The sequence below is a fragment of the Mustela lutreola genome, chromosome X, assembly GCF_030435805.1.
Source record: "Mustela lutreola isolate mMusLut2 chromosome X, mMusLut2.pri, whole genome shotgun sequence".
NCBI lineage: Eukaryota > Metazoa > Chordata > Mammalia > Carnivora > Mustelidae > Mustela > Mustela lutreola.
In genome coordinates, this window is record NC_081308.1 from 112,165,523 (window position 1) to 112,433,041 (window position 267,519).

The 267,519-nt window shown below is 45.7% G+C and overlaps 5 protein-coding genes, 1 long non-coding RNA gene and 2 pseudogenes across 10 annotated transcripts; 7 read left to right on the top strand and 1 right to left on the bottom strand.

The window, feature by feature from the left end:
* Nucleotides 1–18,142: 18,142 nt before the first annotated feature.
* Nucleotides 18,143–35,436, top strand: LOC131821068 (G2/mitotic-specific cyclin-B1-like; annotated as a pseudogene).
* Nucleotides 35,437–72,318: 36,882 nt separating this feature from the next.
* Nucleotides 72,319–99,727, top strand: XPNPEP2 (X-prolyl aminopeptidase 2). The gene is made up of 21 exons (XM_059157958.1): nucleotides 72,319–72,580; nucleotides 74,848–74,924; nucleotides 76,371–76,481; nucleotides 77,583–77,646; nucleotides 78,581–78,685; nucleotides 78,935–79,021; nucleotides 79,941–80,087; nucleotides 83,238–83,339; nucleotides 83,987–84,068; nucleotides 84,361–84,556; nucleotides 85,304–85,393; nucleotides 86,590–86,699; nucleotides 87,457–87,534; nucleotides 88,756–88,827; nucleotides 90,856–90,916; nucleotides 92,278–92,347; nucleotides 92,792–92,896; nucleotides 93,338–93,397; nucleotides 93,872–93,948; nucleotides 97,702–97,791; nucleotides 98,356–99,727. Exons 1-21 carry the CDS (start codon nucleotides 72,532–72,534, stop codon nucleotides 98,548–98,550), a joined length of 2,028 nt encoding a protein of 675 aa, XP_059013941.1. The 5' UTR covers nucleotides 72,319–72,531; the 3' UTR covers nucleotides 98,551–99,727.
* An 8,474-nt stretch (nucleotides 99,728–108,201) lies between these two features.
* Nucleotides 108,202–121,936, top strand: SASH3 (SAM and SH3 domain containing 3). The gene is made up of 8 exons (XM_059156451.1): nucleotides 108,202–108,471; nucleotides 115,304–115,399; nucleotides 116,070–116,216; nucleotides 117,881–118,022; nucleotides 119,026–119,174; nucleotides 119,325–119,534; nucleotides 119,674–119,824; nucleotides 120,384–121,936. The coding sequence occupies exons 1-8, from the start codon at nucleotides 108,415–108,417 to the stop codon at nucleotides 120,572–120,574; spliced, it is 1,143 nt and encodes a 380-aa protein (XP_059012434.1). The 5' UTR covers nucleotides 108,202–108,414; the 3' UTR covers nucleotides 120,575–121,936.
* Nucleotides 111,786–113,804, top strand: LOC131820756 (uncharacterized). Its single transcript, XR_009349768.1, has 3 exons — nucleotides 111,786–112,044; nucleotides 112,373–112,458; nucleotides 112,570–113,804. It is a non-coding gene; the product is annotated as an uncharacterized LOC131820756 (long non-coding RNA).
* A 9,401-nt stretch (nucleotides 121,937–131,337) lies between the features above and the next one.
* Nucleotides 131,338–163,866, bottom strand: ZDHHC9 (zinc finger DHHC-type palmitoyltransferase 9). 2 transcript variants are annotated; one of them, XM_059156452.1, is made up of 11 exons: nucleotides 163,664–163,866; nucleotides 163,247–163,315; nucleotides 161,737–162,038; nucleotides 151,238–151,398; nucleotides 146,834–146,992; nucleotides 140,316–140,453; nucleotides 139,338–139,386; nucleotides 138,477–138,579; nucleotides 137,534–137,637; nucleotides 136,825–136,921; nucleotides 131,338–132,898 (listed from the first exon to the last, which is right to left on the bottom strand). In XM_059156452.1, the coding sequence occupies exons 3-11, from the start codon at nucleotides 161,901–161,903 to the stop codon at nucleotides 132,782–132,784; spliced, it is 1,095 nt and encodes a 364-aa protein (XP_059012435.1). In that variant the 5' UTR covers nucleotides 161,904–162,038; nucleotides 163,247–163,315; nucleotides 163,664–163,866; the 3' UTR covers nucleotides 131,338–132,781. The 2 variants fall into 2 exon arrangements, with proteins under 2 accessions (XP_059012435.1, XP_059012436.1); XM_059156453.1 differs by lacking the exon at nucleotides 163,247–163,315.
* A 20,900-nt stretch (nucleotides 163,867–184,766) lies between these two features.
* On the top strand, nucleotides 184,767–185,569 carry LOC131821663 (large ribosomal subunit protein eL8-like; annotated as a pseudogene).
* An 870-nt stretch (nucleotides 185,570–186,439) lies between these two features.
* On the top strand, nucleotides 186,440–187,324 carry LOC131822009 (coiled-coil domain-containing protein 169-like). Its single transcript, XM_059158389.1, has one exon. The coding sequence runs from the start codon at nucleotides 186,556–186,558 to the stop codon at nucleotides 187,198–187,200; it is 645 nt and encodes a 214-aa protein (XP_059014372.1). The 5' UTR covers nucleotides 186,440–186,555; the 3' UTR covers nucleotides 187,201–187,324.
* A 24,273-nt stretch (nucleotides 187,325–211,597) lies between these two features.
* On the top strand, nucleotides 211,598–230,984 carry UTP14A (UTP14A small subunit processome component). Of its 4 annotated transcripts, none has more exons than XR_009349923.1 (15): nucleotides 211,598–211,706; nucleotides 212,982–213,057; nucleotides 214,485–214,555; nucleotides 215,503–215,567; nucleotides 216,943–217,085; nucleotides 217,387–217,542; nucleotides 222,886–223,005; nucleotides 223,104–223,198; nucleotides 223,798–223,921; nucleotides 224,005–224,082; nucleotides 224,559–224,949; nucleotides 226,611–227,017; nucleotides 227,794–227,895; nucleotides 228,117–228,216; nucleotides 230,547–230,686. XR_009349923.1 is itself a non-coding variant. In XM_059157626.1 (15 exons), exons 1-15 carry the CDS (start codon nucleotides 211,681–211,683, stop codon nucleotides 230,817–230,819), a joined length of 2,319 nt encoding a protein of 772 aa, XP_059013609.1. In that variant the 5' UTR covers nucleotides 211,598–211,680; the 3' UTR covers nucleotides 230,820–230,984. The 4 variants fall into 4 exon arrangements, 3 of the variants coding, with proteins under 3 accessions (XP_059013609.1, XP_059013612.1, XP_059013611.1); XM_059157626.1 differs by having other exon boundaries at nucleotides 227,794–227,987; nucleotides 230,547–230,984; XM_059157629.1 differs by having other exon boundaries at nucleotides 227,794–227,899.
* The last annotated feature ends 36,535 nt before the right edge of the window (nucleotides 230,985–267,519 follow it).

Here is a 267,519-nt window from a genome sequence, read left to right on the forward strand (position 1 = left end):
CCAACCAGGAGGAAAATCACCTGGCCTCTGGTCTCCACTCTTATGAGGTGTAGGACCTTGCCAGTGTCATCTAATAACTGGATTTCATGAGGATGATCATCTCCACCCTCCCCTCTTCAGGGTTTTTAGGGAATTAAATGAGATAGCATACCTGAAGGCACGTGCAAATGGGGAATAAACCCTTGTAGGGTCGTTTTTAGGAACTGTGACCCTCCATCCCCTGATTGATCAAGCCCATGCAACCCCAAACGTGGCTTGCCCCCAACACTAGGTTAATAGAAGTGTTTCTATTTAATCTCACCTTTACTAGGGTGTGTATGGGTTATTTGCCAAGTGGCTAGAGATTCACTTTCCAATATGGTAGATATGAATAACATTTGAAATAAATCGAAAAAGTCATTTCCTCCATGGCACTGGCCTCATTTCAATTCCTTAGTAGCAACGTTTGGCCAGTGGCTACTGAATTGGACAGCACAGAATAGAAGATTCCAATCGTTGCTGAAAGTGTTATCGACAGTGCTGGGTTAAGCACCTTCTTCCTTTTTCTATAATCCTTTTCCCCACTTGACCTAATCTTCAAAATACACAAGGGAAAAAAATAGGAAAACACACCAGTAGTATTTAAGGCAAGTAGCACTCAGTAAATAGAAGGCATGCATTTAAAAGCAAGATTTAAAGAGCTGAACACATGGGAGAATCATGTTTTAATCTAACCCTTCTCTCCATTTAACCAAATTGCATCCATTTTTCCAGTCCTGGATCCAAGATCTCATCTTCCTCCTTTCTTGGGCCACTCTTGCCTGCAAAGGCTTCGCCCTCTTCATAACAGCTATGGTTGTACCTTTCATTGGCAGTCTCTCCTGAGATGAGTTGGGAACACTTTTGTATTTGCATGCCATGCTTTATGGGGCTGTGAAGAAGGTCCACCACCAGCATACCTTCTAGAATTGAGGCACATAAGACAAGGAATGCAACTCTGATTGCTCAGTCTGAACCCCCCATGGGATCCCATGTTTCTTAATGTCATATTCAAGGGACCGGTTTTCATATCTGTCTCCACTCACCAGACTTCAAGGTCACGGGAATGATTGTACCTAAGACAGTGCCTAGCACATACTTGGCATTTGGAAACTTCTTGCTGAAGAAATAACTGTTGACATAACTCTGTGGTGCCTTTGTTCACTTATTCAAGAAAATGAGACTATTGAGTTAATATCAGCAAATAAATGTTTTAAGGTGTTTCTTCAGGGTGAGGAGGAGGTGAAACTACCCTCACTCTCCTGCCCTGAGGCAGCAAGCAGCTGTGAAGTGCACTGTTGCTTATGAGGATTGGGTCAGGGGCAAGACTCAGTTTCCGATCAAAGTCAGGGGCAATCCTGGGGGCAGGGGTAGGACTCAGTAGATTACTGAGATAACCGACCTGCATGAAGCCATTCTGTGACTTGTCACCCTCATCACTGCTGTGTACAAGCTATTCAACATTGCTTAGTGTCCTGTCACCATCACCACCACTGGTTGCTGCTGTTCCGTGGACTCACCCAGCTTTCTGTCCTTTGGGTTTGAGCGAGCACTGTGCTCTCTTAGAAAGAGGTCAGCTTTTGGAATTTCAAATAACCGAATTCAAATTCTACCTCCCCAATCTCATTCATTAACTGTGTAACCTTGGGAATGTTATTTAACCTCTCTAAAACTGTTTCCAGCTGTTAAATGAGGGTAGTGATAGTACCCACCTTATTATGCTTGTGAGATTAAATGAGATAATGCAAAGAAAGAACTTAGCAGCATGGTCCTGGGTAATTGCTCATTCAATGTTAGTTTTTTCTTCTTCCTGACATACCCCTCCTATTTAGGGCTCTGGCCTCTGGCCTCTTGAAACTGATCAAGAAGGAAAGTCTCTGTCTTTGCTTGGCTCCATCCACACCTGTCTTTTTAGTAGCCATCACAGCTGCTCACTGTCTTATTCCCCAAAGGCACCAATCTCTGCCGGTGCTAGTTTGATGAATACCCTTGACTCAGAGAGTTAATGTGTGATAGTGGTTTGAGGTTTTGCCTCCTAGGTATGGTATACATTTTAATGGGGGCCTTTGGGAGATAATGTCCTACCCTAGGGTAATATCAAGTTTCACCCTTTTCTAAAAAAGATTTTATTTATGTATTTGAGAGAGAAAGAAGCACAACTGTGGTGGAGGGTTGCGGAACAGAGGGAGGGGGAGAAGCAGACTCCCTGCTAAGCAGGGATCCCTATGCGATGCGGGGCTTGATGCAGGGCTTGATTCCAGGACCCTGAGATCATGACCTGAGCCAAAGGCAGATGCTTAACTGACTGAGCCACCCAGGCAGCCCAAGTTTCATTCTTTTGAACAAGGGGACACTTTAGTGACTTTCGTTTAGCTGCTCTAAATAGAGCTCATCCTGCTTCAGAGTCAACACAAAAAGGGATTACCTTTGGCAACTTACAACCTTACTTTTAACCTGTATCCAGCCCGTGAAACCAGAGTGCAATGCCATTGCAGCCCATTCCTCTTCGCTGGTCCCCAAAGATGATGATGATAATGCTGATATGGCTAAAATTTATTGACCATGCACCATGTGTCAAGCACTGTTCTGAATGCTTCAAGTGTGCTAATTCATTTAAATGAATGAATCACACCTATGAAGTAGCCCTATTCCTTATCATCCCCATTTTACAGATGAGGTTACTGAGGATTACAGAGGTTAAGCAATTTTCCCAGACCTGTCTAACCTCAAAGCCCTCACTGAAGGCTCTTCCTTCACTGAGATTTAAGAAGCAAATTCTCACATCTCGAGCCCTATATAGCAATTAATTTGTACTTTAAAAAGATATTACAAGTAAAAATGTATTGACCTTGAGAAACAGTGCTGGTATAGTTAACACTGCTTCTAATTTATCATAAGAATTACTTCCGAAAGATGTTAATCACAGCTGGATTGAAAGAGTATTTGGAGATGTGGTACTGGTGTTTACATAAGTACATCACATTATAAATCTACTGGATTTACATTATAAATCTACTGGATCCAAAGGGATTTGCCTTTGTGGAATTTGAAACAAAAGAATAAGCAGCAAAAGCTACTAAGGTAGGTCCAGAATCTTTGAAAAGAAAGTTTTTCTTGACCTTCCTGAATTGTACTCTCCAAGTGTCCTGTTCTCATCTTGGAGGCTCACTTTACTTGCACTTATAACACTGAACTCATACAGTCTTGAATCAAGTAAGCAGTGAAGCATAAGGCTTAAGCATATGGGTTCTGGAATAAGGCAGCTCTGTCACTTATAGACTTGGGCAAATTATTTGCTGTTTCTGAGTCTTAGGGTCCTCATCTGGAAAAAGGGCCATTACCTAGCTCCCTGAGTTACTGGAAGGATTAAATGAATCTATACCTATAAAATACTTGATACAGTGCTTGGGTCTCCTAGTAAGGCAAACAGTATATAAATGTTATATATTCTCATAGGTATTTGTATTTATGTCTTAAAAATACTATGAGATAGTTATACTATGTCTCACCCAAAGCAAATACTCAATAATTGTTCATTGAATGAAGAGACTGTATAATCATATTAATATTCACTCTGGGTTTCTTTTTTTAAAATTGTGTTACGTTAGTCACCATATGGTATATCATTAGTTTTTGATGTAGTGTTCCATGATTCGCTGTTTGCATATATCACCCAGTGCTCCATGCAATACATGCCCTCCTTAATACCCATCACCAAGCTCAACCATCCCATCCCTTCTAAAACTCTCCTTTTGTTTCTCCGGGTCTATATTCTCTCATGGTTTGTCTCCCACTCCAGTTTCTCCCCCTTCATCTTTCCTTTCTCCAAATGTCCTCCATACTATTCCTTATGGTACACAAATAAGTAAAACCATATAGTAACTGACTTTCTCTGACTTATTTCACTCAGCATAATCTCCTCCAGTCCCATCCAAGTTGATGCAAAAGTTGGGTATTCATCCTTTCTGATGGCTGAGTAATATTGTGTTGTGTAGATGGACCACGTCTTCTTTATCCATCCATCTGTTGATATATATAGCATGTCCTGATTTGGATACTTTTATATGGGCAAAATCATCACGACTTGTCCAATGGGTTCTTAGATGGCTCCATACCAACAGTTAGCAGCAATAACAAAAAGATGTGAATGTCCCCCACCCCCAGTTGTGTAGTGGTTGTTAATACTGGAGTACTGTAAAAACTACAGTGGGGGAAAAAAGTACAATGAGAGAGGACATCTGGAGAATGATGAGTCTGGCCAGTAATCAATCAGAGAAATCTCATAACAGAAAAAGCCCCAACCCCCTCATTATGCAGATGGAGAAATTGAGGCCCACAGGGGAGTAGTGACTTGCCCCAGGTTATCAGAAAGCTGATGGCCAAGTCAGGATGAGGATCTAGATCCAAGTAACTCCCATCTCCTGCTTTTCCCTGCATGCCTTCCCAGCAGAGAGCTCCCACTCCCTGGTTAAGCAGAGCCCTGGCTGGATGTGAAGGCACTCGGAATTCTGTGGTTAGGCACACAACCCTCATTCCACAACCCTGCCCTTCTGGAGTACTCATCATGCTGTGTCTTTTCAATATCACTCATCCAGTTTTATGGTCCCTAAGACATAAGCTAAATTAATGAGCAAAGAAATTCAGTAGCAGCAACATTACTTAAGTATTTAAGAAGAGCCTCTAAAGCATCTTAACAGGAACCTGAAAAACAGCAGAAAAGGCTAGCTGCTACTTGATGCCCCACTAACCAGCTCCATGACAATTGATCTTTGCTTGGTTAAGCACCAGCAGAGAACATGAATGCTCACCATCTTGTTATTAAGTATCCGTCTTTGGAATTCTATTGGCCAGAGTTGAGCTTTCTAACTCTTCTCTATCCACTAGAGCCACAAGCACAGTTCTTGCCATAGAGTAGATGCTTAAGACATCTTCAGTGATTAACTTACTTGTTGTGGGGAGTGGGACGGTTTTAATCAGAGAGCATGGTGTTAATTATGCAGAAACTAGCCTGGAACCTAGTCTATGAATCAAAAGACCTTCATGACCATTTGGAGGACAAAACAACAACAACAACAACAACAACAAAAACCTGGTTGTTGGGATTTGTTGGACTTGGCTATGATTTCTTCTGCATCTAGCTGTGTGATTCTCCTCTTACCTTGGTGTCCGAATCCTCCTAATCCTGATCATCACTGGATCCTAACTCTGCCCATAGGCGGAGAGCTTGTCTTTCACACTGGCCCTTTCCCCAAGTGCACAGGGTCAAATGCCAATCATTATAAGTTATCACTTTTGGAAAAATGAGAAAAGTAGCCATGTTGCAACATAACCGCCCAACCCGTGTTTACAGCCCCAGTATTCGTCACTGCACTTGAGCCCTACTGCATGCTAAACCCTTCCACAGGATACCTGGCAGCCACTTCCAGAGGGGCTCCAAATGTCCCAGGGACACTTATTCCACTTACAGGTGTCTTCCAACTTCTTTGCAAACTATATACATTCTCCAGTTCTCTTAAGAAACAACAGAAGGTCCCTCACAGACGTAGCTCATTCGACACAATAATCACTTTCCAGAAAAATATTACAGCCACAGAATTCAGATAAGCAGCCATGTCTTTCAAATGTCTTCAAAAGGATCATTGTTTACTAATGAAATAGGTCCTAATAGAGATCCTCCAAGAAGGTAAAGAGCTATGGCTCTGCTCGGGCTGCCGTTCCAGCCCCATAGAGTTGCCCCATTTTTCTTGCCTCCTGCCCAATTCCCTCTGATCCTTTGGACTGTCTCAGAGCCACTCAGGTCCCTGTTCCTCCTGTTGGTTGTTCAGAGCAATTTCATTTCCTCTGCACATCCTCTATGACGTCTCCCAGGAGCCTCCATCCTGCCTCCCCTCCAGGGTCTATAAATACTCTCGTCTCCCAGGGGAAGCATCCAAATTCCTTCCTCAGGCAGTAAGGCCCTTGTGAGTGGCCCTAGGATAGCCACTCCTGAACGAGCAGGTTTATCTCCAAGGCCCAGTGGGCCATTGAACCCTTCTTCCTCTTACTTTGCCAGCTATCTTATTAAATCTTAAATCTTATCTTAAATCAGCTGGGATGTTATCTGATCTCAAATTTGGTACCTTTGTGTACTGAGCCAGAATAGAGACTGCTAGGGACTAGGTGTTGAGCCTCTACTGGTTTGGTTATGGGTTTAGAGCTCTGAAATAATGAGATTAAAGTCAGAGGGATAATCTGGGTCAGTTTTGCTCCATCCCAAATCCAAGTTTGTACCCCCAAAATGATCAGAGATTGGTACCAAATCTAGTCACAGACTGAGATTTTCTTGGTTTCTCTCTTCTTTGTCTTTCATACATTTCCTGAACACATAAAGAGAAGATACAATAGTGTACCAACCTTTAACACATCAGGAGGGGAAAACGGAAGAGAAAGAAAAGTAGCCATTTTACAGAAAAATCCCATGTATTATTTTCCCAACACGACTGTAACAAATTTCCAAAAATCTGGATGCTCTGAAACAACAGAAATTTACTCTCTCTCAGTCTCGGAGGCCAGTAGTCTGAAATCAAGAAGCCTCTGGGGGAGAATGTTTCCTTGCCTCTTTCAGCTTCCGATGGCTCCAGGCATCCCTTGTTGGGGCTGTACCACCATCCCATAATCTTCTCCTCCTCTGGCTGTATGATCTGCTTCACTCTTATAAGAACACTTACAATTAAATTTAGGGCCCACCTGGATAATTCAGGGTGCTCTCCTTTAGAGATCCTTGACTTAGTTACATCTGCAAAGACCTTTTATCCAAATAAGAGGCCATTCACAGGTTCCAAGGTTTATTATGTGGACCTACTTTTGGGGGGACCACTACTCAACTCATTATGCCCCACTACCTCCATTCACATCCCTGGAGTGTTAGAAATCAAAAGAACATGAATTTTCTGTCAATTTTACCCCTAAATCTCTCTCGAGTCTGTATACTCATGTAGGTTGCTGCTGCTCCATCCTCCTTCAGTCTTCGTCATTTCTCACGTGTCATTGTCCACAGCAACTGGAATGGTCATGCTAGCCTCATGCTTCTTGAAAACCTTCTGTAGACCCCCATGGCTCTGAGGATCAAGGTCCAATTCTCTGCCATGGTCTGCAAGTCCCTGCATAATGTAGCCCCTGCCCACCTTGCCAGACTCCCTTCTTACCTCTCACCCTCTTTCTGTCTGCAATGCCATATCCCTTCCTGTCACAGTGCCTTCCCAGTACTCTCCTCTCCTCTTAGAAAATGCTCTACCCCACCCCATCATCTCCTGGCTAACACCCGTCATCCATCAGCTCAACTCTAAGGTCAAATAACTCTTTCTCAAGAGATGCTTTCTCTGGCCTCCAACGGGTTGAGAATCCCCCATAATAGCATCTCTCATAGTTTGCAATTAGCTTTGTGTTGCATTAATGTCTCTCTACCCTCTCCCAAGCTTAACTAAACTGAGCCCCACAAGGGCAAGGACTGTGGCTATCTGGTCCCATCACTATGTCTTCAGCATGTAATCAGTTGTCTGATGCATGGTAGGTGTTCCGTCATGATTTGAATAAATATATGAATGGGTGAGTGAATGGATTAGTCTGAACATCTGTGTTCTGATCCCTCAAGTTCCTGTCCTAAAAAATGAGAGAAACCATGCCTATGTCATGGGGTTGAATAAGAATCAAAATGAAATAACAGAGAAGGGGCTTTATAAACCTTGAGATGCCTTACTAATTTAAGGAATTGTTATGCTATTGGCTGATATAACCAGTTTTGGCAGGGGGATGGGGAGGTACACTGCACAGGGTGTAGGCACAGTGGGAGAAATGAGAGTGGAGATGAGGTATGATACTTGAAGTCTACATTCCTCCGAATGGGAGGGGTTTCTGTGGCTTTGCTGTATAGGATGAAATTTCAAGAACACTCAATTTCGCTGCTCCAGACTTAAGGCTCATAACATATCACCCTCTGGGATCAAAAGAAAATGCCACCCTCCTTAGGTGTAAATGTTGCCTGGAGTCACCCTGGGTCTTTGGAGTTTTGATTGTCTTCCTTTCCAGCATCTCCTCCAGGTGCAGTCCGAGGATAGGGCAACAGAGCCTCCTGGGCTGAGTCTATCTTCACCGGTGCTTCCCACAAGGTGACCTATCAGCCTTAGCACTGGCTTAGGGAGCTGCCAGCTGACAAATGACTTTGAAGTGTGCCCCTTGGCTTTTCATTCTTTTCCTTCCTTGCCTTCTTGGCTTTCACTGCTAATCAGAAGGAGGAGGGACGGGGGAGAATATCACCCCCTTCCTTCTGTTTCTCTTGCACGTCCATCTAAAAGGCATCTCTGGAGGCTTGACATTCCAGGTCTTTAGTTTCTTACATTTGATTTCCCTAGACCCCATCAAGTCATAATCTCCTTTCCTGCAGGGAAGGGACACTTCCACCTCTTCCTCCATATCCTCTTAGCTCCTTGCATTTGGGTCAAGAGACCTAAAAAGGCCATTTCTCATTTCCATCTTGTCTTCCATTGTTTTCTCCCCTGGGATGTCTACGCATTCAAGGACCTAAGGTACCTCACTGGTCTGGAATGTCCACGGCGAGCCGATCCTCTGAATCATAAACTTAAAGAAATTGGAAAGAGTGGAGCTCATTAGGCTGTCATTTCCCCAGTTTCCTCTTCTGACCTGGATGTCTTCCCACTGGCTTGCTGGTGCGCTTCCCTGCTCTGTTGTCCCACTGGGCTCTAAGGATCTGTCTACAGCATCCCAGAAAGGTGAAAAACAAAGGCATGTCTCTGAATAATGCAAGCAAAATCCCCAGTTTGGTCTCAATGCTTTGGGTATTCTAGTACGAAGCCCTATTTTGATACAGAGCTTCAAGAATATTCCCTCTAATGGGTGCCACAGAACTGGAGCTGGAAAGGATCTTGCAGCTTATCTGTTCAAAGACCTGCTCCTTTTTTGCTTATAGTTTTATTGAGGTATAATTGGCATATAGTAACCTGCAAGCTTTGCATGCCGTGTACAAAGAGTGTATAATTTGCTAAGTTTTGACATATTCATACCTCTGTGAAGCCATCACCACCATCGAGTTTTCATCATTCCCTATAATTTCCTTTTGACTCTTTGTAATCCATCTCTTCATCCGCTCCCGAGTCCCCCATCCCCAGGCAACCACTGATGGGCTTTCTGTTACTATACAACTTGCATTTTCTAGAATTTTATATAAATGGAATAACACAATGGGCTTTTTTCTTCTTTGCTGGCTTCTTTCACTTGGTAAAATTATTTTGAGAATCATTCACATTGTTGTATGCATTAATAGTGTTGTATCCATCAGTAGGATGTTTCTAATTTTTGGCCATTGCAAAATAAAATGCTGCTATGAAGAATCATGTATGAATTTTTGGAGATATATATATATATATAGATCTGTCTTCAGTTTTCTTGGGGATATGCCTACAAGTATTTACCTGAGTCCTATGGTCTTTCTGTTTAACCACCTTGTTAAAAAGATTTATTTATTTATTTGAGAGAGGCGGTGAGGGGGAAGGACAGAGGGAGAGGGAGGAGAGAATCTTAAGCAGATTCTGCATTGACTATGGAGCCCAGTGTGGGGCTCCACACAGGGCTCAAGCTCATGACCATGAGATTACCACCTGAGCAGAAACCAAGAGTCCATTGCTTAAATGACCACACCACCCAGGCACCCCTATGTTTAACCTTTTGAGGAACACCAAACTATTGTCCAAATCAGATGTACCATTTAATAATCCCACCAGCAACATATGAGGTTCCTATTTTTCCACATCTTACCAAAACTTATTGTCTGTCTTTTTAATTTTAGACATCCTAGAGATGTGAAGTGATATTGTGGTTTTGATTTGTATTTTCCTAATGACTTCTGATATCGAGCATCTTTTAATGTATTTATTGGCCTTTTCTACGTCTTCTTTGCAGAAATAACTATTCAAAGCCTTTGCCCATTTTAAAAATTGAGATATAATTCATATAGCATAAAATTCACCATTTTAGAAGTACCTGTCTAGCTCAGTCAGTAGAGCATGGAACCCTTGATCTTGGGGTCATGAGTTCGAGCCCCATATTGGACATAGAGATTATATACTTAAAAATTCACCATTTTAATGTGTACAACTCAGTGGCTATTAGTATATTCACTAAATTGTGCAACCATCACCACTATCTTATTCTTGAACACTTCCATCACTCCCAAAAGAAACTCCATATCTATAAGCAGTCAGTTCCATTTCACCCCTTCTTCCAGCCCCTGGAAACCACTAATCTACTTTATATCTCTATGGATTTGCCATTTCCATGCATTTTATATAAATGGAATCCTATAATATGAATGGTTTCTTTTACTTAGCATAATGTTTCAAAGTTCATCTGTGCAGCGGCATGTTCCAGCATGTTCCAGTATTTTGCTCGTTTTTACAGCTGAATAATATTCCATTGTGTGGATGTACTACATTTGTTTATCCATGCATCTGTTGATGGACATTTGAGTTGCTACCATATTTGGACTGTTACAAATAATGCTATGAGCTTTATGTACAAATTTTTTGTGTGTGTGAAAGTGTTTTCAGTTCTCCTGGGATGTATATCCTGAGGAATGGAACTGTTAGGTCATATGGTAAGTCTATGATTAACCTTGGGAGGAACCACTGGAGTGTTTTTTACAGCAGCTGTACCATTTTACATTCCCACCAGGAATATAAGAGGGTTCTAATCTCTCCACATCCTCCCCCAAAAGCTTCTTTTCCATTTTTTTATTATGCCCCATTGTAATAGGTGTGAAGTGTTATCTCATTGTGGTTTTGATTTGCATTTCCCTAATGACTAGTCATGTTTCATGTACTGTTTGGCCATTTGTATATTTTCTTTGGAGAAATGTCTATTCAAGTCCTTTGCCCATTTTTTACTTGAGGCATTTTTCTTTTTATTGTTAAGTTGTAAAAATTCTTTATATATTGTGGGATAGTAGAATCTTATCAGACAATAGATTTGCAAATATTTTCTTCCATTCTGTGCATTGTCTTTTCACTGTCTTGGTAGCGTCCTTTGACTTACAAAAGTTTTTAATTTTGATGAAGTCCAAATTTGTCTATTTTGGGGGGTTGCTTTTTTTTTTAAAGATTTTATTTATTTATTTGGCAGACAGAGATCACAAGTAGGCAGAGAGGCAGGCAGAGAGAGGAGGAAGCAGGCTCCATACTGAGCAGAGAACCCAACGTGAGGCTCCATCCCAGGAGGCTCGATCCCAGGACCCTGGGATTATGACCTGAGCTGAAGGCAGAGGCTTTAACCCACTGAGCCACCCAGGTGCCCCATGGGTTGCTTTTACTTTTGGTGTCATAGCTAAGAAACAACTGTCTAATCCAAGGGCACACAGATTCACACCTGTTTCTTTCTAAGAATTTTGTAGTATTACTTCTTACATTTAGGTCTATGATCTATTTTGAGTTAATTTTATATATGCCATAAGAAAGAAGACCAACATCATTCTTTTGCATGTGGCTATTCATTTGTCCCAACACCATTTGTTGAAAATACTATTCCCTTTTCCATTGAACTATAAATAGTATTGTTTTAAAAGTTCAGTTTCCAATTGTTTGTTCCTAGTACGTAGAAATAAAATTGATTTGCACATATTGATCGTGTATTCCGAAACCTTCCTAAAGTCACTTATTTGTTCTAGTAGATTTCTCATTAGATTTTCCACATAGATGATCATGTTATCTGCAAATAAAGTTAGTTTCACTTCTTCCTTTCCTATCTAGATGCATTTTGTTTCATTTTCTTGACTTTTTACACTGGTTAGAACTTCTAGTAAAATGTTGAATAAGGGCAGACATCTTTGTCTTACTCCTAATCTTAGGGGTCATAATTGACGGTTAAATGTTATGTTACCTGTAGGCTTCTCATAATACCCTTCATCAAGGTGAGGAAGTTTTCTTCTATTTCTAGCTTGATGAGAGTTTTCCTTAGGAATGGATGCTGGATTTTATCAAATCCTTTTTCTGAATCTATTGAAATAAACATATGGGGTTTTTCTTTTCTAAAAAATTTATTATTATGGTGAATTACTTTGCTTGATTTTCTGATGGTAAATCAACCCTGTCTTCCTGGGATAAACCTCACTTGATCATGGATGTATTCTCCTTTTAATATATTGTTAGATTTTATTTATTAATTTTTTTAATCCATGAGAGACATTAATCTGTAGTTTTCTTGTTATGAGTTTTTCTGGTTTTGTTATCTGGGTAATGATGATAAGAAACATAGAATTAATGGAGAAGTATTCCATCCTTCTCAAGCTTCTGGAAGATTTTGTATAGAATCAGCATTACTTCTTTAAGTGTTTCATAGAATTCACCATTGAAGTCATCCAGCCTTGAAGTTATCTTTGTAGTAAGGTGGTTAACTATAAATCCAATTTCCTTAATGGAGGGCTATTCACAGTACCTATTTCTTCTTGAGTGAGTTTTTGTATTTTATGTCTTTCAAGAAGTCTGTCCATTTCATCTAGGTTGTCAAATTTAGTGTCAGAAAGTTGTTCATAATATTCCCTTAGTATCCTTTTAATATCTGTAAAATCTGTAGTTCTATCACCTCTGTCATTCCTCATATAGTAATTTGTGTCTTCTTTCTTATCCTGATGTTCCCTGGCTAGAAATTTATCAATTTTATTGATCTTCTCCAAGAACCAGCTTTTGGCTTCATTTATTTTCTCTATTTATTTCTTGTCTGGTTCCTTGATTTCTGCTCTGATCTTTATTATTTATTTTCTTCTACTGACTTTGGGCCTAATTTGTTCATCTTTCTCTCTAGCCTCCTATGGTGGAAGCCAAAAATCAATGATTTAAGACCTTTCCTCTTTTCTAATACAGGCATTTAGTGATGTCCCACAAATTCTGTTATATTGTCTTTTAATTTTCATCCATTTCAAAATACTTTCTAAATTTCCTTTTGATTTTTCTTTTCTCCATGGATTTTTTTAGAAGCTTATTATTTAGTTCCCAGATATTTGGGAAATTTCCAGAGATCTTTCCCTTACTGGTTTCCAAATTACATTCATTGTAGTCAGAGAATATACTTTGTGTGACTTGGACTTTTTTAAAATTTTTGAGACTTGTTTTATGTCTCAGAATATAGCCTGTCAGTCTTAGTAAATATGCTTTACACTCTTCAAAAGAATGTATATTCTGCTCTCATTGAGTGGAGTGTCCTATAAATGTCACTTAGGTCAATTTGGTTGATAGTGTTCATATCTTATGTATCCTTGCTGATTTTCTGCCTACTTATTCTATCAGTTTTTGAGTGTTGAAATCGCTAATTACAATTGTTGACGTTTCTCTTTCTGCTTGAGGTTCTGTTAGTTTTTGCTTCATTTATTTTGAAGCTCTGTTATTAGGGGCATACACATTTAGGATTGTTATATCCTCTTGTTGAATTGAACCCCTTTTCCCTATGAAAGAAACTTCTTTATCTCTGGTAATGATTTTGCTTTAAAATATACTTCATCTCATATTAATATAGCTGTTCTATATTTCTTTTGATTAGTGTTAACATGGCATTTTCCCCCATACTTTTACTTTATTAAAGTATTTTAAAAGATTTTATTTATTTATTTGAAAGAAAAGAGAGAGAGAGAGAGAGCATGATGGGGGCAGGCAGAGGGAGGGAGTCCTTTTTTTAAATATTTTATTTATTTATTTGACAGACAGAGATCACAAGAGGCAGAGAGGCAGAGAGAGGAAGGAAGCAGGCTCCCTGCTGAGCAGAGAGCCCGATGTGGAGCTTGATCCCAGAATCCTGGGATCATGACCTGAGCGGAAGGCAGAGGCTTTAACTCACTGAGCCACCCAGGCGCCCCTGAGGGAGAGAGTCTTAAGCAGACTCCCTGATGATCATGGAGCCAGACCCAGGGCTCGATCTCATGACCCTGAGATCATGACTTGAGCTTAAACCGAGAGTCAGACGCTTAACCAACTGTGCCACCCAGGCGCCCCTACTTCTTTTTTAACATATTTTAAATGTTATAGCTAAAATACTTTACTTCTAGGTAGCATATACTTGGTTCTTGCTTTCATATCCAGTCTGACACAGTTAGGTTTAAATCTATCATTTTGTTATTTGTTTCTATTTACCCCATCTGTTCTTTGTTTTCTTTTTTCTTCTTTTCTGTCTTCTTTGTGACTAACTGAAATTTTTTATTCCATTTTGTCCCACTTTTTGGTTTATCACTGTAACTCTTTGTTTTGTTATTCTAGTGGTTACTTACAGGTTTACAATAAACATCTTTAACTTAATCAATCTTCAAGTGATATACCAGATCACATATACTATAAAGACTTCACAATAGTGTATGCCTTTTCCCCTTCCCAACATTTGTGCTATTATCATCATATGTTTTATATTAACATATTTATAGACTGTACACATTTTTTCACTTAAACAACCATTATCAAAGATATTTAAATAATTTTTAAAAAGTCTTATGTATTTACCCATGTAGTCATGATTTTTAGTGTTCTTCCTTCCTTTGTGTAAATCTGTTTTCATCTGTTATTATCTTCCTTCCATTTCTTCTAGTGCAGGTCCGCTTGTGATAAATTCTGTCAGCTTTTGTATGACTATGAAATGTCTTTATTTGGGTTTTTTTTTTTTAAACAGGCTCCATGCCCAGTGCAGAGCCCAGTGTGGGGCCCAGTGTAGGGCTTGAACTCATGATACTGAGATCAAGACCTGAGTTGAGATCAAGAGTCAGATGCTTAACAGACTGAGCCAACCCAGTACCCCTGGCCTTCCTTTTTGAAAGATATATTTGCCTGAGGATAGAATCCCTTGTTGACAGTTCTTTTCTTTCAGTACTTTAAACATTTTGTTCCACAGTCTTCTCACTTGTAGTATTTACAATGAGAAATCTTATCTTTGTTTTTCTGTACCTAACATGTCTTTTTTTTTCTGGCTGCTGTTAAAAATATTCTCCTTAATGCTGGTTTTGAGCAATTTGATTATGATGTGCCTTGATGTAGTTTTCTCCATGTTTCTGGCACTTGGACTTGGCTGAGGTCCTTGGATCTCTGGGTTTCTAATTTGCATCAGATTTGGAAATGTGGGGCGTATCATTTCTTCAAACATTTCCTTCCACTTGTCTCTTTTTCAGGGACTCCAATTATATTTATATTAGGCCACTTGAATTTTTCCTACAGCTCGATGATGCTGTGTTCATTTCTTTTCATTCTCTTTTCTGTGTGTGTTTCATTTTGAATTGTTTCTGTTGCCACATATTCAAGTTCACTAGTGTTTTTTTCTGCATTATCAAATCAGTCATTAATCCCACTGAAGGTAATTTCTACCCCACATGTTGGAGTTTTCACCTTTACTAATTTGATTCAGACATTTCAAAATTATCTTCCATTGTCTCCATTTAATTTTGAACATATGGGATACAGTTCTAATAACTTTCAATATTCTTGTTTACTAATTCTACCATCAGGGCCAGTTCTGGTTTAGACTTCAATTAATTAATTAATTAATCTGCTCCTTATGGGTCATAGTTAACTGCTATGTCCATGCCAAATAATTTTTTTGAATGTCAGATATTATGAATTCTACCTTGTTGGGTTCTTTATATGCTTGTATTGCTTTATCAGTGCAAGTTTGTTTGTCTGGAAACATTCTTGGTTGTTACAACTGGAGGGTGCTATGGGTATTCAATGTGTAGAGGCCAGGCATGATGGCAAACATCATACAGTGTTCAGGACAGCCCCTGCAACAATTATTGTCAGGTTAAAAATGTCAGTTATTCTGAGGTTGAGAAACCTTGCTATAAATATTCTTGAACTTTGTTCTGGGACTCAATTAAGTTTCTTAGAAATTGTTTGATCCCGGGCGCCTGGGTGGCTCAGTGGGTTAAGCTGCTGCCTTCGGCTCAGGTCATGATCTCAGGGTCCTGGGATCAAGTCCCGCATCGGGCTCTCTGCTCAGCAGGGAGCCTGCTTCGCCCTCTCTCTCTCTCTGCCTGCCTCTCCATCTACTTGTGATTTCTCTCTGTCAAATAAATAAATAAAATCTTAAAAAAAAAAAAAAAAGAAAAGAAATTGTTTGATCCCTTTGGGTGTTGCTGTTAAGCTGTGTTAGATGAAACCAGAGTGGTGCTTGGCCTGGAGCTAATTATTCCCCAATACCGAGACAAGACTCTTCTGTGTACTCTACCCAATACCCCAGTTTCAGCTGATTGGGAACTGGCACTATCCTCAGCCCTGTGTGAATTCTGAACACAGTTCACTCTAATAATTTCATATACTTCTCTCCCCAGTATTAGACAGTGTCCTCACACATGCTCCTGAACCTACACAGAGTTTGTCCCATCCCTTTTCCACCCCCAGCGCCCAGCTGATCTCCTCTGGATGTCCTAGAGACACTCACATTCGCTCTTTCTGCTCCTACTCCCACCTCGGATCTATTCGTCCTTTTATAGGTGCCAGTGAGTGGTGCCAGTCCCCTAAGCTTGAAATCCAAGAGTCACCCTCCACTCCTGCCTCGTCATCACCCCACCATGTAATTAATTCGGTTTTGCCAATGTCTCCTGCATTCTCTTCTATCTTTCCACTTCCACCTTCTCTGCCCTAGCTTGGGCCATTATTATCATAGGAAGCAGGCCCTTTCACAGCTCTGTGCTTTTGTACATGCTATTCTGTTTGCCTGAAATATAGTCCCTCTCTTCTTTGGCCAGAAAACTTCTCATTCTTCAAGAGCCAGCTCAAAAGGCACCTATTTCTGTCGAGACCCCCTTGAGTCATTTCTTCACTCCTGCTCCTCTGTTCTGTTTTCCTACTTTGTTCTGTTCACACTTTGGCCACAATGCTGATCGCATCTGTTTACACTGCAGTCTCTCTCTTCCACTGGAGTCCCCCTAGGAATCTAGTAATCCCTGGAGGTGTTTGCAAAGGGTAGAATTTTGTCCCTCCCCCAAATTTGTATGATGAATCTCTAACCCCCAGTGTGACCGTATCTGGAGATAGGGTCTTTGAAAGGTAATTAAGGTTAAAGGATATCATAAGGGTAGGCCCTAAACCTAACCCTAAACCCTTAGGACTCTGCCCTACTAAAAGGAAAAGATATGTGAGGACACAGTGGGAAAGTGGCTGTCTGCAGGCCAGGAGGAGACACTCACCAGAATCTGACCATACTGGCAACCTGATCTTGGACTTGCAGCAATCCAGACTGTGATAAAATACATTGCTGTTGTTTAAGTCACCCAGACCATGGTATTTTGTTGTGGTGGCCACTCGGGCTACTACACTGCTTAATACCTGATCAGTGCATTTTTGAATGAATGAGAAAGAAGGCAACAGAAGAGAGAGGGATAGAATGAATGGGAAGCGAAGATGAAGTAAGAAAGCTAGAGACAACAAAAGAAGAAGAAGAAAAACTTAAGGAAGCAGGAGAAAGAAGGCAGAGAGGATGGACGTGAGCTCATGAGGGATCCAGTTTTTTTCTGTGAAGACCATGCCCATGCCCTGGGAGCCACTGCCAAGATGGAGGTGGATGGTTACGGACCCCAGGGCCAGGGCTGAGCATCCAGGCACAAGGTTTTACACACATGTGTATGTACGTGTATATACACATAACAGTTTCCCCCTGGAAGGGCCAGCTTGTGCTTCACTCAGAAGCTGTGTGTCCTTTAGGAAAGGACCTGGCGCCTGGGGCTTTCGGAGGGCGGCAGTTTGGCTCTTTGGCTGGGCAACAGCTGGGTGCCCTTGCTTCCCCAGTCAAAGGTGGCTGCGGTCCACACCCAGCTGCAGGAGCGAGGACAGTGTTTACCCAATGGCCCCAGTGTCCTCAGAGGACTCGGCTCTCAGTTACACAGCAAACAGCTGGCTCCAGAGGGGCTGTGTCCTGGGCGCTGCTAACTGGCAGCTCCAGGGATGCGTCAGTCTCGCCCACGAAAATGCTTCCTTCAACACCCAGCCCTCCGCCCCTCCGCGGGGTGTGCTCACTCGCGAGCTGGGATCCGACAGGTGGCTTTTTTCAAAACGCTCGTTCAGAGAGAACATCCCCCCAAGATGAACACAAAGTTCTCTGTCGCCCGGGGCTCGTCGAAATGGTTTCAGACTCGGCCACCCGCTGCAGCCGACAGTGGCTGGCTTTCCAGTAAGAAGACATTTCCTGGCGGGGAAGCCGGACAGACAGGCGGCAGCGGTGGCGCAGGGCCGTGCCAGCCGCCCGGGAAGCCACAGCCCCCGTCCGCCCCAGGGGGGCAGTGCAGCGCCCGCACGCGCGCCTGGGCCCGCAGCCGCCCCTCGGTGCCCGCGCCGCGGGATCAGCCCTCCTCGCGGGGCACCCATTCCCACCCCCTGCCCGGCAGGGACCGGGCACCGTGCGTCCAGCCGCGCTCTCCCGCGCTTGGGGTGGAGGGGGTCCCGGCCCAGCCCCAAGTATGAGGGCTCCTGGTCAAAACACGGTCCACCTTTCGAAACCAAAGCAGTAATAGAATTGGAACACATTTGAACGCTCTTTTCTGCCGGGGCGGAGGACCTAGACTGATTTTGTGGTGGGGGCGGGGGAAGGGGGTTGTGCTGGTGCAGAGACTTGCAGGGAGGCACGCATTTGCGAGCGGTTCCTCGGTGCCAGCTCAGTGCTTGCAATGCCAGCGATCATCGCTAGACCCAGCCTTGCCGCTCGTTGGGTGCAGGGACGTGACAGGACCGCGAAGGCTGGTTCTTTATTCTATTGTTCCCACTCGTCAGAAGGGGCTCCCAGCAAACACGTCCTGCTAGTCCCAGCTTTCCCGCCGACATGGAGACCTCTGCTTTGGTGTCGGTCTTCAGGATGGCTTTTTTTTTTTTTTTTTTTTTTTTTTTTTTTTGCCTATGCTAAGACCTTATTTACGGTATCTACCAGACTGGCAAAGCGCTGAGGCAGCCCTTAGGTAGGGACGTGTGGAAGAGAGGAGGGATGGAGATTTGCTCGTCGTACCCAAGCAGCCACACACGTCGCTGGAAGCTGGAAGCACCACCGAAGTCCACACTCTCCTTCCTGACTCCTTGGCAGTGCTTTACAAACACTGTTACTTGGGAAAGTCCCTTGGGGTCCTTGTTCAAATACAGATTCTGATTTAGAAGATTTTGGTAGGGCCTGACATTCTGCATTCTTCAGGAGCTCCCCAGGGGCAGAGCTGTTGCCTGGACCACACTTGGAGGAGCAAGGAGTAGATCATTGCTCTTCACTGCAGCTGCATATTAAAATCACCTGGGGAACTTGAAACACTTGAATTTCACTAAGAGCATAAATCTTACATGTTCCCACTACAAAAAAAAAGCTGCCTGTGTGGGGTGATGGGTATGCTAACTCAATTGTTATCATTTTGCAGCATATACCTATATCAAACCATCACAGTGTATCCCTTTAAAAACACTATGTTGTAAAACGTAAATATATACCATTTTTATTTGCCAATGGTCCTGCAATAAAGATGGGGGAAATTAATTAGGCTGGCTCCCCTACCCCCAGATATTTTTATTTAATTTTTCTGGGGGTAAGCCTGTGCTTTTTTTTTTTTTAATTTTTAAGTAAGCTTTTTCAGGTGATTTTTATGGGCTGCCAGGATTGAGAACCACTCACCCAAGCAGCTGAGAGGAGGGGCATAGGCTGTAGCCAGGGGCATTGATTCAATACTGTAGGGTTATGACCAAGATTGGGAATTCAGTTTGTGATCAGTGAACATATTTGGTCCATATGGTTTCAAATACTTCGTTTTGCCTCACACTCATTCAATCATCAAATATTTATGGAGGCATTATGTTGTACTGGGCACTGTGCTAGCTGGTAAGGATGCAGCAGAGAGTAAGACTGATGTGGCGCTGACAGTCTAGTGGTGTAGGTGACAGTAATCAAATAATGGCCAAGAGAGATGCAGATGCACAACGGAGGGATTTAACGTGCACGTGGGAGAGTAGGACAGTAAAATGGCAATGAATTACCTGCGATCTGAAGGACGAGTCGTCACTAATAGGTGAAAGGGGATGGGTTCTAGGCAGAGAGACTGGCAGTATGCAGCCAGGGTGGTCGCTGGGCAAGATGGAGTTTGAGAAGTAGAGAGGTAGCTATATAGATCACAGGTTTCCAGAAAGTTAAAATTCCCAAGGAACTTTAAAAAACATGCCCGTGCTTGGTTTCCAACCCTGAGGTTCAGTTTTACTGACCTGGATAAGAGTGTGCACCCAACAGATCGTGGGGAGGAGGGGTCAAGGCTGAGCTCTTCTGCGAGTATGCAAAGGGTAGGTTTCTGTGCTGCGGGCTCAAATTCAGATCTGGGTGCTCTGGGTACCAAGACTGGTAACACAGGTAGAGGAGCTGGGATTTTGTTTTCAGGACGGACACGCGTGCCTTTCATAGTGCCTGAACAGAAGGCCACTGCCCGCCTCCAGCCAATTAATTGCTTGGGAGCAGAGCCAATACACTGCTTCAAGAAACAGCTGTGGATCTGCTCAAGTGTTTGAGCAAGTATGCAGATGAACTTCCAGAATAATAGGTCTTGGAGTGTGAAAACATGACATTAGGCTGGACAATTGGAATATCTGATGTTAGAGTAGCTCGACCTTGGGGCTGGGGCTGGAGCTGAACCAGCATTCTAGCCGGAAGGAATGGCAGAGGCGAGGTACTGGCAGGAAGGTGGGATGCGCGTAGCACTCCCAGGGGACCGTGAGCCATCTAGTCTGGCTTATAGGGGCGTTCCAGGAGGAGTTTGAGACCCCACTGCCTGCTCTGGTCCCACTGGTCTTACTGCTCATTTGATAAGCCAATTCATAAACACATCACAGTGTCAGAAGGTGACACTGTTGGGGAGGTGGCGCACCGCCATCCACCAGTGACTAGAAAGAGTCCACTCTGTCAGACTTAGGCTCAAACTTGCAAATGTGTAGGCTCCCCTTGGAAGGGGTCCCCTAGGGGGGCTGGCACCCATTGCAACCAGACTGTGTGTACTGCAACCCCGGGGCTTGTGGCCTCGTTTTGTGGGCCACGGACCCCTTAGCCGTCTGGTGATGCCTACTGGCGCCTTCTCAGAATAATGCTTTTAAATGCATAAAATAAGACATAATCATAATGGAAACCAATTATACTGAAATACAGCTATCAACATATTTTTTAAATGTGTAGTAAAGGTGACTAATTATTAGCACAAGAAATAACAACAACTAGCAATGGGGGGCCTGGCTGGCTCAGTCAGAAGAGCCTATCACTCTGGATCTCAGGGCTGTGAGTCCGAGCCTTATGTTGGGTGTAGAGATTGATTAAATACACACAACTTAAAGAGAGAGAGAGAGAGAGAGATATCTAGGAGTGCCTGGGTGGCTCAGTTGTTAAGCATCTGCCTTTGGCTCAGGTCATGATCCCAGGACCCTGGGATCAAGCAATGCATCAGGCTCCCTGCTTTGCAGGAAACCTACTTCTTCCTCACCCACTCCCCCTGCTTGTGTTCCCTCTTGCTGTGTCTCTCTCTGTCAAATAAATAAATAAAATCTTTAAAAAAGAGAGAGAGAGAGAGATGTAGCAATAAGTTTTAGACCCATTTCAAAATAGTGATGAACATATTGATATTTGAAGAAGAGATCTACTTCCAAATGTGTGTGATTTCTGTTGGGGGCTGAGTTACATACAGGTCCTCAGGTGTTCTGGTGAATTCTTGCCTGCCTTCATGACTGAAGGAAGTGCTAAAATGTAGTCACTACGAGAGCAGATGTAAACAGGCAGTGTTCCCCAGCCAAGTTCATGAACCCTTTGAATTCTAGCCACAGACCCCTTGGAAGACTGGTGACTCGTGTTAAGGACCCACGTAGCCTTCCTGATGTCCGTGTGGGAACTGTCCTTTGCTTCAAATGCCCTCCCTGGAGCTCTCATAGCTGAGGGGCAGGGATGGAACTGCCGTCCTGCCTTCGCTCCCTGACACGCAGAGCCTGTGTCACGTGGTTTTCTCTTGCAGCAGATAGAGGACTTTCCATCTCCAGTAGGGTTCCTCTTTCCACATGCAAGGTTCTGTGCTATACCTCTGCCACTGGAACAGGGGCCAGAGACAGTGTGCGTGTTATTAGTAATAACACCTACCACTCACTAAACCTTTTTATAGGTCAGGTTCTGTGACAGTACCTGATCCAGTAAAGATTTACCAGGTGCCTGCTCTGTGTCAGGCACTGTTCTAGGGGCTCTGGGGCGGCAGTGAATGAGACAGCTGAATCCCAGCTCTCACAAAGCTTACACTCTAGTGGGGAGGACAAATGGCTCTAGAGAGTAACCAGGTAAATGATGCAGCATGCCAGCGTGTGGAAGTGCTTTGGGGAAAAGCAAAGCAGAGAAGGGGAGAGGGAGTACCTCTCGGGAAAGGTGGGTGCCGTGTCAAATGGGGTCACCAGGGAAGGTCTCAGTGAGGAGCTGGGCATTTGAGACCAGACCCAAAGCAAGTGAGGGGTGAGTGAGCCTTTGCAGGCATTTGGAGGAAGAGCATTCTGGACAGAGGGAACAGCTTTGCCTCGATCGGGGGGCCAGAATGCAGAGAAGGCCTGTGGGGCGGAGGAGAGACGTGAGCAAGGGAGTGGTAATTAGCAGATGAGGGCAGGGAAGTGGGAGGATCTGAACGGAGCCCCCGACCCCAGCAACGCAGCTAGGTGATAGTAGCTTTATTTCCATTTTCAAATGGGGCATATGGCTCAGGAAATCTAAGTGCCTTGACTGGTGAGTGACAGTGGAAACTCGGAAGCCTCACACCCTCTCCTCCTCCCGTGGCCTCAGGCTCAGAGAAGGGTCAGCATGTTCTTTACTTCCTTGTGCCGCTTCCAGACTATTGTTCCTTTGTCATTTCCCAAGGACCGTACATCCCTCTGTGTACCCTCCCCCCCTTGCTGCCCACCAACTTTATCCACCAATGCCACTTTGTTGAGCCCCTGCTATGTGCCAGGCACTATATTAGAGGCTGAGAAGAAAATGACGAATAAGAGAAGTCAGCCCCTCCGGCTTGCTGCGGAGGAATGGTTGTTGAGCTGTGCTGGGTTCAGGTCCCCGGCTCGCTGGTGAGTCCTGTGGTCTGCTTCTCCCCACTGAAGTGCTGCCTGGTGGAGAGCAAGCCACGGCACTCCGGGTCACCAGGAACACAGAAGTTAATGCTGGAAATGAGGCGAAGATCAGCATGGGAGGCGCAAAGCACGTGCCTCTGACCACGACTGCAGCCTCCAAGCCTGGGCTGCGGCCGAGAACAGACCTCGGCGACATTGGTAACAAAGTCAGCGAACAACCACAGGCCAAACTGCCTCTGAAAAAAGAAGCAAAAACTTTGGTTCCTGGAAAAGTTATTGCTAAAAAAATACCTAAACCTCTGGAGAAGTCACCCAAGCCTGTGTCAGAACCTGAGCCCATTAAAGAAGAAAAACTTTTGCCTGAGCCTGTTTTGGTTGCTACTCCCTCTCCAAGCCGAATAGAAACATCTGGATGTGCCCCTGAAGAAGAATACCCGTGTCAGGCGTTCTCTGATGTAATTCTTGCAGTGAATGGTGTGGATGCCGAAGATGGAGCTGATCCAAACCTTTGCAGTGAATATGTGAAAGATATTTATGCTTATCTGAGACAACTCGAGGAAGAGCAAGCCATCAGACCAAAATACCTACTGGGTCATGAAGTCACTGGAAACACGAGAGCTAACCTTATTGACTGGGCTAGTACAGGTTCAGATGAAGTTCAGGTTATTTCAGGAGACCATGTACATGACCGTTTTCATTATTGATCAGTTCACGCAGAATAATTGGGTGCCCAAGAAGATGCTGCAGCTGGTTGGTGTCACTGCCATGTTTATTGCAAGCAAATATGAAGAAATGTACCCTCCAGAAACTGGTGACTTTGCCTTTGTGACTGACAACACTTACACCAAGTACCAAATCAGACAGATGGAAATGGAGATTCTAAGATCTTATTTTGGTCTGGGCCACCCTCTACCCCTGCATTTCCTTCGGAGAGCATCTAAGATTGGAGAGGTTGATGTTGAGCAACGTACTTTGGCCAAATACTTGATGGAACTAACTGTGTTGGACTACGATGTGGTGCACTTTTCTCTTTCTTAGATTGCAGCAGGAGATTTTTGCTTAGCACTGAAAATTCTCGATAACAGTGCATGGACACCAACTCTACAGCATTATCTATCATACACTGAAGAATCCCTTCTACGCGTTATGTAACACCTGGCTAAGAATATAGTCATGGCGAATCATGGGCTTACAAAGCACATGACCGTCAACAAGTACACTACATCTAAGCACGCGAAGATCAGCATCATGTGCCATCTGTACATACTATATGTTACCTTTACTGACTTTTAATAAAGTCTGTGGTCCTTTTTACTTAAAAAAAAAAAGAGAGAGAGAGAGAGAGAAGTCAGCTCCTTGCTGTCAGGGAGCTTTTTATTCTGGTGGGTGGGGGAGACGAGTGCATAGGAACTAAAAATGAAAATATTCGTTAGTAATAAGAGCCACGCCGAGAGGAGAGAGTGACTACTTTATAGAAGCTAGGGGAAACAGCCTTTCTAAGGAGGTGACATTTAAATTGAGATCTGGGGGAGAACATTCCAGACAGAGGGAGGTACTGAGCAAAGGCAAAAGAGGGAAGGAGCTTGGCACGGTAGAGGAGCAGAAGGCAGGAGGACAGGGAGGGCTCGAGGCTGGGGCGGCCGCACAGGGGCCAGCCTGGGCAGGGCCTCATGAGTTAGGAGCACCTGGGGGTCCAGCGGAGTGACACAGGATGGTTCATATTTTCAGGTAGTGTTGACTTCTCTATAGGGAACACATAGGTGGGGAAAGTGGGGGATGGAGAGAGTTGTGAAAGATTTAGGATGTGTTTGGAGATAAAGTCAAGCAGACAGGCTGATAGATGGGATGTAGGGCATGGATTCAAAGACGACCTTGAGGTTTCCGAGTCCCGGTTAGAGCAGCTGTGTGAATGGTGATGCCGTTTGCAGAACTGAGGAAGGCTTTGGGGAAGTGACTTTGGGGGAAGTGACTTTGGAGGAAGTATCAAGAGTGCCATTTTGAACTTGTTCGCCTGAGATTGTGGTGTCAAACAGGCAGTGGGATTCAGGAGCTAGTTGCAGTTCTGGAGAGCGGTCTAAGCTAGAGAGAGTCAGAAATGCAGGAACATCGCCGCTGTGCATATCTACCTGTGTAGAGCACAGTGCCTGCCACATCGCGGATGGTCTAGAACCTTGTGGCTGGCTGAGGGAATGAATGGGTAAAATGTGCTCCTAGAGCTCTGGAATCAGACTTCGGTTCAGATTTAGATCCTGCCTCTGCTACTTACTAGCTTGACCTTGAACATGTTATTAACCCTCGGGGAGCCCCAGCTTCCTCAGCTGTAGAATGGAGAAAGCAACGATACCTATTCCCTGTTTAAACGGGCAGTGTTTAGCACAATCCTGGCGCGTGGTGAGCTCTCAGTGAGGTGGTGGCTGTTACCATATTCAGAGCATGACGTAGGCCCCAAGACAGCCAGGCCTGAAGGGGCATTTCAGAAGGCAGTCCCGGAGGCTGGGTCCATGTAGCTGGCTTGTCGTGTGACAGGCAGTAAGCCTCATGGCTAGGTGTTGCCCTCTTGAGCCAAACTGTCCGGGTTCATAATCCTGGTTGAGCCACTTCCTAGCTTACTTAAAACTCTATGTGCCTTGGGGTTTTAAAAAATTATTAATATTTAATCTCTAGAATAGGAATAATAGTAGACCTACCTCACTGAGCTGTTGTGACAGATTAAGTGAGATAATCCATGGAAAATGTGGAGAACAGTGCCTGTTACCAAGGGTTCAATAGGAAGGAGCTATTATCACGCGGACACAGGAGGGAGGGAGCTGTACATAGGCTTCAGCTGTGTCCTTGACCTCCCTCCAGAGAAGCTCAGTATTCACCCCTGGTCCGACAGGAGAGCCCATTTCAAATAGCTCAGCCCTCCCAATGCTGTCTTCCTAGTTCTCCTCGGCTGCAGCCTTCCCATTTCTGTAGCTCTCTGAATAACGTGTGAGCCTTTGCCAGGGTTGGTGTGGAAAAAGTCAACTCCTCCACTCGAGGACTGCAGACCCAAAGCCCCCTTTCACTCAGGGGCGGTGCCGGTCACAGGCTACGGGCAACGGGAGTCCAGGTCCCTGAGCTGCCTGAAGTTGTGTAGGAGCAGAGAGAAATAACCAACTGAGACAGCCCCAGAGGACCCGCAGGCTTCTTTTCTACTCAAATGCTCCCTTTGTTGCTAAGAAGCAAACCTACTCCATCCCCACTGGCACCAGCCTGCCCATTGTTTTCCTGAGAGACCATCCCCAGCCAAGAGCTAGGACTACCTCTGTCTTATAGAAATGGCAGCCTGGAGATTCTGTGGCAGTGGGAGTATCATGTAACCCAAATTCTCCACAGCTAAAGACTCAAACAAAGCCCAAGGTCAGGGGTCCTGGGCAGACCTATAAAGGACCCAAAGGAAGTTACTGAAAGCATTTGGCCTGGCTTTTCTCCCTGGGCGGGGCTACCTGTGGTGATTACTGCTCGAGGCCCTGACATCTGAGAAATGGGCACAAGGCTAGTCTCATCTTAGCTCCATTTGAACAAAGTGGTGAGCCTTGTGGGCTTGTTCCAGAGCGGGGAAAGCATGAAAAATCCCACCAGGAAGATAGAGCAGAGATTTGATAAATAGATGGTCTTTCAGGTAGATGGAGGTGGATGGGTCTGAGGTAGAAAGGGACAGAGAGGACTGTTTGGTACTTTGCAGCTGTGGGCTCTGAACCTGGCCGGTGAACTGCATGTCTCTGACTTGCCCCCCTCCCCCTCCTATCTCCTCCCCTTGTCAGGTACCTCTCTGGGGCTTCTCATCACTTCAGTGCTCACCTCCACCTGTCTGAGAAAGAGGAAGGATTCCCCAGCTCTGTCTTCATTCACACATTTTTTCTCTCTAGAACCTTCTCTCAGCATGTCTTCCGCTCAATCATTCCCCCTTTGCTTAAGGATAAAGTTCTAACTTCTCTGAGGTGTGGCACCACAAAGGAATTTTTAGAACTAGAAAGGTCTCTCTAAATCATTTCACCCTAGTATATTGTCTTTACAAATAATGAAATCAGGGTTCAGAGACAAATTTCCTGCCCAAGGCCCCACAGCAAGTTGTTGGCAGGGCCACACGTAGGAATGCAGCTCTCCTGACTCCCAAGCCAGTGTTCTTTGTACAATGGTATCCTGCTTCCACCAACCTCATTTGCCACAAAGCCAAACCTTAGTGACTTAAGATGTCAGCCCTCTTTTATTAGTCTCCTGGTTTCTGTGGGTCAGAAATGGGAGAAGGGCTCGGCTGGACTGTTCAGGCTCAGGGTCCCTCAGAAGGCTGCGGCAGGAGAGTGACTGGAGCTGGAGGGGTAAGGGACGGGGACGATGGGGCTGGAGCAGCTGGAAACAGCCAGGCTTCTCTCTCTCCACGCAGTCTCAGAGTTGCGTCCTGTGATCTCGCCGCAGGAGTTAGTTTGGGCTTCCTCCCAGCATGGCTGCTGTCCAGTGACTCACAGAGAGGTTGGAGGTATCAGGAGTGAGTGTTGCAGCAAACAAGGTAGAAACTGTAACCCCTTTACAACCTAGCCTCCAAAGTCACTTAACCTCATTTCGGCCATAATCACAAGCCTACCCGGTTGTGAGGGGAAAGACCATAGCCCCTGTATCTCACTGGGGGCGGTGTCAGAGTCACATTGTAAGAAGAGCCTGCGGAATGAGAGATCTTGTTGCAGCCATCTTGGAAAAAAACTACCTGCCTCCCCAATCTTACTTCCCACTCTTCCCTCAGACAAACCTTCTGCTTCAGCCAGCTGGGCTTCTCCAGTCCCTTCAGAGAAGCCTTCTGCTCTCTTATTTTTTTCCCTAAAGACTCCCTTGAGCATCATTTTCACCCATTTAAGGCTACAGACACTTGCGTGTTTAATAGGCTGAAGAGTTGCTCCATACTTGGTCGGGGCCCATCCGAACCGTGGCTGGGCGTTTCCACATCTGGGCCCTAAGCATTTGGATTCTGTTAGCCAGACTGCCCTCCTCATTCTTCAAGGGTCACAGACTGTCAGGTTCACATGGTTTCTGGACATAAAAGGTCAGACACAGTGCAGTGTCTCTTCCAAGGTGGGCACAGGCACGCACCAGATGCTGATCACAGGGCCCTGGCAGTCTGGGGAGCGATTAAACGTGTTGGCAAAAGCCTTTGGCTGGGAATCAGGAAACCAGGGTCCCTCCACCAACATTCTGGCCAGTTTGATGCGTGCATGACCTGAGGCAAACGCCTCAATCTCTCAGTGGGCCTCAGTGTCCTCATTTCTGCAATGTGAAACGTAGAGCTTGCCTTTCCTACTTTGTGATGAGCAGATAAAAGATGGGAAGGCCCTTGAGAGCAGAAAATGCTTTTAAATGGTCATGAGTTTTGTATTTGTTTCTTTTCTCAACTACCACTTCCTTCTACACCAGCATAGAGACTCCAGGAAGTAGGTGAGTTCGTGTGAATGGTTCTGGAACTGGTATTGGTCGACAGCCCTTCCCTAGACACATATGGTAGGATTTAGGAGGGTAGGATTTGCAATATTACCATTTCCCAGTCTCTGATGGGCTCATCCTGGGCAGGAGCAGAGGCTGAGAAAAAGACTCAATTCAGAGCTAACAATTTCACCCTGTCCTGCTCCAAAACCTCCAGCCTATTCACACTCCCAGGGAACATGCTGCGTCTGGAAGAAGGTGCTGCCTCTACCCCCCAGGTAGAAAGTGAGGCTACTAATTAGCTGTGTGGCCTTGGGTGAATTCCTTCCCCTCTCTGAGCCTTCATTTCCTTAGAAAACAATGGTCTCCTCACCACCCCTGCTGCTAGAGAAGAGTTTATTTCTTGGCTTCATCATATCTATTGTGCAGGGGTGGCATGTGGTCTCTCTGGAGCTGGAAAGCATTAAGTCAGAACAGTCTTCATCAAAACAATACACAGTTTCCCCCAAATTAAAGCTCCCCCCTCCCCCCGCTCCAGACTCCTTCACCTCGTGGGACCTAAGAGAGCTGGCCGAAGCAGAGTGTGGGCCCAGGAATTAGCAGACCAGAGAGGCAGCTCTGGTCATGGGATGTGACCTTGGCTCAATCAGACAATCTCAAATCCTTGGAGCTAGAAGGCACCTACCAAAGCCCTCAGACAGCCTCCACAATGAACTTCCCGGATGACAGTCACATGGGGCACCTGCCGCCACTGCAAGATTCGGGGCTATTCTCTGTCCGCTGAAACTTCATCTCTCTTCCTCCCACTCCAGCAAACACACCACTTCTCTCAATTTATGAGACTGGCGCAAGTACACAAAGGCTGGTTGTTGCAGCATCGTCTGTAACAGGGCAAAACTCAAAGCCACCTAAACACCTGCCTGTGGGGGATTGGTTAAAGGAGTTAACAGGACAGCCACAGATACTATGGAATGTTATGCAGAGATTATTTTGAAGTGCAATAGGCATAAATACGTGCATATAGGAAATTACCCATGACATATAGTTAAGTGGGAAAAAAACAAGCTGTGGGACAATGTGTATGACACAATAGAAATGTTACATGCAACTATCTTATTTTTTTAAGATTTTTAAAAATTTATTTAAGGGAGAGAGAAAAAGAAAGAGCACACGCTGTGGGTAGGCAGAAGGAGAGAGAGAAGCAGACTCCAAGGTGAGCAGGGAGCCCAAAGTGGAGCTGATCCCAGGACCCCGAGATCGTGATTCGAGCCGAAATCAGACACGCAACCAACCGCACCACCCAGGGGCCCTACAGCTATCTTTTTTCACAAGTAAGTTCATATACATGTAATGTATGTACTGTGTACATGTCAGAGTTCTCCAGAAAAACAGAACTAATAGAATAGAGAGAGAGACAGAGATTTATTATGAGGAATTGCCTCATGCAATTATGGAGGCTGAGAAGTTCCTCAAACTGATGTCTGCAAGCTGAGACCCAAGATGGCCAGCAGTATCATCCCAGTCTGAGTCTGAAGGCAGGAGAGCCAGGACAGCCCAGGGATGGTCGAAGTTCCAGCCCCAGGGCAGGAGAAAACTGACGTTCCAGCTCAAGCAGGCAGGCAGAAAGGGGACGATTTGGCCCTTTCTCCCCTTTTTGTTTTATTCAGGTTTCTTCAGGATGATACCCACCCACACTGAAGAGGGCGATTTACTTTGCCGAGTCCACCAATTCAAATACCAATCTCGGGGCGCCTGGGTGGCTCATTGGGTTAAAGCCTCTGCCTTCGGCTTGGGTCATGATCCCGGGGTCCTGGGATCGAGCCCCGCATCGAGCTCTCTGCTCAGCAGGGAGCCTGCTTCCTCCTCTCTCTCTCTGCCTGCCTCTCTACCTCTTTGTAATCTCTGTCAAATAAAATAAATTAAAAAAAAATCTTAAAAACAAAACAAAAAACAAAACAAATACCAATCTCATCTGGAAACACCCTCAGAAACACACCCAGAAATGGTGTTTAATCTGGACAGCCCATAGCCCCGTCAAGTTGACATACACAATGAACTATCACAGTAGGCAAGTACATAGATGAAAGCTTAGGTTACCCGAAACCCTTAAGGGTGATTACCTTCAGAAAAGGGACTGGGATGAGATGGGAAGGGATGAGAAAGGGAGCTCAAGGAGTTCTTCCAAAATACCTGAATAGTTTGGACTTTTCCATCGTGAATTTATTCATCAATTTATTCTTTCATTAAAAATGCAATTTCAACAGCATGGAGGTTCCTCAAAATGTTGAAAATAGAGCTACCCTATGACCCAGCAATTGCACTACTGGGTATTTACCCTAAAGATACAAACGTAGTGATCCGAAGGGGCACATGCACCTGAATGTTTATAGCAGCAATGTCCACAATAGCCAAACTATGGAAAGAACCTAGATGTCCATCAACCGATGAATGGATCAAGAAGATGTGGGATATATACACAATGGAATACTATGCAGCCATCAAAAGAAATGAAATCTTGCCATTTGCGACAACATGGACGGAACTAGAGCGTATCATGCTTAGCGAAATAAGTCAAGCGGAGAAAGACAACTATCATATGATCTCCCTGATATGAGGAAGTGGTGATGCAACATGGGGGCTTAAGTGGGTACGAGAAGAATAAATGAAACAAGATGGGACTAGGAGGGAGACAAACCATAAGTGACTCTTAAACTGAGGGTTGCTGGGGGGAGGGGGTTTGGGAGAAGGGGGTGGGATTATGGACATTGGGGAGGGTATGTGCTATGGTGAGTGCTGTGAAGTGCGTAAACCTGGCAATTCACAGACCTGTACCCCTGGGGATAAAAATATATGTTTATTTTATATATATATATATATATATAATATATATAAACATATATAAACATATATATAAAATAAACATATAATAAATAAATAAATAAATAAATAAATAAATATATAGTGCAATTTCAGGGCATCTGGCCTGCTCAGTCAGTATAGCATGCAACTCTTGATCTTGGGGTGGTGAGTTTGAGCCCCATGATGGGTGTGGAGATTACTTAAAATCTTTAGGGCACCTGGGTGGCTCAGTGGGTTAAGCCTCTGCCTTTGGCTCAGGTCGTGATCTCAGGGTGCTGAGATCGAGCCCTGCATCGAGCCCTGCTTTGGTCTCTGTGCTCAGCAGGGAGCCTGCTGCCCCCTCTCTCTACTTGCCTCTCTGCCTACTTGTGACCTGTCTGTCAAATAAAAAAATAAAATCTTTTAAAAAATAAACAAGAAGGAGAGGCACAGAGATCTTTTTGATATTTTTGAGGTGATGGGAACGTTTCTTAAGAATGTGGCGGTGGTGGTCACATGACTACACATTTGTTAAAACTGATTGAACTGTACATGTGAAATGATGAATTTTAATGTATGCAAATTATGCCTAACCCCAATTTTTATAAAAACCTTACAGCAGAGGACAAATGGTTGGGAGTGATATGCACTGTAGGAAGAACTGCTCTAACTTATTAACACAACCAAACCATGCGCAAACTTTTACATTTTGTGGTTAATAAAAACTTACCCTCAACATGCTCCACAATAACCAGCAATGTCCATGCTGGCGCCCCATCAGATGACCAGCTTCCCCCAGTGACAGGGAACCCCTCACTTAATACTGTAGCCCATGCCAACTAGAATAGAGAGTTCTGTGTAGATGAATGATTAACTGTGTGGCCTTGACTGGATTATGTCCCCTCTCTGGGCCTTGGTTTCCTTAGAAGCAAGTGCTAGAAGACTTCTTGGGTCCTCTCTGGCTCTAACATTTGAGTTGTTAGAAATTGAAATTTGCCTTCTTGTGACTATTAACCTGGTCTGCCTTCTGGAGTTACCCAGAGCTTGGCCCCATGGGACAGTAATAACCAGCCCATCACATGCCAGACGTCAGCTCCCCTGCCTTGCATGTTCTCTTCATAGCACATGGAGAGACAGCATGGGGCAAAAACTAAGATCACAGGGTCTGCGGCGGGGCGGCCTGGAGTCTGACTCTGGATGCTGCCACCTCCCAGCAGCCTCTGTGTATAAAGGGATTAATAGCACCAACTTGGAAGGGACGGATAGGGGAGTAAATGAGGTAATGTATGTAAATCAGGAGGTGTGGTTGGCAGAATAATGGCTCCCAAAGATGTCCACATCCTAATCCCCACAACCTGTGAATGTGTTAGGTTACATGGCAAGGGGGTATTAGGGTGGCTCATCAGCTGACTTTCAAAGAGGGAGATTAGGAAATTGGCCCAGTTTGTGCAGACGGCCTCAATATAATCATGCCGGTCCTTGTAAGGGAAAGAGGGAGGTGGGAGACTCAGAGGCAGAGTTGATGAGACATGAGAAAGTTTCAATCAGCCAATGCTGGCTTTGAAGATGGAAAGACATCATGAGCCAAGGAATGTGGGCAGCCTCTAGAAGCCAGAGTAGGCGAGGAAATGGATTCCCCCTTAGAGCCTCCAGAAGGAACACACAGCCCTGCTGACGCCTTGGTTTTAGCTCTGTGAGACCCATTTTGGACTTCTGACCTCCAGAACTGTAACAGGACACATTTATGTTGTTTTAAGCCACAAAGTTTGTGGTATTTTGTTAGAATGGCAGTATGTAACTAGCACGGGATGGCTATGACCCCCTCCTGACTGGTCTGCCTGACTGTACCCACTCTTTCTTCGCTCTAATCCGTTCCTCACCATGCAGCCAAAATGATGTTTCCAAGACTCTTATCTAACCAAACCACATCTTTTAATACGACTCTTCTCCTAGGTCTTCAAATTTGCCCCAGGACCTTTGAACCTGCTGCCCTGTTTGTTTAAAAGGTGCCGTGGTCCCCTGGGTAACATTTAGTTAGCCTTCATTAGCTGGCTCAGAGATGGAAATGCCGTTTCCTCCAGGCAGCCTGCCTTGATCTCTGGTCTCGATCAGGTTCTCTGGGCAACAGACCTCGGAGCACATTGCAAACCTCTGCAGCACTTGTGGGTTTTAAAGCATATTTACTGTGTTTATTTGCCTTGGGATGTATTGCCTGTCTTTGCCCAGTAGGCTATAAGCTTTCCAAGGGCAGGGACACTGCCTATCTTACCTTGCCTCGCCAATGTCTGGCACGTAGGAAGTGCTCGTTAAATGGCAGCATTTATCGCTGTTTTATTTCTGAATCCTTACCGTTCTGGTCACCCGACAAACACTCTCTAGTTTGCAGTCCTCTTTGAAACTTAGTGCCCCTGCTGTGACCTTGTCCTCCAGGTGGCAAGAGCATCACAAAATGGAAGCTGGGTATGCGGTCCCTGCTTACAAGGGGCACCCCATTTCTAGTAATGCAGCTGAAATCTGTGTTCCTTTGTCACCAACCGCAGTACACACTCAGCTTCAGCAGAGCTTGAGGTGACATGGACTGCCCACCCACACGCCCCAATATTTATCTCCATCAGAACATCTGTCAAGCTAGCTTTCCCCGTCCCATTTCTGTCTTGTTGTTCCTTGTCAGCTAAATGGTGAACTTCCCTCTCATCCCTGTGGGTTTCCATCGTCTGGCATTGGGCTCCCTGTTCTAAGCCTCAATCCCCATTCAGCCATCCACCAGCTTAACCAGCCCTCTCAACCCCATGTCAGCTGTGTCCCTGAACAATGCATTCCTGTGCCTGCCTCCAAGTCCTGGGTGACAGCACAGGGCAGGGCAGGCCTAAGCACAGGGCCCTGGAAATGCTGCCAGAGACCCCTGGGGCCTGACACCCACTGCAGGGTATTGAATTAACAACAAAAACTGCCTAGGTCAAGTTCTGGCTTCACCACTTTGGTGGCTGCCAACCTGGGAATAACAGTATATTCGTTTCTCCGGGCCACTATAATGAAATATCACAACCTCGGTGGCTTGAAACAGCAGACATTTGTGCTCCTACAGTTCCGGAGGCTAGAAGTCCAAAACCAAAGTGCCGGCAGGACACACGGCCCCTGAAGGCTCAACTGGAGGATCCTTCCTTGCCTCTGCTAGGTCCCGGTGGCTCCCCGGCTTGTGGTGGTATGACCTCTGCTAGTTGGTCTTCTACTGTATGTGTGTATCCGCGTGTCCTCTCTTTTTACAAGGATATTGGTCACATAGGGCCCACCCTGCTCTAGTAAGACTTCATTTTAACTAATTACATCTGCAAGGACCCCGTGTCCAAATAAGGCCATGTTTTGATGTTCTGGGTGGACAGGAATTTCGAGGGGGGGGTGGGGGGGACACTATTCAACCCACTATAGGAGGCAATACTTTCTTCTAACCCCTTTGGGAGAGCCCAGGAAGATCACGCGGGCAAGGCTTCTCAAACAGGAAAGTGCGCCCAACCACCTAGAGATCTTTGTTAGAGGACAGACCGGGATTCTGCCAGCCTGGGGTGGGTCTGCATTTCTCACAAGCTCCCAGGCAATGCCCTCGCTGCTCCTCCACGCTTTGAATAACAAGGATGTAGGGGAAATAAAGTGTTTTCAAAACAGATGTCTGTAGGCTTATCCCTTTCTTTTGTAATGAGCTTTTCTGAAGCTCCAGTTTCCCCACCTGCCTGGCTGTCCTGGACTGCCCCCGCCCCCGCATCCCAACCGGGCCCAAAACAGGCTCACAGACAAGGACTTGGGTTTAGGTAATTTGGGGGTGCGGGGAGGGAGGTGATCATGTGAAGCAGACATTTGGAAGTAGAGAAAGGGAAAAAAAGAGAAGCCGATGGAGAGCGAGCTAAACAGCACATGGTCCTGAGGGCAACTGGGGCCCCATCCAGGTGGGGACTGGCTGAGAAGCGGTGGAGACACTCTTCCTAATTGGCTGGTGGGATGGCTGGAATGGGGTAGGGGGCAAGGGCCTTTTCCCAGTGATTCCCGTTCTCCCCCTAGGGGTCCCTGAGGGTTGGGTTCCTGCATGGAGCTGGGCAAGCTCCCCGGGCTGCAGGCACGGGAGGTCGGATGCTCAGACACGTTCTCCTGCAGCTGCAGGCGACCTCAGCTAGGCTGTGGGGGAGGGCAGGGTCATCATCGTGAGCTCCAGAAGCCTTCCAGGTTTGCATGTCATTTGTGTCTCTACTGTTCTATTTTGAGTACATGAGCTACCCAAGTGAGCTCTCACTTACAGTAAGATTATGGCTGTCACCCAACCCCAGCAGACGCCTTGACCACAAGGGTGTCATGGAAGAATCTGTCTATGGCCTGCCGAAACCCACATGTGCCTCCCCAGGGGATCCTCAGATCCCAGGCCCTGATCTGCATGGGTACAATCCTTTACCCTTTGAGTACGTGGTGGGCAGAACTCAACCCTGAGGTAGTGAAATTAGGCTTCAGAGTCACCTTAGGAAGGAGCTACTTCCCTTTCTCACAGCCCCTACCTTCACCTAATCCAATCAATCCCTGCCCTTGACATTCAGTGTCATATTTCCCGCACACCACAACCGTACAAGCTAGTTGCTATGATTGTCTTCATCTTATAGCCAAGGAAACCGAAGGCCAGAAAAGCTAAGTCACTTGCTCAAGGTCCCTCAATAAGTGGCAGAAGTGGGATCCAAATACAGTCTCTCTGATTCACTGTTCTCTGTGGAGTCCACAGGTGAAACTAGGTAGTAGGTCCCTATGAGATTTAAATTTAAATGTAAAGTACATTTCTCTAACAGTCTGTTGAATGAGGACCGTGAGAAGATTCCCTTTTATTTGTACACAACTTTTTAAAAAAGATTTTAGTTCTTTATTTTTGTGAAAGCGAAAGAAAGAGAGAACGAGGAGGGAAAGGGGGAGGGGCAGAGGAAGAAGCAGGCTCCATCCTGAGGAAGTGGGGTGGGGGACTTGACCTCAGGCACCCTGTACATGACTTCTACCTCTTAGTATATAATCCCAAGGGTCCATTAGGGTGTGACTCTTCATTTTGAAAAATAAGTTACTGCAAGTACCATACATTTATTCCCTTTTATAAGTCAGTATCGATTTACTTTCTTTTGTGTTGGTATTCACTGAGATAGATGCATTTTTCTTAGGTAATTGGTAAATGAATAGATCCAGGCTCTAATAAGCAAAACATGCCATGAAGAAATGAAATTCATAGTCAATGATTCAACATCATCAGTTTAAAATTTTTCACTGCAGAATTTCCTCAACCAGTGGTTTTTTCCCACAGGGCATCAAATACAGAATTCCACCCCTACACAGATTTCAGGAATACACTTACAAAATAAGAGAGGCCCACCCTCCTGTATGTTTGGGGCCATTTCCCTTCCCTTTCCAGGTAGCGAACTCGCCGAGAAGGGGGACGGTGGAGATTCTTTCCCACACTGATTTCCCTGCACACCACATGGATAGGGCCATAGATATGAATGTGGGGAGGTTTTGAACCTCTGAGTTTGGGTAAGCCAGCCCTTGAAAAATGAGCCCATAAGCTCTTGGAGAAGAAGAAAAGAGAGAATGTGGGGTGGGCAATGTAAGCTTTTCTGCATTTCTTCAGCTCTGGCTTCTTTCTTTCTTGTTTTTGTTTTTTGTTTTTTGGGGTTTTTTTTTTGCACACTCACTGCAGAGAACGCAGAAAAGAAGAGGCCCCACTTTCTGCCTTGAAGGAGTAGACTGTCCCCTTACACTGGACTGAAATGGTCTCTGTGCCTCCCACCTAGCTCTCCAACTCACCTGCAAGCCCCCAAGGATAGGAACCAAGACTTCGCTTTGTACCCCGTAGTTCCACAGGGCTGGACCTAGAGCAATCACTCCTTCAGTAACCGTCAGATCTCACAGAATCAAAATCAAACTGAAAATCGGATCTTCAGCTCCACTGGACAGTCACCCTTAGTAGAGAAGGAGCTGGCAAGCATGACCAGCTGGTGGGTTTTGCTAACCATGAAAGACCAAGAGGTTCTGAGAGACATTTTACCAAATGGCATGTTCGAGAAGAGTCTATAATGGAGACCAGCACTCTGCGGCCATCCTCTTTCTCAAGCTCTGGTTGAAAACCTAAACTCCTGGGGCGCCTGGGTGGCTCAGTGGGTTAAGCCACTGCCTTCGGCTCAGGTCATGGTCTCAGGGTCCTGGGATCGAGCCTCGCATCGGGCTCTCTGCTCAGCAGGGAGCCTGCTTCCTCCTCTCTCTCTGCCTGCCTCTCTGCCTGCTTGTCATCTCTCTCTGTCAAGTAAATAAATAAAATCTTTAAAAAAAAAAGAAAAGAAAAGAAAAGAAAACCTAAACTCCGGAGGGGCCCATTTTCAAAACCAGGACCAGCCATAGTTTGGACACTGCAAAACCCGTTGGGTTGAGGATCTCCATTGTCTTAGTTCAGGCTGCTACAACAAAAAGACTGTAGACTGGATGCATAACAAATGTTTATTTCCCAGAGTTCTGGAGCTGGGAAGTCCAAGATCAAGGTTCTGGCAGTTCAGTCCTTCCCATGGTATCATCACATGGCAAAGAGCGGCAAGGGGGGAGGGCAGGAGGGGGACAGGAGGTGTCTCTTCTTATAAAGGCATTAATCCCATCTGATGGGTCTACCCTCATGACCTAATCACCTCCAAAAGGCCCCATCTCCAAATATCATCACACTGAGAACTAGAGTTTTAACGTATGAATCGCAAGAAAGACACAAACATGCAACCCATAGCACCCATCACGTTGCACACAAGCAAAGCTCCCCCCAGCCCAGAACTGTGCTGTGCAGCAGCCTAACGCCAAAGGTGTGCAGAGGAATGAGGCTGACGGGCCCTTGGTGGCCTTCAGCTTCTGCTGTCTGTTTCCCTTACACTCAACCGCTCCTCTGTGCCAAGGGAGGAGACAGAGGAGAATAATACTACTATGAACAGAATAGAAGGTATAGTCAACATATTTGCAGAGCCAGCAAAATATATAGAACACTCCAGAACACAGGTTCCCTTTGGCTGGCTTGGGGAGAAGTCCAAGCTAACGAGGGCAATTCTGTGGACCCAGCGTGGACCCAGCCAATGTCCTTGCCACTGTTTTCTAGACACAGGCTTTATTCTTCGGGGTCTTGTAAATAAGCATGGGGAACAGCTCAGGGCCAGCCCAGACTTTTTTACAACTAGAGCAGAAATCTGGACATTTGGGGCAACACAGTCACCATGTTTTGGTCCCACCTTTCTGTGCTATCTTGAGAGTGCGGTGAATGTGACCCTTCCCAACCGGAGGTGCCATAAACACCACAGGTCAGCCATGTGGATTCCTCTAGGGGTCAGTTGGGGTCAGTACAGCTGGGATATGGAGGAGGAGCAGAGAAGAGAACCCGGATGGAGGCCTGGCAGGAAAGATACCCCCCACCCCAAGAGAGACACCAAGACACTTTGGCCAGGGCCAGATGATGGCCAGCACAGGGATGGCCAGAGGGGTCAGGTGCAGCACCCTTCTGCACATAATCACAGCCCCGTCTTTACAAATGCCGAAAGGCCCAGGTCAGCGTCAAAGCCTATGATGGGGATAACAAGCTGGTGAGAAAGGAAGCGAACATCTAGGAGAAGCTTCTAAACCAGTGTCTTTGCAAGTGCCATGGCTTGTTATTAGTGTGATTTCCCATTCTCACTGCCACCCTGTAGTTCAGGGCCCTAGAGTTGGCCTGTGGCTAGGATTCAGGCTTAACCTGCAACAGTCCGGGACAGCCTCAGTCTGTGGCCAGCAGCCCAGAGCAGGTCCCATCTCCAAGGCCAGGCTGCCTGGGCCCTCATGCTCAGCTTCATCAGCACCAGGCTCTGACTGAGCAGAGTGACCAATCCCAGGCTCGATCTCCAGGAACAGCTTCATTTAAAACTTTGTAAGATGCCAGTAAACAGCACACTAATGAAATCCACAGATGAGCTAAAACTGGACTGTTCAGAATCAGCCAAGACTGAGACTGAGTCTCCAGAGGGCCCGAGAGGTTAGAAATATAGTGAGGAAATAATCCAGCGAAATTCAGCCTGGACAGGAGCCAGCCAATCTTGTGTGCACGCTGCCAGATTCTCCCACAGCTATCAGGAGGCAGGAGGGTGTGGAAAGCAGCAGGGCTCAGGGACACAGGAGGATGGGGGGTTGCAGGGGTTTGGGGTAGGTGGCCCCATCCCAGTCATTTGGGGCTAACTAAGTCGGTAGAGATAGCATATACGGCAGGGAGAGGCTCCTGCCCACACGGGCCAGCCAGAGGGATTCTGAGGGAGACCAGAGCTTTAGGGACACTGGGCAGGAAGGGTAGTTTGGGTGGCTCATGCTTGGGATAGTTTTGCATCACGAATACCAAGATCTCTGGTGCCTGCCTGTCCCCTGGGGAGCCCCACAGCTAGCCTAGACCCCAGGAAGAACTTAAGTCAGCAGAAGATGGCAGTGATAAAGTCTCTAGAGTTAGACAGAAGTGGGTCCTACTCCTGGCCCTGTTCTGAACTTGGAGACTAGTTATCCAACTTCCTTCAGCTTCAGTTTCATCTGTTAAATGGGATGATATTTGACCTTCCTCATAGAGTGTCCTGAGGTCAAATTAAGATAATGCTTGTGAGGGTGCCTGGGTGGCTCCGTCGGTCAAGCATCTGATTCTTGGTTTTGGCTCAGGTCATGAGATGGAGCCCTGGCAAGAACTCTGCACTGGGCGTCGAGTCTGCTTAAGATTCTCTCTCTCCCTCTGTCCCATCCTCCCACTCTCTCTAATAAAAAGAAAGAAAGATAATGCTTGGGAAGTGATAAGCACAGGTCTCAGAACACAGGGTCAACCAAGACGAGGAGATAGAGGAAACCTAAGACTGTGCTGTGAGAGCCCTCGCCGTGGTGTCCTTCCATATTTCTTCTACCGACAGCCCGTGCCCTCTGGGGCTCCGGACCAACCCATTCTCTCCTCAGCTTGAAGATAACTGCCCCTTCAAACGCTGCTCTCTGCCGAGCCTCAGTTACTGAAAGAATGGACACTGTCTCATTTCTGGCCGATCATAGTTGACTCTTACTTCATTCATAACTCCTGCATTCATGGAGTTCACCAGACCTTTAACTAGAACTCAAATTTTGAACTTGAAGCTTTTACTCAAATATTCATAAAACAAGTCCTAGTGTGTTGCTTGTGAGTAACAGACAATATCTAAATGTCTGGGCTTATTAACTTTGGTTAATGTGGCCCAGTGAGGACCAAGTCTGTGGATTCCATCCCAGCGTGGACCACTTGCTTTCATTCTAGCCCTAGCCATGGACTAAGCCCTAACTGAATCCTAACCCTGGCCTTAACCTGAGCTTCCAACCTTCGTCTACCTGCTTCAGACGGAGTATGAGAAAACCTCAGGCCAAAGCCATCCCCAGAAAAACAACCTAAAGACACCTCATGGGAAAGGTACTGGCTTATTAATTTGGTCTCTCCCATTTACGGGCCCTCACTGAATCTGAAGTTGCACAGAATAATCTTCCCCAAAGAATGATAGAGCCTCAGAACCTTCCTTCTGGGCACTTGTAGTCCCAAGCTGGTCACGACAACAGCTAGGAGTGCAAAGGCAATGAATTAATGGATAAGGTTTTCTCTTGTGTCAGATCAAGGACCTGAAGGGGTGTGAGGCCACAGTGATGAGTGACGACAATCCTATGGGAGGCACCTGGGGCGAGCTGGGGGTAGAAGGTATGCTGCTGTTCTCTTTAGTATTTATTTAAGTGTTTATTTAGAGAACAAGAGGGAGGAGGCACGGAGGGAAAGGAAGAGAGAGAATCCTAGGCAGGCTCCATGCCCAGTGTGAGCCCCACGTGGAGTTCGATCTCATAACCCTGAGACCATAACCTGAGCCAAAATCTAGAGTCAGACACTCAACCATCTGAGCCACTCAAGTGCCCCTGTTGCTGCTCTCCTATAGGCCCACGGAGTCTTTCTTCTTTCTCAGGGCACTTGGGTTAAGCCAGCCTCCAGCAAGACGTCTGGAGGTAGGCCTGCTGGTAAGAACCACTGCCTAGGAACATGGCCCAGCTCCCAGGAGAGAGACTTGGCCTCCATCTGGGCTGTCCCCCACCATAAGCAGTTCCAGCATGAGTCTAGAAAGGGCCGTATTGGCTTTCCCAGGCCAGTCCCACTTTCCAATATGCAGGCCCTTGGTCAGACCATGTGTCTAGAGTTCTGGGTCAAAACATGTGTTCCCCATAAGTAGGAAGCTTAGAAATGAAATGTGGAGAAGCTGGCTCCAGCCAGCTCTTGTCACCTCAGTTATTCCCATGTCCCCCTCAGTGTCAGAGTCTTCTCCAGCCGGCTGCAGCCAGCCACGCTCTTGCTCATAACTTCTTTTAAATGAGTCCATGTGTCTAACTATTTCAGAGTCAATCTTGGCCCCCCATCTGCTGCCTGCGGAGACATGTCGCAGCCTCAGGCTGGCAGCTCTCACAGACAGGGCCTACCCTTTCCTCCTCTTTGTGTACCTACCAGATGCTCTTTGTTGCATGCTTATTGTGTACTAGGCTCTGAGTTAGGATGGTGCAGGAAACCAAACAAATTCCTGCCCTTGTGAACCTGACATTCCAGTGGAGGGCAGAGGGGATCACTGGGAGGGGAAACCAGAAGGCATTTCTTCAACCAACATGGGCTGGGCACCCACTGTGTCCCAGGCTTTAGACTAGGTCCTAGAGGCACAATAGCAAAGCAGACCTGGTAGTTGGCCAGAAGCCAGCAGCCAGGTGAGTATTGTGGCCACCCCTTGGAGGAAATGTTTTCTCCTGGGATCCCGGTTGAAGGTGTCTCCACTGGCCCAGTTTGGTTACCCACTACCCCATTCTTTGTCCCCTTTCCCCACCACCAGCAGCACAGATCAGCTGAGAGCTCACGGGGATCCATTTGCCCATACATCTGCAAGAAACCAGACTTGACATTTCCTTGAAGGCCAGTGCGGAGGAGGAGTTAATTTCCAGGCCTACCTCTGAGCAAAGGAAGCAGGGCAGGGCGAGAAGCAGCCGCAGCCTTCCTTTGGGGGGTATTGTTAACATCTCTACCACCTGCACTGACCACCTGATGGGTGGGTGAATCAAAGCCCACATGCCCTCCCCGGTGCCCCCAACAACCTACCTACCTGCTCCAAGCAGACACGCCATCAACGTGGGGCGCTCAGAATGAGCGCCCTGTTCTGGAGTTTGAGGAGGCCCAGGCAGATTGTCTGGCCTGGAGTTGGGCGGAAAGAGGGGAAACAGCTGCCTTGGGAACAAACCAGTGAGGACTGCTTCCAGGCAAGGGAGCAAGGGGACAAGGTAGAGATCCCAGGAGGCCCCAGGGCTGGTGTAGTGGGCACAAAGACACACTGCTCAAATCGCCCTCTGAGAGTCGGCCGCAGGGAGTTCACTGACAGGCCCAGCTGCTCTGCTCTTGTTCTGTGGTGGCGTTCACACATGTTCCCCGGGGCTGCTCCCAGCCAATGGCTAAGTCTGGCAGGGATGCTGGTCTCAGCCCATTCCTGCGACATGCGACTCCTCCAGCAGGCAAAGCTCGCTCAGGGATTTCCCTACAATCTGGCCAAGATTTTTCTCAGAACTGTGCTGCGGTTCGAGACTCTTCCTCCTCAGGCCTCCTTCCTTGCCCCTCTCTTTTCCCAAGTGTCAAGTCCCACACGGTGATAGCAAGGTTCTCCCTGCCTACCCCTACTTCTGCCCCTGTATCCTCCTTTACAGGATATCGCCCCCTCATAACTAACTTGCACATTTAACCCCATCTTGACATCTGCCTCTCAGAGGACTCATGTTGACAGAAGGCAAAGATCTTGTCGTTGGGGACAAGTAGTCTCATAGATACAGATGCCCATCCCCCCGCCCCGTGGCCCAGAAAGCCCAGTAGCTGCTAGCACTGTTTCCCCAAATCTGGGGAAGGAGGAAGAGCATGGGCTCTTTTCTTTTTTTTTTTTTAAGATTTTATTTATTTATTTGACAGACAGAGATCACAAGTAGACAGAGAGGCAGACAGAGAGAGAGGAGGGGGAAGCAGGCTCCCTGCTGAGCAGAGAGCCCGATGCGGGGCTCGATCCCAGGACCTTGGGATCATCACCCAAACTGAAGGCAGAGGCTTTAACCCACTGAGCCACCCAAGCGCCCCCATGGGCTCTTTTCTGATGGCCTAGAAGTGGTCCTGGCCTCACACAGCTCTGTCCTGCTGAGAAAAACCTGTACCAGCTCTCCCTTTCAGCTGAGAGTTCTCCAATTTCCTCAAGGAAAAGTTTTGGAAAACTCTCCCCCAACATGTTAAAATATTTTTTCATTTGAACTAAAAAAAAGAAAGAAAGAAAGAAAGAAAGAAATCCAGATGTGCCTCGCAACACCCAAGAGCTGTGTCCTTGGGAAATTGAGAGCAAATTACATTTGGGGGAACCAGATCCTATTGTCCATGCCCGAGGAGGCTCACCATTAAAAAGGAACTCTGCAGTCCATCAGTCTATCAGCACACCACATAGCTGAATGGACAGCAAAGCTGAGGAAGAAGTCCCCTTTGACCTGCCCAAGGCATTTTTCCAAAGTGGGTATCCTGTCGAGAAGTCGAGCAAACAGTAACTACAGCAGGTCCCTGGCACTGGGGAGCTCCCAGCCCACTGGGGAGAAAGAGAGAGCATCCAAATGGAGAACAATAGGCCACAAAAGATGAATTTGAGTCATAGCTGCATGGCGGCCCCATCGCTAGTTCACTAGTTCTGAGAAGCAGGAGTGAATTTAGGCAAGAAGAATCCAGGGGGATGCTGAAGATGGGCACCTGGGACAGGGCTCCAGGCCTCCCTACCGCCACTACACAGAGCAGTCCTTTTCCTGCCTTTCTCTGTCTATCCCAGTTGTTCCAGAGTCCTCCCGCTCTGCTCCCTGAGCCTGGCCACATGGTTGGCTGCCTGGGGAGGCCCTGGCAGGGTTCCCAGCGCCAGAGGAGGGGGTGAAGATGTGTGGGCTGGCTGGAGCGTGGCCAGGCCACAGGGCCCAGCTGTAGGGCACGGGGCCAAGTTGACAATGCTGGCCTGGCAGAGACAGACTGGCAACTGCTGCTGTTGCCTCCAAAATACCAGTTGAGGTTTTCTCTTACTTCGGGTTTTCGAAACTATTCCCATTTCTATTATGCCTTTGTTTGTCCTAGTCTTCTTTTTCTTTGTAATAAAGTTAATGGTTGTGCCTGGAGGTGAGGCAGGGAGGGCACACCAGAGCCAAAGAATAGTGAAGGCAGCAGAATGTGCCCTGGGGCCCTGTACCTTCTCTTCCAGAAACTTGTCTTCCTATCCCAGGGTCTGTGCCTCCTCATTAGGCCCTCCCAGGGCTTATTCCCAACGGATGAAGACCCACAAAGCTCTTACTCTATCCTATTTTCTCCCCCATCACAACTGCCCTTGACTGTGGCCCGTTCTCTCAGCATCTAGCTCACTGTGGCCATCAACTCCATCCTGAACCACCTTCTCCTCTCATTAGACAACCTCTCTCTGGACAGTCTCCCCCACTCCCATGGCGCAGTTATCATGTATATGTCATAAACTCCTAATTTAATTCTCCAGTCCGCAGCTCCCCTCCAAATCCCAGATCTACATATTCAATGCCCTCTCCTTTCGGGTGGCTCACAGGCACCTCAAATTCCACAGGTCTGCAACTGAACTCACCATCTCCACTCCACCTATCCGCCAAAGAAACTACACCCCCCTCCAGGAAAGGGAAAAAATCTTTTCCTGCTCCAGTCCCATTGGAGACTAGCATCCTTCTAGTTGTTCAAGCCAGAAAACTGGGGGGGGGGGGTCATCCCGAACTCCGCCCTTTACTTCACCCACTCATCCAGTCTATCGTCAACTCTCATCAATCCTACCCCCAAATAGCCCTCAAAGGTTTTCACATCTCTCCAGTTTCACTGTCTCTCTTTTAGTTATAACCCCTATCAGCTTATTCAGAGACAACGTAAATAACCTTTTAATTTGTTTTTCTGCCTCAGTATTTACCTCTTGTGCATCCAAGGGACCAGCAGGTGGCCACCAGCTTTTTCTTAAAAACAAGTATGATCATGTCTCTCCCCTGCTGGAAAACTCTCTACTGGGACTTCTGCTTCCAATCACGTTGCAGTAACTTGTATCAGACTTTGTCTCCTGCCACTAAAAAACCGGAAAATTGAACAAAAGAAATGAAAGAGCTGTTTTCAGACATTGAACAGCAGTCAGTACAGGACTGGGATCCATGAGAAAAGAGAAACAAATGAAGTGAAGTCTATGATAACCCCTGGATTCTGCCTGAAGGCACTTTCCACACCATGGTATAGTACATGGAAACTCCAGAAAAGCAGAGTGGTCTCCCTGAGTTAAAGAAAAAGACATTGGATTCCAGGGAACTGAGGTCCCTGGAATTTGCAAGGCAGAATTCTGGAAAAGAGGGAGCAACACAGAAAAAGAGTTCTAGAAATCTATATACAGATCCTCTTGATTAGATTGCTGGCTACTAAGCTATGCACACGTAGGGTAAAACTCCACAAAACAGGCAAAAAATACCCCAAAACGGTAAGCTGAATTTCCCAGAGCTCTCACAGGTTTGGTAGACATTCAATTTCCCAAAAGCCAGAGAAATGTTCTAAAAACTCAGGGCAGGGGCACCCAGGTGGCTAAGTCCGTTTAGCATCTGCCTTAGGCTCGGGTCATGATCTTAGTATCCTGGGATCAAGCCCCACATTGGGCTCCCTGCTCAGTGGGGCTTCTCCCTATCCCTCTGCCCCTTACGCCACTTCATGCTCACTCTCTCTCTCTCCCCCCAGATAAATAAATGAAATATTAAAAAAAGAAAAAAGAAAACCCAGGGCATTCAGTAGAAGCCTCAAAAGTCGTATCTTAGCAGTAAAGGTAAACCAGCCCTAGAATAGATGCTACTCTAGACCTGTTCTGATGAACCATAAAAACAAGTCTGGAAAGTCTCCTGGTGAAATACAAGTAACTTAACTGCCTTCCAGAACATAGCTAAGGGAAGGCAGAAAATCTAGACACTTGACAATGAAACATTCACAATATCTAGGATTCAACAAAAAAATTATTAGACATAAAAGGAAGAAAGAAAATGTGCTCTTCCATAACCAGGGAGTGAGGAAAATCAGTCAATAGAAGCAGTCAGAAATGACAGAGATGATAAAATTAGCAAACAAGGATCCTTAAGATAGCTATTATAAATACGCTGAAGGATTTAAAGAAAATGGGAATATAGTAAGGAAAGAAATTAATATATACCTAGGTTTATATACACACCAAATAGAATTTTTAGAGGTGGGAAATATAATATTTGAAATCATCAGTTCATGAGATGGGTGTAACAGTAGATTAGACAATGCAGAAGAAAAGTTCAGTGAGTTAAAAAAATAGTAAAAGAAGCTATATTCAAAATGGCTCACAGAGGAAAAAAGGCTAATAAAAGTTAACAAAATGAATGGGTAAGTGAAGAGTGGTACACCAATACGATGGAATATTAGTTGTTCATAAAAAGGAACAATTGTATTTGAAGGTAGACTGTGATATGTTAAAAAGGCTTTTTAAAACCAGAGAGCAGGTGCAAAAAGAAAAAAAAGCAAACAAAAAAAACAAACAAACCAGAACAAAACAAAAAACTAGCTATAGCTAAACAGCTAATGTTGGAGCTAGACTATGACAAGATTTCAATTATCAAGAGATAATTGAAAGAGAAGTAGTGTGTAATTCCCCTCCCATTGAGTGTGGGCTGAATTTAGTCATATATATATATATATAATTTTGAATGCAATTTGAAAGGGAAAAGCAGGAGTTTACAGTGCAGAAATCTGACAGTCACCACCTTGACCAAGTAATCAAGATTAAAATCACCAGTAAGTCATGTTGATGTCACATACCCCATGTTATAATGGGATGACAAGGGCACATCACCCAGTGGTATCCATCCCTGAAATCCACAACCACAGACCAATCAAGAGAAAATGCCAGACAAACATAAATTGGGACATTCTACAAAATCTTGACTAATATTCCTCAAAACTGTCCAGGTCATCAAAACCCAGAAAAGTCTGAGAAACTGTCATAACTAGGGAGACAGAATGACTAATTGAAACGTAGTATCCTGGATGAGACCCTGGAACAGAAAAAGGCATTAATGGGAAAATCCAAATGAAGTCTCTAGTTAATCATAGTATAACAATGTGAATTTCTTAGTTTTGATAAATATGCCATGTTTACATAAGATGTTAACATTAAAGAAAATTGGGTAAAAGGTGTGCTATCTTTGCAACTCTTCTGTAAATCTAAAATTATTTCAAAATAAAAAGTTTCTAAGGAAATACTCAATATTGGGAAGTGTAGATGGGAATAATAGAAAACACAAAGAGAAATGGATGACATAAACCCAACCACATCAATAACTATGTTAAATGTAAATATACTCTAAGCAGTACAATTAAAAGTCAGAGGTTATCCTAAATGAAAAAAAAATTGGCTTCAAATATTTTTTGCTGTCTATAAGAAACCTCTTTTAAGTGTAAAGACAGATAGTTTAAAACTAAAATGATGGGTAAAGATATTTCAGGGAAAAGGGCCCCCTGGCTGGCTCCGTTGGAATAGCATCTGACTCTTCATATCAGGGTCATGCGATCAAGCCCCATGTTGGCTGCAGAGATTACTATAATGAACACACAAGTTAACTAACTTTAAAAAAAAGGTATACCAGGAATGGTTATATTAATTTCAAAGTAAGCTTCAAGACACTGATTATTACCAAGAGTAAAGGCATTTATAATGATGAAAGTGTCACTTCATCAGAACACTATAACAAATCTTAAATGTGTATGTACCTAAAAATAAGTTCAAAATGCATGAAACCAAACCTGACAGAACTAAAAGAAGAAATAGACAAAGTCACAATTATAGTCAGAGAGTTCAACAGTCCTCTCTCAGTAACTGATAAAACAAGTAAACAGAAAATCAATAAGATATAGGAGACTTGAACAGTACTATCAATCAACTTGACCTAATTGACATGAATAGAACATTACACCTAACATCTGCAGAAAACACATTTTTCTTAAACACACGTGGAATATTCACCAAGAGAGACCATATGCTGGGCCATAAAATGAGGCTCAGTAAATTTTAAAGGACTGAAATAATGGAGAATATGTTCTCTGACCTCAACAGAATTAAATTAGAAATCAATAACAAAAAGATGTTGAAAAACCCTTAAATATTTGGAAATGAAATGTCACACTTCTAAAGAAGCCATGGGTCAAAGAATAAATCGAAAGGGAATTGGAAAGTGTTGCCTGGGTGGTCCAGTTGGTTTAGCATCTGCCTTCAGTTCAGGTCATGATCTTGGGATCTCGGGATCTTGGGATCGAGACCCAAGTCCAGCTCCCTGCTTAGGGGGAAGTCTGCTTCTCCCTCTGACTGTCCCTTCACTCAAGCTCGCTCTCTCTCAAATGAATAAAAAGATTTGGGGGGATAGGTGAGCCTGGTGGTGGATATTAAAGAGGGCACGTATTGCATGGAGCACTGGGTGTGGTATATAAACAATGAATCTTGGAACACTGAAAAAATAAAATTAAATTTAAAAAAAGAATTTGGCAAGTATTTTTAAATGCGACAAAGCAAAAACAACATATCAGCATTTGCGTGATACCTCTAAAGCAGTACTTAGGGGAAAGCTTACAGCACTCAATATCTGTATTAGAAAAGAATGGACTCAGATCAATGACTCAGGTTCAAATTTATGAAGCTAGGGAAAAAAAAGAGCAAATTAAGCCCAAAGTAAGCATAAGGAAGGGAATAATAAATGTAAGAGCAGAAATCAATGAAATAGAAAAGAGAGAGAGAGAGAGAAAGAGAAAATAAGTGAAACCAAAAGCTGGTGCTTTGAAAAGACTGAACTCATTGAATTGCACACTTTTAATGGGTGCATTTTATTATCTGTAAATTATACCCAAAGAATGAACACTTCACAAAGGATGACATAACAAATGGCCACTAAACACATGAAAAGATGCTCAACCTCATTAGTGACATGCAAATTAAAACTATCATGAGATACTAGTACACACCCACAAGAATAGCTGAAATTTTAAAAATAACAATACCAAGTAGATATGAAGCAATAGGAACTCTTTTACATTGTAGATGGAAGTATAAAATGGTACAATCATTGTGGAAATCAAGCCTAGTTTCTCATAAAATTAAATATAAGCCAAAGTTTGGGCCCAGTCATTCCACTCCTAGGTATTTTTACCCAAGAGAAATGAAAACATATGCCCACAAAAACTTTGTGCAAAAATATTCAGAGAAGTTTTATTTATAAAAACCCCAAACTAGAAATAGCCCCGGTGTCCAGAAATGCATGAATAGATAAACAAATTGTGGTATATCCATTTAATGGACCAATGGTATAGTAATACAATTAATACAATGTATATTATACAATGGTATATTAATACAATTAATACAATTGTAATACATAATACATTAATATACAATAATAATATAATTAATATTAATACAATGGTAATTAATACGATATTGTATATCAATACACAATAAAGTTTGTATCAATATGTAACATATACTATGGTATGTTACAATAAAAAGGAATATACTACAAAATGGAGAGCCTCAAAAGCATTATGCTAATTAAGAGAAACTGGACATAGAAGGTGAGATACTATAATATTCTATTTATTTGAAATTCTTGAATAGGTAAAACTGACCTAATAGTAAAAGAAAGCAAGAAGGTAGTAGTCAAGGTTGGGGAGTAGGAGTAAAATTGGCTATCCTTCAAGATCACTTTTTGCCATGATGCACATGGTGTAAATCTTGATTGCACGGGTGGTCTTATATACGCAGCCATTTGTAGGGCTCAGAACCTGAGAAAGTGCATTTTAGGTAGCTCCTGTCTATAGGAACTATTTAAATCATCCAAAATCAGTGTGCCAGTATCATTCTAGTGACCCAATCTCATGCATTTGTGTCAGAGAAATACTGCATTGCCACACTGCCCTCTTGGAACTAAGTACCAATCAGGAGTCCCAAAGGTGAGAGTCCTGGAGTTATTTGGAACACCTGGTGTGCCCCAAGCACAGTGGGGGAGGAGTCTAGAGACTCAAAGAGCGTCTTGAAGAGAAGAAACATGGATTATGTCCCCATGTCAAGCTGGGACCCACCCTGTACAATGGGCAGCCCACTCAGATGATATTGCTGGCCCTGGCTGCTCCCAGGAACTAAAGGGGAACTTCGACAATTTTTTAAAAAGATTTTATTTATTTATTTGACAGAGAGAGAGAGATTACAAGTAGGCAGAGAGGCAGGCAGAGAGAGAGGGAGAAGCAGGCTGCCCGCCAAGCGGAGAACCTGATGTGGGGCTCAATCCCAGGACCTTGAGATCATGACCCAAGCCGAAGGCAGAGGCCCAACCCACCGAGCCACCCAGGCACCCCTAACTTTGACAATTTTAAGGGAGGTGTTACAAAGCACAGGACACCCCACACACACACACACTGAGGTGTAGGCCAGAGGGCAGGAGCTCCATTTGCCCAGTCTGAAGCTGGTACTTATTACCTAAGTATACGTATTTGTCAAAACTCATTGAACTATACAGTTAACAATAGGTCCACTTTATTGTATGTAAATTATACCTCAATAAAGCTGAGAATAATTACTAACAATAAAAAAAATCCTATCTCAGATTCCCAGGACCCACTTCAGATAAAATCAGGTTGTTTTTTGTCTGGATACTCTGGGAAACCCTTATCTGTTGGTTCTCATTTACCTATAGGATCATGTCCAAGCCCCTTAGGTTGGCACACAATGCTTTTCCTAACCCCGTCCTGACCTACCCATCAGCCTCAGCTCCTGATACTCCTTTTCCTGCTCCATACTGCAGACGCACTGCACTTCAGACCAGTCTCTGTCACTGAACTTTGACTGATCCCAATCATTCGGCTTTGCAATTTTGTGTCTCTATATATCAGATTGCCCCTGCTTGAAATGTTCTACTAGAAGCTGCGTTTCCTCCATCCAAAGAATTCTTTCAAGGTCCATCAGGCATGTCACTTTTTTCTGTGGAGACTTCCCTAAACCCAAACAAAGCTAGATGATCCCTCCCCCGTACCCCCACGGGCCTTGGGACACAGTTTTTACAACTGTGACACTTATCAACAATGGGCTTTCAGCACCTGGCTTGGGCTTTTCCCTATACCAAATTGCAAATCCCTCCAGGGCACAGACCATACCTTCTGCAACCCAGCACCTAGCACAGATCCTCTCACACAACAGACTCTCAATGCCAGCTGCTGAATGGTTGAGTGGGTCAATGAGCCAGTGATTGAATCTGTTCCCTTTTGTGACTCTTTAATGGGAGGCTTTTGGGGAGAGTGTCTTCACCGCAAAGAGTGACCTATAAGCAAGACATTTTTTAAAAAGATTTTTATTTATTTATTTGATAGACAGAGATCACAAGTGGGCAGAGAGGCAGGCGGAAGGTGGGGGAAGCAGATTCCCTGCTGAGCAGAGAGCCCAATTTGGGGCTCGATCCCAGGACCCTGGGACCATGACCTGAGCCGAAGGCAGAGGCTTTAGCCCACTGAGCTGCTCAGGTGCCCCTAAGCAAGAAATTTTACAAACTGACCCAGTCCAAAGAGGAGGGATATTTGGCCAAGGGTCCATTTTAACCCCTCAGATGAAGTCAGTGACATTTTTGAGTCCAGGACCTGTATTTAACCCCTCAGATGAAGTCAGTGGCATTTTGGTCCAGGACCTGTATTTATGAGATGACCGGCATTCGTTAGATACCCACTGTCATCACTGTCATCATCATCTATCCTTTAGTGGGTCCTTGTTACATGTCAGGGACTGACGCTTTTTTTATATTACCTTATTTAATCTGCACAAGAGCTCTGGGAGAAAGATGCCATTGGGTTGAGCCAATATCAAATTGGCAATATTCCACCTTATTAACTTACCAAATAGCATTTTCATATGGCTCAACCTGATACTGCCATTCCTCTTTTGGAGCTGAGGGAACCAAATTTCAAGGTGAAGTCCCTCACATACGTTTGACTATCTAGTGAGTGGCAGAGCCCGGAGGTGAATGTCCATCTGACTGTGGAGGCCCAACTACTTCCCTCGCACTGCTAGCTTCCACCAGCCGTGAACTTCCCGCTTTGTCAGTCCACGGAGGCCAAGATGTCAGACAGGGGGGCGCCTGGCTAGGGTTTCACACACTCTTTCGTTCTTTGCGTGACATTCAAGACGAGCTGGCTTGGCCTGCAAATGTTAGCCTTTTAGTGGTCATGTTTTCAATTTCTTTTCCTTCGCTCTGTTCTCCAGAATTTACCTCTTCCCCTGTGTGTGCACGTGCGCGCTCTCTCTCTCTCTCTCTCTTTCTGTCTCTGCCTGTCTCCTCCCCCCCACCCTCAAGTGAAGAGCCAAGCAGCTGACTCACACGCCACACCACAGTCGCTCTGACTTTGCTCACGTAGGCTCAGCCTCTGGAGACCCCCCACTAGCCTCAGCGCTGTCATTTGGCTCCCAGAGAAGCCGCTGCATTTTCCCCACCACGTGGAGATGGCTGGACTGAGTGCTGTTGCCCTGGGGAAAACAACAACAAGAGGTTGGCAGCAGCTCAAGTCTGAGGTCAAAGGTGATACCGGGCATCTGAGACACCATAGGCAGCAGTCAGGGAAGTCGGGCTAGCTGAGACTTTGGGCCTTAGGCAGAATTGGCAGTGGGTGGTACAGACTTTAGTCCCGTGCCTTGTGAGCCGCCTGCTGGAGCCATAGGCGTGGCAGGCATTGGGGGCTGGGAAAGTGTGATACCAATGCAAGAGCAGGGCCTGGGGTGGCGTTGGGTAAAGGATGGAGACCAGGGCGCTGTAGATTTGGGCAGAGCCTCAGACATCAGGCTGGCACGAGCAGCCAGGCTGGGGAATGGAGGCAGAGGCTGGGAGTTCAGGCAGACCCCCATGATGTTCCACCTTGAAATGAATGCTGGTGGTTGGTAGGGGGAGTCAGGCTGGCTAGGAGGTGGTCTGGGGCTACAAGTCCTGGGCCATAGGAGGAGAGAGGAAACCAGAAGGGCTACTTCTAAGGACCTTAAAAGCCTTTCCTGGCATAACTAGAAAGAAAAGCAGACTGCCCCCAGGATCTTCATAAAATATAGCTCAAAGGCTCGTCTTCCTGTTTCTTCTCTCATGTGGGGGCCGGCCGAGATGCCTCAGAGCATCCTGGGCCAAAAGTTCGGAGGCCTGGCTTCTAGTCCATCCTTGCTTCCTGGAGACTTCCCCTTTCTGGGCTTCAGTGTCCCCGTCTGTATTGGTGATGAGGCAGGAGAGGGAGAACGAAGTTATAGTTTCCAAACTTTGTCGGTCTGGAGCACTTTCTTGAAACAAGATCTGAGGTGGCAGCTCAGCATGTGAGGCAGATGAAAACAGAGCTGCTCAAGCCCCTTACTCCCCAGAGGTCTCCCCAGAACCTTCATGGCACCTCAGATCACTATGTTAAGGGTTTTTTTTTTTTTTTAATTAAATTCAATGAATTAACATATAGCATATTATTAGTTTCAGAGGTTAATTTCAGTGATTCCTCAGTTTCATATCACACCCAGGGCTCATCCCGTCACGGGCCCTCCTTCATGACTGTCACCCAGTTCCCCCATTCCCCACCCCCTCTCCTCCAGCCACCCTCAGTTTGTGTCCTAGAGTTCAGGGTTTCTCATGGTTCACCTCCCTCTGATTCCACTTTAAAGGGTTTTAGAGATCACCCAATGAGGACACTGGTCCTGTCTTGAGCCTGCGCCAGCATGCCCTGGAGGGCCACATTGTTGGGCAACCCCCCAACCGGGGTTTCTGATTTTGTGCATGTGGAATGGGGCTGAGAAACTACATTTCTAACAAGTTCACGGGTGATGTTGATGTTACTTGTCCAGAGACCACACCATGAGGACCACTGGGCCATATTACAGCTGTAGGCCTCTCTATGATTCATGCCAAATCATTCAATATTTACGTTGATCTCCCTCAGATATATTTTCTGTGACATTCAAGCATGGGCAAGCACGTGGCATCGAGCCTGGCACCGAGCTCTCAGTCAGAGCTGGTAGGACCGAGTTCTAAATGTCCTGCCTGTAAGTCTCTTTAAGAGTAAAACCATGCTAGTGACTGGTCAAGGGACAGATGGAGGCTGAACCCTTTCCTTTAATGAATTTACAGTCTGTCAGGTCACTCTACCCCCCAGGAAATAACACCCCCGCTAATTCCACCAATAGAGGTTATTTCATGTTAAACATTATCTTTTCCAGACGTTCTCTTTTTTCCATGTAAACTCCTTGGCAAAGGGGTAGCAGTTTGGTCCCTGATCCTTCAGAGTTTCTATCCTCTTGGATTTCTTCCAGGGCAAAGACCTTACCTGCACCACTCTTCCCAGCATCCCCCATGGCTCCTAGCCCACTGCCTGGCAGAGAAGGCAGTTGTTACAAGTTTGCCAAATTGAATAAAGGAAGCACTAGAGCCCCTCCTGGACCCCGCTGCCCCCAAGCAGAGCACCAATCCTCCTATCATGGCGGGCTCAAAGTTCCCAGTCCCGGCCTCTGGTCAAGGCTGCTCGTTTGAGGACATTGGAAAGGACGAAGGGGGGAAGGCAGATGCTTCTCCACCATAATCACCTGGCACTGCCGCCCCGGGGATTTTGTGAACTAGCTCCAGGAATGTATGAGGCCTCCCGTTCCCCACATCCTCTTTTCCAGCCTCGCCACTTTCTTGAATAAATTGGCACTGACCCTGATGACAGACTTGATCATGTCCTTTTGCTTCGTGATTGTGTTAAGTGACTGCCAAAGGCCTGTTCCTGAACAGTCAGCACATTCCTCAGGACAGCGAGTGGGAGCCCATCTGCTTCCTTTCCTTTATTGTGCTATTTTAGCTTCAATTTCCCATTTGGACGGGAGTGTCTTCCAGCCGGTGGGGAAGGGGAGAGGGTGGGGAGGAGTGCCACAGTTTTCCTTCATTTTTTCATTTATCTTCCTGGTTTCTCTGGAAATAAATCAGCAATAATCATCTTACGTGCCAGGCAATATTCTGAGCTCTCCACATGTGTTCACACGCTTAATCCCAATAACATCACTGTGAAGAAGGTACAACTATGATCTTCATTTCCCATGTGGGGAAACTGAGGCATGGAGGGACAAAATGCCTTGCCTGAGGTCTCATAAATATGTACTAGAGTTGGGATTGGACCCAAGCAGGTCTGGCTCTGGACGCTGAGTTCTTCCTCATCAGTGATACCACCTTACAGAGCTTGGATTCTTGAGGTCCTCAACCTGGGCCCAGTGATATCTGAGGTCATGGCCTCTTTCACTCTTAGCTGTCAGCAGGACCTAAGGTCATGTGCATTAAAAATGGAATTCCTTGCACAACACAAGGTGTTCCCCATCCCTTGCCAATTATCCACTCATTTAACGTCTGAACTCCTAAATCCTAGGCCAGCAGGAGAATGTGGACTCTACCCTGGGGCTAGTTGCACGGGGCTGATGTAATAGTGGGAATCGAGTACTCACTGTGTGCTCTTCTCTTTAGGCATCACCTCAACGTCTCACGGGAACCCCCAAGCAGGTTTCAAGGAGGAACTGAGGCTCACAGAGCTCTCAGGTGACCACAGACCTACCACTCGGGCGCTTTGTCGCTACGCTAGACATTAAATAAGTACGTAGCATTCACTGAATGTTGGGTGGTAGCAAACATCCTCTTGCATTGATTTATTCAACCTTCACAGAACCCTACGAAGTAGGTACATGGAAAGGTCAAGTAACTGGCCCAAGGACACACAGTCAAGAAATCGTAGATCTGGGATTTGAACCCAGACTGTTGACTTACACTGTTGAACCTCTGATGTATGGTCTTAACCACTGCACTAAGCTACCCATTGGCACTGAGGCCACCTCAGGACCCTTGAGAAGCCATGTTACCATAACCCTCACCTCTTCTTCGCCATCTCTCCCTGCTACTCCAGGTGTATTTCCAAATAACCATAACGGGAGGCTCCGACGTCAGACAGTCTGGGGTTCAAATTGCAGCTCTGCAATTCACTAGCCATGTGATCTCTCTCTCTCTCTCTCTCTCTCTCTCGGTGTGCCTCAGTTTCCTGACTTGTAACACAGTGATAATAATGATAATGACCTCAGAAGGTGGTTGCAAGCCTTTAGATCAAGTAGGGTAGATTTCCCCAGCCCCACCACCACCTCCTCTCCTCTAGGCCAGCTCCAGCATCCTGCAGGGGGAAGTGGTGCTTCACGCCCTTATACTTATCAGTCTCACCCTCCGTGTCTGTCTCTTCCTGTCCCAAATGAAAGACAGCCTTCAGTTACAGATTCCCTGGGCTTTTCAAATCTTGTGATTACAATTCCTCCCAGGAGATCAGAGAAACCCATTTCCCTAGCATTCTAAGCAGGAATTCTATTGTCATTTGGTAACTCAAACATGGCCAAGGTGGCCCAACCCATCTCCTTTCCTCCCCACCCTTGGTATAGGGAAAGAAGAGACACTTCACGGAAGCATACTCAGCCGTGTGCCATGGCCTGAGTCTCCCAGAGAAAAACTCACAGCAAGGAAAGATACCCCTTCCAAATATCTATTCGGAATCTGAGAATGTCTCGTTACATCAGTGACTGCGGGAGCAAACTTCTCCTTCCTGCCTTCTTTACAGAAAGTGACTAAGTACTGTGCAGGGAATATGAATTATCCGGTATCTTTCCCCCACCTTCCTCAATGTCTTTGTATTATAATTCTAGCCTTCTCTAGTTGTGTAGTGTCTTGTGTCTTTAGCTCAATGGGCAGAACACAGGGCTACCTATAAGCAGGCAAGGCAGTCAGGATTAGAAAGTTCTTCATTCCCAGTCGGAGCCCTGACCCTGGCCTCTGACTGTCCTTATCCTTCTTCGCGGGCTCAGTATGAGATTGTAGGATGAGGCAACTGAAACCTAGAGAGAGAAAGCGACTTGGACTGCATCACACAGAAACAATCCTTCAGTCCAGCCATCTCCTGACCATGAACTTTCAGCCCATGTTTTTTAACCACAGAAGACAGACTGCAAGCATGTGCATATATCAGTGCAAAAGGATCCCTAAGACTAAGGTTCCAACTTAAGGACAGGTGAGGGGCCAGCACATTTTTGTCTCCGAGGGAAAGCCCACTGTTCCAGTCTTCCTAGAGTGCTGGGGCTGTTTAAAAGAATGCTTGCCTAGGGAGAATGATTTGAATGATGACAGAAATCAATAAATTCTTACTGAATATAGTCCAACCTCACTTACTCAAACTAATGGAGGTAGCCCTTCAAATTAGCTAACCATTTGTATTGTAGGTTACTTCTAAAGAAATGAAGCTTTGTTGCTTTGAATAATTCACAGTTGCTCCAAGTAGGCTAACAAATTGTAGCCTAATCAAGATTTGCCTTAATGAAAAAAAAAAAAAGAATTTCCAGCATCAATCAATTTTATGCAAATGGTGCTTCCAAAGGAGTGACAAAATTTGCTGCCTAGAGTATGGAAATTCTGTGAGTGCAAGGAGTCCATTTATTCAGATGGCTTTTTCTGCCGAAAGTGGGCTAAGTAGGGCCAGGTAGGATCCAAGCCTACTTGTGGTACTCATGAGTGTCTTCTGAGTTAGGTTTTACTGAAAAAGGAAACGATCGGAGAGTGACCTTAGATGTAGCAGGTGCAATCTGTCTACTGATGGAATAAAAGATGGTTTTGGAATACTGTCACTTCCTTTCATTTTTTTTTTTCACTAAAAAGACATTAGACCAAAAAAAAAAAAAAAAAAAAAGGTTACCAAGGCAAGTCTAGTACCTCAGTGTTTTGTCAAAACCCGGAACAAACATTACGGGGAAAAAAATCTGAAGGTCGCAGAAGGGAAATAAACAAGAAGAGTAAGTAAAGCATGAATCATCTGTTACCACCTGATGGCTCTTTAAAAATAAAAATAAAACCATGGCAGGAAATAGAGTCCATGCCACAGCTTGGCATTTCGCTAGAGGACCTGGCACAGACTCTGCTCTCTTCTATTTCACAGAAAGAATTGGTTTTTGGCTTCTGACTTGGATTGCCTTTTTCCTCAAGGCCTCACAGAGCTCAGGGTTAGGTGGTGCTTGTCCAGCATTGGTGCCCACTTCTCTCTTGCACACTCGGAGGGAAGGTAGGAGAAGTGCACTTCATCTCATTTCCCAAAAGGTTAGAAGTGGCTTACGACAAGAAGAAATGACAAAATAAAAACAGAGAGTCACGACCAGGAGATACATCAATGGGACTTTTAAAACTCAAGTGTAAAAAAACCCTCAGTGACCATGTAGAGGTGAACTACAGGGAGCTTAAAAAAAAAAAAAAAAAAGCAGAATTGAGATTCAACTAAGCTCAGTCCAACGACCCCATCTCCTGAAAGAGCACATGCTCCCCAGATGGACCTACCTGTAAGTGTGATCTTGAGCCAGATATCTAACTTCTCTGAGCCTCAGTTCTTCATCTGAATGATGGGTCTAATATTAGATACTATTTATACCATAGAGTGTTATGAGGATTCCATGTCTGTAAACCATTGATTCCCACCATCTGGCAGAGATAGTAATGGTAGATATGGTAGTAAATGGTAGATATGAGAAAATATGAAGACAACCTCATTACGAGATACAAAGCATTTGCCCATGATGGCATCTTGTTTGATCCTCACACCAGCCAGGATTTGGGCCCACGATTACAGGGAGGAAGAGCAGAGGAAGGGGGCAGTCTTTACTGGAAAGCTTCCGTCAGGAGGTGGTAATTCTAGTTGGATCTTCTGCAGGACAGGTAGGACATGAGCAGATGGATCTGAAGTACAGATTAGGAATGAGATGGCAGTGTGTGGGAACAGTAGGAAGACCCTCCTTCCTAGAGCAGGGGGACAGGTGAGAGAGAAGTGTGGGGAGGGGAAGACAGCGCAGGATGGGCTCACGGAACTGCTTGGCTCTAGCCAGATGGCAAAGGAATTTGGACCGCATTTGACAGGAAATGGAGAGTCATTGAAGGATTTTGAGCAGGTTGAGCAGGGGAAGGATGTGATATGTTGAAAGGGATGTTTTCAAAGGTGGAGTCTGTCTGCTGCTGCCTGCTCTGTGCAGGCTGTGGTGGGGGGTTGGGAGGAGGCAGAGACTGGCAGATCAGCTGCAGTGACCCAAGGAAGGGACAGATGGTGAGAGCTCAAGCTAAAGTAACAGGGATGGAGAAGACAGGAGAATGCATCAAGGGACAACTGAGAGGCAATGATTTACAATCAATGCAATTTCCTTCTGGACTCAAAATTCCATGAAGACGAGGACTGTGCATACCTTGTTCATCCCTGTGTCTGCCAGGATCGAGCACAGTGTTTGGCACATAGTAGGTGCAAGCACTGAATAAGAGTAAGAATAGTTGTTCGGTCCCCAACAAGCACTAGTGCAAGGAAAACAAAATAGAGAACTACTCTCAAAATCTCATTGCCTTAACTTTCTTTCACTGTCCCTGGACCTACACTGACAGGCTAGTGTCACTGGTGTAGGAAGTGACACTGGGGTAGGAAGACAGCCCAGAAGAGAGCCAGAGCAGGCTGGGAAAGATGACCCCCAAAGCAGAACACAGATAGGCATGAATGTTCTGTGGGAAACTCACCAACCACACATCCCCCACATAGTTCACACAAGACAGGAACACCCCAAATCAGCTCAATTATGAGTAAGAGGACGTCTTTTCTTAATGGGGGTATTTACCTTAAAGAGAATTAACTGAGAATCCATTTGAAGTAGCAAGCTGCCTTGCTCTTATATATAATTTGGGACCAGGATTTGACTTACCGAAACTGTGTTTCCATCCAATACAATGTATGGTAATGATTTTTAAAAAAACAAAACAAAACCTGATTTGGGAGTCTAAAGACCTAATCCTGGCTCTCGTTTAGTAGCAGAGAATACAGCTGTTAATAGCATAGGAGCTGGAGTCAGGCTGGGTTTATACCCTCGTGTACCTTGGACAAGTGGCTTAGCCTTTCTGAACTGCCGTTTCCTCACTGTAAAATGTGATGATACAACATCCAGTTAGGCCTCGTAAGGTTATTGTGAGGACTGAGTGGGGTAATGTATGTAATGTGTTCAGCAGTACCCGTAAGGTTTTGGTAAGTATTGATTTTACTTTGAATACTGCCTATATGACCTTAGACTAGTCATTTCTCCTCTCCTGGGCCTTAGATTCTTCCTGAGCCTGAGGCTTTTCTCATCTGGACCTTAGAGACATGTTCCTCGCCTGTACTACAAATTCATCATCTAACACACCGAACGAAGTGTATACACTCTAGGGTCCCCAGTGGATAATTCTGCCCTTAGAAGGACAGTGGGACTCCAAAAAAGAGAGAAGGCCCAAACACACACAAGACTAGGATAGGTGTGTTTTCTTTAATATACTTTATAAATATCGCAACTCAGTCACCAATCACCCCTAAATTCTAGCCCCTTCTGCCCCTCCCAAGCCACCCTACTTCCATAATCATCTTCATCCCAGACCCCAAGGGAGAGAAAGCCCAAGAGTACTCCTCTACTCTGGACAGCTTCCCTAGCCCAACCTGCATTTGGAATTAGGACCCTAAGTTCTTCCTTTAAGTTTCTCTTCCCCACCTCCCCCACCCCTACACCAACCCAGGGCCCGGCAGTCACATCAAGCTCTGCTGCCCTCTGCTGTCTGGATCCAGATATGCTGGCTCCAGGTAGGGTAAGTCAGCTTCCTTCCGCGCACCTCCCAATTTCTGCAGCCCCATTCTGCCTCCCTGACCTCAGGGAGAAAATGCAGTGTCTTCTCACCACTCACACTCTCCCCTAATCAATACAAACATACACACAGTCGGCCCTATTCGGACCCAACATAACGAAGCCACAACAGATGTGGTCCTCGAGTGTGGAGCTGTCATCTTCAGCAAAGAAGGTGAGTTTCTAGAGCCAGCCAGTCTCAGTTTCCTTCTTCAACAGCCCCCAGTCATTTATGGAGCATCTGCTGTGTGCAGGGCACTATGCAAAGTGTTGCACCTGCATTATCTCACCGAATCCTGGCAATGGCCTTGCAAATTATTCTTATCTTACAGATGAAATGAGACTCAGAGAAGTGAATGTCTTACCTAAGGTCACAGAGCTAGTGAGTGGCAGAGATGTGATAGTTGTCCCCGGCTGGTTTGTCTGCCTCCGTTCTCCTCTTCCAAAACTAGTCCCCTGCACTGTGGCCGGTGGTGAAGACACGGCCTCTGGAGTTAGAGAAATCTGGCTGGCTTGAGCAGCTCATCTTCATCAGCGAAGCCAACAGCTCCAAACTCGTGACCGCACCAGCTGTGGCCTAGGTATGGTGGAACTGAACTGGAAAGACTGTGTGTGCATTTGCGTTGATTAGGGGGGAATGCAGGTGTGGAAGACACCCACAAATGATCTTTAGAGGTAGCTATGAGGTGGGTATGACAAAATACAGCGATCATTGCATGTGAAGGCCGGAGAGTGGGAAGGGTCTGAAATAAGTCTCAGGATTCTGGCCACGGTGAACATGAGATATCCAGGTGGAGGTGGTCAGTGGGCAATTCGTGCTACGACTTGAGGGCTCGGGAAAGAGGTCCAGGCTAGCATCACCTCGTAGATGGGACATCTTCCAGGGAGAGTGAGATGCAAGAGAAAAAAAGAGGACCGAGGCCCGATTATCAATATTTGAGGGGAAGGTAGAAGAAAAGAAGTGTAGGTAGGGGACTAAGAAGCAATAGCCATGGATAGAAGGAAAAAAAAAAAAAAACAAAACAAAAACAGGAAGAACTATCCAGAAAGTCAATGAAAGGGAAAGTTTCAAGGAGGGAACAGTTCTACCAGATCATCTACCACAGAGAGTCTAGTGCTCTCAAAATGGTCCCTTAGATTTGTCATTAGAAGATTGTTCTGTTTATTTACTACTATGTAAAAAAAAAAAAAATCATCACCTTAAAACTTGTTGGCTTCAAACAACAAAAATCAGTGTATTTTCCCTTTATCTCTCATTGTTTCTATGGGTTAGGAATTTGGGGTGCTAAGCAGTCTGGCTCAGGGTGGCCAGAACTGGAACACTATGGGGAGAGAGGTAGCTGGAGCAGCTGGGAGCTGCCTGAGCATCTCTCTCTCTCTTCATATGGTCTCAGGGCCTCTCCAAACTGCCCCTCGAATGGGCTACTTTGAGCCTCCTGGTAGCCTGGAGGTCTCAGGGTACATGCACTGCTTACATGGCAGCTGACGACTTTGAAAATGAGGACCACATGTTTCCATACGACAACAACAAACAAGTCCTAAAGAACTTAACAGAACAATTTCATTTATAATATCATGCAAAAGAAAAGATCTGTATCAATGAATACATAATCAAGGAATTGTATACTGAAAAGTACAAGACATGGCTTACCAAAACAAATGAAGGAAGTCCTTGGAAAGACATCTTTTTCTCATGGACGGGACGATTTAATATTGTGAAGATGACAGTATTGTCCAAAGTGAGTTAAAAATTCAAATGCGGGGGCACCTGGGTGGCTCAGTGGGTTAAAGCCTCTGCCTTTAGCGCACGCAGGTCATGATCCTAGAGTCCTGGGATCGAGCCCCGCATCGGGCTTTCTGCTCTGTGGGGAGCCTGCTTCCCCCTGTCTCTCTGCCTGCCTCTCTGCAAACTTGTGATCTCTGTCTGTCAAACAAATAAATGAAATCTTTCAAAAAAAATTCAAATGCGATTCCTATCAAAATTCCAATAACCTTTCTGTGCAGAAGAGGAAGCTGAGTATCAGATTCATGTGAAATTACAAGGGGGGTTGACAGCCAAAACACTCTTGGAAAAGAATAAAGTTGTAGGACGCACACTTTCTGGTTTCAAAACTTACTACAAAGCTACAGTAACCAAAGCAGTGTGGTACTGGAATAAAGACAGACAGAATAGCCAATGGAATAGAACAGAGAGTCCAGAAATAAACCCTAGCACTTATGGCCAATTGATTTCTTACAAGGGTTCTCAGGTCATTATACAAAAATTAACTCAAAATGAATCAATGTCCTAAATATAAGACAAAAAAAATATAAAACCCTTAGAAGAGAGCATGGAGGTAAATCTTCATGACTTTGGATTTGGCAAAGGAGTCAGATATGACACCAAAAACCGAGCAACAAAAGAACGAAAATATAGATAAATTGGATTTCATCAAAATGATAAACTTTTGTTCATCAAAAGGCATTATCATGAAAGTGAACAGGTAACCTAGGGAGAAGATATTTGCAAACCATGTCTCTGATAAAGGCCTAGTGTCCAGGATATATAAATAACTCTCACAAATCAACAACAATCAACCAATTTTAAAATGGGCAAGGGATTTGAATAAACATTTTTCCAAAGAAGATATACAAATGACCAAAAAGGGCATGAAAATCTTTTGGAAAATGCAAATCATAATCATGAGATACTACTTCATACCTATTAGTGCGGTTATCTTTAAAAAAAAAAAAAAAGGAAAATAACAAGCATTAGCAAGGCTGTAGAGAAACTGAAGCCCTTGTAATATTGCTGCTAGGAATGTAGAATGGTGTGGAAAATGGCTCGGTGATTCTTCAAAAAGTTAAACAGAGAAGTACCCTATGACCCAACAATTCCACTTCTAGGTATATACTCCAAAGAATTGAAAACAGGTGTTAAAACAAAAACTCATACATGAATGTTCATAGCAGCAGTCTTCACAATGGCCAAACGGGGGAAACAGCTCAAATTTCAGTCAGTGGATGAATGGATGAACAAATTGTGATATATCCATACAAAGGCATATGATTGAACCATAAAAAGAATGAAATACTGAAACATGGATGAACCTTGAAGACATTGTGCTGGGTGAAAGAAGCCAGAAATGAAAGGTCACATAGTGGATGATTCCACCTATTCTGAAATGTCTAGAATAGGTAATTCTACAGAGACAGAAGGTAGGTTAGTAGCTGCCAGAGGCAGGGAGAAGGGGGAGGAAACGAATATGGGGTTTCATTGTGGAGTGATGGAAATGTTCTGGAACTACACAGGGGCGGTGGTTGCCGAACACTGTGAATATACTAAATGCCATTGAATTGTTCACTTTAAAATGACTGATTTTATGTTATGTAAGTTTCACCTCATTTTTTTTTTTTTAAGACAAAGGAGTATTTCAGCAAACGAGGCAGGAGCTGTACCAACTTTTCTGATCTAGCCGCAGAAGCCACATGGTGTCACTTTCACCATATGTTATTGGTCAAAACAGCCACAAAAATCCACCCAACTTCAAAGAGAGTAGGCATGGTCCCCCACACCCAAGGGGAGAACACCTCAAAGGTCATTGCTGAGTCTAACAAGAACACCTGTGGTGGAGTCATAGGGGCTGAAATCTGGCCACAGTGGGTGAGGGTGAAGATGGAAAACTTGAGAGAAGGGCATAAAATACCTGAATCAATTAAGAGACATGGTATGTTCCAGAATAAAAAGGCCCAGTCTTATAAAGATAGACATTCTCTCCAGATTAATTCATGCATTAATGCAACCTCAACTTGAATTGATAACAGAATTTTGTCCGACTTGAGGAGCTGATATTGAGATCACCTAAAGAAGAAACTGCAATTATAACAAAGAAATATTTGGGTGTTTGTTTGTTTGGTTTGGGTTTGTTTGTTTGTTTGTTTGTTTTTTACCATTTCTTTATTTCTAGAACATGACTAGAGAACTTTTTTTTTTTTTAAGAGAAAGAGCAGGGAGGGTCAGAGAGAGAGAGAAAGAAAGAGAGAAAATCTTGAAGCAGGCTCAACACGAAGCCTGAGGTGGGGCTCGATCTCATAACCCTGAGACCATGACCTGAGCCAAAACCAAGAGCTGGATGCTCAACCGACTGAGCCACCCAGACACTCTGAAATAGAAGTACTTGTGAAGGGGAAAGAAGACTTGCACTATCAGCTCTCAAAACAAAACACAGACTATAATAATTAAAATAGTGTGATGTTGGCACAAATAAATCTATTGAATAGAGTCTAGTACAGTCCCGTGTAGGCATTATAAATCAGTGAGAAAGCTATATTAGTCAATAGTGATGTTGGGACAATTTGTTGTCCAAATTAGAAAAAGAAACCCAAAATACCTTTGGATCTGTACTTCTTACCAGATCCAAATATAAATTCCAGATGAAATACAGCTAAATATACATGCACTCTTTCTCTCTCTCTCTCTCACTCACTCACACACATACACACAAATCACAAACTCTCTAAAATAAGTCAGATATTTCCTTTTCAAATAGATCACAAATCCTAGAAATCATAAAATAATATCTTGATAGATTTTTTTTTACTACATAAAAAAGTAAGTTTTTAAAAGACAAAGCTAAAAGGGAAAAAATACTTGTAGTATATAAATCGTCGTAATTAGTTAAGCATATAAGAGAGGAATACGTAAAATATATGAACATCTTTTTATATCAATAAGAAAGACAAACAACCCAACAGGAAAATGGACCAAGAAAAGGAACAGGTATTCAGAGATGAAAAAATAAAAGACAAATAAAACATACGGAAACATAGTCATCCTTTAGTAACAATAGGGTAAATACAAATAAAGCAACGAGAAACCAATTTTCACCCATCAAATTTGAAAAAAGTTTTTTAAATTAATGATATCTGTGTTGATTAGGTTGTAGAAACAGTTATTGTCATACCCTGTTAGTATGAGTGTGACCTGGTATAGCTTTTCTTGGATGGCAGTTTGGCAAAATCTACTGACATGAGAAAAGCATACTTTCTACTTCTAGACATAGCTCCTATAGAAATCTTTCTACGTGTGCAATGATTTTTAGTGCACTTGTTTGAAATAATGCAAGTCAGAAACAACCAGAAGGTCCATCCGTCATGGAATGCAGGCAGGTTAGGGGTCTGAGGACCAGGATAAAAGCCTAGAATCACCTACAATAGCAGCAGGAAAGGGAGCTGACCCAGGACAAGTAAAAGGATTGCCAGGTAGCATCATGGGGCACCATGAATCTGGAGTGACTCCACCCCCACAGAGGTGTGATATTTTCTCCTATGAAGAAGACAGATAGTTCAAATGCCCTGGGGTTTATTCATTCATTCAACAAATATTTATAAGTGCCTACTAAGTGCCAAGCCATGTTTCTAGGCTCTGGGATACAGCAGAGAACAAAATAAATAGCCCCAACTTTCATGGAACTTGCTTATTAGTGAGAGAGATGGACAAAAATAGGCAAACAGATAATAATATATTGTCAGGTTAATGGTCGGAAGGTAAATAAAGCAGAGTAAGAGGATAAAGAATGACAGAGGCACTGTTCAAATAAGATCAGGGAAGGTCTTTCTGTAGAGGTAACATTTGAATAGAGGTCTGAGGAAGTAAAGTGAGCCATGTCGATACCTGGAAAAAAAGCATTCCTATTAGTGGGACCAGAGTGTGCAAAGGCCCTGTGCTTTACTTGAAGACGGAGATTGGCAGGATGGATGTAATGGAAGGACAGAGGTATAGAAAAGTTAAATATGCTAATAAAAGGGAAGTTGAGGTGATGGGTTATGTTACCTGGACCAAAAAGGGAGGGAAGTGAGACTGGGAATGCTGATAAATGGATGGAGTAAGGTAAGTGGTAGGTAGGATACAGTAAGTAACAGGAAATTTTGCTGAGGTAAAAAAGCAGGTATAATAAGAGTAAGGGAGAGAGGACTATTGACAGAAGTATAAGAGGATGTGGCCAGAGAATGGGAAGCTGGAGTTCACTAGATCAGTGGACGGCAATCCCAAGCAATGACAAAGCCCAAGGTGCTGCTTCTGGTGTGGGAAGTTGAAGAGAAGTGGAGGAAAAAGACTTTGAGTGGAGGGGCTTGAACTTAAAGAACTAGGACATCAGGTAGTTTGATTTTTTTTTAAATAAGTTAGATTGTTGAAAGGAACCTTGCTGTCACCCAGAGTAACAGCAGATGTGAGGGGGAGAGACAGCCATGAGCCATGATCCTCTCCATGTCTGGGGAAGTGTTGGGAGGCAGATGGTGGGAACTGTAACAAAGGCAGTAAGAGGACTAACAGGGAAATTCGACCTACCAAGGAGGTCAGGGCAAGCTTTCCGGATGAAGTGATACTTGAGGTGAGACTTGAAGGAGACAGAGTTCACAGGGCAAGAGAGGAAGGAAGGGCATTCCAGGTGGTGAAAAAAGAACAAGCAAAGGCCCTGTGGCTAGATGGGGCATGTCAAGTATTCGAGACTGACAGAAGGGCCGTGTGGTTGGCACGGACACAGTGAGGAGAAAGGCATAAGCTGACAGAGAAGTTGAAAGGGATCAGGTTACCAAAGAGAGATAATTGGGACAATGCCCAAGGACCCCAAAGAGAGGCTTACATGGAGTTGACTGGAACCTTGGAGAGCCACACTGGTGCTCTGATCACATGTAGTGCAAGGCCTCTGAGGGGGGCAGCATAGGCTTGTACCATGACTTACTGAGCTTAGCACGCAGCCAGGGCTCAGGATGTGACTCAGTCTGTGCCCACAAAACTGAACCAAGCTAACTGGCTCACAAGGGCTCCAGCCAGGTGTACTGTACCTCGCTAACAAAGTTCTTGGACCATAACCACCAACTTATTTCATGAGGAGAAGGAGCCTCCTGCTGGAAGGGAGCTGCCCGCTGCATCCTCTAATCACAGCAGAGGGAAAGCCCAACCCTTGCTCTGAGGGGATAAACACTTTCCTGCTGATAAACCCCCTTCCTGCTGCCTGGCTGGCTGGGGGGTGAGGTTCTGGGTCTCATCACAGCAAAGACCTGCTTCTATGAAACTGACTCATGCCTCCACCCTCTGGGACAGCCCTCATATTTATACACATGCACGCACACACACACACAACTCAGGCAGTGCTGCCCTTTTGTCAAAACTGGGCATATTTGGGAGCGTCTGGGTGGCTCAGATGGTTATGCATCTGCCTTTGGCTCAGGTCATGATTTCCAGGTCCTGGGATCGAGCTCCACATTGGGGTCTTCCAGCTCAGTGGGGAGTCTGTTTTTCCCTCTGCCTCTCTCTGCTTGTGTTCTCTCTGTCTCTCTGTCTCTCTCTCTCTCTCTTAAATGAATAAATAAAATCTTAAAAAAAAAAACAAACAGGGCATATGTGATAGAAGGGCCACCCACAGCACTGTGGCAGCCTTCTGGGGGTTCAAGGGCATTCCTTTTGGGTTCAGGATGGGAGGCTAGACCACACATTATTGGGGTTGATTGTTTGTCATCAAGTCACCAAACTTTTATTGAGCCCACTCTTCGCCGGACTCTGTCCCGGATGCTTTGGTACATCCAGTAATTTATAAAAGCAGGCTCTTGCCCCTCAGGGACGGGTGACCTAGAAGGGCAGAATCAAGAAAGCAAAGGGCTAACACAAAGCTTTTTTTTTTTTCTTAAGATTTTATTTATTTATTTAAGAGAGAGCTTGCACATGAGTGGGGAGAGGGATAAAGGGGGGAGGGAGAAGCAGACTCCCCCCCCAGAGCAAGGACCCTGATGGGGGGCTCAATGTGGGGCTTAATCTCAGGATCCCAGGATCATGACCTGAGCCAAAGGCAGTGGCTCAGCCAACTGAGCCAACCAGGCAGCCCAACACAAAGCTTTTTAAATAGGGGTTCAAACAAAATGTTATGGGAACCCCCATTATGGAGGGAGGAATTTGAGGTGGAGGTCAGGATATGGTGAATGAGGTGACTTTTGAACTAGACTCTGATGGATGGAGAAAATGTGCCTGAGGAGAGATGGGCGATGGGATGTTTCAGGGAGGAAGGCCATGGCCAACGAACCGGAGAGACTGAATTCTGTCCTGAGGACTGGGAGCCGTGGAGGAACCTCAGACGGGAGCATCGAGGAAGCTCAGTGGAGGGAACAAGGGCTCTAACATGCCCTGCCACCGATCAGCTGGAACCTGGGCTAAGCCACTATTCTTCTCCAGCCGGTCTCCTCTTCTGCAGGTCAGGACACCACTTGTCGCCCAGCATGGCTGACAAGCCTGATGGAAGGCTGGGAAGGGGCTATGTCCACCTGGCCAAGGGCACCCAGTCTCTCAGCCTCCGAGGTCATATCAGCTGTTAGGTTTGAACTCTCCTTCCCACCTTTGTAACCATGGGACTCCCCTTCGAAGGTTTCATCCTCAGTAGTATCTTGAGATATCCCCAGCAGGGTGCTTGGCCATGCTCAGAGCCACTCCCGCACCCCGCCCGTGGGTCTCTGACCTTCCTGCAGCTCTGGGGCTGTTCCAGGCTCTCTCAACCTACTGTTGATGTCATTACCACCAATCTGCTCCCTGCTCACCCAGCCCATGACTGCTGCCTGTGGTGTCACTTCTGTGCCTCTCCTGTCAGTGGTCACCCTACTGCCTCTCCCCAAGACTGCCAGGACGTCCTCTGCTCCTCTGGCCTGCTGGTTCTCACCTCCCTTCCCAGGCCTTCCTCTGGTTCCACTCTTCCAGAGGGAACCACAGCAGACCAAGCCCCGGTGCTAGGGCTCCCCACACACCAGTCGCTTTCCATGGATTTTCTGCCACATGCAGGGAACATGTCATTCCTGTGATCCGCCCTTGACTTGGGACACCTTCTGTCCCTAAGCGGGAAAACATGCAGGTCAGGTAGGTGCATTCTGTTGGAAGTTAGGTAGACACCATTGCCCAGGGAGGGCAGACCCAGGTCAGAAGACAGAGTGACCAGCCTGAGGGGGGCTCAGGGTGCAAAACGAGAGGCATGGACAGGAGGGAGACAAAACAATGTTTCCACCTTCAGAACTTGGGCTTTCAGCTAGGCCTGGGCCTTGGAGTGAGACCAACGGAGGCAGGCTGCCCGTGCGGGCCACACTGAGACTCCAGGGACTTCGCTACGGTGCTTCTAAACCACTTCCATACAAGGATTCTTGGTCATTCACCCTCCCCACTCTCAATCATTTCTTCCCACTCCACGCCTTTTGCAAACTTGGGTTCAAGTTTCCCCAACTGATGAGTAAAGACGTTGCTTTTGAGATGAGATAAGCTGAGCGTGAAAGCAGGTGAGGTCATCACTGCCATCGGAGCCAAGACAGGGAGACTGGGGACAGGACCGCAGGGCTGAGTACTATGTTTGGCCTCGGTAGCCTCCAAGACCATCCCTGGAGCAGAGTCCAGAAGATGGGGGGAGGGGGCCTGCTTGGTTTATTTGCTTCCAGGGTTGACACTTCCGCCCAGCTAATCTCTGCTATAATATTAACTGCCATTTCAGCAGTGCTGGATGCCAGGGGCAGAGAGAACAAGGTACAGACAACACCGGTTTTTGTTGTAGTTACATATTTGACTTCACGAACACTCATATCGCGTTGACCCTTTATGCCAAGCACGTTCTGAGAGCTTCACAAACATGAACTCATTTAGTCCTCATCACCCTGCTAAGAAGTTAGTCCTATTATTATTGTATTTCACAGGTAGGAAACTCAAAGAAGTCTGGCTCCACTGGGAAAGGTGGGGCTGTCTGTCCTAAAAGTCTGTCTTTGGGGTCCCTCCTCTGCATGGCCTGGTCAAGTCTACCTGCTTGCCCTTCAGGATGGCTAGTACAGCGCACAGGGGAGGAAAGGGCCTTTGTGGGGACAAGTCCCCCGTCCTCTGGTCTCTAGGAATCATGTCATTCCCAGTCCTGGAATACGGGGTGGGGGCCAGGGAAAAGACAGAAGGGGGTCAGGGGTCCCAGAGCCACTCAAGGTTCTCACAGTCCGCATCCCTGGCTAATCTATCCTCTGGGGCCATTGGCTCTGCCCTCTGCCTTTACTCCTGGAGGTGGAGTTCACTGAACCTCCTCACTCATTTTAATTCCCCTTCTTCAGGCAGTCCCATGAAGACCCCCTTTTGCTCTCCTCAATGAGTCTATTTTATTGTATTTGAATGGATGATTTGAAAGCCATCTTAAACTTGTGGATGTAAGCAGAGTATAAATACATTAAAAATGAAATCAAAAGTTTACCTCTGGGGCCTTCTAGACGAGGTAAGCACCTGTCCTTTGGGTCTGTCTGTCTCTTGGAAGTATTGCTTTCTGGCCACACATTCTAGAGGGCATTTCCTGGGAGCTTTCTCGGTGCCGGTTGCCCACTGAGGCCACAGGTGTGGAGACGAGGCTGGGCCTGTGTTCCCCACTTCCCCTGTAGGGACTCATGCTGGTTAGGAGCGATCCTTACTTCGGGGGAACCAAAGCCTTGCTCTAGAAGCTATGACAGAAAGGTCATGTCCAGTTCACCAAATGTGTCTTCTGGGAGCCCCCGAACTCCCCTTTTTGAGTCTTTTTCTCTCTTCAGTGACATCCTCTGATCCCTCCAAACAAGGCCTTCACTCCCTCCCACACAGGAATGGTTCCAAGAATGGCTCCAATGGCTGAATAGTGAGTGGGACCCCACTGTCCCCGCCATCCCGGGAGAAGGGCAGTTCTGCCAGTGGCTGGCGGCACATTTTACAGAGTGGGCTCTCCTGAAGGGACAAACCCCAACTGAAGAAAGTAGCTCTCCAGCTGTAACCAACTTCCCCGAGGGGTGCAGTGGGGCTTCCCAAACACTAGGGAGAGAGGACACTGGCTTTGTTTGAGATAGGCCAGCTCAGAGGAGGAGGAAGGATAAACATTCATCTTGGAGCCAGAGCCGGGGGTGGGGGAGCTAATGGGAAACAGCTTGCTGGGGGACAGTAATCAGGAACGACTGAGGCGAGCTGCTAACGGGGCGGCGGGGGCGGGGGGAGCAGGCTGATTGAGACCAGCTGCTGCTCCTCTGCCCAGGAGATCTTTGGACTCTGCACTGGGCGGGCTCAGAGAGCCCAATCTTCCCCACCCACCCGTACTCCCCACTCCTGACTCCCGGAGTCCTCAGATGCAAGAGACCAGAGGGGAACTCTCCATCCACCGGCCGGACGCCTCCTCCCCGTCGCCAGCCCCAATCCCCTGGCTGCTCCTGCCCTGGGAAGGCCTGGAGGAAGAGGCCAGGGAAAGAGCCTGCCCCTTCTCCCCCGTCCCTCCATCCAGCCAGCAACAGCATCTGGAGACCCCATGGCCTGGGCTCGCTGGGGCTGCTGCCCCTGGCTTGTCCTCTTCTGTGGTATGTGCATCCTGGTCCCACCCTCCCACACTGGGAGGGCAGGTCCAGCTGGAGAGCAGCTCTGGCCTCTCCCCTCTGGGCTCAGAAAGGGTTGGAGTAAGGGCGGGGGCCCAGGGTTTTCTCTTTCTCTCCTGGTCCTCCTCTCTGTCTTGCGAAAGAAGAACCCCGGGGTCAGTCCTTGGGGCCTTCCAGACTCACATCAAGTCTGGTTTGGCACCTTTCCATTCCTGCCTGTTAAAGAAAAGATGATTCTGGCACTTGTTAAGAGCAAGGCAGACTTTATTCAAAGCTATTGCAATCAGGGTATTGCAATAGGGGAGAAAGATCGGGCTCAACCCTGAATACAGCCAAGATGGCTGAGGATTTGGAGCCAATGAACAGAGTGAGGGGGACAGTGGATAGAAAATTACTAAGAGGAGACATCAGGGGTGGGGGGTTCTTGCTGAGCCAACTTTATAGGATTCTTGCTGGAGGCAGGGCAGGGTGAAGAGATATGAAGGGTGAAGGATGAGGAATTTGATCAGATAGCAAAGGTGATCAGATATTAAGGGTGGGAGCTCGTCTCTAAACGGGCTTAGCAAGATTCTTATTGAGAACTGGGTGATGCAGACCCAGCAAGGACAGGATGGACATAGACAAAGTCAAATCCAAGTAAAGCGGCTTGAAAGAGCCTAAAGTTCAGTCTTGGTCACTCCTCTGGTGCTCTGTTTTCCTCTTTGGTCACAACTCGATGCCCAGCTCAATGCTCTCCACGTGTACTCCATCCCCAGCCTTAGGGATGCCTCCCTTCCCTCCCCTTTCTGTCCACAAGACCCCGTTCGTTCAGTCAGCACCCAATTCCTGAGCACTGCCCCAAGTTCAGGCCCTGCGTCAGGAAACACAGAGAGACACAGCCGCAGAGCCTGCCCTTGGGAGCCACAGCCCCTGCCTCAGAGAACAACAATCTGGGTGTCCAGAGGGACCCAGGCTGGCTGAGTCTTCCTTCTTATATTGGCATCTCAGCGATACCATTTTGCCAACAATCTATTCCTACAGAAATGGGATCATTTTCTTAGACCAACAGCATGGGTCTCATCCCCCCCTTGAGTTTAGGAGACCAAGACAGCAGGGCAAGCGGTTGATGGAGTTAGATGCCAGCCGCCCTCCTATCTGTAGCTCAATCCACTCAGGAGATAAAAGTATAGGGTCTCCCTCTACCCAGGCCCCCATTACCCTCTGAGGACACCCCCTAAAGTCCAGGGATGGAGGGAAGGGACTATCAGAGACCACTGGATTTTCGGGGCTGGAAAGCCTGAGACGGTAGGACTTAGCCCAGGATCTGGCACACAGTAGGTACTTAGGAAATGTTTGCCCAGTGAATACCGGGTGACTCTCCTTAAGTCACACCAAATTTGGGGCAGAGCCCAAATTGGAAACTAAGACTTCATATACTCTGTCCTTTCTGTGTCCCCACCCTTCTGTGGTTAACTTTTTGTTCTCAGATGGCCCAGGTTCAAATCCCTGCTTACCACTGACTCACTGCGGCAAAATTTGGACGAGTTACCAAACCTACCCGGGCTTCAGCTTCCTCCGCTGTAGAAAATAGACAGTAATACCCAGCTCACAGGCTGGTTGCAAGTATAGAGAAAGATACTACAGATAAATTACTGAGCTCAGCATCTGGCGCATAGTAGAAGATCCTTAAATGCTAACCTACCTTTCTCCACCAGGCGACGATGTCAGACTGGGATTGACTGTTTTATGTATTTAAAATGGGCCTGGAATGAGAGCCAGAGATTTGGACGACAATAAATGGCACAAGCGGGCCTTGAACTTAAGTAAACCCAATATATATAAAATTAGATTTATAGAAGGGTAAAATGAAGGTGGGGTGATTATTTAGCGAGATCCTCTAGAGCATTTCAAAGAAAATTTGATTACAAAAATTTAATTTGCACACAACAGTTCAGTAAACCCTGAAAAGACCCAATTAGATTAGAAGGGAAAAATTGATTTAATGAGCACTAAAACCCCTGCAAAAGTGGCAATCACTTGTCGATGAAACAGGTTTCTTTGATTGTGACCCAGGGTGCCGTCCCATTCCACCCAATTTCCCACGAAATGTGATTATTTTTAGTCCCGAGTTGGACAGCACTGCTTGTTTCAAAGGACCAAGGCCAGGGCGGGATAGGGAGTGCGATTTGGGGGACCAAGTACCTGTGCTCTCTAGAAGCTCACTGGTCTCCAAGTGACCCTAATTCCCCACCTCTCCCCTCCGCCGTTTCTAGCTTTGGGTGCCTGGGGCCGCCCTAAACCAGTGGACCTAAGAGGAGAGGATGTGAGAAACTGTTCCATCAGCCCTCCGGTAAGGCCCTGCCCCGGACTTGCCCCGCCCCGGACCTGCCCCCTAGCTCCCATCTCCTCCCCATCCCCCCACTGGCTCAGTTGCTAGCCTTTCCCACTGCTAGCCTTTCTCCTGACTTCCGGACTCTGGGGCCCCTGTTTCTGATTAACATCTCTCAGGGCGGGCCTCACGTTCTCAGGTGTCTGACACCCCCGCATTGCTCCCTCCTGCCCACCCATCCCACAGCAGGTTATCTACTTCAGTCCCGGCCTGGGCCGCTCCCCTAAATCGGGGAGGGTGGGAAGGAGGGTGGAGGCCCCTAGTCAGCCTTTGGCTGAGGCTAGGCAGAGGCAAGCAGGAGGCTGAGAGGAGAGAAAACAAAAGTTCTAAAGGAACTGCGAGCCGAGCGCAGAGGGAAGCCCAGAAAGAGGAGGGGGGAAGACAGAGAACTAGAAATGCCAACAGAAAGGACAAGAGGGGGGGTCTAGGGTGTGACTGGGGAGAAGGTCTGACATATTGGAGGTGAGAGGTAAGCAGCTTCCTACCTGGAGACCAGAAGATTCTTCCCACAACCAGAGTATGGCGAAGGAGCTTCCTCAGGCAGGGGCAAGACAGAGGTGAAAGCTGGTGGCCTGCTAGCAGTTCCTGAAGCCTCCGGGCCCATGGGGTTTCCAGTCTCAACTATGAGACCACTGGGGCAGGCTGATGGGTAGGCTTCTACAGGAAAACAAACATGGATATGTCATTAAGCAGAAGGTAAAACAAAACAAAAACCCATACTTTTCATTTTAAAGATAAAACAGCCTTTAAAGAAATGTCTGGCTTAGAGGGGATCTTTCTGGATAATGCTTCAAATTGCTGGGGGTACTCATTCACTCTCCTCTGCCATTTGAGTAGAAACTCGAAAAAGTCCCCAAGGTAAGGATTGCCAGATGAAATACAGGGTGCCCAATGACATCTGAATTTCAAATAATAAATATGTGTCTTAGTATAAGTATGCCCCAAATAGTGCATGGGTCATACTTACACTAAAACATTGTATGTGGCTTATCTGAAATTCAAATGTGACTGGATGGATATCCTGTATTTTGATTTGCTAAATTGGCAACTCCGCCTCCAAGGTATCCGGAGAAAGACTGTCCCTCCAGCCTGGCCCAGGGTCAGGGCTCAGTTTCATGCCGTTCTCACTCATGCCCCCATCCCAAACCCAGGTCCCGTTACGGTCACAAGGAGTTCCTCTCCAAGTTCATCAACACCTCCATCTCCGCTTAGCCCAGGCCCCTTAATCAAGACTAACCCATACCATCGGCTGCCACCCCATTCCTCTCCAGGCTGGCCCAGCCTAACCATTCCCAACACCTGCCTAAGGAGAGGGTGGCGGCGCCTCCTGACACTGGGCCCAGGCATCATCCTCTCTTAAGCAGTGTGTCTCTGTGTGTGTCTTGGTGTCTTCCTGTCACCTGTCAGTACCTTCCAGTTACTGCGGTCAATACCACGGCACGGCTCACAGCCCTCCGCCAGCAGATGCGCATCAAGAATCTCTCCGCCTACATCATCCCTGAAACGGATGCCCACATGGTGAGGGACAGCTTCTCCCCCACCCGTGCCCTCCACTATCCTGGGTCGACCGCCAGTGAGAACCAGCCACAAACCAGAGGCCGTTAAGGCTCAGAAGATGAAGGCAGAGAAAGGATTCAAAAGGCAAAGGGAAGGAAGTAGGGGGCTTAGACATGGGAGTTTTAGGGAAGCAGAGAGAATGTATTTCCTTGACTTCAGGCAGTGAAACTATTAATAAGTTCAGAACCTATTTCGGTCATTCTCAGATGGCAGATCCAGAATGAATGTTTAGGGTACTCTGGTCCTAGGAGGTTAGAGTATGGGCTAGGAATTGGACTGGAGGAACTCTAACCTTCCCATAACCTGATGGATGGAGCATTGGAATGATCCAGAGGCCTGGGCTACACAAGTTTGAGGTGTAGGTTGGGGGAGGGGAGCAGACAGGAAACAAGATTGTCTGAGTAAGAACTGCTTTTCCCAAAGCCACAACCCTATGCAGCCAACCCATCTTTTCCCCCACCACTGGTCCCACCTCCATCCCATTCACCTTCCCAGCACTAGCTGTTGGGAAAAGAAGCCACTTTCAGTATCAATGAGATTGCTTGAATTTGTTTTTTTTTTACTTTGGGTAAGTGTCTCAACTTCTCTGAGCCTCAGTCTCCTCTTCTGCAAAATGGAAATATTGAGATCTGTCTTGAAGGATGATGATGATCAAAATACAATAATATGTGAAGCCCTCTGCAGAAGTTCTTGATGATGTAAACTCAGTGTACTGTACTAGACTGGGGAGGGGCAGGACAGCTGGAGGGAAGAACCCAGAAGGACCAAAAGACATGATCCCAGACTGCACAGAATTTGCATTCTGGCCAGGGAGATGAGATTTCTTAGGCTGTTCAGCCCAGTGCTGGACTATGGGATTTAGACTCCGAGAAACACAGCTGTCCGAAGGAAGAGGAGATCCTGAGATCTGGAGGAGTGGCAGAGGACTTCCTGGAAGAGGTGCCCAGTGTGCCTGGGCTTCTGACCAGACAGAAAGAACTGGGAAGCGGTTGGGGGGTCTTCCATGGGGGGTGGGGGCCAACTCCATGAAAAAGGCTAATGATGATGTTATTGATTTCCTAGAGTGAGTACATCGGCAATCGTGATAAGAGGCGTGCATGGATTACAGGCTTTACAGGGTCGGCAGGTGAGAGCCATTCAGCCCTTATTGCTTCTGTTGGTAGACCCACACGTGGTCCCAGAGGCTCTGATGTGGCCAGTTCTCAGAAGCCAGGACCCCAGGACCTAGTGTCAGAGGCTCCGCCTCCCCTCCACCACTCTGAAAAGGGTCGCCAGGGCACACATCATAGCTCACCAGCTACACATCTGCTTGAGGCAGGTGACTGTCCTGGCTTTGCTCCTGTGCTTGCTGCCCTGCTACACCAGGCCGAGCTTAGCACACCCTGGGCTCCCTTTCAAGAACAGCTGCTATGTCCACATCCAGCCACTAGGGGCCCACTGATTCCCTTCACACGTGTCTCACTCGGGGACAGTTTTACCTGGCCGGTTGTTTCTCTGGACAACACCTCCTGTAGCCAAATGAGACGCAAACACAGAGGCCCTTTATGGGGTCCCAGTTTCTGAAGGGACCTCCTACCCTGATCTTGGCCCCTCGAATGACATCCAAGCTTCCCTTGCTGATCCTTAAACATTCTTCCCCTGGGCTTCACACTCCCTTGTCAAGATCTCTGGGTTTGGCTCCTCTGCCTGTCTTCAGCTAAGCCCCTGGCTTAGTGTCCTTATCAGTCACTGGGTCTTGAGACTAGCTACCATAACGTCTTTCCGGAGAGCATCTACATGTAGCATTGAGTCTGTGGGACTGTGAGAAGCAGAACCCACTCATCCCTCCTTAGGCGAGGCCCTCAACACCAAGCAGGTATGCCCAGGCTGGCTTCCCTAATGCTTTCCTCAGTGTCTCCTGCCTCATTTCCTTGCAACGGAGGAGAGAAGTTCTTTCCAGAGGCCCCTGTGACATTCTCAGAGCCAGCACCATCCTGCCCAGCACCATACTGCCCAGGCATTACCCAAGGCCACCGTCCCCACCTTCATCCTCACCTCCAAGGTTCTCTGCTCTGCCCCAGGAACGGCAGTGGTGACCATGGGGAAAGCAGGTCTCTGGACCGACAGTCGCTACTGGACCCAGGCTGAGCGGCAGATGGACTGCAACTGGGAGCTACATAAAGAAGGTAAAAGGGGTCGCATGTCCCCCAAACTCTGAAACCTGGACGAGGTTCAAGAAGGCACAGGTAAGAAAATGCATGCAAAGCCATGATGGGCCTCTATGGGAGACTCTGGAAATCTGAAGTCGTCCCTAAGCTTTGAAGCTAACATCGAGGAGGACAGATATGGCAGGCCGGTCACAGACAGAAGTCTGACAGGAAGGCCTGGGTCCGGCCCTGGAGGTGACACTACATTCTTTCCTGTCTTCCTCTCAGTTGACATAACTTCCATCGCCACCTGGCTCCTCACTGAGGTTCCTGCCGGAGGCAGTGTGGGCTTCGACCCCTTTCTCTTCTCCATCGGTATGTTCGTCCCTCACTCCTGCATTTGTCCCCACCAAAAAGGGTGACTCAGCCGTTCTGGGATGTAAAGAAGCATTCCTTGGTAGAAGGAGGGACAGGATGACTCCAAAGATAGTGTCTGAAGTTGTAGTTGCAGAATATTTTGCAACAAAGATTTATTCATGGATTGCGAAATGAAAGTATATTTAAAAGAATGAATGCAGATTTTTTTTTTTTCAAAGTCACGAGTACAGAGACCCAACCTAGAAGACTTGAGGAGTCATCAAGGTCTAGCAGACAGTAGGCCAGGATGTTCTTGAACCCAGAGCCATCCTCTATGCTCTGGAGCTCTACCAGTTATGGCACTAGAATCATTTGGTAGCCCTCTTCTGGAAGGCAGCTTGGAAGGTCAAAGGAGTTCAGTGGGTTTCTGAGCAAAGGCACATACTCCCCTCCTCCCAGAAATACAGCTCCCTCAGCTCTGGGACCCCAGCCAGCTGGCCAGACTGCCCCCCCCCAAGGGCAAAGTCTTCATGTATGTGTATCTAAAGGCTCCCCCTTCAGAGCTGGCTTCTTTGTCAGCCTTTCCGATGGTGATGGTGTGAACATCACCATTCCTTTGGGCAGGGGCACTGATGTGCTGTTAAAATGGATAGTACTGAGAAGGCCCCACTGCCACTGGCGCTTAGAAAGATAAACCTAGCCAATAGGCTGTGGGCAGCGTTGGAGTGGGCCCCAGGCAATGGGGCTTTGAAAGCAGAAAGAGGGGGCTGGGAGGACATACCCCAGGAGGACCAGACTGATTGGACCTGCTCTGGGCCTCTGAGGCAGCAGGAGTGGAGTGGGAGGCAGAGCAGACAAGGTCTAATTTTGCCTGAGTCACGGTTTTTCCTGAGGTGTAAACAGGCAAGGGACGAGTGATGGATTTCTGTCTCTGCAGGTTCCTGGGAGAGTTACGACCTGGCCCTCAAAAACTCTAACATAAAACTGGCGTCCACCACAGCCAACCTTGTGGACCTGGCATGGGGATCAGAGAAGCCTCTGTTTCCAAGCCAGCCCATTTATGCCCTGCAGGACGCATTCACAGGTGATTCTCTAAGCATGTTCTTCCCAGCTTGAAGCAACACGGTCCCTACTGCTGCTCCTTTGGCCGAAAATGTTGTCCTGGGAATTACCAAAGCAAAGGTTCTCAAACTTTCTTGTGCACCCGAGTTGCCTGGGATGCTTATTGAAAAAGCAGACGTCTGGGCCCTCTCATCTCAAAGATCTCCGTCTGAATCAAAAGGTCCTCACACCATATATAGAAAATGCTGGAATAAATAGTGTTAAGATTTGAAGTAAGAAGGAACAGGAAAGGAGGAAACAAGGGAGTCAGAGCAAGATATATATATATATATATATATATATATATATATATATATATACATATATATGTATATATATATGTATATATATATATATATGTATATATATATATATAAAGAACCCTACCCCTTTGAAGAGAGAAAAAAACATGATATGAGCTGCTTGTCCAGTCGTGGAGATTGGCTTGTATTGATTCATTCAAACCCTGCCTTCCAGCCCTCCTGGAGTAAGATGACTAGGGGTTGGCTGACAAAGGAAGTATATAACTAAGCTCAGGGACAATCCACGGCACAAATTACGGTTCAGGTTTTGGCCAGAGCAAAAGGAAAGTGAAGTGATCCCCCCAAATTCTAACATAGCTAATCTTCACTTTGACCTCATTGATACCATCTAAATATGTCCTAAAAGAACGGCATGCTCGATGATTCTGGTAAGTAGTTAACTAAAATCCTGACCAGGACCAGGCTACAGATGATGAATCACTGTCTTGGCCACCACCACCCCCTACCTCCCCAGGAATTCCAAAAGAGCACATGGATGTGGATTCATAGGAATGTTGGGCAATCCGAGAGGTCCCTATCTTCATGCAGGTCCGTGTACATTCCTTGTTTGAAAAGGAGTCAAGAAAGCAGGAGGGAAGGGGTGCCTGAGTGGCTCAGTGGGTTAAGCCGCTGCCTTCGGCTCAGGTCATGATCTTAGAGTCCTGGGATCGAGTCCCGCATCAGGCTCTCTGCTCAGTGGGGAGCCTGCTTCCTCCTCTCTTTCTCTGCCTCTCTTCCTACTTGTGATCTCTCTCTGTCAAATAAATAATTAAAAAAAAAAGAAAGCAGGAGGGAAATTTCAAAATAGCAAGGATGATGACACAAGCTAAAATGGTGTCCCATTTTCTTTATCTGTTCTGATAGAATTTGCAGAATCATTCTGTATCTCGAAAAAGTTTTTAAAGAAATTTGCTAGCCAAGACTGTGTAATCGTTAAGTAAAACTCATCCCTTTCAGATAAAGAAGGGTGAAGTTATGTCAGGAAAGGGAGGGGATAAAGGGGAAAGCCTTCCAAGGATGGAGGGAGAATTCATACGGGATTTGTCACTGCCCACAAGTGACGGTAATCCTGAGTCTTCACAGACTGCTAGTCTTCAAGGAAAAGCCATCCAGAGCCGGAACTGGGCCCAGAAGGCCAAGCACAGAGTTCTTGCATCTATAAACTTACAGAGGCAAGCGAGACTTTCTCTCTAGCAACTGATAGGCTTTAAAGGGGGCAAAGGGAAAAGAGAAGACTGTGAAAAGTTCATTCTTCAAAGATACCTGTATGCATCAGACAATTTAAATTTGCCTTCATTTGTTGTCACACATTCATGAAACTTGATAACACAATTCTAAACAAAGAAGCCAGAGAAGGCCTCATAGTGTATGATTCCATTTGTATGAAATATCCAGTACAGGTAAATCCATAGACATGGAAGGCTGGTGAATGGTTTCCAGGGGCTGAGTGAGAAGGGGAACGGGGAGTGACTGTTTATGGCTGCAGGGTTTCCTTTTGGGATGATAAAAATGTTCTGGAATTAGATAGGGGTGGTGGTTGCACAATCATGTGAATGTTCTTTTTTTTTAAGATTTTATTTATTTATTTGACAGAGAGGGACACAGGAGAGAGGGAACACAGGGAGAAAGCAGGCTTCTTGCTGAGCAAGGAGCCAGATGTGGCTCCATCCTGGGACCCTGGGATCATGACCTAAGGCAAAGGCAGATACTTAACAATCGAGCCACCCAGGTGCCCCAATTATGTGAATGTTCTTAAAGCCACTGAATTGTGCTCTTTAAAATGGTTAAAATGATAAATTTTACTGTATGTATATTTTACCCAACAAAATAAGATAATCCTTAAAAAGTACCACCCAAAACTCTGGCTTGTGTTGAATAGTTTTTACCCATTTGCATAAAGTTTTTTTTTTTTTTAAATGGCATTAAGTTACTTATGCCTAATCTCTGAGCCCAACTGGGACCTTAATGTTTCCGACCTTCTGCCAGCAAATTATGAGCCCTGCCTAGGGGCAGACTCTTCATCTACATTGCAGAGAGTAGGAATAAAAGATGAGAACTAGAACCAGGGTACAAGCATCCTAGAAAGGACAGCTCTGGGACACAGAGTTTAAGGACAAGTCTGGGGACGGACAATGTTAGCAAGACAGTCCAGTGTCCATATAGAGTAAGAGGGTGGGTCATGTAGTCAAACAGACCTACCTGGAAATCTCAACTCTACCCCCTTGCTAGCTATGAAACCCTAGACAAGTCACTCTTCCTCCTTGAAGTCTCTATAAAATCTGTAAAATGGGTCAAAGAGGGATTAAAACAATTTTCAGGGACTCATGGCTAATTGGGCACCAGGTCATTTCAGAAAAGAGGCTTGAACATGACCTAGTCTGATCCCTTCACCGTTCAACTAAGGCTGCTCTCTTGATCTCTTTCTGCATGCTTATTTATTGATCAGTAAGTTACATCAGGCTTACCATACACCAAGACACCACTCTGTGTGCATTACAAATATTAATTCATCTGAGCCCCATAACCCTATTGACTAGATACTATCATGATAATTCATTCTCATTTTACAGGTATGCAGGATAAGACCCAGAGAGGTTAAGGAATTTGTCCAAGGTCACATGACTAGTAATGGCAGGGCCAGGATTTGAATGCAGACAGTTGGTCCAGGGTCCATGTCCTTAACAACTACACTAGTGAGAGTTTGTTTGGAGAAAGGTTTCTATTGCTTTGAAAGCCGTGGAAAATGATTGCCCTAAGGGAGCCCTCTCAGAAACAGTGTGCCAAAGGGAAAGTATGTTGCTTATGCTTTCTCTGGGCACCCTTGCTTCTAGGGAGCACCTGGCAGGAGAAGGTAGCTGACATCCGCAGCCAGATGCGGAAGCATCGCAAAGGCCCAACTGCAGTCCTTCTGTCGGCACTTGATGAGACGGCTTGTGAGTATGGACTTGTGGACACGGGGCGGGCGCCTGGGCCCCCCCAACCCCCATGCTTCCTGGGTCCTGCAGCACTGGATTCCTCCCCCAATCACCTTATAACCATGGGTTCCCTGAAGTCCATGGCCATGGCCTTTGGGAACTGAGAAAGCTAGGGGGCAGGAGATCATGGAGGCTGAATAAGAAAACCAGGAGGTCCAGAGCAAGCTGGAGCCAGCCTATGGGTCATCAGAGGAATGGGCTGACCACAGCGGCAAAGGCTGTCTCAGGAAGGGAAAGGGCCCAGCTATCACCTGCCATCGGCCGGCTACCAGCCTGGGGCATTCACGCTCCCTGCTTTAGCACCACGTGCTGCCTGATTCTGTCCCAGCACTGGGCTTCAGATTGGCTGGGAACACCCCAAAACTACGCCGACTGCTGGCTGGGCATCTTCGTTTTACTGGGAGGAAGGGGACATAGCTCTCATCAGTGCCTGAAAGACCCGCCCCCCCCGCCAAGAAAACCCCTGAAAAACATTCAGAGGCAGATGTGCAGGCATATGGCTGGGACTCTTTGGTTGGGCAGAGCAAACGGTGGGGCAAAGGTGAGATATGGACTTGCCTCAGGCCGATCAGCATCAAAAAGTCCCCATCAATTCTCTTCCCCAGGGCTCTTCAACCTTCGAGGCAGTGACATCCCTTATAACCCCTTCTTCTACTCCTACACACTGCTCACAGACTCTTGTATCAGGTACGGCTTACTCTCTGGGACTTCCCCCAACTTCTGCGCCGCGCCCACCCCACCACTTACCCTGCCCTAATATGCAGCCTTCCCGGGATCCTGCTGCCTGCTCCCAAGAGGGCCCACTAGGAAGCCTCCAGTCAGCTTTTCCTGACCCTCAACCTCTGTTCCCACCTACTGCAAATCTGGTCTGCTTGGCTCCTTGGTGGGGCTCCTCTGACCTCTAGGAATGAAGAGATCCTTGTCTTTGTGTTGTCCTGAGAGACCCTCAGGACCCTCCTGACCTTCCCTTCTGACCCAGGTTATTTGTAAACAAGGATTGCCTTGACTCTGAGACCCAGAAGTACCTGAACTCCAGCTGCCCGGGCTCCATGTGTGTGCAGCTCGAGGATTACAGCCAGGTCCGTGGCATCGTCCAGACCTATGCCTCCGGAGACGTGAAGATCTGGATCGGAACCAGCTACACGACATACGGGCTCTACGAAGTGATACCTGTGGTAGGTTTGCCAGACCCCCGCCTGGGCCAGGCATCACCCCCAGCTCAGCCCTGATAAGTCTCGACCTAAAGTGGGGCCACAGCCCCTCAGCCCTTCAGACAGTTAGTTGGTCAGTTCCCTTCTAGGCCTCCTTGTGAAGAGATGGAAAAAGAGGAAGCGGGTGTCCATCTGCAGAGAGCCCGGAGGTTGTCAAGCAGACTAGAGGGAGCACAGCCTGGTAGGGCAGAGGCTCTGAGGTAGCCAAACCTGAGTCTGAGTCCTGGTTCTACCTTGAACTGACCGTGTAATGACCTTGGACAAGTGACTTAGCCAGTCTGGACCTCTGTTTCCTCACCTGCAAAATGGCAGTAAGAGTCCGGACCTCAGAGGAGTTGCTCTGAAGAGATTAGAGGCGATAGTACATGTGAGGCCCCGTGCCTGGCACACAGCAAGCACTCCATAAATGCTATCTGTGATGATATGATAGTGCGGGGAAACCCACGTTGTTAGACAGCCCACGGAGCAGCAGGGGCTAAGCTCTGATCCATCCCAGAGAATCCCAGATTCGGGGGCAGGGAGGGAGGTAAGATTCAGCCGGACACGGAAAACAGGGGGAGACCTAGGCAGCCAGAAAACCCTGGACGGAAAGGCCATTGTCACTATAGGGAATGGCAAGTCTCGGTTTAGCTGGGACTTCCTGCCAATCCTTTCCAAATCCCACTTTGCCCTGGAGATGCTCCCTGACCTCTTCCTCTCTGTCCATGACAGGAAAAACTTATAGAAGACACCTACTCCCCAGTGATGGTGACCAAGGCAGTGAAAAACAGCAAGGAGCAGGCCCTCCTCAGGGCCAGCCACGTAAGTCACAAGAAGGCAGCCTAGCCTGTTGGGAACTCCTGGTCTGATGACTTAGAAAGGAGAGCCTGCCAAGGAACCCGAAGAAGTTCAGTGGAAACAGTGAAGTGAACCCCAGACTCCTGGGCACCCACTTGAACTTCGTCCTCTTATCCCCAGCCTGGTACCATGGTCTAGAGCCTGAGCCCCAGAGCTAGAGTGTCCGAATTCAAATCTCAGCTCCTCTACCCGCCTCCAAGCTGGGTGACTTTGGGCAAGTTGCTTCATCTCTCTGGGCCTCCGTTACTTTAGATACGTGAAATGCATATCGTAACAGGAATCTACAGCATAGGGTTGTGGTGAGGATTAAATAGATAAATAAACATGTGTTATATAATATATGATAGCTATAAAATTACAAGTAATATTTAATTAATATTTAATTGTAATATATAATCACATATACACGTGTTTTATACAATTACATAGAAATAGATACATATAAATAGAAATATGCACTTAGATAAATATATGAGTTTATAAATATATAATTACATATATAAACAGAATTACATAATTATATAAATACAATTATATTGAATTTATATATATATATATATATATATATATATATATATATATATATATTGCTTTGATCACTGCCTGGCACATTCCACGTGTTTGCTGTCCTGATTTCCCCACCCTTGCAAGAGGATGGCTTGCTTTTTTGGATATTCCTGTCCAGACGAGAAGAAATCGCCTCATTTTACCAAACTTTTTCTTATAGAAAAGTCTAAACATATACAAAAGTAGAAGAACTAGCCTAACGATTACCCCGCACCCTCCCGCAGCTTCAGCACTAGGCAGCTTGTGGCCCTTTGGTCTGAAAGGCCACGGTCCTTGCCTGCATGCCCATCCTCTCTGCCCAGGGATGGTTTTAAAGCAAATCCCAGCTATCATCCGGTTTCTCCTGTGAAAACTTTAGTATCTCTAAAAGATAGCACTTCAGTCAGTATCTCTGAAAGATAAGAACTCTTTTCAAAACATAATCACACTATGATCATATATAAACTTGGACAAGAATCCCTTAATATCATCAAACAGTCAGGGAAGCCCTCGAGTGTGGGGAGCTCAGCTCCGGGGGCAGCTGTCTGATCTCCCCGGTCCCAGAGTCCGGGCTGCGAGCTCAGCCGGCCCCCTGCTCTGCTCGCCCGCTCCAGGTGCGGGACGCCGTGGCTGTGATCCGCTACTTGGTGTGGCTGGAGAAGAACGTGCCCAAAGGCACGGTGGATGAGTTCTCAGGGGCCCAGTGGCTAGACCAGTTCCGCAGGTGAAGAACCGCCACCCGCCTTTGGAACGGGCTATCTTTAAGTCTGGGGGTGGGGGCAGGGAGGGAGACTTGGCCTCTTTACTTCAGCAGGAAGGAAGGCCCTCCTCCTACTGGGGGTCCTCTGTGGAACAAGGAGTAACAGGTCCGTGAGTAGTAGGAGACTGGGCAGGGCGTCTTCCATGACAGTCCCCGGCCCCCTGCTGAAAGCAGGCCAACTTGAAGGGCCACAACCCATCAGTGCCCCCTAGTGTCTGCTTCAGGCACAGACCCTCTCTCCCCTGCAGGGAGGGCGGTGGGGAGGCTGGGTCAGGCCAGGTGGGGCTCCTGGAACAGCTTGAAAATACCAAGTTGGGAGCGACCTTCCCTGAGAGCTCGTCTGACTCAGGCCGTAAGCAGGCTTGAGGTGCAGGCTGCTGCCCTGGGCCTGGGGAAGCTTTCAGACACAAGGAGCTAGGATTCTTTACTCTTGCTTTACCACAAACTTGCTGTGGGACCATGGGCCTTGGTTTTCCCATCTGTAAAATGGAGGTGGAGGGGAGTAATTAGTGTCTACAGTCCCTCCTTCTCTGACCTGGAAGGCTCTGTAGCTGACAGACTGGAGCCTGGGAAGATGGCGCCCGGAGGTGGGGCTGGGAGGGCCCAATGGAGTCTGGCTGAGGTAGAGGCAGCCGTGACCTTCATTTGCCCTGGTTAGATATCCTGGGCCCTGCCTAGCTTCTGAGTCGTCTGTTGACCATTTCTGCCATGTGATTTCCAGAGAGGAAGCGTTCTCCTCTGGACCCAGTTTCGAAACCATCTCTGCCAGTGGCCTGAATGCTGCCTTAGCCCACTACAGGTACTTCAGGAGAAGAAATTTTCTAGGCCCCCAGGGCGTGGAGACCGTGATGTATGTGGTGGGGGTAGGGAGTAGGGGGTGTTGGTGGTGGCTCTGGGACCCAAGTCCACATTAAGGTTTGAGGACTTTAGTACTGTGGAGGCTACGGGTGGGCAGTGGACCTCAGTCAGGGGTCGGGGGTGGCTCTGGGACCCAAGTCCACATTAAGGTTTGAGGACTTTAGTACTGTGGGGGCTACGGGTGGGCAGTGGACCTCAGTCAGGGGTCGAGAGTCTTCTTGAAATGAAAAGGCCCAAGCAGTTTTCTGCCAGGAAAGGCTGAGACTTTGTGAGCACACAGGGCTGAGGGATCTGGAAGGGAGGGAGGTCTGCTTTTGGATGCTTTTCCTTGGCTTCCTGTGAGTTATTTATATTAGCTAATTCTTGAAGCTCACGATCGAATACACAGGGAGAAAAGCCTATTTACTCAGCCTGGGCCGATGAAGGTGGGCCCAGAGGTGAGCTAACCAGATGTTTGGCTCTGTAGAAAACAAACACCTACAGGCCTGCCTGATGGAATTTGGGGGCCCAAACTGATCAGAAGGCCTCAGCCTGGCGCAGGCTCAGCAAGAGCAGATCAAAGGCCCTCCAAGGGCCAGTCTGTCCTACTCCAGAATTCCCTCCCCTGGAACCTCCCAAGCCTGCAGCTGCCTTGGCCTTCTCCCCACTAGAGAGTAGCAGGAGAGGAGCTCCTTGGCCTTACCGACTCCTGCTTTCCAGCCTCACCCTCAAGGACCTCCCCCCCTTCCCCCCTTCCTGTGTCTTGGCTTCTCGGAGCCCTCTGCTCTCAGAGGTCATAGAAAGTTAGAGGGGGCACGGGACTGAGCGTCTGCATCCAGGCCCAGCTCCTTCCCAGCTTTACCACACAGCTTCCCACAAGCCACCGAGCCTCTGCTGGCCTGCATCTCCCTATGCAGGAGGAGATGGTGGCCCTGGATGCTCTCTGAGGCTCTCCAGGCTCCCGCCTTCCAGGCTCCTATCTCTCTCCCTTCCTGGAAGCCTTGCTCGGTGAGGTACAAGATCAACAGGAGTGCACTGAGGACATTCATGGCATCAACCGACTACTTGCCCAGGGCTCTTGGGGATATAAGGGGTGAGGGGGTCCCCTGCTTCCACTCAGGACCCCCACCCTGCCCAGTGCAGGCTTAGGCCGCGCCCTTCTCAGTGGCTCTCCCCTTCCTAGTCCAACCAAGGAGCAGCACCGGAAGCTGTCTTCAGATGAGATGTACTTGCTGGATTCTGGGGGGCAATACTGGTAAGTATCCCCCACCCTGCCCCGGCTGACTACCTCAGCTCAGACATCCAGGGCTTCCCAAGAGCAGACCACAGCTCTGCCCTTCCTGGGTGTGAATCCTCTGTCTGAGAAAGGAGAGCCCTGGATGGAATGAGCCTGAGCATCCTGCCCATTTGCACACCTGGGGACCCCTGCTCGGTGGAAAACACACAAAAACCTCAAGAGTGGGGCTGCCTGTGCAGCACCTCAGTGAGAATCAGGAATCATCTCTCCTTGCTCAAGTAAAACGTTCCTGAAGCTCACATATCATGACACAGTCTGAGCAGCCCTGCCTGGCCGTACAGACACCGTGCCCATGTTCTCATCCACTTGTGTGTACCCAAGACATGGTCCCCATGCCACCAGCAGCACAAGTTCCCCCCACATTGCAGACGAGGTACCCATGTCAGGTTGGAGTAGGGGGCAAGATCAGGCCTCCGAGAGCAGCAGGCAGGTAAGAAAAGCAGTCTCGGGGGATGCCTGGAGCCCAGTTGGAACTGGGCACACCTGTCAGCACGGGTATGTGTCTGTGAGTAGATATGCGTGACTGTGTGCGTGGCCATGTTGCGTTCTGTAGGAGGGCCCTGTCCCCTGCTCCAAGACTCCACGATCCGTGTATCTGTCTACCTGTGTGCTCTCATTGGCATTCCTATATAACCACGAAGTGCCTGGTACCCCTTTAGCCGTGCTACCCTTGTACAGTGCACAGTCTGAACACCTAGACAGGACAGATGTGCAGAATAGGCTGACCCAATTTTTCCAAATGTGTGACCCATCATTCACACAGAAGTTGAGATGAGCCAGTAGGTTTTTCCTCCCTTCTCATCTAGGAAGCAAGTGGATTGTGGAAAGCGTGGGTGGGGCTGGTTGGGGGGAGCAAGGGGTGTGCTGAACTGATGGAGGAGCAAGGAGTTTCAAACCGTTTCCCATTGTCTGTCCCGTGGAAATGATGAACGTGCTAATGACAATGGCTCTTCGCTTGTTCCAAGCGCAGCTCTGGGAGCTAACACGAGAGCTTAGCCTAGCAGACTTTGCTCATCCCCACTTTGGCGTTGTGTGTACTGTGTACTTGAGACAGCCAGTGTGTAAAGAGGAAGTGGATTTGTAGGGCGTTGCTGGACTGGGGCACTCTCTGAGCAGGGTGAGGCCAGGGAAATGGTCACCTCACTTCCTCTTCTCTCCTTCTTGAAGAAGTCAGCCACGCCCTGTGACCTGCTCCCAGGGAGGAATCCCCAGGGCGCTGGGACCATTTCTCCCCTCCCCCTCCCTGGTGGTGGCCACAGGGGCCATCTGGGGGCACAGCTGCCGCTGGTGGTTGGGAGTCAGACATTTTGGCTCCTGGCTTCAGTTCCCTGGAACTCTGAGCAAGTCCTTGGGTCAGATCCATGTTTACAAGGAGAGGACTGTGCAGAGTCAGCATTTGCTCCAGGCCTGGCTTCACTGAGGCTCAGAAAGGGAGATAGCTCATGGCCTCACTTGGGGAGTGAGGGTAATGGGAAATGAGGATAGCGTGGCCTCTTCTGCTACCTCTCCAAGGGAGCTGCAAAAGTGTTCTAGAAATGGGAAATAGCCATGTGAATGTGTAAGAGTGCGACGATCTCGCTGAACCTCAGTTTCTCCACTGGTAAAAATGGGATATCTCCCTCCCTCCGGCCTCCCTGAGAGCCTGGAAGAAACTCTGCTTTGAAAGCCAAGCTGACCCAAGAAATTCATGTTTATAAAACAGCCAAAATAGGCGATATGGAGGTGAGGGTATGTATGTGGGACATCAGGATTGTGACACAACCTAGCGATTTTGAACTCAACAGCTTGGCAGAATCCCTTTATGCACAGATGCTGAAAATGGGAAAAAATAGCATCTGTGCTCTTCCTTTACCCCTAAGCCACCTCAGCCCCCCCCCCATTCCTGCTGCTCGAACCCGAGTGGAAAGCACACGGGAAGCACACAGCCACGATCCCTACTCCCAGGTACTCAGCAGAACTGTATATGTTGATTTTCCTTGTCCACAGGGATGGAACCACAGACATCACCAGAACAATCCACTGGGGTACCCCCTCTGCTTTCCAAAAGGTAAGCATTGGACCCAGAATTCCCCTACCCACCTTTACCCAAGAGACATCCAAGCAATCACTCCAGCAAGAGCCCTTCATTTTACAGAGGCTAAAACTGAGGCCCAGAGAAGTTAAGCAGTTTGCCCAGGGTCACACAGCAAGGTAGAACTAGAAAACTGAATGCTCCTGGCTATTTCCCCAAAGATATTTCAGCTTCCAACAGGACCTCAGCTGAAGCTCTTCATCATCCCTTTTCAGGAAATCAGTGAACAAATATTTACTTGGTGCTGTCTGTGTGCCTAAACCTGTGTGCAGCAGGAAGGAAGGAAAAAAGCATTCTAGGCAGAGAGAAATAGCACAGGCAGTCTCAGAGGTGAGGTAGAAAGGAGCTGGAGGTTTCCAGAAAGGAGCGAGGGCTGGTCCACCTGGAGCAGAAGCGAGGACTTCCCCTGCATGCACTGAGCGCCTCTGAATGGGTGGGAAGCGGCGGGGTTGGGGGTGGGGGTTGCATTGATGCATTCAGCAAGCAGACCATGACTCAGGCATGGTGCTGGAAAGAGAGAAAAAATCAAAAGCTGGCCAGGTCTCTAGGAGCTCACAGTTTCATGGGTTGAGTCCACAGGCTGTCCTGCACAAGATGACAAGCCTGTGTGTGTGTGTGTGTGTGTGTGTGTGTGTGTGTGTGTGTGTGTATGATGAAAGGAACTTACCACATTGTCACAAGGAATTAAAGAGGTTTCTGTCAGCCTATCTCCCTCCCTTTATCCACAAGGTGACCAGCCCACCCAAACAAAGCTGACCTCCCAGATTATGGGGCCCCAACCCGAACCCAAGGCCTTAAGAAAACTGAAGGATGAGCATAACAGTAATAAGGGCACTGACTTCTATTTGAACATTTACTGTTTGAAGCACCTTATCTGTGGGAGTCTACCTACTCCTCCCAACAGCCTTCTGAGCTAGTGCTCTGATCATTCCAATACAAAGGATGAAACTGAGGCACCGAGTGGCTAAAGTTGCTTGCCCAAGTCTCAGAGTTTGTGAGTGGCCAGCTTGGGATTCTAGCTCAGGGAGCTTGCCTCCCGACTCCCGACTCCCAACTCCCTACTGTCAGGCCTCAGCCCGCCACCATGTATATAAATGTCCTTTGTGGGCCAGCCAAAGAGAACCACATGGACCAAGCTCCAGGTTTCAACAGGTCCCCTCAGCTGCCCCTGACCATTTTCCAGAACCTGAGTGACCACACCTGAGCACACACCTTCCCCCCAACTAAGCCCCCCTGCAGGCCTGGACCCATACACCTGTGTGGGCCCAGGCTGAGCACCTGAAAACTACCAAGACCCTCCTCTTACTCAGCATGTTACCTCTTGCTCTCCCCATCAGGAGGCATATACCCGCGTGTTGATTGGAAATATCGATCTGTCCAGACTCGTCTTTCCTGCTAGTACATCAGGTGGGTTTTGGAAAGCAGGCTGGGCCCAGCGACTCAGGCCCTGATTTCACTGGACCCAGATGGCCACTCTGGGAAGCTATTGGGGCACGGATTATACCCTCACCCCATCCATTGTATAGATTGTATAGATCCCACCCAGAGAGTGAAAGCAACTTGTCCAAGGTCACACAGAAGGTTACTGGGGGAGGAAGCCTTGAACCCAGGCCTCCTGCCTCCTAATTCAATACTATATGTCCATGGGGAGGATGAGGTCTCTGTGGGGTCTCTGCAATCATAGGTACGATGTGAAACGTGCTGGGGAAAGTGCGTGCTAGCTAAGCTTCCTCTCAAGAGCAACTCTCCACAGGTACCATCTTGGGAGTTGGCCCCGGGACAAGAAAGCAGCATGGGGTGAAGCAGAGCGTCTGGGGTCCAGCCGATTGATTGGAGCCATCTCTCTTCCAGGGCGAGTGATGGAGGTCTTTGCCCGAAGAGCCTTGTGGGATGTTGGGCTCAATTATGGTCACGGGACAGGCCATGGCATTGGCAACTTCCTGTGCGTGCACGAGTGTAGGTGTCTCTTTTACACTTCCCTGGGGTCCCCCGTCTTATGAAGGAGGTAGAGCATTTCACAGGTATGGAAACGACTAAGACCCACAGGGATGCAGTGACCCACCCAGGGTTACCCAGCTGGTGGGAGGTGATGCCTCACAAGGTAAGTGAGAAATGGTAGGAACTGGCCCTTCCTGCTGCCTGCTTGGCATTGGGGAAGGGTTCAGAGAGAAGAGTGGCAGGTCAAGGCCTAGCAGCTGGCTGGCATCAATGTCAGAGTAATGAAAAGCAGAGCCCGTCTGGTCTCCATACCAGCCCTAGGAAGACAGTGATGTGGTGGACAAGTGCTGCTAGAGAACCCCCAGCAGTCCCCAGTTATCTGCTCCTCCCTAGAGCCTGCTAGTTTCCAAGCTGGTGAGTATGGGAGAGTTGACATCATGCCTACATCTACTTTTCCAGGGCCAGTGGGATTCCAGTCTGGCAACCTCCCCATGGCCAAGGGCATGTTCACGTCCATCGGTATGGCTCTTGGGCTCTTCCACCCCCCTCCCTACCCTAAGACCAGCGTATGACTGCAGTTGAGGGAGCTCCAGCCTTCAGAGAGCATGCCAGGCACAGGCCCTCTGGGCTCCCGCACTCCCAGCCCCAAGTGCATTGTCCCATCCGAACCCTAAATCCCTTCAGCTCAAACCTTCCTTTTGCGCTTGGGAGTTGGTTCCTGGTTGTACATCCAAACTCTGGAGTCTCCAGTCAAATGCTGGGGTAACAGGACAGTAGCACGCCAGGAAATAGGAGTGCCTCCAGGATCCAAGTGAGCTCTTATGTCTTCCCTGCTGGGCCATAAGGCCTGGCCTCCCCTATGGTCAGCGGTGGGTCTGCCTGAGCCTGGAGCAGCCAGGCAGCTGGGCCTCCAGCCACTCCTCGATTGGTACAGGAAACACGGACTTGGGTCCTTCTCCTGCTTAATACCACCAGCATCTCTGTGTTTCCTAGAGCCTGGTTACTATCAGGATGGAGAATTTGGGATACGTCTTGAAGATGTGGCCCTCGTGGTAGAAGCAAAGACCAAGGTAAAGTGCTGCTGGGACGGGTTAGAGCTGCAGACAGCGTGGCAGGGACTTTGGGCTCCATGGCGTATAAGGAAGGACATTTAATAGGTGGACATGAATTGATTTAGAGTTTTCCTGTCCTCCAGAAACATTCCATAATAGCTCAGAATTTCTCAGGCCTGTTTGCACATTAGAATATCAGCATCATCAGAAGAGCCTTTTGGTTTTAATGCTGATGCCCAGGGGCACCTGGGTGGCTCAGTGGGTTACGCCTCTGCCTTTGGCTCGGGTCATGATCCCAGGGTCCTGGGATCGAGTCCCACATCAGGCTCTCTGCTTGGCGGGGAGCCGGCTTCTCCCTCTCTGCCTGCCTCTCTGCCTACTTGTGATCTCTGTCTGTCAAATAAATAAATAAAATATTTAAAACAAACTAACAAAAAGATCACCTGTAGTTTTAAAAAATGCTGATGCCCAGGTCCCACTCTAGACCAAATGAATCAGTATCCCTGTCCTAAATTATTGGTCTTTGATGCCTATAATAATCACCAGGGGAGCTTGTTAGATACGAAGATTCCCTATAATAGCAACCGACAGGATAAAATACCTACATATAAACATAAAAAGACTTATACAGAGAAAATCTCTACTGAGGGCCATAAAAAAGATTTAAGTAAATGGTGCTCTCTGGAAAGAAGCCTCAATATTATGGAGATGTCATTTTTCCCAAAATCAATTTATAAATTCAAGACCACCTCAATTTCAGTGTTAGCGGGATGCTTTTGTAACTTCACAAAATGATAGTACTGTTTGTTTGTAGAATTAACATGCATGGGGGCACCTGGGTGGCTCAGTGTGTTAAAGCCTCTGCCTTAGGCTCAGGTCATGATCCCAGGGTCTTGGGATCGAGCCCTGCATCGGGCTCTCTGCTCAGTGGGGAGCCTGCTTCCTCCTCTCTCTCTCTCTCTCTCTCTCTCTCTGCCTGCCTCTCTGCCTACTTATGATCTGCCAAGTAAATAAATAAAAATCTTTTAAAAAATAAAAAAATTAACATGCAAAAATAACTAGGTAGCCAGGAAATTTCTGGAAAAGAAGAGCAATAAGGTAAACCGGCCTTTCAGATATTAACACATACAATGAAGCTACTGTAATGAAAACAGTATGGCACCACAGATGGGAGAGACAGATGTCACAGTGGAACAAAACAACTAATCCAGAAATATACCCTCTAATTTCCTTTTTTTCTTGGGGTTTGGGGTGGAACAGAAGGAGAGAGAGAGAATCTTAAGCAGGCACCACACTGGGGGTAGAGCCTGACATGGGGCTCAATCTCACAACCCTGAGATCATGACCTGAGCCCAAATCAAGACTCGGATGCTTTACTAGCTGAGCCACCCAGGTGCCCTTCTAAGTTCTGTAAACAAAATGGGAATTTAATTTATAATAAAACCGGGGTTTCAAAACAGTAAAGACAAGAGAGATTTAATAAATGGGCAGGGGGAAATGGCTAGTCATTTGGGGGGCTACTTAAGTGAAGAACCTTCCTGTTACCCCAAAATAAAATTCTGAATGGATCAAGATTTAAAGGTTAAACCATAAAAGATCTGGAAGAAATCTATATAAATTCATTTATAATCGGAAGGTGGAAATGGGCCTTTCTATGCAAGATATCCAAAAGCCGTGAAGAAAAAGATAGATAAATTAAATGTAAAACTGTCTATATGGAGGGGCGCCTGGGTGGCTCAGTCGGCTGGGTGTCTGCCTTCAGCTCAGGTCATGATCCCGGGGTCCCAGGATTGAGCCCCACAGCAGGCTCCCTGCTCAGTGGGGGGTCTGCCTCTCCCTCTGCCCCTCCCCCCTGCTCATGTTTTCTTTCCCTCTCTCTCTCTCTCTCTCACTCAAATAAGTAAAATCTTTAAAAAGAAAATCCCTGTATATACGGAAACAATATCATAAACAAAGTGAAAATATGTATGACAAATAGAGTAGGTACCACAGGGAAAGCATGCGTTTCCTTCTTTTGCCATGAGCTTTTTACAAATCATTAAGACAAAAATCAGGAAAAGAGGCAAGGGACATGAAGAGGCAACTCTATGATAAACACAAATGATCCATAAGCAAGCAAAGATGCTCGACTTTACTCTTAAAGGAACACAAATCAAAATAACAATAGATTACCATGTTTCACCTATCTGATTGGCAAACAATGAGTGATTTTAATGATATCCAGATTGACTCACAGTGACTCTATGAGGAAATGGGCCCTCTCACACACTGCTGGAGGAAGCACAAATTGATACAATCTTTCTAGAGGACAGTTTGACAATATCAATAAAAATATCTATTTAAAATGCCTTGGGGCGCCTGGGTGGCTCAGTTAGTTAAGCATCTGCCTTCCGATCAGGTCATGATCCCGGCGTCTTGGGGATGAAGCCAAAAGCCCCACATCTGGGTTCCCTGCTCAGTGGGAAGTCTGCTTCTCCTTCTCTCTCTGCCCCTCCCCCTGCTCCTTCTCTCTCTCTCTCTCTCACTCACACACACACACACACACACTCTCTCTCTCTCTCTCAAATAAATAAATAAAAGCTTTTTAAAAATAAAATAAAATAACATAAAATAAAATGCCTATACCTTTTGTCTCGGCAATCCCTCTCCCAGATATGTGTCTTCTGGATCTAGTCCCACAAGGTCAACAAGATGTTTTGTACATTGATGTGGGTTGTAGCATCGATAGTCATAGTAAAAAAAGAAGTGGAAACAGCCTAAGTATCCGCCACTGGTTAAGTATATCGTCATGCATACTGTGGACCCTTACACAGCCCTTAGAAAAGAGGGAGGTAGATATCCTCGTGTTAATATGCAGCGCTTGCATACATTTACCATCAACAGGGTGTTGAGAAGGTGCAGAAAAGCATGTGGTAGGATCCATTTTGTGTGGATTAAAATAATTAATTAATGGATTAATTACTGTATATGTCTTAAATGTTTTCAGGAAGGGAACTGGGCAGGGAGGAGACTTTCCATTTTTATTGTGTATCTTATGGTAGTTTGAATTTTCTAAGCACATCCATGCAAGGGATCTCTGGGAAATGGGAATTATGGACTATTTTGTCTTTTTTATGCCTATTTCTATAGGTAGGTCAATCAAGAGATGCAAAGAGATTTATATAGAGATAGAAATATATAAAGATATATATTAGATAGATAGATATAAAAACCTAATAACTTACCTTAAAATTATTTAAATGTGAGTTCCCAGCCCTGTGCAAGAAGTTCTCACTCCAGTGGTCTGGGGGGTGGACCTGGGAATCTACATATTAAACAAGGCCCCCGCGGTGTCATAGAGCACACACTTTGAGAAATAGAGATCTCAGGCACCTGGGTGGCTCAGTGAGTTAAAACCTCTGTCTTCAGCTCGGGTCATGGTCTCAGGGTCCCGGGATCAGGCCCCACATCAGGCTCTCTGCTCAACAGGGAGCCTGCTTCTCCCTCTCTCTGCATGCCTCTCTGCCTACTTGTGATCTCTGTCAAATAAATAAATAAAATCTTTTTTTAAAAAGAGAGAAATACAGATCTGATAAGCACCAAAGATGAGGTGCTGAGTGCAGACTGGGTGTGGGGGCTGGACATGGGGGCGGTAGGACGTCCAGCCTACCTTGAGTCTCGGGCTTGATGAGGGCCCATTCCCTGCACCCATGGCTTCTGTGTGGGGCCCCTCAGCCAAGTCCCTCCTACTCACTCATTCTCCTGCTTTCCTCCCTTCCTCTGACATTCCAGTACCCAGGGTCCTACCTGACCTTTGAAGTGGTGTCCTTGGTACCCTATGACCGGAACCTCATTGACGTCAGCCTGTTGTCTCCCGAACACGTAAGTGACCCTCAGCACTGTCCATCTTTCAGCGCATGAACCATGACTGCCTTCTTCCTAACCCTGGGCCTCTCTCACCTCTGCTTTCCCTACCCCAAGACCCTCTGCCACTTCCCCTCCCCTGGGACAGTCCACACTGTTGGCTTGGAGGCACACACTGGGGGCTCCCCAGAGAATCCAAAGCTTCTAGAACTCTCTGGTCAGCCCAACCTGCCCAACCCTAGGTAGTGAACTCCTGGGGAGTCTGAGACTGAGTCTCTGGACTCTGCCACCTGAAATCCTAATATAAGCCTCAGTCTCTTCTTCTATAAAATGGGGATAATAATGTTTGCCCAACGTTCATTCCACTCCCATCCCCCACCCTCCCCAAGAAAGTCACCGTGACACTAAATGGTCACTGTAGCAAACTGCCTCTGAAAAGCCCCCAGAGAATGTCTGTGGCCTGATGGTGGCTGGGCGCCAGGGTGGGCAGCCGGAATACTGTCGAGTGGACTGGCTGGCACGAAGACCTCCTCTCGTGGCAGCTTGGCCTGCGGAGGCCCTCAGCCCTCCTTCCCTTTGCAGCTCCAGTACCTGAACCGCTACTACCAGACCATCCGCGAGAAGGTGGGCCCAGTGCTGCAGCAGCGCTTGCTGCTGGAGGAGTTGGAGTGGCTGCAGCGGCACACAGAGCCCCTGTCCGCCAGGGCCCCGTGTACTGCCTCCTTGGCCTCTCTGCTGGCAGTCTCCTCTCTTTCCATCCTCAGCTGGAGCGTCTAAACGCGCAGACTCCCTGGCCAACGCTCTAGCTCATCGCCCCTCACCCTGCACTACCCGCGCTCCCAGAGCCCCCGCCAGCCCATTGCCCGGAAACCACTGCCCTCAGCTTTCTTCTCCAGGACTAAACCCCAGCGACCCAGGGCTTCTTGGCCCTGGCATGTCCCCGGTGGGCCTGTCCACCTCACACTAGGCTCCCAACCCCTAGCCCTGAGATAGGAGAGTCCGTTGGCACCTTTCCTCTTGTGAGCCCAGTAGGCCTAACCTATAACCGCCACCCCCGCAAAGACCAGTGTAAGGCAGTACCCTATCCCCAGGGTCTCCATGCCACCCCCCCCAGAGCCCCACCCTATAGCCCCCTGCTGGATATACTCGGAGCTCTTCCCACCCCCACTGGCTCCTGACTTGGTCTTTCCACACCCTTGAAGCTGCTTCTGACCATCCCCCAACCCGCCCCTGGCCCTACAGCGCCCTTCCGGCCTAGGGTCCCTGCTGAACCTGTGAAGGGAGAGGAAGGGAAGGAGGCTGAGTCTTCTGCAACCAGGGAGGCCAGCCAGAAAGGGGCACGTCCGTACACCAGCCTGCCCCCCACGTGAGATTGTCACTTCTAAACCCTGGGTGGATTCCATGCCAAGGCACAAGACAGGGAGTTCAGCCATAGGAACTGGGCCGTGGGGTAGGAGGGAATGTGGGACGCATTTTGGAGTATGACCCGAGCCAAAGTTGGCAACAGCCTCAGCAGCAGTGCCCAATCAGTCTCCCAGACTCCCCAGCACGTGTGTGGCCATTTTAACCTTCCAAAATGCAGCTACGATGACAATGCCAACAAATCCTCCAGCATCCTCAGATGGTCTTTAACTTGTGTGGGCTGGCTCAACTTGTGGGACTCTGCTTTTCCCATTTTACAGATAGGAAAACTGACTTCCGGACACGGGGGACCTCTCCAAGGATACAGTGTTTGGTTGGGACATGGTGGAGTCAGAATGGGCCCGCAGTCCAGCTATTTTGCCCTTTGGCACCATGTAAAATCCCTTAGCATACCTCCCAGCCCCTTCCAAGTTCACTGAGCCTGCTGCTGGGGGCAGGGCGGAGGGGAGGGAGGGAGTTTTCTTTGGTCAGCCTTGCCGTTAGCCACCTGGGCTCACATCCTGCTCGATACTTAAAACAGCATGGCAACGAAGCCTGCCTCTGGGTTTTACACTGTGTCTTCTGTGTTGCTGGGGACTGCTGTTACCTGTGGCTTTTGTGGTGGGGGAGGAAGGGGAGGGGGAGAGGGGCGGGGAGGGATGTGAGGCTCTCAGAAGCTCCGTTGGGGAGCACACGGGCTTGAGATGGGCATGTGAGCTTGCGTGCACGTACGTGTGTGACCATTCACGTATTCACAGGCATGCCATGCGCAGTCAATCACTGCCTGTGCCAAAGGTCACAGCCTTCTGGAGAGGATGGAAGGGAGCCCCATGCTGCAGGGCTTGGCAAATGCGGTCCAGGAAAGCTGGAAGCAATGCCTGTGCTCTGCTGAGCAGGGTCGGGGTTGCGCGGGGAGAGAACCAGGTCTCCGGGACAGAGTGCTGGGCAAAGGCGCCAGGCAGAGTCATCCCCCCGCCTGGGACCACCAGGCCTATTTTACTGAGTGATGATGACCTGTGACAGTTATCACCACTGAGGCTCGCATCCAGAGGCCGCAGCCGTCCTCACTGCAAGCCTACGGCACCCACTAGCGGGCCTCAACTTGCTGATTCATTTACTCTCTCACCAGGTCACCCCACAAAGACAGCTACTACTAATAAAATTAAAGTTAACACGATCGTCATCAACACTACCATTCACTGAGTGTTTTGTATATTTGAGGCACTGTGCTTTATATGCACTTTAAAAATATTTTTTATTTTACTGTGATAGGAATGGTAAACACGAGATCTACCCTTTCATATATTGTCAAGTGCACCATACATTATCTCATTTTCTCACTTAATGTCCACAACCTCTGAGAAGGTCCTTTTATTGTTCCTGTTTTACAAGAGAAGAAAACGAGTGAGGTTCATAGAGATTAACCGACTTGCTCAAGGTCACTCCTCAAGGACATGATAAAAGCAGGACTCAAACCAGTCAGATGACTCAGCTGCTGTTCTCCACAGCATCCTGCTTCCCCAGATCTTCCCCTTTGATCCCTGACGTTGCTCCTGGGGTTCTGACAGGCAGCAGGCGGGCCTGGGAAACCTGACAGGGACCTGCTCACAGGCCTCTCGGCCCAGGGCAGCTCACGTGCTCCTCCTCGTCCCTTCAGTGCAGGAGCCGGGGCTCTGCCTCACCGCTTCCCTGACCTACCCCTTCCAAGCCACCAGCGTGGGGTGGGGTGGAGTGCATCAGAAGTATGGCTGGGTCGGCGGGGGGTGGGGAGGGCGGCTGCGGCTACCCCAGCTCATCCCTCCTTGGGGCCCGGATTGTCAGCACACTGAGCAGCCTGCTTGAAGGGCTTCATGCTGCACCAGACAGGGCAACGCTCAAGCATACACAGCAAGGCCGACCCACGCAGGAGCAGTTAAGACATCATTAGGAACTGAAGAGAAAGAAATGCCCCCTTGGAAAAGCCCCTTTACTTAGGAGTTCAGATTCTAGGTTTCTAGTTCTAGCTGGGCCTGCTGTGTATCTATAGGCAAGTCACTTCGCCTCTGTGGTCTTCAGTTCTCTCTTCCGTAAACCACTTATACCACCTTCCACATGAGGTTACAGTGAGAGGCTCATAGGACCCGGATGTGACTGCACTCTGTGAGCCAGGAAGCCACACAGACGGGAGATGATAATGCTATTACTCGCTCAGCACAACTTCAACTCTTGCCTCACCTTCGGAGGTAGGTAAGGAAAAAACTGGGGATCCAAATTTTATACCTACATCATCGAAACTACACAGGCTTTCGACCAAGTATCTAATTTGTGTTTTTCCAGCGATGCTTCCTAAGAGCCCGAGGTTCCTTAGAAATGCCACAGGGACTGCCACAAAAAGCAGAGCTCCAGCCAAAAGCAGCCTGCATGGGCTGCCCTTAAAATTGTATTGGAAGTAGTTGCAGGGGTAACTTCTGGGCGATGGACCTGTGCAATCATGTAGGGCCGTGTGCTTAGAAGAGCCCTGTACAGGGGCGCCTGAGTGGCTCAGTTGGCTAAACATCTGCCTTTAGCTCAGGTCGTGATCCCAGGGTCCTGGAATCCAGCCCCATGTTGGGCTCCCTGCTCAGTGGGGCATCTCCTTTTCCCTCTCCGTTTGCCCCTCTCCCACTGCTCGTGCTCTCTCTAATAAATAAATAGATTTTTTTTTTTTTTTAAAGGAGAGCCCTGTGCTCTGCTGTCATCATTTTGAGATTTTTTTTAAATGTCTGAACAGGGCACCTGGGTGGCTCAGTTGGTTAAACAACTGCCTTTGGCTCAGGTCATGATTCTGGAATCCCGGGATCGAGTCCCACAGGCTCCCAGCTCCAAGGGGAGTCTGCTTCACCCTCTGACCTCCCCTCTCTTGCTTTCTCTCACTGTCTCTCTCTCAAATAAATAAGTAAAATCTTTTTTAAAAAATGTCTGAACAAGGGGCCCTCCATTTTCACTTTTACCAGGTCCCACAAATCCCACAGCCAGCCTGGACTGGGAGCTCCATGACCAAAACCAAACCAAACCAAACAAACCAAATAAAACTAAGAAAGAGCGGGTTTCATCCCTTTGATGTAGAGATGGGGAAATGCAACAGCAGCCCAGAAAAAGGAGGGACTTGCCCAAGGTCACACAGCCCACTGGGGCCCAAGCGAGGACTAATCCCCAGCATCCTGACTCAACTGTGCTCACTCCTCTCGGACTTTCAGTGTGTCCTTCTGCCACTCCCTGTTGCCTCTAAGGAGCAAACTGAGGCCAAAGGAGACCAGTTAGTTGCCGGTCACACATGCATGATGATGGGCCTGAGTTACATTTTTTGATGCTTTAAAACTTTTTTGGAATAGGAAAGAACCTGGGTGAGATCATACATACATACTTACTTATGTATATACACAAAGAATCTAAATGGTTCATTTTTAAAATAATAATAAAGCCAATCATCTCTCATTTGCCAGCCAGCTGGCTCCAGTGCTTCGTGAGCTGGGACCACAGAAGGGGTGGAGCTGACTGCCTTCACTCGGCTAAACCACGTCAGCAGCGAATTTTACCAACTCACCCCGCACTTCCTCAAATCAGTGGCTGGGTGCTCTTGGTGCCAAAAAATACGCGGAAATATGAAAGACTCATAGCGACTGTTTCCTCCATGTCCATCCCTGCCCTCCGGGGCTCTCTAAGCTGGAAGTAGGAGGTGCTCCCTGGCCGCGCCCAGCCAGCCCTTGCCCTCAGGCTGGCCCACCTCCGCCCACCTCCGCACTTCCTTGTTTCTTCGTGAAACAGGAACTGAGCTGGCAGCTCAAGCAGGGTAGGATGGGTGGGTGAGAAAACCCCAGGGGTCCATAGCCAAGGCCTTAATTTCCCTCCCAGTGGTCCTGAGTAGTTCTAGATTCTCTTGCTTGTCACACCTTCTGTGTCCTAGACTAACTTGGGCTGAGGGACCCTGCTCTTGGCAAGGTGGAGACACACAGGATATGGGCCAGAGTCATGTAGCAGAGACTCAGATGGGGTCCAGATGAGATGTAGACGCAGGTGCCAAGGCAAGAGGAGACACTGTGGGTGGAGCCTGGAGTGAACTGAGAGAGTCCCCCTGCCAAGTACCAAGCATTTTGCATGAGCTGTGCACTGGACTGACAGCATTCTCTCTAATATGTCATCTGGGTAACTCTGGTTATTTACACACACACACATACACACATACTCCCCAAACAAGGCCCACATTGTCACTGTTGTCACCGCATTGCCCAAGGTCATTTGCCCAAGATCACGCAACCGGTGATATATGGCAATCTGAATCCAGTCCTACCGGACCCCATTTCTGGGAGGTGTCTCCTGCTCTTCCTCTTCCCTAGATAATTGTCCCATAGACGGCTCAGCGACTTTTGTCCTTGTAACCTCAGGACACAGTCCTAGGCAGAGTAGCCTGTTCATCCCAGTCTCCCATAGAAAGGCCCTACAGTGAGTAGTGAGTGTGTTTTTATCAGAGCACCAAAGCCCAGCCTTGGGCACCTGGGTGGCTCAGTTGATTAAGCGACTGCCTTTCTCGGGTCATGATCCTGGAGTCTGGGGATCGAGTCCCACATTGGGCTCCCAGCTCCATGGGGAGTCTGCTTCTCCCTCTGACCTTCTCCGCTCTCATGCTCTCTTTCACTCTCTCTCTCTCTCTCAAATAAATGAAAAAAGAAAAAACAAAAAACCCAGCCTCTTCTTTGCGGTCATAGCCACAGCTGCCTGCAGGTGTTCTTTGTTTTAAACCAAGACTTATCATGGGCTCAGAGATTCAGAGATGACTTTCCCTCCCATCAGCCCCTGCTACCAGGGACTCCCGAACACTCCTAGAGCTGTACACTCTGCATGTACTGTGTATGTGCCCGAGGAATGGATGCTTCCTGTCCAGGCTCTTGCCCTCCTCCTTGCCTAAGATTACCACCATGAAATCTGCTAACGGGCTGGGCTTTCCAAAGTGGACTTCACCTTGGAAATGTCCAAGTATTTCCAAGCAACTATGTAGTCTCTGCTTGAACATTTCCAGAGATGGGAAGCTCTACTACTTAACCAGGGCTGTACTAGTACCATCTAAATATTGAAAATGTCTGGGCGCCTGCCTGGCTCAGTCAGTTAAGCCTCTGACTCTCGCTACGGGCTCAGGTCACGATCTCAGGTTTGTGAGAACAAGCGCCAGGTCGAGCCATGCGTTGAGCCCTGTGTGGGGCTCCACACTGGAGCCTGCTTAAGATTCTCTCTATCTCCCTCTGCCTCTTCCCCTCCCACTCACTGTCTCCCTTTCTAAACACATACACACGCACACACATACACACACACACCCCGAAAACGTCTTCCTGGAAAGAAACCCAAACCTTCCATTTATGTTTCCAACCATTCCTGGCCACCCAGAATAGATCCTTTCCTCTACATGACAGCTGTTCGAAGTCAACTTGCTTCTCCACTCCAAACCTCTAAGCCAAATATTACAGGTGTTGAGTACCCCCCAGGTTGATGGGACTCCCCTATAGATACCCCCCCACACACACACACACATACACGGCCCTAACTATTCAGCTTTTGTGCACAGGATCAGACTTCCAGATGCCCTCCCCTTTCTCTTCACTCCCACCGCCTGCCACAGAGTATTCTTTTCCACCGGATGTGCGTGTGTGGCCGGGAGAGGTGAGAATAAGAATCATTTGGGAGGTTTATCCAAATATAGATATCCTTCCATACCCAAACCCTTACTCTCTCAAACCAGGATTGTACCCGTTAGGAGTGCGAGGGAGGGACGCTTTCACACATACCGGGGTCCCAACTGCCCTCAATATCCCTCCCATGATCTTCTACCAAATTAGAATCTCTTCAGGGGTGTAGGTAGGGGGTGGGCTGCGCTACGTGAACGCAGCTGACCATAACCGTCGTGTCTTCAAAGCCCTATTGTCTACCCTCTGAGGGTTCAGACGCATCTCACTTATCTGTGCCACCGCCTACCCCAAAACACACAATAGCAATATTGCTGCTAAATCAGGGCTTTCCCACCCCACATTTATACTGGGCACATTTTTGCCATAGTAAGCCCAGTTTTTTTTTATTTTTAAATTTTTTTTAGTAATTCCAATTTAAACTGCTTACCTCAGGGGTTGTGTTGGGTTTAACGGAGTGCTTGGCGGAGAGCAAGTGCTGGGCAAATGCGAGCTTGCCTCCCTGCCTAGATGGAAGTTCCCGGGTGCAAGGGACTTTGACAACTATTTATTTTGCATCTCTTCACAGTGCTCAGTACAATTCTCTGCCCAGAACTAGTCCTAGGTCCTGTCTGCCAGCCCATTATCAAGACTGAGGCGGCCTTGTTCACTGCCCTACTGATCTAGACCACCTCTTTAGCTGAGGGATCTGTGTACCTGGCGAAGTGACCTATACAATGGTAATGTGTTGCCCAGAAGGGAAACCTGTTTAAAAGGTGTTTAGGGCCCATTAGCCAGTTGGGGACTGGGCAATGTGTTAGGGCCAGGGCAATGTACTGGGAGGGAAAAGTTGGGGGAAGGCGAGTCCAAATAGGGGAGCCCTGGGTCCCCAGAGAGGGGGTGGGGAGGAGCTGCTGACCAGAGGAGGCACATCTGAAAAGGAGACAGAAGGGCAGCGTAGACAGAACACACTCGCTCCCTTCTGTCCCGGGGTTGGGGGGAGTGGGGGGGGGGGGGGTTGGTGGCCTCTCTGTACTTCACAAGATAGAGGTTCCCCTCCACCACCACCGCCACCACCACCACCCCGCCTTTTCCCAGGCCTAGGCGAGGTGGCCGCCTAGAACCCTGGTTAACTGGCTGTCTTTGAAGGCTCTGCGGTTAGTGTGTGAGCTCGGCTCGAGGCTGGGGCTGAGCAAACAGGAAGCAGGGCACATCCTGCACGCCGGTCCGCGGACGCACGCAGGCCCTGAAGGTTCTGCGGTGGGCTCCGCCTCCGACGGCTCGCGCAGCCAGCTCCAAGCGCCCAGAACCCCTGCAGTCCTGTGTCCGGCCCCCGACTCGCGGGGTCACCCTCCCAACCCCTGCTCCGGCTAGGTCCCCTATGTGGACGCGTTCCTTCCAAGGCCTCTAACCCGGGCGGTGGGAGCGCTAGCACCCTCTGGCTCCCAGCGAGGGGAGCGTGGCCCGTTGGGGAGCAAACTGGGGTGCTGGCCCCCAGACCCGCCAGCTGAGCAGGAAGGAGCCAAAGAAGTATGGTTTCAACTTGGGGGAGAAGGATTGTCTTCACTGAGCTCACCCCGAAGGAACGATGGTCAAAGGGCGTGGGGCAAGCTGGGGGACAGCGGGGAGGAAGTCACAAGAAGATCTTGGGAACCGGGGAGGGGGGGCAGCCCAGGATTTCACAAGTGCCACAGAAAGGAAAGCCTTAAAAAGATGCGCACCTGTTACCCCAGGATTCCCCTTCTGGAAATCTATCCAAAGGAAAAATTGTGGATGTGAATATTTACCTTAAGGATGTACCACGAAGAGTAAGAAAAAAAAAATGAAGCCAACCTAAGTTCATCCGTGGGGTGTTGAAATAATCATGGTACATGCATATGATGCGCTGCTTGGCAGCCATTACGAATGGCAGAGTTGAAGAATATCTCATAGCTTGAGAAAATCTCAGTGATACTGTATTCAGTTGGACAAGCAGATATCAACACCGTTTGTGAAGTGTGACCTCTTTTAATTTTTAAAAATATAAAAATGGTTCTGTTTAGGTATAATTGGCCTGCAAGAATCTGCACGTTTTTAAAATGTATGATTTGTTTTGACATACATATACACCCATGAAACCACCATGGCAACCAAGATAGTGAACATATCTATCACCCCCAAAAGGGTCCTTGTGCTCTCTCTGACCTCTCCCTCCTCTCCATATCCCCTCAAACCACAGATGGGCTTTCTGTGAAGTATCATTTTTGTAAGATGGGGGGGGGGGTAGTTAAATGCTCAAAAAAAGAAAAAGATATTTATCCAAACATTGTAATTATGGAAAATTTTTAAATTTTCTTCTTTTTGTATATTTGTGTTTGCTAAATTATATGTGATGAATATGAATTGCTTCTGTAAGATCATTGAAGTTATTAAAATACCTGCCACAGATAACCCACAAAGTGAACATTCTAAACCCCAAACGCATTTAAGAAATACCTTTCGCCCGGGACATTTGCTGATGGTCTGAAGCTGCTTGCGGAAGCCTGTCTTTTTCATGGTGCTGGCTGTTGTGATGATAGACAGGGTGGGGGCAGGGGAGCCAAGGTGTTTTGACTCCAAGCATGACTGCTCTGGTGAGGATGGCTCTAGCTGTGCTGGTGGCAGCGGGGATGAATGCTATAGGGAGATGGCCGTGACCAGGACAGCAGTGGTGGGGGCAGACAGAGGCAGACAGCTGAGCGGTGTTGATAGGAAGGGTGGCTGCTCTAGCAAGTGGTGGTTGATGGCAGTGGGGATGTCTGCCGCCGTGACCCCAGGGGATGTCTTGACAGCCATAAAGGTGATGGCTATAGGGCTGATGGTTGTAGGGGTCCAATCACTGTCGGTGACTAGCTGGGATGTCCATAAGGGCTACAGCCAGGAGGCTGATGACAGTGAGGGTGCTAGCAGCAGTGATGACTGTGGGGGTGACAGCCGAGGGTGCTGGCTGGAGGGTGCTTGTTAGAGAGGTGATGGCTGTCGGTGTGCTGATGACGGTGGGGATGACTGTAGGGTCATGGTTGTGGGGTCGGTAGTGGTAGTAGTGATGACCTTGGTGATGCAAGGTGACCAGAAACATCGGCCTGACGGGCAGACAGAGATGGCCCCACTCCTGGCTCTGGCTTCTGGTCCGCGGGATCAGCGGCTTGAGGAGGCCATGTCATGTCAAGCTGATCGGTCACCTCCAAGAAGACGGAGCAGGACGGGTGACGACTGATGTGAGATGGCAGGGTAGGGACTTTTCTCTGCTTGTTCAACCTAAGAGCAGTCTGTATCAGAATCTCTGGAGACCGAAGTTGGGACTTCCTTCCTCCCTAGGGGCCGGCAGGGGCCGCGATTGCTGTAAGAGCAGGTCACGTGGCAGAGCTTCCTGTATGCTGCCGCCGGGTGTCCATGGCCCGCACCCCCAAGCTGCCACCACAGCACTCAGAGTGGCGGCCAGAGGCTCGGTCCATGCCGTGCACCCTGAACGGTGCTCGCGAGGCTGAGCAAGAGGCCTCGGCATCTCGACACCTAGGATCGCAGGGACGGAGCGTCACCAAGGTAGAGGACCATGTTGCGCCGCAAACCCTCCAATGCCAGCGATAAGGAGCCCACTCAGAAGAGAAAGGTGAGGAGGCACCTCCGGGAGCTTGCTTCTTCCCTCCCTCTGCTCTCTCAGCCCTCTGGGACTCCTAGAAGTGGGAAGCACCAAAGGCCAGACGTTGTGTCTGTCAGCAAGGGTCATTCTCCCAAGGACAACAGTACAGGGGCCCAAAGGTTACTAGAGTAACACAAGTACAGAAGAGACTTTCAAAATCTAGAGAATCAGGATTACAGACCCTTAGAAGTCTAGAGTTACAGAATTCGACCCTACAATCATGGGATAGAGATCTAAAATAGAGATCTAAAATCAGGGGCCAGAAGTCTAGACTAGATTTCATAAAATTCACTTCTCGAGTTACATCCTTAGACTGTACTCAATTCTCTCTCCCCTACACTAGTCTTGGCACTGCTTCTGCCCAAGCCTGGCCTCTCAGGGGCCACCCCGAGAGGCGCCATGATGCTCCTGGGGCCCCTGCCCTCTGGCCATAGCCAGACTCTGCCCATTTGTTTCAGCTGGGTTGCAGCTCCCCAGGCCCACAGGAGAGGACGCCAACCTGGAGAGGGGGCCCAAGGTGATTTCTAGACTCAGGAAAAGGCTCTCCAAACCTGCAGTGGATACAGGGGTTCGACAGGTTCTTCCTAGGCGGGAAGAAGTTATTGTGAAGAATGAGAAATGTAGCTGGTGAGATAGGAAGTAGGAGCTGAGGAGGAAAAATTCAGTGGCGGGATTCTAAAGGCCAAGAGGAAAAGCAGCTGTTGTGGACAGTTGAAATATTCCTCTTCTTGGAGCAGAGGACAGACCAGAAGTTTCCTTGAAGACTGCCAGATCTAGATTTTTCTTGTTGGATTTGAGGATTGCTAGACTTATTGGTTATAGGACTCTCCCAAGCAACCAGCAGGTACATTCCACACATCCTGTGGGATCCTAGGACCATCCCCAAGCAGGCCTGAACCAGGTCCAAGAGATCTAGGCCTAGCCCCAGAGCCCACTCGGAAGGCCTCCAGGCCCCGATTGTGTCCAGCTGTTTTCCCCAGGAGCTCAGCCCAGGTGCCCAATGGGGGAGCCCCCTTGTCAGTGGAGCATCTCCCAAGTGGAGGCCAAGCCAGCTGAAGGACTGTGCTCCTGGGCACTGGGGTGTATATCCTGCCCCATCTCAGGTCCTGGGGTGGCTGCCACTTCTGGCTGTACTCTCCCCACCCCAGGTGCTTCTCTAAGTTGCAGTGGAGGTAGGCAGAGGGGGTGGTAGAGATTCACAAGTCTTCACACAGGCTCCGTCACCCCCATCCGAGCCCTGCTCGGCGCTAGGCCCAGCAGATTTACCATTGGCTGCCACTCCTGGGTGAGCAGGTCCCACTTCCCCTTGCTCTCTGGCTGACGGGGGTGAGAAGCAGAGACCGCTGTAGACAATGCTGGGCCCCAAACCACAGGGTAGCTGAGCTGGGGGAAACAGCCTGAGAAAGAGCTGACACTTTGACACTGGGACCCTGTGCCATCTCAGACAGAGGTGCCCAGGGACACACAGAAGCCGGAAGTCCCTGTCTTCTTCTCTGGCTTCCATTATCCGGGTTCTGTATTTGGTGGCTAAGCCTCTGGGATTGTTCCCCCAGGCTTCTCCCAGAAGAAGCAAGGCCCATGTGGCACTCTGAGGTATATATATCCCTCTAGGAAAAATCATCAAAGCAAACCCTGCCTCACCCCTGTCTGATACTGGGCCAGCCTCAAGAGCCATTCTCCAAGCCTCAATACCATGGAAATGGCCTTGGAGACGCCAAGTCTCTAGAAGGTAGAGAAAGCATCTTCCCCGTGCTCAGAGACAGCAGCCCAGCTCCAGCACTGGGACCTTGGGCAAGTCCCTTCTTCTCAGTGGCTGAGGTGACACGGTGGAGGGGAAAGCACAAAGGCAAGTGAGGCCTCTCTCTCCTGTCCCTGCTCCTCCTCTCAGGCCTGCCAGAAGGGAATGCGCTAGGCAGGGGGCCAGAAAGTGGAATTGAATTCCATCAGGTCCTAGCTGTAGGACCTTGGACAGTTCATTGACCTTCTTCGGGCCACGGTTCCTTCACCTTGGAAAAGCAGGTGAGCTCTTGATCTGCACATCTCAGGAGGCTGTATAGAGGGCCTGGGACAATAAACGAGAGAGCGCTGTCTCATGGACACGCGTGTGCACACGACAGAGTGCATGCTGCCGGCGTGGCTGGGGCACGGGGAGCGCACTGCAGAGAAGACCAAGCCTCCATCCCTGCCCTGAAGTGGAGGAAACAAGACTTAAAAGCACTCAGAGCCTTCACTGGGGGAGGACTCACCAGGCGCCAGGTGCCATGCACTCTGCCTGTATCTTAGCTCATTGGCTCTTCATGAGAACCTTGTGAAGCAGGGGCAGATGTTACCCCTATCTCGATTTTATGCCCAAGTCTCAGAGAGATAAAGTGACTTACCCAAGTTCACACAGCTCGTAAGCTGCAGAGCAGGGATCTAAGCCAAAATTTGTCAGTCTCCAGAGTCTTAATCCCTTCTCCCTTTACTCTCTTATCCCCCTACTGATCCCAGAAGCACTAGAAGAATCTGAAGAGTGTAAGAGACTCTACCCCTGAGTAGGAAAGCACACCTCTACGTGACACCCCCACCAGCATACATGTTGCATTTCCAGTGATTCCTTGTTGACTTCAAGCTAATGCCCCAGTTCCTGGCACAGCTTGCTGGGGCCTTCCATGGCCTTTGCTGCTCCACCTCCCACTAAGTCAGCTATGCTCAGAATGTTTCTATCATTCTTCTTTAAACCCTTCCCAGTTCCTCCTGGAGAAATCCTGGCTCCCTTGCATGGCCCAGCTTAAATATGCCTCCTCGTCCGTGAAGCCCTCCTGAACCCTTCCCCCTCCATCTGTCCTGGAAGCTCCCTCCAAACACCACCGACAGTTTCCATTACACTCAATGCATTTCTATACCAGGAGGTAACTTACTGAGCTCTGAACACAGCAACACACACAGCTTCCAGAGTCACGGACCAGGGTTCAAACACCTGTTCTTGCTGCTGTCCTCTGTGTAACTCTGCCTTGGACACTTCATTTCTGAGCCTCCATCTCCTTGGCTGGGCAGTAGGGATGTTAAAATGGGGCTGTGGTAAGCCTGGAGTGAGCCGGCACACAGGAAGGGCTGGACAGGGTGCAGGGCACGTGGGAGGTGTTTAGCCGCTTTCTTACAGGATTCCCACACATGCACAGGCCAGAGTCTGGAGCCCAGAGGGTGCTGGGTATGTGACTGGTACGCTGAAGGGCTGACGGGCTAGTTGCTGAGACACCTGGTGAATGCCAAGCTCTCTCAGGAAGCAAGGGTAGATGATGCTGATGGGGAGCAGTGTGAAGTTCTGAAGGGGTGATCAGAGGAGTCTTCCTACAGAGGGCAGCGCCTTTGAAACTGGATTTGGAAAACCTTTGGATGTATAATATCTGTCCAAAGAAGTGTATAAATTACAAGTGTTGGACTCAATGAACTTCCATAAGGTGAACATTCCCTCATAGGTAGCACCCAGATGAAGAAACAAAGAACTTTCAGGGCACCTGGCTGGTTCCATCGGTAGAGAATGCAACTCCTGATCTTGGGGTGGTGAGTGCAAGCCCCACTTGGACATAGAGCTTACTTAAAACAAACAAACAAAAAGCGCTTCCAACACTCCAGAAGCTTCTCTCATGTCCCTGCCAGTCACTACATGCTCCCTTTCCCTAAGGGTAACCACTATCCTGACTTCCAATGACTAGCTTAGTTTTGCCAGGTTTTGAACTTTCTATGGTTTCTAGGAACCATATAAAGTCCTCTGGTGGCTGGCCCCTTCTGCTCTATAGTGTATCCATATTGTTAGGGAGAGCTATCCCTGGCTCATCGCTATGTACCATTCCCTTTGATGACTGCTACAATTCCTGTATCCGTTCTACAGTTGGTGGGCATGTGGGCTGTTTCCAGTCTCACTGGATTTTAAAGGAAGGGAGAAACTGGCTGACGGAGAAGGATGGAAGGTTCCAGGTGGGGCACGCCCTGGGTGAGAGTGTGGAGGGGGTCGGAGGAAAGGCTAAGCACACGTGGACATTTGCTGAGGGCTTGCTGCGTTAGCAGTCACACCTTCTATCCTCACAGCAACCAACCAGGCAGGCGCCCTTGTCTTCATTTTACTCACAAGGACACGGAAGCCCAGAGAAGTGGAAGAATAACCCCTGCTTTACACAGCTGGTCAACGGCAGAACCAAGATGTGACGACCTGCCAGCTCAGAGCCATTGAGGGTCGGAGAGCTTAAATAATTCATTAATAAAATAACATCTCAGAGTTGAACTCACCAACGTCTGATGCCAGAAAAGTAGCTCTTTCCAAGAGGCCCACAATACTCCCCTCCAACGTGGAAAAGGGGCCACCAGTGTAGGGTACTACCTCCTGACTGGCACAGGACCCCCAGGAAGGCCTCGCCCCAAAGGGAAACCAGGTGGAAAAATCCAAGGGCACTCAAGAATTTTACCTCATACTCGGGAAGGGGACCATTTCAGGGTCACCAGAGGCTTCCAGGATATGTGGGGTTGGCCCCAAGGTTGGAGGTAGGCTGAGCAAAAGACCACCCTGGCAGGACCTCATCCTTAGTCACCTGGAGCACCTGGAGGTGCTCACCCATGTCCCTGGGCTGAGAAGTGGCCAGCAGGGCCCAAGTCCCAGCGCCACCCCCATGGCACTTTTGGATTGTTTCCTCCTGCTTTGAGCTAAACCTGGGACAGAGGTGCCCTGACATAAGGTCTCCAGGGGCCACAGGCCCCCCTCCCAGCCCCCAGACTGCAGATTAATGACAGGAAAAGGAAAGAACTGGGGCCCGGTGGTGAGTTTTCTCTCCCCAACAAAGCCCACTTCCGTCGCCGGGCCTGCCCTCTGTCATGCTTTCCAGACTCGCAGTCCCTGGGGCTTCTGGGGCGACTCTCAGCCTCCCGGTCTGCAGACCAAACTGAGGGGCAGTGAAGGGAAGGCCATAACAGGTCCCATCGATCTATAAATAGCAGCCCAGCCTGCCCTGCTTGGACCCAGGCCAGCCTGGTGCCCACCCTCTCTCTCTGTTCCCTCTTTTCCAGGCAATAAGAGGAGGAAGTTATCCAGGCAGCTGCATCCTAGCCATTCAAGAGGAGGAAATAAACAAAAGGTGGAGGACAGAGGGGGAAAGAAAGGGGGAAAAAGAGGAAAGAATAGTGGGTGGGTGAAACCAAGGAAGGAGGAAGGAGGAGATGCCTGGGAACCCGAGTGGTCACCTCATGGTCATGCCGTCCCCTGCCTATGCCCACTTGTGGCCGCCCCTTTCCCAACTCCCCAGTGTAGCACAGAAGAGGCTTTTTTTTTTTTTTAAAGATTTTATTTATTTATTTGACAGAGATCACAAGTAGGCAGAGGGGCAGGCAGAGAGAAAGAGAGGGGGAAACAGGCCCCCCGCCAAGCAGGGAGCCCGTTGCGGGGCTCGATCCCAGGATCCTGGGATCACGACCTGAGCTGAAGGCAGAGGCTTTAACCCACTGAGCCACCCAGGCACCCCCAGAGGAGGCTTTCTGATGGAGGCCGTGGGTGCCGCATCCAGGCAGCCCTCGTGGCGGTAGTGTCTGATGGCCTGGCCGCTGACCTAGTTTCTGGTGCACTAGCTTGCTGCAACCTCTAGGAAGGTGTGACCCCTGGCCCTGATGGCTGACGTGCCTTGGTCAAGAACTACCAGGAGAACCAAACTCCCCAGGAGTCCCCACTGGAGTCCCCAGGAGTCCCCACTGGAGTCCCCAGGAGTTGGGGCCAATTGTGTGTGTGTTGGGGGGCAGGTGCTATTGTCAGTGGACCCCCCCCCCCCTTTCATAGGAAAGAGGATGTGAAACTTTCAGCTTTGTGTGGGTTTGGGGCTTCAGTTCCTCAAGCACTTATCTCTGGTGTCTGCAGTCTATCCCGCTCTATCTTCCTGGCCATCTGTGAACCCTGGTTCCTGTGTATGTCTCTGGTCTTGACTGTTGATCTTGATTCAGGGCTCAGCCTTACTTCTTGTGTGTAAAGCCCGACTCCTTACCTGCCGGGCACTGGCTTCTGGTTGCTATCTTGCCTTCAGCATACATAGATAGTTAAGAAAGCTCGTTTCCTGAAAATAGTCTCATCAGTGCAAACAATCGGCCGGGTTTAAAAGTCCAAACACTGGCACACGTCATCAGCAGTCATCATCACGTTAGTGCCTAAGGTTAAAGGCCGAGATGAAGGAAGAAAAAACAGCAACATTCTTTTCCTAAATGAGCTCCAATCATTCATGTCCGAAATCTGTTGGCCCCTTTCCTTAAGAAGCCTCTACCGAGGGTTTCCAGAAAGCAGAATGCCAGGTCTTACTGATTCTGGGGGGATTGCCTTGCTCTTCTTGCTTCAGCGCCAGAGCAAAGAGGCAGCTGCAGGGTTGGGGAAGGTTTGCTCTGTGATGTAAAGGTGACACTGTCGGTAAAGGTGGCGCTGTCGTCATGCTGAGGTGTGTCTCTAGCAGGAGATACACTTTTGCTCAGACTCATCTGGTGTTTGCCTCCAGAATTCTGGGGACCAAAGTGCAGGTGCTGGTGGACGTGTAGGCTTTGTGTGAGGCCTAGCTGACGTTGGAGGCTCCTGAGGTCCAGAGCTTGCTCTGGGGGCCCACAGTGGGGGCTACTCTCAGATGAAGAAGAGCAGGAAGCCAGGGGGCTCCGAGTACACCTTGACGCTTCAGCTCCTTAGCCCCGGCTCCGCAGGGCACCCGTGGTGCTGCCTAGCCCCGGGGGGCTGCTCAGGAGGGCTCCCGGCTCCAGGCTCCGCCAGCCCTTCTCCAGCCACTGAGGGCCCCACCTCTGCTTTTTCCAGCTCTCCCTCCAGCGCTCCAGCAGCTTCAAGGATTTCGCCAAATCCAAACCTGGCTCCCCCGTGGTGAGCGAGAAGGAATTTAATCTGGATGAGAATGTGAGTTGCAGAGCCTCTCAGGGGGATCTGGCTGCGGCCCTGGGTGGGAGAAGAGGCGATCTGGGCATTGCTGAGGAAAGCCTGCTTACATACAGAAGGCCAGCCCTCTGATCCGCCAAAACTCTGGGCCCCGAGAAATCACCCACATTATTTTCAATTACAAATTACAGTTGACCCTTGAACAACACGGTTTGAACAGCATGGGTCCACTTACACGCAGATTTTTTTTTTCAATAAATACAGTACAGGACTGGAAATGTATTTTCTCCTCCTCATTTTCTTAATAATGTTTTCTTTTCTCTAGCTTACTTTGTAGTAAGAATATAGAATATAATACAAATACATACAAAATATGTATTAATCCACTGTTATCAGTAAGCCTTCTGGTCAACAGTAGGCTATTAATAATCAGGTTTGGGGAGAGTCAAATGTTATACACGGATTTTCGTCTGCACGGGGTGGAGATAGTTGGCACCCCTAACCAGCACATGTTCAAGGGTCAACTCTAATTGTCAAATTAATCACACATTAATAGGGCTGAATACGGGACTGGGGGCTAAGCGGGAAGGAGATGAGGGCCTCTCATTCCCATATCCTCCCCCATCCTCGGCCAGGACCTGAAGGCCTCCTTCTACCCCTAAATCCTGGACCTCCTCCTTTGTTGTCACAGATTCCAGAAGATGAGTCAGGTGTCCCTACCCCAGAAGATGCTGGGAAGAGCGGCAAAAAGCTGGGGAAAAAGTGGAGGGCCGTGATTTCCCGAACCATGAACAGGAAGATGGGCAAGATGATGGTGAAGGCGCTGTCAGAAGAGATGGTGAGGCCTGCGGTCTAGGGGGGCCGGGAGGACACGCAGGGCTCTGGCCCGGTGTGAGCATGGCCTTGACGGCCGCAGCTCGAGTACTGGGCCTGAGGGCCTGGTTCATTATGAGAAGGAAGGTCATATGGGAGGAGAGCTCACTCCACCATGGACCTGGCAGCAAGACATGGTGGTCCTAAGGGAGCAGGAGTGGGGTCTCAGGAGGGATGAAAGTCTGGGTAACAGAAGCCTCTGAGGAAGGCAGGCCTGAGGAGGACCAGTGGCGCTTGAAAGGGAGCTGCAATTGCTGGAAGCAAATTCGTCCACCTCAAAGTTTCACTTGGAACTAGCCTCTGGGATTGGGAAGACTGGATTGGAAGAGGGGCCCCTGCGAGAGAAAATAGAGAAGGCTGGCTTGGGCCCAGGGAGAGAGAGAGCTGTGGGGCAGGCGTGCAAGTAGCTGACGTCACACAGTGAGTCGGCTGTGCTCATGGCTCTTACGGAAGGTTGCCCAGGGGTGGTGTGACTGAGTCAGCTCGTACTGGCTCCTACCTGCTGAGGAGAGTAATTGGTCAAATTTTCAGGAACTTTGTGAGCCAGGTGTGAAACCGAACCATTACTGAAAATTACATTCTATAAATTTAGAATTAAATAAATTCTATTGAAAATAAAGAGACTATGGGCAATCTTCAAAACCCATAATGTCCTGATTCTTTTTTTTTTAAAGATTTTATTTATTTTTTAACAGACAGAGATCACAAGTAGGCAGAGAGGCAGGCAGAGAGTGAGGGGGAAGCAGGCTCCCTGCTGAGCAGAGAGCCCGATGTAGGGCTCAATCCCAGGACCCTGGGATCATGACCTGAGCCGAAGGCAGAGGCTTTAACCCACTGAGCCACCCAGACGCCCCCATAATGTCCTGATTCTTATGGTACCTTTCAGTGTTCTCTGTGCCCTTGAGGTTATTTGCATCTGTAGTCTCTGTGTGGGGCCGTGAGCCCCCGTGGTGCGCTGCTCTGTCAGCGACCCCCTCCATGGTGGCCAGTATTTACAGCACAGGAATTGGCAGCTGCTAGGAATCAGGGCTCGATTCCTAGAGAGCAGGTTGTGAAAGGGTGGCCACCGCCCTGAAGTGCGTGGTGAGGCGGAGGAGCTCTGGAGTCTGGCCAGCTTGGTTTGGGGTTCCTGTGTGGCCTTGGGAACGTTCCTCCATGACTTCTCCTCTATAAACTTGGGATGAGCATAGCGCTTACCTTCAAGTATCGCTGTGAGGGTGCAGTGAACGGACAGGCGTGCCTGGCACGGAGGAGCGCAGCAGAAGGTAGTTTGTCGCCAGCGTCCCTGCGAGATGGACTCTGCACTAGCAGCGGCTCTGAGTACAGGCTCTGGCACGGTAGCCCTTTGTGCGTGGACATCAGTGCTTTACGCTGACAGAGCACATTCAAGCAGCATCCTGTTCGAGCCCCACTGCGTGAGATTGGCGGGCTGAGGACGGTCATTCCCACTTCACAGAAGCAGGGACCTGGGCTCAGAGATTGTGGGGCAGCCTCGGAGCGGCAGAGCGAGGGCTCGAGCCCGGCCCCAGTCCTCCAGAGAGTCCAGGCCCATCTCCTCTGCTTTCGGCGCTGCCCCATGGGCATCCCAGCCAAGGCTGCTCAGGGCTCCCTGCCTCCCACCCCCCGCAGGGAGACACTCTGGAGGAGGGCTCAAACTCCCCGACATCTCCAGACTGCAGCCTGGACAGCCCTAGCCCTGAGAAGATGGCACTGACCTTTTCTGAGCAGGAAGAGCGTGAACTCCCAGCACTTAGCCGCCAGGCATCCACAGGTGAGTAGGGGACAGAAGGGGACATCTGCTGAGTCTGGAGAAAAGGACTGGGTGAAGGCGAGGCAGGGGGCTGTCTGGGAAGGGAGCTAAGAGAAAGGGACCTGCACAGTTTGCCTTCTCGGAACTTTCCAGCCCTCTTCACGTTACATTTTCACAGTAACTTCATGGTGCTGGCACTATTATCCCCACTGTATTGATGTGAAAACTGAGGCTCAGAAAGGTTTTCACTTGCCCAATATGACCCAGACTTGAACTCAGGTCTACCCTGGAGGAGCTGCCACTTGCTGTCACCAGGCCGCGGAGGGGCCCAAGGGAGACAATGAGCCCCACTGTGCTCTCGGACTAGCCTGCCCACCCTTCCAAGGGGAGTTAGAGGCTGCAGCTGCCTGGGCCTCTGACATCCCAGGCTGGGGGTGGGGGACAGAGAGTCTCTAGCTGGGAAGTCTCAGCCTCTTAGACTACAGCCCTTGGTTTGCTGGACTTAGGGGACCTCTTGGCATCTTATAATGTTCTTCATCCTGCCCTTCCCAGAGAGAAAGAGCCCTTCTGAGTTTCCATGTGATGTTGTAACTAGATGCTGAGTCTTATTATGTACAGAAATTAAAATATTAGTTTAGGGTGTGGTTTCCCAGGTGGAAGACATCTTCCAGAAGCACTGGACTGGGAGTCAGGAGACCCAGAGTTGAGTGGACCCAGTGCTACCAATTATAAAGCGAGAGGTCTTCAGCGCTCAGTGGGCCTGTCTGGTTTCAGTGTCCCTTATCTGTGTTCATTGGGCCCAGCTGATCTCTAGAGGCCCTCCCAATTTGCTCATTCTTTAGTCGGTGAGACAGTTTTCCTTCTGTGGTTAACTGCTTTCATATTTAAGGCCCCAAAGTTGAGGTTGTGCTCCTGCAGGGTGGCCTTGGGATTTCTAGCCACAAACCCTGGCAGGAACCTGCTGGGCACTGCCCCGGCTGTCTTGGGACAAAGGTGACCCTCCTCCCTGCCCCGTCTCCTGCAGGCAGTGAGCTCTGCAGCCCCAGCCCAGGCTCTGGCAGCTTCGGAGAGGAAGCACCTGCCCCCCAGTACACAGGGCCCTTCTGTGGCAGGGCACGAGTCCACACTGACTTCACTCCCAGCCCCTACGACCATGACTCGCTGAAACTGCAGGTAAGGCTGGCATCCAGGCCTCTCCTGAGCCTGCCAGGCTGTGCCCATACAGGAGGCTGTATTGAGCCGGGATAGGACGTTGTCCACGGAGCCCAAGGGAATACCCGTCTCCTCACCCCTGCTCCATTCTGCTCTCCTGTCCTCCCACAGAAAGGAGATGTGATCCAGATCATTGAAAAGCCACCTGTGGGCACGTGGCTGGGCCTGCTCAATGGCAGGCTGGGGTCTTTCAAGTTCATCTATGTGGATGTGCTGCCTGAGGAGGCGGTGGGGCCCGCCCGCCCCAGTCGCCGACAAAGCAAGGGCAAGAGGCCCAAGCCCAAGACTCTGCATGAGCTGCTGGAGCGCATAGGCCTGGAGGTTTGAGCTGGGATCTGCGGTGGGGTCTAGGACCCGGAGAGGGTTGGAGGCTAGCACACGGTCAGCTGTGTGGGAGGGGAGGGGTCCCAAGCGAGGTGGCTCCTAAGTGGCCGCACTGGTGGTCCACCTCTGCCTGCAGGAGCACACGTCCACCCTGCTGCTCAATGGCTACCAGACGCTGGAGGACTTCAAAGAGCTGCGGGAAACACACCTCAACGAGCTGAACATCATGGACCCGCAGCACCGGGCCAAGCTGCTCACGGCCGCCGAGCTGCTGCTGGACTATGACAGTGAGCGGGTCTAGGAGCCGGTGGGGGGGGGGGGGTGGTGCCTGTAGGTATTCCGGGGAGGGGAGGCCTGCCTCGGCCTGCCCCCTGACCACACTCAGCCCGGGCACCCCTCTGCGGGGGTCAGGCCCTTTCCACGCTTGAATTCCAGTCTCGGGCAAAGTCTGCCAACAGAGGGGCCTTAGAGATGATCAGGTCCAGGTCCCTTTGGGGTTAAAGGGGAGACTTAAGGCCAGCGAAGGAAAGGCATGTACTCAAGGCCTCCACACTGGGCAAAAGCAGAGCCAGGAAACAAGCGCAGCATTCCACCTCCTAGCTGGGTGCTAAAGTAGTTTGAGCTCCTGGGCAGGGTCACTGTCTTGGAAACCACCCCTACCTGGTTCTAAGCCGGAAAGGGTGAGAGGGGCAGGGTTGGTGGGGGGGGTGCCCAGAGGGAGAGACGGCCTACAGTGGACTTCCCAGAGTCCCTATCCCCCCAAACAGGGGCTTCCTGGGGCTTCTGAACCCCTCCCGGCTAAGGCCCAAGCCCCTCCATATTCCATCTCTTTCTTTGCCCCGGCAGCCGGCAGCGAGGAGGCGGAAGAGGGCGCCGAAAGCAGCCAGGAGCCAGTGGCCAACACAGTGTCTGAACCCAAGGTGGACATTCCTCGAGACTCTGGCTGCTTCGAGGGCTCGGAGAGCGGACGTGATGAGGCGGAGTTGGCAGGCGCTGAGGAGCAGCTGCACGGCCTCTCCCTGGCCGGGGCGCCTTGACGCAGAGGTGGCAGCACAGGCCGAGGCTGGGCCCCAGCAGCAAATATTGCAGGGAGGGACCCGGCCTCCCACGGTGGCCCAGATCCTGAAGGACTGGTGCTGAGCCTGGCCCTGCTCCCCTAGGAGCGCCCAGGGCCGCAGGGGCTAGCCAGAGCCTCCGTAGGCTTGTCTGGAGCGGATGAGGAGGCACCCAAGGGCACATCACACCCGCCCAGCCTGCTCCCTCCAACACCTACTGACAGCACAGAACTTCTGGGCACTGCTTGCTCCCAGCCACAGCAAGTGGGACATGGAGGAGCCGCCCTACCCACAACTCTCACCACCGAGACCCACAACCCTCACCACTGAGGCCCCCAAACCCTCCTCACTCCCACACCACTTTCCCCTCTCACATTGCTCCTGGAAAGGGGGCCAAGTCAGTGTTTCAAGTCAGTTTCAAAACCCTAGGGAAGCTGGCCCTTTAAAAAGACCCGAAGGATCACGGGTGGGTAGATTTCCCCCAAAGGGTGGATAGATTTCCCCAAACAAGGCTTGAAGAAAGCCTAGTGTTCCTTTCCCACATTCCTTCCCCTTAACTTTTTTTTTTTTTTTTTTTTTTTTTTGGAGGTTTGGCCACTAACTGGTGGGGATTAGAATGGATTTTGCTGGGGGCCTTGCCAGCTCTGACATTCTGAGACATTAAATGTCTGTTCTGTTACCTGTGGCCCAGGACACCAGTGGGGTTTACTGAGGGAGCTGAAGGGGCCTTGGGCTTCCAAATGAAATGGCTCCTCCCACTCATTCATTCCATGCCTCCCCACATAACTCAAGACAAGCTGCAGCTTCCCCCAGCTTAAAACAATGCCCAGACCTCGTGCAACATGCTCTCTCCCCTTCCACCCCTGGCCCTGTCCAAGGACACTTCCCCTGAAGCCCGATGGCCGATGGTCAGATCTGGCTTCCAAGGATAGAACTGCCCTTTGGAAGTCACATGCAAGTCTGAACTCAGACTTGGCTGCCTGTGTGGGTTCTTACAAGCAAAGAAAGCACAAAGCTTGACCCTGGGGAGTCTGCTACCCCAGCTTTGTTTTGCAAAAGGTTTTAATATACCCTGAACTCCAGAAGGGGAGGAAGTACATCTGTTGGTGGGGCCTCCCTTGACCTCAGTATCAAGTCTGCCATGAATTCGCAGAGCAACCCTTCCCCCCGGGCCCAGCTGGCCTGGGGAAAGTGCCCACTACATCTAGGACTGCCTGCTTAGTGAACACACTTCTGGACCCACTACGAGGAACTTTGGTAAAAGCTAGCTTGGGGGAAGGGTTTGGGTGTAAATATGAGGGGATGGGGGGATGAGTTGGCAGCAATAAACATAGGTAGAACTAATTACAGTCTCCAGTTATCTTTCCTGTGGGGAGAGGGCTGGGGGAGGGTCAGCCCAGTATCCTTTGGAGCTGTACTTGGCACAATGACCTCCATTGTCCTTTCAGGGCCATCTGTCCCTTTTCTGAAGATGCCCACTGCCATTGATCCCGCTGACTAAAGCCCAGTTTGAAGTGCTAATGGTCTCTGCTCTTCCCACTAACGAGCTGTCCCCTGAGTACAGGCACCCAGGGCCATAGGCCTTGCTGGGATTGGAGAGTGGCCTCTTCCTAGAATGATTAACAGGAGCCTTGAGGGCTTCCCCAGCGAGGAAGGGCCAGCACTAGGGGCTGTCCAGGGTCCAAAAGGGAGAGATTTGGATTCGGCTGGGCCTTCCCTCTGAGGCCACCACCTCTTGGGTCCCACCTTGTGCCCACTGAAGCTACACCAGTTCCCAGGAGGTGGTACAAAGACAGCGACCCCTGGCTTCCTTCGTTTCTGCCGGTGCCAACTGCATCAGGGAGGGCGAACTGGACTGAGAGCTGGCCCCCGAGCCAAGACAAGGCCACTCGGCTTCCAGGCTTTGTTCTCAGCTGCACTCAGCCCACTTCCCTTAGTGGCTGTGGGCAGCAGGAGACGGCAAGCATTACCCTCCCCAAAGAAACAAGGAGAAGCCCAGCCTCAAAGCTCCAACAGTGCTGACTACTGTCACTTAGCGGGCACCCACACTGGTGCCTGAAATCAAGCACTTTGCCTTGATTCCCTCAGATAATCATCACAGTAACCCGCTGAGGTACATACCGTCCTCTTCTCATTTCACAGAGGAGGAAACTGTAGCTCAGACAGGTTGGAGAAGTTGAGTAGGGAGTCCCACGAGCTTTCAGAGGTCCTCGGCCCTCCGGAGGGCAATCTGACCCTCTGCAACGGGGTTACGGACCCAGCCATGCCCCCCCCAAAGGATCTGATCCTCAGAAAGAGCCACACAAGTGCACACAGATGTATGGACAAACGTATAACAGCTTTGTCTGTAAAAGTAAGAAATTGGAACCAACACAAATGGGCAATCAGTTAGATACATTATAGTTCGTTCACACAATACTATGTAGCCATTAATGCAGAAAAATATTTAGTGACACAGGGAACACCTTCATGATTTTTTGTTTAATTAAAAATGTTTAAATTATACAAATAATGTACAACCATTCTTGCTGTAAAAGAAGTCTGTGCTTTATCATGGGGGACAAGGGGAATACTAACACATTATTTTTAGGGTGATTTCATTTTTATTTAAGAAAAGGAAAACATAAAAAGAATAAAAACTGGAAAGATCTGCACCAAATTGGTACCGCTGAGACAAGAGAGATGGAGTAAGGGAGAGAAGTGCTTTCTATACTCTTCTTCTGTTTGAATTTCAAAAGTATCTATTATTCTGTATCTACTTTAAAAGGAACATTTTAACTTTTGAAAAAAATAAAACCAAATAAATAGGCCCAAACCTCTGGCCGCCAATTTGGGGCAGCAGCAAAGCCATTATCCTGCTGTCTTTTGGCCCAGGCTTCTGGGAAGGTGAGGAGTGGGGATTGAATAATGCCGCAAATACTTAAAATTCACACACGAGCAAGGGGACCTTATCAGAGGAGATCCCTAACCCTTTCAAACTCCCTGGGTAATATCTGTCTATTAGGTGTAAGCTGGAAAAAGGAAAATATCAGCAAAATGAGACTGAGAAAATGATGTGAACGCCCCTCCCAGCCTCGGGAGGAAAGTGGGAGCGTCTCAGAACTATCGGGCCCCAGTTGGGTCTACAGGCTGGATATAGGCTAGCAGTAGATAGTCGTGCAAAGACTCCAGTGACCACAGGACTTTGGGAAGGGCAGGTAAGGAGGGGCAACGAGGAAATGTAGTTTACAGGCCAGGGCCTTAGGGAGGAGAAAGGCAGTGCCAGCTGAGGCTACAGCCATGGCCTGAAGCTCCTCCTCCAGGCAGGGCTTCCGGAACCTCTTCTCCAGTGCATGGATATCTAGAAGATGCCAAGAGGTCCCCTAAGTCCAGCAAACCAAGGGCTGCAGTCCAAGAGGCTGAGTCATCCCAGATGCAGACCCTCTACCCCCACCGCCAGCCTAGTATGTCTGACGCCCAGGCAGCTGTAGCCTCTAACTCCCCTTGGAAGGGTGGAAGTGGACTAGTCCAAAAGCACAATGGGGCTCTCCCTCTGACCTTGGGCCCATCCAGGGCCTGGGGACAGCAGGTGGAAAATCCTCTAGGACAGGCAAAGCCTAGCAGTTAAGAGTCAGGGCCCACCTGAGTTCAAGTCTTGCCTTTGTCCCTTAGCTGAGTCATCCTGGACAAGTCACTTAACCTCCTTGGGCCTCACTTTCCAAATCAGTAAGGTGAGGAAAATAGTACTAGCCCGAAAATAGTACTAGCCCCGTGAAGTTGTTACAAAGACTGAATGAACTAGTGTATGTAAAATACTCAGCAGAGTGTCCCGTAAAAAATCAATGCCTAATGAATAACAATGTGTCTGATCCCCTAAATCCACATCACCTTGCTCCCTCTGTTTCACTTCCTTCAAGGCCCATCTCACCTTGAACCCCTAGTTCACGTAGTGACCAAGAGCAAAGGCTTTGGAGTTAAACTAAAGTGTCTTCGAATCCTGGCTCTACCACTTGCTAATTACATGACTTAGGGTAATCATATACATACACATTTCTTTTCTGTAAAATAAGAATAATAATCTATATTGCAGTATATAAATATATAAAGCCAACATACTGCACGCCCTAAATGTATACAATGTTATATGTTAATAATATCTCAATAAGAATTAATTAAAATTAAAATTAAATTTAAAAAATAATGATCTAATAATACCTTCCTTTTTGGGTTGTTAGAGATACAAATGATATCAGCATATAAAGTTCTGGCCCAAGGTAACAATAAATGGTGGCCTTCTGACTTTCTTGTAACCTCTAGGGTACTAAACTCAAGAATGGCCACAAAGGCCATGTCCAAATGCTCTTGTCTGCAGACTGACTGCTACACTCTAGAGGCAAACTGCTATCCAAGCTCCCAGGTGGTGTTGGGATTCAGGATAGAGGGTGTCAGTTCTGGTGCCCGGAGAGGCTGGTGATGGAGAGAAAGCCCACATGAGGAGTGTGGGGGAGCCCTGGATCTGCCCCGTTCACAATAGGATGATCAGCACTAGACTTACTTCAGGCAATTTCCTTGGACATCCATGGGCTACCAGAATGAAGAGGATACAGGCCAGTTTCAAGAAGAAGGAGTCAGAGCCCGGTCCAAGGTTAGGAGCACCTTCCTCCTCCCCGGCCCATCAGGGAAGCAGCTGGGGGGAAAAGCACCTGAATGAACCTGCTCTCCCTGTTTTTCAAAGCTTCCCTTAGACTTCCCCAGATAGGTTCTGATCAGCTCCCCTAAAACCCCACAACGAAGGCTGTCAACTCCACAAATTCTCTCTCCTACTTGCCAAATCCTACAGCAGTGTGGTTCGTCACTGGCCCGGCCCCCTAGCCATGGCTTCCAACCCTCTCACTCATACAGACCCCCATACCCAGATCTTTCGCATGAGTGGAGGCCATGGCAGGACCAGTAGAGACCAAGAGCATGAAAACAAAAGCTAAACAGAGTTTTAAAAGGAAAAAAGGGCACTGATCACCGTAGTCTCAGTGAGGTCCAACACCTTCCCCCCGACCTAAGGCAGGAAATTCAGGATGAGGTATGAGGTTTCCCAGCTGGGGAAAAGAAGTGGCTCTCCCACTTCTTCACAATAGAGGCCACCTTAGCTTCTCACACAACGTCGGCCACATTCTATATTATTCAGCCAACAACACAATCAAGTGGGAAGGAACTGCCTCCCTTCTAGACTCAGCCAAGACTCCTCCTCCAGGAAGGCCCTAAATAAATGGAATTCTATAGCACTTGATATGTAGGCTTCATCTTTTCCTATAACTTCACAGTTACCAATAGAGCATTTGTATACCATTGCCTCTGGGACCTGCCAGGGATAGCGTCAGAAGGAGCCCAGGGCAATGACCCTCACAAAGGACAGCCAACTCGACTGTGGGAACCAGGCAAGGCAACTTCCTGACTTTCTGTGCTAAAGAAACCCTACCATCAGTTCAACCTAAGTGCAGGGATCTGGAGAAATATTTAAGAGATTTAAGTTTAAAACAAAACCCAACAACCACCCCCATATCAGACTGACTATATATAGTCAGCTCTCTCTATGCCTAAAATGGAGAGATCATTGGTAAAGTTAATCCAAAATGGAAAAAAAAAATCATTGTTTGTTCTTAACTCACAAGAGAATGGGGTCAGTAATGCAATTCTCCTAAAGTTAACCTAGCACGCAGTTTTCGACAAGTACTTATTGAATGTCAAATAAATGAACAGGATCTCCAGTAGACACATGGAGTTATTTAGACCTCTCTGTCTGCACCTGTGTTATGCCAGAGAACTCTTTGCACTGGGAGTCCAGACATCTGGGTTCTGGTCTCAGCTCTACCAGTGACTGTCTATGTGATCTCAGGTAAGTCACAGTACTTAATTTGGTGAGAGAGCGAGAGCAAATGAGAACATGTTCCTTTTAGCAACATCATTTAACAGAGCCCTGATTTTATGACAATCACCCTGCCTCTAATTTGGCACGAAGCTACAACCCTTTAGTCACACTGGAACAACCAGATAGCTGAAGACGGGCAGTGGCTGGCAGAAAAGGCAATGAGAAGGGGGCCTGAAGGAAGTGCAGGGGCATGGAATGTCAGGGAGGTAATTCTACACCATGTTTCCAACACTGTAAAACCACTTCTAAATCAAGGCCCCCTCATTTCCTGGCCTGTGGTAGAGTGTGAGCTCCAAGCTCTCATTTACTAATCGAGTAGAAAACCTCCCCAACACCAGAAGAAAAAGAAAGGGTTTGGACAGCCAATTCACAGAATACAAATGGCAAGAAACATAAGGCAGAGAGGAGGTGCAGAGAATGTTTGACTTCATTATTAACAAAAGAAATAGAAATGAAGTGACGCTGAGACACCAGTTTACAACTATCAGATTACCAAATGTTTAAATGAGATGTGTTAAAGCAGGCTCTCCAATACACTGCTGGCAGGATTAACAGAGACAGGCTTTCTGTAAAGTGATTTGGCCATGTTCATCAAGAGGCTTTAAAGAGTACTCCATTGGACTCTAGTGATTCCACTTCTGGGAATCCACCCTAAGGAAATAATCACAGACATCATTCACAACATGATTTATAATAATGAAAAGTGAAACTCCTCATGGCTGACAATAGGGGGATGTGTATATGTTATGGAATCATTTATTTTCAAATGATTTCTAATGATATGGAAAACGTTAACTAAAAAAAAGCAGGGGGCGCCTGGGTGACTCAGTGGGTTAAAGCCTCTGCCTTCGGCTCAGGGTCCTGGGAGCAAGCCCTGCGTCAGGCTCTCTGCTCAGCAGAGAGCCTGTTTCCCTTCCTCTCTCTCTCTGCCTGCCTCTCTGCTTACTTGTGATCTCTGTCTGTCAAGTGAATAAATAAGATCTTTTTTAAAAAAAGCAGAATTACAAAGTCTATAGTTGAATTCCAATTATGTTTAAAAATATACACGCATACTGGAACACCTGGTTGGCTCAGTCAATAGAGCATGAGACTTGATGTCAGGTTTTGAGTTCGAGTCCCATGTTGGGGTAGAGTTTACTTAACTTAAATATACAGAGAAAAGACTAGAAAGAAATACATTAAAACATTAACAGTTATATCTTGGTGATGGGTTTATAAGTAATTTTTTAAAAGACTTTATTTATTTATTTGACAGATAGAGATCACAAGTAGGCAGAGAAGCAGGCAGAGAGAGAGGGGGAAGTAGGCTCACTGCTGAGCAGAGAACCCGATGCAGAACTCGATCCCAGAACCCTGAGATCATGACCTGAGCGGAAGGCAGAGGCTTAACCCACTGAGCCACCCAGGTGCCCCTTATAAGTAATTTTTAAAATCATCTTACTTTCTTATACTTTCCCAATTTTCAACAATGAGCATGTGTTGTTTTTAAATTTAAAAAGCACATTAAGGGTGTGAGGGGAGGGGGATGTTTGTTTGTTTTTTGGGTTTTCCAAATATTTAGAGGTAGAAAGGAATCTTTGACATAATATAGTGGTTCTCAACCCTATCAGCCCCAATCCTCCATGGTAGATACAATATTTTGTGACGCACCCTTTGCCACCCTTAAATGACTTTCATAGGTAATATTACCTGCTTATACACATAATTTCCAGAATAGTAATGTAATACACTATTATAATATAAAGGAGAAAAAAGGGAAGTTTGTTTAAGATAATATATATTTCAATATGCAAATGCCTGGGCAAGACTATACTGAAAGATATAATAAAGCAGTCAGAGGCTTCCACTTACATACGTAGATTCACTGTGAATGCAATTGCTACAAAGAAAGACAAATACAGGTACATTGCACTGGCGACTTAAAAATCCATGAATGGCACTGTGTTGGTGACATGATTTTCAAAAGTCACAACTCTCGCTAAAGTTCTGAATTAAATAAAATACCATCTTCTCTCCATTTATACAGTTGTTGCATTCCTGGAAATTCAGTGTGTATACTGAAATTGTACAAACAAGGGCACCTGGGTGGCTCATTTGTTAAGCATCCAACTCTTGATTTGGGCTCAGGCCATGATCTCAGGATAGTGAGACTGAGCCCCTCACTCCGTGGGGAGTCTGCTTGAGATTCTCTCCTTCTCCCTCTGCCCCTAGCCCTGCTTACTTAGTCTCTCTCTCAAATAAATAAATAAATCTTTAAAAAATAAATAAAATTGTAAAAACATGTTTTGTGTTGATTTGTAAAGTAATCAGGCCAAACTAATTACACCAGGTTTGCCCACTTACACTGATGTCCTATAGGACATTTGAAAATTTACAGATACAGATTTCTAGTTCCCATTCCCACTTCATATTTATCCAAATTATGAAATTCACAATGACTCTCTTTTTTGTGAGTTGGGCTTGCATCCTTTAAAAGTAATGATATTCACAGTTTAAGCTTTTGATACTATTTCTAAACCCTACTGCCTAAAAATAGCAAGTGGTTCCTAGAATGTAATCTTTTTTTTTAAAAAAAAGATTTATTTATTTCTTTGAGAGAGAGAGAGCGCGCTCATGTGGCATGGGGGATAGAGGGAGAAAGAGAATCCCAAGCAGATCTCTTGCTGGGTGCATAGTCCACGACTTGAGAGCATGACCTGAGCCAAAACCAAGAGTCGGATGCTCAACCGACTGAGCCACCCAGGCACCCCTAGAATGTATTCTTAAAACTGATACAGATGCTTCTAGATTTATTGAAAGCATTGCTCTTCTTTAGTAGCACCAAGCATAAGGGCAAATTATCGGTTTTTTGAAACCATTCACTGTGATCCCTTGGTGATTATCCCTAGCCTGGCCCCATTCTCGGAAGTATTAAATGAATAGAGCTGGAAGAAGAGGACTAATAGGGCTAGGCCATGGGGAGAGAGAGGATGCTAGGTTGCAAGGGTACCACTTGCGCCAAGCTAAGTAGTCCCAGAGGAGTACCAGACACAGGACAGGTCCCTCTCCCTGCCCCACCAGGCTGAGGGCTCTCTCAAAGGAAGGGGGTCAAAAGGTGGGAGACGGGCTGGTCACTCACACTAGGCACAGGGAAAGACGTGAGGCAGAAGCACAAAGAAACAGACATCCCTGTATTTCTAAAACCATTCGAGTCTCCTTCATTAATTGGCTTCACCCCAAAAAGAAAGATTTCTTTATTAAGAAATACCAGAGAGTGAAAAACCTACCACACATACACATTTGTAGATTCACACAGAAGTGCAGAGTTTTACATATTAAATTGCATTTAAGTTAGAAAATAGATTTAAAAACAAAATACTTTTTTTTTCCGCAACAAGGTAAAGAGATTTGGTCAGTAGGAAAAGGGACCTTAGGGGCAAAGGCAGGAAGGGCAGGGCAGGAAGGATGGAATTTAGCTGCTACAGAATTAGAACCCACATCTGCCACTGGGAAAAAATGCGAAGGGGGAGATGACACTCTCTGCTAGGGCAAGGAAGGCCCCCGGAACCAAATGGACATGAAGAAATGGTCCCAAATGGCCAAATCCCACCACTCCTTAGGGGCTTTGGATCTGTGCCAGCCACCGTGGCCTGGGGAGGTGGGGTACATAGGAAACTTAAGGGATGGAGAGGAAGGGGAGAGGTGGAAAGAATGTCAGGTATTGAAAAGAGTGAACAATTTAAGGCCTATTCCCCAGGGAAGAACCAATTCTTCAATCCCCTCTGTGATCCATCACTCAGACTAGGTCCCAGCTGGTACGTGGTATGAATGGGACAGATCTCCAGGCCAAGGCCTTAAATACAGAGGGATTATAAAGGGAAATAAAGAGGGCAGGGAGTATGAAAAAAGCAGAAACTTTTAAAAAACTGATTTTACACTAGAGATAAGGGATCTCCAGGTTTACCCTTCATCTCAGAGAGAAAGCTCTGACAGACCTCAGGGTCAGCAGAAGAGTGGTTGAGGTTAAGTTGAGTGAGGAGAGAATCTGTCCTAACCCAAAAGAAAAGATGGGCTGAGACAGGGTAGGCTGAGAACTGACTAAAAAGCGGTTCATCTGAGTGTCAGGTTAACTGGAAAAACCTAACAACTTCCAAACTCTTGAGGCTTGGCCTTATTTTGAACTAACTAAAATCTAACTACAAGGGTAAACCTGAAAGATACACAAAAACAATGGGAAAGTGGAGGGAGATAGGAGAGGAATCTGAGTCCGTCAGAGCCAGTCTCTCCCTAAGGACTATTACACTCAACCCCTACTAACAAAGAAAATAGGAAGACATACAGAAAAATCTGGAAGCAGCCAAATTTCATTAATTTTAACTAGCTAGGAAGGGTGAGATAGGCATTGGTTGGGGTCTTGACTTTAGACCATTTAAAAAGAAATATATACCATCACTTATAAAAGATCACTAACAAAGTATTTCCAAGAGGAGGCCCTGATGAACCTGCTTCAATAACCAAGACTCATTTGCAATTAACAGCATCCCTCTGCATAAAAACAATATCCTAATAAAGAACAGGTATTTTTCAGTAAATATAATCCCCTCTGACCCTCCCAATCTTGTTAACACTGTATATTGCCTTGAAAGCCCTTTTCTCATAGCCCGGAATAAGGTAAACTTCAGTCTGAATGTGGTATAGATCAATGGAGAGTTTGGGAGCTATCTCTTCAACACAAGGGCCCCCTAGAAAATGGAAGTATGGGTAGTAACAAGCAACCCCTTCAACCCCCACCCCCACCCCAACACAGACATCCACAACCTCATGGTGGTTCTTGAAATGGAAGGGGGAAGGAGGAGGCAGGCAGTTTGCATTAGACACAGTTTAATCACCTTCAAATAGATTAAAAGTTCTGGTTTACACTTCCCCCCCCTCCCCGTAAGTCATCCAGACAGGACCCTGGCTTAGAAAGAGAAAAACACAGGTGCTTTAGGAAATATAGCCACATATAATACATAAATCTTCTTCCCTGAAATAGAGCAGGTCCTGAGCAGAGCTGACTGGGGGCCATGGCCCACCCCCAGGATGAAGCGGCTCTGGGACTCTGCCGGTGGAAGTGCTGGAAGAGCGGGGCTTGGAGGAAGCCCCCGTGTGGTTACCAAGCCCGAGGTGGGCCAAGGCCTTGGAGTGGGTTTACCCTGGAGGGCAGCAGTGCTGGGCTTTCCCTCCTCACTCAGCCGAGGCCTAATGGAAGTACTGGTTATTCTTTTTTTTCCTTTTTTTTTCTTTTTTGAGGGGACATAGGGGGAGAGGAGAGGAGAGGAGAGCCTCTCTGTGCCTTGGTTTCCCCATTTGTGCATTCAGGGCCTCTACAGGCCTCACACAGGGAGTCTGAGGGGGTAGTGTTTAAGTGAGCACTCCGGCTTCCTCTGAGGAGAAGGAACCACCAAAGTGCAGACTTTTATTACTGCCCTTCCTGCTCCTAGTGGGAGCAGGAGTCAAAAGGAAAACAAAAGGGGCTAACGAGAAAGGAGGAGAGGTGAGACAAAGAGTGCACGGGGCCATGCCATTGGCATCTCATAAATTCTTACTAAGGATGGCACAGGTATTAAAAAGTTTCCGGACAGTCTACAAGAAATGTGAATTGTTATCTCTACAGTAACTACTTACATATATCTAACTGGAAGAGTGGGGCCTGGGTGTTAGAGAGTGGGCAGGAGACAAAGGAGAAGCTACATGAATAAATACAAGTGGAAGTTACCTGCCCCGTTCCTGAAAGGATTTGCTGGCAATGTTGGCACTTTGTAGCCAGGAGCATCCTCCCAGCCCACTCTCTAGCCTCTTCAATTCTGAAGGCCCCAAGGATCTAATTAGGATTCCCTGGTCAGGGTTGTCTGTGACTGTCTCTGGACTCAGGACATGCAGCAGCTTGAGAGGATCTGAGCCGGTCTCAAGAACCTTTAACCCCAGAATTGGCCCAATGATCCCAAGCAGGAGAGCTGGGATCTGGAGGAAACACAAGGGAGTCCAAGGAGACTCCGTGGCTGAGGCCATGGAAAGCCAGTGCCGGGGCCCCAGAGACCCATTTGTCCAGTTACCAGAGGTGACTGACATCTTCTGTGACTGCCTTGAGTCCAGAAATTAAAAAAAGCTTGCAGCAAGAAAATGCCAGTGTGCAGTTGGGTGAATAAAGACCAAAGGAAAACAATAAAAGGGACAGCTCACTTGCTCTCTGTCTCAGGTTTATCTTCTCCCCTTAAATCTCTCACAGTCCTAATTAAACACAAACAAAAGTCTCTTCCATAGATAGGCTACTTCTCAGCTTCAGTCACCTCCTGTGGTGGCTCTGGGGGCTCCGGGGGTGGCATCTCTTCAGGAGTGCTGGTGTCCTCCGGCATCTCGTTTGGGCTCAGATGTTCTGTTGGGGCCTGAGAAGGAGAACGTATCAAAATCAATCCAAAGCTCTCAAAATCCAAACAGAGATAATACATAGATACTGAACTCTTCCTCTGAACCCATCAACCAGACTGATGCTCCAGATACGTAGCCTCTGGCAAGCAAACTCTGAACCAAGACTGAACTACAGTCTTCTCAACAGAATTCAACTGAAGTGTGAGTTTTCTTCTTCGTTGTCGTGGATAGATGTTTCCATTATTATTCATGATAATAATAAAAGGGGGCACAAATAATTACCCGGACCCCTGCACCTTCACAACAGAATGTTATAACATACTTATCTAACGAGGCCTGACCCAGTGGTTCTCAATCTTTTTATCCCCTCTAACACACAGCTCACTAGAACAGTGATTCTAAACCAAACAAGGTAGGCTGGCAAAATCTTCAGATGGTATATGTGGTTGGAAATGCCCCCTGAGCGATTCTAAAATACTACCCTGTCCTACATTCAACTTAGCGTCACTAACTTAGATTGTTATGATTTAAGATCAGATTCATCAGAAAAATTATATTCAAAATGAGATAGTAATATATAAACAAGAGTTTGCTTTACTTAAAAAAAAAAGAAAATTGAAAATTTAGGAAAGGCAAAGTAGAGAACAATTATTTACTTTACAGAAATCAGTCACTTTTTTAAAAGTAGGATTCCAAATAAATAAATAAATAAAAATAAAAGTAGGATTCTGTTTGAAAAGAATGTTCAAATCTACTAAAAATCTATTAGAATAAACAAGTTCAGGAAGTTTTCAAGATATAAGATCAATATAAAAATCAGCTGAATATACTCCCTATGTACAATTCAAAAATGTAATTAGGAAAATAATTTCATTTGCAATAACACCAAAAAGGATAAAATACTTATGAATAAATGTAACAAAAGTAGTATAAAACTTACACTCTGGGGGTGCCTGATTGGCTCAGTTGGAGAAGAGTCTGAGCCCCACGATGGGTGTAGAGATTACTTAAATAAATAAAACTTGGGGGCGCCTGGGTGGCTCAGTGGGTTAAAACCTCTGCCTTCAGCTCAGGTCATGATCCCAGGGTCCTGGGATCACGGCCCACATCAGGCTCTCTGCTTAGCAGGGAGGCTGCTTCCGCCTCTCTCTCTCTCCCTCTCTGCCTGCCTCTCTACCTATTTGTGACCTCTGTCTGTCAAATAAATAAATAAAATCTTAAAAAAATAAGTAAATAAATAAAACTTAAAAAAAAAACTTATACTAGGGGCTCCTAGGTGGTTCACATGATTAAGCATCTGACTGTTAATTTCAGCTCAAGTCATGGTCTCAGGGTCATGAGATGAAGCCCCACATTTGGCTCTGTGCTCAGCACAGAGTCTGCTTGAGATTTTCTCTCCCTCTTCCTCTGCCCCTCCCCCCACTCTCATGTGCACGCTCTAAATAAATAAATAAAATTTAAAAACTTATACTCTGAAAAACACAACATGTTGAAGAAATTAAAGAAGACCTTAAAAAGTGCAGACAGCCATGTTAATAATGGTTTAGAAGATTTAATCTTACTAGAGAGACAACACTCCAAAAATAAAGTATAGATTCAATGCAATCCTCATCAAAATTCCAGTTGGCTTCTTTGTAAATTGACAAGCTGATCCTAAGATGCATATGAACATTCAAGGGACCCAGAACAGCCAAAACAATTGAATAAATAAAGAATAAATTTGTACTACTCACACTTCCTAATTTCAAAACTTACTACAACACTACAATAACCAAGACTGTGTGATACTGGCACAAGAATTGATATATTGATCAGTGAAATAGGACTGAGACTCCAGAAACAAACTCTTGAATTTACAGTCAACTGACTTTTGACAAAGGTGCCAAGACAATTCAATGGGGAAGAAACAGTCTTTTCAACAAAGGATACTGAGGCAACTGGATATCCACATGCAAAAGAAAGAATCTGAACCTCCTACCTCACACCATATATAGAAATTAGCTCAAAATGGATCAAAGATCTAAACATAAGATCTAAAACTATAAAACTCTTGGAAAACACAGAGGCATAAGTCTTTGTGACCTTGGATTAAACAATGGTTTATTAGATCTGACAGCAAAAGCCCAAGAAACAAAAGAAAAAAAAAAATAGATACATTGGACTACGTCAAAATTTAAACTTTTCTGCTTTAAAGGACACCATCAAGAAAGTGAAAAGACAACCCGCAGAATGGGAGAAAATATTCACAGATCATATACCTGATAAGGGACTAACACAGAGAATATATAAAGAACACTTGGTACTCAACAATAATTAAAAAAAAATGCCCAATTTAAAAATGGATAAAGGATCTGAATAGACACTTCTCCAAAGAAGATACACAAACGACTGATAAGCTCACGACAAGATGCTCAACATCATTAGGGAAATGCAAATCATAACCATAATGAGATACCACTACACACCCACTATGATGGCTGGAACCAAAATGGCAAATAATGACAAGCGTTGCCATGAATGTGGAGAAACTGACACCCTCATACACTCACGGTAGGGGATGCAAAAAGGTGCAGCCACTTTGGAAAATAGTCCACCAGGTACTCAAAAGGTTAAATATAGAGTTATTACATGACCCAGTGATTTCACTCCTGGGTATACACCCAAGACAAATGATTAATATCTGTCTACACAAAAACTTGCACAGGACAGTTCATCACTGCATTATTCGTAATAACCAAAAAATGCAAAGAACCCAAGGTGGAATGTAAATACAAAATGTGGTATTATCCATATAAGGGAATATTACTCAGCCATATAAAGGAATGAAACAACATGGAGGAACCTTGAAAATATTAAGTCAAATAAAAGAAGCCAGACATAAATGACCACACATGATGTAATTCCATTTATATGGAATGTACAGAAGAGGAAAATCTATAGCAAAAGAAAGTAAATTAATAGTTGCCTAAGGATGGGGTTGGGGGAACTAGAAAGAAAAGAGAGAGTGACTGCTGATGGGTGCAGTAGTTTGGTGAGGGATCATGAAAATGTTTTAAAATTGATTGTTGATTGAAATTGAAATTGATTCAATTGATGATTGAACAACTCTGAATATGCTACAGTGAGCCATAAAGGGGCTTTACGAGACAGGCCCTACTGGTAAAGGGGCTTTAAACAGGGATTTTATAATATGTGAATTACAGCTCAATAAAGCTATTATGAAAAAATAGAAATGTCAAGGGCTGCCTGGGCGGCTCAGATGGTTAAGCATCTGCCTTTGGCTCAGGTCATGATCTCAGGGTCATGATCCCAGGGTCAGCCCCACATCCGGCTGGCTCCCCGCTGGGTGGGGAGTCTGCTTCTCCCTCTGCTCCTCCCCGCTGCTTGTGCTCTCCCTCTCATAAATAAATAAATAAATAAATAAATAAATAAATAAATTTTAAAAAGAAATGTCAAATAGTAACTTTTTAGGAACATACTTTGTAAAGCATATCCTGAGCAAGAGAACTGGGAGATCTTCTACAACATCTGCGTATGCCAGGGAAGAAGCCCCCTTCTACCAAGATAACCCTCACCCCTGTCTTAGGTCTGACAGCACTTTAATGCTTTCCTCCTCAAGTCACTTTTCATAACATTGAGCAATGGCATATTTTCTGGTCTCACATCCCCACTAGACAATGAGCTCCTTGAGATCAGGGACATTGTTTGTCGTGTTCACCAGCATATCCCTAGCACCTAGCACAGTGACTGGCACAGAATGTCTAAGAAATGATTAGCTCTTAATCCACCTCAAGGGCACAAAGATCTAAAGACAATGTCAGGGCAGAAGCAGAGACAGTGAAGCTGGAATGACTGGACATGAAATTGCCTAATTATATTTCAAAGGTATAAATTAGCCTACACCTTCTATCACTGACTCAGCTGTTAGGTCAGGAATACTTACTGGGCTCTGTGGCAAAAGGCTGCTACTGGTCTCTTGAGTACTGGGAGGTCGGCTTCCACTTTCCTCCAGTGGCAAAATACCCCTTCGGTCCAGCACACTGAAGGAGAGAGGACCATTAATAAAGCACTTTGTACTCACCCCTCCACCCATCTGCCCCAACCAGAACCTCTCTGTGTGTGCTAGAAAACATGAACCTGCCCTTTAGCAGCCTAGTGTTTCCTAGCACATGCCTCCTGTCTTCCATGGTTTTTTTCTTCAACAGACCAGGGAACACCACATTAGGCAGGGAACAAACAAATAAGAATGAAAGGTCATCTCTTCAAAAAAAAAAGGTCATCCCTGTGGTCTGCGGTCCATGTAGATACGGCACAAGGGATAATCCCCAGGAAAGCCCATTTGACCCCAAAAGGCCACAGTCAGAAGAATGCATCAGGGGCACCTGGGGGGCTCAGTCAGTTAAGTGTCCAACCCTTGATTTTGGCTCAGGTCATGATCTCAGGGCCCTGAGATCGAGCCTCCGTGTTAGGCTCCCTACTCAGCGGGGAATCTGCTTCAGGATTCTCTCTACCTTTCTCTCTGCCCCCTCCCACCCCACTTTTGCTCTCTCTCTAATTAAAAAAAAAAAAAAAAGGATTCATCAGGCCAGGTAATAGGATCAGGTTGAACTGCTTGTCCCAAGAATCCCAGAATCTTCTAGTCCGCTGAGTACCTGGGGGGCAAGGGACCACACAGCACTTCACAGCAGTTCTTCACAATGTTGCCATGGCTATAGGGATTCTGAACACGATTCTTCCCTGTCCATGAGCCTTTGATCTGCAAGATAAAAGCCAAGGCCTATAGTAAAAAATATGTTAGAGAAACACCTGCAGCATGGAAAGATGAAAAGCTCTGGAGATGGATGGTGGTGATGGTAGCACAACAACATGAATGTACTTCCTGCCGCTGAATTCTACATTTCAGCATGGCTAAGACAGTGTATTTTATAATAGGTATATTTTACCACAACAGGAAAAAAAGAAATACTCGCATAGCCATAGAAAAATATTGACAATCGAGTGAAAAATCAGAGGCTGAACGGCATGTGTTATTTCCAATTAAAAATACAAAATATATATTCATCTAAACAAACACAGGAACAAGTCTGGAGGACTACAAATCATACCATTAACAATGGTGAATTTAGATAAAAACTTAAAAAAACAAAACCATGGTGAAATCCAGGAGGTAAAGTTACAGGGACTTACTTGCTGTGATTTACTCATCTGCATTTTCTGATTTTCTACAATGAACATGGATTAATTGGTAAGTTTTAATGGCTGAGCCACCCAGGTGCCCCTTAATTGGTAAGTTTTAAAAAGCAAGGATTTATTCAATGCAACTGTCCCTCTCCATTCCAAATCCAGAGGCCCTAACTAGCCTGTAAGGACCTATACCAGCTGAAGACCTTGTACCCACTTAACCACTGAACCTCTTCTTCCCAAAAAAAGCAGTGTGCTTCCTCTTCCACACACTGGATTTAACAATCTCCCAAACCAGCTTTCTATCTGCCTTGACCTACCCAGCCCTGGAGACTCAGTTCTCGGGCAGGTAATGGGAGCACAGGCTTTGGAGAAGGAAGAAAACGCGATGAAGAAGAGGAAAAGTTGACTCACGTCTTCATTTGTTGTCTGGTTGAGAGCCACGAGGAAAGTGTGAAATCCAGTCAGTCCCACGACGGACCACAGTGTGAAGAAGCAAATAAGCACTTCTAGGACAGTGAGGTGATGCTAAGGAATGTTGAAGAAGCTACACCAGGCAACTCAATGCCTCAGCCTCATGGCAACAATCATACCGACTTTACCTCTCAGAACATATATCAGAAATGGCCAAGTAGCCATATATAACAACAGATGAATTCTAAACTCATCGGATATATGAAAGGTAAAGGACTCCTATTTATTCCCTACGAGTAGCTGTCTAATGTTTCTGGTGTTTTTAAGTGTTTGTTTATTCATCATTAGCTCTTTGAAGAGAAAGTTTAGAAGAAGGCCAAAGCTAAATAATGTTGGCCTTCACTGCCAGTGGAAAATCCATCAAAAAATAAACTTTATAAATGAAAAACTGGTGGGAAAAACAGAACGTGACTTACAGAAATCCCATCGGAATCTCTTTCTCAGAAATGCAACTGTTGTACAAAATAAGCCTGAGCTATAACAGAAAGGGGGGACTTCGGTCAAGTGATGTAAGAGGTGTACTGAAACAAACACAGCCCACTAGAGGAGGCAGGGCTGAGCCTGGGTCAGAAGGACTTGGGAGGGAGGCAGTGGAGAAAAGGGTGAGGGAAAGACCTCCCTTTAAGCCCTGGTCATCTTCCATTCTGGTTGCTACCATTAAGACTACATTTTTTTTTAAATTTTAGATCTTGGCACTCTCTAACAGATAAAAAATGAGATGGTGGGAGAAATGCAGAGAGAAAGCCTACTCGAAACTAGTTTAAGAGGGCGTCACAGGGACATACTGCCAGGGGAGGATATGTTCCAGGAGTTTCTTTCAACGTCTCCAGGAAGCCAATTTTCAAGGATTCTGTTAAATTGGGAGGGCAAGTAGAAAGAAAAATCAATGACTTTGGTAAAAAAATGCATATTTATCCTAGTACCCACTCATTTCCTTCCCTCCTTATCCCGTGTTACAAGCTGCTAAGAGATTAAGCCCTCACTCAAACAAGGGACTCTCACCTACAAGCTGGCAGTATCCTCACTAAAGAGTTTACATTCTCACTGCGGGACCTGGCACTGGACTACAGAGTCTGGCAGAAGTCAAGCTTCCCGCTCCCCTCCCTTTTCCTGAGCCCCCAACTATGGGCATGGATGGGGAATATTCATTCATAGATGAAAGAAATCAGAAATATTCAAGAAAAATCCTTTCTCCTCATCAATCCATCAACCTAGCCTTGTTCAAAATCCAGCTGAGAACTCATCTCTTGATGAAGAAGCCTCCTTTAACTCCACACCCCATCTGGCTTTAGGGTGACTTGGTGTGTGTGCATGTGCGTGTGTGCGCACACGTGCGTGTGTGCACATGCATACATGTGGGTGTGTATTTTCTGTCTCCCAAAGTAGACCACGACCTACTGAAAGACATTTCTCTTGTATAACCACTTCTACCACCTGGCACAGAGCAGGTCTTAGAAGACAGAAGAAAGGATGCGGAGCTAAAATACATCCTCAACCTTTGGGATCACCTCAGAAATGCCCACTACTCTGGGTACAGACCAGTAATCAGAGCCTCGGTCTTCAGTAGAAGGCCAAGGACAAGATCAACATTCTCAGGAATATGGATTGATGTGAGCTGAGGTTTGGCGCTAAGCTTGAGAGCAGAGGGTAGTATTCATTTCTAATTGGTCCTAGGGTGCCTCTGCAATGGTAAAGTCCCACCAAGAAACCCAACCACTCCCCTCAGCTCTCAAAATGTTTTCCCACCCTTCACCAACAGACACTGCCCTGCATACTCACTGAGAGCCACATAGACGATGTTGAAGGCGAACACATAAATCGTGAGGAGGGAGAGAGATAGGATAAAGAGGTAGAAGTAGCGGTAGTTCCTCTTTCCAACACAATTCCCCACCCAGGGGCAGTGATGGTCGAAGCGCTCTGTGGGAGAAAGAGAGAGTCCAGTGTCAAAGCCTCCAAAACAAAGCATAGCATGCCCTCCACATAGTGCCTGATTTAGAGACCCCCAAGATCACTGCCGATTTTGATTATAAAAAACACTGGTTTCTATTTTTCACAATGTTTTCAGCCATTTCATTTGACCCCCACAATCACTCTGGAAGTCAAGCAAAAGAAGATACTCTTTTCTTACATTGCAGTTGAAGAAACTAAGGCACTGAGGGGTCAAGCAAGCTGCCCCACTGCCAGGTGACAAGAGATTTTGCTTTTCCAAAGAAAAATCTTAGGTGGACTTACTAAGTTCAGGAAGAATAAGTAGGTGAAAATAGCCAAGGAAATTTTGAAAAATGAGTAGTGTGGTTTTTCTTAACCTCTAGCTTAAAAAAGATGATAAAACTACAGTGGCACCTGGGTGACTCAGTTGGTTAAGTGTCGGACTTTTGATTTCCACTCAGATCAGGATCTCAAGGTTGTGAGATCCAGTCCCACACTGGGCTCTGAGCTGGGTGTGGAGCCTGCCTAAGATTCTCTTTCTCCCTCTCCCTCTGCCCCCTTCACCTCTCTAAAAAAGTTTTTAAAATAAATATAAAAACAAAATATAACAAAAAAATAACCATAAAGAATAGATGAGGGGTGCCTGGGTGGCACAGCCTGTTGAGCGGCCAACTCTTGGTTTGGACTCAGGTCATGATCTCAGGATTGTGAGATCGAGCCTCAAGTCAGGTTCTGCACTCCACACAGAGTCTGCTTGAGATTCTCTCTCTCTCTGCTCCTCGGGCTCCTGCTTTTGTTCTCTCTCTCGAAAATAAATAAAGTCTTTTAAAAAAAGAATAGATGAACACTTATCCACTGTACAGATAAGGATTTTCTAAGTAAGCATAAAATTAATAGAGGAAAACACAGATGTTAAAGAAAAATATACCTGATTCCATAAATCTTAAAAATATTTTATACATGTTAAAAATACTATAAAAGAATATTAAACAGGGAAAAAATGGAAATATATGTCAATTTTGTACCTTAGTATTTGAGAAAACCTTACAAATCAATAACAAAATACAAAATACTCCTTCAAGAAAATAGCCAAAGGGCAAAAACAGTTAAATACCACATAACCATATATTTAAATGTTTTCAGATTCACTAATAATTCAGTGCAATACTAGTATAAAATAAGAATTTTGCCTATCAAAATAAGAATATAAAAAAAATAAAATAATATCCAGTGCTGGTAAGAATAGCATAAAATAGATACTAATATACTCTTTGTGGGAGTATAAATTCAGAGAGCCTTTCTGAAAAGCAATGTGTGTATCAATGGCCATAATAAAGCTCACACCCCTTAGGCAAAATAAATCCATTTTCAGTAGCTTCTCATAAGGAAATAGAGATGTGTACAGAAATTTAAGTTTAGTAATTTTTTATTAGATTTTTTATTGTGGCAAAATATATAATACATAATTTGCCAATTTATTCATTTTAAGTGTACAATTCAGTGGCATTAATTACATTCAGTGTTGTGCAACCATCACCACTACCTATTTCCAAAAATTTTCACCAACACCAAAGAGAAGCTCTGTACCCATTAAAGAGTAACTCTCTATTTTCCCCTTCCCCCAGACCCTGGTAACCTCTAATCTTTCTGTCTCTATACCTATTCTAGAAATTTCACATAAGTGCAATCATACGGTATTTGACTTCTTCTGTCTGGCTTCTTTCACCTAGCATAATGTTTTCAAGATTCATCCACATTGCAGCATATATCAGCACTTCATTTCTCCTTATAGCTCAGAAATATTCCATTGTACGGATATACCACATTTGTTTATTCATTCATCTGTTGTTGGATGTTGTTTCCATCTTTTGGCTATGGTGAACAATACGGCCATGCACACTGATATACAGAAATGTTTGAGTATCTATTTTCAATTCTTTTTTGGTGTTTTTATGGACAGAATTGTGTCGCCCCCCCCCCCCAAATTTATATGTTGAAGCTCTAACCTCCAATGTAACTGTATTTGGAGACAGGGCTTCTAAGGAGGTAGCTAAGGTTAAATGAGGTCATAAGAGTAAGGCCTTAATCCCGTCAGACTGGTATCCTTATAGGAAGAAGATGAGACACCAGGAGTGCATGAGCACAGAAAACTAGCCATATGAACAGAGCAAGAAAGAGGCCCCTGCAAGCCAGAGACAGAGACCTCACCAGACATCAATCCTGTCAGCACCCTGATCTTGGACTTCTAACCTCCAGAACTGTGAAAAAATAAATTTCTTTTAAGCTCCCCAGTCTATGGTATTTTGTTATGGTAGTCTGAACAGACTAATTTAGATACACACACACACACATCCAAGAGTGGAACTGCCGGATCATATGATAATTTCATGTTTAACTTTTTGAGGAACTGCCAAACTGTTTTCCACAGTGGCTGCGCCATTTTATATTCCCACCAGCAGTATATGAAGGTTCCAATTTCTTCACATCCTTAAATTTAATCATTTTGATTGCAGTGTAATAATAACGAGTAAAATGGAATAGTAAATAATATTTAATTAGAGGAAACTACCTAAATAAACTAGAATATAGCCATATGATGGATTATGCAGTCATTAAAATAATATATTCAAAAAATATTTATTAAAGATGTAGAAAAACGCTCAGGATATAATGTTAAATGACAAAGGCAGGATTAAAAACTGTATCATGTGTGGGGTGCCTGGGTGGCTCAGTGGGTTAAAGCCTCTGCCTTCGGCTCAGGTCATGATCCCAGGGTCCTGGGATTGAGCCTCGCATCAGGCTCTCTGCTCAGCAGGGAGCTTGCTTCCCTTCCTCTCTCTCTGCCTACTAGTGATCTCTGTCTGTCAAATAAATAAATAAATTCTTTAAAAAAAAAAACTCTATCATGTGTGCTCTAACTTCCAAACAAGCGACAGTGGAAGGAGATACAGAAAAATGGAGAGTAAATTTGGGATTAAGTTTTATTTATACTTGCTGTACTTCCCATATTTTCTACAATGAACATGTGTTATTTTAATGAATAAAATACAGCATTTAAAAAATGGGCTATGTACTGGTCAAAATTAAGACGGTAAGAATGGTACATCTCCTGGCTAAATGGCTACAATATATCTTCTCAGCAAAGGATAAGAATATGTGGAAAAGACACATCCAACTGATTAGGGTAATATCTGGATCAAGAATTACAGACATTGGGGCACCTGGGTGGCTCAGTGAGTTAAGCCTCTGTCTCTGGCTTTGGTCATGATCTCAGGGTCCTGGGATCAAGCCCCACATCAGGCTCTCTGCTCAGCAGGGAGCCTGCTTCCCGCCCCCACCTCTGCCGGCTGCTCTGCCTACTTATGATCTCTCTCTCTCTCTCTGGGTCAGATAAATAAATAAAATCTTTTTTAAAATAAAATTTAAAAATTAGAAAAGAAGAATTACAGATATGGCCTCACTTCAAGCAAAACTGCCATATAAAAACATTGAAAACTGTAGATTTATACAGATACATTTTTACTGTATTTTATATTATTTTTTAAGATTTTATTTATTTATTTTATGGTGGGAGGGGTGGAGGGAAAGGAGACAGAGGATCTCAAGCAGACTCCATGCTAAGCATGAAGCCCGACACAGAGCTTGACCTCACGACCCTGAGATTAATGACCTGAGCTGAAATCAAGAGTTGGACCCTTAACCGACTGAGCCACCCAGGCACCCCTACTATTTTAAATCATACTTTTTCTTTTTCTTTTCTAAAGATTTTATTTATTTATTTGACAGACAAAGATCACAAGTAGGCAGAGAGGCAGGAAGAGAGAGAGAGAGCAAGGGAAGCAGGCTCCCTGCTGAGCAGAGAGCCTGATGTGGGGCTCGATCCCAGGACCCTGGGATCATGACCTGAGCTGAAGGCAGAGGCTTTAACTCACTGAGCCACCCAGATGCCCCTTAAATCATACTTTTTCTGATAATATAACTAATATATGCTCATCACAGAAAACTCAAAAGAAAAAAGAAAAATAGAGGAAATAAAATCACTCATAATTCCACAACCTATAGATAAGAAACTATAAGCATAAGCATTCTGGTATATTTCCTTGCATATATCTTTATATATATATTTTCAACTGTGTAACTGAGATCACACTATAAATGTAGCCTATCTCCTATTTTATTTCATTTAGCTTTCTTTTTTTTCTAAGATTTTGTTTATTTACTTGACAGAGAGACAGAGCGAGAGGGAACACAAGCAGAGGGAGTGGGAAAGGGCAAAGCAGGCTTCCCGCTGAGCAGGGAGCCCTATGCGGGCCTCCATCCCAAGACCCCGGGGTCATGACCTGAGCTGAAGGCAGATGCTTAACGACTAAGCCACGCCAGCGCCCTTCATTCAGCTTTCTGATCTGAGATTTCCCCACAAGTCTATTGCATGGATATCCCACAATTTATTTGACCATTTATCTACGGGTGGTCAATTAGGTTTATCCAATTTTTCATCATCATGATAATCCTGAGGTAAATATTTCCATACCTAAATCTTTTACCACATCCCTGATTATTTTCTATCTAGGGACCTATCCCTAGAAAGAGAATATTTTTATTTTATTATTTTCTATCTAGAGATCTATCCCTAGAAAGGGAATCACTGGCATCAAAGGGTATACATATTTTAAAGCTTTTATGAATCTCACTAGGTTGTCTTCCAAAAAGTTTGTTCCAATTTACACTTCTGTCAGGGTAGCACTAAGCATTATCAGGTTTTATTTGCTAATGTTCTAGATTTTAAGAGACCCTGTTTTAATTTTTATTTCTTTGATTTTTAGTAGGGATGACCCTTTTTCATGTTAACTAGTTAATTACCTTTCCTATTTTACAAACTGTCCATATTTCTACTGGAATGTTAGTGCTTCTTTTTAAAAAATCAAAGTTCTTTATACTTAAGAATATTAATAAGGAGAGAAAAGTCTTTATGAAAACCTTCACATTAGGGGCGCCTGCATGGCTCAGTGGGTTAAAGCCCCTGCCTTCGGCTCAGGTCATGATCCCAGGGGCTCTCTGCTCAGTGGGGAGCCTGCTTCCTCCTCTCTCTCTGCCTACTTGTGATCTCTGTCAAATAAATAAATAAAATATTTTTTAAAAAAAAAACTTCTTATCAGAACTTCTTGAAATATCAAGCTTCCTAGCTAATTTAAAACAAGTTTTAATTTATAAAAGTCCTATCTACATACAGATTTTTACCAAATAAAGTAAGCTTTATCTTCCCAACATTTGCCCAAAGAATTGGCTAATAAGAAGAAAGCAATGTACTCAGTGAGGCATGTTCCATGGCATATACAAAGAGTCCTAGAAGTATGCTTGGGGAGCCTGGTGGCTCAGTCAGTTAAGCATCTGACTCTTGGTTTTGGCTCAGATCAGGATCTCAGGGTCCTGGGATCAACCCCGAGCTCTGTGTTGGGCTCTGTTCTCAGGACAGAGTCTGTTTATCCTTTTCCCTCTCCCTCTGCTCCTTCCCCCAATCCCTACCCCGCACACATGTGCACTTGTGTTCTCTCTCTCAAATAAAAAAAAAATTTTTTTTAAGTATGCTTATTGGTAAGGTAAGGAGTTGCATATTATGAACAGACATATTTACTGCCTGTTTCTGATCTTTCCCAGGGTTCAACACACAGTAGGCAGTGATTACAACTAAGCCACATATATGCAGACAGAAGCACAGACCCATGTACTATGCATACCCACCACCCTTGCAACATCGGCAGAGAAAGATGAAATGACAGTTTTGGAATCAGACCTACTCCAGTTTCATATCATATTAATTACATGAGCCGGCACAAAGATGCATCACCTATTTCCTCATCTGTAAAAAGGGGATAATACTCACCACATGGGGTTCTGATGAGTCTTAAATAAGAGAAAGGGAAAGCACTTAGCACAGTGCCTGGGATATAGTAGGAACTCAATAAATGCTAGCAACTTTCTTCTTGGGAACACTACTTCTTACATATCCCTTCCTTCCCTGATGCTGCCCTCCAGTGGACTAGAGCTCTCCTCCCCCCAAGTAAGGCAGGCTCCACTTGAAACAAATCCGGATTTGAAAAACAGGTCAAGTTTACTTCCCCCTTTATCAAAAAGGTTTTTTAAATACATTTCAGACTAGAGGATATTTCAATTATGATATGATCTATAGAAGTACAATTGATCTACAGCTGTTCAGTACCTTGCTTCCTAAAGTTTCCTAACTAAATCTAGCTTATTTCCTATCTAAATCAATCTTCCCACCACTACTGATTCTTCCCTAGAAAAATAACCTTGACCCTCTCCTTCAGTTCAGCCTTTCCCCCAGACAAAGCCCCTTCGGTTTTACTCACCCACACAGTTGTCACAGATGCTGCAATGGGAGGCCCGGGGAGGCCGGAAGATCTTGCATGTATAACAGTATTTCAGCTTTACAATCTGGTTGTTGATCTGGAAATTCTTGATACGAGGAGGTGGTCGCTGGCCCTGGGGCACTGCACCATTGGTAGCTTCTGTAGGTCAGTAAAGACAGTTAATATCACTGCCAGTCATTATTTGAGCCCCAAAGTCTCACTTCTCCAAAAGCAGAGGGAGCAATCGCCAGTTCCTTAGGCCCACTGTCTTTTCTAGACTAGCACTGCCTAAGGGCACTGTCAATATCATCAAGTATCCCATCAAATTCCACTGAATACCATGCAATTCTTTTCTGCATATGTGAAAAGAGGTTTCTTCATCTTTTTCGGCAGATTACAAAGAAAAACTTTTATAAAAGAAATAAAAATGGCTAAAAAGCATATGAAATGAAATCATTCAAATTCACTAAGAATCAAAGGCATAAAAATCAGCACAAAGATGCTGTTACCTCCTACTATATTAACAAATATTAAAAAGAATAAAAATGGGATGCCTGGGTGGCTCAGTCGGTTAAGTGTCTGCCTTCAGCTCAGGTCATGATCCCAGGGTCCTGGGGTTGAGTCCAGCATTGAGCTCCTTGCTCAGTGGGGAGCCTGCTTCTCCCTCCACTTGCCTCTCCCTCTGCCTGCTGCTCCCCCCTGCTTGTGTCCTCTCTCTCTCTCTGACAAATAAATAAAATCTTTAATAAAAAAATAATTAAAATACCCAGGATTGGCAAGGATGGGAAGGTATTTTTATACATAATCAGTAAGGGATAAAGCATTGGCTCCCAAAACTTTAAAGGCATATATTTTTTGACCCAGCAATTCTGTTTCTAGGAATTTAACAAAACTACAAAGAGATACACAAAAGATGTTGATGGAAGGATATTTGTCACAGAGTCCCTTTTAACAGTGAAAACCTGAAAATAACCTCAGTGTCACAGGGGATTGGCTAAGTAAATGCATGCATAGGATGGAATATTATGCAACCATTTAAAATGATGTAGACAAGTGAATGAAAACACAGGACAATATTCACAATATATTGCAAAATGAAAATGTACACTAGAAGGCATGTAACATGCATAAAAGGATATTATCTTGCAAAAATAAAATATATGCATAAAAAAGGCTGGTAATACTTAGAATCAGAAAAATAATCATTTAAAAATAAGAGTAATGCATGCTTATTATAAAAGTTTGGAAAAAAACAGAAGATGTATGTAAGAAAAAAAATCATTGATAGGCTCTCAACTCAGGAATATGTTTTGGTGTATTTCCTTAACAGGTAAATAAACATTCATGATTTTTAAAAATTTGAGATCACATTATAAATATAATTTTGTATCCTCTATTTTTTGCTTAACACTATATGGTGAACACTTCTCCATGATTGTTAATTTCTCTTCCAAAAAATATTAATACTGGCAATATAATATTCCATCATATGTACATACTATTATTTATTTAACCATTCCATATTGTAGGGCATTTAAATGGCCTCTGGGCTTTTACTATTTAAATGATGTTATATGAAAAAACTTAAAATGTTACAGATAAAGTTTAAATCCCCTCTGATCACCACCCCAATTTCCACCTCCCCTTCTCAACAATATATCCATATGTTGGGGCACCTGGGTGGCCCAGTCAGTTGAGCATCCAACCCTTGGTGTCAACTCAGGTCATGATCTCAGGGTGGTGAGACTGAACCCCGAGAGTTGGGCTCCAGTCTTACCTTGGAGTCGGCGTGAGGTTCTCTCCCTCTCCCTCTGCCCCTTCCCCCACCTCTCTCTCAAATAAAGAAAATCTTTTTTAAAAAAGAGAATATATATTATTTAATATGCATTAAAATTAATTTCTAAAACAGAAAGAAAAAAAAGAAAAGCATGTTGAAGTCTGAGCAGTAATATATGAAGTTGCTGGCATTAAAACAGCTAGGCCCACATTAAAAAGAAAAAAAAAGGAAAAAGAAAAAAATGACATGCTGAAAATCCTTCTACAGTAATTTGTATGAATCTGATTATTTCTTTAACTAAACTCTAAGTGAAGTGGAATTACTGTGTCAAAGGGTATGAATCCTTAAAGCCCATATTGCTTATTGCTAAAATGCTTCCCAGACAGATTGTATCAATTTGCACGCCCATCCATCTGCAGCATATGAGAATGCCTGTTTCCTTGCACCCTAGATGTGCAGGGTAATTCTAAAAACAGAATAATTTTTCAATTCACTTTGATTTTAAAAATATCTGCCATATGGAACTTTTTTCCTTTTTTTGCGGAGTAGGGTAGATGCTGTGAAATCAAACAATAACAGTGTGCCACAAGTCTTAAAAGGATGGGGATAGCTCTTCATTAGAGAATGATGTAAGTACCAGCATGCCACCTTAATATTCCTTTGCATGACCTTTACATGAACGCACTTGTGAGATAGAGTTCATGGTTCATCCTCCCCATGAGGCGCTATGCTGCAATGGAATCACAATGTTGTCTTCTGCCCCAACCTCCATGAACATCTGCCCCATCCCTCCAGCACAGGGATGAGTGCAAATTGACAAAAACTTGCTAACATAAACATACAAATGAACGCAAGAATGTATTCTTCTACGGAGAGAAACATGCTAAAAGGAGAGGTCACAATGTGACAGCTCAAGCGTGGGCTCCAGGCCCAGTGATCTGGCAAAACAGAACTAACCTTGCTAACACCTGCTGGGAGATGCAAAAGACAAGTCAAGGCACTGCCTTGACCTTCAGTTTCTCCATATGTGAATGGAAAGATGATGATAAAAGAATAATCCCAGATGGCGAAAAGATGGCACACACAACTCTCCCTCCTCCTATCTTACTCCTAACTACCCCAGCCTTACCAGGTCTCCCCTGAACTCCAGCTGTACCAACACACCTGGCCTCTGCTTTTTCCCCACTATTCCCACTCTTACCCCATCCCTAAGTAGTTCAAGCTCAGATGTGCACAAACTATGCCCTCTTAGCTCAACTAAAACAGGCTAGAATTCTTCAAAAAGAAATTCACTGAGAAGCTAGAGGGAAATGCAGCTAAAACAAACAAAAGAAATACAAAAGCTTGGACACTTTCAAAGCACTGTAAAGGAGTATCAAATCAACTCATTGTATACTTTAAACTTACACAATGTTGTGTCAATTACATCCTGATAAAACTGGAGGAAAAAACATCAAATGGAAATGGGAGAAAATATTTCATTGATGATAGCATGCATATAAACATTAGGAATAAACTCAATATAAGAAATATAGAAACTAGAATTTAAAACTATAAAAATTTTATTCAAGGGCATAAAATTCAATCTTAAAATAAAGACATAGTATTTTCTTGGATAGGCAGATAATATTATATAAATGTAAATTCTCTCAAAAATATAAATGTAATATAATACCTATTATAACTTTAATGTTTGTGTATTTTTAATTAAAGTAATATAAAAATCAAAAACAATCACCCTAACAATCTAAAGGCTAACCATAGATTGATGGTCCGTGGGCACTGCTTTTAGTCTTATTAGTCTTATAAGTCCTGGGCCCCTTTCTTCTAATCTATCTAGGTTGGACACTAACTCAAGCTACTTGGCTACTGGACTTGCAAACAATTTAGGCAAGCACTGCTGTGGAGTCTGGGAGGCTCCCAGTCCCCATGAGTGTTGATATCCTGGCCTTCTTTCCCAGTGTGAGCTCCTAGGATAGTCCCTCCTCTAGGTCTGGGATCTTCTGGTTCAATCTGTGGAGCCACCCTGGATCCTGGCTAGTGTAGCACTTTATCTTTGTCCCAAAGAGACCTACCCTGAGCTGAAAACTGCACCGTAATGAGCCTGTAACTGCTCCCTTTACCTTCCTAGAATTCTCAGTGGTTCCTGGCATCATAGCTGTCTCCTCCCACCTTGTGTATTGCCTTAAAGCAGGAGTTCTTGGTGGGGCCCACGACTGTGCTTCAAAAGATCTGTGAATCTCTGAAATTACATATTACATCCCAAATTATATGTATAATCAAACATAAAAGAATATTTTTATGAAAAGAAGGCTTATAGCTTTCATAAAAAAAAATCAAATGAGTTCATGACCCCTCAAAGGTAAAAAAAATCCCATCCTCTTAGGAAGAGTGCAGTAAGACAAACCCTTCCTGAGACACAACCCAACACAAGAAGAATGAAGCATATGGCTTTCAAATCTTGCTAACCCTGCCTTACCAAAACCACAGGGTAGCCATGATCTCAGATTCAGGATCTTACAGGGAAAAGGCTAGATATTATTCTTAGTCTGCAACTACTATTATGATTCCACTCCTTTAGTGATTAAAGTCACCACAGCATCTTGCCAGCTGGTTAGAACACTCACCTATCTCCATTTCTATGAAAGCTGCTTCATCTGGTAGGGCCCGAGGGATCACTCCAGGGTCACTGAAGCTGGTCCTCAACAGTGTAGCCATGGAGAAAAGGAAGAGCATGGCAGCAAACACAGGGATGGCAGGAGAGAGCTGGACAGCCAGGTAGCGACATCTGAAGAAAGTGGGCGATTGAACATTTAGTTATATCCACCCTATATTGACCACAAACTGTTACCAGCATGTCGATCTGGTCTCTACAATAAAGTGAGCAGTACATGGAGGGAAGAGACCATGCTTTTTTCTTCTCTTGAACTACCCATAACTCCTAATATATGGTTCTTCACATAGTAGGAGCTCAACGCTTACTTGATGTCACCTATAACCTCATAAGACAGTCTCCAGGGAACCCCCATCACCAAGTCCAATTCCTCCTGTCAGCCTGCTGAGGACCACATTTCCTCTGTGCCTTGGGAAAGGCTCACACCTACTAGGGTCAGGGAAGCAACTGAGCCTGGACTTGTAAATACCACAGGTTGCTCTCACTCTGGGAATGTCTAGAGCTTTTCATAATCACTCATCTGGCATTAGGCCTGAGCTCAAAGAGGAGGAAGAAAAGATGAGGACCATTCATGAAGCAGGGTCCCAGCGTCAGAGGGTACCTCTGGCACGCTTCAAGGCTAGTGAAAAGCTTCAGGGCTGCTGACTGACTTTGCAACATCCATCCTCTTCTCTCCTCAATTTGCTCTGCTAGTAGGTACTTAGTGACCTCAGGCAAAGGAAAAAGAAAATTTTATCTCCTCAGCACCTCTTCCCAACATCATGTTTGCTCCCCCTCTTTCCTCATAATTCACCCAGAAAGCCACCCCTCTTCCTCTCTGGATATCCCAGATCTACTCATCTTCCAGGTCCCAGAGGTATCAATGCCATCATTGCCACCATCACAACTTACTGAGCACTCAGCATATACCAGGCACTGCACTAAGCCATTTATATGCATTATCTCATTCAATTCTCACACTAAATCTATGACATAAAGTCTATTATACCCATTGGATAGCTGGAGAATCTGGGATTTAGAGAAGTCTTGCCTCTTCTGAGAGGTCTAGCCTAAGCTGCACTAATCTCTCCCTTCTCTACCGCCGTAGCCCTCACTGCCAGAGCCTTGTATTGTTTCCTAGCTGCTTTTCACTATATTGACCTCGTCTTCCCCAGCTGCACTTTGTAAGAGGAAAAACCTTGTCTTTGTGAAGTAGGAATGTTTGGGTTTGCAATCTGGCTCTGCCAGCTCCTACTTGGGTGACTTAATTAACTTCAGTCTCCTTAGCTGTGAAATGAGGATAGTAATAGTACTACACAGGGTCACTGTGTCATCAAATGCATGAATATAAATAAAGTGCTTAGAACTGCACCTGACACATAGTAAACGTTAAGTAAATGTCAGCTCTTAGCGTTCCCGTCTTACCATCGTGGCTCTGTATCTCCCAGAGCTTAATGCAAGTATGGGAACAAAGAAGCTATCCACAAATACTTGTTGCATCCAGCTGAATTTCAAATAGGAATATGTGATGAGAGTTATCACTGACCTATTTTTATTCTTTTCCTCCTGAGGCACATTTTTTCCTTCAATACAGAGATCTTCTCTTGGAGGCAGACTACAAGTGGATAAGCAAGGGCCAGAGGGAGAGTGGAGAAAGTAAGCTAAGGAAAAAGGCTTACCTCATCGGCATGGGGATTAAGCAAGCTGCTGTCCACTCAAAGCAAACATTTAACCCCAGGTTGTACATTCACTGTAGTTTTGGAAATCCACACGAGATCCTCCCCCTGCCTCCCTGCCACACACACGAGTGCAGGGGTGGGCGGGTGAGAACCAACATAATATTGGGCTGAGCAATTTGTCAGTAGAAGATGAACATATGTAGTGAACTTGCAAAATGATTTTGTGGCTTTTTGTTTGCTTGCCTGTTTGTTTTTAACAAAATCCTCGGTCATAGCCTGATTTTGTATGATTTACTTCCTTCCCCTAAAAGCTAAGGGTAGGAGGTAAAATTTGAAGAACTGAAGGATCTGACTACACACAGGGTAATTAAGGTTCTTACAGATCACTAGCTTGTGGATTACCTTCTTTTCCATTGTTCCACCTTCAGTAGAACAAGTAGCCAAAAAGTGAATTTGGAAACAAAAGTTACCTCTGCCTATCAGGAACCCAGAGGATACAGAAGAAACATTAAGACTCTGTTTCATGAGCAAGCCAAGTAAAATTACCACACTAACAGAAAACAGTCGTCTTTCTAGTCATTGCCTATTTCTAAGATCACTCTTGAAAACAAACAAATTCTCTAGGACTTGAACTGCTCTGGGTGTATGGTCTCCAATAAACAGAAAAATCAGAGCTATCTGATTGGCCACCAAAGGGATTTTAAATCATTTTATTACAGGAAAAAGATACAGAGAAAACAGAACTCTCTTTCCTCTCTCTCTTTCTCTCTCATACATGCACACACACACACACACACACACACACACAATCAATGTTGCCCCCATGCATGAAGGACCTAAGATTAAGTCTCATTCCAACACCTGCTTGTTAACCAGACAAAGGACAACTTAAATTTGAATTATGCTATGCCATCAAGGATAAAGGTCTCTGTAATCTCCACACGGACTATCTTCTGCACCTGCTAAAACAATCCACTCTGTATGTCAACAAGTACACAACAGGCCCATTGTACTGTTCTCCAGAGATGAGGCTATTGGCAGTCAGTTGTCACTAGTGAGTGGGTGTGGCTGGGAAGGCAGATGTGGGACCAGCAGGCCTTTCCACTCCAAGTAAGAGGAAACTTGGAGAGACAGTAGCTAAAACTGCTGTTAATTACAACTTATCATGTATGTCTGTCTTTAATAGTTATGATCAAAAATACCCCCTTAGGGGGCACCTGGGTGGCTCAGTTGGTTAAGCTTCTGCCTTTGTCTCAGGTCATGATTCTAGGGTTCTGGGATTGAGCCCCATGTCCAGCTCCCTGCTCAGCGGTGAGAAGCCTGCTTCTCCCTCTCCCCACTTCTCCTGCTCTCTTTCACTACCTCTCTATCTCAAATAATATAATATTTTTTTAAATACCCCCTTGGATTAATCCCATAATTGCACTAAGCTAGAGATCTGCCTCTGACAGGACCAGGGTATGTGAAAATCTGGTGGCAATTCCCAATATCAACCTGAAAAGTCAGGAGTCTCCTAAATCACTAATTTGTCTTACTGGAAGACTAGATCTGTCATCCATGAATATAAGCTAACTGTTTTTTTTAAATCCCCCAGTATTTTCCATTTATATCACTTCTTGGAATAATGATATCCATATACTTTTTTGAAACAGAACTCTCTTTTATCTTCAGAGTACCAAGAGGCTTTCCCCCTTCCAAAGGGTTCAGAAGTTGCTTTTCTCCCTTGTGAATTTTATAAACACAACCATGTCTCCCCTAAGTCTTCCTTTATGCCACCTGAAGAAATATCATTACTTTAAGCCACCTTCTATCAACCTCTTGATTGGCCTCGGGCTTTCATAGCCAGACTACATGACTGGACTTCCACATGTCCCATGGGCCGCATGGTGGTACTGTCTAGCAGTAACTAGCAGTGCCAGGCTGGGCTGGTGTGTCATGTCCCATCCCCCATCCCTAGCATGCTAGTTCACTGGAGGGACAATGATAATGACACAGACTTTAACTGATAGGAAAAAATTCAAAAGAGATTCATGAGTGGAGTTGGTAAGAAACCAGACAGATTCCATAGCAGGGCTCTGCCTCAGAGACTGGGAGCATGGATTGGTATTCTATACAATACTCTACCTCCAAGTCTTCCTAATAGCTCAGTGCAATCAATCAGCCAACAAGTGTTTATGGTTCTAACAAATGAAGAACAAGAGAAAATAGGAGTTAATTTTGTTGGGAAAAACATAACTAACATATGAAATAGCTGAAGAATAAGATAAGACCAATAATCAAGGGTTAGAATGGTGATTCAGACTCTAAGGACTATAAGTGGTCAGAGAAGAGCTCTTGGGAAGCTGGTGGCTGCTTAAAACTGCTCCCATAGCAGCTGTTAAGGGTGGCTTTAAGGAAAAGCTATGTTTGGAACAGAAGAAAGGGCTCAAGATTAGAGTCCCACTATGGCCCTTGTCCCACATAATAGTAATAAGCCTTTGCTATTAGTCCCCACTGATATGGACAGTTGTCTGTTCTCTTACACACTATCTACTTCGGAAGCACAGTAAACATGCAGAGTCACCTATACTGGCTCAAGGCTCTCGTGATGACACTCAAGAGTTTGCTGAGAGGGAAAAGTTTCCTTGAACACTGAAAACATAATTTAAAATCAGTCTCTAGTTTGACTGCTATGTGAAGGTCAAAGGAAAAGGCATAAGTCTGTTTTGCTCTAGTAGCAAAGGGGAAAATTAACCAAACAGGGACATTTTCAATTCTGAGGCAATGAGCCATCTTCTCACTAAGGAGGGCCAAAATCTCTAGCCAGACAAACCTGCTAAGCAGTTGTTGAACTGCAGTAATAACAGCAAATTTCATGTTTCGATTATAACAAAAATAGCAAAATTTCAAATATAATAAATAACAAATTTCAATTATAATGTACTCCTGCCCAAAACATAGAACAATTCCCTGCTGCTTATTATGCTAATCCCCGAACCCCACAGGCCAGTTATTCCGAGGCCCTCCATTAACTGGCCTCATGTAATAACCATCATAAGGTTTTTGCCTTCTCATTGCTCCGTTCCAGAAATATTCCCCCTAATTACCCTGAATTCACTGGCTTCTTGCTATTGCAAAGGCATAAGGTGCCTCCTTTGTTCTTAAACATGATACCAGCTCGGGTGTCTCTGAGGAAGAAGATTTAGGAGATCCCTTCTTTACCTCAATAAACATCTCAAGTGATATCAGCATGCTGGGGGAAATCCCTGTTCTTTGTGCTTGCTTTTCCCAAAATAGAAGATCACTATACTCAATTAAGACTCATTCTCAAAAGATGGGAGGGGGGCCTAGTGTCACAGTTGGTTAAGCATCCAACTCTCTGTTTCAGCTCAGATCATGATCTCAGGGTCCTGGGATTGAGCCCCGCATTAGGCCCTGCACTCAGCATGGAGTCTGCTTGAGATCCTCTCTCCCTCTCCCTCTGCTCCTCCTGATCATTCTCTCTCTCTCTCTCTCTCAAATAAAGAAATAAATCTTAAAAAAAAAAAAAGATGGGAAATGCATTCAGTAGAGATCAACAGTGTGAAACTTACCACCAAAAAAGGTAGTAAGGCTGAAAATATACAGATAAATTCTGAATGACAGAACTATAAAGAAAGGAAAGCATACCATTTGGAAGACATAATCTAACCCTTCTCCAGGGAACATGCTTTATCAGCAAGTTGAACTTAGCTACGTACTTTAACAGATTGATATCAGAAAGGCAACTATGACTTTCTAAAACTGCTATTTGGTTGGCCAAGTCTTAGAATCTTGGGCTAGGTAAAGCACAAGGCAGAACCTCCATAGAAAAATTTTCCAGAAAACGTTCTCTTGGTTAGAGATCATGACAAAGTCACTTTTTCATCTTCCCAATCTCATCTAAGTAACTTCAGGAACCTGGACATTGGAACTATAAGCGCAATATTCTGCCATGTCAGTTTGGCTTTGGTCTACATAGCTCTGTATTTCCTCAACCTGGTAACTTTGTTTTGTCATATTGTCTTTCCCGTCTCTCCACAGGGACACAATGCCCCTCTCATCAGGATCACACACATAGTAATGAGGTAGGGAGCACACATTGCTTAATTTTTCTCCAAACCATTCTCATTTGGGCAGCAGGGACTATGAGTAGTCACAGAGGTGATGATCCCTCCTAACTCACAAAGTTTCCCTTCTATGCTCACACTTAAAGATGGGCCTCTCTGTTCCTGCAAGGCTACCAGAATGCTATGCCAGAGTGCTACTAGTTTTCTACAAAGACACCTTCATTTCCCAGGAGCTTGAGTGGAGGAGGCCCAAATAACCTAGATGCCACTAGGTAATACAGTCCTTAGTCAGCAAGAACCTAGAATACGCTAGTTTAGCATTTGGCACTATGCACACTTTAGTAAATCTGAATGTCTTCAGGATTCCATATTCAAGGGAACAATGAAATGAAAGGTAGTGTCATACAGAGGCACTGGCTGGCTGACTGATCTTGACAATGGGACCTCTCTTCTGTGCACCTGGTTTCCTCGCCTGCAAAAGGATGGAGATAGTTTCCAAGGGCCCTTCCAGTTCTACCATTCTATGATTCTGTGAGTCAAGACTGTTATATTTTAAGTGTATCCAGAACATATTAATTCAGTAACATTTATTAACCACCTATTCTACGTAAGGTCTGGTGGAAGGCACCATGGAGAGCTACACAGATATAGGAGATAATCCCTGGCATTGAACGAGCTCAAAGTGTAATAATCATAGAATTTAGAAATCTAAGAAATGTCATATGATGATGTGTTAGATGAGCAGTATGTGCAGAAATTACTGGAAAGGTTTCAGGAAGGAAGACTCAAGAAGGGACGTGAAAGAAAGGTAGAATTTGGATAGGCTAGAAGTGGGTCAATTACGAAGCACCACTACAAAGCTTTTTTCAGTTCATATAATTCAATGACTCCTCTACACATCAAAATCACCTGCAAGGGTCAGTCCAGCAGGGTTTGATAGTGCCTTGATACAATTTCCTCTACAAAGAGCACAATGAGGCATAAGCGGTGAGCATAGAAGCAAACTGCTTATACTTCAGGGGTCAAGAGTCACTTAGTCATTCTTGCCACAAGAGAAGTCTGGGTATCTTGACCCCACCTATAGTCTGGTCATAAAGTTAAAAGAAACAGATAGGAAGCCAATTCCAGAAGACACTGCACTTGGTCCTTCCCCCAAGCTTTATCAGGAAATTGAATTTGACTAACACCATAATAGTCTTTGAGTAGCTGAACACCTCACAGTTGTCTGTGTCATTCCACTAGAATGTTCTGACATAACTGGCAAGCTGGTGGCCAAGCTTATGTGTTCACACAAGCTGGACAGGGTTTGGGCAGAAAACACCGAGAATGGTTCATGTGGTCAAAGCTAAAACTGGCATATTCACTCACATTTCCTAAATACCTCACCCTAAAAATAAATTAGGAAATCCTCTTTTTAAGCACTGCAAAATTTTCACTCTGCTTTTAAAGTCAATACATTTACCATAGATATAATTGTGTTTAAATATGAAATATATTTAAATACAGCTACCTACTGGAAATCCAACCTTTCCTTTTCAGTGTGTGTATCTGAATCTTCTAGACAAACTTACACAGAACTTCAGACTCTCAGAGTTGCAAGAGGCTTAGTGATAATCTAGCCCAATTTCCCATCCTAGGCAGGAATCCACTTTGAGACAGCAGCCCTGAGAGATGGCCACCCAGTGTCTTTGGAAACACTTCTAACAATATAGAACTAACTAGCTCCTAGATGGACAACCTTCTTTCATTTTATGTATTCGACCTACTGTCTGTCCACTGAAAATTATAGGATCCTCCTTTGAGAAGTCTAAACATGTAAAGGCAAAATCAAAAACAAAATATATAAATATACACTGGTACTACTAATACTGCATGTTTTTCATCAAGGGGTGCCCACATGCCTGACCAGATTTCTCCAGCCATCTGGCCAAACCAGAGCTGTGCCATGGGCAGCTATAAATCAACTTGCACTTGTTCCTAAGCACCTGCTACAGGCAAGACCCTATGATGAAAATGCAGGTCCAGATGTGCGGCAAGATCTATACTTCCTTAAGGCAAAAATGCAGCAGCCAGAGGATGTGGAATCTATACTCCTAGGCAATTTGAGGATGAAAATAGACAGCTCTCAGTCACTGGTGGTTCAGATGCCCTCACCTGCCTGAAGGCAGGGGACTAGATCAGCTGATATCCTGAGGTCTCCTTAAATTCTAATGCTAACAAAGGGGCCCATATTCTGCCTCCCAAATGCTATCCCCCACTGTGTGGTTGGTAGTGAATTATATATTCCAAAGAAAAGGTTGACCAGAAAGAGATTTCATGCCTCAGAGGCATGCTGGTGTCCTTTGTACAGCCTGTCATTAACTAGGCATAAGGCAGCCAGCACTCAGAGTGTTTGTGTGTCTCCACATGGGAGACACACACACAAACACACACATACAAAGAAACACACACACATGTGCACAAACAGATTCCACCACTCTCAGTTAAAAGGATTCATCACCAGTGTCCTCTCCCCTTTGGTCAGTTTTATGCTTTCCCATTCCACTCCTTTGCTCACACATTAACTTCTTTCTCCCTTCTCCCTCCCCAGCCCTATCCTCAAACATATTTACTCTATCTGGGTGGCTCAGTTGGTTAAGTGTTGGATTCCTGATTTCAGCGCAGGTCATGATCTCAGGGTTGTGGGATGGAGGCCTGCACTAGGCTCCATGCTCAGCTCAGTCTGCATGTCCCTTTCCCTCTGCTCCTCCCCTGGCTTGTTCTCTCTCTCTCTCTCTCTCTCCAATAAATAAATAAATAAATAAATAAAGTCTTTTAAAACTATTTACTCTATCACACAGATTGCTGGAACTCAAGGCAGTTCACAAACAACGTTATCCTTCATATCTGAGGGCAAAGCACAAGAAATAACTTGGGGGGAAAAGTGATCTTGGTAGAAAACTCAACCTGCCTCCACCAAACAGTAACTTAGCTAATTATAAGCTTCATCCCACAGGCAGTTTTGTTCAGAGGCCTCTGGAGCCTAAGTGGGACAGATTCAAATCAGATTCTGTCTGGCTCCCAGATACAGAAAGGGCCAAACGCCAATAGCCCCAAATTTCAAGTTCCCCTGGACAGCCAAACCAGAGGTTTCCTGGGCCCAGAATTACTAGCTCACTCAGGGCCTGGAAACAAATCTCATCCCTGTTTCAAATGGTTCCAACCACAAAAATTTAACTCTAAGATGGAAGGGTGTGGTGGCAGAAAGAGCTAGTGATTCAGCAGTGGGAGGACTGAAAGAGAGGGAGAATGATAGCGAGTTCGGCTTTGCACTTTCAAAAAGAAGCAAGGCAGGAAAAAAAGCAAAGACAACAACAAACAAAACAAAAACTTGGGGAGAATGGTGAGAAGGGAAACATTTTTTTTTGTTTAATGTTTCACATACTCCTGCCTGACCACACATGCTCATTTGTACCACACACAAGTACACACATACACACACCCCACCATAAACCTCAGACTGGAAAGCAGCTAAGAAGCCATCACCAACCGGACTTTGCCAAATACTTCACGAAGTCAGCAGCAACAGCAGCAGCAAAAGTGCCTTTGACAAAGAGCCTCTCTGACCTTCCTTTCCTAGCCCTGTTATAAACTGCCCCCCCTCGCTGTTATTCAAGCCAGCTGCAACGAGCAGAAAGTCTGGCAAAGCAGCCTGAAAAATCACTCTTGATGCACTGGGAAAGCCTGGAGCCCTTACAGAAGAAGGGCAAAATTGAGCTCCAAGAGACCAGAGCTCATTTAAATTACCACAAAGGTTGGCCAAGGAGGCCCCTCTTCCCTCCTATGGCCATGCCCCAGCATGGGAGCTCCATTTCCAGGTCACTGTAGTATATGAACTATAGCAGGCTCGTATCAGGTGTGGCTCACAGTCTACACATACTCCTTTTGGCTCCTCAGAGCTCTCCCCATAATAATCCTAAACCAATTAGCATTTCTCCCATCCCTAGAGTATATCAGCACACCCAGTAGTCATACCATTGTACCCTAGAATCCAACTGGCCACCTCCCTAGAGCAGCGACTGATACAGGATTCAAATAGTGGCTCTAGTATTAGCTTTACATCAAAGAAAAAATAACTTCAAGGCTAGTATCAGGCTCACACAAAATACAGAGTTGTTTATGTTGAGTGATCCTGAAAGAAACTTACATTTAATAAGCACATATGTACCACACAGGCGGCTAGTTTGTGGTACAAACTAGTTTGAGGCTGGAACTGATCTGCAGGTCCCCAATTCAGATGACTTTTCAATTTAATAGGTAGCAGAGAGCTGAGCTCTAAGGAAATAGGACCCAGAATAACAGAATAGGTCAGTTTTGTGGTATTGAGTTATGACCATGAGGGCTGCCCCAGCCCCAAAAGGGGTGGAGAAGAGGGAGTCTTTCACTAAGCACCTAAGGAGACCACTGAAAAGGAGAGGTGAATAACAAAGACAAATTCCTTTATTACCCAAGTGTGCCAGGGGTAACCCCAAATCAGTGCTATAAAATTGGAGTCAAAGGTCTTGGCCTTTTTAGGAAGCAGGTACTCTGCTATAAGCACAAAGAAATGAATTTGGTTGGCATGATCTAAGGACATAGCTTAAGAGGAAGTGCCATCCAAAGACCATCCACAAACTTCCCAGAAAGAAGGTTCTTCCTCTAGCCCCAAAGAAACCATCATCAGGTAACTCTACTCAATGGAAACTCACTCAAAGGCGAAGAAGAGTGTACATGTCCCCAGGATGAGGAAGAGGGTCAAATAGAAGATGCCCTTTTGCCGGGCCATCATGACTCGCCCATCACAGCAGAAGGTGTTCCTGCCTGGGAGTTTCTCCCACTTCCGTGTCACCTTCTTTCTCACCACCATCACAGACATGATTGGAATTCCTGGTCCAAAATGGGTTTTGTGATTACAAGAGGCAAGAAACAGAAGCTGAGCCCAGCTTTGATATCACGATGTCTGCTATTGCTGCCGCGGGGTCAAACATCATCAAAAGTCCAATTTCTAGCCCTAAGAAAAAGCACAAAAGGAAAAAAAAATGAGACAGGAACAAGAAAATGCAGTTCAATCTTCCTTTCCCACAGGTGGAAAGACGAGCACTGCCTGAAGGGGTAGGGGTAGGGAAGTGGGAAAAGTTTATCTCCAATCCACGTTTGTCCTCTAAAAGGAAAAAAGGTTAAAGGTTCTCCAAAAAAAAAAAAAAAAAAAAAAAAAGAAGGGGGCTAACATATCTTCTTAAGTAAATCCCTATGCTTCCAATATAATACTGATGATCTGATCATCATAAAACCCTGGAACTAGAAGGGATTTTATGGGTGATAACCCCAATTACTTTGTTTTGGAAATAAGTAAAGTTAAGACCATAGAGAGGAAGTAACTTGTCCAGCGTCCCACAGCTGCAAAGCTAAGCCAAGAAAACACGTAAGCTGACTTCCAGTCCAAGGCACTTTCCATATACCACACTGTTCTATAATCATCAGTAAGAGGACTCTAAAAACAATAGTAGAGTTTCTGTCCTTAAGGAGCCATTCCCTCCCCTCCTCCACTTCACCTTCTTTCTTCAATTAGCTACTCAAATATGAATCACACCCGGGAACAAGTCACCCTCTGGCAGGGCTAGGAGGTTCTGGACATTCTGTACACATACCCAGGTTGTATTTACTCAAAACAGATTTCCCCTAATCAAACCCTCTGCAACCTCCTGAGTTCGGGAAATGAACCAATCTTGCCAGCCTAGCCTAACATTTGCGGGAATCTTAATGAAACCACATCACAGACCTATAGGCGAAAGGCTGACTTAAGCAGGAGAGGTTTTGGAATGGTTGGGGGTGGGGGTGGGTGGACATGGCAGAGTCATGAGCTAAGAAACGTCATAAAGGTGCTTGCTTTCTGGGACATTTCATAAGTGCCATTTCTACTTGGCGTCCTGAACCCCGGGGGCCCAGCCTCTCTCAACCACTGTATCCCTTCTCCTCTCAGGTGTGGTGCTGTGGCCTCTATTTACTGACACCACATGCCCCACGCTGGCAAGAATGAGGTGGAAGCCTGCAGCCTGCCTGACTGAGAGAAACAACCAACCCAAAATCACTCTGGGCTGGAGAGGGCAAAGGTCCAAACAGAGACCAGGAGATGAGCAGGGAAATGAGAAAGCAAGAAGGCATGGCCAAGGGGAGGGAGCACCAGAGGTGCAGAGAACACTTCCTTTGTGTAAAACTAACCTGGAAAACAATCTCCTCCAGATAAACCGGCCCAGCGGGAGACCAGAGACCAGGAAAGGGAGCCGGGCCCTGGGAGAACAAAGATCAAAATCCATCGAGAGGCAGCGACCGGCCCACCAGCCGGGAACCGGAGGCCCGAGTCCGGGGCGGGCGGCAGGCGCGGCCTCGGGAGGCCAGCCCTGCCTCCGCCACGCAGCGGACCACCGCCCCAGGCAGGTTGGGACGCGCGCCACCTCCACACGCTCGTACACACTCACACACGCCCGCCACGTGTAGTCACCCGCGGCCAGGGGCTCGGCGGCAGCAGCCCGGCTGAAAAGGGCAGTTGCCTACGTCCGCGCGGCCGGGCTCAGCGGAGGGGCTGGCAGCCCACCATGCGGCCGAGCCCAGGAGACCCCAACCCCCACCCCTCGTTACCTGAACCCGGGAGACCGAACTCGGCCGGGAACTGAGGGCAGGAAGTGCACCTTCCCAGGGGACCGCGTCAGCTGCCAGAGGTGGCAGCGACTTCTCCTCCCCAGCCCGGAGGCTGCCTCCTCTTGACAAGGGGCCCCAATAGTCGGGGCCCTAAACCAGCTGTGGCAACCGCCCACCGCTGGCCGAATGGAACGCTCCTCACGTCACCAGGTCGTTCCAGTAGTTGCTCGCCTGCCATTGGCTGCTCCGCCTTGGTGCCTCCACCCCTGCCACCCCTGCCCCGAACTACCATTGGCTACTCCAAACGCCACTCGACGCTGCCTCCGCCCCACTCCCCCACCCATCTCCCGGCTTCGTGCCCACCTGCCAAGCCACAGCGAGCCTCCCTTTGGGGTCCGGGCGCCAATGTGAGAAGCGTCCCTTTCTACTGATATAGTTATGCAGAGACGGAGGTGAGGGGTAGTGCTGAAGGGACAAGGAGGGACGGACTACCAGCCTCCCCTCACACACAGGGTGAGACGCTGAAGCAACACTGGCTCACAGATCCTGGTGCTCACCCCATACTCGGTCTGCCCTGGGCCTCTTCCGCCCTACGTGCCTGAAATCGATCGCGACTCCAGATTTTACTCTTTATCAGCGTAAAAACAAGTCCTCTCCCTCCCGAGTCCCATTCAGTAGTTAGGGATCTCACCTCTGTCCCAGTCACCCTGGCCTGCATCTCTAAGGCTTCCTGAACACAACAAACATAAAAAGGAACTTGAAAGGGAGAGCTGTCCCCAGGAACGCAGAATCATTTTGCGGTACCGAAAACAAGTAATTGACTGTGATGAAGTTAGAGAAACTCTACTGCCAGTGCTTAAATTCTTCCAGGTAGGGAATGAAGTAAGGTTTCCAAGAAGGTTGTAAATTACTGTTCGCTTTGGAGAGCTTATGATAATTGGAGGGGGGCGGGGATACAAGGCACAATCCCCACCCACCAACCACATTGATTCTGTCCCTCTGCTTCCCCCCTCTGCAGCTGCTGCCAAAATGAGCTACTGCTCCTGATCTGAGTGAACCACATCCTTTAGAAGTTCGAGATTGGAGTGAAAAAAACAATTGAGAACAAGGGCATTAATATTATACAGAGGACTTTAAAAGACATCAGGTCTGTTTCTGCGAGTATGACTCTTGGCTTCCAAATACAAGGGGAAATATGAGAAAGGGCTGACGGTGGCCTCTCCTTACCCGTCACACTCTTGGGGATAGTGCCTAGGTTGCTAGCCAATTTCTGAGCTTGAATCAAGTTTCTCTAAGGTGAGAGTATTTGCAATTAATAGAGAGGAGATTGCCATAGCTCTTCCCAAGGCAGTTTTTGTGTGTGTTAGTTGAAGGACCATATACATGGTCAGGAACTATTTCTCCTTTACAGTATTTGGGTCCCACGTGATATGAAGAAAAAAGCTATTTAGTGATAATTACATTTGACACTTTCATGGCACCACCCTTCTATCAAAAATTTAAAAGGATTAAAAAATCGCTAGGTAATTCTCTAATGAGAGAGATGTGTTATAATTAATTTGTAGGGTAAAGTATGTCTTTATAAAGCTTCTATTGTTCCTTAGCACTCATGCTGATTATAATCATTGCTTTATTCCCTATAAACTGTAAGATCAGTATCATTGTCTTCAATTCCCCCCTTTAAATACTGGAGGGTGCTGGTACTGCACACACTTGGTATGGAAGGGAGAGGAACTTCCCTCAGCCCCATCAGACCCCTGGATTCTCAAACCTTTGTACACTAGATGCCCTTAGGCATAGCATGTTTACCCTAGCTGCCATCCCCCTGACTATGGAACAGTCACAAATAAATCTCTGCAGCTTCCAAACATACTTTGTCCATATCTCAGGCACAGGTGAAGCCCATGGAGTCCTGGAATCAATGTGTCACAGCAATGCATTCCTGGGCTCTGCCCCTCCCTGCTCTGGGTCACATCTCTCTGGGATTAAGTGGCTGTGTAGGTCAGGCTTGTTTTATTACTATCTGTTATGACTTGTGTTTACCACTAAAAGAAATATAAGTAAGATTTATATGGACAAACATTCCATAGCACTTCCTTCTCTGTAGTTACATCATTTCATATAATCCTTAAAGTCTTAATGCACACACACAACTAAATTTTGACTAAAAAATGAGCTTGTTTCTTTTTTCTCTTCTCTTTCCTTCTCCTCTCAACAAACCTCCCAGACTTTACGTATCCAAATGAGCACTGGTTCCCTTGAAGGGGAGTTAACAGTAATGTGATGAGCACTGGAAACACCACTGCAATCAGCTGCCATTGTGTGATATACATTTTGGTGTGCCTGTTTAAAGATACCTACCTGTCTCCACATTTATGGCTCCCATGCTAGTGTGTGTTGTGGATGTGTTGGTATAAAGCGCAGGTCTGAGGGCTGCCAGTGGACTACAGCTTGCCTACTAGTGTTGCTCCACGTATTTCTTCTGGAAACACCCAAAGACCCACTTAGTACTGCATCCAAGAACAGAGCCCCGAAATCAGGCCCCATCCTGCATTCCAGCTCATGACGACCCTTTTCTTTTGCTCTGCTTTCTCAAGTTTCAGCCCTCCTATGTTCCCTTGCCCTCCCCCCACACATGTGTGTCCCTTACCACCCTGCCTACCTGACCTGCACTCCTCTCCCAACTCCGTGGCTATAAATAAATACATATTTGTATAATGAATTGATGAGCAAAGGGAAGAACCATGGGACACCCTGCCCACACATAAGCAACTAGTTCTTAGGCAGCAGCTACTTCCCTGGGGCCCCAGCTGCTATGACTGGCACAGAAGAGGCAGAACAGAAGGCACAAAAGCTTTATGGCCAGATAGACCTGGATTCAAATCCTGGCTCTCAGTAGCTTGTATAAGCTTCTGTAAAATAGAGCTAATACGTACTTCATAGTGTTATAAGGGAGATTAGAGATAATGTGCAGGAAATGTCTTGCATATAGGAGAAACACGATGCTATATGTTATGATGAACGTCTATATGTAGCAAACCTGGCCCGCCTCCCTCCTTTACCTGTGCTGCTGACTAGGGGTAGAAGGGTACGAAGGAGGAAACCCATTCTTCACTTTGTTGAATCTGTGTCATCCGTGTTTTCTGAGCCTCTAAATTTGTCACTGAAGTTAATCCTTATCTGACTGACCTCTTGGTTTCCCAGTTCTAGGGGCACCCCCACTCCTGATTAGGAAAAGCTTGGGCAGTAATCTTGTTCTAGCCAAATGGCTGTTCTCTAGCACTGTTGTCTCAGATGAATCCCCAACACTGCTGAACTCAAACCAAGCCTCTGTCTCTGCCTGTGATACCTGTCTGCTCCTGCTGGTTCTCAATTTTGTTTCATCTCTAGACTGGATTTCTAGCCATTCCAGGCTGAATGGTTTTAGGTGCTGTGCTTGAACCCTCAACACTAGCCCTAAGACAACTCTCTCATCAATAAAGACCACTTATTAAGAACCTCTTCTGAGCCAGGGATTATGTTAGGTGTTTTATGTAAATGAGGTTCCTAGATTATGGTCTAAATTTGATATCCAAGTGACAGCATCTGATACTGACCCAGCACAGCCCTAGTCTCTGACTCTGTCCAGCCTTCTCATTCCAGGAGCTGACCTCAAGGGATTGTGTGGCCCGAAATATAAACTGGTTTATCAGCCAATCACTAAGTATGTACTGAGCACCCACAGTTTGCCCAGACTGTACTAAGCACTATAGGAAATACCAAGGAAGTATATGACATGATCCCAGCCTCTAAGGAACTTGAAATATTCAAATATTCAAAGACAGAAAAGACAAGCTCATGTGAAGTCATTAAATATTAATAAAAAACAGTGCAGAGTCTAGTTCTCAACTATGCACAGCAGAATCTCCAACTTTTTAAGGAGAGTTTGCCTCAAAGGTTTGTACCCTCTCAAATATCTTTAGTAGAAAAGTAAACTGGCAATTTTTTTTTCAGCAGGGCTATTCAGTAGTATCTCTTAATGTTTTTACATTTCATAGCCATTGACCCAACAGATCTACTTCTATTAAGAAATACTAACACACTGGGGTGCCTGGGTGGCTCAGTGGGCTAAAGCCTCTGCCTTCAGTTCAGGTCATGATCCAGGGTCCTGGGATGGAGCCCCACATCAGGCTCTCTACTTGGCAGGGAGCCTGCTTCCTCCTCTCTCTCTCTGCCTGCCTCTCTGCCTACTTGTGATCTCTGTCTGTCAAATAAATAAAAAATCTTAAAAAAAAAAAAAAGAAATACTAACACAAAAGTTCAAAGATCTATGTTCCAAGATGTTCAGTATAGCATTGCTTGTAATTGAAAAAGTCATCAAACAAACAAACAAACAAAATTATTGGGTAGGAGTACTATGCAGCTATTAAAAATAATGAGATATAGCATATATGCAGAAAGAACATGCCATTGCCTTTCTATATGTGTATATATTTCAATAAAAACTTTACATTAAAATTTAAGTTTTGGGGCACCTGGGTGGCTCAGTCAGTTAAGCCTCACTCTTGATTTCAGCTCAGGTCATGATTTCAGCATTGTAGGATCAATCCCCGTGTAGGGGAGCGTGGAGTCTTCTTGAGATTATCTCTCTCTGTTCCTCCCCCATCACCAAAAAATCTATTGTCTATCTATGTGCTGATATGCAAGTATGCCCAATATGTTAAGTTTAAAAACCCAGTATCTAAATGTTTATAAAATCCAACTTCTATCAAACAAAAAAAAACCTTATTTTCTCTATGTGTATATGTATATGATTTTGCATATGCATATTTTAGAAGTCTGGAAGGATATTTACCAAACAGTGTCACCTCTGGGGTACGAGGGTAGTAAACAAATTTTAAAGTTTTATTTTATTCACTTCCTTAATGTCTGAATTAATTACAAGAAACATTATTAATTTTAGAACTTAAAAAATAAAAATTTGAAAAAGTATTGTAAGGCTCTATATTTGTTCAGTACGGAAGAATAACCATGTGCATTAATCTACTCTCCCTCCTAAGACACCATTAGAATTATAGTAGAGGGATTTAAAAGGTATAAACCCACAACAAAGAAAAGGGACATCAGATGACAATACATGTCATCTGGAAGATAAAAAAATTGAGGGAAGGGGGCGTCTGGGTGGCTCGGTTGGTTAAGGAACTGCCTTCGGCTCAGGTCATGATCCCAGAGTTTCTGGATAGAGTCCGCATCAGTCTCCCAGCTCCTCGGGGAGTCTGCTTTTCCCTCTGACCTTCTCCCCTCTCATGCTCTCTCTTACTTGCCCTCCCTCAAATAAATAAATAAAATCTTTTTTTTTTTTAATGGAGAGAAGTGTGTTGACAGAATACACAGAACTAAGACCAATTTGTAGAGCCAACCAGCCCAGAAAAATGCCACACAGAACATTAGAGGACTCCAGGAAAAAGGGAAATCAGCAAAAGAGATGGTGTGGTGTGGTTAAGAGCTAGGAAAACTGGGGCACCTGGCTGGCTCCAGTCAGTAGAACATGCAACTCTTCATCTCAGGGTCTTGCATTCGAGCCCCATGTTGGGGCATAGAGATTACTTAAAATAATAAAATTTTTTTTAAATGAGCTATGAAAATTAAGGATACATTAAAGGCACAGAATGCAAGAAATAAACCAAAAAGGTGCAATAAAGAAATCCGGCGTAGAGGGTGGTGACTGGGTGGTTCAATCGGTTAACCATCTGCCTTCGGCTCAGGTCGTGATTCCAGTGTCCTGGGATCAAGCCCCACATCTGGCTCCAGATGGGTTAAGCCGCTGCCTTCGGCTCGGGTCATGATCTTGGGGCCCTGGGATGGAGTCCCGCATCAGGCTTTCTGCTCAGCGGGGAGCCTGCTTCCCTCTCTCTCTCTCTCGCTCTCTCTGCCTGTCTCTCTACCTACTTCTGATCTCTGTCTGTCAAATAAATAAATAAATAACATCTTTTAAAAAATAATTAAAAAATAAATTTTTTTTAAATGTCATTTTCCAATAATTAAGGCAACCAGGACATGGAATGATATAGAGCAACCAACAGAGGTTGTAACATTGGAACTACAAAGAAGAAAATATAATCAAGGCCCATCCTTTGGTTTTACACAGATATATATTTATATACTCATAATAATGTAAACACTATCCTTATTGGTTTTCAACTTTTGAAATTCAACCTAGAGATAAATCACAGAAAACTTAATTGTGATTACAAAGTATAAAGTAAATGTTTACAAACTTAATGTAAAAGCATAGCATACAGAAATTGGAAAGTACACGAAATTAGGAGGTGGAAAATTGTGTAGAGGCACTAATATGCCAATTGTAGAAAGTAGAGAATCAAGAGATATTATCTGTAGATGATGGAACCAAAAAACAGAGATTTATGTGTCTTATATAAAGGCACAAAGAGGGGCGCCTGGGTGGCTCAGTGGGTTAAAACCTCTGCCTTCAGCTCAGGTCATGATCTCAGGGTCCTGGGATCGAGTCCCACATCGGCATCCTTTGCCTCTCTGCTCAGCAGGGAGCCTGCTTCCTCCTCTCTCTCTCTCTCTGCCTGCCTCTCTGCTTACTCGTGATCTCTATCTGTTAAATAAATAAATAAAATCTTTTAAAAAATAATGAATACTGTTATGCTGAAAATAAATTAATTAATTTTTTAAATAAATAAATAAAGGCACAAAGATAACCCAGAAGACATACAAACCAAAAGATATACATTAGAATGGTTGTCCCTGGAAAAGTGTACTAAGCAGAAGAATTAAAGAGAGTAATAAGAGTGATGTATTTGGGGGCGCCTGGGTGGCTCAGTGGGTTAAAACCTCTGCCTTCAGCTCAGGTCATGATCCCAGGGTCCTGGGATCAAGCCCCGCATGGTGCTCTCTGCTTAGCAGGGAGCCTGCTTCCTCCTCTCTCTCTGTCTGCCTGCCTCTCTGCCTACTTGTGATCTCTGTCTGTCAGATAAATAAATAAAATCTTTAAAAAAAAAAAAAGAGTGATGTATTTGGAGGAAGAGAGTGGCGGTACAGCTGTGTTAGTGAGCTAACTCCTACCTATTAGTGCAGCAAGTCACTAGAGGATGTTTAGAGCTGGTAAACCAATGACTGACAGTATACACATATCATTCAGAGAAAAGAGATAACTGCAATACTCCCCTTACTGGTCTCCCTGATTTCACCCTTGCTCCCTTTTGGTCTATTATTAACACAGCAGCAAGAAAGATTCTGGTGTAGCTCTTTTTTTTTTTTTAAGACTTATTTATTGTTTTTTTTTTTTAGAGAGAGAGCATGGTGGGAGGAGGTGGGGTGGGGTGCAGAGGGAGAGGGAGAGAGAGAGTCTCTAGCAGACTCTGTGCTGAGCATGGAGCCCAATGTGGAGCTGGATTCCATGACCCGGAGATCACAACCTGACCAGAAACCAAGAGTCAGATGTTTAACTGACTGAGCCATCTAGGGGCCCCTGGAGAGATTCTTTTTTTTTTTTTTTTAAATATAATTTTTTATTTTTTATAAACATATATTTTTATCCCCAAGGGTACAGGTCTGTGAATCACCAGGTTTACACACTTCACAGCACTCACTAAAACACATACCCTCCCCAATGTCCATAATACCACCCCCTTCTCCCAAACCCCCTCCCCCTAGCGAAATAAGTCAAGCGGAGAAAGACAACTATCATATGATCTCCCTGATATGAGGAAGTGGTGATGCAACATGGGGGCTTAAGTGGGTACGAGAAGAATAAATGAAAGAAGATGGGATTGGGAGGGAGACAAACCATAAGTGACTCTTAATCTCACAAAACAAACTGGAGAGATTCTTTTAAACGCTCACTCAGATCTTGCCACCCACAGCTTGCCCAATGGCTTCCCATCTGTGAAATAATAGAAAAAATATATATACATGTCCCCAGTTCATGGCACAAAGCTAAAACCCTTGTAAATTCCTAAGTGGTAAGAGCACTATGAGCATCTTTTGTTCTAATGTTTGGTCTTCGACCCGGTTCCTGACACACGGGTTCTGAAACACTTATAATTTCCTGGGTGATAGAAGCATCCTTTGTTCTAATGAGGCAACTCTGGGTGGGCTCTTGGGTGGCTCCTGGGTGGAGGCTGGTCACCAGAAAGTGGAATTTTCAGCCCCACCTCCATCAAGAGAAGAAGGGAGAAGAGTAGAAATGGAGTTAATGACTGAATGGAGTTAATGAAGCCTCCATAAAGATCCCAAAAGTATAGGATCCAGAGAGCTTGCTGCTTGATGAAAACATCTATATGTCGGGAAGGTGACACACCCCAACTCCAGAGGGACAGGAGATCCTACACTCGGGACCCTCCTAGCCCTTACCGTATGTAGATATATCATCTCCTTCTGGCTGTTCATCGGTATCCTTTAGGATATCCTTTAATAACCTGACAAACCTAACTGCTTCCCTGAGTTTTGTGAGCTGCTATAGCAAACTAATCAAACCCCAGAGGGAACCATGGGACCCTCAGATCTATAAGTAGTGGGTCAGAAGCACAGGTGACAACCTGGACTTGCCGTTGGTATCTGCAGGCGGGTGGGAGGGGGGAAACAGTCTGGTGGGACTGGGCACTTAACCAGTGGAATCTGATGCTATCTCCAGGTAGACAGTGTCAGAATGGAATTAAATTCTAGGACACCTATATGGTATCACAGAGAATTCCTTGTTGTAGGGGGAAAAAACCCACACATCTGGTGTCGGAAGTGTTGAAATGTGGCAATAGTGTGAGAGGAAAGGAGACACACAAGAAGGAAGAATGAGACATTTCTAACATGCCATCTCACTCAGAGCAAAAGCCAAAGTCATTACAAGGGCTTATTAGACCTTACATAGTCATCTGCGCCACCATCTCCCACCCCCCTGCATCTCCTGCTACTCCCCCTAGTTCATTCTGCACCAGCCCCAGTGGCCCCCTTGCTGTTACTTCAACAAACTGGAAAATGTTCTACACAGGATCTTTGCACTGGCTATACTACCCACCTAGAATGATCCAGATATATGAATGCCTTACTCTATCTCCTCCTTCAGGTCCTTACTTAAATGTCCCCTTCTCAGAGAGTTTCTCCCCAGCCACACTATTTGAAATTCCAGCAGCCCCTCAAATCTCCCTATCTCCTTTCTTTGCTTTATTTTTCTCCCATAGCACTTAGTATCTTTTAACATACTATATATTTTAACTATGTATTTATAGTGTACTATTGCTCTCTACTGCTAGAATGTAAACTTAAGAAGAGCAGGGACTTTCATTTTTGTTCACCACTTTATCCCCAGTGCTGAGAACAGTGATTGGCACACAGCAGGTGCTTATTAAGGATTAAATTGCAAGAGCTCCAGGTGGTTGTGTTGATTAAGCGTCTATCTTCAGCTCAGGTCATGATCCCAGAATCCTGGGATCGAGCCCCACATCCGAGATGCCTATTCAGTGGGGAGTCTGCTTCTCCCTCTCCCTCTGCCCCTTCTCCCACTCATACACTCTCTCTTGCAAATAAACAAATTTTTTTTAAGAAGAGCTAAATTGTGTCCCCCCCATTCATATATTAAAGTCCCAATGCCCAGTATCTCAGAATGTAATTGTATTTGGCAATAAGTTATTTTTTAAAGATTTTATTCATTTATTAGAGAGAGAGAGTGCACAAATAGGGGAGAGGGGGAAGCAGGCTCCCTGCCGAGCAGAGTCCCAGGAACCCAGATCACCACACTGAGACAAAGGCAGACCCTTAACCCAGTGAGCCACACAGGTGCCCCTGGGGGTAAGTTCTATAAAGAGGTGGTTGAGGGCTCCTGGGTGGCTCAGTCGTTGAGTGCCTGCCTTCGGGTCAGGTTGTGATCCTGGGGTCCTGGGACCAAGCCCCACATCAGGCTCCCTGCTCAGCAGGAAGATTGCTTCTCTCTCATCCACTCTCCCTGCTTGTGTTCCTGCTCTCGCTGACTCTCTCTGTCAAATAAATAAATAAAACCTTAAAAATAAAAAAAAAATAGGTGATTGAATTGAAATGAGGCCATTGAGATGGGGCTCTAATTCGGTATGACCGGTATCCTTATAACAAGAGGAAGAGACACCAGGGGTACAAATACACAGAGGGACAATCACATAAAGAGGCAGCAAGAGGGTGACCATCTGCAAGGCCAGGAGAAAGGCCTGGAACAGATCCCCAGATGGCCTTCAGAGGAAAACAAGCATGCCAGAATCTTCATCCTGGACCTCCAGCTTCCAGAACTATGAAAGAATAAATTTATGCTTTTTAAGCCTCCCAGGCTGTGCTATTTGTTACGGCAGCCCTAGCAGACAGTGTGTTCAATGAATATGTGCTCTGAATGAATGGATAAACAGGTAGATGGATACGGCAGGAACATGAGAAAAACTCAAACCAGAAACAGTTTAAAAGAGGTAGACCTCAGGGATGGAAATACAGGTGAGGAGGAATGGGACAGGAGGCAGATGCTTTTTATTATAAGTCCTTTGCTACTATTTATTATTTTATCTACATGAATGTATTATTTCAGTAAATAATCTTAAATGCTAATTTTTAAAAAGGGGTGTTACAGAACAAAAGAATATAGGTTTGGGGCGCCTGGGTGGCTCAGTGGGTTAAGCCTCTGCCTTCGGCTCAGGTCATGATCTCAGGGTCCTGGGATCGAGCCCCGCATCGGGCTCTCTGCTCGGCAGGGAGCCTGCTTCCTCCCCCTTCTCTCCCTCTGCCTGCTTCTCTGCCTACTTGTGATCTCTGTGTGTCAAATAAATAAGTAAAATTTTTTAAAAAGAATATAGGTTCATGAGGCTTTATACTACTTGTTCTCCATCCAGGGCAATTTTGTCCTCCAAGGGATATTTGCCAATGTCTAGACATTTTTCTTCTCAAATTTGGAGAGAGTGCTACAGGCACCAGGTGGGTCAGGGCCAGGAATACTACTAAATATCTTACAGAGCACAGCGTAGCACCCCACAAAATGTCAATAGTGGTGAGCTTGAGAAATCCTTTTACACAATTGTGTGGATGGTAGTGCCATAACAAGTTATTAAGGAAAGTTATGGCTGTTTAGCTAATAGAATGAACCTCCAGGAAGAACTTAATGTAGAAAAACTACCATGTTATGCTACGATCCACACTTTGGTGCCTTTGTTAGAGGAAAATTCTGGACCAAATGATAGTTCTGATGGCATTGCTAGCAACATGACTTCTGTCCATAGATTCTTACACAATATACACAAATGCAAATGGCCATTCATCCCACATTACCTCACTCGCACCTCATGGTCTCTTACTACCAGTCTAATTTATCCCTTCTGCTCTCCACAAATTAACACGCAATACTCCCTTCATTCTTTTATACCAAACCCCAATTCCAAGATTTCTCCCAAATCACAACTCATGCTGGAATGCCTTTTCTGTACCTTCCAGCCAAGATTTCTTTCTTCTTTTACCTCTCTCATGAAATCTCCATTCCCTGGAAAAGAGGGAATAATTTCTCATTGGTTCCATCTTGCATAAAAACAGAACCCCTTCCTTGCTCAACGACCTACCAAAAGCACCTACTTTTCCACACACACCACTAAGTAAATATCTAGTGTATGGATCTACTAGGTGTTTTGACTACTGTATGTTCATGAGAAATGTGTCTGTGGTAGTATTACATCCAGTTAAGAGGTGGTGTAGAGGGGTGCCTAGCTGGCTCAGTGGGATAAGCCGCTGCCTTCGGCTCAGGTCATGATCTCAGGGTCCTGGGATCAAGTCCTGCATCGCATTGGGCTCTCTGCTCAGCCGTGAGCCTGCTTCCCTTCCTCTCTCTCTGCCTGCCTCTCTGTCTACTTGTGATCTCTGTCAAATAAATAAATAAAATCTTTTTAAAAAAAAAAAGAGGTGGTGTAGACAAATGTCTGGTGATCTGCTTTGGGAATATGGTTTCCTAGGAGGGTTGTAAGAAGAATCAAGGGCAGTCACTGTTTCATACTATTGCTCAGAACATTAGTTTTGACCTCAATGAGCAATATTTTCATGCTTCCAGGTACTGAGAACCTGCTAGGGAAGGGAAAAGATACTATTCCAGAATCAATGCACTTTGGAATATCTACAGAAGGAAACACAGGAGACTAGTAACACTGATTGCCCTCAGAGATGAAAACTGGAGAACTTAGAGATAAAGGTAGGCGAGAGATCTAATTTTCAGTGTATATGCTTTTATAACTTTGGAATTTTGCTCCATGTGCAAAAATTAGTTGTACAAAAATATTAATTTTTATGTCAGCATACTATATGAAACTATAGTATTTGTATTAATTATTTTTTATGTCCACATACTGTACAAAACTACAATATTTCTATCTTAAGCCAAACTTCTACCCAGCTACAAATGGATGTGAAAATATCTTGTTTTTTTATATTCAAAACTGAGGTATTAAATATATATCCTGGCAATCTGTTAGACACTGAATCCCACACCGAGAAAAATACTAAAAAGAAATTGTCTGCAATGATATGTTCTTTATTGATATGACTGTCTTTAAATTACATGGAAATAGGCAGAAGAAAATTGACCTAAACTATAGTGTTCCTATACCTCCCTAAAGCAACACTTTTAAAAATAACTGGAGGGCTGAAAAAATGCAGTGACAAAATTTTATTTACATTTTAATGTAATATATAATTGATTGACCAGGAGCTTTAAGCACTCTGTGTTCTAGATGACAAGAGAAGACCATTTTATCTGGGAATAAATAGTTCTCTGCCTTATTTTGGTTTGGATGCGATAATGATGAATACCAAATCCCTCGGGATGAAAAAATGCTTTATTGAGAACTCCATTTCCTCAAATTTTTCTCATTTCCCCAGTGACTGTAATATCAAATGTCGTAAGTTTAAAACAAAACAAAAACGTGAAAATGGCCCTTGTTCAGACTGAGTCTCTCCTATGAAGATATACTCTTTTTTATCTGATCTGTAAGGCCCTTCTGAATTCAAGGATGTCTACCAGACCTCTGGCCATACAAGGTAAAGGGTCATCAATCTGGTGTATCTGCCCCTGGCCACTCCAGGAAATTGACTTTAGTTCCCATTGATGAACCTCACCCTACTGACACCTCCTAGCATATTTTGCTTCTGTTCTAAATTAATTTGCACAGCAGGTGAGCTGGAGACTTTCAAAAGGTGACATGAGTATGTTTTGCAAATGTATTTCTTAACGACTCTTCTAAATGAGGAAGGAATCAGGCAGGCAAAGCTGAATCGGCTAAACCAGGCAATATAACGACCTTGAGATTCTCAGTATTCTTCTGTGTGCTTCTGTTCTGGGTTGAATAGACATCCCATTGGTTATTATATTTATCTGTGGAAATTTAATCTCTGTTATTCTAAAATGAAAAAGTCATCTCTTCACCCTTGCAAAGTCTGTTTCTATCTGATAACAGCTTTACTGGTTGTGCGTGTACATTGATATATTTGTCTGCTAAGACTGCCATAACAAAATACATAGACTGAGTAGCTTAAACACAGAAATTGATTTCCTCACAGTTCTGGAGGCTAGAATTCCCAGATCAAGGTGCCAGCCAGTTCAGTTCCTGGTGAGGGCTCTCTTCCACCCTTATGGCCTCACTTAACCTATATTATCTCCTCATAAGCTCTGTCTCCAATACAGTCACATTGCAGGTTAAGGCTTCAACATATGAATGGAGTGGGGGGAGTTCAGTCCATAACAACTGAATTCACAGTAATGGAGAGTTTTATATTTTATAGGTTATTAAACATATATGTAGGAGATGTATCTGCCCACGTATATACAAACATTTAGAACTGGCCAAGAGGCAAAGCAAACTGATTGCTTTGGAATTAGTGGGATTGGTGTATAGAATGCATTTGGGGGAAGAGGAAGAAGGGTGTCAGCGAGGAATGGAAAAAATCAGCTGGTGGGATAGGAAAGGAGGAACAGGAGAACTCCATATAGGCAGTCTCTAACCAGGAGAATATTAAGTTTTTAGCAAAGTCTTGCACCAAAGCAAACAAATTCCACAGAATTGAACAGGATGCTTTGAATCCCCACTCCACCTAATATCCACTAAGACAAAGCTCTGCCAGGCAGGCTGGAATATGAACATTGGCCTAACCTGTCCTATCCTGATTTCAAATTCACAAGAGAATGGCAACTACGTCCCTTTAACTCACACTATCCAGTATTGCGGGGCAAAGGAGCATTTAAATGCTTTTGATGGTGATGATTATGGAAAAAAATGGAATGCAAATGGCTACTGACAAGTTTCATTGTAACAACTTTTATAACCCCATTATTAAAGAGATGAATATCTTCATATTCCTAAATAAGAGGTAATCACATGTCTAAAGCCTCTTTGCCCCTCACTTATTTTGTTAAAATGCTATTCTCATTTATTCTCAATCTTTTCCCCTTGGTGTGCATTAGTTACTATGGAAACATTGGAATACTATAGTTTGAGCATATCAACATTTCCAAATTCTATTAGAATATGAAGCTAATTTATACTGTGGTATTGGGGGAGAGAGTTCCCAGAGTTATAAATGAATGCAAGACAAAATGAAATATATGGCACTGTCACACAAATACAAGCCCCACTTAGCACCACAAAATGGCTGAGGCTCATCTTAACTGCCTAGTCTATGTATCAGAATCCTGACTACAGCTGTCAATGAAATTGTCTTAGTCTGTTCACGCTGCTATAACAAAATACCATAGCAGGGAGGGGGGGCCTATAAACAACAAACATTTATTTTTCACAGTTCCGAAGGCTGGGAAGTTCAAACTCATAGCCACAACATATTTAATGTCTGGTGAGAAACTTCTTCCTAGACAGTTGATTTCTTCTCAATGTGTCCTCACATGATGGAAGGGGCAAAGGAGCTCTCTTGGGTCTCTCATTAGAGCACTAATCTTATTCATGAGAGTCTTCAGGACCTAAGAACCTCCTAAAAGGCCCCACCTACTAATATCATCACGTTGGGGGTTAAGTTTCAACCTATGAATCTGTGGGGGACAAAAACATTCAATCTATAGTAGAGGTCTACTAAGAAAGACATTAATCCATAACAACATCAGTACATGTTCTTTCCTCTTTATGCTATAATTATCATTTATTCATAAACAGTTTATTTGTGTCATTTCCACTTTAACCCAAGAGTTTTTAGGCTAGTCATTTTAAATTTCGAAGTGACCAGATTCTTTTGTTGTGGTGGTTTTCTTGTTAATTTCTCATTTTTAATTTTATTGTGGTAAGAACATTTGCCCATGTGTGGGTACTTACTATACATCGTGACCACAATGTCTGGCATACAGCTAAAACTGAATGTATCATCTTCTCTCTTGAACTAGATGTTCCTCTATATTCCTTCCTCAGTTGTAATACCACATTCACCCAATCACTCAAGCTAGAAAATCTGCAAATCAGCTTTGTGTCCTCCCTCCCCCTTATTCATTAAATTGAATCAATCACCAAGACTTATAAATTTTACCTCCTAAAAGCTCTTCAAATTTCTCCCCATCTCTATATTTCTTGGCATCATCTACTAAATAATGCTATGAGAGATAAGGATTAAGCTCACTCCCACCACTCACACCTCCCATCCATCCCTTCCAATATAGTTTTAACATTATTTTTATATCCTCAAATTGCTGTCTTTTTTGCCTTTTTAAGGAGATTTTATTTATGTTTTCATTTGGTGGGGGGAGAGGGAGCAGGGGCAGGGGCAGAGGGAGAGGGAGAGAAAATTTTAAGCAGACTGTGTTGAGCATGGAGCCCAATGCAAGGTTCCATCCCAGGACCCTGAAATCATAACCTGAGTTGAAATCAAGAGTTGGCTGCTCAACCGACAGGACCACCCAGGCACCCCTCTTTTCCACTTTAAATAATATGCATAAACTTACATTTCCTGTTTGATAAACTATAGGTAGTTTCTCCTAACTGCCCACTTTGTAAGATGAAGACATTACTGTTCTACATTTCCCTCTCCCTCGTCTGTCTCACCCCTACTTCCCAATTTATGTCTGTTTCTGTACATCTCTGTTTTCACATTTATCCACACCATCATCTTATCAAACCTCCTACTTGGTCTCCCTATTTCCTTTCTCAGCCCATCTTAACTCTTCACACAAAAGCCAGAGTGATCGTTTATGAGTTTAAATCAATATCTGATTTTGTCAATGACAGACTAACTTGTTTCAGACTATCCATCCCATTGAGAGCAAGTGTAAAAGCTGAACACATAAAAACATTTTTAGTCACATTGAAGGACCATCAAGGCAGCAAGAAATTGAGACAGACCAAGATTCTGGAGGAAAGAGAGGGAGGGGGAGAGAGGAGAGATGTGAGTCAGACATCTGGCTGCATTTTTGCTTTAAGCCATTTGGCCATTTGAAATCTGTGGAATGAGAAGCTAAGTACCTTAGCAAAAAAAAAAAAAAAAAAAAAAAAACCTACACACACACAATGCAGAAAATAGTGCTTAAGAGTCTGAGAAGTTGAGAAAAGCTTTCAGAAGTCTAATGAAACTGAGAAAGGGAAAATGGAGTTGAGTGCCCATGAAGGAGAAGCCCTGGTAAATACCACAAACTTTCAGCTGAATCCCCCAAAAGACCACAACCCAAGAGTAAGAGAGAATGAGGAAAAGCTCAGCCCTCATAAAAACGGAAGCCTAGTCCCAATTTCTAATCAGATGAAGGTGATTTATCCCTACCATGAGTGCTTGCCAGAGTAAAAAATAAATCCCCTCTGGAGGAAAATAGCATCAGCCAGAACCTCAAATTATCTCAACTTTTTATATGGTTCAATATATGGTTCACTCAATCAATAATCATAAAGCATACAAAAAGACTAAAACTGACTGAAAAATCAAGAGAAAATAAGGACAGGCCACCTGGGTGGCTCAGTCAGTTAAGTGTCTGACTCTTGATCTCAGTTCAGGTTCTTGATCTCAGGGTTGGGAGTTCAAGCCCCACACTGGGCTCCATGGATTCTACTGAAAAAAAAAAAAAAACAAAAGAAGGAGAAAAATAGACAATAGATACGGAGCCACAGAAAATCTAGATATTAGCAGTTCTCAGACATAGACTTTAAAATAATTGTAACTAATATATTCATGAAATTAAATGACGTAATGGAGAATTACAGCTATAGACGACTAACTGCCTATAGAAGAATTATATTAAGAAAAATTGGGAGCCATGTTTCCCCTTTTAATCTACAAAAAGGGCCTAGGAGCAGGGGCACACTTGTCTTAGTCAGCTCTGATTACTATAACAAAATGGCATAGACCAAAGGGCTTAAACTACAGAAATTTATTTTTCACAGTTCTGAAGTCTGGGAATCTGTGATCAGAGTGCCAGCGTGGTCACGTTCTGGTGAGAAGCCTCTTCTTGTTTTGAAGATAACCACCCTCTCATGGTACCCTCATATGCCGGAGAGAGCTCTGGTCTCACTTTTCTTGAAAGGGCACTGATCTTCCATCTTCATGGCCTTGTCTAAACTCAATTATATCCTAAGGGCCTCATCTCCAAATACCATCACATTGGAAATTAGGGCTTCAACATATGAATTTTGTGGGGATACAAACATTCAGTCCATAACAACCCTAATGACAGTGAGCATACCCAGGGCCCAGATCTTGGTTTCTAAATACCATTCTCCATTAAAAGGAACCAAGGATCCTTGTAGAAAAGGTTAATCCCACAACCGGGGCACAGAATGTATAAGAGGAGTTTTAATCTTTTTGTCCCTAAAAGTAAAGAGGTGCTCGAAGAATAATGGGGGAAATATCAAAAGGACACAGAGCCCTCAAAGGGCTCCCATTGGCTAAATTTGAGCATCATAGTAAATAAGGATAGTAATGACTTAAAACCCATTGAATAAAGTAGGAAGTCATGAGTCCATACTAATATGAATGAAAAGTTTGATGAGGAACTAGAGATAGATATACATATACAGATATATAGATAGTTTCAAAGTACCTGTACACAAAATACTTATTATTTGCAAAGTTAAGAAGAAGCACCCTACAGTGGAGAAGCATGGAAGACATCAACTTAATACAATGAAAGAACAAAGTATCACTTCTGTGTATTCCTGCCAAAAACTTATAAACAAATATAATCATGAGGAAACATTAGATAAACACAAGTTGTGAGACATTTTACAAAATAACTGGGCTATAATCTTTAAGTGTCAATGTAATAGAAGTCAAGGAAAGAGTAACTATTGTAGATTACAGACTAAACAGACATGACAACCAAATGCAATGCTTCATTCTGAATTAGATTCTTTGGCTATAAAGGACATTATTGGCAAGTTGGCAAAACTTGAATTGGTATCTGAGTATTGGATAATAGTGATATATCAGTGTTAATTTTCTGACTTGATGGTTATGTTACAGTTTTTTTTTTAAGAGAACGACCTTTGTTTTTTTAAGAAATACACATGGAACTATTTTGAAATGATTGAGCATCATGTCACTTACTTACTCATAAAAGGTTCAGGCTACTGGGATGCCTGGTGGCTTAGTTGGTTAAGTGGTTGCCTTTGGCTTAGGTCATGATCCCAAGGTCCTGGGATTGAGTCCTGCATCAGGCTCCTTGCTCAGCAGGGAGCCTGCTTCCCCCTCTGCTTGCCTGTCCCTCTGCTTGTGTTCTCTCTCTGACAAATAAATAAATAAAACCTTTCCTTTATAAAAAAGTTTTAGGCAAAAATTTCTTTGTACTGTACTTAAAACTTTTCCATAGGTTTGAGATTGTTTCAAAGTATTTTTTTTAAGATTTTATTTATTCATTTGACAGAGAGAGACACAGTGAGAGAGGGAACACAAGCAGGGAAAGTGGGAGAGGGAGAAGCAGGCTTCCCGCTGAGCAGGAAGCCCAATGCAGGGCTTGATCCCAGGATCCTGGGATCATGACCTGAGCCAAAGGCAGACGCTTAATGATTGAGCCACCCAGGCACCCCTGTTTCAAAACACTTTTAATGTCTTATGATGTTTTAAAAAACATGATGAATTAAAATTCATGACAATAATAGCACACAACAGCAGCTCAATTTATAAGGGAATAAAATGAGTTAGAGGATTGAAAGGTCCTTACATTAAGCAGTGGTAAAAGTAGTAATTGCAGGTAGGTTCTAGTCAAAATCCATGTAATTTTTAGGTTCACAACTAAAAGAATAATAAAAGAACGTATTACCAGTAAACTAAAGATGGAAAATAGAATAATAAAAAAACATGACATACTTAATGGCTCACTTCTAAAGAATGCAGTATGGGAAGGGGAAAACATAATAACTTTATAGTGAAGTAACCTGGCAGATAACATCTTAATCACAGTTAATATGACCAGTGATAAGTCATTTTGTTAGCAGGCACCCTCTGATATGATGTGATGAGAAATGCACTTCATCTCTGTGGTGCACTCTCTCCAAACCCCATAACCTAATCTAATCATGAGACAAACCCAAATTGAAGGACATTCTACCAAATGCCTGACAAATTCTGCTCAAAACTGTTATAGTCATGAAATTCAAAGACTAAGAAACTGTCACATATCAGGGGAGACTAAAGGCATATAACAACTAAATGCAATGTGGTATTATAGACAGCATCCTGAAGCAGACTATTTAGACTATTACAATTCAAATAAAATCTGAAGGTTAGTTAATAAAGATGTAGAAATGTTCATTTCCTAATAACAACAAATGAGAACATTCAGGAAAATTGAAATTTAGGGGAGATTGAACCTTGGTGAGGGATTTACAGGAAATTTCTGTACTATCTTTGCAACTTTTCTGTAAACCTTAAAGTATTCCAAAATAAAAAGTTTATCTAAAACAAACTTCATAAATATAAAAGTACATAAGACAAGAAAGAAAGAAAAGAACAGGTATAATAAATAGACAACAAAGAGGATGCCAGACATAAATCTAAATATGCCAATAATTAACATGAAATATTATTAGACTAATGTCCCAATTAAAGAAATGGTCCAGTGGTGCTTGGCTGTCTCATTCAGTAGAGCATGCAACTCTTGATCTCTGGGTTGTGAGTTCAGGCCCCACGTTTGGCATAAAGCTTACTTAAAAAACAAACAAACAAACAAAGACACAATCCAACTGTATGAAAAAAATCAACCATATGCTGCTTGTAAGAGATACATTTTATTTTTAAAGATTTTATTTGTTTATCTGAGATAGAGTGAGAGTGAGAGAGCAAAAGCAGGGGGAGCAGCAGGCAGAGGGAGAAGCAGGCTCTCCATCGAGCAGGGAGCCCAGCACAGAGCTCGATCCCAGGACCCTGGGATCACGACCTGAGCCAAAGCCAGCCACTTAACTGGCTGAGCCACTCAGGCACCCCACAAGAGATACATTTTAAATGTAAGAGTACAAAATGGTTAAAAATGGGGGCACCTGGATGGCTCAGTCGATTGTCTGCCTTTGACTCAGGTCATGATATCGGGGTCCTGGGTTTAAGCCCCATGTCAGTCTCCCACTCAGCATGGAGCCTGCTTCTCCCTCTCCCCCAACCCCTGCTTATGCATGTACTCTCTCTGTCATAAATACATAAACATCTTTTCAAAATATGTCAGGACAGCTATATGAATATTAGATAGAATAGACTATATTCTGGAGGATCTGGAAGGCTGTATGCATACAAAGGGCTGCACATATGCTCAAGGGAGATCAGAGATGGCCGAACTTAGGCCTTATATAAGCAGAAAGTAAAAATCAGGGAAGACTTGTAAACTGCCTGAACTTAGAATGAGTGTACCAACACATGCATACATTCCCTGGGAAAGGGTGGAAACCTTGTTGGCTCAAAGTGTTTGAGCAAAATCTCTGACAAATAATTGATCACAAGCTATCATGACCCAAGGGTGAAACCTAGGTGGCTAGGCTTAAAAATTAAGAACAAGAATGTTAACAACAACAGCAACAGCAAAAAACTGAGCAAAGATTCCAGTTGTCACACACCACAGGGGAGATGGACACTACATAATTAATCCAAGCATATCACTAAGCAAAAACAAAGGAACATAGTGCAATATAAAAAAATAAAAATAGCTCTCCTCCAGACACCCAAGATGCTGAAAGGAAAGAAGGTGAAGGAGAAGGTGGCGGCCCCGGCCCCTGCTGTTTTGAAGAAAAAGGAGGCCAAGGAGGTGGTCGATCCCCTGTTTGAGAAAAAGCCCAAGAATTTTGGCATTGGACAGGACATCCAGCCACAAAGGGATCTCACCCACTTTGTCAAATGGCCCTACTACATGTGGCTGGAGTGGCAAAGGGTTATTTTCTAGAAACATCTGAAAGTGCCTCCAGTGATTAACAAGTTCGCCCAGGCCTTGAACCTTCAAACCACCACTCAACGACTTAAGCTGGCCCACAAATACAGACCAGAGACAAAGCAGAAGAAGCAGAGATTGTTGGCCCAGGGTGAGAAGACAGCTGCTGGCAAAGTGGATGTCCCCAGTAAGAGGCTGCCTGACCTTCGAGCTGGGATTAATATTGTCACCACCTTAGTGGAAAACAAGAGGGCTCAGCTGGTAGTGATTACACATGATGTGGATCCCACTGAGCTGGTTGTCTTCCTGCCTGCCCTATTTTGTAAGTTGGAGTTCCCTACTGCATTATCAAGGGGAAGGCCATACTGGGGCATCTGGTCGACAGGAAGACCTACACTACTATTGCCTTCACACAGGTTAACTCAGAAGACAAGGGAGCTCTGGTTAAGCCAGTGGAAGCCATCAAGACCAATTACAATGACAGATACAATGAGATATATTGTCATTGGGAAGGCAATGTCCTGGTTCCAAAGTTGATGTCTCTCAATGCCAAGATAGAAAAAGCAAAGGCTAAAGAACTGGCTACCAAACTGGGCTGAGTGGATGCTGTCGAATTTTCTTTACATAGAAGTAATAAAAAGTTCTCTATAAATAGATAAATACATACATACATAGAAACAAGGTGTAACCCATACACGGGGGAAAAGCAGCTTATACAAATTATCTGCAGGAGGGCCTCCATGATAGATTCAGTACATATGAACTTCAAATAAGCTATTAAAAATATAAACTAAAATAAACCTTATTTAAAGAATAAAAGGAATGTTTAATGACAATGGCTTATCACATAGGGAACATTAACAAAGAGATATGAGTTATAAAAAAAGAAATGGATAAAAATTCTAGAATTAAAAGGTACAGTTGAATTGAAAAATTCATTCAAGGGACTCAAAAGCAGATTTGAGCTGATAGAAGAAAGAATTAGTAAACTAAAAGGTAGATCAATAGATACTATCCAATCTAAAGAAATAACATGTAAAAAAAAAAAAAAAGAAGAAAACTAAAGAACCTCAAAGGCCTGAGAGACACCATCAAACACACCACATATGCATAATGGGAGTTCCAGAGGAGAAGAGGAGGAAAGGGGGGCATAAGTACATGAAGAAATAATGAGTGAAAACCACAAATCTAATGAAAAGCATTAATCACAGCATCCAAGTTAATGCCCTACACCCAATCTACATCCAAGTTTAATGAATTCTGAGTAGAACAAATTCACAGATCTTTATAGCTAGAGAGGGAAAGCCAAAGAGAAAACCTGAAAATAGCAAGAGGAAAATCACATGTGAACCACAATGAGATTAACGGCTGACTTCTCATTAGAAACAATGGAGAAAAGAAGGTGGTATTATGACATATTCAAAGTGCTTGGGGAGAAAACTCCACCAAGAATTCTAGGAGTCAGGTCACTGTGGCAACAGTTCATAACAACACTTTCTCCTCCCCAGCTTCTGGGTGTCCCTTCAGGGATTCTGCTGTAAGTTGTGCTGAGGAGAAGGGTGTGGGAGGTCTCTGACCTGCCACCATGGGGGACGGTAGAGGGGACAACTTTGAAGGTATGAGCACTGATCGCCTTAAACTGGAGTTATTGGAAGAAATCCATATGAAAGACTTGGCACAGCTCTCAATACTTGAAATAAGACACAAGATAGTGGACCTGGAAGCCAAACTCAATACTCACAATGAAGGTGGTGAATGGAAAACCCGTTATGAAGCGCAACTTGAACTGAATGTTCAACTAGAAAAGCAAATTGTTATTCTCAAAGAGAAAATGGAAAAAATCCGTGGAAATCCTTCAGATAGACTAGCTTCTATTCGTGTCTATGAGAGAATGCCAGTGGAATCCTTAAATACATTACTTAAACAGCTAGAAAAAGAAAAAAGGAGTCTTGAAAATCAAGTGAAAAACTGTGCCCTTAGACTGGAACAAGAGTCAAGAGCTTACCACAAAACCAATGATGAACGCCGCGCATACCTAGCTGAAATGTCTCACATCTCTGGCTCACACCAAGTTTCTAAAAGGCAACAGATGGATCAACTTCATAGAATTAAAGATAATCACGTGAAAGCAGGAAGACATAATCCAGCTAATCAGAAGATAGTAAATGCCAAGAAAGGACCAGCAAAAAAGATCACAAAACCAAACCATCTTCCAAAACTCAATCCATGATTCCAGAACTGGATGTATTTCTATTTCTTCCCTTTATTCATATGTAATAGTCAACTTGTGAAGTTCGAGTTAGTGCATTTTTCAGGGAATGAAATAGATTTTTTAAAAAAGCTATTAAAACTTCTTTAGCTCCTCTTCCAGCTGTTTGTTCCTTTTTCCGCATGAAAGTAATTTTTTAGTAATCTAGTTTAGTTTCAAAAATTACTCTAGAAAATAATTTTAGTGACTCTAATATATCTAATAACAGTCTGTGATTCTTAAAAAGTCCTAGAGAACGTGAAGGTTATCATCATTATATTTTCTTTTTAATAACCTCTCCATGATATGCTTTGATAGGTAACATTGCTATTGTATTTGGTTTCTAGTCGGCCGTAATCTAAAAATGTGAGCTTGGGGCACCTGGGTGGCTCAGTCAGTTGGGCGTCTGACTCTTGATCTGAGCTCTCATCTTGATCTCAGGGTCATGAGTTAAAGCATTAAACCCACTTAAAAATAAATAAACAATATTCTTTTTAAAAATATGAATTCACCAAAACTTTTTGCTATTTTAGGCTGTATCATGTTCATTTTTTTAAGCGCAAAGCTTAAACAAGGCTGCAAATCAACTGCATTTTAAACTGTGGCTTGAAGTATCATGGTATTGAGGAAATAGCTTTCAATCGGGAATCAGCTTGGTTATAGTCCCCACTCTGCCATGAACTTATGAGATTTGGGGAAAGCCCCTTCACCTCATCTTTATTTCTTGTACCTATAAAATGACTGAGGCAACTTCTAATGCTTCTTACCGTTCTAGAAAATGAATATGTATTCAACTACAGGGTCCTGTCACTTAGCACATAGTGAATTAAGTCATGTTTGTGATGCTTATTAATTCATAGTAATGAGCTCATTTTTTGGACCAAACTTGGCCAGTGTCCACAACACTCAAGTCTAGAAGTGGAGATAGAATGAGGATAGGAGACAGTTCTTCTAGAAAATTTATTAAATTCTCCTATTCATGTTTAGACTGTTTTTGTAATTGCTACATAGATCTGCAATCCACATATAATTTATATGCTCAACTTCATAAGTGAATTTAAATTCCCAGAAATCACCCAATGGTCAGTGTAACTTTTAGCTAATGGCGTTCTCACATTGTATCTGGCACTAAAACCTAAATTCTATTCAGTATACTAGTAATGAATACCAAATGCGTTTCTATAACTATCTCAATAGTTATTCACTTTCTTTAAGGAGAATGCATAAATTCCATATAGCCAAATAATTTTTATATGACTATAAAATATAATGCAGTGAAATATAAAGTCAATTCCTATAAATTACTCTAGATTGGAGTTGTTTGGAAATATTGTCTCCTATTCTTAATTAAGCTAACTGCAGATACCAGATACCATGGCCCATATTATCAAACAATTACTAGATTTTTATGTTTTATACCATCTTTCTTAGCATTAGCAACAAATTGATAATCTTAATATTAGTAATAAATAGAATCACAGATCATCACTGAAGAATAAAAAAGGTAGTTTTTTCCCTATCATACAGAGGTAGGCCATTGTAGGGACTGAATTAAAGAACATTTAAAATTATCTCAATCACTGTGATGGTCTATTGAACAGCTTCCCATGGGGATCTATCACATTTAAGTGTTAGTTCTATAGGTGCTTCTTTTGAATACTTTCCAGATATCAGAAAGTGTCTCTTAAACATGATGATGGAATGTTGATGAGGTAGTGTAAAAGACTGAAATGAGAGACTTTCAAGATCCGTATTCTGGTATCAGTTTTGCCACTTCTAAGCTTCTGACTATAAGCAAATCACTTTTTATTTTTTTTTAAGATTTTATTTATTTGACAGAGAGAGATCACAAGTAGGCAGAGAGGCAGGCAGAGAGAGAGAGAGAGGAGGAAGCAGGCTCCCTGCTAAGCAGAGAGCCTGATGTGGGACTCGATCCCAGGACCCTGAGATCATGACCTAAGCCGAAGGCAGCGGCTTAACCCACTGAGCCACCCAGGCGCCCCAGCAAATCACTTTTTATTGCCTCATTTCATTATGTATAGAGCTGGGAATATTTACCCTACCACCTTGGGATTGCTGTGTGGACCAAGGGTACTTACTGAACATTTGTTTATTTACTTCTTTATACCTTATTTCCCTCTGAAAGTTTGCCACTAAATTTAGAGGTATAAAAGCAACATCCACAACATAGAAGATGAAAATAAAAGTTAAACAGTTTTGCAAGAATTTGTGACTAAGCAAAACTCTAGCTTTAAGCTTTCTAACAGCCAGCACAAAGAAGGAATGAGCTGCATAGCTCTCATTAGTTTTGTAGATGGAATACACAAGTAGTGAAAAAGTTTGCCCTCATTCCCTAGTTCTAAGTTCTGAAGATAATTTGCCATGCAAGATTTTATAAGAAAGTGCAATTATTGGGGCACCTGGGTGGCTCAGTCACTAAGTGTCTGCTTTCAGCTCGGATCGTGGTCCCAGTGTCCTGTGATCAAGCCCCATATCGGGCTCCCCCCTCAGCAGGGAGCCTGCTTCTCCCTTTCTCATTCCCCCTGCTTGTGTTCCCTCTCTTGCTATCTCTCTCTGTCATAAATAAATAAATTTTTTAAAAAGAAAGTGCAATTATTTATTGCAATAATCAAAAAAAATGAGAGTTTGGGATCCTTCTTTGTTTAATACTGAAATATGTATTGATAAATACCAGTATTTTTTGAGTTCAGAACTCATGGGTACCTGGGTGGCTCAGCTGGTTGAGCCACGCTCAACAGGGAGCTCAGTTTCTGCTCTGCTTCTCCCTCTGACCCTCCCCCCTCTCATGCTTTCTCACTCTCTCTCAAATAAATAAATAAATAAAATCTTTTTTAAAAGTTCAGAATTCATAAAGCAGAGAATCAGTAAAACAATATTTAGTATATTTCAAATTTTTAAGTGTCTAAATGTATTAAAAAATATCAAGAAATACTATTTATAAACACAGATGATATTACAACCAAAAAGACAGGTAATAACAAGTATTGGCTAGGATGTGGAGAAATAGGAATCCTTACACACTGCTGGTGGGGAAGTACAATGATGCAACCACTTTGGAAAACAGTTCGGCAGTTCCTCATAAGGTTAAACATAGCGTTATCATATGATTCAGAAATTCCACTCTTATGTATATACCCAAGAGAATTTAAAGCCTATGTCTAGGGGAGCCTGGGTAGTTCAGTCAGTTGGGCATCTACCTTTGGCTCAGGTCATGATCTCGGGGTCCTGGGATCAAGCCCCATGTTGGGCTCTCTGCTCCGCCGGGAGTCTGCTCCTCCCTCTCACTCGCCCTCTGTGCTCCCCCCACCAATAAATAAAATCTTTAAAAAATGAATCCTATGTCCACATAAAAACCTGTACATGAATGATTATAGCAACATTATTCATAATAGCCAAAAAGTGGAAGCCACCCAAATGTGCATCAACTAATAAATGGATAAACAAAGCATAGTGTATCCAAACAATGGAATATTATTCAGCAATAAAAAGAAATGAAGTACTGATATATGCTACAACATGGATGAATCTTGAAAATAAGTGAAAGAAGGCAGTCATAAAATACTACATATGACATAATTCCATTTACATGAATTATCTAGAGGGTAGGTGATGGGGAGTGACTGCAAATGCTACAGGGTTTCTTTGGGGGTGATGAAAATGTTCTAAAATTAATGGTGGTGATGGTTGTACAACTCTGTGAATATACTAAAAACCATTGAGCACTTTAAGTGAGTTAATCGTATGTTATATGATTTATATCTCAATAACACTGCTAGTAAAAAATAATCCTATACCCACCGAAATAATCCTTAAAAATTGAAGGCCCCACAAAAAAAGACATTCCCGGGGAGGGGGGAAGCCCGGGAGAACTAATTGCTATCAGACCTGCCTTATAAGAAATTTTTAGAAATTCATCAGGCTAAAAAAAAGAATAAAAAAGGGTTTTTTTTTTAAAGATTTTATTTATTTATTTGAAAGAGAGACAGTGAGAGAGAACATGAGCGAGGATAAGGTCAGAGGGAGAAGCAGACTCCCCAAAGAGCTGGGAGTCCGATGCGGGACTCGATCCCGGGACTCCAGGATCATGACCTGAGCCGAAGGCAGTCGTCCAACCAACTGAGCCACCCAGGCGCCCAAAAAAGGGGTTTTTTTAATTTAAAAAAAAAGGAACTTTGTGAGGCTGAAGAGAAATTGTAACTCAAACCCACACAAAGCAAGAAAACATCAGTAAATGTAATTACATAGGAAAACATAAAATACAACATAAACATATTTTTCTTTCCTTCTCACAACTGATTTAAAAGTCATCTGCATAAAACAATAATTATTAAAATATTGGTAGATTTACATAAAAAAGTGATGAATGTGATAATAGCACAAAGGAAGGGAGAGGAAAGGAAGTAATATTAAAGCACTTCTATACACTACCAGAAATAAGTTAGGACTAATGTGTAGTGTATTGTTTTTGGTTAAGATGTATATTGTAATTCCCAGACCTACCACTAAGAAAATAATTCAACAATTAGAGTAAATAAAGAAAATTAAGATGGCACACTAGAAAATATCTGTTTAGTGCAAAAGTAGACAGTAAGGAAGAAATAGAGGAGAAAAATACATGAGACATAGAAAATAGCAAAATGGTAGTTATAAATAATGACATTTATATTATGATCAATAATTACATTAAATGTAAATGAAATAAACATTAAAATAAAAATAGATGATCAGACTAGATTTATAAATGGAATCTGGAGCACATGGGTGGCTCAGTGTCAGTTAAGCATTCAACACTTGATTTCAGCTCAGGTCTTGATTTCAGGCTCAGGAGTTCCAGCCCCATGCTGGGCTCCATGCTGGGTGGGAAGCCTACTTAAAAAAAAAGAGGATCTAACTGTAGGCTGTCTAGAACAGATACTTTAGATTCAAGGCACAGATAGGTTGAAAGAATGGAAAATGATATGCCGTGTGCAAACTGTAAGTAACCATAAGACAGCTGGAGCAGCTATCCCAAGGCATTAGTTTTCTATTGCTTGTAACAAAGGACCACAAATTTAGCAGCTTGAAACAGTAACAATTTATTAGTTCACAGTCTTACAGGCCATAAGTCCAGGCATGTTCTCTGCTTAGGGACTCAAAAAGGAAAAATCAAAGTGTTGGACAGGCTGGCTTCTTATCTGGAAGCCCTAGGGAATAATCTGCTTCTAAACAAACAAACAAACAAAAACATCTGCTCTGAAGTTCAAAGAATCTGCTTTCAACTTCAGGTTTTTGGCAGAAATTCCATTCCTGGCAGCCGTAAAACTGAGGTCCCCATTTCTTTGACACATGGTCCCTACTATCTTTCCACAAGCAATAGAGCTTTAAATCTTTCTTGGGCATTGAATCTTTGTCAACCTAATTTAGCACCAGCCAGAAAAAACCTTTGTGTTTACAGGGTTCACCTGATTAGGTCAGTTCCACCTAGATGATCTTTGTATAAGATTAACTGACTTGGGTTTTTTTCAAAAAATATATATATATGTTTTAAGTAAGCTTTATGCCCAATGTGGGGCTTGAACTCACTACCCCAGGATCAAGAGTCACATGCTCTACTGACTGAGCCAGCCAGGCGCCCCAGACTTAGGGCTTTAATTACATCTGGAAAATTGATCACTTCATAACAGTATCCAGATTAGTATCTGAATGAATAAGAAGAGAACAGGAATCTTGTGTAGCCATCTTTAAAATACTGCCTACCACAAGTAACATCATATAAAATAGACTTTAACACAAACAGTATTACTAGAGAAAAAAATGACATTTTATAGTGAGGAAGAGTCAATTCATCAGGAAGACATAACAATTACAAATACATACCTGACAAAGGTGCCCCAACATAAATGATACAAAACCTGATAGAACTGAAGGGAGAATAATCTCTAATATCTTACTCTCAATAATTAGTAGAACAAGCAGCAATGTCCACAATAACCAAAATACAGAAAGAACCCAGATGTCCATCGACAGATAAATGGATAAGGAAGATGTGACAAATACACACACACACATACACACAAACACACACACACACACACAATGGGATATTACTCAGCCATCAAAAAAAAAATGAAATCTTACCATTTGCAATGACATGGATGGAACTAGAGGATATTTTGCTAAGCAAAAATAAGTCAATCAGAGAAAGACAATTATATGATTTCATTCCTATGTGGAATTTAAGAAACGAAACAGATGATCATAGGTGAAGGGAGTTAAAAACACAGTAAGACAAAATCAGAGAGGGAGACATACCATAAGAGACTCTTAACTATAGGAAACAAACTGAGGGTTGCTGGAGGGGAGGTAGGTGGGAGGAGGAGGTGAAACTAGGTGATGGGCACTAAGGAGGGCACTTGATGTGATGAGCACTGGGTGTTCTATGCAACTGATGAATCACTAAACCCTACATCTGAAACTAATAAGACACTATATGTTAATTAATGGAATTTGAATAAAATTTTTTAAAAAAACAATTAATAGAACAATTAGAGAAAAAAATCAGCAAGGATAAAGAAGACCTGAACAACACTGTCATAAAATTTACTCTAAATGATATCTAGGGGACATTCCATCCAACAACAAAAGAATACACATTTTATTTTCAAGCGTACATGGAACATCTAATATTGTTTTCATTTACAGCCTATCCTCAGCCATAAAACAAGCTACAATGGATTTAAAAGGATTAAAATTTTAAAAATAAAAAAAATTTATTAATTGAAATTATACAATGTATGTATCTGATGACAATGGCATTAGAAATCAATAATAGGGGTGCCTGGGTGGCTCAGTGGGTTAAGCCGCAGTCTTCGGCTCAGGTCATGATCTCAGGGTCCTGGGATCAAGTCCCACATCGGGCTCTCTGCTCAGCAGGGGGCCTGCTTCCCTTCCTCTCTCTGCCTGCTTCTCTGCCTACGTGTAATCTCTGTCTGTCAAATAAATAAATAAAATCTTAAAAAAAAAGAAATCAATAATAGAAGGAAATTTAGGAAATCCAGAAATACTTGCAAATTAAACAATATATTTCTAATAACCCACAGGTAAAAGAAGAAATCTCAAGGATAATTAGAAAGAAATTTGAACTGAATGAAAACCAAATCACAATGTGTTAAAAATATATGAGGTAGAGCTAAAACCATGCATGGAGGGAAAATTATAGCTTGACATTATAGGAGAAAAGAAGAAAGATCTCAAGTCAATAAGTTTTTGCCTTAAGAATCTATAAAAATTAAAGCAAACTGAGCCCAAGGCAAACATAAGATAGAGATAATAGAAATTGTGAAATATCGGGGCCCCTGGGTGGCTCAGTGGGTTAAAGCCTCTGCCTTTGGCTCAGGTCATGATCCCAGGGTCCTGGGATCAAGCCCTCCATCGGGCTCTCTGCTCCACGGAGAGCCTGCTTTCTCCTCTCTCTCTGCCTGCCTCTCTGCCTACTTGTGATCTCTGTCTGTCAAATAAATAAATAAAATCTTAAAAAAAAAAGAAATTGCAAAATATCAACCTCATGCAAATGTAGGTAAAGAAGAAATAGAAGAGAAAAAACACATGAGACATAAAATAGCAAAATGGCAATTATAAATATATTTATATTATAATCAATAATTATATTAATTATATTAAATGTAAATTATATAAAAACAGATGACCATACTAGATTTAAAAATGGGATGGGGGGCTGGTGCCTGGGTAGCTCATCAGTTAAGCGTCCAACTCCTGATTTCAGCTCAGGTCATGATCTCAGGGTCATGGGATGGAGCCCTGTGTTGGGGCTTCTCCCTCAGCAGGGAGTCTGCTGGAACTTCTCTCTCCCTCTTCCTCTGCCCTTTCCCTCCTCTCTGTCTGTCTAAAATAAATAAATAAATCTTCTTTTAAAAAGAAATCATATTAAGAAAACTTTGGGGTGCTGGTAATAGAGGTTTTCAGCAGTACGGCTCAAGTTGTCCCAAATGAGAAAAGACATTTTATTATGGGAATAAGAAGGGGGAACACAAGTAAAGGGATGAATCCTTGTAGGTCAGCGCATAACTAAGTTTCTTACTTATTATGGCCTTAGCTAAGAAAGTGGATTTGAAACTTAGGAGGTATCTAACGACATGTTAGTGGAGTTGTAAAGTGTGTTAGAAATTTGCTCATGTTAAGGTGGTGGGCCTGGAAGTTGTGTTATTGGAGGGTATGAACTGCTAAGCCTAGGTAAAGATTAGTGGTATTTGTGTGTAGTTAAAGGGAAGGAGTGGTGGTGGTGGTCATGGTCAGAGATGCAAGGCAGGAGATTGTGGTGGATAGCTGGAGGAGAGTAGTAAAAGGCACTTTTTACTAAAAATATTGTTACTAAAAATTTAGTTAGTTTAGTTTAGTTAGTTGATTTAGAAGTTTATGATAAGAAGCAGGTGTCTTCTGGGGAACGCAATAATCACCAATACTTTTAAGAATGACACAGATAGCGATAGCTGCTACCAGATTTCCCTTTAGACCTGGGAGTATAGGAGTGTACATTTTAGCAAAGAGCAAGAAGTATAGCAGGATCGTGAGCTCTGCAGACACTGAGCTCAGGAACATAATAGGATCCCTAATATCAAAGGAAGAAAAGCAAAAATGTCCTGTGTCCATTTTGTGCCTTAGGAGAGGCAGTTCATGCATACTGTTTGGAAGTCTTAGCACCTAGGGTGAAGTCGTCTCCAGTGGTGAGGTCTTGGATTGAGGTGATATTGTCTGAAGTGATGTCATCTCCAGCAGTAAGTTTCCAGACTAGGGCAATGTCATCTAGGGACTTGGGGGTATCCTTTTTTTTTTTAAGTATTTTTTTTTGTTTTTATTATTTTTTAATTAATTTTTTTAAAGATTTCATTTATTTATTTGTTAGAGAGAGAGAGAGCGTGGGAGCACAGGCAGACAGAGCGGCAGGCAGAGGCAGAGGGAGAAGCAGGCTCCCCGCTGAGCAAGGAGCCCGATGTGGGACTCCATCCCAGGACCCTGGAATCATTACCCGAGCCGAAGGCAACTGTCCAACCAACCGAGCCACCCAGGCGTCCCTTGGGGTATCCTTTTTAAGGGGTTACCTACTCGGGTTGATGTGGGTCTTAGCATTTGCCATGTTTGGTTGAAACAATGGCTTACTTGGGCAGTTGGGCCTCCAGATTATAAACAAATGAAAGTATCCAGACCTGTGGTAATAAGACTACAATCACCGGCACAGTATGTAGCTACACTTAATGGGCTTTTTATTTGGGGTGGAAGTTTAGGTTCAAATGGGTTATATATCAGATGAGCAGCTGACCTGCCTATGGGACAATCTATGGTTAACGGTCCTAGGAGAATATGCACCCTGGATTTGGCCTCCAGTCCCCATGGGATAGAGCAAGATCAAAAATTTATAAAGATTGGTTAAGGCCTGGGGTGAGATAGAGACTCATAGAGACTGAAATTTGAAAAGGAATTGTTTGAGAAGACCATTATGTCTCTTAGTTAAAGAGGCTATTTGGGACCTACTAGAGACACAGAAGTTCTGTTGAGTGTCTTTTCCAAGAGCCAGGAATCATATATTTTAAGAAATGAAATGTGTACCTTGGTTATTATTATTGTTTCTAACTCCAAAGGTAATGAGTATTTTGGCAAGGCCTTATATTTAGAGAATGTGAGTCCTTTCATATTTTGGGTTTCCATAAGGCAAGAGATTCCTGGAATTCTTTAACCTGAAAGAGACCATTTTAAGGCAATGCCCATCGGTTTACAATAAATGTAAAAATAGTACCATTCCTTGGCTGGGGCATCCAGTATTAAGATGACTGCCTGAAGTTTGGCTAAGTGTGTTGTTTTTTGGGTCCCATCTTTTATGAGGGATATCCTAGCTAAAGGATGGGAAGCAGCAACATTTCACTTAGCTCAATCACGTATGACAGTCAACAGTGCCATTGGGATAAACGTACTGTACTGTTGCTCACTCAGTTAACCCCAGGGGGTTTCCAAGGTATCCAAGCGTTTGGGGGAGGGGTGACTTCTTCTAGTACCTTAGCATCTGGCAAGGGACTGAGGACAGGGAAAGTCACCCCCTCCTGCAAGCAGAATATGTCAGAAAGCCCAGGTGTGGTTGCATCCTCTTTTAAGAAGGCCTCTGTAGCTGTGCCAAGTTTGTGGGATGCTGTTTCCATGACTCAAAGCATACTGGGCAACAGAGTATGTAGGATCACAGGCTCAGGTCTATGAAAGCCTCTATTTTTAGGAAAGCCCTGCAGATGGCCAGTCATTTTTGTTTTGTTTTGTTTTGTTTTAATGGTGTATCGTATGAGATTGGGGGGTGGTTCTTGTACCTGAAGCCCTTGGTCAACTTACAGCCATCAGAAGTGGCTCAGACTCCAGCAAGAATGAGAAGACATTGCCAAAGTGTCTTTGGTGAAGGAGCTTGGCAGGGGGAGGGGGAGTGACTGACAAAAGTGCCTGTCAATTTTAATTTGGGAATAAAATTTGTAAAAGAGAAACATGTTGTCATCAGAACCCAAGACAGACTGAAAGATGTTGGATTGGTATGTCCTTAATGAGTGTATTTACTGAATCTCCTTGGAGGATTATCAGTGTAATGTCATACCTGTGCTCCTACAGGAAGGTGGATGTAGTTAAGACCTTGTCTGTAAAGATTGTGTGTGATGGCACATCTGTTGAGATGTCCCATGGGTAGCCTGGAGTTGTTTGTGTCCCTTCAGAGGAAAAAGCAAACTGTAGCTGAGAGGCTGTTGAAATAGATACTGAACAGAAAATGGTAGCCAAATCTTTAAGAGCAAAATATTTGCCAGTTATTCACTGAACAAAATCAGTCATTTTAATAATATTGGATGTCTGGTGTAGGGGCCATAGCATAAAGATAGTAGTGATCTACCATGAGGAATACCCACCCACACACAACTCTTTTTTTTTTTTTAGACTTAAGAACAGGCAAAAATGGCTATCAAAGAAGTAGTGAAGATATACACCCCTTTATTAATTAGGTTTTGTATAGTGAGTCTTAATTCCTGATCCCCCTGTTTTAACTTATATTGGGCCAGGCTAATGATTTTAACTGGGGGTCAGTGGGGTTCCATTTCATTAAGCCAATCTGTAAGTCCCAAAGTCCTACTTTTTTATGTTTTTTTATAAATTTTATTTTATTTTTTCAGTGTTCCAAGATTCGTTGTTTATTTTTTTTGAATATTTTTTATTTATTTGACAGAAAGATCACAAGTAGGCAGAGAGGCAGGCAGAGAAGCAAGCAGAGAGAGAGGAGGAAGCAGGCTCCCCACCCTGAGGAGAGAGCCTGATGCGGGGCTCGACCCCAGGACTCTGGGATCATGACCTGAGCCAAAGGCAGAGGCTTTAACCCACTGATCCACCCAGGTGCCCCCCAAGATTCATTGTTTATACACCACACCCAGTGCTCCATGCAATATGTGCCCTCCTTAATAACCGCCACCAAGGCCCTCCCAACACTTCACTCCCTTCCCTCCAAAACCCTCAGTTTGTTTCTCAGAGACTACAGTCTCTCATGGTTCATCTACCCCTCCAATTTCCCCCAACTCACTTCTCTCCTTCTCCCAAGTCCTCTATGTTATTCCTTATGCTCCACAAGTAAGTCAAACCATATGATAATTGACTCTTTCTCTGCTTGACTTATTTCACTCAGCATAATCTCCAGTCCCATCCATGTTGATACTAAAGTTGGGTATTCATCCTTCCTGGTGACTGAGTAATATTCCATTGTATATATGGGCCCTATCTTCCTTATCCATTTGTCTGTCGAAGGGCAACTTGGCTCTTTCCACAGTTTGGCGACTGTGGCCATTGCTGCTATGAACATTGGGGTACAGATGGCCCTTCTTTTCACTCCATCTGTATCTTTGGGGTAAATACCCATTAGTGAAATTACAGGGTCATAGGGAAGCTCTATTTTTAATTTCTTAAGAGATCTCCACACTGGTGGTGCCTGGGTGGCTCAGTGGGTTAAAGCCTCTGCCTTCAGCTCAGGTCATGATCCTGGGGTCCTGTGATTGAGCCCCACATCGGGCTCTCTGCTCGGCAGGGAGCCTGCTTCCCTTCCTCTCTCTCTGCCTGCCTCTCTGTCTACTGTGGTCGCTGTCTGTCAAATAAATAAATAAAATCTTTAAAAAAAAAAAAAAGAAATCTCCACACTGTTTTCCAAAGTGGCTGTACCAACTTGCATTCCCACCAACAGTATAAGAGGGTTCCCCTTTCTCCACATCCTCTCCAACACTTGCGGTTTACTGTCAAAGACCTACTTTAATTTTAAGTTACTATTTATTGTGTCAGACCACATATGTCTAAATGGAATGTTTTAGGTCAATGGTTATTATAATTTTGGAAACTTAGATAAGGCTACAATTAGAGTGAAACAAACCAATTTTTTTCTTCACTTTATATTTAGTTACCTTCTTAAGATTATAGAGGACAGAATGCTGAAGTTCAGTGAGATTCCCAGATACAGCTACAATTTGAGCCCCATCTTGATTAAGTCCATAAAGGCCTTATCAATTGATGTAGTTTAGCAAATGTTAAATTCAGAACAAAGGTTGTAGAGGCACAATAGCCAATCAGCAGTCTTTTTATCATTTACTTATACAAATTCTTTAGCATTTAATTTTGGACTTGAACTCGATCAAATTTGGGGCTTTGTTTTAAACTAGTTTTATATATATATCACATATGTGCATATATATACGATTTCTCTATTATATATTTATACTATAATCTTTTATATGCATATATAATTACTTAATTACATTTCATTTTCTCCCCCTGTACCTAGAAGTTTGTTTTAAAGATTTTATCTATCTGTCAGAGAGAGAGAGTGAGCACAGGCAGACAGAATGGCAGGCAGAAGCAGGCTCCCTGCCAAGAAAGGAGCCCAATGCGGGACTCGATCCCAGGACACCAGGATCACGACCTGAGCCAAAGGCAGCCGCCCAATCAACTGAGCCACTCAGGCGTCCCTAGAAGTTTGTTTTAAAAGCAGTAAGTAATCCAGGGCTGGGGCACTGGGTGGCTCAGCTGATTAAATGTCTGACTTAATTTCAGCTGAGGTCATGATCACAGGTTTGTGAGATCAAGTCCTACATCAGGCTCCGCACTAGGTTTGGAGTCTGCTTAAGATTCTCTCTCCTTTGGGACGCCTGGGTGGCTCAGTTGGTTGGGTGGCTGCCTTCAGCTCAGGTTATGATCCCAGCGTCCTAGGATTGAGTCCCACATCAGGCTCCTTGCTCGGCAGGGAGCCTGCTTCTCCCTCTGCCTGCCATTGTCTGCCTGTGCTCACTCTCTCTCTCTCTGACAGATAGATAAAATCTTTAAAAAAAAAATACTCTCTCCTTCTCCTTTGCCCCTCCCCCACCTCTATCTCTTAAATAAATAAATAAATCTTTAAAAAATAAAATAAGGGGCACCTGGGTGACTCAGGGGTTTAAGCCTCTGCCTTCAGCTCAGGTCATGATCCTGGGATCTCTCTCTGTCAAATAAATAAATAAAATCTTAAAAAATAAATAAATAAATATTAAAATAAAATCAATAAGGGCACCTGGGTGGCTCAGTTGGTTAAGCATCTGCCTTGGGCCCAGGTCATGATCATGGGGTCCTGGGATCTAGTCCTGAACTGGGTTCCCCACTCTGTAGGGGTCTGATTCTCCCTCTCCCTCTGCTCCTCCTCCCTGCTTGTTCTCTCTCTCTCTCAAATAAATAAAAATGTTTAAAAAAATAAAATCAATAAGTAATCTAGGGCTAGCAGTATGTTTGTCAGACCTTCATTTGCTCAGTACATAAGGTTTAAAGTTTGCCTTTTTTCCCCTTGGCCTTGTATCCCCATGGGCCAAAAACCATGGTCTTTTTTTTTTCCTGTTTTTTTCCCCTGTGCTATAGGCTTGTAGCCACCTGAAGCCACAGTCTTTAGTTTTTGTCTCCAGCTGGTAAGAGAGAAAGGGGGAGAGAAAACGGACCCCATGCCTCTAAGGAAACTCTCACTGGGGCCATCCCTGTCCCAATTTAAGCTTTTTTTTTTTCCTTTTAAAATGGCCTATATTTCTAGGTAGCTAAACTCCCTCCCCCTTTTTTAACCTTTGGAACCTACGTGTGTCAAACCAGGGAAATCAGATTTGGCCCAGTGGACCAAGCTGTCCAGACTAAGTGAGGAGTGCCATGGAGGCTCATGCTTTCGAGGTTCTCCTTGATTTAGCTGGAAGGTCATGGCAGTGTCCAGCAGGTATATCATGAACCAGTGGCCTCCAGAGTGCCAACATGCCAAGAGCCAGCCACGCCTTCCCTGATAGCACCCATTGTTTGGTAAAGCCAGTCAGTAAGCCAAGAGCAGTCTAGAAGCAAGCCCCCTCCGTTGAACCCTGAGTCACCTAGCACACTGTGCCAACTGTTCTATGCCCAGGCGTTCATTTATAAAGGTGACTGTATGATAAAGGAGGGATAGGTATAGGCCACTGACTTAATTGGGAATGGCAAGACAGGCAGCGTAAACAGTTTAAGATTGGGTCGTTTAAATAATTTTGGCAGGCTCTGAACTACAGGAATGTTCTCTGGTTGCCTGGTACCTGGCTCTGGGATGATTAAGGTAAAGGAATATTGTCTATTATTTCTAGAGTAACCATAAGTAACATTAAAATGTTCTTTCAATGGCATCAATCTCTCCATGCTGCCACTCAGTAAACTTTATAAATTAAGACTGGGGCACAGAACAACTTCACACCCATTAGACTGGCTAGTATTAAAAAAAGAAAGAAAGAAAGACCAAAGAAAGAGTATTAGCAAGGATGTGGAGAAATTGGAATGCTTGTGCATTGCTGCTGAGAAGTAAACTGGTGTAGTTGCTGCAGAAAATGATATGGCAATTCCTCAAAAAATTAAAAATTAAAGATAGAATTACCATATAATCCAGCAATTCCACTTCTGTGTATATGCCAAAAAAAATTGAAAGCAGGGTGGCTCAGTGGGTTAAAGTCTCTGCCTTCAGTTCAGGTTGTGATCTCAGGGTCCTGGGATCGAGTCCAGCATCGGGCTCTCCACTCAGTGGGGAGCCTGCTTCCCCCCCCCCTCTCTGCTTGCCTCTCTGCCTACTTGTGATCTGTCTGTCAAATTAAAAAAAAAAAAGAATTGAAAGCAGGGACTCCAAGAGATATTTGTACACCCATGTTCACAGCAGCATTATTCACAATAGTCAAAAGGTGGTACAGTGGTCTGAATATGTCCCCCAAAATTCATACCTTGTAATCCAAATTCCCAAAGGTGATGGGCCCCAACCACATTGGTAGGTGGGGTCTTCGGGAGATGATTAATTTATGAGGGTGGAGCTCTCATGAATGGGATCAGTGTTTTCATGAAAGAGATCCCACAGTGCTCCCTAGCCCCTTCTGCCCTGTAAGAACACAGAGAAAAGGCATTGGTTGTGAACCAGGAAGAGTGCTTTCATCTGACCATACTAGCATCTTGATCTTGGATTTCTAGCCTCTAGAAATGTGAGAAAGAAATTTCTGCTGTTTACAGGCCACCTAGTCTGTGGTAATCTGTTACAGCAGCCCAAATGGACGAAGACAGGTGGCAGCAACCCAAGTGTCCAGTGACAGATGAATGGATAAACAGAATATAGTGTGCGCACACATACACACACACACCATACACAATGGAACATTATTCAGTCTTAGAAAGAAGGAAATTCTGACACATGTCACAATAGGGATAAACCTTGAAGACAAGTGGAAATAAGCCAGTCACAAAAGGACAAATATATGATTCCCCTTATATGAGGTACCTAGAGTAGTCAAAGTTATAGAGACAGCAACTACAATAGTGGTTGTCAGGGGCTGGGAGGAGGAAATGCTTAATGGGAACAGAGTTTCAGTTTGGGAAGATGATACAGTTCTGGAGGTAGATGGTGGTAATGACTGTGCAACAATGTAAATGTACATTATACCACTAAAATGTATACTTAAAATGGCTAAAATGACAAATTTTATGTTATGCATATTTTACCACAAATAAAAACAAATTCTCAGCAAAGTCAGAATAGAAGGTAAATTTCTCAAACTGATAATGGACATGAGAAAAGTCTATAGCTCACATCATAACATCATCATAGTATCAATGGTCAAAGAGTGAATGCTCTCCCACTTTGGTTGTAAACAGTCAAGAATGCCCACGCTTGCCACTCAGATTAAGCACTGAACTGGAGATTACTAAGCCAGAGCAATCAGGAAAGGAAAAGAAAGAAAAAGCATCCAGATTGGGAAGGAGGAAACAGAACTGGCTCTTTTGAGAGATGACAATCGCCAATATAAACTCAGATGAAATCCACAAAAAAGCACTACTAGATTATTAAGTGAGGTTAGCAGGAATATGAGATAAAAGATAAATAATAGGGGCGCCTGGGTGGCTCAGTGGGTTAAGCCTCTGCCTTCAGCTCAGGTCATGATCTCAGGGTCCCGGGATCGAGCCCCACGTCGGGCTCTCTGCTCAGCAGAGAGCCTGCTTCCTCCTCTCTCTCTGCCTGCCTCCCTTCCTACTTGTGATCTCTCTCTCTCTCTGTCAAATAAATAAATAAAATATTTTTTTAAAAAAAGATAAATAATATAAATTTTATTTCTATATACTAGCAATGAAAAAACTGTGAAAATGAAATGAAGATAATTCTATAATACCATCAAAGAAAATAAAATACTTAAAAATATACACCAAAACATACACCAAAAATTGCTGAGGTAATTTAAAGATCTATATAAACGGAGAGAAATTCCATGTCATGAACTGACTCAGTATTATTAAGATGACAATTCTCACCAAATTTATTTATAAATTAAATGGAATCTCTATAAAAATTTTGGCAGCCTTTTTTTTCTTTTGCAGAAATAAACAAGCTGAAAAAAAATTAACAAGCTGATCCTAAAATGGATATGGAAATGCAAATGATCCAGAATAACAAACATGAACTTGAAAGAGAGTCAATGGGAGAATTTTTGCCTCCATATTTCAAAACTTACTGTAAAGTCAGTTATCAAGACTGTGATGCTAACATGAAGATAATAGAGAAATCAATGGAACAGAATGGAGAGTCCAAAATGAACCTTTATATTATGGTCAGTGATTTCTGACAAGGTGCCAAGGCAATTCAATGTAGAAATGACAGCCCTGGGGCATCTGGGTTGTTCAGTGGGTTAAGCATCTGTCTTCAGTTCAGGTCTTGATCTCAGGGTCCTGGGATTGAGCCCAGCATCGGGCTCCCTGCTCTGTGGGGAGCCTGCATTTCCCTCTCTCTCTTCCTGCTGCTCCCTGTGCTGGTGTTCTCTCTCTCTCTCTCTGTGTCAAATACATAAATAAAATCTTTAAATTTTTTTTTTAAAAAGAAATGACAGTCCTTTCAACAAATGCTGCTAGGACAACTGGACATCCATAAGCAAATGATACATTTAGACCTTTATCTTACACCACACACCATCGATGAACTCAAAGCGCACCTGGGTGGCTGGGTTGATCATCTGACTCTGAATTTCAGATCAGGTCATGATCTCAGGGTTGTGGGATTGAGCCCCACGCTGGGCTCTGTGCTCAGCACAGAGTCTCCTTATACCTCTCCCTCTGCTCCTCCCCCCCCACTCTCTCTCTAATAAATAAGTAAAATATTTTTTTAAAGATTTTATTTATTTATTTGACCGAGAGATAGAGAGCACAAGCAGGCAGAGGGAGAGGGAGAAGCAGGCTCTCTGCTGAGCCGGGAGCCCAATGTGGGACTTGATCCTAGGACGTTCGGATCATGACCCGAGCCGAGGAAGCCACTTAACCGACTGAGCCACCCAGGAGCCTAAATAAGTAAAATCTTTTTTAAAAATGAACTCAAAATGAATCAGAACTAAAGTGAAAGCTAAAACTATAACAATTCTAGAAGTAACAGAAAAGTCTTTGTGACTTTGGGGTTTATTTCCTTATATGACTGAGGGCCATACCAATTTCGCTTCGCCTACCAACCAACTAAATCAAATTGACATTTATACAACACTCCAATCAACAATAGCAGAATACACATATATTTCAAGTGCTCATAGAACATTTACCTGTATATACCATATTTTGAGCCATAAAAAGAAGCTCAAAATATTGTAAAGGATTTCCATTATAAAAAGTATGTTCTCCAATCACAATTAAACTTAAATGCAATAACAGAAAGAATATTTGTAAACCAAATAGCACATTGCTAAATAACCCAGGAAATGAAAGAAGAAATCAAATGGAAAATATGCAACTTTTTGATTGAAAGAAAAATTTTAAACAGTATATGAAAATTTGTGAGATGCTGAGAAAGCAGCACTTGAAGGGGATTTATAGCACTAAATGTTTCTATATGAGAAGAGAAGAAGTATTTCCAATCAATGAACTCTGATCTCCAGCCCATCTCCCCTCCCCAGAGGTAAGGGCAAAGGCCTGAGAGCTCCAACCCATTAATCATGGTTGGTTCCCTGGCAACTAGCCCCTACCCTTAGGGTACTTAGGGGCTTTTCAGAAGTCACCTCATTAATAAAAACTCAGGTGTGATAAAACTAAGAATGATGAAAAGCACTCTAATAACTCAGAAAATTCCAAGAGTGCTGAGAGTTTTTTGCCAGGATCCAGGGACAAAGACCAAATGTATTTCCCATTATATCATAGGGGGAGATGGCTAAAGAAGGTACAAGGTTTGTTCTTGGGGTGATGAAACTTCTAAAATTTATTGTGGTGGTGGTGGCACAACTGTGTGAATATACTAAGAACCACTGAATTGTACACTTAAAAAAAAAACAAAAAAGAAACTATTGATATACACAATAATCTGAATGAATCCCCTGGTGAGAAAATCCAATCCCAAGAAATTGCATCCTGTATGATTCTATTTATGTAACATTCTTGAAATGACAGAATTACAGAAATGAAGAGATTAGTGGTTGCCAGGGTTGTTAAAGGGGCAGTGGTGGGAGGGAAGTGGGTGTACTATAAAAGGGCAACATAACTGATTCTTGCCCTGATGGAATTTTTGTGTGTCTTGACTGTATCTCAATATCAATATCCTGATTGTAAATACTGTATTAGAGTTTTGCAAGATGTTACCATTAGGGTAAACTAGGTAAAAGACACATAGCATCTTTGTATTTTTCCTACAACTTGTGTGTGAATCTACAATTATCTCAAAATAAAAAGCTTAGGGGCACCTGGGTGGCTCAGTTGGTTAAGCGACTGCCTTCAGCTCAAGTCATGATCCCAGGGTCCTGGGATCAAGCCCCACATCAGGCTCCCAGCTCCATGGGGAGTCTGCTTCTCCCTCTGACCTCTCCTCTCATGCTCTCTTACTCTGTCTCTCTCTCAAATAAATAAATAAAATTAAAAAATAAAAATAAAAAGCTTAATAAAATGTTTAATTAAAATGCCACAATGGATGTAAAAGCACTTAATCTGTTCAGGCTGCTCTAACAAAATACCACTGATTAGATGGCTCATAAACAACAGAAATGTATTTCTCACAATTCTGGAGGCTGGTAGTCCAAGGTCAAGATGCCAGCCTGGCTGGGTGAGAGCCCTCTTCCTGATTCATAGCCTTCTTGCTGTGTCCTTACACTGCAGAAAGGGCAAAGGAACTCTCTGAGGGTTCTTATGAAGTCATTAATCTCACTCATGAAAGGTCTACCCTCAAGACCTGCTTACCTCCAAATGGTCCCACTTCTTAGTACCATCACCTCAGGGATTAGAATATCAACATATTAATTCACACCACATTACGCACCCTGCAAAGTCTAAAATTATATACAGGCATACTTTGTTTTTATTGTGCTTCACTTTATTGCACTTGGCAGATACCATGTTTTTGACAAATTGAAAGTCTGAGGCATCCCTGTGTTGAGCAACTCTATTGGCATCATTTTCCCCACAGCATTTGCTCACTTGGTATCTCTGCCACATTTTGGAAATTCATGGCAATATTTCAAACTTTTTCATTATTGTTATGGTGATCAGTGATTGGTGGTTTCTTGAGAAGGAAACTATTCCTGGTGTAGATGCTGTGAAGATTGTTGATGTGACACAAATGATTTAGAACATTACATCAACTTAGTTGATAAAGCAGGGGCAGGGTTTGAGAGGACGGGGTCCAATTTTGAAAGTTTGGCGGTGGGTAAAATGCAATCAAACTGCCTCACGTGCTACAGAGAAATCATTTGTGAAAGAGTCCATCGATGCAGCAAACTTCATTGTATTCTTTTGGGAAACAGCCAGAGCCACCCCAAACTTCAGCAACCACCACCCTGATCAGTCAGCAGCCATCAACATCAAGGCAAGACCCTCCACCAGCAAAAAGATTATGACTCACTGAAACTTCAGATGATAGCATGTTGTAGTCCAAGTGTTTTTTAACCAAGGTATTTACACTTTCAGACATAATGCTATTTCTATACTTAATAGACTACAGTATAGTGTAAACATAACTCTATGTGTACTGAGGAACCAAAATATCCATTTGACTCACTTTATCGTAATACTCACCTTATTGCAGTGATCAGGAACCGAACCTGCAATATCTCTGCCTAAACAAATAGTTATTACTATGCATCTTTTATGAGAGTGAATAGCATGGAACTATAATGGCTTTATTCAATCATTAATTTTAAAAAACACTTATTGAGTCCCTTATTATTTGTTCAAGGACTAGGTTAGATGCTGCAGAGCACACAACAGCATGAATTTATGGTAAAATTGCAATTGCCATGTTGCAAGTTTTGGCTGAGCCTGGGTCTTTTTTGTGAAATTTAAGTCAGGTAATATATAAACGTACTTGTAGGAAGAAAACATTATTTTATTTACTGATAATCACTAAGAGCTGTTGTTGAGATCAAAGGCTCTTAACTAATTATCTTTCACAACTCCTATAGCCAACTACATACTGGGTATCTCCACTTAGGTATCTTACATTCAAACCTCAAAAGTACTAAACTGAACTTGTGATCTCACTCCCCAGATCTGTTCCCTCCATCATTAATCTTCTACAACTTAACAAATAGTCTACTATATTTGTTCAGGCCAGTGATGTAAGCATAATCTTTCTCTTTCCCTTACCTCCCACATTCCTCTGGTGGGTCCATAGGTGACACTATCTCCTATTGCAAACCATCACCATCTCCTGCTGTATACTACACCATAGTAGCTTCCCGACTGGTATCCCCGCTTCCACTTTTGCCCAGCCCCAACCCCCAATGTATTCTCTGCACAAAAGCCTAAGTGATTTTAGTAAAATTTACATTATATCACTCTCCTACATAACCCCCACATAACAAATAAATTGTGACCCATTTTATGTAAAATCTGAATTCTACCATGGCCTACATGGCCCTACAAGACCTGAATCCTGCCCTTCTCTCCATCCCTCTCCATTATATTTACCTTCTTGTTCACCACCATTCAGCCACACTGGCCTTTCAGTTGCTAAAATACAGCAAGCTCTCCCCAGCCCAGACGGCCCTCTAAGTATACATTGTTTCTGTTGCCCAAAACACTCTTTCCCGTTCTCCACAGTGTTGGTTACTTCTCTTCCTTTAGTCTCAGCTGAAATGCTACATTGCTGTTTCATAATTCTACATAAAAGAGGAATGGGGCAGCAATCCAGTTAGAGCTGAAAAAGGGGAGTACCTAGGGAACTTGCCTCAAAGCTGCATTTGCATAGCAAACACACAGTCTTTACTTAGATTAAGTACAGATCAATAAAAAATGTCAATGTTTTCTTAAAATGCTTTTATTCATACTTCCTATAAGATTAAGAGAACATCATCTGTCCATAAAAATCTAATTTGGAGTGCCTTGGGGGAAGCAGCAAGCAATTCCAAAGAGATTGAGGAGGTAGACAAGGTCCAAAGAGATTTTTATAATTTTATCTTAAAGATGATGAGGGTCTATTTGCATCTTTTCGGTTAGGGGTGCGACATGATCAGACTTACAGGATTGAAGGAGAGACTAAAGACTGAAAAGTCGGTACAAAATGATTATTATAACTAACATTCATTGAGCAGTTAGTGTGTGAGAGGTGTTATACTAAGGACTCTCCATTTATTCGAGTGCTTTATGTGTGTTAATTCATTTAGTCCTCACAACTACCCAATGTACTATCGTACCATTTAAAGGTAAAGAAATAAATAAATGGAGAAGTTAAGTGATTTACTCAAGAATTACAAAGCTAGTAAGTGGCAGAGATAAGAGTCAAATCCAGACAGTCCAGTTCACAACTCATGCTATAAAGGCTAAAATGCCTCCCTTTGCTTTAACAGTCTTCAGTAATACCACAGGCTTGAAATTGCAAGGGTCTGACAGACGATGATGGAAAGGTGGGAAGATATTCAAGAGAGATTCGGGAAGTAAAACCAACGATGTAAGGATCAGGGGCACCTGGGTGGCTCAGTCTGTTAAGCAGGCGACTCTTGGACTCTGGATTTCAGCTAGGGTCATGGTCTCAGCGTCATGAGTTGGAGTCTCTTGTCAGGGTCCACAGTTAGCAGAGAGTCATCTTGAGATTCTCTCTCCCTTTGCTGCTAGCCCTCCCCTTGTGCTTGTGTGCTCTAAAATAAACAAACAAATCTTTTTTAAAAACACAATGTGAGGGGCATCTGGGTGGTTCAAGTCATTATGATCCCGGCTCAGGTCATTATGATCCTGCATCATCGGGCTCCCTGCACAGCAGGAAGCCTGCTTCTCCCTCTCCCACTCCCCCTGCTTGTGTTCCCTCTCTTCTCTCTCTCTCTCTGTCAAATAAATTAATAGAAAATCTTGAAAATAAACACAATGTGAGGAGCAACTGTGAAGCTTCACCAACTAGCAGTTGATGGTGCCAGTCATAGAGATGTAAAGTATGGAGCCCTGGTGGAAAAGACAGAAGTTTATTAGATACTTCATGTCTGATGTGCCTGTGGGACAAAAACGACTGCCAGGAAACCATTAGTGATACTAGTCTGGAACTCAAGAAAAAGATCTGGGCTAGACATACAGCTTTTGGAATTCTCATGCAAGTGTTCAAAGCTTAAGAAGATCATGTGGAGGGTCACCTGGCTGGTTCCGTCAGTAGAGCATGTGACTCTTAATCTCGGGGTGATGAGTTCAAGCCCCACATTGCATGTAGAGATTATGGAAACAAACAAATAAATAAATAAATAACTTTTTTTTTTTTTTTAAATAAGAGCATGTGGAATAGACAAATAGGCTGAGAACAGAGCCTGGGGAACATCATCATTTAGGGAATAAGTGCAGAAAAAGTAACCAGCAGTGAAGACTGAGGAAGATGGCCATGAATCTAAGATGCCAGGAGAGAGTGCTGTCATGCAAGCCCAGGATGGAGTTTCAATACCGACAAATTATCTATAATCCCACGAGAAAGTCCTATGAAGCCATGGAACATGTCTGTTTTGTGCACCAGTGTATCCCCTGTGCCTAGAGGCCTGGCACACAGTAAATGTCAAAAACATTTCCTGAGTATGAATAACGAAAACCAACCAACAGTATCAAATACCACACAAAGTTCTGGGAAGACAAAGACTGAGTGAGAAGCGTCCGTTTTATTTAGCAACCTAGTGTGTCACTGAGGATCTTGTTCAGAGCAGTTTCAGCGGAATACTGGGGCAAAAGCAAAATGGAAGCGGGTTAAAATAGAGGACGAGTGTGTTTTCAGATGTTACTTTTCCGCTTTTTCGTTTTAAAAAAAAAAAAAGTCTTAGCAGTGGATGTGAAGTGAGGAAGTTGCAGCCACCAACACAGCCCGTTCTTGGAAGAAGCTCTGTTACCTAGGGTAGGTGGAACTGGAGCTGCAATGACCGGGGGTCACAAGGCGAAAGAGGATTTTTTCCTTAGGACGGGAGGAAACTTGCTTCGTTCACCACCGCCGATTCTCGGGGGCCTAACACAAAGCTGGCCATTTCCCTGGCGTTCTAGAAAGCCTCGAGCTGGCCGGTGCCGGACTCGCAGGACGCTGTGGAACACGGACGGGCGTGGGAGCCTTTCCTTTCGGATCAGGCAGCGACAACCAAGGCTCGGCCGGTCCCCGACAGCGCAGCGCCCTCGCCCTAAGCTCACCCACCTTGGGCCACGAGGAAACCACAAGCTGGGAGCGCGGACATCGGCGCTCCCCAGAGATGACGCGGAGTAGTAGGCGGAGGTGGGGGGGAGCAAAGCTCCGCCCGCTGCCAGGCTTTAAACTCCAGTGTCCCCGTCTCCAGCAGGCCCCTCCCGAAGCGTCCCCAGCTTCTTGTGTGCCTTGGGGCGGGGCGGAAGTGACGCTACACGCAGCGCGTGATTGGCGGAAGCAGAAATTGCTTTGCGGCCGGCACGGAAATTGCTTTCCTTTCGGCTTCCGCTCCTGGCCCATGTGAGAGACAGGCTGCTGAGATGAGCGAGGTCGGGGCTGCGGAAAGGTGAGGAGTAAAGATCGGAGTGGGGGGGTCTGGGTGTCGTTGGGGCTGGGCCCCCCGACTTTTGAAAACTGGAAGCCGCCTTTTAACAGAGGACAGTTTTTCCTCTTCCAAGACCTCACCATTCATTACAGTTTCCGCGGTAACATCCTTGAAAAGTCCTTCTGATTTAATTTAATTCACTCCCGCCTCGTCCCAGCTTTTTAGCCTTATCCCTGTTGGTCCTGATGCGGACTCTCCCTCTCCAGCTAATTTGTTGCACTTTCCTCATCACGTGACTCCGTTTGCTGCTGCTGCCGCCGAGGCGCATTTAACTCTCTGCCCTGGGAGTGCCTACATTATAAATTCCCCTTATCTTGGAAACCTTTGCTAACTGGAGTCATTCGTGACATTTTCTCCTCTGGTGTTTTATCCCCTCCCCCTGATAGGGGAACTAAATATAATCCGTTTAGTAAGGGTTGCCTTGCAAAGATTGGTACATACTGTTAGGTAATAGAGTCTGTAATTTGGTTCAGGGGACCAGTCTCCTTAGTTAAGTACCTACTTAGCCGAGGAAGCCCCAGGAAACACTGTTAACTCAACTGCTTTCGTCCAATTCTTCCTTTCCCCATTCCTGGGAACAAGTGATCAACATGTCACTTTGGAGTAAGCTGCACCTATGAAGGTGTCTTCCGTTTGGAGAATGCTTAGAAATCTTAATGGAGAAGCGCCTGGGTGGCTCAGTTGGTTAAGCGGCTGCCTTCGGCCCAGGTCATGATCCCAGGGTCTTAGCATGGAGCCCCACATTGAACCCCCTGCTCAGCAGAGAGCCTGCTTCTCCCTCCCCCTTTGCCTGCTGCTCTGCCTACTTGTACTCTCTGTCTCTGTCAAATAAATAAAACCTTTAAAAAATTATCTAGAAATATGAATGGTAAAACTGCATGGTCTCAAGGGCCAGCAACAGTGCCTTCTATCACCTTACCTAGACTCTGAGATTTTTACAGCCTCCCAGAAGTCAGTGGAAAATGCAGTACCAATCACTGAAGAGAGTTAGCTCTCTTTCATTCCATGCAGTTCTGTAGGGGCGGCACCACCCACTGCTCACCCCATGGGGATGAGGCCTGACTTCATTCTAAATTTAATGTTTTGGCAAATTTCTGGAATTTCCATACTGCTTGGTTTGTACCTCTTCCAGGGGATGGGCCCATTCTGTGCTTAAATACTGAAGTTATGTTTTAGAGATTGTTGTAATAGAAGTTATTTCAATTGATAATATTTCTCTTTTATCTCCTTTAACAGCCTTCTGGCTTTAAGCCAACAGGAAGAAGTAGAGGATTTGCCCAAAGACTACGCCTTGAGCCCCAGTGAAGATGAGGTGGGTGACAGCTGCTAAACTGCCTTCTCTGGTTCCCCTTCTGCCTCACAGGGTAGACAGCACATTCCTCAACAAAAAATGGTGGCAACATTGTTTATATTTTTCAGGACTTGCAAATAAATTACAAATGGTTATTTAGTGTTTCACGTATAAGATATTGTATTAAGTGCTGTGGAAACTTGAAGACCACATAACATACACTGTTTCTAAGATGCCTAAGTATAGTTGAGTATATAGGACCAAAATACATGGCCTTCATTTTATGATTTCCCTATTACCCAAGCTTAGATTTTTGTAGAGGTATTTAATTACGGATCTTCCTCAATTTAAGATAGCATTACGTCCTAACAAATGCATCATAAATTGAAAATATTGTAAGTTGAAAATGCATTTAATGCATTTAACTACTGAACATCATAGCTTAGCCTAGCCCACCTTAAACTTGCTCTGAACACTTACATTAGCCTACAGTTGGGCAGAATCATGTAACACAATGTCTATTTGATAATAAAGTGGTGAATATCTCATGCAATGTTTTGGATACTGTACTGAAAATAAAAAACAGAGTGGTTGTTTGGGCGTAGAAAGGTTCTAAGTATATCAGTTATTTACCTTTATGATCGTGTGGTTGACCAGGAGCTGCAGCTCATTGCCACTGGCTAGCATCACAAGAATCATATCCCTCGTTGCTAACCTGGGAAAAGATCAAAATTCACATTTAAAATACGGTTTCTAGGGGCCCCTGAGTGGCTCGGTGGGTTAAAGCCTCTGCTTTTGGCTCAGGTCATGATCTCAGGGTCCTGGGATCAAGCCCCACATTGGGCTCCCTGCTCAGCAGGGATCCTGCTTTCCCCTTTCTCTCTGCCTACTTGTGATCTCTGTCTATCAAATAAATTTTTTAAAAAAATTAAAAGTAAATAAATAAATAAATAAATAAAATAAGGTTTCTACCAAACGTGTGTCACTTTCTCACCATCACAAAGTCAAAAAATTGTAAGTCAAACCATCGTAAGTAATGGACTGTCTGTGTCTGACTTGAATATACATGTATGTGATTAAGCTGGCTCTCCAGCAGATGCTCTAGGAATTCCAACTCTCTTTTCTCTTGACAAAACTACTTAAAGTGTGTTTTTAAAAAATGTTTCTGTGTCAGACCATGCTATATATTTCTATACAGAAGCATTCTCATAGCACTTTTCTTCTCAAGACTGATTAAGACAGAGGCATGACATTAGTTACAGATCACTAGGCACTATGGTCCTTATAATGAAGGAGTTTGGCTTTTAGAGCAGTTCTTTGTTTGAGCTTGAATGCCTGTACACTAGACCTCATCTGATTCCCCAATCCTCCACAAAAGAACAAGAGATTTCCATGCTGTCTTTTCCTTTCCCTTATTGTTCTGGTGGTTTTTCCTTTTCTGTGTCTAGGTGGACATTGATGGAGAGAGAAATCATCAAAAGCTTCTGGAAGCAATCAGTTCCCTTGATGGAAAGAATAGGTAACATTCTCATCCATTTGGACAGGTTATAACTAGCTGATTCCATGAGACAGATCTGCAACTAACATTGACTGCTGGGGCTCCTGGCTGGCTCAGTCATTTGAGTGTCTGACTCTTGGTTTCAGCTCAGTTCATGATCCCAGGATCCTGGGATCAAGCCCGAGTTGGGCTCTGCCCTCAGCATAGAGTCTGCTTGTCCCTCTCCCTCCCCTCTGCTCCTCCCCTACTTGCTGTGCTCCTGCCGCATCCTCTCTCTCTCTCTCTCAAATAAAAATTTTTAAATAAATAAAGTCTTAACAAACATTTATTGAGTGCCTAAGACAATGAAGACAAAAGTGTCAGCATATTATTAAGAGCATGTACTTTAGAAACAGATTGTGTAACCAAATTTTTATCCCCTCTGCACCTAAATTTCTTCAACTAGAAAATAAGATTAAAAACTACCTACCTCAGAGGGTCTTGACATTTAAATGAGTAAGTGTAAAGACCTTAAACCAATGCCCAGCATATAATAAGCATTGTATAATTGTTAGCAATTATTGTGTTAGGCCTTTGTGCATTTGAATTCTTAATCCATACTTAGAGTCTTTTGAAGTATTGCCTAGGAACTACTCATCCCCATTAGAAAAGCTAATTGACTTGTTCTAAAATCATTCTGCTCCTAAGTGGTAGATCCAGGATTCAGATCTAGGTATGTTTGAAACCACATCCAATACCTTTTCCACAGTGCCTACTTCATACTGCCTTGTGTTTTTGAGTGGCTGAGTCTACATTAAGAGATGGTTAAACAACCAAGTCTAGACTAGGAACAGATTTCCTGGTTTCTTTGTGACAAAACCTGATTCTAGAGGAGAAATACATGAAACCAAACCCTTGTTTGAAAAGAGAAGTGCTTTCCCCAGCAAAACGTGGGGAAATGTACTATATTCTGTTTTGCCTAATTTCAGGTGGAAATTGGCTGAGAGATCTGAAGCTAGTCTGAAGGTGTCAGAGTTCAGTGTCACTTCTGAAGGTAAGTTAACAAAGGAAGCAATTTATTCATGGAGCTTGTGAAGTTAAAAGCATAATGGTCATTTCACCCCCACCCCCTGGAACTGTTTTTGTTATGGTTAATGGATCATACCATAAATACTTAACTGAGTGGGTGAAGAAAGATGGGCTTGAGTTTCTTCCATTTCTAGAAGAAAGATGTGAAGACTACAGTCAAGGTCTCCCACTGAGGAGCTACTTCTGCGGTACAGCGACATGACTGAAGGCAGCTGCTTCTCACTAGCTTAATGACATTCATGATTTTATTTTCAGTTCTTACATTGCTTTGATTTTGGATAATCTGCTGGAGCTCAGAGAAGTCAAGTTACTTACTCAGGGACCTTCACCTAGTACAATGTTTCTCAACCTCTTTTCTTTATTGTTCCCTGAGAAGCCTTTTTAGACTTTTTATTCATTGCCTCTCCCCCACCCCACTCCCACCCCCCACAGCCAGGAAATCAGATAACAAGGAATAAGTTTTGTTGGATAGGGTTGAGCTTTGGAGGAACACAAGCTGGGAATATCTAGGATTTTTTTCACCACTCCCCCCACCTCCAAAACCAATTTTTATCCCTTCCGTGGCTGAGAGATTTCACCCCTAATGTGAATACACAGTCTAGTAAATTGCAGAGTTGGGATTTTTAACCTGGATATGAAGTCTAGATGCCATATCTTTTTCACCATATTCACAATTTAGGCAGCTCCAGTGAGTTCTGGGTTTCTAGTAACCACTAATGTAACCCCTCAGAACAAATAACAATGTATTCTTCAAACTTGTTCATTCAACAAATACTTAACATATTTCTACTATGTATCAGTTTCAGGATAGTTTAGATACTGGGGCTACAGTGAAGAATAAGATGAGAGAAACAGCTTCATGGAGTCTAACATTCTAAGGGAAGATCAAGGGGAAGATATAAAACATTGTGATGAAGTAAAGTGACTAAGTGGCTGCTTTAGTTTGACTGGGCTGTGACCTTTAGAATGATGTGATTCTAAGTCTAAAGGGGAGCCATTAGAAGATTTTCAGCCTGTGATTTACAGTTTCAAAATACCACTTTGGCTGCTGTGTGAAGGATGAGGTACAGCGAGGCAAAAGTAGAAGCAGAAAGACCAAGAGAAAAGCAAATGTATTTTTAAAATAAATAATTTTCTCCTCTCTTGCACCCGTCAACACATTTGGGAATGTAGGAAAGCGATGGTGTCACTATGGCTGGTGGTTAAAGTAAGAGAATTATTCCTGCTTCCCTACACATTGGCCTGTCTACCAGCATTTTCTACTGAGGTGTCTCCCTATGTTATGTGGAGATTTTTGCCTCTCTTCTCAGTCTGACCAGAAAGTTTGGCCTTTTCTGCAGGATCGGGAGAAAAGCTAGTCCTTTCAGATCTACTTGGGCCTGTTAAAACTTCATCCTCATTGGCTGTTGTGAAAAAGCAACTGAATAGAGTCAAATCAAAGAAGACTGTGGAGTTACCCCTTAACAAAGAAGAGGTTGAGAGGGTGAGTTCTAGAGAAAGTGGCCTATTAAGGGGAAGAAATCGGACTGACAAGGAAAAATAGGGTAAGAAGGGAAGGTGGGGGGAAGCCTGGAACATGGTTGGGGGTGGCGGGGGGCTGTAATTGCCACGGAAAAGATTAAAATGCACCTCCGAGGGAATGTGTCCTTAGACGTAAGCAAGAGCTACTCTCTAATGTGCTGACTCTTGGGCTAAGAACCGTTGGCTCCTGATTCCCTGCTGGGCCTCAGCGTTCAGTGCTTAATTTTGTGGCTCTTTCCTTTCGTGTACTTTGCCTGCTTCAGATCCACAGGGAAGTGGCATTCAATAAAACCTCACAAGCCCTCTCCAAATGGGATCCCATCGTCCTGAAGAACCGACAAGCAGAGCAGCTGGTTTTTCCTCTGAAGAAGGAGCAGTCAGCCTTTGCTCCCATCGAACATGTGCTCAGTGGCTGGAAGGTGAGTGCCACGCCAGGAAACTGCACCTTGGCAGGTGAGATTGATGTGACCGGACCCGGTAAATCAAAACCCCAGCTGCAGTCTTTAGTTTAGCAGTCAAGGAAGGGAGAGAGGGGGTAGAAAGACTCATGGTCAGTCCTGCAATATGCAGAATTACCCTATAGTCGCCCTTCATCCAGTTGTAGCACACAGCGCATGGTTATTTCCATGTTTTTGTGTGAAAGCATCTGATTGCCAGTAGAGAGGGAACGGGGTCATGTTTTCTTTTTCACACCCCAGTTTTCAAAAATCTTTTACAGCCACATTCTGGTCTGGGGAAAATCGGGAACTCAGCAGCGTTACTGAGCCTTAGGACTACATATGAGCAGAGGAACCAAAGTTTGCTTATAAAGGACTGCCACATGAACATATAATGTATCGTGGGTCATGACTAGCAGTTTAGCAAGTAACTCATGACTCTGAGCTACAGAAAATAAAAAAAGTTATCTCAGAGCTGGGTTGTTCAAACACTAATCCCTGGCAAATTTTTTACTTGTCTGAACTAAAAAGGATAATTGTGAGTATGGGAGATTTAAGGTTACCAGCTCTTCTTTACTGTGAGGTTAAGCTTTCCATTTTAATAGCATCAAAATAGCTTTTATGAGATGATGGTGGTAGTAAATGATGGCACTGGGGGTGGAATGGTAGTTATGCCTTTGTTGGTAATCCTGTGTTGGTCACCAAAGTGTCAATTTTTAGTCTGTGAACAACTTCAGTTAGATTTCCTTTTCCAATATGCTATTGCTTATGGACTCTATAACGGGATATTCTCTCTTAAGTAGGAATAATCAAGAACAGCAATGCCTTGGGGTGCCTGGGTGGCTCAGTGGGTTAAGCCTCTGCCTTCGGCTCAGGTCACGATCTCAGGGTCCTGGGATCCAGCCCTGCATCGGGCTCTCTGCGCAGCGGGGAGCCTGCTTCCCCCTTTTTCTCTGCCTGTCTCTCTGCCTACTTGTGACTTCTCTCTGTCAAATAAATAAATAAGTAAATAAAATCTTTTTTTTTTTTTTTTAAGCAATGGCCAAACTATGGATAGATGCCGTCTTCATGCTTCTTCTTTGAATCTTCTGTGCTTTCTAAGAATCCAGAGATAATAATATTCTATGTGTCAGGAAGTTGAGCTAATTAGCGCTAATCAAAGTAAATGTGGCTTTGCTGCCATAGCTAGACATTGAGCAAGTTGTCACTTATTACAGGGCTAAGCTCTGTTTCAGATATTGTTGTTGAAGTCGCTATCATTCTCTTTCTAGGATGCTTCCTTTTCCACATGAAAAAGAGATCAGGTTTAAAGTGGCTGCAGGATGGAAGGGAGACTTTAGGAAAAAAATTAAGAGGTAATACAATTTGTAGGATTGAAAAATAAAAAGTACAGAAGATATATTGTGAAAAGTCTTTCCCCACCCCTGTCCCCCATCTGCTCATTTTTATCCCCATACTCACTCAGAAATAACCGCTTTTGTAAGTTTTTTGTTGTTGTTAACCTAAAAGTTTCATTGCTATTCTCTTTTTTTTTTTTTAATCAAAAGAGTAGTAGTGCGCTACTGCACATTCTTCTGTACCTTTTTCCAAATGACAGTGTCATCTTGGAGATAGGTGGAAAGTGCCTAATTGGTTATTAAACATGAGATGGTGGAGGAGTAGGTTGCATTAAGAATGGTAAAACCTCTGCTCTCCAGGAAATCCCTGTGCAAGACAGAGTGGAGCGCCCCCCCCCAAGATGCTATACATAAAACTACTGTACCATTTATTCTAAGATTCATTTTTTTAAAGATTCCATTTATTTTTGCGAGGGGGGTGGGATCATGAGCAGAGGGGAGGGGCAAAGGGAGAAGGAGACCCCCCACTGAGCAGGGAGCCCAATGCAGGACTCTATCCTAGGACTATGGGATCATGACCTGAGCCAGAGGCAGACGCTTAACCAACTGAGCCACCCAGGTGCCCTCTAAGATTCATTTTTGAGAAATTAGGCCAGTATGGCGCAGAGCAGTAAGGTAATGGTTAGGTTGAAGAGTGCTTTCTGGTTAGCAACTGAGTTATCTTCTTATAACTTAGAATACAAAGTACTAAGGACTCTGGAGATTAAGAATCCAAAAAGTCTACAGTATAGTTTTGGCCCAGCTTCCTAAAATTCCATTTCCCTCCAAGAATATTTAAATGGGATAATGCATGAGAAAGCATTTGTAAACTGCAAAGTACTAGAAAACGATGTAAGGTACCTTCCCAGCCCCTAGCAGCCCCTACACTGGCATTACCCAAAGTGTTCTCAAAAACACCGGTCTCTCAATATGCCCCTCCAAAAGGCAGGGTTCCATTGCTAGAAAACATTGCATGCCCCTGCTGGAAATTGGCAGTTCATCATATACACTAACATTTTAAAGGCTATGAGAAGACACTAAAGAAATCTCTTTGACTTACTCTAACCCAGAGTGTACAAATAAAAATCAAATAAATTTAACTTTAAACCTTAAAAAAAAATAAAGTACATCTAGTTCTCTGATGAAGAACATGCTTTGGGAAGAGCTGGTCTCCACTGCTGCCTCTGTACTCTTACCTTCTTTCCCTCACTGAATCTTGTCGCAGCAGGCATTAGTGAGAGGCCTCTGAAATGCCAAATCCCAAGCCCTCTGAGGCTTCAGCCTGTCGGACACTATTGACACATCACATTGGTTTAAAACAAAACAAAACAAGGGGCACCTGGGTGGCTCAGTGGGTTAAGCCGCTGCCTTCGGCTCAGGTCATGATCTCAGGGTCCTGGGGTCGAGTCCCGCATCGGGCTCTCTGCTCAGCAGGGAGCCTGCTTCCCCTCTCTCTCTCTGTCTGCCTCTCCGTCTACTTGTGATTTCTCTCTATCAAATAAATAAAATCTTTAAAAAAAAAAAAAAAACAAAAACAAAACAAAACAACCTCTCCTCCCTTAGCGTCTGTGATGACCTGGTCTGGTTTTGTTTTGTTTTGTTTTGTTTTTTCCCTTATCTATCAGACTTTTCCTTAGTTCCTCTTATTATTGCTCTGTAAATTCCATGGCTTTTGGCTGTCACCCGTATATACTACACGTCAGTCTAGATGCCTTCTTCTGAGCTCCAGTCCCATATTCCATACGACCAGTAGGCCTCGTCTGGGTCTCCTATATGAACCTTAAACTTCACACACAACAAAGTAAGCTTGGCATTTTCCTTTGTTCTGTATTTGAGTCAACAGCATAACTCACTGTCCCAGCCCCTTAAGTTGGAAACCTCAGCCAACTGATTCTTCCTCTTTCTACCCCTCCTTCACCTTCCCCGTTTCCCCCTTAACTGCCACCCCTCCCCAGCCCACATCGTGGGCTATGCCCGTACATTTTCTCTGTAATAGCTCTCAGATCCCTGGTTCCTCTTCTCATTTTCACCTGTCATTTGGCCTTTACATATAAATCCTTACATGATCACCACGATTTTTTTCTTTCCAAAACACAAAACTGATTGTCACTCTGCTGTTTAAAATCCTTCAAAAGGCTCCCTACTTAGAGAATGAAACAGAAGCGCCTAGTTTTTTAACTACACTGGACAAAACATTTTCCGCTCCGTGTCTCTCTGTATGTCTGTTTTATTTACACTCCCCTCCATTTGCCCCCCACCACCCTTACAGAATGGTACTTAATGCCTCCAAACCTAAATCAAAAAGTCCTTCCCCAAGCCTAACCCACCTCCTAATTAAAATTACTGTTCACGGGGCCACCTGTGTGGCTTAGTGAGTTAAGCCTCTGCCTTCCCTGCATTGGGCTTTCTGCTCAGCGGGGAGCCTGCTTCCCCCCACTTTCTCTGCCTGCCTCTGCCTCCTTGTGATCTCTCTGTCAAAGAAATTTTTAAACTAATAAAAAAAATTATTGTTCACTTACTTTGTGATTGCTCCTATGGACTCACATGTGGCCTGTTATGTTGCCAGTGGTACGTGTGTCTTCCCTCTGAAAGGCTACGAGCTCTATGAGGACAGGAACAATCTTAATCAATTGTGTATTCCTAGCACCCTGCACAAGTGCCTGGAATGTAGCTGCAATCAATAAATGTTTGTAAATTGAATTGGAGGGAGATTACAACATTGTAATATAAATCATTTTGTAGCCTGTGATTGATCACTACTGCAAATACGAAAAATGGAAGAACGTGCACCTTTCCCATTCAGTAGAATAGGTTTATGGTTAAATCAATAACACCGTGTAGCATGTGGTGATCTGTGTTTATGCATTTGTCCAGATATTTGTAAATTTAATACCCACCATGATGGATATGGCTGTTGAAGAAAACCACGTATAATACATTTGTGAGGTTTGAAACTGGCTCTGTTGCCTAGGGGTATCTTTGTGCCTTGCCAAAGTGGGCCATGGCATGATCAACCTGATTATTTTAACCATGTTCACAGTGTCAGTCAAGCAGTAAACAGTATCTTTTGTTGACGTATGAAGTAACTGGTTCGGTCCATTCATTTCATATATATATATATATATATATAGACTACCTAGCATGCAAAGTTAACTGGAAACAAGGGATTAGAACCAAAATTAGAAAATGACTAGAGTTAAATTTGAACTGTCAGGAAGCTAAGACCTAACCTCCCCCTTTTTTCTAGAAGTATTCTTTAAAGGAAGCTTATAAGAGTCTTAGATTCCTTTTTTTTTTTTTTTTAATGATTTTATTTATTTATTTATTTATTGGATAGAGAGAGCGAGAGTGAGCATGAGCAGGGGGAGGGAAGAGGAAGAAGCAGACTCCCCGCTAAGCTCAGAGCCTGATGCTGGACCCCATCCCAGGACCCTGAGATCATAGCCTGAGATGAAGGCAGACGCTTAACCAACTGGGCCACCCAGGCACACACACCCCCGGGTCTTAAAATTCCTGACTCTACAGTAATGCACATACATACTTCAAATATACGTAATATGGGGACCATTTTGTTTTGTCACTATCAAAACTGACAGTATGGTACTGTTGTTCCTCCGTCCTGACAGCATTTACCTTAAGGGCATCCTGCTTTGATATTTAAGAGAATAGTATTCTGTTTTACATATTTTGATAATCTGAACAGAGTGATCCCCTTGATGATAGAGAGTAGTTTTAGAATACCCTTGCTGAAGTTGTCTTAAATCAGAAGAAAAGTGAGGTTTTATCTACACTGCTGAACAGCGAGACTGGAACCCATTCTCTTGCTGTAACAGCCAATCCTTGCCAGTTTGTGATTCCCATTATAGTATAAAGTAGATGGTGATAGGATTGTAAACAGGGAGGCTAGGAGCATGGCTTAAGACTTGGAATGTTCTGTTACCTCCTTAAGGCAAGAACTCCCCTGGAGCAGGAAGTTTTTAATCTCCTCCATAAGAACAAGCAGCCGGTGACAGACCCTTTACTGACTCCCGTGGAAAAGGCCTCTCTCAAAGCCATGAGCCTGGAAGAGGTAAGTGTAACAGGCCCTTTGATACATCTAGATGTGCTCTATTCCTCCCGTCATTTGCACTCAAGCCCAGGAGTCACTGTGAATGTCATTCATTGTAGGCTAAGATGCGCCGAGCAGAGCTTCAGAGGGCCCGGGCCCTGCAGTCCTACTATGAGGCCAGGGCTCGAAGAGAAAAGAAAATCAAGAGCAAAAAGTAAGGAGGCCCCTATTGACATGGCCGTGCGTGCGCCCTGGAAGAAAGTGATGTAGCTAATCATGAGTCCGTAGGAAAGAACCTTGGACGTAGCAACTGGGGTCATGTGGAAGAGGTCCCAAATAGGAGTGACTAGCATTTTTTTTTTCTCAGTCCAACCTCATAGTTTTGCCTGCTTCGGTAGTGCCCTCTCCTCTGGCTTTGGCTTTCAATCTCGGTTTTGCTAAAAAGAGGACTGTTCAATTACTTTCTCTCCCTTCCAGGACATCATGGAGTGGTTCTGCAGAATGAGCTCTGAATTCTACAGCTGTTGAGGCCAGTAGGGCTTCCTTCCTGCCTTTTGGCCTCTTTGGAACTTCTTCTACTCTTGCCTTGCGCTCTAGAAGCAGAGGGGACTCTTTGCTCTGCAGAGGTGTGCCCCTGGGGGCTGCAGGGACGGAGAGGCTTGCCAGTCCTCTCAGGTCCCAAACTGGTTCCCTATAGTCAGCCAGCTCTGTGATGTCCATTCTAGCCCCTGCATAGGGAAACCCCTTGGGGAGCGGGGACACTTTTGTGTGTGGCATCAGTGTTGCAGCTAAATCTGCCCTCTCACTCTGTAGGTATCGCAAGGTCCTGAAGAAAGGAAAGGCCAGGAAAGCCCTCAAGGACTTTGAGAAGCTGCGGAAGGTCAATCCTACTGCAGCATTGGAAGAACTGGAAAAAATCGAAAAGGCCAGAATGATGGTGAGGCTGCCTTTCGCCCCCACCCCTTGAATCGGCTTTCCCCCCAAAAGTGGTAAGGATCTCACTCTGCCCTTTCTTTCCAGGAGCGAATGAGCCTTAAGCACCAGAACAGTGGGAAATGGGCCAAGTCAAAGGCAATTATGGCCAAATATGACCTGGAGGTAAGAGATCCTCGGGGTGAGAGAAGAGATGGAATTGGAGGACAGAAAGGAAAATCAGTCCATAAGGATGCTAGCAGAAGCAGAGTTGGGGAAGAGCCCTGAGGAAGAATGGAAAACCAGGATTCTAAAAAGGCATCCAAAAAATCTCTAAGGCAGAGAGGAAAAGAACCAGGAACAAGGTGGAAAAGGAGAGATGAAAGGGAAACAGCATTGAAGGCAAGTCCAGTTAAAGGGGAGAGGAGCTTTTTTTTTTTTTTAACCTTGTTTCACGTGTTGATTTTCTTGAGGACAAAGAATTTGTCTCCCATTTTATTCCATAGCTGTTAACACAGTGGTATATGTACAGTTTAAACAGTAGGCACCGGTAAGAAATACTTAAGTCAAATTGAGAGGAGGCAGCTTTATGAAATGAACCAGGAAAGGTGTCATTGCAGTCACTAATGACAAGGCGCTCGTGCTGTGACTTCTTCCTCCAGGCTCGCCAGGCTATGCAGGAACAATTGGCCAGGAACAAAGAACTGACGCAGAAGCTCCAGGTGGCCTCCAACAGTGAGGAAGAGGAGGAGGGTGTGGAGGAAGAGGGTGACCTTGTCCCTGATGCAGTGAATGAGATCCAGATGGACGCCGACGGACCGAACCCCTGGATGCTCAGGAATCACTCCAGAGGCACAAAAGAGGCCAAAGGCCAGGATCCTGAGCAACTTCCAGAACCTGTAGCCCATGAGGCTTCTGAAAGTGAGGAAGAAGAAGACAGACCAGGGGCGGAAGAAGAAACTTTGTTGAATGAATTTGAGGAAAGGCGGTCACTGCGGAGGAAGTCTGGGCTCAACCAGGACGCCGAGCCAGTGAGCAGACGAGAGCCCAAAGGTAAGTTGTGGTGGACTGGAATGGAGAACTGCTCAGTGCTAGTGTTTTGGACGGACCAAGAGAGGAAAACTGTCCATGCACACGTGCAGCAGAGTCATCAGGCTTTAGGGACTTTACAGAGAATACTGGGAGCCCCTGAAAAGAAGACAGATTAATAGTAACCGGTTTTCTTCAAAGGCATTTAATACACAGGCATCTTCATGGCTGTACGAGGTGTATCTGGACATGTTTTTGCTCTTGAGGGCCTGTGGTCATCAGAGACAGAACCACTCCATCCTTGAAATAAGAGAAGGAGCTAACATGACCGGTGCCCACAAACCGGACCCAGCTGCATGTGGGAACAGTGAGTCTGGAAGGCCGTTCGCACCCACAGACAGAGGCCGATTTTGAGGCATTATGAAATTTCTTCGAAATACTGCTGCAGTTTTCGGTTTTGTTTGTAAAGTAGGGGTGGCATTTTTAGCACTTAGTGATGTCGGTTGATAGGTGCCAGTGTGGGGTGAGACTTTCCTTGACAAGAATGAAGGACTCCACAGGCTATATGACAAATGAGAATTGTCACCCCGTGCTCAGACTCAATTTGTGTATTATATTTTCTGTTATCTTCAAGAGATTTTATATTAACAACCTTAGCACCCTTGAGACAGGTCAGAAAGTTCCCATTCTGGAGAGAAAGTCTGCTTAGGAAACTACATTCAGAAATCGCTTGGTTGTCTGGGCAGATTTTTGGGTCTCATTTTATTTCCTATAAAAATAATGGATTCAGATGATGGCAAGATTCTGTTTTTCCGTGAAAACTATTTTGAAAGAACTGTCATTTAGAATGTATTATAGGACCTTTACTTAGGGTTCTCAGCTGGAGAGTTCTGGGATTAATAGTTACAAGCAATCACTTCCAAGAGGCCTTTGGAAAGCAGCATTGTAAGCCAAGATCGTGGGAGCAGTCTTCATACGACCCCGGGACACCAGCCAAATCATCCTGGGCTTCCTCAAAAGCTAGTTCTCTTGCTGAATGTGTAGAGCAGTTGGTTTTGGTATGAAAGGTGGATTTGGACTGCCTTGGATGATAAATTAATAGAATATTCCAAAACGTTCAGGCAAATAGTGTCCTAAAATAGTGGGAAGTTGTGGACCCCAAATAAAATGAGCCAAGGACCTTAATCCTTGGGGAATATACATACATGTGTCCAAAGGGCACGTTTAAGTTGCTTTTCAGAGCCTTCAAGCCAAAGCTAGGGAGCAGGATGAACTTGGGAATGGAAGCAACTCAAGTCAAGCAAAGAAGAGTTTAGAAGTGTGTCACTGCCATATTTCCCTCAGGGCTCTCAGAGCCTAGTGGTATTTGCTCAGATGTTGCCGGTGATGGGAAAATGCCAAGCAACCTGACTTGGACACAGCAGATTATGAAATGCTGCCTTCAGATAAAACACTGCTTCCCAACATGCTGCTTTTAACTACTAAACTCTATTGCCTGCTACTTGATAGGCAATGATTAGTGAATTCTCCCAAGAGATGTAGCGAATGGAATCCTCTCTTCCCCGTGGTGCCGAGCCCCATGAATGGGAGCACCTAAATGCTCGCTGTTGAGTGTGCTCGGTAAATGCTGTGTGACAAGGCAACTTCCAGCCTCCTTTTCTGACAGCTTTCCTTTCTTCCCCCAGATTCTAGCAGTCAGGAGGTGCTGTCTGAACTGAGGGCACTGGCTCAGAAACTCAACAAGGAAAAAAATCAGTCTGGGAAGCAGAATATGAGTTCCACGAGGACAGTTCCAGTGGTCCAGAGGGAGGGACCTCCCAAGGCAGAAGAGGAGCCCCTGTTGCTGCAGAGGCCAGAGAGAGCACACACTGTGCAGGAGCTAGAAGAGCTGGCCAAAGAAGGATGTTTTCAGAATGAGGAGGTCCCCAGGCCTAGCAGGGAAGGGCAGCAGACGGAGAGGAACCCAAATACTCAGCCTGGTGTTCCCAAGGAAAAGAAAAGGAAGGAGCAAATGATTGATCTACAGAACCTCCTGACCACAAAATCTCCTTCTGTGAAGTCTTTGGCCATTCCCACGACAGTGGAGGAGTTGGTGAGCAGAGCCGGGGGCATGGGCCATTGTGGGGGATCAGAGCTGGTGCAGAAAGTGTCCTTCTTGCACGAGGAGGAGAATCAGTGAAGTTTTGGGATGCTGGGGCATGTGTCAGTAGTTGAAAGGCCCAGAGTAGCACGCGGCCGGGCTGGTCCCGTGACCGTTCAGTAGACACCACTATGTGAGTGCCGCTGAGACTCCCACATCTTAAATCCTGAGCTACCAAACTCTCCCTGGGGCGATTCTAAAACTGCCATCAGAGGAAAGAGAGAGGCACTTAGAGCTCTGACCAGATCCCAGGCAGGACAATTCAAAAGGTGAATCATTGAGCTGTTGCCAAGGTTGTGCTCTATTCACTGGGACCTGAAATGGTCTGAGACTGTCTGATTCAGTAATTGAAACTGCTCCATTGAAGAGCCCTGGCGCCTGTCTTTTCAGGGATATAAGCTGGAGGACACCCACGTTCTGGCCAGGCCCCTTGGAGCTCCTCCTCCTAACACAGGCCATTCCTTCCTCTATGCTGCAGCTTCCTTACTGAAAGTTTAAAATTGTGTCATATGATAATGAGTTAGGGATATTTACCCTAGAGGAAAGAAAATTGGAGCATGATTGGCTGCTGATCCATTTATATTGCAAGACCATCATTGTTCAGCGCTTTCCCCCTAGGGGGCGCTAAAATGTCACAACCCAAAATTCAGGTGTTCTCCCTAGGAACCAGGGCTGTTCATCCGTGGCTCTTAAGGCAAGCTGTAGCTCTCATTCTTGTTTTTTCCTAGGAAGATGAAGAGGAGAGGGATCAAAAGCAGATGATAAAGGAAGCTTTTGCCGGGGATGATGTCATCAGAGACTTCTTGAAAGAGAAGAGGGAAGCTGTGGAGGCGAGTAAGCCAAAGGACGTGGACCTGACTCTGCCTGGCTGGGGCGAGTGGGGTGGTATGGGCCTAAAGCCCAGTGCCAAGAAGAGACGCCGGTAAGAACAGGGAAGAAAGCCTGTCAGAAGTGCACCAGGTTCTTCCACTTTACCCTCATGCGTCCTCCCTGCCCTTTTGACTGAGTCCTTAATGTTCTTAGTCAGACATCCTGCCGTTCTGCTTTCCAGGTTTCTCATTAAAACCCCCGAGGGTCCTCCAAGAAAAGACAAGAATTTGCCAAATGTGATTATCAATGAGAAGCGAAATGTCCATGCAGCAGCTCATCAGGTGAGGGAGAGAGAAACCCTTTGCTGCCTAGCTCTCTTGCTTGAGAGGAATATTCTAGTGCCCTGTGGTCAAGACAGATGTGTGATCTTGACCACAGAAACAAAGCTGTTCTCTTTACCACTGACTGGCTCTGAGATGCATAACTCCAGATCAATTCTGGCATTTTAATTTCTGACTGGGAAGAGGTTGAGGTTTAAAGGAAAATCTTGGCAGCAATGGCGAAGCCCCCAAGTTTGAGATTTTAGCTAGCACCCCAGACAATTCCAGTGCAGACAGGTCTCACCAAGCTAAGAATTACCATTCCTCAGGCTTGTATTTGTAGTCAGGATAATGTAGAGAGGCCATAGGTTTGAGCTGCATCTTAAGAAAAATGAAGACAAACCGGTACTCGTTCAGGACAGCAAGTGGAATTAAAATTGTGTCCAATGACAAGCCAGGGATATTTACCCAAGCGAGAAGCAAACTGGAGCAAGATTGTGGTCTTTAGATATATTGCAGGCTGTCATGTGGAGTTTAGTCACATAAAGTAGCAGTTGGGAAAAACGGAGTTCAGCTTGAGGAGAAACTTTCTGGTTCTCAGTTGGTAGAGCATGCAGCTCTTGATCTCAGGGTCACCAGTTCAAGCCCCACACTGGGCATGGAGCCTACTTTAAGAAAAAGAAAAAGAAAGAAAAGAAAAACTTTCCGCTGGTCCACAGGGCGAATGGGTTGCCCCGGGGATATGAGCATGTGTAGAGGAGACTCCGGAGTAAGACTGGCCTCGGTGACTTTTATGTTCCCTTCAGTTCTGAAAGTCTGTGACCCTGAGACCTGTCCCCAGCCAGTATAAAATTGAAATGAGTTGTAGTTTTTCTTCTGAAAAAGGGGAGGAACTGTTTAGTAGGTAAGCCTGGGTGGGAGGGCGGGCCAGATGTTCTCAAGCAGATTGGAACTTCTAAGGTTAGACAAAAAAGAAGTAAGAAATGACCATTCCAGTAAACACTTTACTGATCGATCTTTGTGAACCAATCACTGAGGAAACTGAATTGTAACCAGTGTAATCCCAGTTGTAGATCTATAACCACAAAATAGGCAATGATCACTAGGATAAAAGAGAGAGAGAAAAGGGTTAAAAGGGTGCTTCACCAGGACAGGAAGGGCAGTGTAGACCTCAGTAAAATCAGGAGTCTTGCCTTTGAAAAAAAAAAAATTACAGTCACAATAAACAGACAGTTTTCCAAGAATCTCCCTGATTTTCCTCATCTTTTTAATAAGCTATAGACTGCAGGTCCCAGCATGCAGTAAAGTACGCTTCAAGCTGAAGGAAAAAAGAAAATCCTCCCAAGACTGAATATTTTTCCCAGGTGTTTTTATTTTTTTTTTCCCCTACTTTACATGACATGCACAGATCTAGGTAGCAACCCCGCTAAGACATGAGACATCCCTTAACCTAAAGAAAACTGCTTCCTTCACTACCACCAGGACTGCCTAGTAGTGCTCAACTTCTCCAGTGTTCCACTGACTATCTCCAAAGACTACTGATTGTAACTTCCTGGTTTTTCTGCTTGCTTTTTTTTTTCTTTCCTCTTCTTTGGCCTTCAGGGGAAGTGTTTTAAAGATTATTATATAAATGTCTGAAGGTACCATTTTTGGAGTGGAAAAGAGTAGTAAACAAGGAAAGGAGCCCTGGGCTCTATCCCTTACTGCTCATAATTTACTCGGGTAAATCACTTCCCCTCTCTAAGCCAAATTCTGGGGCCAAGGGAGATGACCTTTGCCATTATGTAGGGCCTTCCAGCTCAGACATTCTGTGATGCCAAAAGAGGATGAAGCTAACTGAGCACCAATGCCTGGTGCAGTTCAGGATTCATGGTCAACCTCTGGGTTCCTTAAAATGTCAGTCCCGTGTATCAAGGAGAAAAAAGCAAGGAATAAAGAGCTTAAAGAGGGTAGGAGGGTCACAACATTGACAGGGACCCACAAGTGCCCAGACATGTCTTGCAGTCACCGTTTGGTATAAGAAGACCCACTTAGAGACAGCTGCAGTTGTCCAGCTCCCCCTGGAGCTGCAGTAGTGTTCCTACACTACAGGGCAGTGTCAGGGTGGGTTTTCGATTTCTAGATTGTTGGGTAAGCCTGGGTGGGAGGGCGGGCCAGATGTTCTCAAGCAGATTGGAACTTCTAAGGTTAGACTGGGGGTATTGGGGATGCCTTGATGCCTCAGTAGCTTCGCTCACCACAGCCACATAGAACTGTGACCTGGGCACTAAACTCCTGGCCAGTTGCCATTAGAGTTCACCAGCTGCACTCCAGGCCTGGCTCGTGACAAGTCATTCTGCCTTCCTTTCCAGGTGCGGGTGCTTCCATATCCATTCACACACCATCAGCAATTTGAAAGGACCATCCAGACCCCCATAGGATCTACATGGAACACGCAGAGGGCCTTCCAAAAGCTGACTATGCCGAAGGTTGTCACCAAGCCAGGTCACATCATTAAGCCTATAAAAGCAGAGGATGTGGGCTATCGGTCTTCCTCAAGGTCGGACCTCTCTGTTGTACAGAGGAATCCAAAACAACTCTCCCTACGTCACAAAAAACAGCTGAAGAAAAACTCAGTAGATTGAGTTGCTGGAGGAGTGACATCTTGGTTCCCAGAACTAGGAGCCCTGACCGCTCCTCCATTGGCCTGATTTGACTCTGAGCTGCAGGATCAATTACCAGACTGGCTTAGCACACTGTAAGTGTAGTTAAGCCGCATTTTAAAAATAAATGCATTTTTATCTATTTAACTAGAATGTATTCTCTGTTGTCACAAGTCAGACAGGATACCTTTGGGTGATCCCCATGGCATTTCTCCAGTCACATTTGTCAGGGGAACCTCACTGTCTCACCAAGGATTATGTAGTTAGTCCTAATTTAAAGTAGAGAGAAGCTACCAGAGCCTGTGATCTGAAATACATATCAGACACAAACACCTAGAACACACCCAAAGAGTCAGGGATAGTGTCTAAATACCGTATACTCTTCCCCTCTGAACCTAAAAACTGCATGCACAAACCATGCAACTGGATCGCGCCCTGGGCTGGTCCTCCGGCGCTGCTAAAGCTGGTGTTAGCTTTAGTCCCGCCACTCTGTCGTTCTCGCGCCTGAGCCTCCCAGCTCTTGGGCCCAGTTGCTATCTAGACTAGTTAGCACTTCCTTTCTCATTCTGAAGACAGTTTTTACCTTTATCTTACAGATGAGGTAGATGAGCTTCCAAAAATAAAGCTCTGTTCCCTTTCCTTCCTCACTCAGGACCAGCACTCGAGTCCAACTGCTCTGTGGCAGTTCCCCGGGGCTTCTCAGCTCTGAAGAACCTGCCTGTCTTTGGTTGGCAAATATCTATCTATATGGAAAGAGCCCCTGCACCCGATATTTCTAACAAGGAATTGGAGAAACTTCTTAAGACTCCATAAGGACATAACCATTACGGTGCTATACTCCTTTTAGTCCAAGATGTAGGTTCATTTTTGTGTGTCTACAGAGCCCTCTGAGAATTTGATGGGAGTTAATGAACCCTCCCCAGAAAACTGCACAAACATGGACACTTTTACGTACAGTTTGAGGAACTTCACAGACATTTGGAATCCCTGGGCCAAAAGCTCTGCAACCCCACAGAGTTGTCTTTTGCAGCCCTCCCCAAATCGGTGTGGCCCTGGTTTCCAAGCACATCACTCTCCAGGTCCCTTCCACAATGTTTGGACCTCATAGGTAACTCGTAACTACTAGTAACTACAGGTGGAAGAATGCAGATGAGTGATATATCCAGGGCTATGCAGTAATGACTGAGTAGGCACTAGGAACCAAGACTAAACTCCAAAGCCAAAAGCCACTCCATAAATTTCTATGAAACTCCCGATGGTACCACTGCAATCCTCTCAAGAGCCAGCCCGGGGCTGGAAAGGGAAATGAGTGTGTTGATTGTGTTTAGAGCCCAGGGTGTATTTTTAAGTTCTCCATTGGTTTGAGATCATCCTCCATCTACTTGCTAGTTGACACTTAAGTAACCAGTGGGGGGATGGGGGACCTGTGTCCACTCGTGGCTCCGTTTAAGAGACCATAACCTTATCCTCACTCTTCTGTGCACAAAGCTGACACCTCTGTCCCACCCACCCACCCCCAAATTGAAGCGCCCAATCAAGTGCCCCCAGTAAATGGCCAATCCTCATCTACTTTCCCGGGACCCTCCTCAGCTCCGTGTGCTCCCCGCAGCCCAGGAGTGATGCAAGCGACCCCATCCTTCAAAGGGGAGGGCAGGCGCTGGAACGTGCTATAAACGACGCCCACTCCCAGCCTTTCAAGCCCCCAAACGGATTCGATTGTTGTTTCGCGGAGCTTTTTTTTTCTTTTCTTCCTCCGAACCTCCGAAGTGTTCTCCCTTCCCATTGGCCAAAGCTGCCCCTTGACGCCACCCTGGCCTTGCTCGCTGATTGGTCCATTCTGGATGTGCCCAAGCCTTTTTCCCAGGGTGTGGCCCCCCGCCCCCAACAGGGTTCTGACCCCAGGCTCCTCCCTTCCCCCCCCAAGCCCCCCTCTCTGTTCCGAATGGTACCGCCCTGGCTCGGCTCCCCCACGGCCCAGGCCGCTGCCCTTAGGGCCCCCGGACGGGGCGGGGCACGCTGGGGACTGGCAGAGGGCGGTGGTGGCGCCTTCCTGCCGAGCCCGAGGCCGCCCCCGCCACCCTTTTTCAGGCCTCGTAGGTCCCACTTTCTCCTGGGCAGTTTTCGTCCTGCTATAAGAGCCCCGTCCCGTCTGTGCGGGTCCCCACCGTGGTCTTTTGGTCATCCCGATCAGTAGTGTTAAATCCCTGCCCTCGGCGCTCCACACACGCCCATCCGCCTCCACCCTCGGGTTCTCGCAGCACTCCCCATCCGAGCCTGCCGAAGCCCCGGCCCCCCTTCCTCGAGGACTGTCCATCCCCAGGATCCCCCTCCCTGCGTCTGGCCGTTCCTCCCAACGGCCTCCCCTTCGCGGCCTCCCCTCCCCTTCGTGGCCGGCGTGGTGGAGCACTCCTGGCCCACCCCCTCCCTTTCTCCGTACCCCCGCGCTCCCTTCTTATGTTGTCCCTTCACGTCCCTCTCTAAGTCCCTCCCACACCATACCCCCCCATACACTCATACCCCTCCCTCCGAGGCGTCCCCGGGCGCCCCTCCCCTATCCCCGCTAGTGTATGCCCCTCCCACCCACCCCGTCCTTTTGTCTCCTCTTTGGTCTCTAAGTCCCCCGCCCCTCCCTCACTCCCGCCCTCTCTCCCTACGAGCACGCTCTTATCTTCCCCAGGTCCCAGCGCCCCGCCCCCTGGCCGCGCCCCGCCGGCCCCCTCCCTCCCGCGGCCCCATCTCCGCCTTCCGTGCTCCGCCCCCCCACCCCCTGCCCCGCGCCGCTCCGGCCCGCGGGCCGGGCCGACCTCCCCAGCTCCGGGATCGCTCCTCCCGCCGCCACCGCCGCTACCGGACCCTCCTTTCCCGGGCCGGCGGCTCGCGCTCCCGCGCGATAGCCGCCGCACACGCGCTCCCTCCGCCCCGCCTCGCTCCCTGGTTCGCCCGCCCAGGCCCTGCAGCGGCCCGGTCCGGAGCTGCACGCCGCCCGCCCTCGGGGGAGCCCCGGGGCCACGGGCACTTCGCGGGCGGGTGAACGACCCGGGAACGCGAAACCGGGCCGGGTCGCCCCTGCCCAGCCCAGCCCGGCCCGCGGAAGCCGCCCGGAACGCAGGCGCCCGTCGGAAGTGTTTGGGCGATGGGCCGGCCACGGCGCCTCCCGCAGCCCAGGCCTGGCTGGAGCGCGCGGGGAGATGCCGGGAGCCGACCGCCCGGATGGTTTTACGCGAGCGTCCTCCCGACTCCCTCCCCAAACCTGTGTCACCAAGGCGCCAAGAGCTTACCTGGGACTCGAGGCTGGAGGGACGGGGTTGGGGTCGAGGGGGCTCTCCCGATAATTCCGTAAGGGACCTCAACTGCGGACTGTGAGGCCCAACGGGGCGAAGGCCGGTGACACGCCCGCCCGGCCACCCAGGCAGAAAAGGCGAGCCCGTGCCAAGTGTCTGGGCCCTCGCCACCAGGCCCAGGTCTCCCCACCACGCCCCACAGACCGATGTTACCTCGGGGCCTTTGTACTGATCCGCGTGGAGGACTGGCATAAACCCTCAGTCCGGGGTTGGGGACGCCGCTCGGGTGGGCAGAAAACCCAGCCATGTGCCAATAGGCACTTTAAAGAAATGTGTGTTCGATGATGCACAAGTTGACCATGGTAATCTGCTGAACCTCTTCTGGGCCCTCGCTTAGTGTTACATATTTACCCACCAGACTAGAAGCTCTTTGAAGGGGGCCCTGGTAGTCGCTGTGGTTCAGTCAATGGATCCCTTGTGACTGGCGGACAAGTGTATGTGTTTGTTAACCGCCGCCTTTGGGATCTGTGTCATTATTGTGTGCCTTAAGGTTGTAAACTTGGGAGGGCCAGGACGGGGTAGGGATTATTAGCTCGTGCCAGGCACAGCATGATGCCCAAAGAGATGGGCCATGAATGTTTTTTGACTGGGGGGAGCTAATTATGCGGGAGGCAGATGCTTACCTCCTCCTGGTCCCCAGAACTCCCAGTTCCAGAGCTGGTTGTCCTGAGTGAGGAAGAAACTAAGGAGCTCCCTCAGCTCACTCCCAATCTGAGACTGATTTGCTGGGGCCAGATCCTGTCGGATTCCCGATCAGGACACATGGCCTGATGCTATCTTCTAGTACCAGGAATGGAAGGAGCCATAAACTCTCCACTTTCACTCCCATCAGTTTGCAAATGGATCTGAGAGGAAGGAAGTAGCCAGTTTTTTCTGTGTGAAACAAACTGTCCCATATAAGGATCAAACCTGTAGTTCTCTCATCCATTTCCCTCAAGGCCAGGCTAAACCCCAATCTGTCAGAGGCAGGAGGCTGCCAACAACTGGACACCGTCAACAGCAGTTCACTCCGGGGGAGGAGGGGCAGTGGAAGTGCCCCTTCCTCCCATTTATGGATGCAAGATTCACCCTGTACTTTGCAGCGCCTCATTTGTAACCTGGTCACTTTGAGAGTCATTCCAGCTCCCTGCCCACCTCATAGCCTGTCCCCCAGGCAGACAGGTCCTCTCTGTCTTTACTCAGCCCTACACTCTCTTCACCCAAGCCAGACTGCTCTAAATGGACATGGTCAGTGATCCAAGCAGAAACTGAAACAGTAACAATCGGACAGTGTCAAAAGACTCGGGCAGAGATGCCTTGGAGCGCCCGGCCTCCTCCTCTGCCTTGGCACAGATGTTCTTATTGTCCTGGAAAGAAATAGGAAATTCCCTCCCCAAGCGTGGAAGGGGGGTGCTCCAGGGCTTAGCCCCCCAAAACAGAGTTGCTGGCCCAGCCCAGCCTCTCTGCCTCCTCATTATTCAGAATAGGACTGTCACCATTCCTCTTCCTCTTCCTAGCCAAGACTGGCTCCCTGGGCCATTTGTCCCCCTCACCGAGGACATTAAGGGGAGTGGGACTAGAGCTGCATGAGATTACTAAAATCTGGGTGGTTCTCTTTAGGGACCGTTAGGACATCAAAATACATATTTGGAAAATGCTCACAATTAACACTGGGAGAAAAACAGTAAACACAGTGTCCCTTTGCCAGGCTCAACAGTTTTGTTTTGTTTTGTTTTGTTTAAATGCTAATGGCCTCAAATGGGGAGCAGCATCTATCAGTTAAATAAACAAGCCATTAGACTGAGACTAGAAGTGTCAACACATGACTAATCTACTAATTGTGAGCTGGTGAGGAGTGAGGCAGCAAAGCACGCTGGAGACTGTGGAGTAGGCCGCTGAAACACCCAGTATGTGGGTTTGGGAGCTAATAAGATCTGAGTTTGAATCCTGCCTCTACCAGTTGTTTGCTGTGTGACCTTCTGTTTCTCATTCTGTACAATGGGGGACACCAGCAGTACCTGGCATTGCGGGGCTGTTGTGCGGATGAACCAAGAGACTACAAGTCAAGTTCATCGTAAGTGTTCCATGCCTATTAAGTGTTATTGATAACGACAAAGTACCTAGTAAATGGTAGACATTCAAAAACCATCAGCAATAAAGATGAAAAGCAAATGACTTGCTATATATGAGCCAAGAAAGGTGAATGTGGACTCTCAGTGGGACTCCTGGTGACCCCACACCCTCCCAGACACAACTAGCAAAGGGATGCTTTTGGTTGGTTAATTCCAACTTCATAAGGCCATGCCTTTAACCTAGGATTAGCACCAGCTCTTAAGGCCCACTATCCTGTGCCAGAGTTGCTGGATTCTGGGGCCTTCTCTCCTGACACCTACTAAGAAGCTTGGGTTAAGCTGGCCCTTGCAAGTGAAGAGCAGCCTGGAAGCATCCTGGGCACCCTTCCCCAGCCTGCCAGACCTGTCCTGTAAAGAATATTCTGGGCTGTTCTTGACTGCCTCTTTCCTGTTGTGTGTAGACACAGGTGGGAATCACATATTCAGAGGGGCCAGAGTGAGGAAGAAGGAAGGCAGAGAGGGGTACACAGGACTCCCAAGAGAGTACCTTGGCCTGGACAAAGTGGTTGGTTTTTGCTTCCTTGCCCCACGCTCTTCCCCACCACCTGCCAAGAGGGTCGGTCCTCAGCCAAATGGACTCTTGCTCTTCGCTTGCCAGCCCTGTTCTCTTTCACTGACGCTCCCCTCTCCCCTCATCACTTCTGGTTCAGAGAGTCTTGCTCTCCCCCTGGAGGACTGGTAAGTCCTAGTGTGGATAAGCTTCTCCCCACAGGTAAAGAGTTAACAGTGGCTTCACATGCCACCTCTTCCCCAGGGCCTGTAACTGCATAGTGGCCTCTTTAACCTGAAAAAAAAAAATCCTCAGGGTGCCTAGAAAAGAATGAACATGGACCATGGGGGCTTTCTGGGCCTTCCACAGGCTGAGGTGGCTTGGGCAGGAGAAAATTTCTACCCTTCTTTGTCCATCATGCTCTATTTTGCCTGCTTGTAAGTTCTGTCTCGATCTCAGGCCCCTGAGCGGACTAGCCAGACCCCCCTAGGCCCTCTCCTCTGCAGTTCTGCACCTGGGGTGCCCCTCCCAACACACACCCCCTGCAAAGAGGTTCATTCTCCAGCTCCATTCTCCACCACCCACATCTCTCCTTCCCGGCCCTGCACTTAACCAGCAGAGAGCAGGTTAACTTCATCCATGAAGCCCTCTCCACGCCTGCTTAGGGAGGGCTAAGGGGTTAAAATGTGTTCTCTCTCCTGCCACGCCCAACTGGACTGCATCTCTCAAAGCACACCGGTCACTTTCTGTCCAAGGTCTGTGTGGCTGGCACCTGTCTGTCCTCTGAGCCTGGACCACTATAACCAGCCCCCCATTCTCTGCAAAGCCCCCCTCTTTCTCAAAGGATGGGCTGAGCCATGCCCCTGCCTCCAGGAAGTGGCCCACTGGAGCTGCAGGTGAGGTCACCCTTCTCTCCAGCAGGGGTGCACTGGTACCTTCTAGTAAGCTTCCAGGGCATCCTTGCCGGTTTGGCCAGACATAAAAATTAGTTGCTGGCTTGCTTCTCTCCTCTAAGATAAATGTAACCTTCTTGGCCAAGGAGTGCTTCTGCTTTCTCTTATAGTTTGTTTCAATTTCCAAGCTACACAAAGAAACGGATCATGTAATGAACCCCCACACTTGGATTCCACAACTGTCAAGGTTTTGCCACATGTTTTTCCACTTCATGTTTGTGGCCCCCTCCCACACCCACAGTGCCTAGCCCTGCCTTGAACAGCACTTTCAACAAAGATGCTGGGACTTGTTGGGAAATGGGAATTCAGGCTCCCAGGGCAAGCTCCTGGGGATGGCATGGGCTGGGGGAGTGGGCAACTGCCATTAAAAAGTTGTCCCCGCTTCAGTGCCTATTATGAGCTGGGTGCTTTACAGTTGATCTCATTTCACCCTCAGCACAACTTTATGGGACAGGTACACTGATCCCCATTGGACAGATGAGGCAATGAGGCTCAGAGAGGTGACGGGTCCCCCAGATGGGCAGTGACAGAGCTAGGATTTGAATCCAAGTCCTGTGCCATTCTCGCTTTGCCATGCAGCCTCCCTCAAAGGGTGCCAAGCGGGCGGCCACCTGCTCTGCTTCCGTTTTACAGAGTACAAGACATGCTTTGTGTGTGCCCTTCCAGAGTAGTATGCGTGCACACACGCACGCACACCCACGCAGAGAGCCGCATGTTCACAGTAGGATTGTAAAATAATACACTGAGTTTTATCTGTGGGATCAGTCTGCTCATTTTAGAAGTCACCCTTTAGCCCCGCAAGCATGGAGGCGGAAGTACAAGGGGGCAGAGGGCTGAGCCCTGTGTGTGTGTGCCGCGTGCGTGTGTGTGTGTGTGTGTGTGTGTGTGTGGCGCCCAGGGGTTGAGGGAATTGGGGAAGCCTCCCCCACAATCTCAGTCTCCTGGCACTCCCCCTCCCCCATCCTTCTCAAAAGGGAAACAAAGTCTATTTCCTCGCTCCCACCAGTACAGTACGTTCTCTTCAGATCTCCACAATGACCTTGTTCCAGCACCCTCCTCTACAACCAGGCTGCCTCCCTCAACAAACATTGCTCTTTGCAGCCTTTGTTCTTCTGCACAACCCCCCACCCCACATAGATGGCTTCATGGTGTTCCTCCAGCCAGGGCTACCCTCCCCACTGTTCTCCACACTGAAATTCTCTAAGTCAGTTTCAATACTCACCTCCTCCCAGAAGCCTTCCCTGATTCTGAACGCCATTCATCAACTTTTTCATCTAGTCTGATTTTTTTTTTTAACCTGAATCTCCATGCTCTGGTCTCCCACCTTGTTCTCTGGTTGTTTCTTGTAAGCTGTTTCCTTGACCACACTTTAAGCCCTCGGAGCTCAGGGTTTCAGCTACAGAGAAATAAAGGAAAGTCTTTCAAGAAAGACATGTGGTCCGCTTCCTTTTTCTTCCCATAGTCCTCTTGCTTCCTCCATGTTGTCGCTTGGGTTTCCAGCTTTGCTGCCACTGGCATCTTCTCTACAAAGATCATGAGGCAAAAAGGAGATTCACGTGTTTACCTTGATCTCTCCTTTGTATTTTTTTTCCTTCTTGTCTTTCATTTGCTCAGGTGGGTAGAGGGCTAACTGGGGTCTGAAAAGCCTTAAACCACAGAAAATTCACCCTGAAGCTACTCACCAGCTTTGCAGGTCTTTTTTCCTCAGCATTTGTGGGAAGGAAAGCAAAATCGATTAGGCATGTTGACGCCTGCAATACTATCTTCCTCTTCCCTCTCCTGTATCTACTTCACCTCCCCCCAGCTCCATTTCCTTACCTCCTTCCTGCAAAACAAACAAACAAAAACCAACCCCACAAACAAAACAAAACAAAAACAACCTCTGCCACACACACAATTACAGCTAGAAAGACACAGCCCACTTTCCAGATTTCAGGAACACTGAGCAGGGACGTGTTGGAGGACAATGTCCTACAGACCGTGAGATGAGGCCACCGTATGCCACCAAAGGAATTCTTTCCACTTAGCAAAATGCAGGGTATTGAGTGCTCACCTTAATCTTTGAGTGGTGACAGTTGGGATAGGTCTCTCCTGCCAGGCCTGGGAGGATTGAGAGGCAAAAGTTGAGCTCCGGGGCACCTGGGTGGCTCAGTGGGTTAAGCCGCTGCCTTCGGCTCAGGTCATGATCTCAGGGTCCTGGAATCGAGTCCCACATTGGGCTCTCTGCTCAGTGGGGAGCCTGCTTCCCTCTCTCTCTGCCTGCCTCTCTGTCTACTTGAGATCTCTCTCTGTCAAATAAATAAATAAAATCTTAAAAAAAAAAAAAAAAGTTGAGCTCCCTTCCCCACAACCTAAGCTGGTGGTGAGCAGTGTCCTGGTCCTTAAAATGGTCTAGACTAAATGCCCGGGGTCTCATCTTCTTCCCCTCCCCCCATCTTTTCTGGCACCTCTCCAGCCCCTCTCAACCCTCCTCACCCCTGAGCCCCGCCCCTGTTTCCCAAAGGCCTTTCTAAGAACAGCCCAAGGCAGGGCCACTCCCTCCCCTGGGCTAACTTGGGGACCCAGGGAAAGGCTCTGGGTATTGCCATTTTGAGCCAACTGGTTGAGAGCCTCAGATAGCCACATGGACTAGTGAGAGAGCTGTTCTCAAGAGAAGCCAGACTCTCCCCAAGTCAGAACGTTAGCTCTGAACACCCTCCGTTGGTGCCATTGACTTGCCCTTGCCTCCCTTGACTCTTCATGTAAGAAGGTTACACTGATTCACAAATATTCTTCCCATCCCCCTTTAGAACATACAGAGTTGTATGATGGAGGATATGGGGATGGAGTGGAGAAAAAGGCTCAATGTACAAACAGATCAGAATTCAGGTTCTGGCCAGGGTTGGATATATTGGTCTGTGTGTGAAGTTAGGGCCTCCATGGGGGCCTGGATTAACTGGGAGAGGGGTCAGCCTGTGGTTAGTGTTAGAACCAGTATTAGAAGTCAGAGCAGTTGTCTCATCTTTGAGGCATCCTATTTAAGAATGTCCCGTGCCTGTCAGAAACTGGGTTTAACTGGGATACCTTGTTCTGAGAGGCAGTGTAAGGTCCCTAGAGTGGGCCTGGTGTCAAGCAAGTCACTTCCTCTCTTTGATCCTCAACTGTTTCATCTAAACAATCGAGGAATCAGTTTTAATCTCCAGGGTTCCATCTAGTTCTGAGAATATACTACTTCGGGTCTGTGGGAATATTTAAAAAGCTGTTCTATTGATCTTGTAGTGTTAAAAATAAGACAATGCAAGGGAAAAGAATCTGAAAACATGCAAAGTACCAAAAAGAAATGAAATACTAACTTTCCTCCATTAAAAATATTATCAAAGTATCCTATGCCCATTGTAGAAATTTGGAAAATACAGGAAACTATAAAGTTCATAAAAAATCATTTGTAGGGACACCTGGGTGGCTCAGTTGGTTAAGCGGCTGCCTTCGGCTCAGGTCATGATCCCAGCATATCAGGCTTCTTGCTCAGCACGAAGTCTGCTTCTCCCTCTGCCTCTGCCTGCCACTCTGTCTGCCTGTGCTCACTCTCTCTGACAAATACATAAAATCTTTTAAAAAAATCATTTGTAATCCCACCACATAACTTACCATCATTAAAATTCCAGTATTTTATTTCTATTTATTATATATTTTAAATAAAAATGGGAGCATGCTGTGTGTAACTGATCTGTAACTTGCATTTTTCATATAAAATGTACATTGCATTTTTTAACGTCAGTAACTGTTTTTTAGAGACACCATACTATCATTCCATCCAATGAGTGTGTCATAACTTATTTACCCTATCTTTTGTTGGGTGTTTAGGTGGTTTTCCCGTTTGCATTATTATAAATATAATTCCTGTGAACATCCTTTGTGCATATATGATTTTAGGAACAACTGGATCAAGACGTATACATATTAAAATTTCACAATAGAACCTTTCAAACATATACAAAAATAAAATAGTACGACAAACCCCCGTCTTCTAGTTTCAATAATTATCAACTAGTGATTAATCTTGTTCCACCTCCACCCTTACCCATTTCTTCCCACCAGTGGATTATTTTTGAAGAAGATCCTGGACTTTATGTAATTTTAGTATATGTATTTTAAATATTTTGAAACACAGTACCGAACTGACCTATTAAAAGATCTCGCTAGTTTACACGCCCAGCAAAATACTCATACCAGCTTCATTCACAGTACACCAGTCATCACAAACTGGAAACCAACCCAAATGATGATCAAATTCATCAGGTGAATGAATTTTTAAATATGGTGTATTCATTACAACAGAAAATCCCTCCGTTATGGAAAGAAACAAACTACTGATACACGCGACCACATGGGTGAATCTCAAAAGCATGATGCTAAGTGAGAGAAAGCAGACCGAAATATTATGCAGCACATAACCCTATTATAGAAACTTGCAGAAGATACAAATGAAACCATAATAACAGAAAGCAGATCAATGGTTACCTGGGGTCAGAGGTGGAAGAAGGCACGGACTATACAGGGGAATGAGCATAGTTTTGGGGGTGATGGAAATGTCCTGTATCTTGATTGTGGTAGTGCTTTTAAGGGGGGATATATATGTCAAACCTCATTCAACTGTACCGTTTAAATGGATGTAGCTAAATATACCTCAATAAATTTGATTCCCTAAACTGACAGAATATTATTTAAATAAATATTTTTTAAAGATTTAATTTTTTTAAATTTTCTTTTTTTTAAAGATTTTATTTATTTATCCAACAAACAGAGACCACAGGTAGGCACAGAGGCAGGCAGAGAGAGAGAGAGACACGGGAGGAAGACAGAGGCTTTAACCCACTGAGCCACCCAGGCGCGCCTAATTTATTTATTTGACACAGAGAGACCACAAGTAGTCAGAGGGGTAGGCAGAGAGAGAGAGAAAAAAGCAGGCTCCCTGCTGAGCAGAGAGCTCTAAATAAATAAATAAATAAAATTTCACCCCTAAATAAATAAATGTGATTAAAACAAATAAAATTCATACATATATGGTGCACCTGGGTGGCTCAGTGGGTTACATACAGCCTCTGCCTTCGGCTCGGGTCATGATCCCAGGGTCCTGGGATTGAGCCCCGCATCAGGCTCTCTGCTTTTCCAGGAGCCCCCTCTCTCTCTGCCTGCCTCTCTGCCTACTTGTGATATCTGTCTGTCAAATAAATAAATAAATAATCTTTCAAAAAACTGGTGTTTAAATATATATATATATATATGTAATATATATATATATATACATATATAATGAAATATATGCATACACATATATATTTGTCACCTTGATGAGCAAAAAAGTGCATGTCGAGGGGCGCCTGGCTGGCTCAGTCCATAGGGCATGCCACTCTTGATCTTGGGGTAGTGAGTTTGAGCTCCATGTGAGGTATAGAGATTATTTTTAAAAAATGTATCTCAATATGTGATTTGTGCTTCTGTAATACTGAATATGTTTCCTAGTTCGATGCCATTGATATTTCTTGTTTTGTGAATTGCCAATTCTTTTTTTTTAAGATTTTATTTATTTATTTGAGAGAGAGACAGTGAGAGAGAGCATGAGCAAGGAGAAGGTCAGAGGGAGAAGCAGACTCCCCGTGGAGCTGGGAGCCCAATGCGGGACTCAATCCCGGGACTCCAGGATCATGACCTGAGCCGAAAACAGTTGTCCAACCAACTGAGCCACCCAGGCGTCCCTGTGAATTGCTAATTCTTGTCCTTTGCCTGGTTTTCTAAAGAGATGTTGGTCTTTCTCTTGTAGACTTTTAAAAAGATTTTATTTATTTATTTATTTGACAGAGAGAGAGAGAGAGAGAGAACAGTGAGAGAGGAAACACAGCAGGGTGAGTAGGAGAGGGAAAAGCAAGCTTCTCTCCGAGCAGAGAGCCTGCTATGGGGCTCATGTGGGGCTCGATCTCAGGACCACCACGGGCTCACTACCTGAGTTGAAGGCAAATGCTTAAGGACTGAACCACCCAGGTGACCCTCTCTAGATTTGTAAAACTTCTTTATATCTCAAAGCTACCACAATTTTGTCATATATTTCAAGTACTCCTTGACTTTAGCCCTTCTAATTGTGCTTGTGGCATTATCATTTTTAAAATACAGAAGATTTTTTTTCCCTCAAGCCAGACAGGGAAAGACAAAATCTCTCTTACATGTTGAATCTAAAAACAAAACAAAACAAGCTCATAGATACAGAGAACAGATAAATAGTTGCCAGGGGTGTAAGGGGTGAGGGGGAGTGAGGGGTAGGAGAAGTGGGTGAAGGGGATTAAAATGCAGAAGTTTTACATTTTTACATGGCCAAAAGTGTGTTTTTGTGTCCTTTATTGTTTCTTGGTTTATCTCTATGCCTAGAAAGACTTTCCCTACACTTTGGATCAAAGGACTATTCATTCACCTAATTTCTTCTAGGTTGCTTATGGACTTATTGTTTGTCTTTGTCTTGTTTTGTTTTGTTTTGTTTTGTTTTTGGTCATTCTTGACCAATCTGGAGCATAGTGCATAAACACAAATTTCCACCCTGGGACCATACCTCAGCTCCATCCCTTACTTACTAGCTATGTGACCAAGGGCATCTTCAGATTCCTCCTCTATAAGGTGAGCATAAATAATAGTTTCCAACTTGCTGAGTTGTTTTCAGGATTAAATTAAACAATATATGTAAGGCGATCAGCCCAACACCTAGCACACAGCTAGTGCTCAAGAAACACCAGCGACTGTAATCTGTCACTTTTGGTTTTGGTTGCTCAGTTTCCAAACACCCTGATGATTTGAAGCAAATCTCGAGAGACAAGGAAGGTAAATAGATATTCCCTCTCCCTATCCACTGACAGCTAAGGTAATGGGGATGTGGCCCAGGGTCTGCCAGTCAGATGCTCTTTCTCCCTTTGTACTTTGGTACTTCAGCATACAGCACTGCAGGGGAGAGCAGTAGTTATTCCTGAAGGTCTCAGCAGCCTGGCCTCCAGAAGGGCAACAGCAAATCACTGGAGGGGACCACACACTTCCGACATCCTGAGCAAGGTTGCCTGTGCTGTGGCATGATCCTGACTGTGCCTACTTCCCTTGGTTCCTACACTTTTCCTGAAGCTGGTTCTTTCTGTTTCCACTCACAGTGAAATCTCCAATAGCCTTCCAACAAAATCCTTTTCTGCTTCAGTTACTATTGGTTTCCGTGGTTTGCAACCAAGAACTTGACTGATCAAGTTACCAAGATTTAACTCTGGAATTTACTTTGGTGGATGGCATGAGGTGCTAACTTCCCCCGCCACACTCCAAATCATGAGATAGCCACAAATCATTAACTAAATAACCTATTCTTTCCCCCACTGATTTGAAATGGGTGACATTCTCTATTGAGTGAGCTCTCACCCTTGGGACTGTCCTATTGACTAGAATCCCACACGTCTCCTAGAAACCCAAATGGTTTTCTATTCTCTTCCCTCCAAGGAAAGTGTCATGTTCTAGGACCCCAGGCTGCCTGCTCAATACTGAACCCTCCGGACATGTAATGATGTCCCTGCCTTAAAAGCTGGAGGACTGGAACGCCTGGGTGGCTCAGTTGGTTAAGCAGCTGCCTTCTGCTCAGGTCATGATCCCAGCATCCTGGGATCGAGTCCCGCATGGGGCTCCTTGCTCAGCAGGGAGCTTGCCTCTCCCTCTGCCTCTGCCTGCCATTCTGTCTGCCTGTGCTCGCTCTCTCCCCCTCTCTCTCTTTGATAAATAAATAAAATCTTTAAAAAAAAAAAAAAAAGCTGGAGGACTGTGTTGGGAGACATGTCTGCTGGCTTTGGGTCTCCCTGCAGCAAGCCATGCCATCTATTTGCTAAGTTCCGTTCCACTTTGGAGAAACTCAAAAAGGCTACAGGGATTTACCTAATGAGAAAAAGAAATGGCCCAAGACAAACACCCATTCTCAGCCCATCCCCTCCCTGGCTCCCTAGTCTGTAATTCTCATTCTCACCTGGGGCAAGACTGAGGTGAGAAAGGGACCTATTAACCTTCCTCCTGACACAGGTGAGCTTGATTCAGCCATCCAGAAGCCTGCCAGTGGCTACATTGCTTGCCTTCTGGCCTACTTTCTTGGTGACATCAAAACTGAGTTTGTAGGGCAGTGGAGGTGCCCTCTCTGACTGCAAAGGTGGAAACGGGACTGGCATCCAGAGAGTCCTTGAGGAACATCCAGTCCAGGCGGGCTGGGGAGCGGGGAGAGGCAATGATGTTGTAGGGAGAGAGCAGGAGTCCTCCAAGGCAGTGGTTGTATCCAGTTACAACAGGGTACCTCAAGGTCTGAGACTGTCTTGGCTGCCAAGGAGTGTGTGGTAGGGCAGAAATGCCCAAATGAAAGGACCAATCCCAATCAATGTCTCAAGAAATAACTGGATCTGAATGGGAGTGGGGGTGGGAAACATGTTCCATAACTGTCTTCAGTAAAGGCCTGGCATGGCTAGGGTGGTGATGGGTAAAGGATAAAGGAGACAGCAGGCTAGAAAGCTCTCCTTCTTTATTTGTTTTCCAGCTTTATTGAAATATAACTGACATATAACCTGGGAGCTTTTAGAAAGGGACCAGAATCTAAACAATGGACATGACCACTAAGATGATGTTTTCATGGACCCTTTGTGATAACATGGGGGAAATTCTTGTTATAACTTTAAGTAAAACTAAAGAGGCGAGCTATAAAATGGTAACCTGAGTTGAATCACAAACTGCATGGAAAAAATGCATTTAAAAAATGGGTGGGAAATGTACCCAAAATGCTAGTAGCATTTGATTCTTTTGGACGGTAGCTACGTAACATACCTGCTAAATACGAAGAGCCTCTTATGTACCAGGTTCCGTCCTGGCATTTAACTTACTTAAATTATCGCACGCCTTTGCACAGCAGCCCTGGGTGGCAATTTACAGGAGGAAGAACTGAGGATCCCAGAGGCCAGCTTGCTAAAACCCACACAGCTCAGAAGTGGCATCGTTAAAAATTATTGATTAAAAATTACGTTTCTGCTATTCTCTATTTTCCAAAATTTGACAATGAACATGTCATTTTTCTACCTTTTCCCAACTGTCCCTTTCTTCATCTAATTAACCCTTCCCGGATTAGGAACAAAGGGTAGCATTCTCTCTTGCTCCATAGAACCTGTGATCTCTTCCTCAGCAGAGCAGGAGCTAATGGTGGGGAGGGACTAAGTCCCCGGTTCTGAGCACAGAGGAGTACACAGTGGTGCTGAACAGATGTCTGTGGGATAAAAGACTGCATGAAAGAATACATGAGAACCAGTCATGAACAAGTTAACAGTGATGATGTTAAGCCTTGTGTGTACAGGCTGCTTGGGGAAGGTTCAGCCTTTTCACTAGAATGTTGAGAAGCATGCCATTAGGCTGAACGTTTTCCTATGAGGAAAACGTTGCTTTGAGCAACTTGGCCAGCTGGCCAGCGGTATCTCAGGTGATATCCCTAGCCTTGGGAACTCCATGTACTGGAGCTTATTGCTACCAGGTCCCTCCCCACGCTGAACACTGAAATACCCCTTTGTTTCTTAGGCCCCAGCTCCTAGCAAGCTGGAGGGGAAAGAGGTTTAAGGTCAGGGAGATGCTGGAATCTTAGCGCACCCCTGGAAAGCCCTGTGGATAACAGGAAGTTGACTGTATTTTGCAAGCTAAAAAGGATAACAGATAAAGGAATTCACATGATTAATATGGCAAGAAGAAAGGACCAGAATGGCCAAAGAACACCTGACCTTCTTGCTGCAGGTACTTGGAACCTGGATTTAGAATCCCTGCTTAGTGACTCCACCGGGTGAGGCCAAGCACATGATGAGAGGGAAGGGCAGGGCTAAGGCAAACCTCTGGGTGCCCCTGTTCTCTACTCACCAAGTGGGTGGCCACCTCCGATCTCTGTGGGACAGGGAGACAGGGGACAGGATAATGACTTCATTTCCTTCTGGCCTGAGCTTCCCCAATGCAAAAAGTGGAGTGAGGAAAGCTTTCACTGAACTGGTAGCACTTTGGAAAATTAGAGCCAGTTCCCAGTAATCAGCACCAACAAGGGGCCAGCAGGAGGGTCTGCAATTAGATAAAGAAAAATAGTGATGTTTACAATTCGATTTGTTTTAAAACAGTAGATTTACCTTTATAATTATGAACCAACGCAAGTTCTTGCTAGAAGGAACTGGCCAGGGCTCCAGCCCTCCCGCTCAGAATAAGCCCTCCACTTGCACCCATATCCCCCCAGAATCCAGAGCTCTCCTCAGCCCTCAAGGCTTCATTCAAATCCTACTTCCTCCAAGAGGCCTTGGAGTTCTTCAGTCCTTTCTCTTCCTTCCATACTCCCTCTAGCACTTTCCTGGCATTGGGTAGAGCCCCTTTCACAGTTAGTCCTTTCTGTCTGTGACCTCCTCTCCCTGGAAAGGAGAAGCTTCGTGAAGGGAGGCCACAGCCTTTCCGCTGTTGTTCATCTGAGCAGCCCCCTGGACCTAGCACAGTGCCTGACTCAGTGGGCTCCTAGCCCTTGCCTCATTTGTTCTTGCCCAATGGGATGGACTCATGGACTTGGAGGTTGGGGCATCTCTATGGTCTGGGAGATTCCGGATTCCCAGAACCCTGGGAGAGCTCCTGCGGATAACAGGGAGTTGTCCTTCTTTTGCAAGCTAGAAAGGAGTATTTGCCGGGCCTAATGATAGCTGACTTTGTCTTTCCAGGAGTGAGGAAGCCTCAAACCTATTTGCAGGGGCAGTGAGACAGCGGAGCAACAAGGGGCCCCTTTGGCAGGAGGACAGGTTCTCCTGTCCCCATTCAGTCACTAGGCCCCCCAAGTGTGTGATCAGAGAGTTGAGGCTGGGGAGGCGAGGGAAAGGGAGGGGAAGGACTGGGCGCGCTGCCCTCCCTCCCTCCCGCTCCTCTTTTCTCTCGTGGTCCCCGCCGGCCTCCCTCTCGGGCTCTTTGTCTGTCGGTTGGTCTGTCTGTCGGCTTTCTCTCGCGCTGGCTCTCCGGAGCTCGCTCGCTCGCTCTCTCTTGCTCTCTCTCTCCCTCTTCGGTTCACGTGACTGCCTGCTCTCAACGGCTCCGATCACCTCTTCCTGAGGCTGCACCTTTCGGTTGGTAACAGGAGACACTCGGGTGTTGGGGGCAGGATGGGTTTCCTTCCTCCGCTTTTTCCTCCTCGCCTTCTCGGGCAGCTCCGGCCGCTCCTCTCCGCAGGGCCTCTGGCCCTCCACCCCTCCAGCCTCTCCCAGCCCCCATAGTGCTCCCTCTCCCCTCCCCCCCGACCCTGCGCCGGGCCTCCCTCCACTCCTGCTGCCAGCCCTCTTTGGGGAGAGGGGCTTCGGCGCGGGGGACAGACAAAAGGGCCGAGACAGACTCGGGGGCACCCTACGGCAGCTCTCCCCACGAGGCCCCCTCCCCCCGGGGGGCGAGTGCAGCTCTCCCTTCCTCTCTCCAGCCAGAGGTCCCGGGAGTTCGCCCCTCCTCGCCCCCGCCACCCCTGCACCAACCTTTCCCGGCCTCGTTCGCGCCGATCTCTTTGCTGCGGGTGCTGAGCCTCCGGGCGTCTGGAATACCAAGGAAGGGGGGGAGACTCGTCCCAGCCGTCGGAAGGTTCCTGGTCTGAGGCCGGCGACAACCTAAGGGACACAAGGGCACAACCTTAGGTCTGCAACCTAAGGGAGCTTGAGTTTCATGGGAGAGACAAACTCTTTACAGTACAAACTCAATAAAAACAGACGAATCTCAAAGTGTGATGAAAGTGCCATGTAAAGGCTGAGCTGGACCTGCATCTTCCCGAACTTGTGGCAGAAATAGATCGTGTTTCCTTGTCCCCTTTGCCCCCCTTGCTTAGCACTTAGTACTTATCCCAGCATAACTGCTCCCCATCCAACCAACACCCACTGCCAGAATTTGGAATTAAACGTGAAAACACTCATTCCACACCAGGGTAAAATTTTAAACAAAAGCCATTTAAGATGGAACTTATCAAGTAAATCAGACCAGACATTTTCAAAGCTGCCTCATTGTAGAAGAACAGTTAGCTAGTGGCAAGTACACGTGTTAGACCCTATGGAGAGACAGTTGCCCTGAGCCCCCCAAATGACCACCTACAACCATTCCAGTCAATAAAACTAAATCCCCTTACAGGATAGTGCTTATGGCCAGAGCCACACCTGCTGTGCATTAGGCATATCCCAGGCCAACCCCAATAACAAATTACCCAAATGTTGGGAGAGGATGGGTGCCAGAAGGAATCCTATCTTTCCAGGATTTTAGGGAGGGACTTGAGCTGAGGAATACCCCAGGCTTGACTGGTACCAAGAACAGTACTTGCGGGCAATAAAACCTAGCAAGAATGGTCACCACAGCTACAATTTATTGAGCACCTACAAAGTGCCAAGTACATAGTACGCATCATATTTAATCCCAGTAATAGTCTCAGGTGGCACTATAATTATCCCAGTTTAACAGATGAGGACAGTAAGGCTCAGAGAAGGTAACTTGAAGAGGCCACACACCTGGTTAGTGGCAGAGATGGGTTTGGAATCCAGGTCTGGCCAATGCATAAGCCCAGGCCCTTAACCACTAAGCTATTCCATCTCTTTCCCACAAGGAGTGACTTTAAAACTCTCCCAGAAGGAACAAGGACAATCATGGGGCAGGGCACAACCTTGCTGAAATTGGCTACTTAACCAAAATGTGGGTCAACGGGGGCCCAAAGTCATCCTGCTGGCTTCGTAAATGCTCCAGCCTCCCAAATAAAAGTCTAGATCCCAGATTTCTAACAGAACCCGAAGGACCCATCCTATCTGACCATCCCAATAGAAATCATCCCACTTCCGGTTTCTGTCTTTCTTGGGTAATGGTGAGATTTGCAGGATGCCAGCCCAAGAGTGAGCTTCTTAGCAGTCTTATGGGGGTTGGGGGTAGGCTTGATAATGGACCCCCACTGCCCTACCCCCAGTCCTCCCTGGAGGGAGGACAAATAGGCCCATTGATTCGAAACTCTCCCAGAGGGCATTAGAGTAATGACTCTGGACTGTGCGATGCCTACACCCCCGTTGACCTCCTGACTGACCCCTGCCCTGGGAGGTTCCAAAGGCCACAAATCTCTGTTTCTTGTGGGCCATGTGGTTTGTGGCTGTTTGTAGTTTTGGAAGGGAGGGAGAAACGACAGGGGTAGGGGACACTGCTTCTCACTGTGCCCGGCTTCCCAAGAGAGAAATAGCAAGAGGCGGGCAAGGCCCCTTCCAAACCCTGCCAAGACACACTGCAACTACTGATATGGGCTCCATCACTTATTTTTGAAAGCAGCAGAGCTTTTGGTTCATTTGCATAAATGTTTGCACTGCCTGCTATATTTTGGTTCTGGAGGAGGGCACCAGGGCACAGAATATAACATACATAACAGATTTGTAACTGGGCAGCTTGAGGCTGCCCCTGGCTGGGTGAACTAACCAGCCAGCCCAAGATGGCCCTTCACCTTCTGTGCCTACTTTTGAAAGCTCTTCTAAGTGCAGAATCCAGCACCAGCCCTATGTAGTAATAGAAATATCTTGTCCCTAAAGGGGTACTTCTAAGCCAGGTGTGTAAGTGGATGAGTGGATAAGGAGCACTTTGACTTGAAAAGGGCCAGATTCTGGACTCTTGATTTCTTTTTTTTTTTTTAAGATTTTATTTATTTATTCGACAGAGAGAGAGATAAAGAGGGAATACGAGCAGGGGGAGTGGGAGAGGGAGAAGCAGCCTGAACAGGGAGCCCGATGTGGGGCAGGGGGTTGTGTGCTACAGGACTCACACTGGGGTCCTGACCAGAGCCAAAGGCAGATGCTTAAGGACGGAGCCACCCAGGCATCCCTGGACTCCTGAATTCTGTTGTTCAGTAAAGAAATACTTATTGAATACATTCTGTATGCCAGACACTTTACTAGGCACTGAGAGAACATAATAAGTATTAAGACCCTATCTCCAGGGGCACCTGGGTGGCTCAGCCATTAAGCGTCTGCCTTCAGCTCAGGTCATGATCCCAGAGTCCTGGGATGGAGCCCTGCATCTGGCTCCATACTCCGTGAGAAGCCTGTTCTCCCTCTCCCAATCTCCCTGCTTGTGTTACCTTTCTCTACTGTGTCTCTCTCTCTGTCAAAAAAAATAAACAAAATCTTAAAAAAAAAAAAATAAGACCCTGTCTCCATCATTGAGGTACTCCTAGTTGAGCATGGGTGAAAGAAACATAACCAAAGAACCCTGACTTGGTGTCCCATCAGAGGGAGGATAAGAGAAGACTGTTAAGGTAGCATTCATCTAGCAGTGGGAAGGGAGTCTGAAGAGACTTAGTGGGGGGTGTGATTGCTTAATGAATCTGAAGCATCAACCCCACCACCACCATCTCCAAGCTGTGTTTTAACCTCTATTACTAACTCCCTGTGTGAGCTCAGCAAATGTTTAAGTTCTCTGGGCTGCCTCAGTTTCTTCATCTTCAAAATGGGAGCCATAATGTGTGAAATGGGCCCCTGTGACAGTGTCCTGTGTGCCCTACTTCCCACCTTGCCTGGTACTATATGAAACATAGACTCCAGAGTGAGATCATAACTGCGTCTTCCAGATGCATGCAGACATCTGGCAGAGCTGGGGAGAGTGGGGAAAATCCAGAAGGGGTGGGAATGGGAGATGCGCGTTGCGCACAAGGGGTGAGGGCCCCAAAGGAAGGTGAGAGTAGAGGTGAAGGTTAACCTTCTATTCTGACTTAATCATCTTTATGTATGTAACCGTCTTTCCACAGCCCCTCTTCTCCCCCACCATTCTAAAGCGGGAGCAACGCCGGGGGAGGAAAGCGGGTTGTTGGGGAGAAGGCACCTCAGGAACAGCAGTCAGGTGTCGCCTGCTTCAGCCCCTCCCGCCCCATGCGGTCCATCTTGAGGACGGAGACACTGAAGGGATCGGTTGTCTGTCCCGACCTCTCCACCCTTCAGTGATTGAGATCGCCTTAGCTTCTCTCCGGAGCCATGCATTTGCCTGCACTGTTTTTTTTTTTTTTTTTTTTTTTTTTTTTTTTTTTTTTTTTTGTTAATGTTCAGTGCGGCCGGCATTTGGGATGGGGGTCACCAGTTCCGTTAAGTTTTCTCCCCGCTGTGCCAAGAAGGGCTTCTTTCTACTCCTCCTAAACGATCCCCTTCAGGGGGGCGAGAGAGCTCGGGGCCGGCCAGGGCCGAGCCGGCTGCGCTGCCCCTCCAGGATTTCCTGCACTCCGCGCCGCGAGGTCTGCTCGAACTTCGGCCTCCGACGAAGGCAACTCTGCTTCCCTTGAAAATACAGAAACTCCCGGCCCACACCCCCGCCCCTAGGGCCGCCCCCTCCCCCTTCCCCCTCCGCCCCCGCCCCGGCGAAGGCTCCGCCCCGGGCCCTTGGCGTGGGGGCCTCCCTGCCACCTGCCCGCTGCCCATCCCACATGCAAAGCGTGACCGCCGGGGAAGGAAGCCGAGCGCGCGCCCACACCGGCCCGGCGCCGCGGCGACAGCAAGCTGCTCGCCTACTCCGTCCGTCTGCGCTTACCCAGCATGCACTTCCAGGCCCCGAGCTATCTCGGAGCTGCAGCCCCGGGGTCAGAGCGGCCGGAAGAAACAGGAAGTTTGGGACGGTCCTAGTCGTGGGGCCGGGAGTCCTAAACGGCAGGCCCTTAACTCCGCGCTGCCTTTCCCTTCCCCCGCCCCCTCCCTCTGGCGCACTTCCCTGGGGTCCGTTTCGGGGGCTGGCCTGAACTCCAAAAATCCAGATGTGTTTGGGGGTCATTCAAGACACACTCCCAGGGTTCCCTTCGCCGTAGCATCTCTGAGGGGTGGGAGGAGGAAGGGAGTGCTCCCTGCCCGCCCGGTGGGGTGGTAGGCCCCTAGGGTGTTCACCTTCTGCCCGCTGAGAGGGAGAAAGACACTAGATTGGGTGGAGGTGGAGGGCTGGAGCTTAGCCTCCAACGGCCATCTCTTGGGCAGGTAGGGCAGAGGGAACCTGGTCCAGTTACTGTCTCCTCTCCCTCTGCTAGATAGCTTCGCTCTAATCTGCCCTCCCCACTAAGGCTGCCCCATTATCCTCAGCAACCATCTCATTAACGGGCACTGCTCTTCAGCAGGGACACTGGGCAAGGGAGAGGGGGATGCCTGATGCGCCCCATTGGGGGGCAGAAAACGCAAAGAGCACGTCTTTTTGCATGAGCTCTCCTCCCTTTCTGCACACCCCTTTGGCCAGGCAGGAAGGACTGAATTCTCAGTTCCCTTGGCCTCCAACTCCAAGCCCAGATGAGCTACACCAGTGCCACAGGCAGCCTCAGCTAGCCCCGCTTGAGCCTCCCTTGGCCTGTAGCTGAGAGGGATACAGGTCAGGTTGGATCCCAGTGGGCCCTGTGGATCTTAGTATGCCACCCCACCTGGCCAATCCTTTCCAGGTGCTGAAGACATCTTCTTAGACTTCCTTAGAGAAAGGGGGGCGAGGAGAACAGAATGAATAGTTTGGAAGTAGGAAGGGGAAGGTAAAACTCACTAGCTGTGGAGTGCTCATGAGACTGTCCCAGACAGTTCCACCCCTGGGCAGAATTAATTAGTCTTTTTTCTCTACTCCCACAGCATAGTAGGATGTATACTACTATTGACACATTGTGTTGTGATTTTTTTTGTTTCCATGTTTCTCTCCCTTGCTAGACTGTGAGCTCCTGGAGGGCAGAAGGTATACCTTATTTAACATGCACCCAGAGATGCCCTCACACATGTGTAAACACACAACCAGAGCAAAGAGACAAACACATTCCTGCCGCAGTCCCGGTGTCAGTCTGAGACCACCACTTGGAAAATGAACAGATGTTACATGATGCCAAGTAACTGGCCTTTTGAAAATTGAATCTCCAAACCTAAACATCTAAAGTGTCGACAGCCAACATCACAACTGGTTCGGCTGATTTTTTTTTTTTTCTGCCCTGACTTTTTTAAGCAGCCATAGCCCTATGTGTAGAAACAGTGACTGTTCAGGCTGAGAGGGCCCTCTGAGATGCTCTGGTACAACACTCTCCATTTTCCAGATAAGAAGGTCCAAAGTCACGCAGCAGCAGAAATCTGTCCCACCTTCTCACCACTCGGAGCATGCACATGTATGACACCTGTGTGTACACAGACAACTGTCTGGATCTGCACAAGTGGCTGCTGACGTGCATAGACGTGGGTGCATCCTCGTACGTGCCACCACTACAGCAGGGCACACCCTCCCCCAACATCCACCTAGCAAATGAGGATGCCCCCCCCCCATGTGGCTGCTGATCTGGGAAGGGAGGGCAGGGGTCACCCTGGGCCTGGGCAGCCCTTCCCAGGGGGCCAGAAAGGGACGGAGAAGCCTACAGTTTTGCAGCTGTCATTTAATGTGGTCAACTCGCCCCGGCTCCCCTTGGTTCTCCTCCGTCTGCAGAGGGCGAGGAGAGGAGACATTCCGGGCTCATTCCAGCGAGCTGTGTGCACGCTGCAGGCGTGGTATGTAAGTAAGCGGCGCGCTTCCAGCTGCTGCCTTACACTTCGAGGGCTGACAGGCAGCCCCCTCCCCCCAAACAGAACTCGTTACCCACCGCTGGCCTCTCTTCACTGGGCATGATGCAGACAACCCGGACCATTCAAGCCCTTCTCAAAAGGAGAGAAATTACAGCTTTTTCTGCCTGCCTGCCTTTCCTTAGGGGGGATCCCCTCTCTCAGACCCACCTCTAACTGGAAGCCGAGGCACACTTAACCCCGCACCCGCCTCTGGCAGCCCCATTACAGTGTGCTCCTTTAACACTCTGGTGAATAGTTTGCACCCTAGTTTTTGGTGCCTACCCATTTTCCCCCATCACGGTCCTCCCTCCCACCTCCACCTCCACTTACCATGAGCATACCTTCCTAGCCTTGTAGAGTGCTTTATAGCTTTCAAAGCGCTTTCCCGTATGTGTCTGACTTTATCGCTACCGCAACCTTGTAAGTCAAGTGTTAGTACCTTCATTTCACACACGGGGAGACTGAAGCTCAGAGAAGATAAGCAAGCCGCCCAAGGTCACACAGCTAATACCACAATCACCATCTTTGACTACAGAGTGCAGACTTTACCCACTCGTCACTCTAGTGCCCAGTTGATGTCCATCTCTCCAAAGGGAGAGAGCCGCCTTTCTACCTCTTTTGTACCTCCAGGCTACCTGCTGTAGAACAGGCACTGTACCCAATGGGCATTCCAAGGCCTGGGTAGACAGACCGATGATACAAACAGCAAATCCTGGGGTCTCCAGGAAGCGAGAGGCATTTTCCCACTCCGGTGTTGCGTACCACCAGGGTCTTTTCAGCAGCCCCCACCCGTAATGTCTTCTCTCTGTCCTCACTTGCTCAGACAGAACAGTGCCAAAGCCAGAGTGGAGATCATCCCTAGGGGTGTAGACCACAGCTCTCCCCTCCCCCTCTCCTTTGGGGCTTTGGAGTGTTCAGAGCTCATGAATAAAGCTAATATTGGAACTGGTCTTATACCAGTCGGAAAGGGACTGTTCTCTGGATCCTCCTTTGCAGGGACGTATTGTGCCAATAGAATGCCCCGAGGCCCCGGCCCTTTCCAGCAGGCTGCCTGGAACCGAGGGCACCCCCTCCCTTTATGAGTCTCAGCTGATTTCCCTTGAGAGCCGCCCTGCTCCGCAGCCCCCCCCACCACCAATCGGACTCCCTCACTGTACCTGGGCCCCGCCCCGACTGTCCTCAGGGGCGGGGCCAGCCCTAGGGCAAGCTGGGGCAGGAAGTGGTTGCAATTACACACTCCCGACCCCGCGCTGGCTGCCACTGCCGGAGTGACAGTACTAACTCGGCTGGCCCCAGACGTCAGCGTCGGAGCTGCAAGAGGGCTCAGCCAGGGGCTCACGGGCCCGAATGAAGCTCTTTCCCTGACGGAAGGGAGTTTCCAAGGCTGGAGGGAGGCTGGAAACCTCAACTGTCTGCCGGTCACAACTAGGGATAAATGGAGGGGGTCGGGGTTCCCAGCACAGCATGGCAGCCACTCAGCACCACCATCTCTTTTTAACCCGGCCGCCCGCTAGAAGCAGCTTTCCCCTGCTGTTTGGCCCCTGTGCTTGCGTTGGCCGGGACAGCCCTGACCCCTCCTACCAAGGAGGACAGGCTTTGATCTGCTGCAAACCACCAGAGCACAGTGGCTTTATACCCCCTATTACTCCTTAGTTTCTCAGGCATTCCCATGTGGGGCCAGCTCTGGGCTAGGAGGAGGGTGTGACTGGTGTGGCCATTGCTATGGGCTAAGGACCTTGTAGAGAGAGGTATAGGGGAGTTTGAGAATGTTTGAGAACTCTCAGGAGTGGACTTTCACTGAAAGCATCTTTAGCTCAGAAAATCGTGGCTGCATTAGAGGAATGAGGTAGAAGGAGGAATGAAGAAGATAGCGAAGTATGAGAGGTAATGGGGATGAATGAAATAGGTTTTTTAAAAAGGGTCTACAAGCCCAGTGGATACAATGGGGGCTCCTCTTTGCCCTTCACTAGAATCTTCTCTTGCAAACCCAGGTTCCTTTGGTATGTCTGCACCCTGCAAAGCAACATTTCACAACCTACTAAAAGCTTCATGGCACACTCCTTTCCTTGTTCTTATGAAACTCTCCCCTTCTCTGGGGCCTGCCTAATCTCCTGAGGTGCGTTGGTGCTCACTTTGGGGCTGCCCAAAGTAGAAAGTCTTCCTTCCCCGTGCTACTGATTCTGGCAGAAGCCAAAGGCTTGGTAGCCCAGCTTGGGGGGCGGCTACTGATCAGCAGCCCTTTTCCCTGGGGTTCCCAGGAGGCTGGGAAGTCAGAGGCAACTTCCACAGATAGCACATGAAGAGATAGAGAGGAGAGAAAGGAAAAAGTACAAAAAACAAACCAGGGGGCAGGACTCTTAGCCCTGCCTTTGCATTGCTTCACTCACAGATGGAGATCACAATCAGAAGATTGTCTTTGGGCTTTTTGTTGTCATTGTTTTAAATATTCTATTTATTTATTTATTTATTTATTTATTTATTTATTTATTTGGCAGAGAGAGAACACAAGCAGGGGGAGCTGCAGGCAGAGGGAGAGGCTCCCCACTGAGCAGAGAACCCTGGCCCCCACAGGGCTCCATCGGATCCTAGGACCCCAGGATCATGACCTGAGCCTAGGACTTCAGGACCATGACCTGAGATGAAGGCTGTTGCTCAACAGACTGAGACAGGTGCCCCCACAAGATTGTCTTTGAATATGAAATGATGACAGGACATGGGATCAAATGAGTAGGAATGAAAGGTTTCATAAACTATTAAGTTCTATACAGATGTGAGGGATTACCATTATTAATACTATGAATTACAAATTTTCATTTTGCTTCCTTGGATCCGATGTATTCAATATTCTCCTTAATGGAGGTACGTGACACACACAGGTTAGCCTTGGGTGTTTGAGGCCCTGAGTGAAGCATAGTGTACACACACAGCTTGTGTATAAGAGAGAGTGAGAGAGAGAGAGAGAAGGAAATGAGAGGGAATGATTAGGTGGAACGCCTTCCCTCAACATTTGTCCCCTGGCAAAATGGGCTATAATGAACAAAAAGAGACTTGAAGGGGAAACCTCATGAATCATATGGCCAGAGAGGTCTAGGAGACAAGTCTTGTTTGTCTCTGTACCCTCAATAGCCAGAACAAGCTGAGGGAAGGAGCTCAAGCATCCAATGTCTGCCCATTTAATGACTGCTGGAAGGAAATGAGGGAGGGGTGCTCCAAGTCTTCTGCCTTCTTTGCTGCCACTATAGTTCTGATCACGTGTATCTCAGCTCCCTTCAGCGGCAGGAGTCCTGTCCCACCAGCCCAGTACCCCCAAGTGCTGGTACATCCTTGCAAGTCTGTAGCAGCGAGTCACCGTACCCCGATGTCTCTGCCACAACAAGAAGCCTGGTGTTCAGAGGCCCAACACACAGCCAAAGTTACTCACACTACATATGTCATTACTGTTTGATTCCTCACAAGGCTTTCCAGGCTCTTACAAAGCCTCGGGACCATTCTGAACATCAATCAACAACACCAACAAAAAAACGGGGTCATGGATAGGGAAGCACTTTGTGTCCAGCAAAACCCCGCACAAATGTAGGGGATTATTGCACTGTATTCCAAAAAGAATATTCTGATTCTCCGACAGTTGTGGTTATTTAGATTTTGGCAAACAGGAGTTGACTGCATTATAATATATATGCTGGGGGGGGGGTGTCTGCACATGTTTATGTTCAGTGGTAAGACCCATAGATAGAAAGCTACTTGGCCAAATGGCACAGAGACTCATTTAGATCATGCAAAGCCAGTACGGCTAAGTTAATAGGAATTCCCTAGCTCTCTATCTTTTTCAGTATGCTTTTATATAGGTGCTCTCATCAGATTCTCCCCACAACACTATGCCACTGTTAAGTCACTCTGACTTGACTTCAGTAGAATAAAGCACACAGTGAGCTCAGAGGAATCTACTTTTGAGACTTGCAGGCTCTGAGAACTTTGCCTGGGAGAAATGTTCAGGCAGAGAAAAACATGATCTGTGTAGGTCCTGGCAGGACCCTTCAGACATAGGCCAACCTCGCTCCATTCTCTGTCCCCATAGAGCGCTCTACAATGCCTCCATAATGACCTCCAGACCAAGAAGAAGTTTCTCTTTCAGTCATTCAACCAACAAACACGTTTTGAGTGCTTTCTCATCTGCGCCAGGACTTCTGCTAGGCCCTGGGGCAATAAAAATGAAGAAGCCTTCATTGCTCATCATTCTCCTCTCCCCTCTCAAGCAACGTGTTTTGTGGCACTTTTTTCCCCTTCAAGACGCTCAGTGATGTTCGTTTGAGTCTGCTGAGTGAAGCCAGGGCTAACGGTTTTGAATCTAGTCTGGTTGCTTCAATCTCTGATGGGGCAACGAAGGATCCCTTTGGAGAGAGAAGTGCTCAGAACATCAAGTGGGGCTCTCGGACATAGAGCACAGGTGTTACAAACTCCAGAAGAGACAGCTTTTTTTTTTTTGTCCACACACTTGAAAAGTCAGGAGAAAAATCATGTGATCAGCATTGTGTTGGAATAACATTCTCACCTCAGGTTCTGTCAGAGCAGATGCTTTGGATCTGGAAGGCCTCCCTGGTAAGTCCAACTTAGGCTGTCACCATTCTGGGAGGCAGTTAAAGGGCTGTCTTATTCATCCTCAATATATGGCCATGTGTTTCCTTGGTGGGAGAACTCTGGTGAGTTAACTAGAACATTCAGGCAGAATGACTTCCTGGACTTGGGAATCTTCTAGTTTAGTCAAAGCTAACCTCCATCTCCTTTCTTGTTTAGCTTCTTGGTGGAAAATCTTTCTAACAAGCATGAGCCCACTTTCTAAATTGTTAGTAGAGGTCACTGAACAACTTGATGGAGCCTCTCATTGTTGACTGGGCATCTTGCAGGGATTTGTCTTCAGTGGATCCCAAATCAGTATCTCCAACCCACAAAATCCTGGGAGAGAGTCTCTGACCTATGTTTGTATTTCATAAAGTCTAGTGAAACGTACCTGTATGATGCTGCAGAGGTTAACTACAACATCAAGTGTTGTTGGCTTTAGCTGGAATTGAATGACCTCAGTGAGACTATCTTGGGATGATCAGAAGTTCTGACATAGGGGCGCCTGGGTGGTTCAGTGGGTTAAAGCCTCTGCCTTCGGCTCAGGTCATGATCCCAGGGCCCTGGGATGGAGCCCCACATCAGGCTCTCTGCTCAGCAGGGAGCCTGCTTTCCCCTCTCACTCTCTGCCTACTTGTGATCTCTGTCTGTCAAATAAATAAATAAAATCTTAAAAAAAAGAAGTTCTGACATAGCTTTATTTGTATCTGATATATGTTAATTTTTTTACTTTTTAAAAGTTTTTCATTTATTTAAGTCATCTCTTTACCCAAAGTGGGGCTTGAATTCATGACCCCAAGATCAAGAGCCCTACGCCCTCCTGACTGAGCTAGCCAGGTATCCCATATCTGATACACTTTTAAAAGGCAAATTATTACTTGAAAATACATCCCATTTAAGTAGATAAGTATTTTGAACACACAGGGTTAAGAGTCCAGACTCTGGGGGCGCCTGGGTGGCTCAGTGGGTTAAGCCACTGCCTTCGGCTCAGGTCATGATCTCAGGGTCCTGGGATCGAGTCCCGCATCGGGCTCTCTGCTCAGCAGGGAGCCTGCTTCCCTCTCTCTCTCTGCCTGCCTCTCCATCTACTTGTGATTTCTCTCTGTCAAATAAATAAATAAAATCTTAAAAAAAAAAAAAAAAAAAAAAAAAGAGTCCAGACTCTGGAACCAGACTGCCTGGATTCAGATCCTAACTTTATTTTTTTTAAAGATTTTATTTATTTATTTGACAGAGAGAGATCACAAGCAGACAGAGAGGCAGGCAGAGAGAAGGGGGGAAGCAGGCTCCCTGCTGAGCAGAGAGCCTGAGGCAGGGCTCAATCCCAGGACCAGCAGGGCTCAATCCCAGGACCCTGGGATCATGACCCGAGCCGAAGGCAGAGGCTTTAACCCACTGAGCCACCCAGGTGCCCCAATAGGTATGAAGTTTTGTTTTGGGGTCATGAAAATATCTTGGATCTAGGCAGAGGCAGTGGTTGCACCGAGTTGTGAATGTACTAAATGACCGTGAATCTAACACTTTAAAATGGTAGTTTTTAATTTATATTATGTGAGTGAATCTGACTTCAATTTTTAAAAAACTAAGTCGTTGGACAACTTTGGGCAAGTCATTGAAACTCTGTGTACTTCAATTTCTTCATCCGTAAAAGGGGCAAACGATAGTACTTAGCTTATGAGTACTTCTGAGTACTCAGAAGTACTCATGAGTGCTTATGAGTGTTAGGAGATTGTTATGAGTATTAAATGAGTTACTATTTGTAAAATCCTCAGAACAGTTTCTGGTACATACTCAGTAATGTATAACTGTGTTTAAGGGGATCTACAAGAGGAAAGACATAGACCCTTGGCAGTAACAAGTTTGGGGATCTCTGGTGAAGATGAAAGTGGAAAAGTGCTCCATGTATTTCAATGTGTAGCCCAAGAGACCCCTAGTTTCTAATTCCCAGTAGACATTGGAAATTCAGAGTATGAGGTACCACCACCCCAGAGCTATTCAGGAAGACCCTGGGTGGGAGGGTGCCTTGGAATTTGAATTTTAACAAGCTCCTCCCAGTGATTTTTATGTATATTGAAGTTTGAGAAAATTTGGTGTGAGAGTTTAGGTTGAATGTATGTGGAAGGCAGAACATTGTTCTCTGGATTATTTTTTAAGATTTTATTTACTTATTTGACAGAGAGAGAGAGAGAGAGAGAGAGAGACACGAGAGAGAGAAAACGAGCAGGGAGAGTGGGAGAGGGAGAAGCAGGCTCCCTGCCAAGCACGGTGCCCAATGCGGAACTCAATCCCAGGACCTTGGGATCATGATCTGAGCCAGAGGCAGACGCTCAATTGACTAAGCAACCCAGGTGCCCCTGTTCTCTGGATTTTTAAAAAAATCAAAATCCCAGGTCTCAACTTATTTTTTGATCACCTTGTGACTTTCTTCCCAATTCTCCCTGCAGAGCCCCTAGGACAGTTCTTCCTCTAGAGCCGCTTGTAGCTTCATGAGCAAGAACAGACAGACAAGAATACATATAAAGACACACACGCACCCGGAATAAGAATGGTATATTGACCAAATTATCTGTAGTGGCAAAACTACATGCTTACTCCATTCGGTGAATGTTGGAAGTGCTATGCTGGGCTCTGTGGAGGACACAGTAAAACGTGGCCCTTTCCTTCCAGGTGCTGTCAAGTTCTACGAGACAAGATGGATACTGAAAAGGCTAGGCATCATGTGAGTGGTGGATTTGAGAAGTGGTGTGTATGTGGGGAATGGCAGTTTGGCAAACTGCGTGCCCCCATTGAATGCCTACTGTCAATCAGTCTCCAATATTCATGGAGGGCATTGTAGGGGATGCTGCTTTCTATGGCAAAGTGCCTGCCCTCAGATGGGGAAGGAGAACTAAGTCACAGAGCATGGAAAATCACTAAGCGCTAAGCAGTACTTACTGACAGGGCCAAGAATACAGAGGCAAAAGCATTCAGAGGGAGCTCCGTAGAAGTGGGGCTTGAAGGATTGGCCAGGTGGAAAGGAACTCGAGTGTACGCACGTGGATAGGAGTGGGCATAGAGATGTGTAAGTTCAGTAGGGTAGCTTAGTCCCATGCCAACATCTCTGAGCCTGCACAACATCACCACCACAGCCAGAGGAAGTGGAATGGGGCGAGCACCCACTGAATGTGCGCCACTGAACTGGGTACTAGTCTCAATATTCTTTAGCCTCTTTGGGGGAAGAGATAATAGTTTTGCTGAAAGGTCTTGTTAAATTTTATTCCATTTCCCTTGCCAAAAGTCCACCTTTCTTTTTCTTTATGTTTGTGTTGTGCTTTGATCCCCAGGCTTGAATTAAGCAGGTGCTCCCAAGTTCTGAACTCTAAAAACTCATACTTGGGATGCCTGGCTGGCTAGTCGGTAGAGCATGTGACTCTTGACCTCAGTTCGGTGAGTTCGAGCCCCACATTGGGCATGGAGCCTACTTAAAATAAAAATTTAAAAATATATAAAAATTAAAAGTCCTCATGCTTAAAAAAGAACTACTGCTATGGGGTACCTACTAGGTGCCAAGCACTGTTTTAAGTGCCTACTGTCCAATAATTCATTTGATCTTTGTAACATTTTCAGGAAGTATTTTATTAGCACCCATTTTATAAGAGAAGACTGAGGCTCAGACAGAAATTAAGGGTCTTTTTTTGGGAAAGATTTTATTTATTTATTTATTTGACAGAGAGAGACAGCAAGAACGGGAACAGAAGCAGGGGGAGTGGGAGAGCAGAGAGCGTGCTTCGGGGCTCAATCCCAGGGCCCTGGGATCACGACCTGAGCCGAAAGCAGATGCTTAAGGACTGAGCCACCCAGGCACCCCAGAAATTAAGGGTCTAAAGTGATATCACTAGGAAGTGGCAGAGTTAGGATTCAAACCATATCTGTGTAAATTGTGAGACTGTGTAGGCGCTAAATGGGAAAAGAAAGACTCAAGGAAGCTAAAACTTAAAACTGAGTCTTCCTCGGGCCAGAAGGGAAGCCAGGTGTGGGCCTCCATTTTCCGACTAAGAAATAAAAGGATTAGATTAGATCATCCTTTCATTCATTCATTTAACAAATAGTTGTAGAAGGCCTACTCCAAGTCAGGATAGGGGATGTTGCGGGGGGGGGGGGGGGGGGGGGAAGACTGTGATACAAGGCTGAGAAATCCAAGGAAGTGGAAATCTAGCTGGAGAGACAGGGGGTAGAAGTGCTTAATAAAGGGCCAGCCAAGTTCAGTAGGGTGGGGGAAACCCCCCAAGGAGCAGTTAACTTCCATGAGGAGGGAGGGAGTGGGGGTCAGGCAAAGTGGAATAAAGAACCAGCGTGAGTAACGGTTGAGTGGGATTTCAACAAGCCCAGAAGGGCATAGAAAATGCTGAAGGAGCCGTCAAGAAAGCGCTTGTCTTGTCAAGGAATGGTGAGAAGGTTGGTTTCTGAGAACAGAGGCTTTGTAGGGACGTGGATGGAAGGGAGGCTGGAACAAGATCAGGGAGGGCCGTGGAAGCTAGGTGAAGGCTTATGGAGTTGATTTTGCTGGCAGTGGGCAGGCATCGCCAGTTTTTCAGGAGGGCAGATCATTTCTTAGTTTCTTCCATCTCTAACACTGTCTGTTTGCTTAAAAACTTTATTAAGTGCCTAGGAGTCTTAGGTAAGTGGGGAGGCTTGACCTTGAGAGGCCTCTGGGGGTGATTTTCGCCCCCTACCTCATTTTCCCCCCTTTGGCTATAAAATCCAGAAAGGCTGTTAGTTGTTTACAGAGTTAAGTTTAACCAGACATGCTGTCTCCCCATCTAGACCCAGGGCTCTTAGAGGGCAGAGAATAGGCCTTCCTCAGCATGCAGTGGGCTGTTGGAATGCATTTCCAGCAGCAACCTGCTGCAATAGGTTAGTGCATTTGAGATACATGAAGAGCGAATAGGATTGATAAATTCTCCCCCACGGCCTCTCCCAGGGCACAAAGGGAAACATTATAGAGCACATAACATATGTAACTCATGGTCAACCCTGATGACTTAGTACCAGCCTCACTCTTTCTTTCCTGAATTTACAAGACTCTTTCTGGACCCTTCTCTCCGCAGTCTGCTTCCGGCTTCGGTGGCTTCAAATGAGCCCTTTGACGGTCCTGAGACTCTGAGTTCCAGATCTGACTTCACTTTAACTGACCAGGGGTGGGCGGACTAGGGATGAAGGGATGACCAGAAGCGTCAAATTCGCTTCCTTCTGACACTCCAACGATCTAAGCCACTGAAATTATTGTCCTTGTTGTCATCATCGCTGTTACAGGACTGGGCTGTTTTACCAGAAACACAAGGAAGACCTCTGATTTCAGAACAAAGCAGAGAATTGGAACAATTACGTTATGAATTAAGTTGGAGGTTGGTTTTAGGCTAAGTTACCCCCATGAGCCTTAAATGCCCTATTTTGTCTGGTCAGCTCTAGGAGAACAGAGCCCAGGCCCATGTCACCCCTAGGTCTCTGTGTTAGGGAGGCCGGTGATGCCAACGCTGATAATAGTAACACTGGCATGAGTCCAGTAGTATACAGCACACAAAATTCTTTCCCATCCACTCTCTCATTTGATGCTCAGGGGGTTGCTTGTGAGAGAGGAAGGATAGGTGCATTGGTTTCCATATTTTAGAATTGGGAGGAAGACCCAAAACACAGTGCCTGGCGCTGGCACTGTTAGGGCTTGCTTGAGATTCCACTGCTAGTCATCGATGGGACAGAACCATACCAAGCCGATTCTCTGAGAGTCCAACCCCAGGCTGGCAGCTGTTATTGATCTAAGAAACAATTATTTAAAAATCTGTATGAAAAGGAACATTTTGGCATTAAATGGAGATGCTAGACCATGTTGAAAAGAACTCTGGATGTGGAGTCAGGATTCCTGGGGTTTAGTCTTGGTTCAGGAATTCACTAGCCATGTGACTTTGAGCAAGCCTTTCATATATGCTCATAGACTCAGTTTCCTCAATTACAAAATTGAGGATTGTAGTGAGAAAACAAATGAAAGAACACAAGTGAAAGGGCTTTGTAGACATCGTGAGATTGTACAAAGGTATTATTATTTATTATGTTGTTGTTATGGTGGTTCACATGGTTCTAGCTTGTTATGGTGGTTCTAGTTGTTATGGTGGTGGTGGTTCTAGCCTCAAATATAATAATCATTAATCTGTATTCTTTACAATGTTTCCCACAGCTCTCCTTACCCTACTCCTTGATTTCCCATCACCTCCTGTAGGGCAGGAAGCGTGGCCCCCAACAGGAAGGGCTCAGAGAAGCTAGAGCTTCAGCCAGGAAATAACCATCTTGCCCCAATCTTCATTTCGCCAGATAAACGATGCAGCCAAATGATGAGATACAAATGAGTGGGGAACAGAGGTGTCCAGAATCCATTTCAGCCTCAAACCCAAGAGCAAAGTAGCCCCAAGGCCCCAAGGCCCTTAAAAGAAGTGGAAATTTAGTAATTACCAGAAGAATTAAAATCAGTGAAGACAGCAAATTTAAATCAAAGCTGAATTAGTGGGGCCTGCATTATCAGGCCCAATAGAGGTGATCCCTCACACCTTAATAGTGCCTGTAGAATTTGTATGTTGGTTAGTTTAAATGAATCATTTCAGATTTTCACTTTCCCTTGGTGCAACTTAGGCCAAACATTCTTTAAAGTGTGTGTGTGTGTGTGTGTGTGTGTGTGTGTGTGTGTGTGTATGTGTGGTGGGGGTTGCACAGGAGGGTGGGGCATGGCCAGCCAAGTAAGACAGCTAGTGAAGAAGTTCCCAAAGTAAAGTGAAATGGCAAGCGTTAAGTCCACATCGCTGGTGGTAGATTTTGAGGCTGGTGAGGACAAGCCAGTGGGGTCACAAACACCAGGCCTTAGACAACGGCAATGCCACTACTGCTACCTTAGCGGCTTACCTTCGTTTGCAATACTCCTCCTTTAAACCAGGTGAGGGAGACATACCAGGCAAGTCTCAGCTGCCATCTCTAAAGTCCTTCCAAATGAGAGAAGACACCCCTTAGCTTAGAGATGGAACCTCTCTGGGCCTGGGACAAAGGAGGGGGGCAGGGAGGAGGAGGAGGAGGAGGAAAACAGCAATCCGTCAGGGCTTCCTTCTAGTCCAAATGACCCTCCCGCTTCCTTAGTGTAGATAAATACATAATAAAAAATATCAATATATCTGCACATAAAGATTTTTTCCCCAAATTCCTGCTTTTCATTTCACATTCCGTGTTTACAAAGCCCTGAACCCTCCAGGAACTGCTGGGCACCTCCCCTAATACCCTCTAGGCTGAGGCGATGCCTTTGAAGTCCCAACCGCGGGCTCAGGGTTGGAGCTGCTAAGAAACACCCTAAGACTGAAAGCAAGTCTGCCGGCAGCTTCAGCTCCTTCGCAAGCTGCTCTCCTCCTCGGAGTTAATGTAAAGTCATCAGAGTTCCAGCGTGGACCGCAGGCTTCTCAGCCCTTCAGTCCTGGGGATGGCGGGATGGCCTAGGATGTAAACACATATGAGGATTTATTCCTTTGGCCAGGCGGGGAGTCGTTAGGGTAAAGAGTAAGGGTCAAGGGGGCTCGGTTTGGTG

Bases quoted from the DNA above. Each gene is read 5' to 3' on its own strand.
- LOC131822009 (XM_059158389.1), top strand. From the start codon at position 186,556: ATGGGGGACGGTAGAGGGGACAACTTTGAAGGTATGAGCACTGATCGC.
- UTP14A (XM_059157626.1), top strand. From the start codon at position 211,681: ATGAGCGAGGTCGGGGCTGCGGAAAG. The intron at 217,543-222,885 runs GTGAGTGCCACG...TACCTCCTTAAG, and splicing joins ATGTGCTCAGTGGCTGGAAG to GCAAGAACTCCCCTGGAGCA. The intron at 227,018-227,793 runs GTGAGCAGAGCC...GTTTTTTCCTAG, and splicing joins CCACGACAGTGGAGGAGTTG to GAAGATGAAGAGGAGAGGGA.
- SASH3 (XM_059156451.1), top strand. From the start codon at position 108,415: ATGTTGCGCCGCAAACCCTCCAATGCCAGCGATAAGGAGCCCACTCAG. The intron at 108,472-115,303 runs GTGAGGAGGCAC...TGCTTTTTCCAG, and splicing joins AGCCCACTCAGAAGAGAAAG to CTCTCCCTCCAGCGCTCCAG. The intron at 116,217-117,880 runs GTGAGGCCTGCG...CACCCCCCGCAG, and splicing joins AGGCGCTGTCAGAAGAGATG to GGAGACACTCTGGAGGAGGG.
- ZDHHC9 (XM_059156453.1), bottom strand. From the start codon at position 161,903: ATGTCTGTGATGGTGGTGAGAAAGAAGGTGACACGGAAGTGGGAGAAA. The intron at 151,399-161,736 runs GTGAGTTTCCAT...CACTTTCTTCAG, and splicing joins ACACTCTTCTTCGCCTTTGA to ATGTCGCTACCTGGCTGTCC. The intron at 138,580-139,337 runs ATATCCTCCCCT...GCATCACCTCAC, and splicing joins TTGAAAGAAACTCCTGGAAC to TGTCCTAGAAGTGCTTATTT.
- XPNPEP2 (XM_059157958.1), top strand. From the start codon at position 72,532: ATGGCCTGGGCTCGCTGGGGCTGCTGCCCCTGGCTTGTCCTCTTCTGT. The intron at 84,557-85,303 runs GTAGGTTTGCCA...TGTCCATGACAG, and splicing joins TCTACGAAGTGATACCTGTG to GAAAAACTTATAGAAGACAC. The intron at 93,398-93,871 runs GTATGGCTCTTG...TGTGTTTCCTAG, and splicing joins GGGCATGTTCACGTCCATCG to AGCCTGGTTACTATCAGGAT.